The sequence below is a fragment of the Fundulus heteroclitus genome, chromosome 20, assembly GCF_011125445.2.
Source record: "Fundulus heteroclitus isolate FHET01 chromosome 20, MU-UCD_Fhet_4.1, whole genome shotgun sequence".
In the NCBI taxonomy this organism is placed as follows: domain Eukaryota; kingdom Metazoa; phylum Chordata; class Actinopteri; order Cyprinodontiformes; family Fundulidae; genus Fundulus; species Fundulus heteroclitus.
This window is the reverse complement of record NC_046380.1, coordinates 29,923,535-30,177,081: the sequence shown is the minus strand read 5'-3', so window position 1 is coordinate 30,177,081 and position 253,547 is coordinate 29,923,535. Positions and strand designations below refer to the sequence as shown.

At 40.1% G+C, this 253,547-nt stretch overlaps 7 protein-coding genes across 18 annotated transcripts in view; 1 reads left to right on the top strand and 6 right to left on the bottom strand.

The window, feature by feature from the left end:
* Nucleotides 1-68,738, bottom strand: part of LOC105931720 (MICOS complex subunit mic25a) — an 81,995-nt gene extending 13,257 nt beyond the window's left edge. The window contains exons 1-9 of one of the 3 annotated variants that reach the window (XM_036152076.1): nt 68,484-68,738; nt 66,719-66,815; nt 66,336-66,390; nt 62,216-62,372; nt 43,927-43,947; nt 38,681-38,764; nt 37,958-37,959; nt 26,700-26,770; nt 8,745-8,880 (exon numbers count right to left, since the gene is read on the bottom strand). In XM_036152076.1, coding sequence (XP_036007969.1) covers nt 8,745-8,880; nt 26,700-26,770; nt 37,958-37,959; nt 38,681-38,764; nt 43,927-43,947; nt 62,216-62,372; nt 66,336-66,390; nt 66,719-66,815; nt 68,484-68,567 — 707 coding nt within the window. In that variant the 5' untranslated portion in view covers nt 68,568-68,738. The remainder of the gene's footprint in view (nt 1-8,744; nt 8,881-26,699; nt 26,771-37,957; nt 37,960-38,680; nt 38,765-43,926; nt 43,948-62,215; nt 62,373-66,335; nt 66,391-66,718; nt 66,816-68,483) is intronic. The other 2 variants (XM_036152075.1, XM_012870512.3) reach the window with 2 other exon arrangements.
* Nucleotides 68,739-70,758: 2,020 nt separating this feature from the next.
* On the bottom strand, nt 70,759-82,035 carry tpra1 (transmembrane protein, adipocyte asscociated 1). Its single transcript, XM_012870511.3, has 11 exons — nt 81,832-82,035; nt 80,004-80,187; nt 79,782-79,914; nt 78,796-78,882; nt 76,758-76,830; nt 76,518-76,597; nt 76,333-76,443; nt 76,154-76,214; nt 74,302-74,404; nt 73,960-74,040; nt 70,759-72,697 (listed from the first exon to the last, which is right to left on the bottom strand). The coding sequence occupies exons 2-11, from the start codon at nt 80,174-80,176 to the stop codon at nt 72,427-72,429; spliced, it is 1,173 nt and encodes a 390-aa protein (XP_012725965.1). The 5' UTR covers nt 80,177-80,187; nt 81,832-82,035; the 3' UTR covers nt 70,759-72,426.
* A 1,506-nt stretch (nt 82,036-83,541) lies between these two features.
* On the bottom strand, nt 83,542-89,053 carry trim107 (tripartite motif containing 107). Its single transcript, XM_012870508.3, has 2 exons — nt 88,924-89,053; nt 83,542-85,729 (listed from the first exon to the last, which is right to left on the bottom strand). Exon 2 carries the CDS (start codon nt 85,708-85,710, stop codon nt 84,178-84,180), a length of 1,533 nt encoding a protein of 510 aa, XP_012725962.2. The 5' UTR covers nt 85,711-85,729; nt 88,924-89,053; the 3' UTR covers nt 83,542-84,177.
* Nucleotides 89,054-90,514: 1,461 nt separating this feature from the next.
* On the bottom strand, nt 90,515-106,861 carry zgc:123305 (SMP2 and LNS2 domain-containing protein). 5 transcript variants are annotated; one of them, XM_036152007.1, is made up of 20 exons: nt 102,465-102,572; nt 101,211-101,411; nt 101,033-101,128; nt 100,690-100,940; nt 100,074-100,181; nt 99,852-99,960; nt 98,981-99,764; nt 98,792-98,885; nt 98,074-98,261; nt 97,870-97,963; nt 97,714-97,783; nt 97,405-97,497; nt 97,134-97,192; nt 95,118-95,268; nt 94,880-95,028; nt 93,971-94,057; nt 93,587-93,739; nt 92,306-92,420; nt 91,784-91,887; nt 90,515-91,647 (listed from the first exon to the last, which is right to left on the bottom strand). In XM_036152007.1, the coding sequence occupies exons 1-20, from the start codon at nt 102,555-102,557 to the stop codon at nt 91,497-91,499; spliced, it is 3,150 nt and encodes a 1,049-aa protein (XP_036007900.1). In that variant the 5' UTR covers nt 102,558-102,572; the 3' UTR covers nt 90,515-91,496. The 5 variants fall into 5 exon arrangements, with proteins under 5 accessions (XP_036007900.1, XP_012725946.2, XP_021176160.2 ...); XM_012870492.3 differs by lacking the exon at nt 102,465-102,572 and adding an exon at nt 106,771-106,861 and having other exon boundaries at nt 98,981-99,960; XM_021320485.2 differs by lacking the exon at nt 102,465-102,572 and adding an exon at nt 103,687-103,958 and having other exon boundaries at nt 98,981-99,960.
* A 1,882-nt stretch (nt 106,862-108,743) lies between these two features.
* Nucleotides 108,744-124,528, top strand: myl9b (myosin, light chain 9b, regulatory). The gene is made up of 4 exons (XM_012870494.3): nt 108,744-108,884; nt 114,395-114,598; nt 122,591-122,752; nt 122,859-124,528. Exons 2-4 carry the CDS (start codon nt 114,415-114,417, stop codon nt 123,032-123,034), a joined length of 522 nt encoding a protein of 173 aa, XP_012725948.1. The 5' UTR covers nt 108,744-108,884; nt 114,395-114,414; the 3' UTR covers nt 123,035-124,528.
* Nucleotides 124,529-126,379: 1,851 nt separating this feature from the next.
* Nucleotides 126,380-134,723, bottom strand: LOC105931695 (wiskott-Aldrich syndrome protein homolog 1). The gene is made up of 3 exons (XM_012870477.3): nt 134,412-134,723; nt 132,142-132,383; nt 126,380-129,562 (listed from the first exon to the last, which is right to left on the bottom strand). Exons 1-3 carry the CDS (start codon nt 134,428-134,430, stop codon nt 128,186-128,188), a joined length of 1,638 nt encoding a protein of 545 aa, XP_012725931.2. The 5' UTR covers nt 134,431-134,723; the 3' UTR covers nt 126,380-128,185.
* Nucleotides 134,724-136,598: 1,875 nt separating this feature from the next.
* dlgap4b (discs, large (Drosophila) homolog-associated protein 4b) lies at nt 136,599-240,331 on the bottom strand. 6 transcript variants are annotated; one of them, XM_021320490.2, is made up of 13 exons: nt 240,273-240,331; nt 194,517-194,564; nt 173,939-175,213; nt 172,603-172,817; nt 168,587-168,734; nt 166,506-166,755; nt 166,090-166,242; nt 156,767-157,206; nt 155,445-155,533; nt 151,793-152,283; nt 149,969-150,060; nt 146,913-147,083; nt 136,599-142,192 (listed from the first exon to the last, which is right to left on the bottom strand). In XM_021320490.2, exons 3-13 carry the CDS (start codon nt 175,136-175,138, stop codon nt 141,950-141,952), a joined length of 3,492 nt encoding a protein of 1,163 aa, XP_021176165.2. In that variant the 5' UTR covers nt 175,139-175,213; nt 194,517-194,564; nt 240,273-240,331; the 3' UTR covers nt 136,599-141,949. The 6 variants fall into 6 exon arrangements, with proteins under 6 accessions (XP_021176165.2, XP_036007233.1, XP_036007234.1 ...); XM_036151340.1 differs by lacking the exon at nt 240,273-240,331 and adding an exon at nt 195,724-195,778; XM_036151342.1 differs by having other exon boundaries at nt 142,017-142,192; nt 146,876-147,083.
* Nucleotides 240,332-253,547: the final 13,216 nt, after the last annotated feature.

Here is a 253,547-nt window from a genome sequence, read left to right as displayed (position 1 = left end):
AAAAGGAAAATTCACAGGTGTTCTCCGTTTAATCTGACAGAGCTCAAGCTTTTCTGCAAAGAAGAATGATAATTAAAGAAAAACCTTGGGCGTGCAAAGCTGGTAGAAGCATAGGCTTACCCCGAAAAGACTTGCAGTTGTAACTGCAGAGGAAAGGTGTTTATACACGTAGAGACCAGAGAGATGAATAAAAAACTCAAAAAAGAAAAAGATTACAATCTGAAAAAACATGACATTGTTCTTCCACTTCACAATCATGCACTAGTTTGTATTGACCTGTCATATGAAACACCATTAAACTACAATGAAATTTGAAACAAGAATTTGCAGCAGTACAGAGAGTTGAACATTTTCAAGCCACTGTCAGCACAAATTAATGTCAAGATAAAAACTACAAATTTAGATTATTAATGGAGACAAAGACTTTGTGGTTGCACTTAAACGGAGCTACAAAAATTTAAGTGGTAGGAGCAAAGCCTGCAATAAACATATTATGAGTGTATACATGGGGGTGCAATATTTAACAACTAAACAGATTACAAGTGACTTTAGGATGCAAATGTTATTTGTTGGCTTGAAATGTAACAGCTGTTGTAATATTGATTTGAATATTCGGTCAAAGAGCGACTGAACCCACAAACCTTAAAACAGAGGTCCTTGGTGTGTTGACGTCAATTAAGTCCATATAATTCACACACCGGTTTGCACAGCTAGACGCAGATACAACAAGACCAAATGCATGACAACAACCCAAGCAGAGACCCTAGCAGAAGATGGACAGTAGGACTTATAGCTGAGAGGGAGGCAAAAGGCCATACCCTCGACTCCTTTTAACAGATGGTAAAGGGGAAGAGTGTGTGGGAAAAAAAGTGTGTGTGTGTGTATGCATGCATGAATTATACAACATAAAACAACTTCTGAGTGACATGTAAGGAAAGCTGCGCCACTGCAGATAGTGAAGTGGGAGAGACTTCAAAAGGCAGCCAGAAAGAGGGAGATAGATATTCTAGTGATGTTAAGATCAAAACTTTGGATGGCATAGAAAAGAGATAAGTTGGCAGCTAGTTTTATGTGCAGAATGATTGACAAACATGTTCTGATGGACATTAAAAGATATATAGTAGAGTTTACATGAAGCCCATTGCAGCCTTAACCACAGAGAGAGAGATAGAAAACGGAGGTGGAAATTAGCAGAAAATTCAACCAGCCAATTATGTAGCGAGGACTTTAGATGCAGGAAAATGTCATGTTATTTATTATACATAAGGAAGAAAAGAAAAGAGGAACTATATTTAATAAAACAGTGAGCTGTAATTTAAAAAAAAAATGCTGTAACGTATCAACTGCAGACAATAATTTAATTTGTCAGAAAAATACAGTGCTCTCCCTTTATCACAAAGAAGAACACATCTGCTTTAGAAAATCCATACAAATGCAAAGAGATAACAGAAGAATAGAGCTTTTAAGCTGTCGGAAGGTTTTCACCACCCTAAAAGCATGGCGGTCTCTTGAAAAGTTGTTATTGTTGCACAAAGCTGAAATTACTGAATCAAAGATGGTGTTGCAGCCTAAGAGCAGCCAGTTTATTTAGCTCGCTGGTTTTAATGGAAGTTGACCTCTCCATCTCTGTTTGTCCATTTCATCTGAAAAGTATGTTTTGTCTTTTTGTTTGCAGTCCACCACCACCATACAAGACAAAAATGGCTCTTGAATATTTTATAGGCAAAGTCTTTCCTATTTTAGAAATTATTAAGAATTTTTTAGTCAACAAAACCTTATTTGGGTTGATGTCATTGACCCCTGAATTTCTATAATTGGAAAAAACTAGATCTTAAAACACAATAAATTCTGCTATTAAGCACACGTTTTATGAATGTGATCCCCTACAGTACTTGAGAAATACAAGTGCATGCTAATGTATTGGAGTATTATTAAAAAGAGGATTTATTTGACAAATCCAATTAGAAAAATTAAGCTCATACATTATATAGATTCATTACATACACAGTGATGCATTTTCATTTTAATGAGTACAACTTAAAGCAAATGCAAACTCAATATTCTCTTTATCAGAAAACACAATGTAAATGTTTAGCGCGCCAAAACCAGAATTGGATGATTCTACACAGATCCCTTACAAACCCACTGAGCTTAAAGAAACTTTTGTTCTGTTAGTTAAAACACAAAATGGAGCTTTTTCCAGCACTTTTATGGCATACGGGTGACCTTGGAATTAGACAAGCACAAAAATTTCAAGTCTAATAATCATACTAGGAGAGGATTATTCTACACTGATTGCTAAATCTGAAATAATCAGTTTGGGATTTATTTCAGGGCAAGAAAAGTCATGTTATTGTGACCCATGCCATCCGCTGTAGTTGGTCCACTATATTTTATTAAGCCCATAATCAGAGCAGCCATCTACCTCGCAAGTTTAAAGCAGGGCTGTACGATATTGCCAAAAATCTAAATGATGATATATTTCAGCCATAATTGCGATTTAATTTAGACTTTTCTCTGCATTAACCGCAAGCAACGAAAATGGCCTGTAGATAAAGATGTTTGTAAACAAGGACTATTTAAAACAAGAAATGTAATTGTTTTTATTATTCAGAATATTATTCAATAGAACAGCTTTTTGAGTTGGACGTCAATCCTTGTTGAACATAGAGTGCAACCAACAAACAAGTCTACGTATTAAACAGTTTGACCGGTACTTAATGCTATAATGAGATAGCAAGTTTCTGAACGTTTTTGGTAAAAAGTACTGATGATATAAACTCTAAAACAAATAATAAAAATAGATTATCTCTCTGCTGCAACTCTCTTCCCTTCCATAAACATATTACCAACACCTAAAGGATGCGTCTGATCCATTAATTGTTACATAGCCAAAAATTGCAGACCTAAGCAATTTGGAAATAAAATTGTGATTATAGTGCAAATGTGATTAATTGTGCAGCCCTAGTTTAAAGCTTTTCATGCTTCCTTCAGCTGACAAAATTTATGAAGATGTTGATATAATTTCTTAGCAGGACTTGGCCCATTGTCCACACTACCAAAAGTACCCATCCCTGGTATCACTATGCCTGACTGCCCAGCACACAGGCCTGATCTAAAACACTAAAGAGAAACTAAGGAGTATTGGCAGAACAAAGATGAGAAACACCAAAGCCAAGACAGGAGACGAGCTGAAGGCTGCCATTACAGAACCTAAGCTTCTTTAACGCTCCAGCAGAGCCACATGCTGATCGCCTCCATGGCACGCAGCACTGATGCAATAACTCATGCAATGTGAAATTCAACCCAAATATTCAGTGCATACACTGTACAATACAGACATGAAGATAATTTTTCAGTGTGGATCAAGGTGACCAACAATAGTTGGATTAGCCCACTGGCTCCGAGTTGGCACCGTAACACCCTGTGACTTGTCACCTATTTTGAGAGCAAATTAAGTCCCGTCCCACCAGTGATGACACAGTCTTATAAAAGTAAACATGAGCCAGAGGACTTCCACACTTAGAGCATAAATGAGATGGATTATATTGAAGAGATGAAGAGATCTCCTCAAACTCTTCCAGCATGAATCACACAGACCTAAAGTTTTGGAGAGCCATGTTTGGCCTACTTTATATGCTGTTGCAATAAAGTAGGCCAAACATGGACACTGAAGTTATTTTCTTATTCACTTCCAGGGAGCTGTTAAAACTTATAAGGCTTATAAGGAAAACTTAAAGCTTATAAGGAAAAAAGAAAAGCTTATGACCAGTTGATATAACCATACTTATATGTCAATTACGTACAAAGGTATCCAAGATCAAGGTGACTCATGTAGGCACTTCCATGCATGTCCATAGGGAGAGTGCAAACCACAGATGCAGTACACATATAACTAAATACTCAATTAACTGATGAATTTGGATGAAGTACCTCATTACTTAGATACCTCATAATTGAGTTAAAAGTGAGTTAATAAAATACATAGACTACCTTTCCCATGGGTTGAGGTTTGGCTCAGTTATGTTTAGAGAATTGGGACAGCTAGGCCAACCATGTATTTTACTGCTCATCACTATTGGGCTAAAATCAGCAAGTTTAAACAATCACTGTGTTTCTGTTGTTGTTGTTTTTTTCAGAGATTCAAACATTAATGGACCTGTTTGACTTTATTGCAGGTACAGCTAAATAAAAGGAAATCCTTGAAATGTTAATTTATTTCTGTACCTGAATTCAGAAAATTAAATTGATTAAATAGATTCTCTACACAGTAGGGTTGGCACAAATATCGATACGCTGAAAAGTATGAATACTCAAATGCTGTACCCAGATACAATACTAATTTACAATGACTATTTTGCATACGAGGCAAACGAAGAAGGGATACCCAAGGATCTTGACACGCCTATCTGCAAAGAGTGCTTTAAAGTGATGGTAACAGTGTCAAGCAGCACAACAAACCCGGCCGAACATCTTAATGACCGACACCCTGGTCTTCATAATGAATTCCGACAGGTTAATAAACTAAAGTTCCCATTCATAATTTCATTCAATATATGAAACGTATTACTGATGTTTGCGGGACCGGTGGTCTGCATTAATGTGTGATTAGCTGTGGCTAGCATGCTACTTGGCATGTGTTATATTTGGGTTATTTATCTAGCAATTATTTGCTAACTTATTTAACTAGCATGTGTGATTTTGTTGAGAAAGCACGGTCCATGTTGAGATTGAAAAAGGTGAGTTTTTCATGTTAATAAAATACTTTTTATGTCTTTAATTATTTATTTATTTTTTATCCCCACGGTATCATAAATTGTATCGTGTATCGAATATATTCATGGCTACTGATATACAGTGTAACATTTTTGTATGATGACAACCCTACTGCACAGGGTGATATAATTCAGGCTTTTATAGGATGACTTTGAATATAAGGGTTTAAAACTAATGAAAACCCCAAACAGAGTTTCTATTAATGAAAAGTATCCCCATATCCTGAACAGTGTATGGACTCAACACTTGGTCATGCTTCCTTTTCATGAATTTTAGCAACAGTGCGGCACGTAATGGTGGCGATCACTCCATGGTACTGCAGGTTGCTTGTATAAAGGCCTTTAGCTCAAAGGCAAACAGATGTTGGTACATTTGCTGATTCTTTTCAAACGACATTTAAAACTTTGTGTTATGTGAAAAGAGGACTTGGGACCATTGAGCAACAATCCAGTATTTTTTTTTTTAGCCTAGGTGAGCTACTTTTGATATTATGTCTATTTTGAGATGTCGATAAACACAAAAGGAAATTATACCTTGAATACAGTTTCCTTTACAATCCTTTCAAGACTACAGTAATTCCCACTGTTCATGGACTAGAGTTGACCAAACTTTGTCCTTCCACTCAACTTTCCTTTGACATGATTGTACACAACACACAACAAAGCCCGTTTTTAAGCAAGTGCCTTTAAGTGGCTTATCTGTCAAGTCCGCAGTCTTTCCTATGATTGTTTTGGTCATAACGTGTGACGTGCCTGTAAATTTGCAACTGTTGTTCTAGACACCTCAAATAAAATAATACAAACAATAATCTACCATGGATACATTTATTGACAAAGTCACTTAGGAAGATATTTTATATCAAATAGGACAAAAGATCCCCCTTAACCCTGGGCATATCCCTAATAATGGCTTTGAACAATTAGTGATTCATTGCTTATATTGTTAAAAAATATTTTAGTTTAATAATTGATTTGAGATTAAGTAACATTTACAATCAAACCTAATGCACTGCTTAATTTGATAAAAGTGTTAAGTGAAAGGCATTGAGAGAATTTATAGTGAGGGTAAGATTGTCACTATAGATTTATTCTTTATATTTCAGCTGAATGAGACGTTGAAGAAGGAGCAGATAATACATTAGAAACGATGGAAAAAAGAAAAGGCTGAATGACTTTCCTTTGTGCTAAACCTGATTGGGACTGTTGTAACAGTGGAGGCTTTTCGATTGTTTCCTTTGACTGTTCTATGAAGAAGTATTTTGAACATACATGCTTATGTTTTAGCTTTCTGAAGTTTTACTGTGGATTTTTTTTTTTAAATCAAAACAAAGCTTTAGATAAAGCAAGCTGACAGAGCTTTTGAGGCTTTACTTTTGTCCTTGACTGTGACGCCATCACAATATCCCTAAAAGGATACTACAAACTATGCATAGATTTTAGATTTCAAATAAATGTAAACAACTTTATTTGAACTCTTCCGAACAAGAGTGCTTTAACCTCTTAAGACCCAATAATTTGAGTCTAAACATCGGCTTTTTGATGCCAGAAAATGATCAGTTTCTCATTAAACATATATTTTTCTTTCTCCTGACAGATCTGTAAATGAGGTTGACAATTAATCAAACACATATGTTTGAAGAGAAACTGACCTTTTTCAGCCTTTTTTAAAAACGTCTGAAAGCTTATGGTTGGATTAAAATTCTTGGGTATTAAGAGTTTAAAACAGAAACAGGACCTTACCAGAAACCTCCTGTAGGCTCCAAAAAGCACAAACAATCCTCACTGAGAGTGCAATTAAAAAAAAAAACTCGCAATATGTATAGTTGTTTTATGGCATCACAGTATTTAAACAAAAAATTGTAAACCTACACCATGATTTCATAACTTTTCTTTTAAATAGAAAGGTAACAATTATTGATCCTGCAGCTAAAATACTAACATGTTTATTATTTCAGTTAAAGTAATAGTAATATAACAAGAAATCATTGTTATTCTGAAAATCAAGCATAGATATGAGCAAGACGTATTTCTGTAATAAGAAGTCTTTCTAGAAAGCCAACTTTGTTTGTCTTGCAAATAAGGAAAAGTCTAGCAGCTTTCTTTCAGCAAGCTGACTGTCAGTCCACAGCAACAGATAGGGAAGAGAAACAAGAGAAATGTCCGGTCACTCCATGACTTCCTTAGGCAACTCATGATTAAGGCTTTTAGACTGTGTCAACAGTGAAAAGCATGATGACACATTTTTGTGAGTTTGAAACTTGGGAAAACTTTGGCACACCTTGACACTCGCTAGCAATGGTCTCGGTACCATTGATTAGAAATACTCTGCTGACAAGAAGATAAAAAAAACAAGAATTTTTTAAAATAAAAGTTCCCTTTCGCTATAAATATATTTCTTCACACTCTGTGTGTGTCGGCCAACAACTGGAACGATACAATCTGATAATAGACTGGATGGAGATAGTGACACTTTAATGTGAAATCTTTCAGACTTACAGGTTTAAATCATATTTCTAGAAACATTTATGAGTTGTTCAAAGTCTGAGATTAGGATAAAAAAAAACTTCAAAAGTCTCAAAGGTCAACTTGTAAAGCCACCATCTTGGAAATAGTGGTGCAGACTAGTCTTTAAAATGAAAGATTTAATCTCTGTTAGATTATCCCTATAAAGAAAGGGTAGACAGAGAAGATGTCAGCGATAAAATGTCAGGGTCACGATTGTTTTTCTGCACAGAAAAGGCCACTATGTGAAAAAGCTCAGGATTTTCTGAATTTCAGGCAGATGGACACAAAGATGTTTAAGTTTGTAACAGTAAAAAGTTATATCAACTTTTATCCTGCTGTATAACAACAATAGGGATAATTTACACTACAAATAAATCCTAGTTTGTTACTTGGTTATTGCATATAATAAAATTTGATAGATTAAAGACTCTTCAAAGCAAATATCACTATATGAATCTTTATTTCTCTGTAGGTTTTACTTCTGATTGTTCATTATTTTACCACATCAGCTTTTTTTATAGAGCACTTTAAACACCCACAGGATCACAGAGCTGTACTACAGTCCCTGTAGAAGTGTTTTACTCAAACAGTTCTAAAGCGACAGGACAAACGTCAACATGATGTGCAAATAACTTGTTTTTCTTTACTTGACCTTTTACTCTGTCATTATTTATACCTTTTTTTCTATAGATGTTTCAGTTAGCCCATAATTTAATTTTTACTGAATTTTTGAAAGTTTGACTCTGAATAAAACAAGTGCTTAAACAAGAAATAAACTGCTTCTACTCTCAATTTATATCACACTTAAAAAAAAAACATAAATCCTGTGCAAAAATACAAAATGTGTTTTCCCCCCTGAGCAGCACCCTACTGCTAACTCTTTTGAAACAATATAAAACCACCGATTGCTTTTAATCCGAGCCTTTGCTTTTAATCGGCTGTTGGAACAGCCAAACGCATCAATTGTTGCTCTGAGCCGTTTACAACTTTGAAGCTGCATAAACACATTCTGCCATGACAATAATGTGCACATTACTCCATTCAGAATTGCTTTTTGATTGAGAAATTGAGTTAATAAAACTCTTTGTAGATAAGCGAAGGGTTTAAACAGTGTTTGCAATAGCAACGCAAAACGCTTTTCAAAGTGCTGAATGCAAAATTCATTTTTTTGTTCACTAGTAATGATGTAAGCCTCCAAATAGAAAGCATGTGTCATCTCTTTATTCTCCAAAATGAAGTGTTGAAGTATTTAACAGGAAAGAGGGGAGTTATTTGAAGTTTAAGCAATGAAAGACTCTGTCATTTTATGATTTTCTTCTACTGCCAGTGTTACAATCAGGTTACAACAAAACCTCACTAACTCGCAGCTCAACCAAAAACAAGTTTGGTGTCCTGATAAGAAAACTGCACAGTCTCTGTCTTTCCCCCCCTCACAGCCACATGCAGACTGCAGCCGTGCCTTACCTTCTTTGCTTGTTGAACACAGTCCATGTACTGCTTGGCCAGGCTGGAGCAGTGCAGTGTCTGCTGTGGGTGTTCTCTGTAGCATTCAAGGACCTTGGCCTGCAGCTCGGTACACAGAGAAGCACTGTGCCGGGGCCTAGAAGCAGAGCACAGAGGGAAGGGTCAGTGGGATTAAATTCCTCAGTTAGTCTGGAAAATATCAACAAGGAGGCTTGTAATAACGTCATGAAGTATGGTTAATCTGAGATTTTTCTCTATTCACTGGTATTATTATAGCAGCAGGTTTCAGTTTAACACAGAAAACTGCAAATGTTCCCAGATCAATACTTTGTTAGTAAGTTGTTATGTACCAACCTCTGTTGTTCTGTTTAAACTCTAGAAAACATTAAAACCTTTAAATACCCCCTAAACCAGAGAAATAGGGACATATTTCTAACCCTACCATTTATTCTCACAAATCCTACATTTTTGGGTTACCACCTCTGTCACTTGTAAAATGCAGACACTGTTATGCTTGTTAGGAAAGGAGGGGAAAAAAACAAGGACTTTTTTAAAAACTAAATCTGCAGTGATATTAGCGGCATTTTGATTCTTTCTAAAAAGAATAAGATTAAGAATTTTTAAGTATACACATTTTTTCCTCAGTGTTTTGAAACATTTAATCAGAAATCCTTGACAAATGAGTCCTCTAAATAAGACCCAGGTCAAAGAGACTAATTTGCCTAGTAGTTTGCCTAAACTTGGCCAGATCTACAGTCAGACCAAAAATTTAACTATTTCAAAAAACGATAACTGTGATAAACAGGAGGGGAATAAATCTTCAAAGCTCTCAAAATGTTGGATGATGGAGTAGGGACTGGGTGGCATCTGGGGTCTTTAAGTCTTTAGTGTATTACTAAAAATAGTTTTCAGACTAAAATAGTTTTAGTCGTGTGTTATATTTAACACAAGACTTTATATTTAGACCAGCTGTTGCCTTAAGATGAATGCAACACAGCTAATGACACATCCATAAGTAAGATCAGGGATGTCATCGTTATTAAATTTTATAAAAGCACAGTTTGAGGGCGCGCTGGTGGCGCAGCGGGTAGCGTGACCCATGTATGAAGACCCAGGTTTGACTCTGACCCACAGTCCTTTGCCGCATGTCTCTCCCCCTCTTCCACCCCCCTTCCTGTCAGCCTACTTAAATGTATGTCCTGGGAAATACTAAGTAGAGATTCATATTTTTTTAAATATAGAAGTACAAGTCTTTGTCAGTGAGAGAGAATTAAAACAAAAATGTAAAAGTTATGCATGCCTCTTAAACTAACATCCAACATCTGACTTTGATGGAAAGAAAAATCAGCAAATCCCAAACTGGCAATTTAAAGTATTGAGCTTGTTAAGAGCTGGAGTGACAGAAACAGCAGCAGCTTCTAGCCGATATCAATGAATAACTGGCAAAAGAAAATGGAAAAATAAATTGTACCAAAGGAGACGGTTTGTAGTTTGTTGTAGTTGCAGTTGAACAAGCTAAGATTGCTTCAAAAGCAGGCTCAGTCTGTAGAGAGAGATGAATTATGCATCAAGCAAGCAGCTTAGTAGTCAATGTCAAACTTTCTTTTTTTGGTTATCTGACTCGCACATTCAGTTTGTCTACGGCAACAAAAGCACACAATTCAAACCACACCTACGAACACATTCAGGCGCATACACTCAGGCTCAAACCTTCACACAGGTACTGAATGCTAATCCTACAACAGGGTAATCCTTGATTGCTCTGTTGCTTGTGGTAATTTAACTGCTGTTGTGACAGAATTTGTAAAAGGAGGGATATGGATAAATACATTCCCACACAGAAACATAGAGCAGATAGCACTGCTTTGAATCAGTTTGCTTTTTTCAAATACAACCCCTTATAGCTAAACAAATTAGTGCTATTTCTAATGCAACAGCTTCGAGGGACAAAGTATGAATATTTAGCTAAAATAAATAAATTTTTATTCACTTTAATTTTCTAACTATTATAGTGACTGAATTAGTATTAAGGATTTAAATTGAATTTAGAAGTTGACATTTGTATTAGTGCAGATACATGAAATCTTTCCCAATACATTTCCCTGGATAACAATCTAAAACTAAAACACATGAGAACTTCTAACAAATATATATAACCAAGCAATCATTTGGACATATTTATTTGATTTACACACTTCTGACACAGACCTTAGAGCCCAGGATACTAGAGGTCAGAAAGATGATGATGAAAAGGAAAGAGACTAGTGAGGAAATGTGGGTGAATCACAATCAGCTTAGTTGTTGCAATATTCACCAGCATGACAGTGTTAATATTCCTAACACCATGTAGTCCTAATTCCTGATATTAATAACTTCCTCCCCATTTTAAACTAAGATTTAAGACAGATTGGAATGACATATATAAGACAACCCCATGTAAGAAAAGGTATATCAGGTAAATTTAAAAAATGATTTTTTTAATAAACCCAAGTTTTAATGTGACACTGTAGGCCATGCGTCTGTTCAAGATATGTTATATGAACAAGTGTTGAATAAAATAAAATGGGGCTGCTAGTATTGACTTTTGTTTTCCCCCTTTGAAAATTCACGGCACATCTTCTATCGGGGACAGGTCGGGACTACAGGTAGTCAAGTACACTGACATTCTTTTCATATGCAACCATGCCTTGGAAGGTATTTTACTCTCCCGTTAAATATTATATGAGCTCTGCAGAGAAGTTTCTGTGTAAAGGCAGAATATGTTCCTCTAAAATGTGGCTCTGTTTTACTGAATTACTTGCAATGCAGAAGCATGAACGTCTTTTGCCAATTGCATGTATATAAACACATTTAATTACAGACCCATGCTGCTGGGCTCATTGATAACAATCTGGATGATCCATTTGATTTTTGGGCTTGACACACATAGGTTTTTTTTTTTTTTCAAAGCAAATATTTGTGATAGTTATGTATTCAAATGTCCATTCTGACAGTAGAAAAGTCCATAGTTATTTTGATTATCAACATAAAACATGTCTGTTTTTTTTTTTTTTTTTTTGGACTAGGCATCTCCACATTGGACTTAAGTATTGGCTCAGGAACCTGATCGTGGCTCTTTTTAAATGGCCAGTATCAGAGCAGCTGACTGCACTGCCAATTCTGTTGCTACTCTGCTCTCTAAGTTTTATGTTAGTCGTATTGTTAAAGCCATAAACTGTAAACACTGCAAGCTGCCTTAAGGGTTGGTGGTGGAAAGTGCCAGCTACTTTTGTTTTCTCTGCTGTGGTTTGAAACCCTTTTAAAATAAAATATCACAAGCAGTTCCAGTTGCATCTGCAAACCTATACCACTAACACACGTTTGAACATCTGACTTTCAATGCCCTTGGAAGATCCACTGCCTTAAGTTAAAAACACAGCCTTCCTTTGGGTCTGACTGAATATGCAATTTGATCACCAGCTTATTCAGCAGGCAGTAGGCTTTCTTGGAGTTCTCAAAATATTTAATGGGATTATACCAAATTTGCCACATATATTATCCAATGCATTGGATCTATGTAAGGGCAACTAAAATGCCACAGGAATTACCCAAAAAAATTACAATAATTAATCTCATGCTACGCTATGCAGACACATTGTCTGCACTGATAAAGACTCACTCGCCTCAGCAAGTTGAATGCTTAGAGGGCAGGAAGCTGACCTACTTTTGATGAATTTAGCTAATAATTTTTTGCCTCCTTGGAAGCAGTAAAAAGACTCTTTTTACAGCGAATCAAGCTTTTATCCTCAGATGATTGTTTGATCCTTAAATCAAATGGTCATGGCACAGCAGCTGCTGGAGCCACTATATATATATATATATACGCAGTGCTAACCTGGACTGTCATATATGCAATGAGAAATTAGGAATTTGCTTTTTGGGGTAGATTCATCATAGATTAAAATCATGCGGTGCTGGATTTCTGGCAGTTTCCTGGATCTCATTCCGCAGAGCATGTAGGGTAATAAGTCAGGATCTGCTTAATACCTTGATTACCTTGATATGGCAAGAATGTGTGGATTTGAAGTTAATGAAAAATATTGTTTGGTTTTTGACTGCATAAACCCCCCCCTAAATCTCAAAGTATGCTACAATTGTGTGATGTTTCCCATATGATGGTCACTTTTGCCTAGGTGCAAGGCTGAACCTACAAATGTAATTTTTAGAAATGTCATAGTAAGTAATGATGGAAAAAAAAAGACAAAAGAAAGATGAGCAGCAGTGTCCCCTTAGCAGGTATGAATTAATGAATGATTGATACGAAACATCTTGTGGTGGATGGCACTGTTTCATGCCTTAAAGGTTTGGGAACGTAACATCCAAAACGGCAAAGGCATAAAATGGTTAATAAGTAAAAATGACCGGCTAATTTGTTTGGTCAAAATGACAGGTTTTTATTATTATTTGTGATAATTATTACTTCGTTATTGGATTGTTGTTCTAAACTCAATGAATAATGGCATAAATAATAAAAATTTCAATATTGATCAAAGTAGCAGTGATTATAATATTTTTCCATAATTGAACAGCTCGCAAGCTGTAAAACATACGTATGGGATTCAGAGTTAGTTTTCTGCACAGAAAGTCCTCGGATATCCTTACTTCCCCGCAACAAGAGCTTCATTATGCCCTGATACACATAACACAGATACAATTAAAGAGAGACATTCTTTTTGCAGTAGATTTTATTATTAGGTCAATCTTAAAATGATTTCTTTATGTATCACTGTTCAAATCAAAGACAAAGGTGAGATGGAGCCATAACCGCTGCTTAACTTGTTGCCACAGGGTTGCATAAAGGGACGGTGAACTTTAATGTTTCACCACATGATTTTTCAGGCCTCACACAAAGAGCAAGAGATGGAGAGGGAATGAATTAGCGTTTAATTCGATAAGGAGGCACATGTTTCATCATGTCAATGGAAGAATTGAAGATGACCACTTGACATTCTCACACACACACACACACAGTGTGTGTGTGTGTGTGTTTGTATGCTTGCATGCACGCCAACACCCAGTCAACACTAGGAGCTGTCCTCATACCATGCCAGAAAGCAATTACAGATTCATGCCTCCTTCACATATGAATGAGCTCAGAAGCTCTTCCCTTCACTGACAAATACACAACAAATATGCGCACCAGTGTGTTAGTCTGTTATCAGTACTTTACGAATCCACAGAACGTGTGTGTGTGTGTATGTGTGTGCATGCACGCACACATGTGGGAAGCTGTGCGTACAAATAAGCCGGTGGGAGAAATTTCTCTGCACTGGTGTGTCTTTTGTGCAGTTTTAGTATGTGTGGGTGTGTGTGCTTGCATGTGCAGTGGAGGGTAAAGTGACAGGATTAAACAAATCAGTGGTAGTGGGAATATTCATGAGGAGGGAAGTGAATGAAACCTATGAGGGAGAGAAAGAGACCGTATTTGACAGTGATGAATTAAATGATGAATAACCCTTGCAGGTTGCATGGACAAACACTAGTTCATGGCAACCTTCAAAGTCTAGTTTTTTACCTTTTCCTCACCATAAAGGTGCAAGGCCACTAGATGCACTGCAGGTAGTCAAACATGTTTACCCATCACTCAGAATGTCACGTTACTGGTAAGATACTTTCAGGATCTGTGCTGCACATTGATGATTGACAATGGTTTCCTACATGTTTAACATGCTGGACACAAATGCTTATTTTAGGACCATAATTCATATAGGCACTGTACGCTATTGTCTCATGTGAACTCTAAAACACTACCTGTTATTTCTTCAGATCACTAATTCAGTAGTCAATGCCAAAATGTCAATGTTTTTAGTCTACACAAGTAGTGTGCCAAATTAAGAAAAGGAAAAGTTATTCTATGTTAGGTTTTATCTGAGTGCTCATCTAAAATATGTCAGTTGTTCTTAGTTTGCTGGGAAATTCAGCAAGTTTTGAATTTGTTCCTGATAACCATTCCTTTAACTGCTTCTTATGTGTTAGAACTTGAATGTGAGAGTGGTGTGAAATTAATTATGTAAATGATATGCTTCAAAGGTGTTGAGTATCAAATAAATGTTTGTCATGAAGTCATCATCAGATTTTAAGTGATTATAAATGAAATACAGCACATCATCCATAACATCAAACACAGACACTCATGGGTTAATATTGTGAGGAAGATTTACGTGTTCCCGCATCTGTCTTTCAATGTGCACCTAGCAGGGCTGTAGTGTCAGTTCAGTAATTCTCTTTCTACCGAACTATCAAGAGTGAAGTGGATTAATCAGCCATACCTGGTTTGGTCGTTGTTTTGTTCAGCACTATACATTCCTTTTTTGAAAAGGTTCTGAAATACTTTTCTTTCCAGTGTGGAGACTAATTCATCTTAACCCTGGAAGATTTCTCGTTTTTTGCTCATATTAATAACCTGCTTTCAGTTTGCCCCAAAGATCAGAACCACTTAGCTGTGCAGCACAGGATTGACAGCACCTTCAGCTCATTGAGGATGGAAGAAGGTAGTTTCTAGAGGTTGATTCTTACCCCTGAGTATCAAGACGTCTTCCATCAGTCAAGCTGAGAGACTGGTGCTAGAGAGAAGTTAGAGGATTCTAAATTTATTCTGAACACTAAAAATCATTTGTCCCCTAGAAACTAAAAAAAGACAGAAAACCTTTTTTTTCTTTTCAGGCTTCCAAGAACCCATGAGCCCCTGATAATTCTAACATTTTATCAGCATATTACCAGTATCTTCAAAGTTAATTTTGTAATTTAAAATCTTGCTTTCTTTTTACAATTAGTGTGTAACTTATTTGCTTTGCTTTATTAAGTCCCCCTGTACAGAATAGACATTGGTTGAGTAATACATTTGATTGATTATTCTATCTTTGATTACTTCTCTGCTATACTTCCATTTTAAATAAATTGTTGATTACCTTTACACTGATTCTAAATAAACTTTACATACAGAAATTCACTGACTCTTTTTGCTTGTAATAAATATGGCATAAAGGTAAAAATCAAGACTTTTGCTTTTCTGACGGAATCATTATAGATCATTTCATTTTAATAGATTGTAAGACAATGCTTTTTAAACTTTATTTTAATCAAACATATCTAAAACAAAAGGCTAATGAAATGCATTCCTTTTGGGTAAAAAGCAACTATATCTTTGTGAAACATAGATGAGGGATTAGCAGTGTTGCACCAGAGATGGAGATTGCATTGTGTTGAAATCAATTACTTGTGTCCAGATTTACCGTTTAGATACATTTGAATAGTTGATGTTGAGCTTTGTCTGTGTTCTGAATTACTCCCTAAGAATTCAAGATAACAGCAACAATAGCCTGAAGGTATTAATCCAAACTCAGGAGGAAAAAAAAGTAATTCTTTTTTCTATTTAACGCAAGAAACTTTCTGATAGCAGGAGTGTTTTAATAATGGAATCTGAAGCAGAAAATTGCCTCTGCTAATCTGCACCAACTGCCTCGTTTGACTGAAATAAAAGGTGAGCTCTTATTAGAAAAACATTAGTCGCCCCAGCTAGTTTGATTGCTAACTTTTGCGGCAAAAAGAAGCAAAACAACGCCAGCATTGCTTTCTTTAAAGTGACGGTCGACAAAGATGCGTGCAGAGTTGAGGGGAACAGATTAGGAGGAAATAGTAAGATTCTCATTATTTTTTTGTCTCACCTTGGTGGTCTGTGGCTTTTTATGAAGAGAGCTCAAGCTCTTGGTTCTTGCAGTGCATGACATGGGGGAATAAAGTAATAATGAGAAAAGGGAAAGATTGAATGGGCGTTGAATTTTATTATCCTCCATGTCTGAGATGGCATTGTTTGTGTTTGTGTGTGTACTGGGGGTGGTACTCATTGATGACAAAGATTTTGGTGGCCTTAAACTAGCAACTGTGGCGTTCTACTCTACTTTTTAATAATACACTGAATGAAAAGGAGGAGAAGAGAGGATCAAATATGTCATGGTTGGGGTAAGATCAAAAGAAACCACAGAGCAGGCATTTTGTAATGCAAGAGGCTTTGTGAAGCTTTTATGAAAATGCTACGAGCATAACATAGTTTAGCTCGCACTAATCTTACTTAGCAATCGCGCAATATCACAACCACTGAACTCGTCTACAAAGTGTAATTTGGCTGTCATGAGAATAATTTATCCAACCTTTGCTAAGTTACGACAAACTTAAATCCTAAACTCATATTCTGCAATATTACGTCGCTAAAGTTTATCTCAGCTCTGCAGAAACACGGTTCTATCTTGAATGGGAATAGCATCCAGGAGCAATAGGAGCCATGGGCTGCAGATAGACAGAGCTCTGCTTCTATCTTTCTACGCTGACACACAAAATGCTAAAAACAGATGGAATTGATTGATAAAAATTTGCACTCAGTTAGCCAGACTGATTGATCCCCACCAGTCTCGTTTTGTGGGGACAGAGGAAAAGAAAGATTTTAAAGGATAAGGGCAGTGTTTCATTAAAACAGGTGACAAGCAGGAACAAGATAAGGCGCCGGTGTGTTCGTGTGATTGTGTGTGATGTCTCATCGCTGATAACTGCTCAATCAAGAAAACTTGTGGTTGAACGACTCACTCAAGTTGGGAAGGATAAGGGCCTTCTATCAGTGTTCATCTTTAGCTTTCTGATTTTAGACAGTTTTCTGTTTCTCCATTTAGCTTTTTATTTAAAAAGCTTTACCTTTTTAACTGTTAAGCATAAAATGTCAAAAATTCAGGGCAAAATACTGTGAGAAAATAAATTTCAGAGTGAAATAACCTTAACCATTATTGTCTCTGAAAATATGTTTGTTGTTACACACAACCCTCATGCTTCTTATGTTAGTAGAATAAATAAGCATTCATATGCTCACTATTTTTCAGTTAGCAATAATTTATTTTGTATCTTTTTATCTAAAATACGCAACTTTAAAAGAACTTGTATGTAAAAATTACACAAAATTAAATCCTAAATGTGCTTGATTCCAACAGATTAACCAGCAACCACCTGATGTACCTTCAAATAACTATCAGTAATGGTCCAATCTAATATTATGAATTTTATTAGGTGTAGGGTAATATTTATGAAGTTATGACTTAACTCTGAACTGTATGTTTTTCTAGTAAGGTAATCAATCAAAACTCAAGAGGCTTTCAAGACAGAAATGCCAAACTAAAAGCAGAGAGGTGCATGGCAGACATAAACAAGGATCTATTGTAGAACAAAAATAGCTTCTGCACTGCTTCTTAATTCAGCTCTATAATATTCAAGATGCACAGAGAAATTGGCTGCTGATAGGATTCAAACGATTTTTAGCTCAGTCTCCCCTAAAAGGTGATCTGTCAGTGAACAAGACAAGAATCCAATCTTATTTCAATCCGTGAATGCACCATATGTAAGAACCAACAAAACTACATGGTGTGGATGCCATCACTGAAAGGAGTCTTAAAATGACCTAGTTTCAGTATTAGTGATGTACTTTGAAGACTCAATAAACTGCAACCCATGAAATATTTAGGCCAGAGACAATAGGGGGAGATGATAGACACCTCAATGGTCTGATACCCATCACAGGGACTTAGAAGATGATATATTAAAAGGTAAAAATGTTACTTAGTGCTGCTTTAAAAGTATTTTAACAACTTGCATATAGTTTGTTCACAAAATGTTAGTTTGTCTCAATTGAAGTTTATTGTGTTTTCATTCTTTTAAATCCACAGACCTGAACTTCTGGGTACATTTGTTCAGTTAGCTTAAACAAACAGGTTACATTATACTTTCCGGAGCCACTAAAGATGACAAAATGTACGTGACTGCAGTCTTCTCTCTTAATGGCAAATCTTTGTTGGCCAACAGTGCTGACAGATCCAGTTTCTGATAATGACTAGCAGGCTACTACTCTGGAGGGCAAAGAGATCCTTAAGTGTCAGTTTCACTCATTTGGACATGTTATCCACAAACATACAAAAATACACACAAAAATGTTTTAAACATTCAGTATACAAGACTTCTATAAAAGTAGACCACAACAGTCACATTTGGGATGAATCCTCACACACAGACACCTGAGGTTCACTTAGATTCTATCCTAAGAGTAACAAGGTTCTTTAAGAGGATTAATGGATTTCTACATCTTAAGGTAAGCCCTGCCAAAATGTTCTTCTTCTGCAGTCAGGTGCTATTTGGGGAATATGGGGAGCATGGACACCCCAAGGCAAAACTAATGGACTAACCTCCTTTAAACGCTTTATGGAAAGTCCACCACATGTCTCCAAATAAACACAATATTTTTACAGAGTACCCCATGTATTATAGAGAGGAAATAACCCAGGGGCTTAAATCTATTTATCTGAGTTCTACAAAGTACCTGAAGTCTGTCTCATCTTCACTAAAGCGTTGGCAAACATTTCGGCCAAATATCTGGTTTTATCAGCCAGTGTGTTAGCTTGCGTATGAGAGACTGTTAACATCTGTGCTGGTGATGTGCTGACCCAAATCACCAAGAATAAACAACGAAAGAGGGACAAGAACAAAAAAAATAAATAAAATTAAATGATCTTTTAGCCTGATTAGACCTAACTGGTTGGAAACTAAAAAATCTTCTTCCAGGTTTCTTTCCAGTTTATTTATCAGGCACTGAAGATGACGTCAGACAAAGTACAGATATTCAGGAATGGATTTTTAGGGAAACAAATTTTTTAAATAAATGTTAATTAGAAGCAATTTCACGGCCCGTAACATGGAAACACAATGTGACAGAGGACCTCCATTCTTCCGAGTCTTTTGTCCCTCCTAAGGTCGTGTCCCAACTAATAGAGAACTATTAGATAACTGTATTTTTTAAGATATCTGGGCTTTATTCAAGTTGCAAGAGGCTATGGGAGAGCGCAAAACATAAAACAAGATGCCAAGAACGCTAAAATGAGTACAGCAAAGTTTCTATGTTTTTATTATTTTAAGGTTTCAGCTTCTGTCTGTTGCGAAACATGCTGTTATAGGAAATGTTGGTGGTCTTTTCTACATTTTAGAGTCAATCAATCGAGCTTTGCTTGAGAATACTCATGGTAATGGATTTTTTTGTAAAGTGAGCTGCACTAATTCAAATGATCACTAAAGTGAGATGACAAAGCATGTTCAAAATATGAAGTCTATCATGTTTGTTTTAAATTAGTAGAATCCTTTTTTTTTTACAACTATGTCTCTCTCACAAATGCTGTGTGACATTGCCCTATGTGCCTAGTGGTGATGAATAATGACTGTAGGAAGGCCTGGAAAAAAAATCTTATATCTTCTTACAATTACAAAATTCTGACGGTTGCAACTCCAGCTAAATTTAAAGAAAGAGTTTCTGTATGAGGGAAGGGCCAGTAAACGGTATCAAGATAAATCAAGTTTTTAGGAAATTATGGTTTAAAACTGCAAAAATTTGGCATCATATTCCTTTTTTTTAAAAAGAAGAAGAAATAGGAAAAGATAAATCACAAAATGCAATTCCCTAAAAAACATAGGAAAGACTTGAATCGCTCATTTTAAGGTAAGACTCTGAAACTATGGTAAGAAAGCGACATATGAATGCCACAAATTTTAGGCTTGTAAAGAGAGCAGATAGTCTGACTAATTAACCAGCCAGTTATATCCTCTTGATATACCCCCACTGCTTCTGTATAAAGAGTAACACATAATTAACAAGTGTGAATTATATATTAAAGTCAAAATAAAAATTGTATAAAGGTTATTATATCACAAGAGACTCGTGCCTAGTCCACGTTTTCAAAGCCTTTGTTGAATAAATTTCATTTTCAGCAACAGTCCAAATAGGTCCACCTACATTGAAAAAGGTGAACCTGGGCAGTTGTCCACTTTATGTTACAGGGGACATATCATGCTTTTCAGTTCTTCCTTTTCACATTGAAATCATTCAGTTCTGGTCTATATAAAGTGGAACTGAAATGTTTTGATCTGAATTCTTTGTTGTTTTATCCTCACATTCTCCCTTTTTACCCCTGTTCTGAGGTGCGCCTGTGAATATCTTGTTTTGGTGCGGTCTCTTTAAATTTAAAGGAGACACTTCACCCCGATTGGCCATTTTTGTAAAATGCTGGGGGATAGCATAATGAACAACCAATGACTTATCCACTTGAAGCTTCGGCATCCCTCAGTTTGAACTACAAAATCACTCAGAGAAAAACAAAACAGCAGGTTCACGAAATTGGTAAATCGGACGTCCATGACCCTGCTTAGCAGTTCCACAGCAAATACTATGATGTAAGTTTAAAAAAAAGTAGTAGAAAACAGAGATAACTGAACGGCTTGAAAAATATGACCAAAAAAATAATATAAAGATATCTACGCAGCACCTGAACAGAATTTTTTGCGTTCCTAGAGACTCCAAGTAGCCATATTCACAACAAAATGTATTTAAGGGTAAAAAAATTTATGATATGTCTCTTTTAAATATGATGGTAAAATAGGCATAACTCATATAGTGCTTTTACAGTCATAATGACCACTCAAAACGCTTTACACTAGAGCCACATTCACACAATCGCACTCACTAACACGCACATATTCATACACCAATATGAAGATCGGTAAGCAGCTTCCGATTGGAAGACAACTAACACTTTTTTTTAGGTTCGCTGTTTTCAGTCGGCTCAGATTCTTTTCATCACACTGAGCAGGCTAAAAACCAATACACATAAACATGTGCTAATGTGTGTCGTTGATAAAGTACAAGGACACGGACAAAAAATGTGCCTGCAGAGAAGGGATTAGCACATTTCATAAAGTTCTAATTAATTTGTGCGTGTAGAAATGGCTACTACAAAAGGAAAGACATTTTATAACAAATATTGTAAGGCTGGAAAAAAAAAGCTTACAGACAAAAAAGTGAGTAAGAAAAAAAACTTAATGTGACAGATTATAGATATGTAAAGGTTTAAATGCCAATACAGAGTAAACAATTTTATTTATCTATTGCCATTTTAGTTAAATAGCATATTCTGTGCTGGTCCCATCCTCCCTTGAACAGTTGGTAAATAGAATAATTACTGGCTGGTCAGCGTAGTGTGAAATGACAGCATGACCACTCCACAATGAAACACTGCCCTAATGCTGACAGAACATGATGAGCACATGAATGTCTGAATACAAAACGTCCCTCAATGTGTGGCAGAGATAGAAAAGTAAAATGGGAGTGACATTTGTGTGTGAACAATATGAAAATAAAGGCAGCATATTGGCAGAACTGAACACTATTCCTTCAGCGAACTTGTGCTAAAGTGATCTTTTAACCTCTTCCATGCAACTTTGGAAAATAGCCCCGTAAATCTTTACAAATGTAATCATCTGGACAAAATTTTGGGATTGAATTGTGTGGAGCTGAATTCAATAAGCCAGGTGCTGGAAGATGTCAGCGTGGCGAATGAGGTCACTGTCCATCACACAACACTGATCATCAACTTTTTACATTTCCCAATGTTGTAACCCACAGTGCCTTGCAAAAGTATTCAAACCCCTTTAAGTCCATTGCATTTTCTCCAATACAACAACAAACTTAACCATATTAAACTGGAATTAAACATGTTCAACCATCACAGTAGTACCTCATTTTGTACTTAATGCCACTCTTCATTGAAAGGGTGACATTAAAAAAGCCATAATTGAAAAAAAGACAAGTTCCACTTAATGTATGGTGCAAGCAACATATGGTATAAAGCAAACATAGGTTGCTTTGGTCAGATCAGACCAAAATACTCCACATGTTTGGTACAAAAATGTTTTGTACCAGACAATATGCACATAATCCATACCGATGCCTTTTTCAGTTTATACTTTTGCGATCAAATGGTCCCAACATGGAATGAGGGGTTTAGGTCAACCAACCAATATTATGCTCCCGATCCACATTGGGAGTTGGTAGTAGTAGTAGTAGTAGTAGTAGTAGTAGTAGTAGTAGTAGTAATAATAATAATAATAATAATAATAATAATAATAATAATAATAATAATAATAATAATCTTTAATGTCATTGCAACAAACATTTCAATGAAATGTGCCCTCTGCATCCCTTAGGGAGCAGTGGGCTACTTCTGAGTGGCACCCATAGGCATTCTGGGGCTAAAGTTCTTGCTCAGGGACCCAGATTGGCAGTCTGTGAGATTCAAATTTGGAAACTCGCAGCCTCTCCAGGATGGAGGTGTCCTGGTCTAACCACCAGCGGAAGTTGCAGGTTTTCTGCTGGACACGTAAATCAATTCAATAAAACAATGAAGTTTATTTTGGCTTTGTGTTAGAAACAGGGCAATGTAGTCCAGCAACTACTCTGTCCTCCCAGCAGAGACTGCTAGTTTGTTTGTCCTCGTCTCCCTGTCAGGGAATATGCATGTATGTGGAGGTATTTCGGCAGGTTTAAGCGCTGCACTACGTATACCAACATTGTGGCTTACGTGAGAAAGAAGGACAGAATGACCGTGAGCTCTGGCAGAACCAGGGCAACAAGGTATCTAGCATCAACAGACATAGCAATGTTATTATGTACCTTTATTAAGACAGACTGTGTGCTATATCATCACTGAAGCCGCCTGGAAATTTTCAAAGGTATGATTATCTTCTAAAAAAGGACTGCGGTTAGGTAAAAATAGTTGCTTCCTTGGAAATGAATACTAAATCAGAAGTAGTTCCCAGTGTTAGCCAAAACTAAGGGGTCCAAGTGAGGTTTAGTAAGAAAGGACCTTTCAATAGCATGTCTGAATTTCTGAACTAAAACGCAAGTTGTTAAGACAAGAGAATAGGACAAATTATATTAAAAAAACTCTTTCCACAACTTAATAGGAAGAAAGTTATGGGGCTAGTTTTGTAGTGTTCATGAGTCACACAATTTTGCTATAATAAGAAAAAGACAACTGTTCTGAACCAGAAGAACCAGGTGCTGAGAAAATATCTACTTTACCAGGTGAATACTTATTGAAGGAACTGTATGCGACTACTGCAAAACTGATAACATCCATATATTTACTATTAATACAACTTCACTGATTAATAGCTGTATTTTATTGTGTAACAACTCTGATCAACATTTTCTTGCCTGTAAATAGGTATTTCACATCTCAAGACATATCCTGGGTTGTATAAAAAAAATTATTTGTTTCTTCACACAGCCCTATTTGAATTCCTACGACAGATTTTAACATAGTTTTTTTTTAAACATACTGCTAAAATATAAACGTAAAGAGATAATCACAAGAAGCTTGAAACTATATTATTCTGCACATACATGTTCTGTAGTCTATTGTGCGTGTGTCTTAGGTAGATCTCATGAAATGTGGATGAATTCAAATAAAGAGCGTAGACATGTGCTAATAAATGCCTGGAGGAAAATTGACATTCTGACTAAATGATAAAAAGCAGTGAGAATTGGTGTTATGAAGCAGCATAAATTAGCAAGTCCCACATACTCCGACAGTGTCAGGGTGGCAGTAGGTGCGTGTTGAATAAAACTGATATGCGTTCAGACAAAAGGTGAGGTTTGAACTCTGTTTTTCCCACAGGAGCGTCATGTGCTTCATGCAAAATCAGAACACATTAATATTCCTCGGTGAAGGCTGCCACTTGAAAAGGCCAAATTGTATCTTTCAAAGTTTCCCAATCCTGATCCTAGGGGCACACAATCCCACTTGCTTTAGAGGTTTTCTCTGCATCAGTAGACCTGATCTGAATTGGTGGCTGATTAACAGGCTTAAAAATGTCTGGCAACCTTTCAGGTGATTAATTCTTCTACAGGTGTGGATGGATGGATGGATGGATGGATGGATGGATGGATGGATGGATGGATGGATGGATGGATGGATGGATGGATGGATGGATGGATGGATGGATGGACGGACGGATGGATGGACGGACGGATGGATGGATGGATGGACGGAAGGAAGGATTTATCCTGAAGCCGATGCCAACTTAAGGCGATCAGTAAATAACAGCCCTGTCAGCGACACACGGTGCTTACAAGTTGTTTTTATCATTTCTGCCACTCTGTCACCAGTCTTTTTCTCTAGTGAAGAACCAAAATGCTGATATGCAAAAGATGTAAATGTAGTGGAGGCCATTAGAGTGCTCTTGTAGCAGTGCTGCCCGCCCAAAGAGCAGTTTTTGAGAGCAGGCTGTCAACACAACAGAGAAGATCAAGGACTAGTATCTTGCTTACTTCAAAATCAAAATCCTTAAACAACGGTAAAGTCTCAACCTTAAGGAGGAGGAATTGTGAGCATTGCCAGTCCTGATCATAGTGTTAAAAGATAATTATTTTATCCTTTATAGCTTTGATCAGACTGGACCCATCCTGTCCTCCACTGCCACGGCAGCACCAGTTCAGTGCAATTAAATGTTATTTATATAGCGCCAATTCATGAAACATGTCATCTCAAGGCACTTTACAAAGTCAAATTCAATCAGATTATACAGATCGGTCAAAAAATGTCCTATATAATGGAACTCTTATATAGGACTCGATGGTCACCAACCTTAGACTAGTCTTCATTTTTCTATGTGGTATTATGATTGCGTCTTCCTTAGATTTGTTCATGCTACATTTATCGTGTTGCATCCAGGAAGGAGTATTGGAAGATCAGCCGCTTGTGGGACAGTTCCAAGAATGCAGAGTTCTGCTTGGCTGCCCTCTATGAACACGTGGATTCCCACTGCTGCAGGAAAAGCCTTTCCTTCTCAAGACTAATACAATCAGATCAGAAGCATGACAACATGCAGCAGAGGGTGTTTTCTGTACAAAGTTATGCACACTGCTAAACAATCTTGGTCTGGTTCTATTGAGGCTCTCGACTGGTGAAATCAGAAGTATTAATGCTTAGAAAATCTCAAATGTGTGTTTTTTTTTATTGATCACTGTGAACTGATCACACTGACGATCTAAAGCCTGTTTTTTCATGATATGCACTGCGAGTATTGGGGGAAAAAAGCTCTTGCTTCGTCTTACTCCTTTGTGTCGCACTCACTACTCATTGCTAAATAGAATAACATAAACTCTCTTTGATAGTGTGACAAATTGGTAGCATTTTTCCTTAAATCTGAAAAACACACCTTTTCTTCACTCTCTCATAAATTAAAAACAAAAATATGCACAGTTTAGAGACGTGTCTCTCTGCACAATTTAATGGGAAGTCTGTTACATATCAATCTCAATGTACAAGGGCCTGGTTTTGGTACTGCATGCATTGCCAGAGAGATCATGGAAGCCTAATTTCAGTCACTTAATAAGATCCTTTTGGTGGCAGCTAAAGCAGTGGAAGGAGGATGTTATGCATAGGGAAGCCTTAACACCAAAATAGAACTAATAATCTAATAATTCAAAAGACACATTGATTATGTGTTATCTATTTAAGTATTTTCTCTTCGATTCAATTCAAAAATACTTTATTAATCCCAAAGAGAAACAAAATTTTGTTATAACTCACGTTATAATCTTGACATTTCATTAAGATTTAACTACGCATTTGAGCAAGGGAAAATGCAAGTTTTTGTGTTAATTTGACATCCGTGTCAAAATATGATAATAGAATGAATGAGTGATAAAAGTAAATTAACACTTAGTCTCGCAAGTGTGAGTAAAACTGTTTAACAGGCAGCCTGAAAGTGTAGAGTCCACATTAGCAGACCACAAATATTGCAAATAGCCTCAAAACTTTGTTGTCTTAACACCTCTGATGTCTGACACGTGTTAAATTTGTTTTCTTTCTACTGCAACAGGAAATGAAACTTAAATTAGTCGGGTTAGCAAACAGATAAACATATTAAAATCACAAATAAGATACTTCAGGTAGGTAGGTATACTGCATAAACTGATTTAGTAGGTGGAAAAATGTATTGCAGCAATGAAGACGGAACAGCCTTATAAATGAGGCAGTTCAAATATTTAATATTTACCGTATCCGGGCCTCAGTTTTTGCTGCAGCCTTGCAGTATTGTTCAGCTGTCTGCTTGTAGTTCTCCAAGTTCTGCACGCAAAAACACAAAGACAGACATATGAGAAATTATTAAGAAATGTCCAAGAGTTTAAAATACATATTGAGAGGATAATGTAGGCTGCTCACTCAGGCTTCTTTTAACTAAGGAAATTGTTTCTGGGGTTGCATAAAAACATGACAATGTCAAAATCTTCAAATCAAGTTCAACAAATCAAAGCTCCAAAACCAGCATTTCTACATAGCATTATTAGAGTTGCAACCATTTTTTTAGTTTTAATACAAGCATTAATAGACCCGAAGTGATGAGCAGAATGCAGAAAGCACCAATGGAAATGTCACATTCCATAAATTAGTGACCTTTGGATTTTACAGCCTGCGTACAAATCTGAATATTGACGCTCTGGTGGTACTCCATAATGTTTTATTTCATGCGAGAAACCCTGGCATTTAAATAGCAATTACTACCCAGATGCAGCTTGTACCTGCTGGGCATAAACAGCACACTTACCTGAATAATCAGGTGGTCGCAGTGTTAAGCGTTGTGCATTGTGGAGAATACAGCAGATAGTATGAAAAAAATGTAGAAGATTTGATTTCTAAAAGCAAAATTCAATGTCAGCTGCTCGTGATGATCACCTTAGAGGCTTAGTGTCAAAACGTATGAAAAGGTTTGTCTTAAAAAATCCAAACACGAACCTAATCTCTCTCGCCACCCTCTCATACACATTCACTGCAGTAATCACCATTTTAAACCAATAACCGCAGCACTCAGGCTTTTACTTAATAACTCCCTATATTCCCAATAGATGAGGTGATAGGAGAGGAAGATAATTGAAGTGACTGTGCAGGGAGAAGATGGGATCAAACACAAACCTCCCCCACAATCCCTAGCCCCCTACTCCTTCAGCGCCCGCAAGTCATTTTCATATCTCATTATTTTAGGCCCATCTGCAGACAGGCTTGCCCCGGTTTGAATGTGTGGTGTTGGAATAGACTCAACATATTCTCACAGGCATTTTCTACTTAATCTGCTCTGCTTCTATTCTTTGAGATGTAGTTATCTGACCCTGTATCATTTCCTTTCTTACTCATTAAGGCAATAAGACCGAAGTCATTCATCTAAAATGGAGCACATTTCAGATCAACAAGTATCACTTCACACTGCGGTACTGTGCTGACTTTTTGAAATGGATTGTAATTCATAAATGGTACAAGGAATAAATATGTCTACAGTAAAATGTTGCTTAACTATAGTCATACTTCTTTAGTACAATGAAAATTATTCATTCTCCCATATTGTCACATCATTTTTGCTCAAATAAAGTTTAACTTTCGAAATTTTTCCTGGGTTTGGCACTGACACATTATACTTGATATTATAATGTCAAAGATGAGAAATCTAGTATAGCTCCTTCTGGCACCATATAGAGACATGTTCAAAATAACTGGCATACTTGGCAAATAATATCCTAGTTAAAGTAATGGAGTAATAGCAATGGATATGGTGGTGTAGGTGTAAAAATATTGTGTCTAAATAGTGTTGAGTTCAATCAGTGTAATTTGATAAAACCAGAAAGACACTGAAGAAAAGTAGCACATAAATGGGTTGAAGAAAAGCAAAAATGGCAGAGACTTAGCTAATGATTAAAATCAGGGTGATCTTACAAAGTGTACAGCTACCTGCGAGTGCTAAAACTACTTTGGTTTCCACAACTTTGTGAGAACGTCTTGTCAAGCTATTGGCCCCCACAATGTACCATTGGTTTGGTAAGATTACAGTTTGCCAAAGAATGCAATGACTAGCTCAAAGAGAAATGTTTTGTGGACTGGTGATGGTAAAATTTCTCCTTTTACGGTCTATAGGTGCCAGCAATGGTTTGTAAGGTGACCCCCGAACACAACTGTGGTCATGTAACCATTTGTATTAAAAGTAAGGATTTTTCAATTTAAGCAGTATAAGTAGTTGACTATGATAAAAGAAAATGCAACTATGGGTCTGTTTTTAACAGTCTAATAGACCTAGTTTTCATAGTTTCTGTATATCGACGAATTTGCTAGGATTTTCTACATGTAGTTTTGAAATAGAACATTTGGGTGTTCTTATAGGAGCATTGCATAAGTTCCAGGATTTTTTGCAGAAGTCTGCCCTCCCTAGCGACAAGTTTAATCGACACCAGTGTTGTGCACATACATGGTAGAAGAGGAAAAGCATTTGCCGCTGCAACTGCACAGGTCTTCTTTTATGGCGTAATCTCTTTTGAGGTGAGAAAGTTATAAACATTGAGGTTAGCCCGTGTTCTCTTGCTAATGTATCGATTACTGTGAAGACTCAAAGTAGCCTGGTGAACGAGAGTGCACAGCACGTCACACCCATATGCATTCCCAAAGGATTTGGCCCTAATCACTCTCAAGAACTGACTAACTGCAGTAAATAAAGGAAAAATCATTTTACATGTTGGGCAATTGTAAAGCAATGTATGGGAAAGAAAAATATTAAACTTCAAAGCATGCACAATGCACCTTTGATACATTTTTGCAAATGAAAAAAAGGTGGGAATTGTAAGCTTTATCACATTTTAAAAAAGCTATTATCATTCCATACACGTATGTACTTTAATAGTATGTACTCAGATGTTTCAATAATCTAATACCTATAGATCACTTCCAATAAATGCGTTTACAAAATTTTTTAGGACCAAGCCCTGGATTATTGGACATTAAAAGCAATAGTCTCAATTTCTTTTAGCAGGAAGTAAGATGTAACTTTGGCAGACTCTTTGTGAATATGTGAATTTAAATTAGCCAAATGAACCAGTGAGACTTAAACTGTTGGAGCCAAGATATGCAAAAATAGAAAAAAAGACAACTCCGTAAGGGCTAAAACACATGGGCACCTCTGATTATACAACACAGAGAGAGTAGGGCAACATGAATAATGTCCCTTAAAGGGTTCTTTAGGGGGCAAACTATACCATGCAATGAAATTATGCAAATAACTATTTGTCTTTGAGCTTAAACCAGTTATGAATTTAAAGGCCTTTAAAATTTCAGATTCCAACGGAACATAATTATAGTTGAGAGACTGCTTTTTCTTAAAAATCTGGGTTTGTTAATATTGCATCTAACCCTTAAAAGGAGCAATAATCACAATTGAATTATTTTAGGTAAAAAGAACTAATGGTGATGTAATGAATTAAAGGTATCTTTTCAGATAAAATATGGTATGACGTCAAACACCATCTCTCTGTGTTGTTCTTCAGTCTCTTGATTACAAAGCCAGGCCGGCCACGCGTGAATGTACGTCCATGTGAAACAATGACACCTTCAGCTGCTGTCACACTGTTTTTCATCATGCCACAAATTTTCACGTTTCTGAAAACACTATTTGTGGGTCTAAATTTGAGGGAACACATAAGTGGAGCCTGTCATCTCGCTTATGGATTCCTATATTTTTTTATATTGTGAGTATATATCGGGATAAAAGGTGTAGAATTTAAGATATTCTCCTGCATCAGAAAGGTGCACACAGCATCTGCTATGATGTCACTGTCTCATTTTATTCCATGTATGTCCACACTCTGTAAGCTTGGGATGAAAGTTTTGAGCTGTATGAACAGTCTACGGCCTCAAGGTGTTCAAGTGATTATTAGCTAATCAAACAGTAGGTTAAAGAAAAGCAGCTCATAACATGCAGCATGCTGAAGAAAGTGAATCTTCATCAGTGCCAACAGAGAATCTGGCGGTTTGGTAAAGGCGTTACTGGGTCATTGCCGAGATGTTTGAGTAGGACTTGCATCAAGTCATTCAGGTCAAACTTTTCCTGTTCCACTTTTGTCTCGCCAGTCCACAGAATATTTTGTTAGATATCTTGGGGATCATTAAGATGACCAGTTAGGCCTGCAATACTTTAGATGTTGTTCTGGGTCTGCTTATGATCTAATGGAAGAGTTGTTGATAAGTGATTTTGTAGACTGACCACTACTGGGGAGATTCCCCACTAAACTAGGTTTTCTCCCTTTGGAGATAATGGCCCTTTCTGTGGTTCATTGTAGTTCCAAAGCCTTAGAAATGGCCTTACAACCCTTGATATCCAGTAATAGATGTCATTGACTTTGTTTCTCATCTGTTATTGAATTTCTTTAAATTGGGGCATGATGTGTTGTTGTTGTTTTTTTTTTTAGATCTTTGGACTATAGATTTCCTACAGGTCTAGATGCGGTTTGGAACATTGGACTCAACTTTCTAAAAAAAAAAAAAAAAAAAAAAAAAAACTAAAACTAAAGTTAATAATAATTTAACGGGTAGAGAGGCAACAAATCTTTTAACATTGTTTTACATTTTTCACATTGCTAAGTTTGGAATAAAAGGAAATAATTTAAAAATGAAAACAGCTTTTTGGGCTTACATTATCCTTACCTGAGATTACATTATGATGAAATCTCCAAGTTTAACAAAACAACAACAACAGAAAAGAATCTGTTCAATTTGCCCAAGGCAGCCTTTCATCCCATGCCATTGAAATGCAGAGCAGTAATGTGATGGCTACATTTTGGCATTTTCCACCAAACACAACTTTAGCATACTCAGAAATATTTATTTTCGATGAAAGAAATACTGAACCAGAAAATAACAGTTAATCATTTTTTTCTGCTTGTGCAAGAAGGAACAAAAAAGAATAAAATGTAGTCATTACTGGGACATTGGGATAAGCAGGTAGAGCTTCTGCGTTTGAGTGCTTCTGGAAGAGTGAGACTGTTTTGTGTTTCAGTTTATTAACATTTAATTTTGTGCCTTTTTTTTCTTCTTTTTATCAGAGCAGACCTTAAGCAGCAGCACCACATCAGCTCTCATGACACCAGAGAAGAGGATCACCTATCACAGGCAAACAAGCTCTGAGCTCTTCCCAGTTGTTTCCACCCATGGGGACAAAAGCCCTATGTGGAGAGACTGAAAGGGGGAAGATGATAACCCTCCAAGGGGGAGAGCTAGGTTTTGAGGTTGTTGGAAAGGCTCATAGAGGGGATTAGTGTGAATGCATGTGTGCTGTGTTTGTGTATAATCTTGCATACATGCAGGTGTGTGACTAAATCTGTATTTGCTCCCGAATCTGTGTTCAGAGGATCCTTGCATGCACACTCGTCTGAACACCCTCTAGGAGCTGTTGACTGAGATGGGCTGATGTCAGGGTTTTTGGGAGGGGTCTTTCATGCTACACGCATGGACGAAGGCGGATTAATTTTTCTTTCTGAGGGGACAAGTCGACGAAGAAGGGGGAGAAGAGGGGATTAAATGAGGTGATTTTTTTAAACTAAGACTTGTTTACAGAGTCACGGGGTATGTTGCCACAGGAAGGAGGATATACTCTACCTGTTCACTGCAGAGAGATTAGGAGAGCTTCCAAAAATAAATGAGAGCAAGAGGGTGGAGGCAGGGGACTGGGAGAGAGGAGATTTAGAGGATGTGCCCGTATGTTCAATAAGTGCAATCTTTATGATTCTGTTTTTTTTTTTTGTTTTTTTTTTCAGATTTGTTGGAGTGTTTGGCCGTATGATAGAGTGGACATTTAAAGTTACTGACTACCCTTTTAGGAAAATCAGTCAACTTCACCTTAGATGTAGTTTGTGACCTACAGTAGATGTGATGATCAGTTTTCCTGTTTGTTATGCTGTTTCATTGTAAATTGTTATTTAATCTTTAATTTCTGAATTTGCACATGCATCTGGTCATATTATAAAAGTCATCCATCTGCAATTTTTACCTTACTTTATCTCTTTATTACCCTTCTTATCCAAACTTCTCATTGAAATATATTGAATAAAATGTGAAATCACTTGCTGTATTGTTTTATTTAAAAGAAACCATTCTTATGACTAAACTGTCTTTCAGATGTCATAAAGGAAGTGTATATTTGATAATATATTAATATTCGTGGATGAGAAACCTAAACCTTACTAAGGTCAGTGGATTCAATAAAACTTCATTAACTTCTAGTTGGAAGTGACTTCCGACAATTTCAGGGGCAACTTCTGGTGTGCACTTCTGGCATTGAATATAAAAATGGTGTTGTCCTGCTGCTGCAGTATGGTACTCTTGAGGAAACCAGGCTCAAGTGAGTCAGAACCAGCACTGACAACCCATTTGGACCGCATTGCCTTGAATGTTTACTTATTTGTATAACAAGATTTCTCTTTTTTTTGAGTGAGCCTCTACAAAACTCTGGTTTTGTTGTATGCAAATCAGACATGTGTTTAGGGCTTGCATTCATTTGTGAAAGTGGGTCACCTGGTTCTAAATACAAAGTGAGGAATCTAAGGACATCCAAAAATCTGGTGCAAAAGAGTAATACTTTAGGCTATCCTAAAGGTAACCTCCTGGTGAGCCGAAGGGGGTTCAATCAACAAAGCTCCATGTTTGGAAAAAAAAAACCTGATTCTGAAAACGATCGACAGGCAGACAGATGTTTGAGCCAAATCATACCAGGAAGCACCAAAGTGCTTAGGAAGAAAGCAGCTGTACTTTTCTTTGTTCTTGATAATGGTTTTTGCCTTTCATCCAAAAAAAAAAAAACTTCATCAGCTCTGAACATGGTTGAAAAAAAACAGTCTTATGAATTGCATTCAGTACAATCACATCAATAAGGCCATTGATGTCACTAACAGGCCAATTAGGACACATAAGTCACTGTCCATACCCTTCATTGAGCTCAATCTCTGGGTCACTGTCTCTTGACGTTCCAAACATGTCCCTAGCACAATTCATGTACGGTAAGCTGTTATAGTGATATGTCCCAAGGTGTGAACTGTTAAAAATAAAAAAATACAAATAAAAAAACTCCCTGGAGTTGGTGTTAGAAAGATGAAATATCTCTCCTCTCCTCCTCTGTCAAACCACCTAACGTCCCTGTCCAAAAGGTGCACATTGCTGTCTTCAAACAAGTGTTCCCCTATCCTTGATAAACTGCTGATTATTGACCTTATGCTGGGCGAGCTATTTGTTTGGCTGCTGCTTAGTTTCTCCAATGTAGAGGTCTGAACGGTGGTCAATGCGCCGGACTGCATTTACCACACAGCTAACTAGACTTGTGTTTGGGATGAACCAGTCTCTGTCTGATAGGGTTGTTGTGTTTAAAATGCACCGGAATATAATTCTTAACATACTTAGTGTCTTGGATACTCCAGCCAGATGTCGAATGACAATGTTCTTCAGCTTCTCCAGTTGCCTTACACTTAAGCACTTAGTATTGTCTTGTCCTGGATGACTAGAGTCACTAGGTATACATCTGTGTATACCGGTAAGCTCCCCAAAGCCAGCACTCGCAGTATGGTCTGTACCGTCAACATCAATCCCGTCCACACTAGCTATAAATGGAAACTTATCAAATTAAATCTATATCAAATATGCTAAACAGAGTTTTTGCATTTTGCTCTTCAGTGGAGAACCAAACTTCATTATGCCACTGGGTTTTTGCTATTAGTGTATATTTGTATGTGGGAAAAAAAAGTATGCCACTGGCTAGTCTCCTTAAAGTGTGTGTAGTGGACGGGCTACTGTATAATAAGTACTTCTAAGACGACAGCTTGCACGTGAACCTGTCACAATAATCACACGTTTACACATACACCCCCGCACACAGGCTGTTTGCACATTTGTGTCGGTAGTGAACTCCAACGGCATCTGCAGCCTTTAGACAAACAGAATAGTTTATTATCTTCATTTATCCCTACGACAAACTGGACACTGGAGTCTGATTAGGTCTTCTTGATCTAATAATGAACTGCACACACACATATGCACACTCAGACAAACTTTGAGCCAATTAAAAAGGACTTCATCTAAAACGAAGGGAAGATTCTCCTTTTAATTAAATTTTTTTCCCCTTTCTGTTAAACATTTCTAAATATAAAAACAGCTAAAGCATATGGATGGTCAATATGATTGTATTTGATTGTGAAGGATTAGAACAAAATAAATAAAATAAGTAAAGCCACTCAAGTACAATTTGATTTATTTAAAATATTCACTTTGTTTTTAGGTCAGTTGATTGGTGTTAAAAAAAAGTATTTTGGTTTGTTAATTGCATACCAACATTGGGAACAGTTAATTTATTTTAATTGCATCAACTTATTTAAATTAGAATGCTTGGATTTTTTTGTTGTATGTCTGTTACACGTTTATTTTTACTCTGCTGTATTCAGTAGCTATTTGGCCAAAATCAGTTTTAAAACTGAAAAAAAACAAACTCTAAGACTATCAGCAGCAGAAGAGAAAGGACAGATAACACAACTGTGTTATAAATGCATTTTCTTTTCTTGACAGTACATCTTGTAAAGCTTTCTTCAATATATGAATGAGTCATAAACGAATGTTTCAGTCATTTCAACTTTATGTATATGACCTATGTCAATCACCATTCAGGTTTTAAGAGAGACCATTTATCTTCAACCAGTTAAATTTAGGGACAGTTATGGGAGAATAAAAAGGGGAAAGATAGGCAGCAAAATGGGGGCCATGCCATGAATGGAGAGCTGGATGAATGAAGTGTTGGACTGCAAAATAAAGGAAAATAAGGTGGAAGATGGTCTGTTTAATGCACAGACCATATAGCCTTTTTTATCTCCTCCCACTCAGTCCCTTTCTTTCTCACTCCCTCATCCACATGCAGGTCAGCTGCGAGAAAATGATGGGGGGGAGAGAAAAAGATAGGAGGGGAAAAAGGGACTGTGGCGGCAAGCGAAGAAAGATAGAGCCTCCTGCACTCTCCTGCCAATCAGTCTTCTCTGTCAAGCATTGCAACGTGTGCCGCTTGCTACGAGTCATGCAGAGACCCCTCCATTTAACTCGGCTATGTAAAAGGTTTTCTCAGAGGCCTAAAGGAGGTGAGTGCCAGAGACTAGATAAGGTCCCCTCCTGTATACCTGATGGGCCCCGCCGCAGGGAGGGAGGGAGGGAGGGAGGGTTGGAGTGGAGGAGCCAAAGAGTCTCCGACTAATACCTGAAGGGGAAAGCTGTGAATGCAAACAGCAACACCCAGAGGATGGGCAGGGGAAAAGGAATAGAGAAGGAAACGTCTGTTTTCCTTTGATGTTTGCATAGTTTTGTTTCATGTTCTGTTGCCACTAATGGTACTTCAACATAAAATTTATATTTTGGCTCTGTCTGTATTTTAAATTTAATTAAACTTGCATCGAGGCGTGTTCCTATGGCACAGGGGTAGAGAGCACGGCCCATTTACTGGACGCGGGTTCGATTCCGGCCTGAGGTCCTTTGCCGCGTGTCTTCCTCCCTCTCTCAAACCCCCCTTTCCTGTCAGCCAACTTTGTAAAAATGAGCCACTAGTGCCACAAAAACCCAGAAAAAAAATACATAAACTTGAATCTTCTTCCATGATATCAACACCTCCAAACTCTAAAGCTGTTTTTAACTTGATCCTAAAAGTCAAAATAATTTCTCAAAATGTACAACAAAAATATACGGAAACCACTTTGGCTTTTCTTCAGTGTCAAATATCGGCATGAAAATGCACTACCATCATAGCGAAAATTACTTTTATTTTGCCCTAAACCTAAAACTTAAAAAATGAAGAGAGAATATCATTTATTTTCCCTATAGGGTCTCATTCACAGAAGAGTGTGCAGCTTTCAAACTAAAAGTTGGTAGTAGGGCGAAATCTTGAACCTTGTGACACAAAAAAATAACTCAGACGTATGAAACTGTGTGTACACATTACCGCACAACTTTCCTTCATATATCCTGATTTGCGGAAATTTTGTGTAGCCTGGACCGCAGCGTCCCCGCATACAAAGGTATGTACTATAAATACCCAGGAGGCTCCCATCCTGAATCCAAATAACCCTGGCAATTGTGGCGGTCAGTAAAGCAATGAAGAGGAGATTCACTGAATGTGAACGACAGGTGTTCACATTCAGTCGCAAATGGAGGAAAGACGTAGAACCTTATTTGGCTTTCATTCCTGATATCGACAAAAAAAGAAAGAAATAAAACAAACAACGCGGCAGGAGCAGAAGGCAGATCTGTGGTCGACAAAAACAAAGTGGTCGGACATCTAGAGAGTTGCTGCGCATATATCAATGTCTTTCCCATATTTCTATTAGGAGAACTGTCACTACACACATTATGTGAGGAACAATGAAGTCCCTAAACTGACTTAGGACGTCACATGACAGAATAAAACTTGCCCAGAAGCCAGCCATCGAGAATCACGGCCCCTGTTTGAAGTCTGTTTCCAACAGAAGCAGGCCAACGTGCCACTATATTTAGGAACATTTGTGTTTCACTCATGAGGTTCACATTTATTGAATGGAACTGCTTTCAATTCACAAAAAGCTAAATCATTTACAGACGGTGCCCTCATAGCAACACGAGTGCAGTCGATGGCTCCGATCACATTTGGAAATTGGTTCCTCGTCGCAAATTGCAACTTTATTTCTGCTTGTTCAGCCACCATGTAGGAGAACTTTATATAATGCTGGCAAGGCACAGGGATGTCTGTGACATACCTGACCTGGCAGTCAGCTCCCTCTGAAATGCTCTAGGTAGAGAAACCTCAGCAAGACTACTTTTTAGCTCCATATACTAGAATCGGCGTTGGCAACGCACGGCTCCTGCTGGCGTCCCAATGGAATGCAGGGACTGCTTCCCCACAGAGCTCAAAGATGCCCATGGCAATGTGAAGCAGCTAATAAGACACTAATCATCATGTGGCAGCAGGTCAGTAGGACCTCTGAACACAAACTACCTCCACATTGTTGCATCGGCGATGTCCTCCAGCAGTGCCAATGATGCCACTGTTCCACAATTACGCTAAACTTTACGCAGCTACTTATGGACATGTGTGACTGTCTACACCTTGTCCACCTCAGCCATCATCACGCCTGATTTGTTAGAAATGAATATGCTGATCCACCACTGGTTTTTCTTCCAGTGTGAATTAAAGGGCCACTTGCATTGCAAGCTCATCAGCACACAGACCGATGCATGATCAACACAGAGGGCAATTTAAACTTGCATCTGATTGAGCTTGTTTCCATCCTTTTTGGAGGTGTGTAACATTATTGAACAGGGTTAAATGTGATTCAGTTTCATCAAATGGGTGGAAGCTATGAAAGCTCTGACTCATTAGATTCTGATCCTTTACATTTTGGACTTTAAAAGAGGGTGAACTTTCATTTTATGGTTCAAAGAAACCAAAGACTTTACTTCTCAGAAGTACCCCACGACCTGCTTTTTTACTTTTGTCATTTTAGAAACCATCAACCGGCTTGGAAAAATACATTTTGATGAGAACGCTGTTTATTTGATGCGTCTTATCTCTGTTCTTTTGTTCTCCTCTAAAGTTTTGAATTACCATGTATACACGATGCTGTGTAAACAAATTTGCCTTGCCATATGAAATAACGCAAATAAATCTGGCGCCATTATATCTGAACTACCATGGCTTACTTATATATTATCATATACATCATTGCCTCATCGAGGATCAAGCTCCCTCCCTACTTATGTATATTTAGAGAAAGTAAAACAGATTTTTTTTTTTACAATCTTGAGACAACATTGCATTGCCAAAAATCTTGTTTTTGGAAGCGTCCAAAAACCTCTGTGATTTTTCCGATATTTGCTAAATTATTGCAGGACCAACCATGCCATAATCAAGAATAAATAAAAAAATAATTCAATAGCTTAATAAATTAATTACTCGCCCAATGAAGTTTACTTAATTAGTTAATTTGCCACTAAATGCAACAAAAATAACTGATCAAAATGTCAGACATTGATATTTCAGTTTCAGTCTTCAGCTTCTATACTTCATCTATGCACCATAATTCTTCTTTTTTTCTTCTTCTTAAGTTTCACTAGATTTTCTTTAAGACTGCTCCTCCAAATTTTACACACAACCAGAAGAAATGGGAAAAGCAGCCTTACTTTTTTGTCCAGTATTTCTAATTGTTCTTTGTAGAAACTGGAAACGGTGGCCAGCTCCTGCTCTTTGCGCTCCAACCGCCTAGCCTGGGAAAGAAAACAAGAAAGGGACAGAGACTGAGCATGGATCACAGCAAAGATAACACATTTTGTTTATAAAAACATAACAAAATGTTAAAAAAAAGAAGTTATTGATGTTCTTTACATGCTGTCATGATGATGCCACAGAAATGGACTGCACAGACCTGTGTAAGCAATGAATCTAGACTAACAGGGAAATGAGAAACATCAGGAAATAAATTCTGCTTTTAAATATCGGATATCAGAGTGCCTTGAAAAGTGTCCACACCTCCTCAACGTATAACTACAACATTAAACACTTTTAATGGCAGCTAATAGTGACAGACCAACACAACTATTGTCTACTTGTGAGGTTGAAATTGATAGATGGTCTTTAATCGTCTGTTTTCCCCAGAGAAAAATCTAAAAAGTTACACATGCATTCGTTTTCATCCCACTTGGTCAATCCTTTGTAGAACCACCTTTCACTAAAATTACAACTGGGTGCGTCTTTACCTGCTCTGTACATGCGCTGAACTTTTTGTGCTTTGTAATATAACTCAATCTCTGGAGTAGACTGGATTGAGCATAGGTTTTAAGTCTTGCCACAGAGTCTAAGCTCAGCTTATGTTTTGCGCTAGTCTAACATAGTTTGATCAAATCTGGTTTGTTGCAGTTCTGGCAGCATGTTTAAGGTTTTCATCTATGCTGGAAGGTGAAGATGGCATCCCCAGGGTGACGTACATTGATAAGTTTTCTGATTAGAGAACCGCTTGAACATGTTTGCTCTTACAATGCTTTTCTATTAGGAACGAAGGACTCAGCTTATAGTTGTCAAGTTGACTGATTGTCCCAACAGAGCTGTGGACCTATGAATCACCTGCAGAGGATGACCATGGCTTGGTAGGCCTGCAGTTGTGCCGTGCTCCTACCATTGTCGGATAAAAGATGAACAGACCTCTGTGAGATGTTTAAAGTTTAGCAAAATGTTATATAACCAAAGCCTGCTTCAGGCTACTCCACAACCATTTTCCCTGAGCCGTGTGCTGAGTTTCTTGGCCTTCATGGTGCTCTCTGTTCACTGCTGTCTCTAACATGCTGCTGTCTCTTAGGCCTCAACAGCACAGCTAGACTGACTCTGAGATGAAATCACACACAGGTGGGCTCTGTTAATTAGGTCGGTGTTGTAGGTAATTGGTAACCTGACGCCGCCAGATAGATTTGCTCCGCATATCCATCTGGAAACCTTCCGTTGAAGTAATTTTGGGAAGGGGCGAAAATACTGGTTAGCTGATTGGCCTATGTTGGTGATAGACGGGCCAAATAAACCAATCAGATTCGTCGTTGCTCGTAACAGAGCGACGACGAAAACACAACCACAAGCCAAGCTACTCTTGCTGCTGCAGGTAAAGGCTCGTTAGCTCAGCAGAGAAATACTCTGTAATTCCGATAAAACTTGCTCGATAGCCACGCTAACGCTAGTTTCATCGGCTGAAGCCGCCATGTTCTTTAGACTGAACTGTCGCGCTTCCGGTTGCGTCACACCTCAACCCGCCTCAAAGCCAACGCTGATTGGACATTCGTTTGGTGAACGGCTCCAAATTTTCTTTAACGGAGAGTATCCAGACTGATCTGCGAGTGAAACCTTGAAAGCTCGCGAGATCAGGATGGTCTCACGAGGCTAGGTAATTGGTTGGCAAGGGGCTTTATTTAGGGGTTGCACAATAAATGGGGCTAAAGACAAAACACACTCCACACATCACTAGCACTAAATTTGGAAAGGTTTAGGTGGTAAGAATGCTTTTGCAAGGCACTGTAAAATACATTTTAATTTAATTACAAAGCAGCCACACTGAAGGCAAAAGGCAATAATGACATGTTCAAGTTGTGTGGAAATGACAGCAAAAAGACTGGCTTCCGACAAACTGAAAATACTGCTGAATACGAGTGAAAATTGAACAAGTGCCAGCCAATTATTTCTAGCAGAACAGAAAGCATAAACCATCTCTGCTGTACGTCTAAGCACAACAGTAACCACTGTGCAAATGTTCTAGAATCACGTGTTAACACGATCATATACAGCCTAAACCTGATTACTTCCAAATTGCTACAGCAGTGGAAGCGAGCTTACATTTCAGATTACGGTGTTCCCCACAACGGTAGGTGCAACTGTTGCTAAATGGGAAATCAGATTTTAAACACACAACTGGGCTTAGAAGTGTAGCTGTGAGATGCAGAAGACTTATACTTTCCTCTGCTGTGAAGAAACAAGGGATTTACATCCTGGGAATTAAAAAAAACAAAACAAATGCTAACAAAAATTATTTAATATTCCCCAAACGTTCAGTCAGAAAACTACTGGTTAGGCAGTTCTGGGTAGTCTTACTTATTAATTAAGTCCACTAATGCACTTACTATATATATATATATATATATATATATATATATATATATATATATATATATATATATATATATATATATATATATATATATATATATATATATATATATATATATATATATATATATGCCGAGAAAGCCTGTTTGGTTGGATACTGACACCAAACAAATACACTTACAAAGCTAGCGAGGTGGCATGAGATTGGCACAGCTGTGGCAGGAGGTGACATGGTGGTGTTGACATTAGCAGGAGGTGAAAGCCCTTAATAAGCCCACTGAGCCAAGCTTTGACAGGCAGCAAGATGGTGGACTGGCTGAAGGGGGACCCACAGTTTGGGCCGTGGCAAAGCAGCATGCAAGCAGAGGAAGACAGAAGGCAGATGTCAAAAAAAAAAAGAGAGAGAGACAGTGAAAATATGTTGACAGATTAGCTTGAAGACAGATACATGCGTTCACTGGCAATAAATGAGTGAACCTGTTTCAAAAGTATAGGAGCATTCTGTTATCGTTTCAAAAATACTAATGGAAGTTACAATTCATATTTATTACTTCATGAATAAACATGACATTACATCGAGAAAAACTGCAACAGAGGTTAAAAATGAAAAAGGAAAGTTAACAGACATCGATAACAGAAAGACTAAACTAGTCATGGGACAGCTGATTGTTAACACTGTACTTCACACTGCTGAGGGCCGTGCACCCTGGCACTTCACAGAATTTTGTTTTTTTCTAATCAATTTAATTGCGCTGAAATTAATTAAATTAATCAAAAGAAACTGGCTGCACAGATAAATTGAATAATATAAAATTTCCTCCTGTAACATAAAGCAGATTTTTGGACCATGCCCTCTGGCTGCATAACCTTTTATTTCTTATCTGTTAATGTGTGTATCTCCGTCTGCAGAGAATATTACAAAGTATATTAAAACTGACTTTTTAAAAACTCAAATGCAATCAACTTCTTTGGGGAATGTCCTTGGGGGCTGTTCAAGCATCTGCTGTATTGCCAAATTAAAAAGAAATTTAAAAAACACGGAGGAAATATTTAAACAGTTTCAAAATCTGATGAGCATTTGACAGCAAGGTTGTATCAGATGTACAGCATTGTCCACATTTATTGGCTCCACTGATGAAGACATGCAAATAGCCTTACAGTACATACTCTTTTATTGTAGCAGCCTAATCTCATCCTGAAACATTTAATTTCACAAGTGAGGAAAGAAAATTCATGTTAAGAAATATGTGATTTTCACCAAATCACTTTGCCACCCACTTTCTGTTAATACTTCGTAAAACCTTTGTTTCTACACAGTTTCACAGAGTTGGTACATAAAGAGAAATGGGTCTGTTTCTTTTTAATCTCTTTTTTCTTCAGCTCCACCTACAACTTATCCATAAGTTTTAGGTCTAGGTTACAGAAATGGAGTAAGTCTGTGCTGATATGGCCATAGTTTGGGATCATTAGACCCAATTATGACTCATTTCTAGTTTTCTGGTGGAAAGCAACAAATCTTATTTTATTTTATAGATCTCATTATTACGGTTCCCAAGGAGTGAAATGGGCCCACAGTTTATTACATTATAATTGGCATAAGGTGCCTTTTCACATTATTCATACTTTGTTTCATATCCAACATGCCTGGAGTGTTTGTTACCAAAATGTAGACAGCATCAAATAGTTGTCATGGAGACCTGACACAGAGATGCCAATCGTTGCCCCGGGTCTATAGTCGTGCGCTTTAGAGATTAGTTTTTTCTCCTTTACCATCCTGCTCACTGTACATAGCGACAGGATAAATACGGGTCAGAGTCCAACTTAGCGGCCAGTGGCTGAGAAACGGGGCTCTGCGTTAAGTCATGGAGACCTAAGAGATTCCAAACTGTCCTAATGAACTAAAACCAAAATAAAAACACATATTGCAATAATGGTTCAGTTACATTTGTTTTAAAGGGACTTTAAGGGATACTAATACTGTTGTTTAAAATAATTATTTTGTTTTTAAAGAATTATTTCCTAACTTTTTTTTTTTTTTTTTGCAAATTAAAATTGTTACAAATCAAAAGTTGGATTTTACTCACATTTTCAGTGAGAGATTAGGGCTTCGGAAGTAAAAGATGAACTCCAGCCAGTACTGTACCAGTACCAATGAGAGTACGGCGTGCGACATGTGCACACAGATTCGTGTCCATTTAGTGCGATAGCTGCTTGAACACAAGGAATCTGGTCTAAAACAGCCAAACGCAGCATTTACACATGGATGGATGTAGAACTGAACGGGAAAGTAGTGCTATACTAAAAGTAAATGCATATATACACACAAGTACTACAATTATATCAAGTTAGGATGACTAATTTTCTAGACAGATCAACTATTCTTCTGTGTGATTTAAACAATTCAGCAGCCAGGCAAGCACACTTCCACTGACTGACATAACATTTACTGTAATCCAGTGTAATCTCATTCTGACGTAATAGAGACATCTTCACCGAGCACATCTGCAAATCCTTACATTACGCTCTCCCTTCCGACAGCAGTTGTTTGATGCTTGGAGAATGTGTGTATATGTGCATTTGCGTGTAAAAACCCCCCCTGCGAGCGGCGCAGATGATGTGCAATTTTCTAGCTGAATACCTCCCAAAGATGTGCTGTGCAAAAATGATGGTGGCAGCGCACTTGCAGCCTGGCTTTAACGCACAATGAAAACAGGAGCTCTAAGTTGAGGAAAGAGAAGGAGAAAGAGAGAAATAGCCGAACTAAGAAGGTAGCGGTGTTGTTGCTTACCCACGCGTCCAAATCTGCTGGCTAGGAAAGAGAGAAGGAGCTGGAGTTAGAGAGACAATAGAAAGCAGAATGATGCAGTTCAAGCAACAAAGGGAGGTGAAGGGAGGTAAAGATTAATTTCCGAAAGAGGGATCCAGAAACTTTTATAAGAAGGACTCTTAGTACCTCTATGTTAAAAAACCCTTGAAAAAAAATAAACTGAAATTACACGAAAACCTATCTTTTATCTAGTGGTGTTGTTAAAGCACAGTCCTCATGCTTGGGGTACTTCTTTTAAATTCTTCAATCAACCAGGTATTAATGTGATCCGGTTCCATTGTCGCTGCTGCTGTGGTGCTATGACCAGAGTCGCCATGTTGTGTCGACAAACAGATGCTTCTTGTCAAGTTATAGAAGCTCAAAACTTTCTACATCATTTCAGTGGCAGCACTTTGGTTGCTTTGTAGAAAATAAAAACGCTGACAGAGAGACAAGATATCAGAATACTGCGGTCGGCTTACCTTTAGTTTTTAATAAGACTAAAATGAATATATTCTTCACAGCTGCACACACTAAATAGCTTTTGCAGTTTTGTTTTTTTTAAACTGCCTTTCAGTGAAGAGTCAAACAAGAAAAAAAAACTTGATTCATAGCCATAACTTTAATGTTTACATGATTAAGACAAACTGCTGTTTATTATTCTGGCTATCTGATGCTTTTGCATTGTAGTAATTCCTAAACTTTAGGGGGGAAAACTAAGGAATTATCATGGAGTTGTCCGAAACACATAATAGGTTAAATAATTGGATGCACATCATCGATGAATGGCACTAAAACTGCATTACAGCAAGAAGAAAACCAAACTTTCTCGAGTTAGGGTGCTGATGGTGAGATGGGTCCGGATCTGCAACTCATCATCTCCGGATTGAGATGTCATATACTTAGACCGTTCAAACCGGAACCGGGTAATGTTATGTTAATGGCATAAAAATCTCAATATTATCAAGTTAAACCTGCACTAGTATCCAACCCTGATCACGCATTCTCCAAAACACAGTTTCCAATTAGTGAAATCTTTACTCAGTTTGTAAAAACTTTACTTTTCTCTTAGTTTTTAGCATTTACGCTACTGTGAAAAACAGCTCCTGTATGTTTATTGCCTTACAACAACTCCATAAAGACCAGAGCCACGGACTAGCTGATTATATAGATCATTTACAGACATGTATGACTGCCTCAAATGCAGCCACAACATTTTACATGACCATATATGTGAGGCTATCAGCAAAATCAAGCAATGCTCAGAAGGCCGTCCGATGCCATATTCTGCTTTTCTTTTCCTCTTAAGCACTCCCAGTACGGTGCTGGATCCAGAACACGGAGGGGACAGATTAAAGCGGTAGGTGGCTCTAATGTTGCCATGCCTCATAAAAACACCATCGAGTTAAATGAGGTGAACTCACAAAGCCAGTGGCTGTAAAATGCGTCTGTGTGGTTTTGGGTAATCTTTGTAACGGATACAGCCGGCACCATCTGTTAAACCATCCCGCTCTTCGGTCGCTGGACCAAATCTGAATGCGTGTCTGCCTGAGAGGGTCCGTGGATGTGTGAATAGCCGCATCCCCGTGGATTGTTCACAGGAGTGTGGCGGTCCCATTTACATAGACGGAGGACTTTAGAGGAGAGGTGAAGGGGGCGTGTTGGGATGCAGAGACAGATAAACACACACACACACACGCCCAAGCAGTTTGATGGAGTCTGCAGGCCGTAGCAAACGGGGTGACTGCAGGTACGTCTACGTAAGGTTAATGTGGCTCAGATCACCGTGATGATGAACTTTCAGCTGCTTAAGTGTAAAAACACAGTGATCACACTAAGACCTATTCCCCCATGACTTCTAGATCCATTCCACTTGCGTATACGGTGATTAATTTGGGATCAAACATAAAGACATGAATATGGTTCTCCTGTCTCAGATAAGGCTGTATGTTCTGTTCTGTTCAGTTCAGTGAACGGGCAAAAGTCAGAAAACATGCAGGCGGCTCTGTTATGGTCGAGAAATGGTGAATAAATATTGTTAAGAGTAAATGATTTCTTTGTCATCATAGGAAAAATAAGTGGTTGTCATGGTGACCTGACAGCACTATGAAAGTGGTATATGGCAGAAGCAACATAGTTTAGCATGAAGGGCGCGTATTGTTTAATTGGTAGTTGACAATGGAAAATGATTTAGGCTCTGGATATTTCTAAAACTTATATTTATAACTAAATGACTGTTTACTCATGATAATCTATCTAAGGTCTTGAAAAAGGGATTAATTGGAAACACAAAAAATTTGCCTCTCCTGGCTAACGTGAATATCAAAATAAAATATTCCAATAAAAAGCATTGTGGCTAAAAAAAATAAAGTAAGACATTACAAGAAAATGGCTCTAAACAGATGGCTCAACCACAGAAGACTGGTATGAAATAATTTATGTCATGGAAGGAAAAACTCATTCTCAATGAAACTACCGCAGAGAAAATTGAAATTGTTTATAATGACTGGCATAAAGTCTGGTTTGGTGCTTTGGGAGCAATAGCTCTCATACTCAGATCCACTTTTTTTTTTTTTTAAGCCCTCGTTGATTTGTTCAGACTGTCCTGCTGTCTATATACTGAAAAAACTGGAACAGAGTCACATAGAGATTTATACTGCTTTCTTGGTAAATAGCTCATGTATTTTATTCAAGATAAAGAAAATTACAAAGATTTTGCAGAATAAATTGACTTAAACCAAACCCAATAAAATGAATGTTCAACCCTTGATATGAATATATTCTTGATCACAGGAAATTATGAAACATTAAGGCAAGAAGGCAGAAACAATAGTTAAATTAAGTGGATTACTTCTAAAAATATGTGGAAATAGAGGCAACTGCAAGCAACAGCCTTCTTTCGCCTAATAAAATTACAACAAAAACGTAAAACATGCAGTAAATCCAACAGAGTTTGTGTTGCAGAATTTATTTCTTTATATCAACAACAGTTTCAAAGCCTTGAAAAATGATTGTAACATTTATGTTCTTTTCCAACCAAGTATCTCGAATGTGCACAACATTAAAAAAAATAGCATATCTAATAACAGTGAAAGATGTTCAGAGGCAAAAGAGGGCGAATAACCTTTCGATGAATTCTGTTTTCTCATGAGGCTTGATGGGTCCCTGCATCTGCCTGAGAATAATTCTCGCAGTTTATTAGATGAGAACCATTGAAAAGTGCAAAATATCTGCTTAGGTGAATCAAGGGGCACATTTTACCAGCGCTGAAAAAAATCAAAGATATTCCTTCAATATAACCACAGAAATTTCACGGATCCTGATAAATTTCATCATGTATGCTTAGTTGATTATGTTTGCTGCGTGTAGCACGCAGGTCACCAGATGCACCAGCTTGGCAATGCTTCATGCTTCATTTAGACTTGAAATCTTAACCATCCACCAACATAGTGTGTTTCTGTCTATTTCTCTGTGGGAGAAGAAAACAAAAAAAACAAAAAAACAGAGGCACAGACTGTGACGAAATAAAACCATGTGCGCATGGCAGCATAGATGTGCGTGTGTGCGTATTTGCGCGTGCGTGGCAATATCAGACCTTTTGGTCTCCAACACCACCTCACAAAGTGTGAAACGCTTCCTTGGAAATCAATTATGTAAATGCGAAATTATGCAAATGGCGCGTGTGAATGAATCTGTGTGTTTGGGGAGAAAAAGGTTTTTGGTTTGGTTTTAGCCTGAAAGTCAGAAGAGGCGAGCGAGCGCCAGTGTGAGCGCGAGAGGGAGAGAAATGAGGGAAAAGGGAATGAAATGAGGATTAGTCTGGAGAATGTCACAAGGAGACACGGTGTGCACAGTTAAACTCTTGATTTGGCTTTTTAATTAGGGAGAAAGACGGAGACAGATGCAAATACAAGCAGAGAGAAAACACCTGAAAATGGTGGCTAATTCACTGACATCTTTCTCCCCCGTTATATGGCAGTGGAAGCAATTTATTCACCACGTGTGTCAGTAGTAACATATCTGTGGTGAAGCAGAGTCCTTTGATCTAAGCTCAAGATTTATCAGTGCTGTTAAAGGTCTTTAATATGAAAATTCTGCATTTTCAAAACCTTTGTATGAAAGGCAGATTGGGGCATATTCAATCATGTTTTTAAAACAATCAGGTAAAGAAAAAAAAAAAAGAGGCAGGTAATATTTATTCCCCATCTGTGACATTGGTCTGCACAGCAACAGGTCAACAGTGTGGTCTGGCATTTAGAGGACAGACTTCAAACGAAGCGAAAGCCTGTTTCACCATTTTAAACAAAAATACCACATACTGCAGGGCGAGGATTTAGCCACACTAAAACTGATCCAGGGTAGAAAACAGAGGATGCCAGAGATATCTACAGCTGCTATTTGGACACTAACCTGGTGCATTATTAAAAATACTACGTTAAAAATTCACCCCCTGGAATGGAGTGTGAGCTGGAAATTTTGGCTCACACATTTAAGTTAAAATTGGAAAACGCATTTTATTATCGATCTTTGGTTGTATCAATCGATCTTTAGGAAATAATTTGAGATTCAGTCCAGGACGGTAAAATCAATTATTTTTTTAATTTATTTTTGTTTAAACACAGCCCAATTCTGCAGTCATTTTAGTTTGATCAAAGGTCAAACTGTGTGGCCGCCTCGTATTGCAGCAGTAATACAGTAAACCCTATAAATGGTGGCTATTAGCCCTCGATGCAGCCATCTGTGACTCAACTTTTGACCTCCGCACCTTTGCTGCACGTCTTACCCTGTCCTCGCTTTGCCCCGTTCCTCACAAAAATACTTCCATGGCCACTAACTCCACAAAATCTTTACTAAAACGAAGGGCAAATTCACTTTCAACTAGGAGATTATGACCTTTTCACATGAAAAGGAAGGGTCCAGCAATACATGAATGGAAAAAACTCCTGAAAGCTGTTCAGTTGTTTATGCAATACCTTTATGCATTTTGTTTTCATGACCTTCATGCATTTTATTCCATTATATCTGCAGTCATTTTAGTTTGGCAGAAAGAAAAACTCCACATCGACTAAGGCAGTCTCACCCTTTCACTCAAGGAGAGTACAACAACATTAAATACAAAGCCTTTTGACAACAGCTCAAGTGTTTATGCACTGCACTTAAAAATTTACAATCACACAAACACCTGCGGGTGATATGCACATCTTCGCTCACCTGCAGATTTTTCTTTTTTTTTTTAAAGAGACATCCACAAATGAACATGATCGTGCACTCAAGGTGTAGCAGAAATTCCTAAGGCATGAATTGGTTAGTCTAGCTGTTTGCTCATTAAATGTGAGGTTTCTTCACATAACCGTGGGAGGTTAGATGAATTAACACTTCATCAACGGCCTTCTTTGGCACACAGACTGTCAAAGAGACAGAAAGGTGTGGGGGGGGGGGGACGCTGCCAAGGAGATGGTGAGAAAGAGAATGCAGAATAAAAGATGGATGCTGAAAAAAGAAAAATAGGTTTTGTTGGAGAGGAGTGAAGGGTTTGCAGTTATCTGTTCAGCAAATGTGGACAAAAATCAGACCAAAAATAAGTAGAATTGTCGCATATTACATTTTGTTTAAAACTTTACAAAAAACACACTACTTTATGAATATGCACAAAATTAAATCGCAAGCAAACCGTTTAGTCTTCCTGAGGTACATTTCTTAGTGTGCACAAAAGCTCTCCATAAAATTAAGATGTTTATTTCTTTGCTAGCACTATTACACGTGATTGTATGTATTAACTGTATGCAGTTAAACTGGGTGAATAACTGGTTGTTCTCCTTTATGAGAACCAGAATGATGGAGACTTTTCTTGATATATTGTCTTGTCCATTCATCCCAATACATCCCTATAGCTCTTTGATGAGAGAGGTACTCTGCTCCAAAACATTTTTCAATTGAACCGACGGGATTTGTGCTCATCCACAGATCAAAATCTCCCCAACCCGAGGAGCTATCTGCTCGTCAGCAATTACATTTGCTCAAGATGAAGGCGGAGCAAATGTTTGCATTTATCAATGAGCAAGCGAAAGCATAGGGTTTAGCTGCTCTAACATGAGGAAAAGATGTCAAGTCTGAGATAAGAGGAGGTGATAAGGCGGTTTTGACACATGGATGTGTGTCTTAATGGCAGCTTTATGTTTTTAGTGTTTTTGTGAGAAGTAAATTTAAAAGTATATATGTGTGCGTATACTAAAGGGTTAAAAAAGTCTTCATTCCACACACCTTGATGTGTTCAAAGACTGGCCGGAGGTATAGATGTGGGGAAGTCTGAAGCAGTGTTAGGTTATGAACTTCAAAGTTGAATTCAAGTCTTTGAACACCTGAAGAGGTAAAGTTTAATGCGGCATCCAAAAATGGAAGACGTGGGGAAAAGCTGCAAACCTATCAAGATATGGCCGTCCACCTAAACAGGCCAGTCAAGGGGAACTTTAAAGCAGAGACAGTAGCCAAGAGGTCCATTGTAGCATTGATGAGGGTATGTGTGTTAGTGGTTTACTCCACAAATCCAGATGTTATTACAGAATAGTGAGAAGTGAGAGGAATTGATTCTTTTAAAAATTAAAATAAATCATTGGCATCCTCCTAAACATGATTATCTCGTCCTCAGGGAGACAGCGCTGGAAGCATTGTTAGAACCTGATTGATGTTTAGACTGTTTAGCTCCAGTAGAGCTTTCTGAATTAACAAAAAATGTTTGCTTTATCTAAACCTTCAGCTTGTATGTTGGACCCAATCCCAACCAAATTATTTAAAGAAGTATTATCTATGATCAATGTCCCCATTTTAGACATGATTAATCTATTAGTAAATGGATATGTACCATAGGCTTTTAAAGTAGCTGTTATTAAACTTTTAGTTAAGAAACCATATCTTGCTCAAGATGGCTTAATAAATTACAGACCTATCTAATATTCTTTTATAATGTAAAATTCTTGAGAAAGTAGTTCTCATAGACTTATGACATAAACCCTAAAAACAATAGACACAGACTTGTGTCTATACTTGTCCTGTTAGATCTCAGTGCTGCATTTGATACAGTTGATCACAATATTCTCCAAGCAAGACTTGAATATACTGTAGGGATTAAGGGGAACGCATTAGGCTGGTTTCAATCTTATCTGTCTGACAGATTCTAGTTTGTTCATGTTAATAATAATTCTTCAAACTCTAGTGTCACTTGTGGAGTACCACAGGGTTCAGTTCTTGAGCCAATTCTCTTTACTATATATACACATATGCTTCTGATTAGAATTATCAGACAGCATGGGATCAATTTCCAATATTATGCTGATGACACTCAGCTATATTTATCCTTAAATCCTGATGAATCCAATCAATTACTTCAACTACAGGCATGTCTTGATGACATCAAATCCAGGATGATTTTAAATTTTCTTCTTTTAAATTCTGACAAGACAGAAGTTGTAATATTCGGACCAGAGTCCAAAAAATAAACTTCTTATTCACTTAATCTGGATGGCATTAACTTGGCCTCTGGTAATAAAGTACAAAATCTTGGTGTTATTTTTGACCAAGACATGTCATTTAAATCCCATATTAAACATGTTTCCAGTGTTTCCTTTTTTCACCTCCGGAATATCTACAAAATTAGAAATATTCTGACCAGGGGTAATGCTGAAAAACGAGTCCATGCAATTGTTACTTCAAGGCTGGACTATTGTAATTCTTTACTATCAGGAAGTCCACAAAATGCAATTTGAAGCCTTAAGCTGATCCAAAATGCTGCAGCAGGAGTTAAGCTCCATCATACATCAGAGCTCTGATTACCCCGTATGTTCCTAACAGAGCACTTCGCTCTCAGACTGCAGGTCTGCTGGTGGTTCCTAGAGTCTCTAAAAGTAGAATGGGAGGCAGATCCTTTAGCTATCAGGCTCCTCTCCTGTGGAACCAACTCCCAGTTTTGGTCCGTGAGGCAGACACCCTGTCTACTTTTAAGACTAATCTTAAAACTTTCCTTTTTGACAAAGCTTATAAATTAGAGTGGGTTAGGTTACCCTGAGCTACCTCTGTAGTTATGCTGCTATAGGCTTAGGCTGCTGGAGGACATCAGGGTCTATTTGTCTCACTCTGTTGAGTTCTCCTACTGTTCTCCAATTTGCATTGTTTGTTGTTTTCAACTTTAAACTTTATGTTCTCTGTCATTTCTTCATAGTAGGTACACTTGGTATGGTGTTCTGTTAACTGTGACGCCATCCAGGGGAGGCAGATCACCTGCCATTAGGGTCGGCGATATATTGAGTATACTCAATGTATCTCAAGTTTTCCTCTGCGCGATAGTTAAAATGACTTAATCGCGACCATCGCGTGTAACTCTTCATGGCAAGATTGAGCAGCAGTATTTAATTCACTGCGAGTTTAGTTTTTCCCACATGCTGTGAACGCATCACTCGCTCCTCCTCCAAACCAGAAAGTGCTCTGGCGCGCGCACAAAACAACAAACCCGTGCGCTTACTTAACGTTGACGACAGTGAGAACTATGGCGACAGCGAGCTTTTCAGGCAGTGGAAGGATGTCGAACAAAACGCGGTCATTTGCAAAACATGCCGTAACACCATTGACGCAAAAGGTAGCAGTAGCACAAATTTGTTCCACCTAAAACGTCATCCAATGCAAAAGGAAGAGTCTTGTAAACTCCGCGTGTCAAACCCCCCCACACACACACACACACACACCAAAGGGAACTTTAATTAAACCAGCCATAAAACAGTTGAAACTGGCGTCTTCTTTTGCTAAATCCCACATGACAGAAAAACCGTTTGTTTAAAATTTCCCAGCACCTAAAGAGCAACGGAAATATTTTTGAGATGCTCTAAATATATAGCTGCGACTGGTCAGTTGATTTTATAGTCACAATACAAGCTTTTGTTTTTGAGATTGTCACATTTTTATGATACCATTTATTTCAGGTGTATTTTGTGTCAGATTTTTCCTTGGTGTTCCTTTTGGCCGCTGGGATGTTCTGTTTTTTAAGGACCAGTGTTGATTTGTGAAAAGCTTCTATGTGCAGCTGTGATGGAAAAAAATGGCTAAAATAAAACATTTTAAATACATTTTTATTTTGCAATCAATTTTTCAAACAAAAAAATTGACACGCTAATATGAGATATACCAATGAAACTTTAGGCACCATTTGCCTAAAAACATTTGTTATTCAAGGTTATTTGAACATATCGCGAAATATATTGTGTATCGTGATATAGCCCAAAGATATCAGGATATTAGATTTTCTTCATATCGCCCACCCCTACCTGCCATTACCATATAACATAGAAAGGATTCCTGGATCAATGTGTGCCTCTTTTATTTGCTCTATCTTCTCTAACCCCCAGTCAGTCGAGGCAGATGACCGTTCACACTGATCCTGGTTCTGCTGGAGGTTTTCCTTCCCGTTCAAGGGGAGTGTTCCTCTCCACTGTTGCTTCATGCATGCTCAGTATGAGGGATTGCTGCAAAGCCATCAGCAATGCAGATGACTGTCCACTGTGGCTCTACGCTCTTTCATGAGCAGTGAATGCTGCTTGTCAAGACTTGATGCAATCTGCTGAGTTTCCTTAGATAGGAAATATTTTGACCAATCTGTATGATTTAATTGAATTTGACTTTGTAAAGTGCCTTGAGGTGACATGTGTTGTGAATTTGCACTATATACATAACATTTTATTGAATTAAACTCCATTGTTGGAAGAAAGCCATAGGAAGTCCTACTTGCAGGACAAGCCATGTGCAAAAAAACAGGTGCAGCTGAGAACTAACACAGGAAATAACCCTAAACAACTTCATTACATCTTTGGAAACTGGTAGTGGCAGCCTTTCTTCCGCAGGGACAAAGTTTCTAGTCGGAGTTTATTAGAATATAAATGAAGGCAAATAGAGTGAAATTCTGGAACAAAGCAAGTAACGCGTTAGAATTAGTCCAGACCTAAAGCCTAACAAGAATGCCTCACAACATTCAAAAATGTACGTTCATAGATTGGATGTTTTCTATCCAATATAATTTAACAAGGAACTATTTTAATACGTGTTCAAAGATTCAAGTTAAAAAAAAAAAGATTTATTCTCCTTATATCAATTCTCTCATTCAGCTGGCATTTCAGATTTTAGCTAAGCCATCAGCCAGGGTTAAGCATTAGAATTAATTTCTAACCCATGCAATAAACTATAAGGCTTTATCTTGCTTGTTAGCTACTGTGTTCCTTCTTAAACAGTATCTGTTTTTTCTCTGGGTAATCTCTAGCCTCGAGGTTGTTTCTGTCCACAACACTGCCCGATTTTAAACATGCGTAGTTTCAATGAAAAATACCTGCCTTGAATGCTGCCGTTTTCTATCAAAAACAGATGATTACAATGTATATTACCTTTAACTTCATAAGATGACCATCTTTTTCTTTCAGTGCTACAATATTGTTTTCATATCCCTTTATTCTGCTAAAACATTAAATATTGAAATCCAGTGAAATGATAATAGCTGAGAAAATAATGTTTCTTCAGGCTGGTTATCAGGAAGAGATGAGTCAGTATATAAATAATTGTGCTAATTAATAACTGTAGAGAAGTGCCAGGTCTGTTTGTAATCATGGAGATAAAGAAAATTAAATTAAAAACGTAATAATGCTAACTAAAAAAAACAAAAAAAACAAAAGAAAAATCAATGCAAGTTAAGAAATGCATTGAAGTTAGATTAAAAAAGGGGGGGGGGGGGGGACTGACAAATGCCTTTTAAAGTGAGACAGCAGGGGAGCCGGCTGGTTAGCGGGAACATCTTGTAGCTGAAAGCTGCATATTCAGCACAAAACACAACATTTACACTCTAGGGAAGTGCAACTTCCTGGTGGTTGGACACAGCAGCAAGGCAGCACACTGTTAACATGTGTGGCGTCAACGCCTGTGGGCTGGTAGGCTTGTAATCTCTGGTCCGGCTTTATGGAATGTCAGGCTTTTCTTAATCATCTCCTTTGGACAGTGTCAGAAACATTTCTCTGTCATAACCAACCCAGACACAAAGAGGAGGAAGAGGAATCTAGGAGAACATGTTGCCCAGCAGCCCGTTTTGCAGAGCAGGGCATCCTTCCATCCTAATTTGATCCCATGCCCACAACAAACCTGCTCCAACACTGCCATCTAGTGCCTGCTCACAAAAGGACATTTTTTGTTAGCACGGGGGAAAAAAAAAACATTAGAAGACACATCAAGCCTAAACTAAACGGTGTTGCAACAGGTGAAAATCTCATCCAGCAAAAACGAACAAACCCACATTAGACAGCAGGAGGTATTCTTTAAACGCACAGGCCTAACAATCTCACAAAAGAGCCATGAGAAGGGAGCAGAATGGGGGCAGAATGTTTTATCACACGTTGCGATTCAACCACACAACCGTGACGATCCTCCTATAGAGGTGTCATTCTTTACAGATGAATAAAACCTGTCAGATTCAGTTGGCTGTAGGTGTTACAGCTCTTGGTGGAGAGATTTTCTTCAAGCTTATCTGTTAGGAGGAAAGTATTCAGACCACGTGAACTGTTTCACATTAAATTCACAAATCGATGGTGGATAAACAATATTTCTTTAATTACATCTCCTAAAAGAACAAAACTCTTAAAAAATAATAATAATAATAATTGAAGGAAGAAGCCAATCCAATGCGGTGGTAGAATAATTGGTCGACAGAACAACAAAGGCAGCTTTTATGGAAAAGTGGCCAGAAGAAAAAAAGCCATTATTCTAAGAAAGACACAGAGAGTCCGATCTATAGTTTACCACAAACCATGTAGCGATCACAGCAAACAGAAGAAGATGCTCTGCTCAGACGTGGATTACATTTTTTCAGCCTAAATGCAAAAGGCTCTGAGGAGGAAAATGAACACTGGACCTAACCATAAACACACACTCCTCACAGTGTCACACAGTGGTGGTAGCATGATGCTGTGGGGATGCCTTTCTTCAGCAGGGACCGGAAAGCTGTTCCGAGTCGGTAGGAAGATGTAAAAGAGCCATTGCAGGAGGTGTACGTTCTAGCAACACAACAACCCCAATCATACAGCGAGAAGAACGATGGAATAGTTCAATCAAGCTAATTGTAAATAAATAAAGCCATTTTCCAAACAAAAATAGACAAAAAACATCTGTATCTTCATGCACAAAGCTGGTCATGACAAATCCTAAAATACCTGAATGTAATCTCAGCAAAATGTGGCTCCATAAGGTATTGATGCAGACATTTATCCTTTCACTTCCACTTCATAATTGTGCAGTAATTTGGGTTGTTGGTCTGTCATGAAATTGTGTGTGAATGAAAAGAGCGTGGATGTAAATTGATAAAATGTGGAAAAAGTAAAGCACTGTAAAAAAAAATAAAATTCTAAAACAAACGTCTGTATAAAAACACAAAAATAGAGTAAAAACAATTGCCTCACTGTAACATGTCCTAAAGCAGCTACTCTGCTAGTCTGTCCCATGTTGCCGACTTCTGATACCTTCACATTATCTGTGAATTATTATTCTCCTACAATCCTTAGAATAAGTCTTAATTTAATTTACAGCAAGCAATGTTTCTGTTGCGTTTTTCCCTGGAGATGAAGGTCGCTTTGATATTCCAGAACAAACCTTCACCCTCAGCCGACAGATCGCTGGTAAAGTCTGTTCTTCTCACCCACACAAGTCAAACTCAACAGCCTAAATCAGACGACTGTTTCTGTCTGCATGTGTGTGTGTGTGTGTGTGTGTGTGTGTGTGTGTGTGTGTGTGTGTGTGTGTGTGTGAGAGATCTTTAGCGCCGACTACCTGCGCATACTAATTGCATTTTGCTTGCAGCAGGAATGACACCCCCCGAGGTGAAGACAACAGACGGGGAGGAGAGAAAGAGACGCAGGAGATACAACAGAGGAGAGAACAGGAGGTGTTAATGGAAGTTTTAGTTTTGCCCGCATCTTCACTCTGGCTTGTAGGGTTAAATATAGTCCCGCCACAAGACACAATGGTAATGTGAAAACTTAAAAGTTACACTCTTTGAAAGTCAGCTGATGACATGCGCGTCAGTTAACATGGATGTAGGAGGAAAAATTAAACTAATCGTCAAATGTTAAAATCTGATATTTCCGTGGGTAACAGAGTGAAAAGAAAAGTTTCATCACCAGAGAGCAGAGAATGTTTTCCGCTCATTTATAACACACAGCTGGGGGAGCGATCACTATGCCGGGTCTCATCAGGCCCACAAACAGTGACTTGTAAACTCATTTAACCCTCTTCTTGTTTCGTCCCATTAAAATCCAAAACGGTAACGTACTTTACTCAGGTTTTAGGAGACAAACCAACACGAAGTATTGTGTCGTTGTAAAGAGGAAGAGAAAAAGCCATTCAACCTTTTTTTATAAAGAAAAATCAAAAAAGTGAGAATTGTATTCAGACCCACTTATTCTGATACCCCCTGAATAAAATCCTGTCTAGAATCTGTTGACAGCTCAGCCGTCGGTCGTGCCCCCCACCCCCTCCAAATCCGACCTAGATGGAAGACCGTTGTAGAGAAAGTCGTTGTAGAAAGAACGCCTTAAACAGCCCTGCTTGCTGCCTGCATCCACGTCAGGGACAAAACAAACAAGCTGAAGAAGCTGCTCTGGTCAGACGAGCCCAAACTGAACTTGAAATTTGCTGTGTGGTAGAGAATCACCACCATGAACACACCAGCTCCACCACAAAGCATGGTTGCGGCAGCATCGTGCTGTGGGACAGCTTTCCTTCAGCAGAGAGATGTTGGTCAGCAGGAATGTTTATTCTTTATATATAAAAGTTATAAACTGATAATGTTTGCAAACTATTTAGTTCCAATTGTTACTTTTAGCATTTGATTTTTTTTCCCCCACTGCTGGTTCCATGAAAGCAACAAGAAATCTTTCATTGTAAAAAAAAAACATGGTGGAGAGGTACCCCAAATAAAATATATAAATAAGACATTACAGAAAAGGGTACGACTGACCCTCCTCTGAACTCAGTGACACACACACACTCCTCCTGTCTACACTCACACTCACACACACACACACGACGGTATGTAATGCACATACAATGACAGCTACCGACACAGACCCACACACACGATGTATTCCAGTAGTGGATGTCGGAGCTGAGGCAGAGGTAAATGGCTAATTTGAGCATTTGTGACAGGCAGCCCGAGGCACGCCGGCCAGCAGCTCATCTCTTCGACAGGTATAGCCTTCACACTTCCCTAACCTCCCCATCACCCCAACAGAGACACGCAGGCTGCATGCTGGGGAGCCCAGAGTGCACGTGATGAAACACACACAGACACACACAGAGGGGCTTGCTTTACACGCGTGCACATGTGTGCGCGTGTGTATAAATCTGATGGCGCCACATTAGAGTGTGTGTGTGTGTGAACGTATGATTTCAAGTGCTCATCTGGCTTCTACTCAGATAAATAAGGCACTTCCAACCCAACTAAAAAAAAGCTCTGTTTTAAAGGTGGAACGGGAAGCGTGAGGGAGGTGGGGGAGCGTGTTTTTGAGTCTCCAGCTGTGTCGGTGCTGCTGGAAAGTGCTCCGAAAGAAAGGGAAGATCACCTGCTGTGCGAAGAAATTAGAAGTTGTGGAAGCTTGTAAATCAGACTTCTAACAATTTCCTCAAAAACTGGTTCATAGTAAAAAAAAAAAAAAAAAAAAAAAAAAAAAAAAGAGTTTCTTACTTAGAAACTAAGGAGTGCCTTCTGCTCGGGTTGGCTCCATTATTTGGATGGATGGACTAGAGTTTCATTTTAAGCAAAAGAGACAAATCAAGCCGGGCAGAAAGAATCTGATAAGACAGTAGAGCAGAAACAGGAGTTAAAGGTGAGACCGAGCAAAAAGGCACAGGTGAGAAACAAGAAGGAGGTGCGAATAAAAAAGGCCAAATGCGGGGTCACATAAACACTCCACACCTTACGCTCTCTAGACCCTTTCACACACTTTATAGGCATCTGCTTCGGCTCCATTATCACCTTGAAGCAGAAACGCTTCCGCTTCCTTTCACCGCGACGCACAGATACGATTTTACTTCCCACCTGAACACGCCGCAGCTTACACGGGTACACACATCAGACTGCCGCCGCTCAAAGCTGTCAACACATGCAGCGCCAACAACCGAGGCATCTAAACATTATTGTACTCTCCAACCCAGGCAATCACTCTCCACTTGAACACACACACAAGTGAATGGAAAGCACGCGCACCGAGCGGCTGCACTGAGTGCTTCTGACAGAAAAACTAGAAAGCATGTCTGTTAGAAGACGTGCTAAATCTAATGCGACGTGGCTGAGCATTTTTGCACAGATTTACTAGAGCTGGATGCATTGAAATCATGGTAAAATTCTTCAATTTTGGTAAAACAAGAGAGGAAAAAAAAGCAACGAGAGAAGAGCTGATTAATGACTGTCGCTGGATGCTGCTCACTAACAAACACATCCATAACAACAATAACTATTAAACCAGGATTCCCACACATTCCAAATAGTTATTAAATGCTTATCTCAGCCTTAAATGTACCGAGGAACTCAACCAGCCGACATTACCACGATGAGGGGGCAGTGACATAGAAACACTAGTGTCAGCATCCCTGGTAAAAAAAATAATAATTAAGCCACCAGTGGCAAAATTGCTAGTACCCCATCTGTTTGTACTCTCCTTCTGCTAAAATGGCAGCACTTAAGGGAGCAATCCTTCATTATTTTAGATAGAAAGAACTAAAGAATAGTTTTGTGAAGAGCTAAAGGTATCTTTTTAGATGGAATATAGCATGACATCACACACCATCTCTCTGTGTTGTTCTGCAGTGTCTTGTTTACAAAGCCGGGCCGACCAGACGTGCGCGTACGTGCATGTGAACAGCTGCCACTCAGGGCTTGGCCCCTCCCTGCCCATGAAATGCCACCGCCAGAGCAGTGTAGTAGGAGCAAAATGGCGAATAGCGCGTCCAGCGGATCTAAACGTCCTCTTGCTAACAGCATCATAAAGTTATGAGTTACTTCTTCACTAGACATGTTCCTCTGCAAGGTGATTCTGCTTTGTCGTGAATTTATCCTTTGCAAATAAATGCATAGGAGGGGAAAGGTAGAGAGAGGCGTGTCTTGATACACGTCTTGTTTTGGTCTACAGAGTGCTCAAGCCCCACCTAGTGGTGAATGTCACTTAATGCAGCTTTAAACTTCTATAACATTTGAGTACATTGTTGCACACAGAGAGAGGGACCATTCCTGTGTCTAATCCCTGGATCGCCCAGAATCATGCATCCTCTTTAATGCTCTCTTCTCTGCGGCTCATAAGATGTAGGGTTATTGACTGAGATACCCAGGGTTGATTTTACGACTGGATCATCTAGATCATCATCTCGCAGAAAGAAGCTGTGACGACACAGTTTCAGTACACTAACTTTTCAGTCCAATCTGTTCAGGGGTTCATAATGATGTGCAGGCTAACATGGCTCCCAAGACCTATGGAAGAAAAGCAGGCTCACATTACATGAGGTGCTTTTCCACAGGTGGGTGTGTTTTAGGCCACACCCACCTGTTAGTCGTCAAAAGCTCCCTGAGTAGAAGGCATGGGCATTTATTAAGTTGACTTTCTTCCTAATGTCACCATAAATTTGTGCAAATATGTTGATAAGACTCAACAAGTAAAAGCAGTGCAGTTTGGAATTATACTATTTCAGAGTAACAAGACATATCAATGTCTTTAAAAATAGGATAAAATACAGCTATTGTTTACTCTTTAGCGTTAAAATTTAACTACTTAATGTTACCAGTGTCTTGACGGAGCCTATTTAATAAATTGTAAGTTGCTCCTTGTTGAGTTTTTGTTTGGTCTGTTTTTTTCTTTAAGAGCAGCATTTGTTTTTTTATAAGCATGCAATGACCCTATAGTAAAAAGACACTGCAACCGATTTTTGAACACTTTCGATCACTTTTATTATTACTAGAATAACTAACACTAAATATTATGATAAACTTGTATGTCCATGTTGCCCATACCTACTGACCGGACCTCCGCTGAGTTTAGAAAACTTTACATTTGGGACGGCGGGACAGAAAAGGCTCTCTGTCTCCCAAACAAACGGCGGCCATGCAGAACGTGTCTAATGGTTGTTGTGGGGACTCTGTGATGTCATTCTGTGCTGCAGGTCTCAAACAGAAACGTTTGGAGACCGTTTCTTCCTCCATAACCATCGTCCCATCATGCGGGAAAGCAAGATAAATATGTGCCCTCGTCCAGCCTAATTGACAGCGACTAAGAGAAATGGGCCCCTGCGTCTCATCATATTTATGGCCCAGGGAATAATAAAGCCATTGATTAGATCAAAAAGTTCCTAGAAACTCTGATCCACTAAAAAAGATAAAATAGAAATTTAAAAAAAAATACTTCAATTTTATTTTAAAGGGATTTTTATGGGTACCAATAAATGTGCTGCTGCTGATTTAAAAATGTGATTTCTTTACGTGGGAACAAAAGTTCTCAAATTAAAGGCTGGAATTTACTACATTTTTCTTTGTGAGATTATCTTCCTGCAATAAAAGATGAATATAATCATAATCATCCTTCATCCTGCAGGGTCATCAATCACCGGTGCCAACAAACCTGTCCACATCTTACATACCAAACCTCTAGAGGTAAATACTGCTGGATAAGTACCCCCAGTTATGCATAAAAAAGTATTTTACAATTGATTTATTTGTGGTTGGTATTGATATTAGCAGGAAAACCATAAACAAAGAAAGATGAAATTCAATAGCAGCTACATAAACTATATATTGAACAGTTCAGTGCACAATAATAGGCTACATTTCCCTATAAATGGCAGCATTTACTTCATAATAAGACAAAAAAGGAACATCAACTGATACATAATTCAAGAAATAGAGAATAATATCTGCTGATCACGTCTCACAAAGATAATCCAATCTCAGTATGATTCCTGTGCACTGGCTGTTTTTTGTGCAGTTTTTGACATCTTTTAAACAAACATGTTGGTAGAGGTATGAAGTTTGATCCACCTTTCCCACTACAAAGCAGAAGAAACGCGTCGAGCTGTGAACCCCAAATCTAAACAGTTGACTATGCAGGAAGTCCAACGCTGATGTTAGTTTGTTCAAACTGTTCCAGCAGATGAGTTGTTTATTTGCAGTGAGAGTTAAATGCACAATCCCGATCCAGTCACCCATGACAGCATCACTTACCAGCAACTTGGCCTTTTCCTGCTCCTCATGAGTTCTCCATTTCTCCATGACGACAGCGGGGCTGCTCTTCTCCATGTCGGCGACGGCTGCAGCCTCCCTCTCCCTCTGGGCCAGCTTGGCCAGCTGCTCCTGCACCAGAGCCTGCTGACGCTCGTAGCTGAAGTCAGAAAAGTTATGAAGCGTTAACCTTTGACGGAGCATGGAGAGCAGCTCAAGAAACAAGCTCCTTATTCTAAAAACGCAAGGAGCAAACTGACACAGTCAGAGAGGCTTGGCTTTTAGCAGATTGATGGGACTTCCAGAGATCTTTATGCACCGCATCTTATTCATTTGTCACTTCTTCATTATGGTGGTAACAGTTGCAAACTGAATTTTTTTGCAATATGTGAAAGGAGAAATTTGTTTCATCTGATCACTTTAATGGTTTTACTGCTTGTTTTGGATCTCTTTAACAAAATGTGAATGTCCCCAATGATCAGAAAAGGGAGAAGAATGAAGCCAGTGATGTTTGTGCAACAGCTGCTTTTAGGAGTCAGCAGAACAGCGCCACCTTTTGTCATCACACCATCCTGCAGCCACCGCTGTTTCTGCACCAGCCTCAGGGGGGCGGTGTCTTCAATCAGACACATGACAGAGTCTGCAAGCTGCAGCTCCATAGCCTCAAGGTGCTCTGCAAGTCCTCCACATTAGACACTGATATAAATTATGTGGTAGTGACTAATGTTTTTAAACCCAAATTATTCATAACCATGTTAGAAATTGGTTTAAAGTCATATTTATAATCTTGGTTTCTTCTGACTGGAAGTAACATTTTGGATTGGACAAATATAAATCTGACAGAAAACTTCTGAGTCTGTAACAGAAAGGAAATAAGCCTAAGAACTAATGGTACAATGAATATTCATTTAGTCCATTCCTTTTATAATCATGTTATTTTTTTAGGTGGGCTAATTGTTTTTCTGCATTCTCCTTCAGAGTCCACTGTTATCTGCTTCTGCTAAAAAAAAGTGTATTTTTTCCCCTGGTAGTACAAGTTAAACCTACAAGGAAAAACAAACAGTTAAATATATGTTTTTTTTTTATTTGTACAATAAAACAAAGTAATTTTCTATATAGCATTTATACAAATTGATCAATTTCGAAGCTTAAGTAGGACTTTGCTGCTCTTTGGATTTCAAAGGTTCAGGTTGCTGACGTCTGCGTAAGAGCAAATATTAATGGGACAGTCACATTCAAGAATAAGTTTTGATTAATTGTCATGCAAGTTTTATTCAGTTGTATTGTGTTTGAATCAGGTTTTCTATGCTTCTTTCCACTGTGAATAATTAAAAACTGTGATGAATTAAGGTAAAAGCATGACTAATTGTGGACAGAGCAGTCATAACCTTGTAGATAATGCATATTTCATGCAGCAGCACAGAGTTGATAATGCTGCACTGTACACTTTTAAAGTTATGAGGACTTGGCTATAAATGATAAAACTGAATAGTTTTGTGTTTTCTTTTGTTTTTTGATTTTTTTAGGGGGGGGGGGGGTCTAATGACATAATATCAAAACCTGTAACACTAAAAATGTATTAAGCCATAGCAATATAAAGTGGCTTGAGGTCAATAGTAGCCTGTTCTCTGGTGTTGTTCCTTTTAATCTTAAACAGGCAGTAATTCACACTCTTCCTGGTCTTGATCCAGACACTTTTGAGAATTACAGGCCTATTTCCAAACTGCCTTTTATCTCCACCATTCTTGAAAATGTTGTTTATAAGCAACTAATGGCATTTTCAAAAGAACATGGTATTCTAGAGGTTTTTCCAATCTGGTTTTAAAGCTTTGCTCGGTACTGAAACTGCCCTTTAAGAGTTTTTAACAATGTGCTTTTAACTCGGGGGACTGTGCTTTTATTGTGCTTCTGGATTCTGCCGTGTTTGACACAGTTAACCATAAAATTGTAATTTCTTGTTCAGAGCAGTGGGTGGGTGACAGGTCTACTGCATTGCAGTGGTTTAGCTTTTACTTGGCAGAATGAACTTTCCTACTAAAACTGGGTGAGCTTGTGTCCTCTGCCGCTCCTCTTCATCGTGGGTTCCCGCAGGTCAGTGTTAGGCCCCTTAGTTCTATGTTCAGGAAACATGCCGCTTCCTTCCACTGTTATGCTGATGATTCCCACGTGTATCTCCCTCTTAACAAAAGCCAAGGGCTTCTCCTTAAATTCATTATTTAATTGTCTAGATTATAAATTGTTTTTTTTACACTTGAACAAGCAAAAAACAGAAGTGGTGGTTTTTTGGCAGTACATCCTACACCTCAAACATAGATCTGGGTTCTCTGTCACAATATTTTAGCCCGATTATCACAAATCTGGGAGTTAAGATAGATACAGACCTTAAATTTGAGAGCCAGATTAGGGCTGTTGTGAAATCCATCCTTTTTCATCTGAGGCAGTTAGCCAAAGTAAAGCCTTTTATATCCAGGCAGCTTTTTGAAACAGTAATTCATGCATTTGTTACATCTTGGCTGGATTGCTGTAACTCACTATTTCTTGGGGTTAGTGAGGCATACATCAGGCACCTGCAGATTGTGCAAAATGCTGCAGTGTGACTTTTAACTAGAACAAAAAGGTTTGAGCCAGTACCCCTCATCTCCCTTCCTTGGTTGCCTGGTTGTTGTTGGTTTGCAACAGCAAACCAAAAACATAGCAATATCCCTGTTATGCAGATGGAGTAAATCAATCCCTACAGACAGAGATGACAAGTCACTCCACCCATAAATGTTGGCATAGCATGACTGCAGTATGAGATTTGTGCTGCCTTAGCCTGCAACAAGCTTTCTGTGTCATTAGTAAAGTACGTTTACGAAGACAAAAAAATAATCGGAATAAAGGGCCGAGCCGAATAAAAAAAGCTTCATGTAAACAATATGATGATCGGATTAACCTTAATCGAAATGATTGAGTTGTAATCCAAATGAGAGGGGTGGTTAATGCCGATTAATAATCCGATCAATGTGCATTTAAACGCTTGTCTGGCTCAAGTTATTGCAAATGTGGCAAACTGACCCGAGTGTGCGTGTCATCTGACGTAAACCTGATATATTTCTGTGATGTTGAGTAGCAGAAATACGTCGGGAAGCAAAACTGTCAAGGCTCCCGACACAACCTTTCTATTCGAAAAAACAAAAGAGCTCAAAACTGTTGCTTACTCAGAAAGTTTCAACCGTAATTAGAACCTTGTGCAAGTCCAGCCTGGGCGCTCGGAAGACAAATGAACTCCTACTGCTTTGTTTACTATTCTTTGTTGTTTAGCAAAGACGGAAGTTCTTCTTTTTCTGTGTTTTTTTAGGGTAATTTGATAACTGCATGTCAGAGTGGTTCTATTCTGAATAAACTCAGATACATATAAACGCACATTATGATTGGATTAATTGATTGTGTGCCCATATAAACGGTACAATCCGATGAATTAATGCAAATACATTTTGATCCAATTGTGACATTTTCTGCATGTAAACATAGCTGTAGTTGCCTGAGTTTAAGACTTTCTCTAGGAGTGCTGTTAGACATTGTTTAGATTTTTCACACGACATCATGCATCTATTTATAGAAAAAAAGATATTAAACCACTTATATCCCCCGTAGCCTGGAAGCAGCTAAGCAGACCTGTGCCATCACTTTACTGCCGATGTTCCTTTAAACACCTTTGAATGAAACGCACCAAACTTTCCACAAAGACCTACTTTTGTCTTGTCAGTTCTTAGAGGAATTCCCCCACAGTCTTGGGGATTATAAAGATGTTTTTTGGCAAATCTGAGACACGGCTGTGCAGTTTTGGCCTTGGAACTGTCTGGATGTCACTTTTGTCCATCGTTGTGAAAACTGCATTTTGTGTGATCTCAGGTTTGTCTCATATTAACATTTATTTGACATATAAATATAGCAAGAAATGTAGATGAAAACTGTAAGGGGACTGGAAACTTTAGCATTTTAGAACTTTGTGTTCTAAAATTTTAAACACAGCAGAAAATAAGAAGTGTGATTAGCCTCCAAAACAAATAGGAGATTGTAATCCAGTATAAAAATAACCAAAAAGATGTAGAGATTTAGACACTGTGAAAGTACAAACACCTACTTTTTACGCATCTCTTCTCGTGTCTCTGAAGCTGAAGGTTCTGCAGGTTTCGCACCTAAAAATCAAGAAGTAGATATCAAACTTAGCAATGTTATTATAGAAGGGTGTCCAAGCTTTACAGAGGAGCACATAACAGCAGACTCCATTTTAACCTTAATCATTTTTAAATTCTAAAGATTTTAAATAAACATCTAAAAAAAAAATCCCATTTATAGCATGTTTTTATAAGCACTGTGAGGTAAGTTTATAGATTCTGTGTTCATGTTTAGTGTGTTGTTTTACAATGACGTGCAATCATACATGGTTTTCCCTTTTCAAGGAATAACGTCTGCATAGAAAATGTGCTATGCAAGGAAATGTCACAGTTATTGATAAGGACATACTCGATGACGTCTTGTGACCGTCTGGAGCAGGCGGAGAAGGACCAACTCTTTCCGATCCCTGAGATTCCCTCATCCGCCGGAGCACATCCTCGGAAAGCTGGACCAGAAAGTTAACATGAGAACACACACATTGTTATGACCAATGCTAGCTATTGTCTCGTTAAGCAGAATGGTAGACCCGTTCCTAATCCCGCCTCTTGTCAGTCTTTCCACCTGTCAATCATGTAGGTAAAATATTGGCTGTTTTTCTTTCAGGGATCACCAGTTATTTGAGATATTTTTTTTTAAAACCCATCTTTTCTATTGTTTTTACTTAAAACACATAGTATATTTAAATTACAGCACATGATTCAATAGCTTGTAAAACCACCATTACTATTTTATTAGTATTATTTTCTATATGACATTTTAAGTCTCTTACGTCACTGTAGAGAAATGCTGGCCCACTAATCTGTACGCTCTTGCTTCAGTTCATTGAGGTTCCCAAGAACTAGTTTGTACACAACATTACATTGATTTTGACTAAGCTACCACAGCGCATCGAGTCTTTTCTTTTTGAGCCCCTCTTTTGTGGATTTGCCGCCATCCTCGGTTTCACCAGGGCCTAAGCCAGCCTCATATTTTACTTTAGAAAACTTTCAGAGAAGACCTCCCGGTCGATGCCTGCAAAACCAGCTCAAATCACCAATGATCCACCTCCATGATAGACAGCTGCTATAAGTTCTTTGTGCTTAAGTGATTGGCTCTCATCAAAGATTGTGCACTATGGCAAGATATCGCTCCATTGGTCTCGTCTGTCTAAAGGAAAGTCTGGTTTGTTCAGGTAAGAACAAAAATGTTATCTCTTAACATCAAAATGAGTAGTGTTAGCTGCGATATATATATATATATATATATATATATATATATATATATATATATATATATATATATATATATATATATATATATATATATATATAGATATAAAATACTGCCCTATCTGACATTGGGATAAAGTTACCTGGCCATTCCCCAGTAAACATGTCCACTGGGGCCCCGCTGAAAATCAGGTCCCAGTGGACAGCCCGCTATTAGGAATGGACTCCTGAGAAGATGGCCAGCTGTCTCAGATCTTTTCCATCTGTAAATAATATTTTTAACTGAAGGACACTGGACTTCAAGCTAAGAAACGACTACATGCATCTTCCCAGAATAACAAGCAGCAACGCTTGCCACTTTAAGGTCATTCATTGCTGATGTTTTTCCACCTTGCCTTTGTGTTAACACACACACACACACACACACCTCTGACCCAATAAAGGCCAAGACTTCTACTTCTATACACAGGTGGTCACACTGGCTGATAATAACCACTTTACAGAAAGATGGGTCCCAGCTGCTTCTCTGGGATCGTTGCTAATAGCTGGTTAACTACTTTCCCTCATGAATCCTATAGAAGAAGGCACTTATTGCCTGTCATGGCAGCTTTCTTTCCACCTTACAGTTAGTGCATACTATCATACCAGCTAACGTGAACAGAAGCTATGAAGGTCCCGGTAACTAGCTCCATACACGTCTGATTTGAACGCATATGAACAAGTAGAAAAGTTAAACAGGTGTTATATCCACAGTGGGACGAAGAGAGATGGTATGACCCGAGTCCATTTAGGAAACCATCCATTCTAGCAGGGACCGAACTCGGCGTCATTATCCACACAGTTATATGAGCATTTATCGCCATGTATAATCAGTTAGTAAAGCCAACTGAGTGTATATTAAATACCTTCACTCCTTCAACCACTGTGACCTTCTCGTCTTCGTCCAGTCCGAAAGACACGTTCCTCGCTTTGCTCCCATTGCCTCCCATTCCGAGCGGCCAGCTGCCCGTTCCCACGGGATTAGCAGCAAATATTTAAAGCCCCGCTTGTTGACAGTCGTCAATAACGGCAGGAAGACATTAACGACGCGAAGGTTGGAGCCGCCGCCACCGCCGCTGCTTGTCAAATTACTCCAATAAAGGTCATTTCAGCGTTGCAGTATCCTGAAAGCTCATTGGTCGGAGGAAATAATTCGCAGTCACTGGAGTGGGCGTGGCTCGAGAATGGTCGCAAAGCACCATGGGAGTTGTAGGTTGACTTGCGTCGAGTAGCGCATTGCTGCAGAAGGAAGCTACTAGTCAGACACACTTAAGCTAACCTTTACCGTGGCCAGTTTTTCTATTTGTTTTATTTTGTCATACATTGTCATTTCGGTAACCTAAAGTTCACCCTCCCACATAAGGCAACGTATCAATGTCTTTGTGATTTTATTATTTTCTTTGTAGTTCTGTGTTTTTTCCCCCCTCCTTCCAAGATGTTTGTTTGCATTCTTTGAGCTTTATGTGAACTCATTGCATCTATTTCAGGAAAATCTGGCAGATTCGAAACGTTGCTTCAATTCAATGCATAAAGCAAGTCAATAAATAGTTATTGCTGTAATTGGGGATTTTAATAAAATTGGAAATTTAAACATTCTATTTATCTATATTTTTTTCTATTAAAAAAACGTGTTGAATTACTTTTCAACATTATTTTTACCCATAAACAATGAAGATATGTCAGTGAGAAGACTGGATTCTCTGTTTTTGTCCACACACGGGAATACTTCATAAGGGGACATGTCCTTGTTAATTCATGTAAAAAAAAAAAAAACTTATGTTGAAAGCATACATAATTACTTTGTGTTTGAAAATCCTGTGTAGCATTGTTTAATAAATGTATTTTATCTCTATCTAACCCTGCCAGTCAGTCACCGGTTAGGACTAACACTGCTATGGTCTGCCAATATTGGTTTGAATTTGAGCAGTTGTAGAGTTTTATCAGTCTGACCTCAAAAGTCATTTGATTACCGACACAAACATTTTAAATTGTTTCATGATGTTCTACAGCACAAATAAATTAAAATTGAACCCTGAAAAAGTTATTATTTGAAGCCATAAAGAACTCAAAGTTTTTATTCTTGAAGATTTAAGTATTCATTCAAGCATTGACACATTTATAAATGTATATTTTTTTAACAAATTACTTATTGTGGAACCTCAATTGATGAGGACCAGGATTTAATGCTCTTTAGTGATCACCTCAAGCCAAATCATGAAAAAAAAAAAAAAACATTTGGTTTGATCAGTGTATTAAAGCAATTTTGAAGTCCAAACGTTTTGGGTTTTTTCCTGCAGAACAGCTGCAACAGTAATTCTTCTATACTGAGAGTATACTCTCAGTATAGACTTATACTGAGCTCAGTCTATTGGGCCCACCATCACTGCACCTGCACTACCTGTACCATCAGCTTTACATGTTTTAGTCCCTGTGTTCTTCCAGTTAACGGCTGAAGAAAAATAAAAAAAGTACTCCCAGTGTTTGGAAGGAGAACAGTTTTCTGGGTGAGCTAAAGTAGAGTGAGTTCAGACCTAACGCAGTGCTGCTACACTGATTAACCACTTAACTATTTGAAATGACATACAGATATTCACATCTACTGATTCTAGTGGTCGCAAATATGCATGAAAACCAATAAGAAACAGAAAACATACAGGAATATAAACAGCCTCGTACCAGATGAAGCTCTAAAGATGATCCCTGTCCTAACGACCATTTGACTATGGCAGTACCTCACAGAGCTTGGGGGCTGTCCGTCAACATCTGGCTCAGATAAGTAAAGGTGAACAGAACCCATGCTAAAATGGGTCATAATTTGCTCGTTCCGCATGTTAACCACTACCAGCTAATCAGCTCACCTTTTGAGCTTTTAATAATGTCATCAGTGCAAAGAACCATAAGGCTGAACTTGCAGCGTTTCATTTCGTTTAGTGTGCTTATTGATAGCATTTTATGAAATCCTGCAGTAGAAATCCATACTTTATTGCTGTTTTAAGAAAGGGTGTTGTTTTTTTTATACAAAAATGTGTAAATACACCACAGGATACTAGCCGCCTGTGCATGTCTAAAGGTGCAGTTACCAAATAACGGCAGGAAGGTCTTCATTCTTTAGAACGCTTGAATCCAAAAATGAAGACAAAAGAAGAAAGAGTCAAGTTTATTTTGCAGCACATGGAATGGCCAACACACTGTAATTAAAGCACCACCTGCAGAACTTCACTATGAAAGATTTGGTGTAGGAAAATAATGTGGATTCCTCATGATGCCTTGTTTTATGTTGGGGGAGAGAGGGGGGACCTTGAGACGCCTGTTTTCCGAGCGAGTCAAAAATCATTCAGCAGCAATTATCATTGCACATTAGGGGTTTCAAGGTCAGGCAAATATTTCCAAAAACACTCTGCACTGTGTTGCTTTACATAAATAACCCAATAATTTCAGAGTACAAATCACTACAACACAATAAAACTGGAATATGCAAGTTATAATTTGGAAACGCTGTGGTTTTTACGGGAAAACTGGAATTATGCTCCATGGCTGGTTGGCATGTGATGTGATTCAAACACACGAATGATGGTAGAAGATTTTCTTTTAAAGACACGGGAAATTAAAGAATTACCCCTGAAATTAACTGATCTGTTTTTCTTAATTTAAAAAAAAGAAGAAATTGCACACATTATAATTTTTCTTTGCTTACTGCAAATCAGAGGCTCTAATTACCTGACAAGACTTATACCTTAAATACGTTAAGACTGAGCAATATTGTTTCTGGTCTCATAACAACCGGTTCTGCATTAAACACACCAAATAAACGGCATCGCCAGCCAGCCTCTTCAAAGACACAAAACTACAAATTCTGCAAAGAAAATGAAAGCGAGAACCCACAGGAACGCCTGCCAACAAGCAGAAGCAGATTTGCAGATTAGGTCACACATAATGACTTCGGTACAAAGTCTGAAGCCATTAGGTGTCTTTGCAGAGGCAGGAATGTTTTTTTTTTCTCCTTTCTTGTACAAAAAAAAAAAAAAAAAAAAAAAAACACAAAGCAAAGGCAGACGTTTTAAAGTATGAACACAATCAAACGGTACAAAGATTCTCAATGAAATACAACTTCTTTTCAGAATTGTTCCTGCTCCTCATTTGATCCGTGGTCTTCTAATGCTTGCCTTTTAGGAGCTGCTATGTGGTTTCTCATTTTTAAACTTAGAAAAGCAAATATATATATTAGATTACAAACCGCTGACGCTTGTGCCCGAAAAAACACAAACACCCAATTCAGCCAGCTCAGTTACGAAGAAGACGACACACGGACTCCTTCATATGCTGGTCCTCGAACCTTTCAGCGAGAACGTAGCTGTGTTATCAAATAGAATGTTAAGATTTATTTATTTTTTTCAGATTTGGCCATTTAAAAACAGGGCTCCAACTGCATAAATAAGGATAGGGGAGTTGACTTTTGGTGCTGGAGTTGGAGGGAATGTGCTGAGACAAGTTGCTAAGCAGTCAACGTCGCAGGGTCTGTGGAGCAGAATCAATAGAGAGCATCGGGGGCAGCGGCCTCGGCGCGGAGCCACAGCAGCGGCACACTCTGGCAACACTGTTCCAAAAGCAACAACTCTGTCCTTCACAAACGGATAAGCAAACGTCTCTGTTTAAGAGTCCATTTGTTTAAGCTTTTCCGGCATTAAAGAAAGACCCAAGATCATACTTCATCGGCGTCCAGCCAACTGGCTCAGCAGCACTGCTCTGATCCCCGTCCTGCCAAACGCCCGTTATCCACACCGGGCTTCGGCTGCGTAGCCGTCCGCCCTTTCACACATTGATGGGTCTCCAACGGTCAGCTTCAATGCTGTTGATGCTGCTTGACCCATAGGGTCCCGACGCAACGTCGTCCAAGTAGGCGCCGACCATGCGGGAGCTGCCGGGGCCGGCGCCATCGATCTGCGTGGAAGAGTAGTACAGGCCCTGGTCGGTGAGGTCCTTGCGGCCAAGGGTGGCGGCGATGGTCGGAGGGAGGTGGACGTCGCTTTCATCCGGCTCGTCCACCTGCGACTTGTAGGAGAACAAGATCTTTGGTTCTGAACTGCAACAGAGGACGAAGAAAAAAATGAAAACTTTGTCACACACAAAGAAAAACTGCCGTTTCAAAATCCACCAAATGCATTTCATGAACTGAAACCAATAGAGTGACTATGAACTGCGCCAGTCCTTCTTTTTTGGAAAGGTTTGACCTGCTGATAACATTTTAGCCAATTCTGATTTCATTTTAAGAGCTATAATATAAGAAGATATCACAACAACAGCACTGGACATATTTTTTCCCCAGACTTCCTAACTCCTGCTTCTGGAGGTCGTTAATTACACCAGCAGAGCAAAGTCGACAACCTGCCGCTGTGTGAGAGCACAGACTGAGTAGAACAGGGTTTACTTTTATTTTAACCAAATGATTACACAATTCACGTAAAGCACTTTGCATTGCCTTGTTGTAGGGATGGACGATAATTTAATAATATATATGGATGGGGAACAAAAAGGGTCAATAAAAAGTTCTATAGAACAGTTCTCCTTCCTTTTGCATTCTAGCCTATCATGTAGGTTAATATTAGTCGTTACATCCTCCCAACCAATCAGAAACGCAGACCTAGGAACACAAGCTCCGCCCCCTTCAAAGAGTTCAGGGAGCACGCTTTTTTTTTATTGCAATTTTGGTAAAAAGTTGGTTGAATAAAGGGTTGGGTTTGAATTGCATGTTTGTTGTTTATCCCAAAATAGGTTGCTAAGCAACAGCATAAAATGGCCAGAGATCAATACGGCTTGCCAAGTGTGCACCGTGCCGCTAGCATTACATTATTCACTAGAGAGCATAGATCTTTATGTGTGAGATTTCTATTAAAAAAATGGCTGCATGTCAAAATGCAACATTATCTATAAAAGACAGATTTTATGGCTGTGAGGTTAAAAACCTCAGAGATAAAACAGCACCTCTCCTAAACTCTCTTCAGCCTTCTTATCAGCGGAAAGTCTCTCGCAGCTTGCATAAATTTCAAATTCAAGAATTAAGAGTCTTTATTGTCATTATATAACCATAATGAAATTTGTTGTAACTCTATGCGTCGTAGAAAACAGTTTTTTTTTTAACAGCTATGGTGAACGAGCATGTACACTGGCGTTAGGTGAGCGCGTCACAATGACTGCCGTGTGGGACAACCAATAGATAAGATCATCCACTATACCTTTAACTCTTAAGATATAAGATTTAAGTACATTTTTTTTTTCTTTTTTTTTTTTTTAAATGAAGTGGTGAGACCTTGTGTTCTGCCACATAAATGAAATACAACTACCTACCCAAAGAATCCCTTGAGGAATGTGATGTAAATGAGCGGAGCAAAGGCAGAAAAATACAGGAAGGTGGTGACATCCACGCAGCTGGTGGAGAGAAGACAAACAGTGGACAGTCTTAGTAAAAGCTACACAGCATAATTTGCTCTTACTGGTTAAACAAACAGTGGGTCGTCTGTCAGGAGCAATACAGCCAATGAACTCCATTCACCGAGAGGTTTATCTCATGTTGCCCCATAATAAACAACGTGGCAATAAAATAATAAAATACAAGTTATACGTGACAGGAATCGTGCTTTAAAATGACGAGAACAGCTCCTGCTCCCAAGCCAAGGAGAGAGCACTCACCAGAGTCCTTCGATGATCCCGGCACAGAGCAGAGCGCTGCCCAAGCCCTGGACGAAGTTCAGCAAAGACAGGATGGCTGCGTACACGTAGAAGCTCCTTTTAGCTGGAGAAAGGAAGGGAAGCAAGACTCGTGATTAAAAAAAACAAAGCCGTGGAGTGGATGGATGGATGGATGGATGGATGGATGGAGGGGGATCCAACGACAATCTGTCTGTGTGGATCGTTTTGTTTCATTTAATTTGACTACCCGAAAAGAAAAAAAAACATAATTTTCCAGGTGTCTGCAACTTAGTGCTGACACTGTTGAATTGATTTCCTCCATATCGTCTGGGAAGCTAAAAGAAACACAACCTCTTGGGCAAACGCGCCTTTCTTTAAATGTTGATGCTTTCCGTCTCAAAGATTAGAAATGTTATTAAAAATAAGTCATCGTGTTTCAGGGAGACCGCCGCCCTCATCAAAATGGTCTCTTTATTAAATTTAGGTCCTGTTGGTGTAGTTTGTAAGTCGAACGTCTGCAATAGAAGACGCAGAAATTGATCAACTTACCAGAGAGCTCAACTATTGTATTACGAGGTCCCTTCATGTCAAGATTAGATCCTCTTTCAGCTTCCAACAGGACATCTCAGCACTTTTTTAGCTCGGTTTTTTTTAAAGGGGAAAAATATATTTCAGCATAGGTTTGTGCCACGTTTCCATTAGTTATGCTAGTTAGGGATTAACTACATACTATCCCATTACGATTTAAATGTGAGACCTACATAAATGATGAAAGTTTCTTATATAATAGCTTACATCAACCTTACAAGCACCTTTGCCAACTCTAAATTGCTGTTTTCGGTGTATGACTTGAGTGTGTTTACACCGGTATTAACTACCTCAAACATCTTTTCTGTTCATTGAACATTTCTAACAGTTAGTGATGACAGATTTTAGCCAACATTTGAAATCCCTGCTTTCAAACCAAGCAGCGTTGAGTATTTAATCGACTCAAGACAAAGGAGCTGGTCGTCAGCAGGCTAACAGTAAAGGCCCAAACACACCAAGTTGTTGTTGAAGACGTTTCGCTTCCTCTCCAGGAAGCTTTTTTATCAAGCTTTATACTACTGCCTAACAAAGGCCTTGTAAGCTTTATGACAGTAGCATAAAGCTTGTTACTCATCATTACTCCAGACTTTTTGAATTGAGAAAGCTTCTGGGAAAGGAAGCGAAACGTCTTCAACTACGGAAAACAAGTCCAGTTGCTTTGGTTTTTTTTTTACTTTTTTTGGAATGACCATGACCAGGATGACTGAGAATCTTCACCAGCATAGAGCAGGGCTCTTCGTTGGTCGGAGCTAAGCACCACAGCTGCAGAGAGCTGCGAGCCGGTCTGCCCACTTCGACCTGAACTAATTGCTAGGACGCGGATTTCCATCGGATCGAATGGTTTGGTGTGTTTCGGCCTTAACGATTTGCTTTAATTGGCCGAGCCTGCAGGGAGCTAGATTCAGGATTTGTAGGATTCCAGGGAAAGCTGAATGTTTGGGGATTCATTCATTTTGACTGAAACAAATAAACCGCCGCCAGCCGATTAAAATCAATCAACTAAAGAAATATACAGATATATTAATGGGGAAGGCATCGAGTGAACAAAAACACCAGTTTAAAACTTGCTAATATAATGATAAACAGATGGATAAAACCTTAACCTTTTTTTTCCCCCATACGTTTCCAGACCCAGACATGAAATGCTGAAATTCTATACTTTTCCACACTGCATAGGAACGCTGACAGTAACAGTTCGGCCGGTTTAGCGTACACCTCCAAGATGTCATTTCTTCTCTTTGGTGCGTTTAAAGCTCAGACTTACACGGCAGCGATATCCTTTCCCTCACTGGAGTTTTAGGAAGGGCGACAATCAGAGAGTAAACCTAAAAACAGAAAGAAAAAAAAGGAAAGAACAAATGAGCCACATCATGAGCTAAAAAGGAGTTTGGTCTGCTTGGTTTATCGTGTTGATCTGTTGATGCAGGAGCAAAGTTTACTGACCAGGAAGAAAAAGCAGGAACTGGCTAACCAGAAGTGCCGTCCTCCGTGCCCATAGATGTTGAAGTCCTCGGCGGACAGGTGACTGTCAGGGTACAGTATCTCCAGCGTTCCCTGCAACGACGCCTCATTTAGCTCGTCTTTATTCCCCCCTGTTATGACTTGTGTCAATAGCAACCTGTGATTACCTGTGTGATAGAGTACGCCAGGGCCAACACGGCAGTGATCGCCAACACGCGCTTTATGCTGGACTTGCTCTCCAGGTGGCCTGAGAACAACAACAACACCAACAGGTTTGCTCATGGCTGCCGTAAGAGATAACGACCCACATCGGCTACAGCGCTCTTCAAGGGATCTTTCAAGTGAACAAAAGGCAGACGAGATGCAGCGCGCTGTTTGGAGCGCAGAAAAAGAGAAGTGAAACTAACCAAAGGCGAGTCCCAGGATGATGACGCTGAGCTCAATAGCCAGCAAGAAGAAGCGGGTGATTTCCCACAGCACCTAAAAACAAACGACAGACACGGTGAGAATCCGCGGCAGCGAAGGCAGTTTGTTGGTTTTTTTTATTCGACCGGCAACACAGGCATTACCCTCAGTCCATAGGAGCATAAAGGCCCCCTGAACGCTGCAGCCGTGACAGTGTGTTATGAGAACAGCCGGTCCATCACTGTAAATCTGCAGGAATGTGTCTGGCAGGCATGGAATGCAGAAGCCCTGCCTTTCAGTTTCTACGTGAAAGCCCAAATGCAACCTGCACAGCCCCTCTCCTCTGAGTTATTAGGAAAAGACACGTGTGTGCCCCGCTGATTTACAATCTCTATGCATTCCTAGTTATTAAAATATACCAAACACTCTAAAAACAAACAAAAAGGAATACTATTTTTTTTTGTAAATTTCACTTTTCTTTTAAACTGGAAGTTTACATATAAATAGAAAGGGGATTATTCTCATATGTTTAGAGTAAGCACAAGTCTGTTATGGCAAGGAAAACTCTGACAGGGCTTGAAAATGACAAAACCGGAAGGTTATAGTTGTCTTCAAAAACAAATTTCTTTCAGGACTTAAATGTAATTAATAGTTAAGTTTCACAAGTAAAAAAATATATATATTTTGTGCAAGACTCAACCTACTGGACTTCAATATTTTAGCATTTGAGGAAGAAGCACAAATTTCTGAGATGTAAAAACAACAAAGGTTACGTGTACAAATGAATCGTACTTTGAAGCTTTGACTATAATATATTGTCTAACCTAACCTATTCAAGTGGAGATTATAATGCATACCTTACATTGTCTTTATTAGGGTTAATCTTCATTTGAAAACAATACCTGCTGCTGGCAGAGATGTTAACCTGCCACAGATTATGAATAGGTCTGATATTTGGGAGGGCTGGTCATATTATCTCCATATAGAGCAACTTTTGATCCTCCATTTATGGTTTACTGCTATGAATTAGGCTTATGTAACTTTAATACAGCCACAGGTCACTTTGATTTGCTTTAATGTAGTCATAGGCTACATTCACACTGCAGGGAGATGCGACTCATATCTGTCTTTTTCACGACAACGTGAACGGCTCAATTCCGATCTTTTCACCCCCCACACAAAAAATCTGATTTGTGTCCGTTCCACATGTGGTGCTAATTCAGATACGTATCAGATTATTTTCAAAGCATCCGCTGTCTGAACGGTCATGTCGTATTTTATCCGTCTTTTACGTCCCTCTCCTGTCTCTCACCACACGTCCACACAGCAGCAGCAGCTAGCGCTCCATAAAGGACCGTTGTTAATAGCTGTGCTGCTCTCTCCTTACCTTCCTTCATCTTGCTATGATGTGGTCTTAATATTATCAGATCCCATTTGTTCAACAGCTTTCTAATACTATCAAGGAGAGATGCCGGCCAGTATCCGTGTTTTTTTTTTTCACTAAACTTTATTGAACACTTCTAGAAACAATTCCATTCAGCACTTCCCCAAACAGAGCGCTGCTGAGTGACGGCTCCTTCTGTTATCCGCTTTGAGGTCTCGAACCGTTCAGACAGCAGTATGATGACAGCCTCACTTAATAGTAGTATTAGCAGCCAACTCAAAAAAAAAAATCTGACTTTAGCAACAACAAAAAAAATCTGAATTGAGCATCAAGACCTGCAGTGTGAACGTAACCATGATGTCTCAGATTTAACAGAAGTCAACAGACCCAATAATTCACCTTATTTCCATTCAAATCATAATGGAGATAATAGAAAGAGAAACTATTGTATTTTCAAATGAAATAATACAGCAGTTTTCAGCATTCTCTTATTTATCAATAGCATCCATGAAAACACTTCATTTCTCAGCAGTTCATTTCTCAACAGAGAAATGAACTGCTACCCTAGTAGTATGCACATTTTAGGCATTCTTGGTGGCGCTTACAACCAGTCGCAATTCTCATCATGCTTTTGTAAATGTATCTATCTTTCTTACTTTGTCCACAATGGTGGCGGCACTGGACGCGCTGACAGTCATGGACACAATAGCGCGAGTGATTCCAACTGCTGCGACAACAAACACCTAAGAAACAGAGTACACAACATATTAGTCAGCAAACACACACACAGGCCAGCACACAGAGACTGTCCGTGCTGCTGCTGTCGGCTCGCCATAGCCGGGATGTTCTCCTTAGTACGGCACTGGTTGATAACGACGGGCCAGAACAAGGACAAAGACAGTTAAAGGAAGAAAGGATTATATAAAAGCAAACATCCGTTTTACATGTCAGTACATTGGTTGAATAGGGAACTTTGTTTTATGGGTTAGGGCTATTAGACGAAAGAGAAACCAAAAGAGTCCAGCGGCTTCTATAGCGACACGATTATTGCTGTAACAGACTCAGGAGACCAAATATGTGCAATTCCCCCCCAAAGTGTCCTTAATTGGATCAGCCAACAGATCTTTTTAATTAAACCTTTATTTAAGCAGGTAAGAGACCCACAGGGATCAAGCCCTCTTTCACAAGGGGAGACTGACCAAGAAAGGCAGCGATCATGGAAACAGCCAAATGATAAGCAACATTAATAACAAAGTGCGAGCATGGATTTGTATTTATTTGTTTATTAAAAAGGGACAACGCATATTAATAAACACGAGGTAAATATGAGAGATTACCGCCAGTGCTACTTTCCATCTCTAGTCTTTGTACTTTGTTCCACTTTCTTTATTTTACTCAAAAACAAACTAAGTTTAGGGGCATGAGCTCAGATACAATAAAAGGGATTATCCTGTAATTCTGTTTTGCTCAATTTAGAAATAAACTACCAATAATAAAAAAAAAAAAAAAAAAAGCTGGATATTTTCCTCCGCTCCAACTGAGAATGGGCAGGTTAGACCTCAATGAAAACTGGGAATTGGTATCAGGCAGGTCAAGCGCCATGTGTGCATCTTTAATGACAGGTAAAGGCTTTCTGACCTACCAGAAAGTAGAAGGTGACAAAAATGGGGCTGGAGGTGAGGCGAATCTTGGCCCTCGCCGAGGGCAGCTTCCACATCAGGAACACGAAGAAGGCCACGTTAGGCACCAGCAGCAAGATGTCCCAGAAGCGCACCCTAAGGCAGAAAGGTGAAAAGGTGAGGCGTCCTGCACAATCTGGGTCGTTGTTTTTTTTTCTTTTTAAATCTACCGTCATCTACGGTACCTGGACTCTCCAATATCCTCGTACAGGACCTGCAGGCATTTGTGAGGCCTGCTGATGTTGGCCTGGCCGTCGGGCTGAAAGGTCGGGAACGCCGACGTGTTCTCCGGTGGCGCCGGTGACGCCGTGTCATTGTACTGAGCCAGCGCGACCGCAGCGGCCACCGTGGCGAGCATGGCGTCAGCGCCTGAGGAGGAGAGAGAAAATAAAAATTAAATAAAAACGGGGGATTATGTCCGACGAAGCTCCCGTCTGGCTCCCCCGAGACGTGGACTCTGTAAAACGTTGGTTTCTCTCTTTTTCTTTTCTCAACATGAGAACGTCGGTCAGTTTAAACTTATATCAACACAAGCTCTTTTATAAAGATCTTTTTTTTTTTTTTTTTTTTTTAGAAAACTATTAAAACTATTGGTACCGTTTTTGGTAATTCACTGCACCACCAGTTTTGGTCAATCAGGCGTCACTTTGGTCTCTTCTTTGTCTAATCTCTCTAGATGACGCAGCATCCCAGGTCCTCTCTTGAAGTCTTTTCAGCTCACCCGTGTTTTGTTATTTTATTTTAATTTTTTTAGGATTTAGACCTGGGAACTTGGACAGCCAGAGAAAGTGGCAGATCATATTTCAGGTGAACCATTTCTGTGAGGATTCGTCCATATAGGGGTTAGACGTTATTGGGTAGAGTCCACCAGATTTCTTTTATTTCACATCTCCTGATATTTCAAATAGCCGTTTGCTGACAATGCGGCCTGTGTGACCGTTACGCAATCTGTAGTCTCCGTTTCTGCTGAAGAAGAGCCAGGAAGAGAACCATATGAAACTGCTGATCAGAAAACTGTCAGATTATAAGACTCGCACTGTTGGGTGTCTCGCATCATTCACTGCGGCCCATTAATAATCACCCACCTCCAGAACTTCCCTCATAAGGTCAATCCTCTTCAAAGCCGAAGGTTGCAGCAAAAGCACCATTTTTTTTTTAACCTTCAACAAACACAAATCATAACTGCAAAGGGAACTAATCCCCATCCAGGCCTATTTCCTGGAAGACCGTCCCTGTGTCGTGTTCACACCTCCGGAAAACAAAGAGTCAGGGATTAACAGACAGCTTTTAGAAATGTGGATTAGTTGTGTTGCTTTCATTTTAATACGTTTCCATAATTATCATTCATTCCCACCCCAACAACAGTGGTTCTGTAACCTGAGATCAAAGGCAGATTTTATTTTAATAATGTTTACAGTCGGATCTATGCTGCTGCAACGGAACAGAAAAAAAGCAGGTGAATTTATTTATCTCTCTAGTTACATTATGTAACAGGTCTTTACTCCGTCCACCCCTGACAGCCAACCCGCTGTGCTACAGAGATCCTGTGACTGAGAGCCGCTCACCGGCAGCAGAGAGGATCTGTCTCCTCTCACTACAGCAGCCAGAGCCTCTCCCGGTAGGACTTGTCTAAAGTTAAACACCACCGGCAGCCCGGCTCAGAGTCCTGGGCGCCGGCGATCACGCCTGCTTTCTCTTAAAGGGGAATCCGGGCGTCAGCTAAAAGCGGCTAATGTAGCCCGCTGCTAGCTGTCGGAAGACGATATTTGAGAACATGATTATCCTCCCTGCCGCCGCCTCGCCTCGCCTCGTCAGGAGTTAAACACGTCGAAGATGACCGTGTTGGGGAATGTTTTTAACTTTTTATTATTATTTTATTTTTTGAGTCGCCACAAGCGAGCACTGCTCGAGAGCCGACAGCGTCGGCGTGAAAACAAACGTAAACCACAGCCAGCGCTTTCGTACGCTGACACATAACAAGCGCTCGAAAAATTGTAAACAGTCCAGGCTTACCGCTTCGGACGACTCGATGTAAAGCTCGTAATCTCTCCCGAACGGCCTAGTCTAGAGACCCGATTCCAGCGTGAGCTAGACCCGATGTCGAAGCCGCTGTAAGCATACGAGACGTCGATCATTTATCCGAGACATAGCTGCGTCTCCTGGACACTTTCCTTTGCACAAATTTCCCGTGCGGTCACCTGACCGGCTGACGGTGGCTCTGCCTCATTTCTGCGTCGGAGCAGTTGACGGCGCGCTGCGCGGGCGGTGTCCGCACGCCGTTTGAATCTGCGAGCCCCGCGTCGGGCACGGAAAAAGGAGCAGACCCACACCTGTTTAAGTCTCATATGTGTGTCTTGTGAATTCATTTCTGTTAAGAAGGATACGGTTACTCTTTTCTGACCATTTACGTTAGGCGTTGATTCTTCTTTTTTTTTTGTTTTTTTTTTGTTTGAAATTCAAAAATAAGTAAAAAAGTATCGCTAAAATTTAAAAAGATCTCTCTCTCTCTCTCTATCTATCTATCTATCTATCTATCTATCTATCTATCTATATATATATATATATATATATATATATATATATATATATATATATATATATAAAGAGAGAGAGAGGTGAGTTATGTCCATTCAAATTCAATAAATAAGAATAGTATTGAAAAATGTAATTTACATTTAGTGATTTGATACAATAAATGATGCACCAACACTACAAACAGACAGATGCTTTCGAGGCTTTATTTCTGTTGAATGTGTTTTTCCACGTCCAGCTAATGAAAACATGCCATTAAGGATTAGAATATCACCTTAGACCCAGAAACAACTATTTCAATACAAAAACGTGGGCTTAGTGAAAAGTATGTTTAATACCATGCTTAAAGACTTTTATACTTTGAAAGGTACTTTTAATCTAACAAGACTTCATTGGAACGCATACTCTTAATTTACTGAACCAGAACATTAAAATATTTGTACATGCCGAACATACAGTTTAGCAGAACTTTGGACATGATTAGTCAAGTTTATTTCCATTGATCTGTCTTATTTTTGACCAATGTAACACTAAAAAGACTCGGGCTAATAATTTGGACACATTTGGAGATAATTACAATTTCTGATATAATACAGCAACAGACTCAAATCTGTAATTGAGAAGGAGTACAGATTACTCTTAATATTATCCCCCCTTTTTTTTTTTAGAAAAGTAACTTCCATGTTTTTCTCTATAATTAGCTATAAACAATCATATTTTAAGTGCTTTTAGCAGTATGTTTTAATATCTAGGCATTTTAGATGTTTTTTTTTGTTTGTTTGTTGTTGTTGTTTTGTATAGTTTATAACTAGTTAACTATACCTTATGCATCATCAAGACATAAAAATGTTCCTAAACTCTAAACAAATCAGTGATGCTTACAATTCACAGAAAACTTTTACATTTTCGCTTCGCTTCAACTAACATCTTGTCCCAGACACTCAATTTTATTTCTGTGCATCTGTCCGTGGAAAAGACCAAAAGCTGATGGATTCCCAGTGAGCCATAATCTGAAGACTTTCCTGTACTGTCCATCTGTGGGAGATTTTCTTTAACCCTGGCATTGCTTCCTCGACCTCAGAAAAATTACCTCCTTGGACGAAAACAAAACTAAGCAAAATGTAGTCTTTTAAAAACTCCATAAACTACAAAAATGTTATAAGAAAGGAAAAATAATGAATAATACAAAAGCAATTTTTGAATGTGAATCTTTTATTGCTAAATATATTACAATGGACATAACATTAAAAGCACTGCACTTAATCGATACCACAACTTTTCACGTATCAATGTAGCTCACAATCTTCCACGGCAATTAGAATCTCAGCTACACGTGTTTTTATGCCGAGAGAGACATCTATTGTTTTGTTTTTCCCCTTCTGAATTATTTTATGTAACGAGGGATGTGGTTCTTCATCACTGTGGTGGCAGCAAGGGGTAGCGGTACGCAGGAACCCGATGGCAGCAGCGGTTGCTTATCTGTGACATGTGGTTCAAACCTGCCTAAAATAAAGTGGCTTGGTCATCTTTGGCCACATGCCAAAGCTGCAACTGTGACTGCGATCACGCCGCCATTGAGCTGTCTGAGCTTGTTCATTTCCTGGAAATGTTATGGCACCACAAACATGGCAATCCCACCATTTCTGCACATCCAAAAAAAAAAAGATCTCACGCTGAACAGCTGCTTCCAACAAGTGCAAACGCCTCTGAATTACACACATAAACAAGTTGGTGAAATCTATGGAAAGACACACTTTTCTCTAATTTGGTATTCTAGATACAGTTACTTAGCAATTTCTCCTGTGCACTCATTTTTAAAAGTTCTTCTTATGAGCAAATGGTGACTCTGCCCTTGGGGTGCCCCGACATCATCCTGTAGGCGAGATGCACCGCTTCGCTTAGATTGGCCTTAAACGTGTAGATGTGCGTCTTCCCGCTGGTGGGGCTGACGTTGTAGAAGCTCAGCCTGTGCGTCTTGAAGCTGAGCTTGACCTCAAGTCTGCGCGACACCGTGGTCTTCTTCAGCGGCACGCCGTGCCCTTGCTCAAAAGCGGTCAGCAGGTTATCGTGCCACATCAGACACCAGGAGCTCCGGCTGCTCTCCAGGGCGGACGGCATCCCGCTGCGCGGCAGCTTCCCACTGTAGCACATGCCGACGATCCACGGCGAACCTTCCAGCTCCACCTCCCAGCAGTGCTCGCCGTCTGAGAAGCTCTGCGCGGTGAGGACTTGGTAAAAGCTGGTGAAGCGGTGCGGGGAAGACGGGTAGGACTGCTTCACGGTGCTGAAAGTCACCGTCTTCAGGTCCTCTGACAGAATGAGATTGGGGTGAGCCGTTTCCGGGTCGAAGGTCAGCTCGGACGGGTTGAGGGTGTTGCGCAGGGAGCGCTGAATCTCTCCGAGCTGTTCCCTCAGCGCAGCGTTCATGACCTCCAGCTTGGGACAGGCTCGTGCAGGGTTGACCGCTGTTTCAGCAAAGCCTTCGTCTTCCCTCAGCGGTTTTGCCAGCAGCTCCTCAATGTTGGGTTTGAGACTCTGGAGCTCGTCGCCGAACGCCTTCTCGTCCTCTTCGGTCAGCAGGGACTCCGCTGTGAGCACAGCGCGCCTCAGCTGTTTCGCCAGCTCAGCCGTCTGATCGACTCTGCCGCCGATGCTGGCTTCGCCCGGACCCAACTCCTTCTCAACGACCTGTACCACCTGGTCACTGTAGCTCTGCACAGAGTCCTTCAGCTGCAGCAGCAGCCGGGATATTTTATCTCTCAACTGAGAGTTCAAAGTTGTCACCTGGAGCTCCCATTCCTTTTCTCGCTTCAGAACGCCCTCTGCGACCTCTAACTTCAAGTGAAGCTCCGTGACTTGCGATGCTAGCTTAAACTTGGGTTCGTCCATCTCCATTTTGCCTTTGCTGCTACCTTTTGCAGGCACTGGAACTTTTCCGGATGCAGACTCAGTCTCACAGCCCTTTGCCTTGTACCCCTCTCTATGGTATTGGCTTTCTCCAGCTGATTGATCCACGGCAAAAGCGTTCCCGCTCTTGGATGTAACATGAAGGACATCGGGGGGGTCTGCAAGGGAGGACGTTGTCCCAGCGGTGGCTTCGCAGGGCTCTACGGTTTTGCTCGTTTTGCCGTTTTTCACAAGAGCCGTGGTTCCTTGGTATTCAGCTTGACATTCTGGGCACCTGTGTTGGTCGAGGCCTTCTTCCATGGTCTTAAGGCACGGGAAGCAATAGACGTGTCCGCAGGGAAGAGAAACGGGCTCAGAGAAAAGCTGCAGGCACATGGGACACCTGAGCTCAGAAGCCGAGGCGACTGAAGGGTTCTCTGCAGGAATCTTCGCTTCATCCTGAGACACAGACATGATGGCAGGTACTGGAAACCTTCAGAGACATACACAGTTTGAATCAAACACATGTCTTTTAATGAATTAAACTCTAACTTTCCCGACGGAAGAAAACTTAGAAGTATTTAAATATTCACTGAGAGAAAAAATGAGTACCAAGATAAGGAACCAGAAGGTACGTGTGTAATTTAGTACATATGACCAAAGATGTAGGTGTGATTCATTCGCTCTGCAAGGTGCTAGCAGATCTACAGCAGGCACCAGAAGTTATTAGTGATGACACTTACTCGACGGTCAGGCAAAGCTTCATTAAAGGTCACCAGATGCCACACAGACTCAAAAGACAGCATTAACCACAATTGATGGAGTTTGATGCAGTTCCCATCAGTCTTATGGGCAGCTGCCTGACATGAGGGGCATACAAATGTCACAGAGATGGCGGAGCCAAGCATTACTTGAGGACACATGAGGTCATTTAACAGCACATTGCAAACAGCGATACAACCAATCAGGTTGATGCTTACCTAGGATGTGGCAACCCTGTTGAGTGGCGTTAATGTGGTTTAGTCTGCTTATAGGCATCATCTGAACAGCTTTTAGGCGTCCATCTGTGGTTTTTGTGGAGGACAGTCTACTAAGTGTTACTACTAAGAGTTTCTAATGACTTGATGCTCTGCAGGAATGTGGGGAAATCCAAGTTTTGGAGACCCTGGATCTATGTTTAGCCTTGGACATTGTGGGCATTAGATGGAAATGTTGGGTGGGCATATCTGGCACATTTATTCATGAATATGAATGCAGTACTGCGATAGACTGGCGACCTGTCCACGGTGTACCCCGCCTCTCGCCCATTGACAGCTGAGATAGGCACCAGCACCCCTCGCAACCCTACAAGGGATAGACATGATAGAAAATGGATGGATAGATGGATTTTTACAGTAAAAAAAAAGGACTTTAAACCCTATTTGGTGACTTAAGTATCACAGGGTTATGTTATGTTCTAGGTCCTGTTTTATCTGTGCTTTTCCAATTCCCTTTGTAAGACCATTCTTTGATATCACTATCACTGCTATGCTGATTATAATCAACTGATTACTTTTAAACCAATGTGTCTCTAAAGTTTAAGTCCTGCAGAACAGTTTGTAATGCATACAATCATGGGTGTGATATTTCTTTCAGCTGAACAAAGAGAAAACTGAGATCTCTATTTATGTTGTAAATGTGTTGGTCTCCCAAGTCGTTGAAAAAAATATGTTGTCAACTTACAAAAAAAAAATAGGGTTGGCATTTGCTAGTAATTTATCAATTGAAAATGTAAAGTGTGGCTCAGTGTTGTAAGCAGAAATACAAATATTGGTGAACCAAACTGCAAAGATGGAGGTGGGTATCAAAACGTTTATCCCTCTAACATATTTTACTGTGATGGCATTTTACTCTGTAAAAGTTCTCTGGATCATCTGCACCTTTTCCTGAATGCTCAGCTTTCAACCAGATGTTCCATGTCACACCTTGATCTCTCAGGCATCTTGTTCCGGACAGAATATAGTTCAAGGTTCTGGTTCAGACTTTGAAGGCTCTGGATGGTGACGCACCACTGAACATTTCTAACCTTCTCTCTCTCTCTTTGTTAAGGTCATCCAGAGTTCACCACCCGCCCCCCGCCCCCCATTTCGCTCTGAATCCAACCAAACTGGTCTACTTTTTCAGTGCCTCGTTTGTGCAGGTTTGTGCTGTTAAGATTAGCGCTTGTCATCCATCCCTGAATCCACAATGAAAAGCAACAGAGCCTTTGCAGCTGTAGTTCCTACATTAAGCCCTTTCATCTGCACTCTGTGGACTCTTTCAAGAACCAGCTGAAGACTGTTTAGATCAGGAGTCACCAACCTTTTTGACACTGAGGGCTACTTCACTGGTGTTGTGTCATACCAAGGGCTACCAGTACTGACCTTTGAACTAGAAGATTCAGAGTTCACCTTAAATAGATGTAAAATAAACACATTTTTCATGCTTTGTTTTTAGATATTGTCATTTTAAATCTATGTAAATGCAAATGTGAATAAACAAGAAGAGTAACATCCATCCATCTTCTATCACGCTTATCCCTGTTGGGGTCGCGACAGGTGCTGGTTCCTATCTCCAGCATTTAATGGATGAGAGGCGGGGTACACCCTGGACAGGTCGCCAGTCTGTCACAGGGCAACACAGAGGCAAACAGGACAAACAACAAGAAGAGTAACAGAATAAAATATTTTTTTAGATGCAGCTCATAGGTGGATTGTGCTTTTTTTAAGGACAAGCTCATGGGCATCACATATGATCCTCGGGGCTAGGTGGTGCCCACGGGCACCATGTTGGCGACCCTTGGTTTAGACTGACATTAAGGGGAAAACATTGCTTATTCACTATCAGACTTGATTGTAGTTCATCTTTAACTATATTTTTATTTTAGCTTGACATGGTCAGCTTTTTTGCATTTAACTCTATTAAATGTTTTGCTATGAAACAGTCATTTTTATTTTATTTTGAAAGACACCAGATCAGTTAATTTACTTACTTTGTGTCTGGCAACCTTTACTCCCTGAAACTTTATCTCAATTATTGTGAAATATTGTCAAACTCCATGCCGTTTATGCTCTTTACTTCTATTCTAGTTTCCAAAGTCTCTAGATTAATCGTATGTATCTATTTATGGACAATTTATTTTTAAAACGGTAAACTCTCTCCCAGATGCCATTTTTTAAGTGTAGATTCCCAAATTAACACAGACCCACATGTGAATATTTTATTTTCTAAAGCATACCATAAGTCTGTCCTGCAGAACAGTCATGGTGGTTGATAACTGAACATTAGGGTGACTAAGCATAACACAAGTCTATTTCTGGCCCTCAGTAAAGTTAGTGAAGTTAAGGGACGTGGTGTCTGCAGGGCAGCGTTCTTCACGAATGAGCGACCAATCCAAAAAATGTCGCACACTAATCTGCATTATTTTTACGTTAAGTTTCGATTTCCGGGGTAAAAGAAGCGATCCAAACGACAGTCGCCTACAAGTTTCCTCAACATGCTACGGGGCTGCAGAGCTGTCCTGCTTATAGGTTCATAACTGGATAAAAAAAAACAACTTGATCTCAAAATAAATCCTTCAGCGCGCAGGTTTGCGGAAGGGCGCCTAATCGATGACTAGATATTGCAATACTGAAGGAGAGAGATGACACAAAGCAATGTGAAACCTACCTGCTGGCAATTCCCCGGGTAATGTCGCTTCTTCCTGATCAAGGTAGAGCAAGCGGGACGCCCCTGACGCAGAGATCTGCGCCAGTCATAAACTGCGCCTTCATCTTCACCGATCCGCGAGGCGCAGCGTGTGGCAACACCACCCACGCCTAGAATGACTTCATTTTATTGCAACGCAATCCGATCCATTACCACTGGGTTTCCAAACTAATATTTAAATCCAATAAGGAATCCTAGCTTGAATTCGTGAACATGCAACACTTCCTGAAATTGTGAACATGACAAGATAAACCTCACATTATTTATTACAACTGGGGCCGTACTAAATTTGATTTTCTACCTTGTCCTCTCAATTAATTGTATTATATAAAAAAAAAAAAAAAAAGTTAAGTACATTTTAAAAGCTGGCTATTTGAACAGCCTTCTTCTGCTCGACAAGGCAACCAAAACATAACTCAACCAGAGACGGTATTTAAGATCCAGTCATGGACAACCTTGTTTTTCACATATTCTTCTGGTTATCATGGTGGTAACTTGCATTGGATCTATGTTGCTATGAAGAGTGGTCAGACAAAATGCAATCGATTGCAAAGCTAATGAAAGGAAACAAATACTGATCTTTAAACCATTCTTCCTTTGTCAGCTGTGGTTACCCACACGGAAAACACTGCTGTTGTCTTGCACTTGCATCAGTAGGCCTTCACAGACAAGGGTAGTAGATTGTAGTAAGCTAGTAACACTGTGTCAAAACTGACCAGTTATAAAAAAAAAGACGAGTGGATTCAACTAAGCGGGATTAGGTTACCACCAGTGCAGAGCAGAGGTGGTAAGGGAATGGCAGCAGGCAGTTGTGCTTCTATACACATAGCGAGAAACCTTTCAACGATGGGTTAATGTTGAAAAGAGCGACTAAGAAGCCAATCGGCAAGAAGAAAAAGACTGAGATCGAGCAGGAGGACTACGGCAAAGTCATTTTCTCAATTGATGCAGAGATCAGGAGAATTTTACCCTCCTGTACCACATCCACACTGAGGCCCCCTAAAACCATAGCATCTTATCAAATGCAGGGGGCCCAAACACTGTGCTGCTTAAAAAAGGACAAAGAATAAAAAAATTAAAAAAATCAGCAAAAAAAAACAAGAAAAAAAAAAACAGAGCAATTTGGTGATGATCAATGCTTTTTCCATCACAGAGTAGCAATGTGTCACAATTCAAAAATAAAAATGAGGTGGCTCATGAATCAGAACGTTGAATGTTTCAGCCCATAGTATGGAAACCACCCAGATCTTATTCCCATTGAGAACCTATACTGACCCATTGCATAACAAAAGCCACCGGCACTAATGAAATGAAGCTTTGTATCCCGTTGACACAGCTGACACTACAACACTAAAGCAGTAACGTTTGTGAAAATAATATTTGTCACCCTTAAAATGTTTGGCCACAACACAATTTTGCAATGAAGGCTGAAAACACATGGACATTTTCCATAACAGGCGTCCGAATCCCAGCAAGAAGGCTCCCTCTGCGTCAACGAAACAATGCTCTCATAGGAAACATTTGTATATGATTGGCAGTAAAAACACATGTGTTTAAAAGCACCTTTATTGCAAATAAAATGCATATACAATTCTAAAAACAATGAGCTATACAACAATATCTGTTTGTCAGACATTGTTTAAAATGTTTTAGCTTTCTGTACATTTGGTTTACAGAAAAGCCGCTCAATCAGCTAAACAATAAAACACGGAAAAAGAATAAATATGTGTACCAGCATCAGCAGCCGAAATTCGTCTTCACGCGTGCAACGGAAATCCGATGGGCGTGTGCGTAGTGTGCAGCTGGTATAAACTTGGCGTTAAACGATGTGCCTGGTCCAGCATCACAGTGATCAGATCCAACGGTCCCTCCACATTCCATCACGTCCTAAAGCTACACGACCTTTAGTCTTCAGCCAGTTATCAAGTCCAGCTTTTTTTTTAATCACAACTCCCCAGGATTTTATGCAAATTCAAAGCTGTGACCAACAATCACAGACTAGACTAATAAACTCAAAAAGATCAAATAGATCTTACAATTGAGCTTCCTTTTAAGTGCTATTTAAAAAAAAAACTGCTTTTGTTTGGTTTTTGGATTGAATGAGGAATAAAACCCAACATTGCATACAACACAAAATTTCCCCTCTGTCTCACACACACCAACACACACGGATTAACGTGGACGTCATCCCCACCGGCTTCAAAGTAAGGCACCAAACACGTAGGCATTTCTGTGATTTAGGCAACACGTGGCGGGGTTTTTACAAATGTCTCTGTGCCCTATTTAATAAGATTAAGAAGACGTTTAATTAAAGGCAATGGCAGTAAAACAAAAACAACTAAAAACTCCAAACGCACAAGGTATTAATTACTCTATGAGTCTGACTCAAATAATTTAATTCAACCCTGGAGTGCAGTTTAAAATCAACAGCTACCCCTTTATGTCCTTGAAAAAGACAGCTGTTCTGGACAGGTCCTGAAATCACAGGCGTATTTTGTGTGCGTATATGGTCGTGACAGACGTAGGAGGTTGGTCTACAGCAGCGCGTCCAGGTCCAGTTTGGGCAGCGGCTCCTTCCAGTAGGAGAAGCTGCTGTAGTCAGGGCAGTCCAGAACGGAGACGTTACTGCCGTCGGCAGAGAGCATGGGGAAGAGATGCTCTACCAACCCACTCAGGTGGTTATACCTGCAGGACACAATGCAGGTATAACAGCCAGAATCGTAAAAAATCTGTAGAATCTCCAAATCAACGTATTTCTGCAGATCATATGGCCTGGGTTCCTTTTATTTCTCTAGTAAAATTATTCTGACGCTATACTTACGAAGACTTGTTGCCTTTAGTCATCTCTTGGATAAGCTCTCCCTTTGGGTTAACTGTAAATATTCTAGCCTCAGACACTCCGACCTGCTTATACGCATAAGCATCCTGCAAAGCATTACAGACAAGCTTCAGTGCCAAGGTTCGCCAAACTCGAATACTATTTATGAACCATAACGTATTTTTGACCATTAGACCACTAAAACATGATACATTAGCTACCATTTCTTTCTTAATACGTACAAGCCAGTAGCAACAGTTGTTTTATATTAACAACACACTTAAAAAAGAATAAAGGAAAACACTACAGAACCAAAAGCTAGCATATTAGTCCATTTTTATAAGGTGTAACATTCATCCATGTGTGTTTAAAGCTCCTTAAGGCATAAGAGGCATGGCTCTTTGTGCTAGTGGTTAAGTCAACTCGTAACAGAACCAACTGGCATTCCAAAAACAAAACACAAAAAACTTTTAGCTTTTCGTGAGTTTCTTGCTCTGATAGGACCCAGATGGCAGCACTGCTTACGTTAGTCCTGTTGCCAAAGGCCGCGTAGAAAGGTTGTCTGTTCGGCCCGAACAAGTCCCTGATGTCACTAAGGCAGGCGATCTTAAAGACCTCAGGCTTCTTCTCGATCACCTCCCTGCAAGAGTTAAAAGAGTTTTTCCCCCCATCTGTTGAAATGCCCTATTATATAAAATATAATACCTCGAGTAGCTTATTTTCACACAGGCATCTGAAATATGATTAAAGCCAACTGTCCTCCATACGCCTGAGGTATACTGTACTTATGGTGCAATTTAGACCAGGTCTGCTCGTGCGTTCATTTGCAGACGCACTTGAGGTCTAATTTAATGCCAGGATAAATTGCTCCTCATCAGTAAATCCCAGTTCTAATGATTGTTGAAAAAAAAAAAATGTCACAAAAGCCTTTCATGAAGTTTCACTCCATCTTTCCCTCATTCGTCAACAAGACCCCGAGACACTTAAACTCCTCCACCTGGGGGACATCCTCCCCGACCCAGAGAAGGCACTCTACCCTTTTCTGAGGCACAGGAAGGAGTTGCTGGAGCTAAGTTAACCTAAGGCAGCCAATCTTCCTCCATCATAGAAGTAAAGCTGTCACAATTCATCAAATGATTCGAAGGTGAACCGACTACTAATTTTAATTGGATGGAAAACTTCTAAATGCATTACAGCTTAATGACATATTTATCGTTATTGTTTTTACTGCATTTTGCAGTATTTTGCATACTGAGAGGACAAGAATAAACATTGTTAGAAAAAAATTGTCATGTCATTGCAATAAATACCCCAAAACAAGACTCAATTTTAAAGCAATATTGCCGATCCCTTGTGAATAGTTAGGATTTCCTGCTAACAGGGATTTGAAGGCACATATTTCTTTTCAAAGCTTTCTGTTTCACTTAAGGCATAATTATTTTAATTTTGCAAAGTGCTTAGCATTTTGCTAATGAAGCATGATTTGTCCTTTCTTAACATCTCCAGGGAGTAAACAACGGCTCCAACAAGACAATTAATCTGCGAGAGAGAGAGGTAAAATTTATCTTTGTGCTCTTGCACTTAAAACTTAATTAATGTTTCTCGCTTTAAATAATTAAAATAGTTGTTTATTCTTTATGGGTTTGTTCTTCTTCTGCTCACATTGTAAATGGCTCTGAAAATGTGTTACAAATAGCATTAAAAATAAAAGTCTTTGCAGAAAATTCAGTACGTTTTCACACTGCTGTAAATTAGGTCTGATGAATGGAAACACTGGCCGTCCTGTAAGGATTTCAACTTTATTACCTGTGTAGTGCTGAAAAGAGGCTGCTGGGAGCCAGCAACACCGGGCCTTTAGGAAGAACAGTGCCTTGGTCGTTGACCCACTGTAGGTAGTCTTTAGTGATAGCAGCCATGCCGATAGCCCTTGCCGAACAGTACAGAAACTTGTATCCATTCCTGCAAGAAAAAGAAGCAACCATAACCCGATTTTATGAAATTAATTATTTAAATTTTTCTAAGAACTTCTAAAATCCAAGAAAATAGTGAAAGGAAGAAATGTCTTCCATTGCTCATTTAATAGGATGGTCAGAAAAAAGAAAACAAGACAAAGTCTCAGGTTCAGTTTAATTGCTGTGCTGATAGGGGTTCTATAGAGGAGCAATATTTCAGAGCTGTCAAACCACTTACTGGTGTATTTTGTGATAAAGTTTGGCAATTCCTTTGTGTGTCCAGTCTTTTCCAAATTGAGGTAGGATATGACCAAGGGCATCAGACCTACAGGAGACAGAAAGTGGAGCTTATAATTGAAAAAGAAACCTTTTTTGTGATTAAAAAAAAAAAAACTGAACAAAGCAGAGACAAGGATTACATTAAGGCCAAAAAAAGCATTTTGAATAATAATTGATGTTAACATCTACATATGATACATCTGTGTCAGTGTATGTAGAAACACATGCTGTGTATGTCTAAATGTGAAGACAATTGTGGACAATTTAAAGCGTCTGTTCACGGTGATCAAGGGTATGGAAATGACAGCTTAGTTCTGTGTGAGGATGTGCTGCCATTAGTTTTGTCATGGTGTCACTGTCTTGTTTTATTTTGTTTCCATATTTGTAGATTAAATTGCCATCTGGGGACCAACACCTGGAAACACTAAGTATGACAAACTTCCACAGTGCAGACAGAGTGTCTGCACTGAGTAGTGTAAAATCTAATTAAATTAAATTTGCTACAAAGTCAGAGGCAGAGGAAGGTGACGCTGGAGCTAATTTAACCTGAGACAGCCAATCTTCCTTCACCAAAGAAGTAAAGCTGTCACGATTCATTGAATGATTCGAGGACCTCGATTCATTAAACTCATCGAGGCAAATTGATCTGCCTCGAGGCTTCAATACATTGTTTATTTATTCAGTGGACTGTGTTACGGCCAGGCGGCTAACGCAAATGTTAGCCCGGCCTGTTATTACATGGATGCCAAGAGTAGTTATCCACTATGGAGACAAAGCAATGGGCAAAAAGCAGCGCAGAGAAAGAGACCTAAATTTTAAAGGTGTAGGAACACTAAATTCAGCAGAAACCGTGTTTTGCTCAGCTTACTTGGTGATTGTTCCATCAATGTCTGATATGATCACACGGTCGGCCCAGTTCCACAGGTAGATAGCAGCCTCACAGCGACAGGTGCCCTGGTATTGTGTCGTCACACTGAACACCACTTTATTGGCTCCCTCACGCAGATTTAGATTCTCCTGATGATGGAAAAGCCAAGTTGAACGCACAAACGGACATTCTCTACATACGACTGATGTTTTTAGGCAAAGGTTAAAGGTTGTCCTACTATCTGCTTAGAGGTGAGGCGTAGTGACTTGCGGTACATCTGACTGATGGACTGAGCCATGTTCATGGTTTCTGTAGAATGACTGGAAGGAATCACCGCTTTTCGTCCAAGACCTGCAGCTTCGTCGCTGTCAACGTCATCCAGTGTGGCTCTGACAAAACAATAAAAGGTGGTCATAATGGGTGTTCATTGGTTTTTAAAAGTATATTGAGACATAAAAAACAGCCTTTTTACAGCAAACACTTACAGCACGGACATTGCTGATAAGTTGTAAACATTTGTGACTCTATAGTGCCTTGCAAATATATTCCTACATAGAACATTTCCACATTTTGTTACAACCTTAACTTCAGTGGGGTTGTAACCCTTAGAATTTGATGGGACAGAATATGTGAAACTGAAGGAACGTAATAAAAATAAGTGAGAATGCTGTATAAGCATTCTCACTGATGATTAAAAATTTAAAATCTTAAACGTGTGATGTGTTTTTGTATTCATTCGCCCTGATTGAATACTTTGTTAGACCAACTTTTGCAGAAATTATAGCCAAAGGTCTTTTGGGGTATGCCTCTACCAGATTTGTACATCTAGAAACCAATTTTTTTGCCCATTCTTCTTAGTAGCTTAACCTCAGTCAGCCTGCATGGAGACCATCTTCGAACACCACGTCTTACGAAACATTCTCAACTGGGTTTTGGTCTGGACTTTGGCCCGTGCTAACACTAAAACATGGTTTAACCTAAACCATCCCACTGTAGTTCTGGCTTCATGTTTAGGGTTGTCGTCGTCCTGCTGGAAGAGGAACTTTTTGCCCAGGGACTCTTCCAAGTTCTAACAGCTTTTCTTCCAGTATAGCCCTGTATTTAGCTTCATTCATATTCATATTCCCCAGACCATATTTTTAGAGCAGCTCAGTTACCTGCTGTAGAAAAGCAGCGAGATTTTGTGTTCCACCACACAGTGTTTTCAATATTGGTCAATTTAGGTCTCATTTGACCAGAAAGCCTTCCCTCACCTCTTTACTGTATCCACTCCATGGCTTGTGGCACACTGCAAAAGCGTCTTCCTTTCAGCAGTGAGTTTCTTAGTGCTACTCTTGCTTTTTTCTGCCCGCTCTACCATAAAGCCCAGCTCTATGGAGCATACGGCTTATTGTGGTCCTATGGACAGATCGCAGCAGAAGTCTCTGCTGTGGAGCTCTGCAGGGTTATCTTTGTGCTGTGCTGCCGTTTTGATCAATGATCTGACTGGCCCGGTATGTCATGCTGCGCGGCGCTCTCTTGGTTTGTTGTGGTACCACGTGTTTTCTATTTGAACATGATGGATGTGATGGTGCTCCGGGGGGAAACATTAAAATATAAAATTAATAACCCCACAATCCTCGTACTTCCTGACAACTTTGCCCTCGACTTGTCTGGAGAGCTCATCGGTCTTCACGGTGTGATGCCGCTTGCTTAGTGCCGCTGCAGCCTATGGGGCCTTTCAGAAAAGGAGCGATTATACTGGCAGATCATGTGACATTTAGATTGTACACAGGTGGACTTCATTTTACAAATTTTTGTGTCTAGTTGCACCAGAACCTTTTAGGGACTTTATAGCAAATCGGGTAGAGACATATGCGAAAGCCAATATTTAGATTTTCCATCCTTTCATCTATCCATCCAATTGTTTTTGGTCATTATATTCATTATAATTTATTATTATTTACCTTCTTAGGCTATTTTGCGCAGAACTGTCTCATCAAATAAGATTAAAAAAACATTTGAATTACAGACTGGAAGGTAACAAAATAGGTAAAAAGCCAATTGTGGGTAGGGGGCGAATACTTTTACAAGGCACTGTAAAGTATCTAGTAATGATTAACATCAAAATGCAAGACATATCAGGGTTTCCCACCTCTACAAATGTAATACAATAGTGAAACAGATGTGCAACAGCAGGACTTGCTAGAACAGGTCCAGCTGGAACACGTTTCCTAGGGGGGGATTCTTAAATCGTGTTAATGACGCGACTTACTGAACTGTGGAGGAAACGCTTGCCAGCGGCTCCTCCTGCTCCTCCTTTGATTGTTTGTGCTGAAAAGAAAAGAGGAGTGCACGTTCATCACCAGTCGGAAACAGTTCAGGCTTCCGCCTTACCGTAATGTCTTACAAAAAGAAAAAAAAAAAACTGCGCCAACTAGAAGAGCACGCCCTTTCCCTGTGTGTAAGTGTGTGTAGTCAGTGCATGCTGAAACATGTAACACGTCTTCCCACTACCCCCGCTACACGTGGACCCGAGCAGCCACCTGGTTGTTGTCCATGTCTCTCCGTCTCCATGAGAACCACCAGCGACCGGACTTTTTGGGCATCTTGTCCTTCACCAGCTGCTCCACTGTGCTCTGTGTACGAGACACATAGAGAGAAAATTATCATCGTTTCTGCCGGCATTTTTGTTGCGTAGGCTTTTATGAAACCTTACGTTATTCTATAACTTCATTCAAATGAAAAAGTGCATTTAATGTTGGACTGGGCAATCTAAATACATTTTACGTTAAAACTTTATTGGTCTAGTGACTCTAGTTTAACAACAACAAAAAAAAAAAAACAGAAACTACCTTTGGTAGGTTTTTCTGGAACGTTGTCATGGAGAGGATCATTGGAGCAGCCACTGCCCAGTTGTAATAGCTGAAAAAAAGGGTAAAAGAGTTGATAAATAACAATAGAAAAAAAAACATTTCAACTGGAAACTTTTTAAATATATTGGTAATTACTTAGAATTTATACAGATGACTAGACTTGGGTCCTCGATGATTCCTGGATTGTTGACAAAGTCCTGATATGTCACGAGGTGCTTTGTGAACTTTTCTGGAACAAAATAAAAAAAAACCCAAACAAACACAATAAGAGATCAAACAGACCCGTCCTTTACCGTATGAGCCGACCCGTCAACCTGACTCCGGATCAAGCGCTCCTACCTTTGGTGATCTGGCTGGTGTCCCCCTCTTGCCCGCACAGGGACATACTGACGTCCATGCTGTACGACGTGGAATCAGACAGATACTCTGTGCCGCTGTCCAGCGCTCCGCTGCCCACGGACTGAGGCGACTGGCTGCCAGAGCAGGAGGCCTGCTCCGCATACTGGCTGAACGCTCCCTCCGCCTCCCTGTGGGCGAGCGCCACAGCCCGAGTTAAGGTCGGCATTTCTTAATTCTTAAGTTACTGGAACAGAATTTCTGCGTTTTTGCATAGGTATAACAAACAATTAAAATGTAGACGTTTGCTAGAAACATCGATAACCATATAACTACTTTGTGCACTGCAAAAACTGATCTAAAAGTAAGTAAAATGTTCTTAAAATGAGTGTTTTTGTCCTATATTTGAGCAGGTAAATAAGATCATCTGCCAATGGAATGAGTATTTTGACCCATAAAATAAGACAATTAGATATAATGCACTTCAACTAAGATGATGGAGATGAGTTGTTCCTATTTTAAGTGCAAAAATCTTATTCTATTGGCAAACCATCTTATTTACCTGCTCAAATCAAGAAAAAATACACACATTTTTAGAACATTTTACTTATTTTTAGTTCAGTTTTTGCAGTGTGATGGCCTATCACGTAAAAAAAATCTAATTACGATAAGCAGAAATTTAGTTGGAACTTGACAAAAGGTGCATCGGTAAAGATCGTACGTTTTGGGGAAATAAAGCGCCGCCACCTCTGGGTCCAGCGTGGTCAGGTCGTCCAGGTAAATATCCGATGGGCCTAGATGATGGTTTCGTTTACCTGCAACAGAGCCACACTGCAAGGTGAGAAAGGAATCCACTTTATTAACTAAAGGCTTGTAGCTTTAACCTAAAGCATGAACTTCTTGGCTTCACTTTTTCTCTTGTCCTGTTGCTCCGGCTGGGGGGAGGCTTCAGAGGACTTTGCCAAGCTGATCCCAGAGTCCGTGCCCTGGGCTCGTGATTCAGCAGTCGCTGGAGCCGAGCTTCCTGCCGATCCATCGGCGGCTCCGAGGGCGCTCGCCTCATCTCGCCCGTCGGCGCAGGGAGCTGGTCCGCCGTGCCCCGCGCTGACGGGAGCAGAACCGACAGGACCCGGTTCAGTCGGCTCGGATAAGACACCCCCGTGTTGCAGGTCTGTCGGCTCTTGGCCACTCCGGCTCGTTTCTGGGACTGAGCAGTCATCCGTCTGCTTTCCTGGCTCTTCTGCTTCGCTGAATGCTTTGCTTTTAGTAACAGTTTCAGCCGCAGAGCCGACACCGTCAGGGCACTCCTGGCTCGTGCTGAAATAAACGCCGACCGACTCAGAAGACAAGTCTCTTTCCTCCTCCTGCTCTCCAGGCGTGCATTCGGGTGAGCGCGTCGAGTCCAAATCCCCCGAAGAAACACACGACACGAAGAGGTCGCTGTGGGAGGAGAGGGCGTCATGAGAGTTCTTCTCCGGCGACGAAGGGCTGGTCTGCGTGGAGCAGCCGTCTAAATCCAGAGAGCGCGTCCTCGGCTGCGGCTTCACGACGTAAAAGCCGCCCGCTCTGCCGCAGCTGATCTCAGCCTCGTAGCCCATGTCAAAGGAGTCCTGCCTCTCGATGGTGCGGAAATGAGTGGCGCTCCACGGGGAGGGGGCCTGGAGCGCCGGCGGCGTCTTCTCCGGATGACAGGGCTGCGGAGGACAGGAGAGGCGCGCGTCAGCGGGGCGAGATCGGACTGCAGCACAGGCAGCCGCTCGATCTGCGTTTGTGTGTCTCACCGTGGGAAAGCCTCCCCAGTTCCACTGCATCTGCGGCTCAAACAGATCCTGGGATTTAAGCAGAAGCTCGGAGTCGCTTTTAGGGGAACCTGGCCGACTGAAGAAGACACTAGAAAACAAACGGAGGATGGTAAAAACACAAGCATGAGTAGCTACAAGTACTGGAAGATAAATAATAATAATAATAATAATAATAATAATAATAATAAAAAACTTTCTTACTTTTCCGAAGGGGACTGCTCTCCGTCTGAATGTGGATGAGCTTCTCTGTTCTGCGCGGCCCCAAGTTTCTCGTTTGGCTCCTCGGACAGCGAGTAGTAAATGGATTTGCTAAAAACACACGGGGGGGTGGGGGATATAGCAAAATGAAAATAATTGACAACTTTGTTCCCTCCACATTGTGATTGAAGGTAATGTCAAATCCTGGTTCTCACATGTTGAACTGCGATCCTCTTTCAGGGAAACAGCAGCTGTAGCAGAACTGCTGTCAATTTTAAATTCATGACCTCAATCTTCTGCCAATTGATAAGAAACTAAACCGGCAACATGGTTTGTTGAAAAATTCAAAGTTAGGGCAGAGGCGTTCAAAGGGGGGCCGTTTGCAGTCCTCTGAATAATTTCATGCAACCTGTGTCTTCTTTTTAAAAACCGTAACATGTAAGCCCCTTTTTATGCATCGGACCTAAAAGTATTTACAAAATTTACTACAAAAGTCTAACTACCTTGTTTATTTAAAATACTGCAATGATCAGCTCATTGTTGAGCAGATGAAAATGCAGAAAAATTCACTATAAATGTGAAGAACAGTCTAAAACATCTGCACATTTCGCCGTCTGACCTGGCTTGCAGCGCCGCAGACAGCGCCTCAGACGCAGGTTTGTCCCGATGGGCAGCGTCAGCGTCTCTGTCGCTCTCCTTCCCTCTGTCCCTTTCTTCTGACGAGGTGCCGACATCATCTCTCAGGTAATTATCTGAACGCGCGCGCTTCTTCCGCCGTTTCTTCCGGCGGGCTACGGACCCTTCAGCGGCCACATCCGTGTCCTCGGGGGCCTCCTGAGGAATCGGGGAGGTGCACAGATAGGCTGGCACCTAACAGCAAAAGAAGAGGGAGAAAAAAAACGGTATTTAACATGAAAGTTTGATTAAGCTGAAGTAGATCGATGTATATTTTATGTGCGTACCTCCATGTTTTCATGTTCCTCCACAAAGAAAGCCTCGCCATTGTCTCCAAGCTTCATGTGCAGGTCCACCGGCTCCCCGTTTATCTCGATGTCCACCTAAAATCACAACGTACCATTTAGCAAGAGACGACGGAAGATTTAGCCAGAGAACGCGGTTACGAAACACAAGTATGCTGACGATTTTCTCCTTGGAGCGCAGCACGCCGAGCTTCCCGAAGCGGACGTGGAAGGGGGAGCACTGGAAAGAGCCATCGGGCTGCCGCACCACGATGACGTCGATGCCTCCGGTGAGGGTGGCGGGGTTCAGGCCGCGGTACAGCTCCTTCACGGTGACAAACACGGTCTCTGCCAGCTGGCCCACGATGTTCATGGTCTGTGACTGGGGGGGAAAAAAACAGAAAAAAAGAGAGAAAACCTTTGAGGCAGAGTGAGAGTCCTGACAAAAGCTATTACAGGGTTCCTACAGCATAAGGCAAGTTAAATTCAAGACTTTTTAATGCCACTTGAAATAAAAAGTTAAGACCAACTTCACGATAAACAAGATAAACCTGGTTGCGACAACTTTACCAAAATGTTTATTTTAACATAAACTATTACTTTCTGGCCCAGTAGACATGTTTAACATTTTGAAAAACATTCCATATAGGAAGAAAGCTAAAAAACACACAAATTACAGATATATTTTTAACAACTACTGAACTGAATTCACAAACGTTGTTTTGTTCCCTGCTAAAATAAACTATAAATCAGTTTTTAAAACCACTACATAACCAGTGCCGACTCTTTCTCGCAGCTATGGTCCGGCCGCAACAGTTTTTATTGGTTCCGCTATCGGGACGGAACCAACAATGGTTACATTGAGCAGTTTGGTAAATTAAAAAAAATTATAATTGTGTCAATTATTTTACTGTTTGGTAAGGATTACAAAAATAAAATCCTATTTATGACCTGGTAACAATTTTAAGACCTAAGAAAGACTGATTTAAGACATTTTAATGCCAATTAAGGCCTTAGTTTTATATTACAGAATTCAATGCCTTTTAAGACTTTTTAAGGATCCGCGGGAACCCTGTATTAAAAAGCTGCCAGCTCTGCAAATTCTGCTGTCTGTAGCTGGTGGGTTCTTTTTTTTAATTTTTTTTATTTGGTTGCTTGATCACCCAAATAGACCCGAAGGTAGCCCCCAAGCCAGCAGTGTGTCCTGTACGTTAAATGCAAGCTGGTGTTTCTACTGCTTTTTGCGTAGAGTTCAGACAGAACTGAGGGAGAAGACTGAAAGACAACAGAAACTGCTGACGTCGTTTCCTTGGTGCGTCGAGGTGATTACGTAAAAACGTTGGCTAGGTAGGATTCCAGCGCACACAAACACAACGCAAACACAGACTTGGGTCAAAATTAAAGACGTGACACATGACAAATCACTAATAATTACCATCAAATAGGCTGTTCTCCGCCAACAGTCCAGACAAATCCAACTGTAACCAGCTTCAAAAAGAAAAGACTCCACTGGACAGCATAAAACCATTGCTAGACTGTGTATTTATATTTGAAGACTTAAAAACCAAGCACGAGGTTTAGGCTTCCCAGCTGATATCCTTTGCTACTCTGTCAATCCACTTTCAAACACGTCAGGTAGCCCTCCTGAAGAAGCTAATCTCAATTAAATGTAACAAATGTGTCCAGTCAGTTAACAAGAAATGTTCTTTAATGGTTTCTTTACCTGGAGAAAAAAAAAAAAACACCAATAAAACTAGAGACACCGGCTGGTGGCTGGAAAATAAAATAAAATAAACAGCAACAACAAACAGCCTTGAGTGCGGATGCTGTTAGTGAGGGAGAAGGAGTCAGAGGGAAACCATTTTCAGTATCAGGGATGTGTTTAAAACCTCAGAGGAAGCACAGAGATGTAAGAAGCTACTTAAAAGAAAAACGCGGCTGAACGGAGCGCAGCAAAGTTGCTGTTTGAGCTCCCAGTCTGTCTATTAAGGGATAAGATGGATCTGAAAAAGCTAGCGACCGTTTGGAAATCTCAGCGTTAAGGATCCACATTTTAACGCTAGCCAAGCTTATTGGTCATACAATATATCAAACGCGCTTTAAAAATGTCCACTTTGTTATTATTTCAAGTGTTTGAAATAACTACTCTGTTCGCTGTTCGTACATCTTTTATATTATAGGCCTTGGACAGAACCCAGAATGAGGATAAAAACGGCCCTTCAAAGCTTTACGAAAACAGGAGATCAGGAACCGGCGGCACAATTCTGACCAGCGGGTCTCGTGGCAAGACCTGTAACATTTCAGAGCAGGACAAAGGTTCAGTAAATGCCAGACGCTGCAATCGTCTCCACTAATCTGCCGTCTCACCCAGAGAGAAGGATGCAGACGTTCGTGTCGCCCTGACCTTCTCTCCGCCATCCGCTCCGTCCCCACTTTGTGTACTCACAAACCGTCCCTGGAAACTTTGCCACCATGTTCATCCGAGGATCCACACAACTTTGTTTCTCATCCCGCAAAGCTGAACACCCCCCCACCCCCCACCTCCGGACGCAGCTCTGTGAACGGCCGTCTACATTTTGCCTGCCAGAGAGTCCCAGTATGTTCACACACACACACAGACACACACTCGCATGCTTTCCTCTCCATCTCGCACGTACACCGCCTCGCTGAATTCACGCTGGCCCTCTCTCTCTCCGCGCACATGACAGCCAGACTAGCAGTTTCCCAGCGGCTCCGGCGACGGGCTTTTCAAACGCGCTCGCACGTGGACGCCGCCTGCTTCTGGTCGTGACCACAGCCCTCTCTGGGCCGTCAAAGGCCAGGGGGACTCTCCGTCGGGTCGGCTCCGCACCGGGCTGGGAAGAACCGATCTGAAGACCCGGCTGATCAAGTCTGACAGAAAAAGTGCCTGTGTCCAAGTCGTCTGCAGAGGAAGGCAGGACCGAAAAGGTGGGCCTCTGAGGAAAACAACAACAACATCACGTGACCGGACAACAGAAACACAATAACGTGTTCAGCTCACCGCCCCTTTCGCTCCTTTGTTGCTAATAATATAAAGTGATAGCTGATTGTAATAACCAGGTCAGCTGTGGTGTGCCGTGAAAGCAGTGAAACAACCCCCCCCCCCCCCCCCCCCCCAATTTAGACCCACGGAGCCTTACAAACGGTTGAATGTCATCATAAAGTAGATCAAAACTGTAAAGTAAAAGGAAAAATAATACATGGTTTACATAAGTTTCTACAATAATAATAAAAAAAAACACAACCTGTCATTCAGTATAACCTAATTAGTAAAACAGAGTACAAAATTGAGTGTTATTTAATCTCAATAAAGCTTTTATGTGAGCTGTTCAGTGAGGGTTTGTTGGAGAACACTAGTGGACAAACAGCATCATTTGACTGAGCAGCGCAGCAGACAGGTCAGCTAGGAGGTTATGGAGAAGTTTAGAGCAGGGATAGCTTGGAAGAAAGTATAACAGAGCATTGTTCAATCCAGCATCACAAAGCTGAAAGACTGTGGCTCGACTGCAGACCTACCAAAAAAACAAAACCCCACTGTGGGTTAAAGTAAGACAGTCATCGTTATAACATAAAAAAAAAAAAGGATTCGATGTGGTGAACACAGGTAAAACTAGGGCTGGACGATAATTCAATAATGATATATATCGTTCAATAGATGTATGGTTCAATATAAAAAACAGGGGTCAATAAAAAGTTCAATAAAAGATCAGTGCATTCTAGCCTATCATGTACTACAGTCATTACAAACGACCAATCACAAACCCAGGAAAGCTCCATGAGCTGTCAGAGAGCACAGGGAGCACATGTTCTTTTTTTTTTTTAACACTTAGTTTTTGTAAAAAGTTGGTAGAATAAAGGGTTGTGTTTGAATCAATTTATTTAAAAATAGGACATTAAGCAACAGCATAAAATGGCCAGGACTACACTTAAAATGTATATTTAGATTTTTTTTTTTAATTATCGATATCGATCAATATGATTTCTATATTATCGATATGCTTTGATTCTATATCGTCCAGCCCTAGGTAAAACTTATTTTCACATGTGTTCTACTTTTTCCACATTTTGCACTAAGACATGTAAACTATCCATAAATGCAACTGACCCAAGGTTCTCAAAAGTGCGGCGCAAGTAATGCAGGTGCAGCTCGGGCCGCTTTCCGTGGTGCCCGGGAGAAATTTCTACCTGATAAATACAAAGACGATCAACGGCTAAATAGGTGGGTCTTTTCAAGCATGTCTGTCTCTGCTTTAAACACGAATATTTGGAGGAAAGCCCGACACAGAGTTGAAGCAGACAGCTGGTAACCAAGAACAAGAGCTGCTGGCTACTTATTGACCTCGGAAGTCAAGAGCGTGGACGCTGGAAAATAACCCCGAATCCACCTTCACCATGTTCCAGTCGCACACTGCAAAACCACTGAGATTACACAGTTGAGAATCAGAGACAGGTTTACCACAACTAGTAAGAATTTATGTATTCATGCATTTTATATATTCAATTAAGGGTCACGCAAAAGGAAAATGGAGGTGGTATAGTAAAAAAGAAAATGTAATATCAAATAGGAATTGAAAATGCAAGGTGAACAAAAATGCAAATGGAAAAAAAAAGGGAATTACCTTTTTAAATGTTTGATAAGGAAAGGTATTCATTATTAGATTTACGAATCGTGGTTAAGATTTAGAAATACGACTCAATTTGCAGTATTTAATAATGGATTAATAAATACAGTTGGAAATTCCTCTTTCATAATTCAACTGCAAATGTGCAATTACAAAACGCTTTCCAAATGTTGAACTTGAAATGCTTGTGTTTCTTTTTCAGTGACTCTCCTGGTCCTCCACACCATTCACTTGATAAAAGAAAAACTTTGATTTATTTATTATGACCTGTTGCACTTGAGACCATTTGCTTTACAGTGAAGTTATTGCTTTTAACTTCTTCCAACTCTTTTCCTCCACACATGACCGTGTGAGCCACGCCGCAGCTTGTGACACAGGACTTACAGTCCCTTATCATGCCACAGGAATCCTAAGGTTTTAAACTAAGATTATAAATATCCTCACACACAATGTTAGGTGACACAATGTCTGTTTGGTGACTGGGCGCTGAGCTTTATGTGGGGATCTGCTGCAAAACAGATTTACCTACACGGGTTCAACACGCCTCCGTTTCTAAAGTAATCCGAGATGGGCCAAAAAAAGACAAGAGTTTTCCACTGATTAAAGTCAGATTAGTTGGGAGTCTACTACAGATTATCCAGCATCTGCTTTTTATACGCGTTACCTGTCAGATCTCCGACGGCGTTATTTACGGACCGCCGCTAACTAAACTAAAACTACACAGATGCGCTGAAAAGGACAACTTTGAGAACTTTACGATAAATGTGCTTAAAAAAAACAACAACTCAGAATAATTTCCGCAAACAGGTTTTATCTGTCGGGACTACACCTCATTTTAAACCAACAACAACAACGCCTTCTCCTTTTGAACTAAGTGCTCTATTTTCTGCCCTGAACTTTAGTTTAGTTAAACCAGTGACCTCCATTCACCATTTCTGTACAAGCTTGTGGAAAAAAACGAGATGTTACGTCACAAACAGACACAAATGTCGCGGTTCATTCGTCTGAAACACTTTACGTCTTTTACATGTTACATACAATGTATTTTATCGTCGGTAAAAGATGAGTCAGGGAGGGAAAAAAAGGACAACAACTCACCTTTCCTAGCGCTTCCTCACACTGGAACGGAGACCATCTTCCGACCGTGCAGCGCATGCGCGTTCTCCTTCCGTGAGCCAATCAGAAGTGTCAAAAAAAAACGCCACGCATTAAAATGCAAATAGTAAACAAAGCGTTCAGACATGTACAGAAGGACTATGTAAGAAATCCTGTCTGCCCAAATATGAAATGAATGTCGGTTCTATAGTTCTGTACTCAGTCCTTTGTATCAAATCAGTAAGATGCTAATAGCCACAGACAAAAACCTAGATAAACCTTATGTGAAAATAGGGCCAGGTTAATCAAATAATGATAGAACTGGGATTGAGCATGTTTGTTTGGTTTAGTTTTGGTTAGTTTAATGGGTTAAGAAATAATTTAAATACAACCTTTCTAAAAACATGAAGTAAGATAAAAGGAACACATCATGACCCATCCATCCATCCATTTTCTGACTCACTTATCCTTCGTGGGGTCGCGAGGGGTCACATCAGTCATGACCCAATCTATAGATTGGGTCATGACTATTATTATAGACCTAATAATAATAATAATAATATTAACCACAAAGAAATCTGTATGTTTTAGTCACTTTTGACACAGCACTGTATCTGGTTTTAGTTAGTGTTATACCATCATCATGCCGGGGAAAGCAGATCGGTATGTCTGGCATAGTTACAAGGTCCATCTACAGCTATGTAAATTTCTTAGGAGGCTTGTTTAAGAGCACCTACATTTTGAAAATAGCAACCGTTATGCAGGTATTAAAAAAACACATAATTGCTGCCCATTGACATAATACCTGAGGGGAGTTAGAAAACAAATCAGTAATAGAATGAATTAAATCTCTATTAATAATTTAAAAAATACAAACTATGCTTGACAAAGTAACGCTGAGTGAGGATTTCTTTACCCACTACTTCTGTTTCTAAACCATTAATCTTGATAAAACAGCAAGTTTACTAACGTAAATGGGTGTTTTTTTGTTGTTGTTGGGGTTTTTTTTTTGGGGGGGGGAGTGGGGGGGGGGGGGGGGGGTATTTTATTTTATTAGTCATTTTGAGAATTCGTTCCTCCTTTACAAAGCCCAACAAAATTGTTTCCTGGATTTTAATATAATGGACAATTCGACCCAGTAGATGGCGCTACTGCACCAGGCAAGCTGGCGGCCCCTGAACGCATCACTGATATTTATTGGATAACAGTCTAATGCTAGATTTCTTATTTACATGGAACTCAGTTAAAATGTAAGAATGGAGATTATTGAGAAATAAAATTAGTTTCAAAACATGTTATATTTGCCAAAGGTTTGCTTGGTGATTTCTAATTCTAAAATGTGGTCATGGCACACATGATGTAGCTGGTTGTAAAACGATTATATTCACTTAAAAAAAAGATTAATACAATTCCTGAAAAACTGCATTAATAGCTATGTGAAAGACAGCTGAGTTATATCCCTAAATTATGCTCTATCTATCCGAATGAAGCGGGGAAGATATTGGATTTTACACAAACTTGAAAACAAAGTTAGAATTACAATAGATACTTTAGAAATCCCGGGAAGGATTTATTTTATTTTATTTTGGAGAAAATTCCTAGAAGTGAAAACAGTTTAATTCTCCTTGATAAACACCATTTCAGGTGTTCCGTTTAGATTCTGAGGCCCCAGCCTCACTGCCTATTTAAGGAAACAGCATTGTTCCAACAGCAAACCTCCTCACTATGAGCTCCCTCTCTCCCTCACTTCATGTTTCCGCCACGTCCGGCCTCTAAATGTTTAGGCTCCCTTCGCTAAATAAGGCGGCCTTATCGTAGTTCCTGTCATTTCATCTCTGCCTTTTCCTCCAAACATCGCAAGGAGCGACCGCGGCTCCCTTTGCATTCCTTTGCCTTGTATGGACAATCGGTCTGGGCCCGGGACCTCTCCACAGGGGACAGGCGGCTCTCTTCATTGGCCGGAGCGGTGGAAAAGGGGGGCGTGGCCTAGACAGGGGAGCTTGATTCTTTGAGCAAACTTTTCAGCAGGACCGCTTGCTTCCTCTCGCTCTGCGCTGACGGATCCCGGACAAAAAAACAAAAAAAAGGAGGTTCTCCATTTTCAGCTTGAAGCCGAGGTGAGAATGCGCTTGAGAGGATCAAGGATCTCTTTTTAATTCGTTTGGTTCAAGTGGACTGGTGAGGTCAGGTTAGACTGAGCTTCTGCTGTGATCATTTGTGGATATCAGTCAAAAGGAGACTAACGGGGGTGCTGATCTTGAGTCCATCTGAACTGCGAGGATATCTCCACCCTGACTCATCAGATGAGCTTCTGAATGCAGCTGACCCATTTATCTCTGCACACCTGAGATGCTGTCTCTTGTTAGACCCTCCACTCTGTTTGTTCTCGGTATCTGTGACTGCTGGCCTTTGCTGAGTCTTTACACTTCAGCACTGGCTGACCTTACATGACTCAAAGCTGGTGAGGGAGACGGCAGATGACGGGCTGAGTGTTCCCACTGGATTAAAGAACAGGGGAGCTTTGTCTCGGCCCACTCCAAATGAGAGGAGAGACCCAGTGATGCACAGAGGACTAAACATTCCTGCCTGTACAAACAAAGCTGGGGCGGTCCCGCCATACTTTCCCTTGCTGATGTTAAAATTGGTTCTTTTTATGCTTGTTGAGTGGTTATAGGTTCAGTGCGTGCACCAGGGCTTCTGCAGGTCCTTTAAATTTCAAGGCTGAGAAAAGTCTTAAATAGGCCTAGTTGTTTTTTTTTTCCTAACTTGGTATGAAATTACACATTCTAACTGGTGCTTCTGTTCCCTTTAATTGCTTATTCAAGATAGATGCTTGATGTATGTTAAGGCAATTCAAATAGGACTGCTCTTGCCGCAGTTACATCGTTTAATTTTCCTTTGGGATCAAAGTCTTTTTGAATTTGAACTGAATTGGTATCTACTACTAGCTTCTAGAAAGTGTATATCTAAGAAGGTCTGTCTTAAAAAAAGATCTTAACCACATGAACGCAGCATGCTAAAGTTGGAAAAATATAATGTTTTATTTAATTTTCTTATATTATTAGATACAATTTATAGTGCTAAGTTCACTTACTCTTTTTGTAATCACATGTCTAAAATTTAAGTCATCATCTTAGAAGGGCCTTATGTCATGAGCTGGACATACTGAAACTTGCAGACAACCTGTATACACCAGTGTGACTAAATATTAACTTTTTTTAAAGCCTGACACAAGGTATAATAGAAATGTAATTTTTAAAAAATCTATTAAACTGTTTTTATTAGAAGGTGAAAGAAGGAGATAAACTAGTTTTCAGTTTTATTCTTGTGCTAAATTTGGGACCAAAGACTTGAGTCGTCAACGAGAACCAAAAAGATCAACCAAGAAAAGCAAAATTATACCACACACCGTAACAGTATTTTGCATTTGTACACAGAATGTGTAAGATAGTTTAACACCATATTTATTGGATACAGCTAGGTTTTAAGAAAGGGGGTCTAACAAATACTTTTTTTAACTCAGTAACTTCCTGTATGTTTACTGAATATCGGACAAACTGATGTGGAACTAAATTGCAGGGCTGGATTTTGGAGAATGTGTAGATTCTGTCCTTTTTTTTTTTTTTTAGTTATTAGTTACTTAAGTTTATCTTCATGCTCGTAGGCTACAATAGATTAACAGGAATATATCAGCATTCTTGGACCAAGTACTTCTGAACTGACCTTTTAACAGTTTCTTATACATGGATACATACGACATAAATGACCCCCAAATGTTTAAAATGCTAGGTCTGGCTGTAGAGACGTACCACAGTCCCTGAGCAGCACTGAAAGCGGGTGGAGGGTAGGACCTTCTACTGAGAGCTCTTGTCTTATGTGCTCGGGATCGAGGTGGGGCTATGATATGAGATCATACTTTTTAAATAGTTGATTATCTACACTTTAATCCAACAAATAAAAACACCATAGCTCTTTAAAGTCTTGCAAAACCCTGGAGCCCAAATCAGCTGTCCCTCGTCGTCGCTTTAAATTTCGTCTCTGAAACTTGAAAAACACACAGGAACGTCTCAAAGGGTCGTCTTTTGAACCTTTCCGTTGGTCAGAACAAGCATATGCACTAGATAACCGAGTGTTGTGAAAAGGCCCCCCGACAAGAAAGAAAGGAAAAGCATTAAATGGACAGAGGAATTCCTCTCTTCTTGAACTCTTGTTGTGCATCTGAATAGTTTTGTTCTCGGCTTCCTGTGCGATTGTGAGGTTGGGAATGGAAGGGCTCCGGGCCGAAGGTGCACACCTTTGGCGTTTCTCTAATTAGCTGGCACACAAAGGGAACAGTTCAGCCAAGCGATTGATAAAATCTGAGAGGACTGATAAAACAAACTGTCAAAATTGGTGCAAAAATTCTGCTTGTATTTTTATTTCGGTAGATTTTAATCAACATTTGAGTAGAATAAACTTAAATTAATTATGACTCAACCATTTTTTTATGTTCTTAACAAAATGCCTTATATTCTCCTGAGTTTAATTTACTCATCTAAGATGTTTTGTTTTCTTGTTTTTAAGTTTTCTTTTAACAGTTGGACTTTAGACACAACAGGTGACATTTGTCAATTTATATTTTATAATCCAAAGGACAGACTAAAATAGTTTATTCATTTCTAAAATCTCTAGATGCAGAAAGATCCTTAATATACCCTTAACACCAAACAACATCGGCGCCACCGGGCCCTCAGACCTCCGCCAGCAGACAATTCAAGTGAAGTGTCTTGCCCAAGGACACAACGACTGAGACAGTTGGGGCAGGCTATCGAACCGAGCAGTCCCTCACTTTTAAGTTGAGATCAATTTATCGTGTCCGCTCTCTGCTGGACATGACATGACGATAAGTCAGCTGAACCAAATCTTTTCTTACAATCTGATTTAGTCAGATTGGTTTTGTTACCAAAAAAAAAAAAAAAAAGGAGCCAATGTTGCTAGAATCTACCACTAATTGAACTAATATGTAATAAAACGTGTGATAACTATAGTGGATCATGCATAACGCTGTCAAATGAGTTTGCTTTTATAGTGCACACGTATTCGTAAACAGTCTGGCACTCGAGCAAAGGTTCCCGTTTTCCTCACTGCTTCCATATGGAGGCAATGCAAACCATACGGAGGAGCTCCATTCTGTCTTTATGTAAACTTCAGATCAGTCGAGTTGTCTACCAAGATCATAAACTTGGCCGGCACACCACATTTGCATTGGCCATAAAAGTTCCAAGGAAACGCATGTGCGTTAATTTGGATATATAAAAAAATGATGGTTAAAATGTATCTGCTGCCTAGAGTGATAAAAGGCCGAGCAGAAACCCTTTCACTTGCTTCTCTTCTTTTTGTCTTGGCTGACACGCACAGCAGTCCAGGCTTGCGCTGCCCTATTAAATATGACGGTGTCTCACACAGACCCAGGAGAAAAGGATGTGGTGAAAATGGGTTGGCTTAACGGTGAGAGCACGGATCTATCAAAGCATTACATAGAAGTGGGCTTTTGACAGCGTGTTTGGGTGGAAAAATGCAGTCAGCTGGTTTTTTATTTGCAATAAAGTAAAATAAAATATAAAAAAAATGGAAAACACATTGTAAATTGCTTCAATTATGTAATATTGTATTATAATATAAAAAAAATAATTTAACATACAGGCTTAATGTGGTCCACGCTGGCACGCACCATTCTTCCATAACAACTACTGAGGTGCAGTAATTGCTTGATGTCAAAACATCAAGTAATTTCCCTGTTGGAACAACTGCACAGCAACCTGGCATAACATTATGACCCCGATTGTGCAGCTCAGCGCGCAACCAAACGAGATGCATTGTCAGAATAGGCGTAGACTTCTTCACGTTTGGTGGGACAGTAGCGCATTCGTTTGATCGGACCCATGTGTATTGGTGCGCCTTGACCTCCCATCACCCTGTCACCGCTTTACTGTTGCTCCTTCCTTGCTTTTGGTCAGCTTTGGATCCTGACCACTGCAGACCTGAAACCCCCCGCAGGAGCTGTAGTATTGGGAGATGCCAGTTGTCTAGCCATCACAATTTGGCTCTGGTCAAACTTACTCAAACCCGTTGGGGTTGGCCATTTTCCCTGCTTCGTACACATCAACTTTGCTTCCTAATGTACCCCTCCCACTAACCGGTGTAATAAGAGGATTGGTGTTCACTTTACACGGCAGTCATCATAATGTCTCTAATCAGGAACAAGATCAAGTAGACGTAAAGTAATTCATTGGACATAATTTGAATTTTGATTCAGTTTGGCCAATGGCAAAAAAAAAGTTCTAGCTGTTCTTTAGACCTGCAAAATCAATCTAACCATAAAGATAATATGACTTATGATTACTATTCTATTTATGTATAACTAGGGTTTATTTTGACATAAGAAATTGAAGAACTTAGCAGGTTTACCCTTTGTTTGTTTTTTAAACCAAGAAAAAGGGTCGACACGAAGAAGCAAGCTTAGTTCAAATTTTCAAATTACATATTTTTTTTAAATAGCGCTGTGATGTTGATAAGGAAAAACAAGTTAAATGTATCTGAGCTGCTTAACATTGGTAGTCTCTGTGCCCGTTTGTATCAATATGTAAATTAAAGCAAAACAATGAGCACATGACAAATTACAATGGATGCAGAACTATAATTAGATGTAACGTCCTTATGCAACCCACCTTAAAATATAACTTGTAATGTGACTTATACATTGTGTAATTCTGGGAAGTAAAAAAATGCATGTGTATTTCTTGCTTAGTATCAAATGGGAAGACTGAAAACCTTTTTTGTAATCTTTATTAATACTTTATTTTCATACTCTTGGTAATTTTATGAAGAGTTTCACCAGGTTTCAGAGACATGTTGCAGACCACTGATCCAGCTTGAAGGATGCCATATTTTTTAAGTGACAGACTCTTTCCGACATCTGTTTATTCCTTATACTGTAAATATAGATGATTTAAAAAAAACTCAAATATTTGAGATGACTTTTAATCTAAAAAAAATCTGTTACTAATAACATTCACATTAGTAACACATTAGTAACAGGCAGCATTACATCATCTCCGTGCTTATCTAGACATGATGTCCTCCTCCTGTGTGACTAATCAGCCTCATTTACCTGCTCCTTTCTGCACAAACCAGCCTGTGCCTCTGTCCTCCATCAGCCATTTACTCAGGGGGGGTCACAAATACACGCGTGCGCACACACACACACACACAAACTAACTGCAAATCCTCCTAGCCCTGAACATGAGTGACAGGTCTAATTCTGGACCAATCTGCGGTTAGCTGAGGTGTGCGCTGCACAGGCGTGTCATTTTCACACCCATCAAAATGCCTGTCATTTCCTGGGGAATGTGATTCTCTCTCTAGGCGAGGTGAGATGGAGAAGATCCACCTGCAAGTGCAAACAAGAGATGACGTACATCCAAAGAAGAGCCTCCTCTTCTTTCTTCAATATATGCTATAGCACAGCTTTGTTTGTGCATCGAAGCCGTGCCTTTCCTTAAACGTTGTTTGCTAGTAAAGGTTTCTCTAAGTGTTCTCCGTCCGTATCTAACCTATCTTTGTCTGACCTGCGTGTTTCTGTACACAGGTCCCGATCGAGCCGCCATCATGTCTAGCAAACGTGCCAAGGGAAAGACCACCAAGAAACGGCCACAGAGGGCCACCTCCAATGTCTTCGCCATGTTTGACCAGTCCCAGATCCAGGAATTCAAAGAGGCGTTCAACATGATCGACCAGAACCGGGATGGCTTCATCGACAAGGAGGATCTGCATGACATGCTGGCTTCTTTGGGTAAAACAAAAAACAAAAAAAAAAAACTACCCAAACTGCATTTTTATTAGGCCCGAGCAGCGAAGCGCTGCGAAGGCCTATTGTATCTGTGTTGTTTAATTATTATTATTATTAATCTGCCACCCCAAAGAGGGGCCTTTTTGGGGGCTTTATCATACTCAAAAACTCACCAAACTTGGCGGATGCAAGAAGACTGTTTAAAAATTTTGTATTTTAAGGTCGTCACAAAAATCAAAACAAAAATGCCTCAACGGCGCCACCTAGCAATTTTCAAAAGACCCTTTGCTATTCACTTACTTCATCGTAGAGACATGAAATTTGGTACAGTGGTAGAGCTCACCAAGACGCTCACCAAGACGCTCAGAATTTACAATTAATGTCATAGTGAAAATATCACAGGAAGTCGGCCATTTTAGATTGAAGGTCTGATTTTGACCTCAATTTTGAAGTTTACAGCATTGGTACTTGATCGAACTCCTCCTAGGGATTTCGAGCGAGCGGCTTGAAACTCGGTCAGTCTGATCATAAGGCATGGCCAATTAAAAGTTATCAAAACGGTGAGTTTTTGAGCATGTTGAAGGGGCGTTAGCAGGGGTCAAAGTTCACCTACTCGCCACAAAACATAAAACTGTTATATCTCCTACACAGAAACACACAGAGGCACCAAACTTTCTGTGATTGATCATCATCGGGTCTTCTACAATATCCAATGGTCAAATGATGACATTGCTTAGGCCACGCCCCCTGACAACAGGAAGTGTCATGTTTTGTTGTAATTGGTCGCTATGTTACCCCTTTAAGCTAATCAACATGAAACTGTGTCCACAGACAGAACACATGTTGATGTGTTGTGGATTTCAGGCCCAACTGGATTCGATGGAGCAGGGGGGCGTGGCGGCGTGGCATATTCACCTCAAACGCTGCTGTCATACGTTTGGCTCTGAATTCCACAGTTTTGGGCCAAGCTGCTTAAAACTCATTTGGATGCATCCTTATCCACCCCCCAACAGGAATCCATAACAAACTTTAGTGAGCAGGACTTAGTTTCTCCATAGCGCCACCAAGCAATTTTCAAAGGACCCTTTGCTATTCACTTAGTTCATCGTAGAGTAATGAAATTTTGTACAGTTGTAGATCTCAGCAAGACGCTCAGAATTTACAATTAATGTCATAGTGCAAGTATCACAGGAAGTAAGCCATTTTAGATTGAAATCTGAATTTTGACACCATGTTGACATGGTATCAAATACCATCATCATCAAGTTTGATCATATTTGATCAAACTTGTCCAGCAGGGGGCAGCAAGAGACCACAAATAAACCCCAAAGGAATTTCTCTTGGTAAGTAACTGATCTTAACTCTTTGGTTTCCTTATATATTTAAGTTGAACAGATATACAAATCCTGCTTGAAAACTGACAAACTTACTCTTGTTCAATACATTTCATTTTTTATTTATATAGCGCCAAATCATGAAACATGTCATCAGGGGTGTACTGGGACAAAAAAATCGGCCCTGGCATTTTGGATTAGACTGGCCCACCACATTTTGTTGTGTACTGAATGTGTATACCAACTGTACAATACCTTGAGGTCAGGTTAATGGAAATTAGTGAGAGTGGACACTTAAAATACTTCTAAAATCTTAATTTATTAACACGGTAAAATGTAAACTCCATCACAGCACAGCAACTATTCTTAGATCAGAGAGAGAGAGAGAGAAAGAGAGGTGTCAGGGTCAATCACACATATTATCACGTTACATCATTATAAGAAGTTATTGTAAGTTGCTCATCAGATCTATTTAGTCTTCCAGATACTGTAGGGTAACATTGGACTAATGTGCACTCACTGTGTAAAAAAGGATGCCAATGACAAAATGAACCAGAGAAAGGCCTCACTTATCATGGAAAGAAAGAAAATATATAGTAACATAATATAAATTTTGATTTACTCAGTCATTTGTAATAAGTATTTTATTTATCTAATTTCCTAATTTTTGATCATATTTTCTTTAAAATCGCAGACTTTTTGCTATTTTCCATGTAAATCCTTGGTGGCGCTTCATAGCGAAGCCGGTGAGGCCGCAGCAAGCTTGGCCTCCCCTGGGATTGTGCAATCCCATGTTAACTGCGCTGACTTCCATTCTGTGAATGCATCTTCCTGTCTCTAGATCATAAATTCAATTGTTCAAACAGTTATGAACAGATTTTCCACAATTTAATATATGTGGATTACGAATTGTGTTTTGGTCATCAAACTGTGTGCAGATAACATGTTTTCGTGGTGCTGGCTGATCATAAACAGCAAAGAACTGGTTGTAAGTGAGGTCGGCAGTTCCTTGGCCGCTAGGCAGGGGGCGCTCAACATCCAGCGGAACAGGACTGATGAAGGAAGGCTTTCCTCCCTGGCAGTGAGCTCCATTGAGACTGAGAGACTTTTAAAACTGAAGAAGATAAAGAGAACTTTTACCGGAAAATGATGATATTTTTGTTCAGAAAGAGCGCCGCAGGGACTTAAATTATAAGTAGAGGTAAGACAGCGATACTTATTCATGTTTTGTTTTTGTGATAAAATGTGCGTAATGTGGGTTATAGTTTTAGAATGTGTTACAAATGCAGAAATCCATCATAACTCATAAACTGTTACAGTCAAATGACAAATAATTTATTTTTATTTTTTCATCAAATAATCAATATTTTTCCATGTCTCTTGGTGAATTAATTTGGCTCAATCAGTCTCCTTCAGCACTTTGCAACAAGTCTACTCTGTAGAGTGTATATATTTGTAAATCTGACTCTGATGACGTCAGTGCCTCACCAGCTATGAACCCTAGCGCACGTCACTGACTACAACCACCACCATATTTTACATCAGACAACGGAGCAGATGAAGGGCCTGCTGTTGGGAACATGTCAGTCAGTCTGACACATTTCGCAGCGTCTGTTTGAAGAACTCGTTTCTTTTTTTCGTGCAGTTTCTCTGCGCCTCCCTTGCGTTTCTTATCCATTACTACTGTGAACACCGCTGCACAAAGTTCCACATGGAGCGTGAAGGTGTTTTTCTACTTTATGATTGGCCTAGCCCTTTAGACTGTCAGGGATGATAACCAATGGGCTGCAGTAGCCCGTGGTAAGGGCCGGATGATCGGAACAGACTCTTGCACTGCTGATTTTATTTTTCTTTATGCATTATGCAAATATAACAAGACTGATATATAAAATAATAATAATAATAATACATATTATTAATATACTTGTCGGGTCTGCCGGCCCAAACAGCACGTCGGCCCACCGGGAAAATGCCCGGTACGTCCGATTACCAGTCCATGCCTGCATGTCATCTAAAGGAAGTTTACAATGTCAAAATCAATCAGATTATACATATTAAGTCAGATTATCCAGATTGGTAAAATAAATCCTATATAAGGGAACCAGTTGATTGCATCAAAGTCGTAACAAGCAGCATTCACTCCTGAAGAAGCATAGAGCCACAGGGAGAGTCGTTTGCATTGTACATGGCTTTGCAGCAATCCCTCATACTGATCAAGCATGAAGTGACAGCAGAAGGAAAAACTCCCCATTAACAGGAAGGAAAAACCTCCAGCAGAACCGGGCTCAGTATGAACGGTAATCAGCCTTGACCGACTAGGGTTTACAAAAGAGAGAGAAGAGACACAACAAGACAGACAAAAAAGCACAGAAGCACACATTGATCCAGTAATGTGTTTTACATTAGATGGTAATAACAGGTGATCTGTCTTCCCTAGATGATGTCACAGCTAACTGAACGCCAGACCAGGTGTACCTACTATGGAGAAAAAATAGAAAAAACAAAAAGTTAAAAGCTGAAATGACAACAGTCATGCAAAATTGAATAACAATAGACCCTGATGTCCTCCAGCAGCCTAAGCCTATAGCAGCATAACTATAGAGGTAGCTCAGGGTAACATGAACCACTCTAACTATAAGCTTTGTCAAAAAGGAAAGTCCCAAGAGCCAGCTTCTAGAGGAGGAGTTCAAGTATCTTGGGGTCTTGTTCACGAATGAAGAGAAGATGGAGCGGGAGATCGACAGGCGGATGGGTGCAGCGTCGGCTGTGAAGCTGGCGCTGTACCGATCCGTTGTGGTGAAGAGAGAGCTGAGCCAAAAGGCCCAGCTCTCGATTTACCAGTCAATCTACGTTCCTACCCTCATCTATGGTCACGAGCTTTGGGTCGTGACCGAAAGAACGAGATCCCGGATACAAGCGGCCAAAATGAGTTTTCTCCATAGTGTGTCTGGGCTCTCCCTTAGAGATAGGGTGAGGAGCTCAGTCATCCGTGGAGGACTCAGAGTAGAGCCGCTGCTCCTTCACATTGAGAGGAGCCACTTGAGGTGGCTCGGGCATCTGGTCAGGATGCCTCTTGGACGTCTCCCTGGTGAGGTGTTCCGGGCATGTCCCACCGGGAGGAGGCCCAGGGGAAGACCCAGGACACGCTGGAGAGACTCTGCTGGCCTGGGAACGCTTTGGGATTCCCCCGGAGGAAGTGGCCCAAGTGGCTGGAGAGAGGAAGGTGTGGGCCTCCCTCTTGAAGCTGCTACCCCCGCGACCTGACCCCGGATAAGCGGAAGACGATGGATGGATGGAAAAAGGAAAGTTTTAGGATTAGTCTTAAAAGTAGACAGGGTGTCTGCGTCACGGACCAAAACTGGGAGTTGGTTCCACTGGAGAGGAGCATGATAGCTTAAGGATCTGCCTCCCATTCTGGTTTTACAGACTTTAGGAACCACCAGCAGACCTGCTTTCTGAGAGTGAAGTGGTCTGTTAGAAATTACTAAAGTTTGTACACAACATACACATGTGGAATATTGCTAACGTGTTACTTTAGCAATATTCCAATTGCTAAAGTGTTACTTTTACATTATTACTTTTGGGTGTGTATCCACCAATTTAACTGTCAAACTTTCATAAAAGCTGTCTTAATGCAAGAAACGAAACCCTTAAACACATGAAATAATTAACTTTAAATAACTAAAAAGGTTTTGTTAACTTTTCACATGAAGCTGGATTAACAGCTAGTAAGATACCTTTGATTAAATTTGTATACTAGTGTTTAAACCAGGGGTGTCAAACGTACGGCCTGCGGGCTGGATCTGGCCCGCCGAACGATTTAGTCCGGCCCGGTGGCCGAATGCATTTTCATTATTCAACGGCTGTGTCTCCTCGGTGCATCGACCGATCTGCACCAGATTTTTTGTGAGTCGTGGGGGAGCGCTGCCCAACGCGTACGTGTGTATTGCATGGTAGATGGGTGAGGAAAATGCATGACAGCTTCAGCGGTGGCTGGCGGTGGGAGGTGCGCGTACCTCTAGCGGTGGCCCATAGGCCAGAGCGGCGCTTGGCTGCGAGGGCCGATCATCACCGCTTGCGGTTTTAATTTTATTTGGGTTTTTCTTTAAGATTTTTCCGACTAAAACAACAACATGAGAGAACCAACAAAGTAAAATTGAAATGTTTCACAGATGTGGTGCCTTTTATCAGCCAGAAATATAATTGAATCTTTCCTATCTTTTCCAGTCTTTAGTTTCTTTCATTTTAAAACTTATTTTTGGTTCCAATTTAAGTCGGTGGCTTTTTCTCATATTGTCTCACACACATAAGACTATTTAACATCCAGCATATGCAAGCATCTATACCAGGGGTGTCAAACTCGTTTTGGTTTAGGGGCCACATACAGCTTAATCTGATCTCAAGAGGGCCACATGAGTAAACTCATTGCAAGATTAAATAGAACTAATAAATGTGGACTTGTTGTTGATTTTTATATTAAGTTAATTTCACTTTTACACAATATATTATGAATAACCTCAGCGTTTTTAAGAAAAGTATGTGAAATTTCAACAATACTTTTACTCAGTTAAACATTTATTTAAGTGCATTATGCATAAGAACTGATCACAGTGATTATACAATGTTAAAAAACATTTATTCACATTTTTTGGAACTTAAAAACACTGCCCTGCATGACAAAATACATCAAACAGATAAAAATTAAGAAATGATTTGAATTTTTCCACACCTGAAGCTTAATCTGCTAATTAAAACACAGCGCCCCTCGTGGACAATATAGGAACTGCATATTTTCAATTAAACGAAGTACATGTTTTTTTCAATAATTGTTTTATCATTCTCTTCCTTTTATCTTGTCCACTTGTGAAAGTCAAATCTGATTAACTCTTTGTGGCATCTTATTGCCACATTGCCAGACAGGACACTGGAGGAAAAAAAATATATATATATATTTTTTTATAATGATAATGCATTTAGCCACAGGGCCGGACTAAATTGTTCGGCGGGCGTGCCGTATGTTTGACACCCCTGATCTATACGGTGCCTTGCAAAAGTATTCATAGCCCTTAGCAGTTTTTGGTTTTAGTGTTAAAAACTTTGTTTTGTATTTTAAGGGGAAAAAAAACACACAAAGCACTACACATTTGTGACGCGGAAGCATATGTGTGGTTTTCAAACTAATTTCTACACAAACATGAAAAAGTGGTCTGTGAATATTTCAGCAACCTTTGTTGACGCCCCTGAACAAAATCATTTGCAACAATCTGCCTTCAGAACGCACCTCATCAGTCAAATGAGTCCACTCGTGTGTAACTTCTTGGCTTAAATGCAGCTGTTCTGTGAACGCCTCAGAGCGTTTCTGTTTGGTGAGCAAAGAACTGTAATGAGACCGAGGAACGCAGGAGACGGATCAGGGATAAAGCTGTGGAGACGTTCAAAGCAGCGTGTGGTTAGAAAACCACATCTTGAGCTTTCAATTCATCATCGAAAAGGAGAGAATATGGTAAACTTACCAAGACATTGCCCTCCACCTAAACTAATAGCCAAGTTTTTTTTTTTTTTTTTTTTTGGAAATGAAATATTTTTGTTTTTACCTGCTAGTCCATAAACTATCCATGCATTTTCTGACTCGCTTTATCCCTCATGGGGTCTCAAGGGGGTGCTGGTGCCTATCTCCAGGCATTCAATGGGCGAGAGGTGGGGTACACCCGGGGCAGGTTGCCAGTCTATTGCAGGGCAACATAGAGACAGACAGGAAAAATTCACACACACACCCCTATTACAATTTAGATGGACCAATTAACCTAACCGTCTTGTTTGTGGACTGTGAGAGGAAGCCGGAGTACCCGGAGAGAACCCACGCATACACAGGGAGAACATGCAAACTCCATGCAGAAAGACCCAGAGTTGGAGTCGAACCCAGAACCTTCTTGCTGCAAGGCAACAGCACTACCCACTGCGTCACTGTTCATAAACTAAACACCAATCTCTAAATGATAGCAGATTGTTCTTCAAACCCTTGACTTTTAAGTAAAAGTGACTTAAGGTTTGTAATCTTAACATTGAAATTGAAAGCAAAAATAGGCTTCATAAAAGAGGAATGGTATGTGGTGCTGTTTCTAAAAGATTTCCATTTGTCTGCATCTTTTCTTAAATTGTCTGGCTTCAAAAAGATTTTTTTTTTCTTTCTTTTTTTTTTTCTACATAGTGTAGTTTCTGCATTAAACTACCTGTGCTGGTGCACCAAATTTGTGCCACTGTCCAGTTGCGGTCCAGGATCCGCACAAAATCAGTACAACCACCGCAAATCACCCACGGACAACACTTTGGACGACCCTGGTTTAGATCAAAGCAAAACGGCCTAGTCAAAGTTCAAATCTAAAGTTTAAACTGAAAATTGGAGGCAGACTGTAAAGCTATTGCTGACACAGACCACCTCCAGCCAATCTGACTGAACTAGAAGAATGGGCAACAGTTTTCAGTCTCTAGGTGTGCAAAGCTGGTAGACATACCCCCAAAAATAATAAATACAAAAGTAGCCACAGATTTTAACGTGTGAAAGAGGTTGAAAACCTTGAGGCTGTAAAGTGACAAAGTACAAACAAGGATGAATAGCTTAGCAAGGATCTTGACATAACCTAACAGTGTGGCTGTTCCATAGGTAAGAACCCATCTGATGAATACCTGGAGGGAATGATGAACGAGGCTCCGGGGCCCATTAACTTCACCATGTTCCTCACAATGTTTGGAGAGAGGCTCAACGGGACAGACCCCGAGGATGTCATTCGTAATGCCTTCGCCTGCTTTGACGAGGAGGGATCTGGTGAGTCTGCATGTGAACAAAGGTCCACAAAGAAGTCTCGCTGACTGGCACTTCTAGGGTACAGAGCCGTGTCTTGTTGCTCAGTGGATGCCGTCTGCTCATTTAGGGTTTATCCACGAGGACCACCTGAGAGAGCTGCTGACCACCATGGGCGATCGCTTCACAGACGAAGAGGTGGACGAGCTGTTCCGCGAGGCGCCGATTGACAAGAAGGGCAACTTCAACTACGCAGAGTTCACTCGCATCCTCAAACACGGCGCAAAGGACAAGGACGACGAGTAGAGGCGGAGGAAAAAATGTCTGCTTCCGGCTCCCGCTTACCTGCTGCGCCACAGATTTTTTTCCGCCGGCCCCCTCCCTTTTACCTTGTATAGTAAATACAATGTGAATCGCTACAGTTGTGTTCAAAATAATGGCAGTCCCACATCACTAGCTAGGTATATCGCCGTTTTTTTTTTTTTTTGTTAGAATTTATTTCTACTTCTACACTACAAGCAAGTTTCCAGAAGGTCCCAACAGGAATGACGTGCATGCTGCTGATTCTGTGAAACTGAAAGGGGCGTGTTAAAAAAAAAAATGCCAGGGCCGAGTTCAATTAGTGGGATCATTGATTATGTGAAAAAAAAAGGTGTTAAACAGGTGGTCCTTATTTAAGGATCAAGGCAACTGACACTGCATAAGCTGGTTGTGCATTTGTCCTTGAAAAACAGAGTAAAATGGGTCGTAGAAGACACTGTTCAAAAGAAGTGTTCTTTGATTAAGAAATTAATAAAAGAGGGGGAAACTTGTAAGTTGTACAGCACATGGAACGTAGTACAATTGTCCTGAGCTGCAAAACCTGTTGACTGCTCCCAGAAGTTGGTCGGCTCTATCTACCACAAATGTGAAGCGGTTATCTGAAACCGTGGTTATGCATCTAAATATTAGTTTATGATTCTAAGGAAAGTTGAATCTTCCAACATTTCTTAGTTTATACAGTACATATTTGAGTTTGTAAAGAAAGATGTCAACACTGCTATTTTTTTTAACATAGTTCTTGACTTTCTGTAAAATATGATCACGTTCAATTACTTTTTTCCCAACTGTCTCGTTTTGAAATAGAATGTGCAGCGTTCCCAATGTATTTGTGTTAGTTAAAATACAATTTATATGAAGGATATTGAGCTTTACTTACCCTTTTAAACCCACTGCTATTACTATGAACACAACTGTATATAAAAGTCTTTAAATTGTAACAAAAGTATTTTCGTGTACATTTGAAGGTAAACATGCTAGTCAAGCATTGAATCTTGAGACCAAAAGACCCGGTTCTACAATACCCTCCTTGCGGCTCCACCCAAATTTGCCTCACTTTGGTAATTTTTAGGCAACCTATTTAGACCTTCTGGGTGCATTACTGGATAAATACTGTTTGAACTTCTGGCTTCAGGGCTGCACACAGTACCAGCATGGTTTAACCCCATCCTGCCTGTTTGCTACTGCACTGCCACGTGTCCCTTTTCTCTGTTGTCTTTGTACGGTTGCAAAAACAGAAGCAACTCGTTCTGTGTTTGTTGTTGACAATCAAGAGGCGAGGATCTCCTCCCCGGTGAAACGGTTTGTTGAAGCGTCGAGGCTGATGCTTTGCTCCATCAGCTTGCGGCACTGGTTGAGGGATCAGGTGCGTCTGCTGTAGAAGGAACTCAGTCATGAACCCGCTCAGGCTAATAAAGTACACTACAGCTCCTGTAGTAAAAAGACTGCGTCTGCACCAAATCAATGAATGTGTTTCACTCATTTAATCTTTGCTTGGTGTCTTAAAGCCTGTTTATAAGAAATTATAGTCATATAGATATACATTATAGTTATAACGATGCAAAAAGTTTCTGGCACAACTTCAGACTCCCAAGGTGCATGGAGACGGTAAAATATGTGAAGACTCCAGCAACACCTGGAGTGCTGGGAAAGGACTATTTGCTGACTGGCTTGTGGCCTTCATCAGGGTCCCTCATGAAAGCCCAAACACACTGGTCAGCAAACAAAAGTTTCTTCCCAGAACTTCAAATGTTCCTGGAGTTCTTCACTTCATGCAAAATACGGAGAAATTTTATAAGTTGACAATTGTATTCTTTTACATTTAAATATTGATGCCAGCCCTTTTTAATAGAAAACCCCTATATAGACACATTTTTAAGTTCAAAATATAACATGTGCATTATATCATAAAATTTAATAAAAAATATAATTTAGGCATTAAAAAGTACAATTTTATATGTGCAATTTAGATCCCGAAATCCATTCAAATTAATTTACCTGAAATACTGTTTGATTTCATGCCAGCTTTAAATTAAATATTTCATATTTATGAGATTTCCTGTCTGACCTTCTCAAAAAAACAAAAAAGAAAGTCTAAAAACTTTTATGAGTCAAACATCTTGGACGTCTGCATCCAACTGGCTGTTGTTGCCTGTAATACTTACATCAGCCACCAGAGGGCATAATGTAGGTGTAGAATTTAATACAACAGGTTTCTGAGGAAATGGCAAGTTTTGTGAAGGAATGGGAGGTCTCCAATGTATCAACTTTGGGTTTTGTATTACCCTAAAAAGCATGAATGAATGAGGTTTCAATATCTCTTGACGTGATAAACAGATGATCATCTCCACAGGCACTCTTAAAAACCCCTTGAGGACATATAGAGAAAAATACTACTTATTTTTTTTTTCTAAATCATTGTTGCCAGCTTTCACAAGCAACTTTCCTTTTAAGATGGTTACAGCTAAGAAATGATACCTTTTGTCACCCCTAGAAGCTTTTTTTTATGTTCATGGTTCAGTGTCAATCTATAAAAAGTAACTTTACAAAAATCCCTGAATTAACCCTTATTGGGACTCCCAACAGCTTGTGCTCTAAACTTATCCTTTTTGTTATATTTAGGTTGAAAATATCACTTTATTATTGGTATACCTTATAAAATGTATCAGTGTTTAATTGCGATAGCATATCTGACATTTTTAAATGGAAATAAATTTATTTGGTGTGAACATTTTTGTTTCTATTAAAATCATGACTATAATTTCAAACAGCTTGATTTTTTTTATGTAAACTCTACCTTTTACGTCAGGGATTTCTAACTTTGTTCCCATTCCTCTTAGCCGCTGTTAAAAATCGGAAAGACAGGAGAACACACCGTTCGAGTAAGGCAGACGTTTGTATGATTCTTCTGTAGGAAATTACAAACAACTGGCTCCTTGCCTCTACATCCCCATACTGAGACATCTAAAGCTTACCAACTGGATAACGTTCAGCTCAAGACCATAATACTCCAACAAAAGACTTTATAAAGGCTTTATACACCTGAGTGACGTTGGTTCTGCTAGCGTTTACAAGAGAGCAGTTACAGTTAAAGAGTAGGTCATATTACCAGGCGCAGATAATGGTTTATGGCACCCAAATATGAAATATATTAAAGTATAAAAAGTTATCAAAGGGCCACATTACCCCCTGGTGGTTACATATATGTTAATATCTTTACAATTAAAAATGTTTGCAGTGAAAACCATCTAAAAACAAGCACCAACTTAAGACCATTATGCAAGTGATTCATACAAATTATTTCTTCCAAGTAAAACTCAAGAGAAATCTATATATGAAACAAAACTGACCTTTATTTCTTTGAAATGCTCATACAAAAAACAGACATTTAAAGTTTAAGGCGTATATTGCACAGACTATTGAGTTTTAATACATATCTTTTAAAAGAAGGGGGAGAAAAAAAAAAAAAGGAGAAGAAGAAAGGGACATCCTCCCACATTCGAAGGCTTAAGGCACAGCAGCCAGTCACACTGCCTGGAGTCATCATTTGTAGCACAACGTGGAAAAAAAGGAACGTTCAGTACGCATTTGGTTGAACACAAACTACATTTTGAGACCGAGCTCAGACGCTAGTAAATATGAACCTAAAAAATAAAACCTTGACCTTTCACATATCTACATCAGCACATCTTTTATTTTTTTGTGTGTCAGCTTACGTCTAAAATCTCGCCGCCTAAAACCTACGCCAGCCTTTCCCAGTACTACGACCTCGAAGGAATCATCACAGTGTATTTCTGTCGTCTGAAAAAATTAAATTAGCATAACTTAGCCACAACGCCGCTCCTATGAAATTGAGGTATAAATGAACACCGGTCAACTCTGCTACGGCAACAAAGACACATTCACCTTGACTTTGCGTCACAGAGTGGAACCGAGTGGAGACGTAAAAAAAAAAAAAAAACAGAAAAAAAAGGGTGAAATGTGGGAGTAAAGTTCGGAGGTTTCCTTGGAACGGCCGACCCAGACAGACTTTCCTCTTCTGGCCACGGCCGCTCGCAGCAGTACAACAGAACTGACCTAAACACAGCTTTTGTGACCTGGTAAACATTAATTGGTAATTGTGCTACAGCATTGACCAGAAACAGAAAAGCCCAACTCCCACACAGACACTCACAGCTACCGGTACGTCCAGGCAACAGTTTCACAGAAACTACATCTTCATGGAATATCAGAAACTCTATAGAAACCATTTTTTTTAAACAATCAGAAACACTACACTTTGCGTTTTAAAGGTGTACAAAAAGGGATGTGCTACATTTTCTTTTGTCAGGAGCCTGCGAGGATTAATCACCCTCTCCTTTCTACGACATGCAGATCTGAGACGCAGAAACTTAAGGCCTCGCAGACGAAAGGGAACTCTGGCTGATATGTCCTGCTCTCCAGATGAAGCTCGAGCTCATGAAGGGTTCTGACAGAACACAACCTACACGCGCGCTTTGATCGGGAAGAGAAAATACAGGAAACTTCCTACGGGAGAAGAATAAGCGATGCGTCGGGGTAGAAGGCATGCACAGAGCGCTTTAGGAACGCGCTCGGCCATGAGGAGGGTGACGGAGGGCGAAGGGAGTCATTCATTCAGGGTTGCTACTGCATTTCAGAATGAGCTGACTGATGTAAAAAAAAAAAAAAAAAACCTGCTCTAAAATGCACCACTAAAGAGTTCGAAGAAAATGTGCTTTTTATTTCAAGAAGAGGAATGACTGAAGGGCAGCAGAGTTGGTATCAGGGGAGGCTCTTTTTTTTGTTGTTGTTTTTTTATACATTCACTGAAGTCCAGCACTGCTACTGGAAAGGCTGGTAAACTTTTCTACAGTCCAGGAATACTTTCCTTCTTGTTCGTCGTCGTAACATCCAAAAAGTCTGTCGAGGATGCCACCAAAATCTGCTGAGGAACGGCGTCTAGGGAACCCGCCGGTCTCCGTCTGGTAAACAATAAAAGCTCGACGCGAGCCCGGCTCAGGCTCGACGTCCACAGCCTGATCCGAGTCCATTCTCCTACAAACGTCATAAAACATGCCTGTCCTCGCTTCCTCCCAGGTTTATACATTTAAGAAAAACAAAACCCACCAGCGGCGGCCTCTAATTAACGGCCTCACTCAGCGTGTGCAGGCTGCGCTGCGGCCCCCACACCGTGCTGATGGGGGCCTTCACCACCTGGAGCGAACTGGCCTGCCTGGCGTTGGCGTGCACCATGCTCCACACGTTGGGCACCATGGCCGAGCCGCCGCCCCCGCTGGTGTGCGGAGCGAGGTGGGAGGCGAGGCTCAGGAGGGGCGGGACCGCCGGCGAAGACAGGCCCGGAGCCGGGGCCGGGGCGGCGGACGCAGCGGGCAGCATGGCGGGGGCCGCCGCGGGGAGCGAGGGGGGTTTGTGGAACGGCAGGTGGAGCAGGTCTCCTCTAGGCAGGGAGGGAGACGCGACAGCTGCTGCCGGGGAGGAATCTGAGGCAGAGCTTGCGGGGGATTGGGAGGAAGGCGCTTGTGCGGAGACGGGTGTGACTGCTGGATTGGCGGCACTCGCAGGACACGCAGTCGGAGATGAAGCCGACGTCGGCGGCGATGGGAACTTCGGGTTCACGGCGGGTTTCTGCAGCTCCGGCTGCCCCAGGATGACGGCGGACACTGGCACTAGAGTCGGCAGCTGAGGTGGGTTTGGGCTGGATGCTCTGACCCGGTCTTTATCTAAGGGGTGCCATATGACTTTGCTCCCCGGTAGCGGGGATAACCTGGCGGTCGAGAGCAAAACTGGAGCAGGAACTGGCTCAGCAGCTGCGGAAGATCCAATACAGGGAGATTTGATGGACTCTTGAGCAGACATCGCCTTCTCCATCAGGCTCTGCACTCTGGAAGGATCCATGACCCGTTCCTCCGGAGGCGGGGTCGGGCCCGTCGCGGTGGCGCCCAGCGGCTTGGCATTTGAAGGCTCTGCCGGTTTGCGTTTGGTCTCCTGGAGCAGGTCTTGCTCTGCGGCTCTCTGCAGAGCGGCGTCGACCAGCAGCTTCAGGTCGCTGAAGTCGTGGCTCGGGTAGAGCTCGGGAGGAGTCGGGGGAGGCGTGTTGAGGAGGCCGCTGGAGTGGCTCGCCGCTGCCGCCGCGCCGGAGGAATGGACGGCGCGTTCGTCCGCTTCCCTCAACAGGCTGTGCGTGTCCAGCTTCATCAGCGTCTGCACGGAGCCCTCGTTTCCTGGGTAGCCAGCTCCCGTCAGGATGGCCGTCGCCGTGTTCCCCAGCAGACTGAGGTCCAAAGTGGGCGTAGCGCGGATCACCGATGGGTGCTGCTGAGAGGAGCGAGCTGGGGCGCCGGTATCAGCAGAGCTGGCTTCGCCGCCTGGGGACTGGTGGCCCTCGGTTTTACCGACAACCTTACGGGAGATTGTGAACTTGGTGGGGTCTTTGCCGTCCTTGCGGAGCAGGTCGGGGAGAAGGCGGCGGCGGGCGTTGATGAACCAGTTGCAGATCTGGGGAGACAGACAGAAATTACTCACATAGAGCGGAAGCTCATACATAAACTGTTTCACATTCCATCACACGGACACAGAACCGACCTGTTTTATGGGCAATTCAGTGGAAAGACCAATAAGTGGTGACCTGCCTCTCTCCAGATGGATTTTGTTTCAGAGTTTCACACACCCATCTGGGATCGCTCCAGTGGAGATGCATTTCAGAAGGAGGGGCCTTATCAAAAATCCTTATACATGATTGGATAAGCCACTTGTCTGGTATCTTTACTGATGTGCTACAAGCTTTTGCCAAACCCGGTTGGGAGAATAGCGAAAACATAGTTTCCATTTACAAAAGCCTTCAAAGTTGTTCTCTGGTGTTCTTTTAAAGAATTAATGTCCGGTACATCGAACACTGATGAAATAGCATCAATGTTACTGCTTGCTTCCTCTCTGCGAGCCGCCATTGTTGTCTGAATCCAAACAGTCACTTCTCTGATACGGCCCATCTACAAAAATCCCACCCGCCGATCCTGATTGGCTCGTCCATTTTATGTGGTACCGAATCTCTCCTAATGGCAGCGAGTCCACATGGAGGTGGGGTGCCGTGTGGCGGAGCGACATCCATCTGGAGAGAGTCAGGTTAAATAAGTGGCACACATTTGGGAAGTAGATGGACAGTTTTTCTTTTTTTTGTTGTTGCAATAAATACAAATCTAAAGACGGGCCCCTGCGTCCAATACTTTGTAGAACCATCTTTGGGTGTTTCCTTTGGCGTATCCCTCTACATGTTCTGCAACCTAGAGACTGAAATTTTGCCTTTTTTGGGGGGAAATTAGCTAAAGGCCAGCCAGACTGAAGGGAAAGTGATTGAACATCAACGTCTTTCCACAGATCTGAATTGGGTTTTGGTCTGAACTTTAACTAGGCCATTCTAACACATTTGATCTGAAGCATCCCCTTGTAGCTCTGACCACATGTTTATCATTGTGCTGTTCTTCCATCGTCCAGGTTATAAGATATAAGAACTATCCAGCATTTAGCTCTACCCATCTTATGAAGAATCTCTTATTGTCACCATGTTTCACTCTGGTGACATTACCTGAGGCAGACACCGGCTTAGGATACGCACAAATAACATGACACTGATACACCACACATTTTGTTCACAAATTAGAGCATGCAAATTGCTATCAGAGTCCGAGAGCTCTGATATCAGTCCCTTTGCGAGCGATATGAGCCACGATTAGTTCCTCCTTCATGAATCTCAAGTAACCAGGTCATTTTTGTGCAGTGATCTTGACTCTTCATTTTATGAGCTTTGACCAGCGACCCTGCCCCGCTGAAGAAGCGCATCCTCTCAGAATGATGCTGCCACCACCACGTGTATGGGGTTATGAGCAGTGTCAGTTTTGGTCCACACACAACATTTCACATCAAAGCCGGGGAGCTAAGTTGTGTCCATGAGTAGTGAACTCTACTCAAACAAGACAAGTGGCAATTCAAAATAATATTACTCAGGTATTGGAAATAACGCCCGACGATCAGTATGATGCAGTAAAACTACTCTTAGAGCTACTTTAAAATAGAAATTGCTCACATAAACACAGCCCTGTCCTACCCACCTCAGGCACAAGAAATGTCCCCTACACGTCTTGTGCCAAATAACAAACAGACTTCTTAACGCTTTCTTAAGTGCTTTGCTTGCTCAGACTGTCAAGTGTAGCTGCCTTGAGAGGTGGCCAAACTCTATCGACTTTCGGATGACAGACTGAACTCCTCTGTCAGATCTTCAAATGGGGTTTCATGATGTGATGTGCTTGTAATTCTGCGATAGACTGGCGACCTTTCCAGGGTGTACCCCACCTCTCAACCACTGACAGCTGGAGATAGGCACCAGCAGCCCCCCTTACGACCCCACAAGACATAGACGTGTTAGAAAATGGATGGATGGACGTGCTTATAATTTCTCCACAGCTTTAACTTGTAAGCAATGTTGAAAATCCCTAAGAGAATACATTGAAGCTTCTGTCTGTGATGTAAAAAAAGTTGGATGAGTACATTTACAAGGCGCTGATAAAGAAATCTGAAATTGCCATCTTCACCCATCCAAGTGGGTCACCAAAGCCCGCCTTACTCCCTCTACTGGTACGGCGAGAGAGAAAGACAGAGAGCCCAGAGTGCTCAGACAGCTGGCAATAATGAAGGTCTGAGCTGAAATATGCTGAGCCACAGAGGAGGCAGCCAAACGCATTCCAGTGCACTGACTACATAACAAGGAACTGCTGCCGCCTCCTGCTACTCCGCAATCTGGCTGTGTGCTGAGATGGAAAGAGGAAGCGTCTACCACTGATGCAACAGGGTCAGAAAGCGAAGGGTGGGAGAATGCTGGTGACTACGGTACCATCCCGTAATTACCACATCTTCAGGGTTTTCAGCCACGTAAGACACCGTCCTCAGCTGCACATCCCGCTCACAAACACCGCTTTACACAGCCGACACTAAGGACGTGCAATGTCTACCCAGGACCGAGCGACGGGTGTCACTTCCTCCGCCAGGTTTCCGAGAACCTCACACGCACGCAGCACAAACCTCACCTGCAGCACAGAGAGCTTGGTCTGGTTTGAGAGGCTGAGCTTCTCCTGCTCCGACGGGTACGCATTGAAGCGGTGCTCGTACAGCCAGCTGCGGAGGATCTGGACCGACTCCTTGGGCAGGTTGCCGCGGCGACGGCGCTTGGCGAGGAGCCCTCTCCCCGACAGGTCGAGCGGGGAGCCGTCGTCGCTGTCCGACACGGCCGAAGAGTGGTCCTGCTCGGGGTGGGGGTCATCCTCCGGAGCTGAGGAGAAGACAGACGTTTTCAGAACTTGGCACCAATCTTTCAGCGAGACCTGTTTATTTTTTTATTGAATCTGATTTCTCCGTAAGAACTGTAACTAAAGAAGCTACGAGTGTCTTTCTGTCCTAGGCCTGGTGCCGTTAGCCGTTGCTCTTCGTATCGGGAACAGAGCCAATGCACCTTCCGTGTTGGATGAGCTTTATTACTTTAAAGCAAAGACTAAACGAATACGGATTCGACCTTCTGAAGCGCCTTTAGCGTACTGCATCTGTGATTAGCCCCGCTAGCATCGCTAAGCACTCGTTTGCTCGCATTCCCTAAAGAGTTTGTTTCCCAGCCGCAACTCTGAGGTTTCCAAAAATAAATAAATAGAATAAATAAATTTTAAAAAGCTGCCAAAGTTTTCAAATTCAACACGTCCCATGCCGGAAAGTGCTGGAAAGCTGAAAAGGACCCAACAAAAACACGTTGCCGGCTTTCTGTTATCGCCTAAAAGTCTTGCTCTCACGCGAAACAAGTCAGATAAATATGAAGTTTGCTTTCTTTCAGTTTCAAACACTGTTCTTCAGCAACCTGTTTCCACCAGTGGTGGGTGGCTTGTGAGAGGGATCAGACAGCAACCACTGATGGGGTGGAAAAAAAGCGCTAATAAGGCTGGAAAAATAGGCCGACTCCAGCCACCAGCACGCTCCTGGCCGCATCTCTGGTTGGGATTTGCATCTTATAGCAAAAAAAAAAAAAAAAAAAAAACACCCTGATGTAAACAAAGCCAAGTACCTACATCTAATTGGCCACTACCTTACATGCAGCTCATCACAGCGTACAAAAGTGATGTCTGCATTGAATTGGTCTGAAACCCTTCTCTTCTAGCCCACGGTGGGTCCGAGGAGGAGGAAAAAAAAAACTCCCCACAAAATGGAGCATGCCTGATCCCAAGGGGGTGGGCCACAGATTGCAGTATAGGTCTTTCTCTGGGAGCTGGGCTGAAACCTGACCCCCGGGGGCAGCGCCTGTCCTCACAAAGGAGATTGTGTGCATATCAACATCACAGCAGCCAGTGGGCCCAGGAACCTATTGACCAAGCAAAGACGGGAGGCCGTTTTGCTCCGCACGCATGTGCAAAATCTTGTTGCTCGACTCAACAAAAAAAAAAAAAAGAAAAAAAAAAAAGAGAGGGGTACAATAAATAAATAAGTAAATAAGAATTATAACCCTGCGGAAAATGCTACTTTTGAAGCATTGATCACAGAGCTCCTTTCATGTGGTCAGGTCGGTCCCCCTGAAGAAACGTGCTGTACGTGATCCCACGACTCCACTGCGGTGCTGTACTGACATTGGATTTTATCTCAAAAAACAAAACAAAACAAAAAAACTTAGGCAGGAAAATAATTAGATTGAATCAGTAAAGAAAAAAAATGAAATACATCAAAACATAAAAAAAGGTAGCAGCAACAGCAGCTGTTTGGTAAATCACTGCGGCTGTCAAACAAACCCAACTTCTTGTTTTTTTTTTTTTTTTACAAAAACGCACACGTAGGTAGGATGTAATATACTAAAATAAAGTTCAATGTTATCTAAAGTATTATTTTTCTTTTTCTTTTTTCAAATCAGCAAATCAGTCAAGAGGTTAAAACTAAGATTAGGTTAGATTCGCAAAGACTACTGCGATAAAGAAGTGCATCAAAAATGGTAACCGAGCCATCTGGAGCGCACAAAGGAGGCAGGCAGGAACGCATGTCGCTCCGCCAGATGGACAGCACGCCTGCCTCAGGAGAGAGAGAGAGAGAGAGAAGGAGAGAGAGGCAGACAACTAGCTGGCTAAGCTGTCCCTCCAAATTCAAACACAAACACGCTGCATTTGCTCGCAACAAAAAAAAAAGCCCCTCTCTGCATACCAGGCGAGGGTCCACGGCAAAAAGCCAGACGGGAGCCAAACAGACGCACGGTTTTTTTTTTTTTTTGGCGAAGGACAAAAAAGAAAAAAGTGAACGGCAAAGGTTAGAAAACACGGTCCAGATTGGCGCTCACCTCGTTTCAACGCTTTCATTCTTTGTTGATGGCTCCGCTTGAAAACACGCAGCTGTCCAAGTTGCTTCCCAGTCACAAAGCGACACTTTCCGCTCAGGCTCCAGGAGCTGTTTGCAGATTCCCTGCGCGAATTTAAAAGCTTTTCCTCTCGGACTGTGTGGCATAAAGGGGCTCCCACGTTTCCATCGCACTCCTCGCTTTATGCCAGGCTGAATGTTTTTCAAAGGCTTTTTTTTTTTTTTTTTGGCTTGTCGCTTGCTCCTTTTACCTGCATACACATACAGCCAGCAGTAGCACAGCGCTTTGCCAATCTTGACAGTCGCAGCTGAACTGAGCCCGCCTCCGCCGACTGCTGTTCAGCCAATCGCGTCGCCGGGTTTCTGCTCCTTGGAGGGTGCTCGGCCAATCGCGGCGCTCCTCCGGACAGCGTTGTGGCTTCGTGTTGTTGTGACGGACGGGAGAACCCTTTCATTCAAAATATAACGTTTGCGGGTCGTAGAAACGATACAAGGTTTTTTTTTTCCTCCCCCGAATCCCCCAGCAGCTTTTAAGATGCTGCAAGGTTTACGGGTTTCTCCAAACAAGTCACTGTTTATGTGTTCCCGTCTGTGCAAAAGCGGTTCCTGTGATTTTACGTAACGACCAATACTGGCGTTACATAAATCATTAAAAAATGGGTAGCGCAAGCTGTCATTTCTTGAGTGAGGTGACGCAAAGAGAAGCACGTTTTAGAAACGCCACAGGGAAAATGGAAGAGTTTAAATTAAACGTATGTAGGTTGAGGGAAACGTTGTATAACATTTCTTTTTAATAACTTACTCGAAAGCAGTGTGGAGATCTGCAGTTCCATATATATGTACGCCTCTTGGACTTTTTTTTTGCATACTGTCGCGTCACAACCACAAACTTTAACGCTTTTTATTGAGATTTCATACTAACACAAAGTAGCGTCTAATTATGCAAGAAATAATTATCCGTGGTTTTCAGTTTTTCATTTTACAAATAAAATCTGAAAAGTGTGGCATGAATATGTGTTGAGCTGCAGATGCTTTTAGGGTATGACTTGGCCAGTTTTGCACTTATAGAAACTCATAATTTTGGGCCAAGCTCGGCAAAAGGGCTAAGTCTCCAATTCTGAATGGATGGAGAGCATCTGGACATTTTCAAGTCTTTTTATAGTTTCCCAATTGGATTCATGTCTGACTGGGTGATATGCTTTAATCTAAAGCCACTGAAGCTTGAGCTGTATGTTTTCTACACCTCCAGTTTCTTTTTGGGACTGCCCTGCATTTAGCCGTCTTCCCTGTATGTGCTGAAGAAAAGCACCCCCGCACCACAATACAACAGCCGCCCTCATGTTGGCCAAGAAGCTGGCCAGCTGACCAGAACACTCCTTTCCACGTTTCTCTTGTCCCCTGCACAGTAGCCCAAATGTTTGGGAGCAAGATGGAAAAAAAAAAAAAAAAAAAAAGCTAATTGTTTGATTGGTGTACCCTGAGACGAAATATGGAAACATGGTTGTAGAAGGAGTCAGCAATCAGGTTACAAGCGTATTGTGATGACCCTTTATATTTTTCTCACTTAGACTTTGCCTTCTTCAAAGTAACTTCCTTTGTTTTCAACAAAAATAATAAAGCACAAATATGATGGCCAAACTATGCTTTGTGTTTTAATTTAGCTCTGAAGCGGCCAATTTTAATTTGGTAGCATTTTTTTAAGCATTGCTCTAAAATCAGCGTCTCCCTTAAGGTACCTAAAGTTCATGAAAAAGTTGCAAATCAGAGAATTGCACCATGAAATCATGCAGTCAAAACATGCCAGTACTCAAAGCTGAGACATTTTGCACAGAAACTTGAAAGCTTTTCCAAATGTATGCACTGTCTTCACCTTGTTCTCACTCAGCTAGCCTGTAATGTACATGACTCAGAAAAAAAAAAAGCCAGATTTCTAGAGTGCATAACTAAAACATTGCCCTGTTAACAGATTATTCCACCTAAGCTTTGAATATCTGCATATTATAATCCTTATAGGATTCTGTGGGCACATCATTTGAATTCCAATTAAATACATAGATGTATGTTTGTGGCTGTAACCTGAGGAGAATGAACACGGACCTACAAAAACGATCAAAGATTGTGCTTATCATGCACGCCTCTGTGAGCACAAATCAAAACAGCCATGGTGAAATGCTTGAGAAAGTATTTTGTGCACTTTATTGAACATTGCGCCTCTGCAGTATACATGTCGACAACCTTGAAACTGTATAAACAGCATTGTAAAAGATGAAATATTTTATCCGGATTAAGTTCTTATTTACAGACAATAACCGTAAGAAGCACAAGGGGAGAACTGTGAGATAAGCGTCCTTTTAATAGCAAAGAACCCCTTTACTCTGTATTGCACACACTTTATTGTTAACAGAGTATAGTGAACAGTAATCAAGGTAAAACTCTTCAAACGGGCCCACATACTCACTCACAGCGCAACCTTTTTTTTCTTTTTTTTTTACCCTCCCCCTTTCAGCGCCGCTGGATCAAACACATCTTATATAGTACTCTAAAGAACAGGTTCTAGTCTTTAAAATATGTGCTTACTTCATTAAAATACTTATTTGTGGACACTTTTTGCTACATCATATCTCTGCTGGAATGAGCACGCCCCCTGTCCCTCCCTCGTTTCACGGCCAAGATGAACAAAGCAAAGATGGCGAACAAAAAAAATAAAAAAAGTACTTGTTCATTTTCACTTTTGTGTTTTTTGTTGACAGATTTGTGAATTAAAACGGTACGCTGCAGCTGGAGAAAACTATTTTCTAAGGCTTTGAACATTTTCGCCTCTGGTGGCTGACATTTTTAAATACAATCAAAGGTAGTTTGAATCTAAACGCAATAATCTTTAAATGTGAAGACATTTTCCTGTTATGACAAACAAGTTTAGAGTAAGGAATAAAAAAAAAAAAAAAAAGGAAAGGAGATCCTTCTGACACAAGGGATTGCACTACACAGATTTAACCCTACTTACTGAGAGGTTCATAAAGGTTTTGGGGGGGGAATAAACATTTGACAAACTTTGACAGCCAATGGAGAATACAGGACACGTTTTAGGAGAACAAAATCAGGAAAAAAAGGTCATAAAAAAAACTTCAATAAAAACAGGCTGCTGCTTATCCATATATGCAAGTACAGATTATTGTCAACGACAGCAATCTGTCAGAAACCACTGTAGGTTACAATCGCAGATGTTGTCCTCGTTATTACAAAAGGAAAACAAAAATCAAGAACATAATCCTTTAAAGCAACAAATACAGTTTATGAAAAAAAAAAAAAAAGCTTCTGGATCTATCAATTCAACCAATGGCAAACAGAAGAAGTTTGGGTGGGAACAGAGAATTTAAGACAAAGTATTGATATCAGCTTAAAAAGAGATTACTCTTGGCTCGTCCATATGTGATAAAGATCAAAGAAACAGAAAAATAGTTAGTGAAATACATTAAGCAGTTAAATTGTGGAAAACCCCCACTACTTATAAAACTATATGTTAAAAACCTTTGTTCTTCCCCGTTTGCTTTTACGTGAAACACTGTACGTTTCCTCCTCCGCCTAAACTCAGAACAACTCAGCAGTCTGTAAACCTGGTGAGGGGGGGGACAAGTAGGGGAGTCAAAGGCCAAGGAAGAAAAGGGAAGAGAAGTGAATGGTAGAAAGCATCAACGCCATATGCATGAGGATCATTATCACCCCCAAATCACTTGCTTTACAGCAACAGCCCGGCCCCCCCCACAGTGCAAGTATGCGGCCATTGGGTAACTCTACCCAGGAAATGGGCCTAGCTCTGTCTCTGCACCAGGCCTGCGTGTTTATTGGAGAAAAGCATTGTTTACATGCACGAGATAAGGTTTTTGCTTCGTTTCTGCGTGTGTCGTGCCGTGTTTCGGTGTTTCACAGCCATGCAAACGGCGGCAAAAACAGGCGCGCTAAGCCCGTCTCTGGGCCTGTCTAAAAATGCCAAGTAACGTCTTACCAGCATTCAAGGCAGAGAGTTTTATACAAAGGTGTCGGACGAAAGGGATATGGTCGTAAACCGATGTGTGGGAAAAAGAAAACGGATTAGGATATGGGAAACTTTCCTAGCTGCTCAAAAGTAGAACAGAATATGCTTGAGATAGCGGCGAGGGACTAAGATTTGTTGTGTATAAATAACTTGGATGCACAGATCAAATCCAGGCAAGTATGCCCATTTTAAACAAAACTACTTTCTGGAAAATGTTTTTTTTGTGGCAGTCCAAAAATCAAGCCAAGCTAACGGCAACCTTCGACTCACACAAAGGGCTTTCGGGTGCTAACGACGCGCCGTCGTCCCCAGTCAAATGGACGGGGGTTGGTTTGACAGCAGTTAGGGGACTATCTATTGACACCCCTGAGCCATTCCTTGCTGAGAGTCGCCCACAGCAGGCAAACATCACAGACAAACAAAAGCCGACCATCAAGGGGAAGTGCTCACCAATGCCGTGAGAAGAATGGTGCTGGTGGAGCTTTTCTAATTCAAAGCTGGAGGCTCCATTTTGAGTTACAGTTTATGAGAGAGAGGCTTAGCAGCAGATACATGAAAAGAAGCTGCGGTGCGAGTATTTAGCCAAGCTATTGGGGACAGGAATGCTGTTTTTGCAGGTGATCAACAAGACAGACAAGACAAGAACAGTGACAGATGACGTCGTTGACTGTATGGGTGGGGATAGGGAGCAAAAGAAGTGCCCACCGGCAAATTTTACACCGATATATGGATGTGTCTGGCTTCTAATATCATCAAGCTGCAAAGGGAATCTAGATAAAAATGTATGTTTGTATAGTGTTTCACAAAAGTATTCATATTCTATTGACTTTTCTTATTTTATCCAGTTACAGACACACTGCACTGCATTTTATTGGGATTCACGCCGACCCAGAGTAGTGCATCATTGTAAAGTGGAGGGAATGTGACAAAGGTTTTCATTTTTTCTCTTTACTCTGAGACCCTTAAATGAAACTGAGTGCAACCAGTTGCCTTCAGACGTCCCTCAAAAAGTAAGCAAAATACATCCGAGTGATTTGACCCCAGTATAAACCCCGCTGTTCTATGAAGGCCACAGATGTTTGTTAGAGCACGAGTGGGGGAAAACAAACAGCATCATGAAGACCGATGAACAAAACAGAGAACATGGAGAAAGTTGTGGGGAAGATTAAAGCAGAGTTAGGCTGTAAAACAGCAACAAATGAACCCTGTTTAATTAGTTTTGACGATGGCCGGGCGAAGCAGTGAAAGAGGTTCCTGGTAAATCTGGGGGAGCTGCAGAGATCCACAACTCAGGTGAAATACTATTCTGACAGGACAACTATTGGTTGTGTATTCCAGAAATCTAGCTGTTATGGAAGAATGACAAAAAAAAAAAAAAAAGCCATTGCTTTTGCCAGGCCATGGGAAGTCTCACTGAAGTTTGCCAGGAGCCATTCAGCAGACACAAGAAAAGGTGCAGGGAGGTTCTCAGGTGAACAAGACTTAATTTGGCCCACATACAAAGTGCTCTGTGAGGCAGAAGATTAACACGACCACCCCCGCTGTGCAACATGGTGGTGGCAGCGGTGTGTTGTGGGGGGTGCTCTTCTTCTTCAACAGGGACAGACAAGCTGATCAGTGTTGAAGACAAGATGGCGGAAGCTATATGCATAGAAGGGTGGGAAAAAAGTTAATCTAAGTGCAAAAAGCTGGTAAGGACATAACCCAGAACAGTGGTTCTACAGAGGATCCACTCAGGGTGAGAAACAGAAACGTTCACGATAGCTTTGAGATTTTTCCAAAATTTTTCCAATCATCTCCCTTCCACTTTACAGTTCTGCACCGGCATGCAGATAAAATACAGTTAAGTACCTTAAGGTTTGTGGTTGTAACATGACAAAAGTTTCAAGAGCTATGAATATTTCTGCAAAGCACAGTGTGTCCTTTAATGAAAAAAAAACATTAAGGTTCTTTCATATGTTTTTTTTTTCTTTCCATCCGTCCGATAACTGAATACAGGTTGGACATGTAAGCATTGTTACCCTCCTGAGGTCGGAAACAACTCTTTTTCCATTAAATTAACTCCGTGAACCCTCAGAAAGGGCGGTGCTGTGGCTCTCAACGTTGGGCGGTTCTGTTGAAGCTTCCTGCCTTATATCCAAATGTTAAATCTGCAGTACATATGTTGCTGTGGGTAACGTCCACTCCCATCTGTTTTCACAGTCAGCCGTCGAGTTTCCCTGCCGCTGACATTTTATCACACGAGCTGAATTTAAAACAGCGGACTTCGCTTTCTTTGGCTTTCACATTCCTCAGAGACAAAAAAAAAAAAAAAAGCAAACACTGGATAAATGACAAAAAGAACTGTAACTTATAAGTGTAGTGCTTTAATTAGAAAAGTCTGATTTAAAAAAGATGATGTTGTTGTGCAGAGTGGAACAAATGGATAAAGTGAAGTTGGATTGATTTTGGTAGGATTACTTTGAAATGTCTGATGCTCAACCGTTTTACTTAAAGCACTTAAATATAATATGTAACAGATAGCCCATATATCTATGGATCTGTATTTCTAGCACAGACATGAAAAAAAAAAGAAAGGGAGGGAAGGAAAACAAATGATTTCAGGGTTTTTCACTGACAAACAATTATGGACAGCCATACTTAAAGTTGATGCCTTCATGTCTGGCTTTGTTTAATATGTGCTTCCATTCAAAACCTTGAAGAAACGAAACCCTTCAGTCATTGACACACACACACAAAAAAAAAACAACAACAAAAAAAAAAAAACTACAACACAAGAACTTGTTTGTAGGAACTACATAAAAAAAACCTTTAACATCCGCTTTTGTGTTTCATCATACCGAACATATTCTGAACAGCCTGATATAAGTGGATTCTTACCCAGCCCAAATCAATTAACGATAAAAATAAATACAAGGAAGACATTTATAGGCGGATTTGTGTGCAACTTGTGTGATGGCCACAAGGAGGTGCTGTGCAAAGCTACAAGATGGCCAGTGATCTGGGAAGAGAACAAGAGTGGGAGACAGAAGCCTTGATGCTGACCTTCTGTCTGCTTAATAAATCTTAGAGCCAAGATATAGGAACTTTTAAAACAGTCTTCATAAAGAGTTTTTTTTTTTTAAACCTATAGTTGCCGTAATATTACCTTTATTAACAATTTTGATGATATCAAGAAAAAAAAAAGCGAGAAGAAACGATAACGTTCATCAGCCGAGGTCTTCCCTGGCAGCCTGAGAAGAGAAATCTTCTGCTTCATAAGTTTATAGTCTGTTGGGTGTAAATGTTTCATCAACCAGTTTCAACCAGGACCAGCCTATGATTATGTTAAAAATATCACAACACCCTCACTGGCATTGCTCCTCTACACACCCTTCCTTAGGCTACTCACCATCACTCCTCTGCAACCCCCCCCTGCCCTCCATTTTTTTCATTTTCCACAGACAACACTTTTCTGCCCTCTGACCGCTCCCGCTCGTCGTTTTCTCTCAGAGGCGAGTCTGGGCCTCGGGGACGTAAATTTCAATGCTGTCTGCGCTCTCCGTGGCAGAGTTCTGGCGAAACGAGGCAGCCTTCTTGGCAGCCAGCAGGCGCTTGCGAGCCTCTTGTCTCTGCTTTTCTGCTGAGGCCGACGAAGAGGTGGAAGAGGAGTCGGCGCTCTTCTCACGGCTAAGCGTCGGTCGCGTCTTACTGGGCTTTTTTGACGCCGGAAGGGCTGCCTTGTCCTCGTTCTGTAGCGTCGAGGGGTGGAGATAAAACGACAGACAGAAACGGAGTTAGAGTAACATTGTGTGATAATAATAGTCACCTTTTTTTTTTTTCCTGTCGGGGTGCAGACAAGTTTGGCAGACACAAATTAGAAGACCTTGAGCCAAAGCTGTTCTGTTCCTCCCTTTTTAAGCGCTTGAGACAACATGTAGTGAACTAGACGCTCAAACAGAAAACAAGGACAGTATAGGAAGCTGGTTTCAGGAGGTAAACATTAAGAAAGACACATTTCCGACCACTTATAATGGGAACATGAGAGGATGTGTGCCGGGTTTAACTGAATTCAGAAAAAGGATCAACACAACAGCCAAAACATTTACACTGAAACACCACATAAAGCAGGTGCTCGTCACTTTGCCCCTTTACCATTTCGTACTTTGGGAATTTTTTGTTTTTTTATCTTCTCATACTGAACTTTTTCAAGAATAAATCTGATTTTTTTTTTTTTTTTTGCTACATAGTATTTTGTTCCATCAACCACATGCCTAAGGATGTTTTGTAGATTTCACCATTTAGCATCTTAACCACTAAAACCTAAATCAGGTGTGGGCATCAATGGGCAGCAAGAGATCAATCCACCGGCCTGATGCCGTTGGCACGCAGAGCATCAATGTATTACATGCAAAATCTACTAGTTTACCTTGGATTGCATGCAAATAGTTGTTTGTCAAATGAATAGATCTGCACCATTTGATTTGCAATTGTTATTCCAACTACAGAGGAATGTTACTTTAAGTAGCGTTTGGAGTTACAACCTAATTTGACACAAAAAAAAAATGCTCCAAGAAAAAAAAAAAAAATAAGGAAATGCAAAAGGATTTTATGGAGAGAGAAGTGATCAAAACCAAACTCAATTTGAGGCCTAAATTTGTCGTTACACCTGGAACGTCCATATGTTTTGTTGTAGATAAATCGTTTGAGTTTTTAAAAGTAGAAGAAAGTTTTTCTTTTTTCTTTTTAAACAGAACCCTGTTAGAGGACGGATGCTCTCTTCCCAGGAGTAAAATTTAAATTTCCACAATCCATAATTTACCATCACAGCCACACATTTCATCCTACACTCATCATTTTCAGCACGTTTGCAGTGCAATATGTCCACCTTCAAAAAATGTGCGTATTATTGCTGCAGGAGTCATGGGTTTCTTTTAAATCATTCCAGACCGCAAAGTAGCGCAGAATTCCCCTCATAGATAGTAAGTCTGTATTTAAACAGTATTTTGATGTCATTATATAGTCCGTTATATAATATCAATAATTATATAAATCATTATAACATTTCTGGTTAAAAAGCATCAGAACTTTAAGCCTCTCATCTTACAGTCGTTGAACAACGGCTGTTTGTTTGGACCTTTGCATCTTGCGTAAGTTTGCTTGCCTGTATGAAAGAAAGTGAGGCGCTTTGTTCTGCCTCTCTCACCTCCCCAGAAAAGGTGTGAGTCACCATGGCAACCAAGAACATCACATCCTCTTTATAGGTTAAAATGATGTAAAAATAGCCTTTACATTGCTTGTTCCTCTGTCGGCTGCCTCCCTCGGGGCTCGCCAGAGCGGATCACCTGCCTTCATCCTATCCTATCCTATCCTTAGCCTCTTCAATTGTTAAACAAACCGTCTCCACGTTATCCTTCCCCATGTCCACAAATCTCTTTTCCTCCGCCTCAGCAGCTCCGCCTTCCAACATCTTCTTGCATCTCATCTCAGAACATGTTCAAACCGACTTCCCCTTGCCTCTCTAACTGGATCTCCAAACCACTCGACCTTCGCCGTTCCTTTGATCTCTGATCTGCTCATTTCTAATCCGGTCCATCCTGGTACACTCAAAAATGAAAATGGCAATTCGACTCTGCCTCCTGTCTTTTAGACCGCGCCAATGTCTTAAATCCATATATCATAGCAGGGTCCCATTTCAGAAAGCTGGGTTAGTGGATATTCAGAGTCATTTCTGGGGTAAATTCCAGCCTACCTTGGCTTCGCTGTTTCAGAAAGCTCGGAAGCTGTTACCCTGAGTGAAATTATGATAACAAATTACTCTGTGAAACACCCGAGCAGAGTTGTTTGAGTAAACTGAGTTTTTTTATACTTTTTAGCTGAGATCTGAACAAGGACGTGTTGGAAAAGGCGTGTCCTTTTCTGGAGGAGCCTGTATGCTGGAGCGCAAATGCTCCACAGAAATCTGTCAGGAGAGGCTGATCAGACCACGAATAAATGTCTCATCATTTCTGGATTGATATATATTCAAAAGTTAGCCTTTTTCGCCGCTGTCATTGAATTATCTCAATATTCTAAGCCCGCACATCGCTTTTCTAACATAACGAGGGGACGCTCTCAGTTCTGAAAAATTTCCTTGTGCTGCTCTTCATTTAGATGCCAAAAGCAGCTTTTTGATAACGTAGGAGACGCAGAAAATCTTTCAGAGGCAACTGTATGTCGCGCTGTCAGGAATGTTACTGTTGCACTCAGTTATAGTCGAGTTTAATGGTGTTCCATAGTCAGAGACCCACAAGATTATAAGACTGACTATACAGAATTAAAGCAATAATTTATTCTGTATGAAATTTCGAGACTTCCATTTCTAATTTTCCATTCATATATTTTAGTTTCCATTCATATATTCCCACAACGGTGTTGTGGGAATATATGAATGGAAACTAATATATATATATATATATATATATATATATATATATATATATATATATATATATATATATATATATATATATATATATATATATATATATATGCAGGAATATATACAGCTACGGCACATGCGGGAATATATACAGCTACGGCACATTTCTTCACCTAAATAACGTCAAATTTACCTCAACTTAAAATATAAATATAGCCTTCACGATTATTATGAAGTGAGGTTGGCACAAATTATACACCTACAAGAAAATCAGCGTCAACTCATTTTTAGAAGGATGGGTAAAGCCAATTCTGGCAATTGTTGATTAAATTAATGCAACAAATTAAATTAATTAATGCTTTAGTTGATAAGGTTAAACATAAGAATAACTTATAACCGGACCTTATCTGATTAAACTATTTTTGCCTAGACACGTAATAAATGACCCCCCCCCCCCCCTTGGTGTTGAATGAGTGCAATATTGTGAGAATACAGCTTTAATTCACCGTCAAATAACTCATGCACTGACTTTTTCAGCAATTCTCTGCTGCTAACTCGCTTTTTCAGCAGCAACAGCATTGTTTCTTTTTGTTAGTTATGGTTTATTATTCTCCATGTGCCTTCATTAAAGATTTCTAATTCAACTTGCGGGAAACGCGCACTTCCAGGCTTCTTACTTTCTGCCGTTGCCATGGTGAATCTCGTTATCTGCGCTCCATTGATGAGGGCTTCTTTCATGCTCGTGCTTAACTCAGGGCTGATTGGACGCTGAATTTAGTTACCTGATTGATATCACCTGTTCTGAAAGCGAAGACGCCAAGTATGACAGCATGAGGTAGAACTACTCGGAGTAGCAGCTTTCTACTCAGGGTAGATGGGCCGTTCTTTCTGAAACGGGCCCAGGTCTCACTAAACCAGTGATTTAGAAGGGATCAAAAAGAAAAGTCTCAATCTTTTACAGATTTGCTCATTGCCAAACTAAGTTATGTGTCATTAATGAGCACAAACTAGGCATGAAAAAGGTTTTTCTGTTTTAATTCTTGTTTTTATTTCTTACAGAGGCAGGTTCCTGATTCTGAATGTTCTTTAAACACCTAAGCTGATGTATGTTAGGCCTAAACCAGTCAACAAATCTTTACATTTGTGGGGCTGAGGGAAATGACCAATCTGGTAAGCACCATCAGAATGTTGACATTTTCCTTCGTTTTCTATAACATACACACCTACTTGAAGACTGTGGCTATTTGGCCCTAAAACAATTGATTCTTACAGCATGATTTATTTTTTTGTTATTGTAGTTTAATCAGAAGTCGCATTCTTTCATATTTTTACTGCCTCAAATTGGGATTAGGATCACGGGGAAAAGGGCTGTCATGAAGATCTTTAGAAAATTGTTTTCTATTACATTAAAGTTACACATAATGATATTTAACTCCCCAACTTATTTATGCTTCTAACTGATCCGAATTTCACCGACTTTATTCTGTTGACGGGCGCAAAATGGAAATAGTATGGCACGAAATGGTAAAATGTGTGGGCGCAAAAGAGAGGCACGAGTTGTAGAAGGAGCGAATTAACCCAGAGCCAAAAAAAAAGACCATCCAGTTAAATTCACAATCCGGAAGTCTCGGACATCACAGACGAGACAAAAACAAAGGGCTACGCAGGGACAAATGTAGCCAGGTTAATGAGCAAAAACAAGACTGCATTCTGTCACATTAACCAGTGCGTCTTAGCCATGCTCCACTGCAACACGGACACACAAACACACACACACACATAGATAAATGATGCATGCATGCTCAAAGCAGGGCTTTACACTTTAAAAACACAGCAGCCGAAGGAAGCCCTCTTTGAGACGGCTCTTTTCCCATGCATGCCTCGGGCCCCTCTGTGCTGGACAGGGAGGCCTTGTTAAGAGTTCATCCCCACGCAGGGACAGGGTTTAAAAAGAGTGGGAGAGAAATGGCGGTGGTGGTGGGAGGAGAGAGGCCGGTTTCGGCGGCTTTCCTACCCCAGCCAGGGCACTGGGCAGCATGGGTGGGAAGTACCTTCCGCTCAGGGGACGACTGGGTGGCCGCAGGCGGCACGGGCTGCCAGTCATTGGACTTGAGATGGTAGAGCTCATCAAACTTGAGGCTAATGTCCTCGATAGAAAGCTGCAGCAGGTCCCAGAAGCCAGCCAGGTCCTGGGCTGTGGGCCGTGGGTTGGCAGTCACATTCTGACCAGAGAAAAAATAAACATGGTGAGTCTGAGGGAACAGTGAGGAGTAGCACTTCAAAGCAACATCATCTGCGTACGTTTCTATTCTTTTTCATGGATAGACTTCTTTAATTCATAAGTTAATTTATTTATTTATTTTTTGGGTTTTATCTAATGTTAAGCACTTTATGTGGATACTTTGATTGAAAGTCACACTCTGTGAGAGAAAACAAATTTGCTAAGGTTTAATGTACAAATCAATCTATTGAGAACAGTAAGGCAGTAAAATGAAATGCATTGCAAAGATTGTGGAATATAGGACCACAGATGAGCAGTGATGTCATCAGCTTTTAGCAGGACAAAAAAAATGCATTTGACAACAACAAAAAAAATACTGAAACTGGCATTTTATTATACTGGTATTAAGGCTATCCTTCAAATAATAAAAATGTTTCTGGATAATTGGAAAGCCCTCCATATATATATACATACATACATACATATAGCATAGAATAACATACACACCACAGAGAAGACACAGAAGAAGACAACACAGACAGACACTAGGAGATAGACGTACACAGACATACACCGAATAGGATAGAAGATACAGACACAATCATACACAGAGAGATAATAGACAGAAGGAGACACACATACATACACAGGAGAGATGAAGAACAGAGGAAGACAACACGACAGACACAGTAGAAGAGTAGTAACATATGAGAAGAGAGAGAGAGACAGACAGAGAGAGAGAGAGACAGACAGAGAGACAGACACAGAGAGAGACAGAGAGAGACAGAGAGAGAGAGAGAGAGAGAGACAGACAGACAGACAGACAGACAGACAGACAGACAGAGAGAGAGAGAGAGAGAGAGAGAGAGAGAGAGAGAGAGAGAGAGAAGAGAGAGAGAGAGAGAGAGAGAGAGATAGAAGGAGAGAGAATACAGACATGGAACAGACAGACTAGAACGACAGACATACAGACAGGACAGACAGAGAGCGAGAGAGAGCGAAGTAGTGAAGAGAAGAGAGAGAGAGAGAGAGATAGAGTAGAGAGAGAGATAGCGGAGCGAGAGAGAGACAGACATACAGACAGACTAGACAGACAGACAGACATACAGACAGAACAGAATAGAGAAGATATAAGATTAGATATATATATTATATATGATCTAGATGAGAGAGAGACATAGTACATGATATGATTCAGATCAGTACATACAGACATACCTAGATAATACACATAATAGAGATATATATATATATATATATATATATATATATATATATATATATATATATATATATATATATAAAAATTTATGAAAGCCATAGCAGTTATTTCCTGAAACAGCTGGACATTTGAATTTCTGACAGGGTAAAGAAGCTCAAATATGGCAGGCATATTTAAATGTATGATAATAAAAAGTTCTAATCTCTTTAAAAATTTAGATCTAAATTGTTTCTCAAACCACAGTTGTTGAGGAGTTGTTTGATCACAGGTGAAAATATAACCAAAACAGCGATAACTACGGCCCTTAAGAACGCTTTCAGTGGCCTTTGAGGATGGCTATGATTCTTGGTTTATCAGTTCTTATAGAGCACTGTTTTGATTACAACGAAAGTATTATTTAAAACATAATAAGCTAAAAGCCACAGAGCTGTGTGCTGTATTTTGCTTGTGACCAGCATTATACTTTTCTAGTTATAAGCATTCGTTGTCATTAGCATCTACCTGAATGTAGTTGCTGTTTCTATGTTCACCACTAGATGGAGGCGAATAACATCAGTCTTTAGTAAACTGAACTTTTTTTCCCCCTCCAAAAACACATGCTGCTGCTTGAACTAAATAATATATATATATATATATATATATATATATATATATATATATATATATATATATATATATATATATATATATATATATATATATAGTTTTGACACAAAAAAGAATATAATAACAGTCAAGCTATAAAATGCAAAACACCCATACCTTCTGTACAAAATGGTTTTCACTGTGGTAATAATTTTTCTGAAAAGCTTGCAGATATGAAGAGATATGAATAAAAACTACCATGTCTCACATAATATTCATATCCCTTGCCAAAGTACAACCACAATCATCAATGCATCTTATCTGGACGTTATATGACAAACCAATGCAGAAACATGAAGGAAGGTGTGGTTTCAGAGTAGAGGGTGTTTACAAATTCACGCTGCTCTTTCAGATTTTCATTTGTAAAAATAAAACAAAAAACCCTTGCTCCTCCCAATTATCCTTTGTCTGATGTTGATCTGTTGCGCAAAAAATGCTAGTAATATCCATTTAAGTGCGTTGTTTCATAACAAAATTAGGTAAATGTTCAAGAGGTTTGAATCAATTTGTAGCACCCTATAGTATGCCTAAAGCTGAAATCCTGCTAGCACAGCTTCTAAGTCTGTAGTGCTTTAAAGAGACATGGCTTCTGTCTGCGTCGACTGCGCACTGCTCACCATTATAATGCTTCAGCACTTCCTGCTCTCATCTCAGGGCAAATCACATCAGAGTGCCGCTTATCACTCACTACGGTGCGCGTCGTGTGCTGGTCGCTGGCTACAATTTGTATAATGACTTCTCCCAAAACGACGTCATCTGGGTGGAAGGGCTTATTGGCTTAATATAAGCTCCTTGTGTTTTGTGCTGCGGGGTCCTCATGATGGTTTCTGTTGATGCCTAACGTGCTGCGTGTCACGGCTGCTTTCAGAGGCGCCGGCTTTCAAGTACATGAAAGCCTTTTATGCTCGACAAGGCAAGCAGCCCTTAAAAAAGGGAAGCACAACCGACACCGATTTCTGTTTGCCCACAAATGTTTTTGAGTTCAAGGTTACCGGGTCAAAGAGTGATGTCATACGCACCAGGTTTTGCTCACACAGTCCCCGGAACTGCTGGAACTTCTGAGACATTAGGAGCTGAGCACTTCCCACCGCGCTGCGGACTTTCCCCAGCACTACAGTGAGAGGGAAAACAAGATTCAGCACACAGTTTGGAAGCTTGTTCAAATGCACAGTCAGGATTTATCGTGCTACTTTTCACCAGACAACACAACCACCTGGGAAATTGGGTCATCGGTCCTGTTAAAACACCAGATGTCTGCATTTTCCTGTCCAGCAGGGTCCACAGCGTGGCGTGGATGAGATAAAAGTGGAAAACTCAATCCTCTTCTTGGACACTGCGGCTTTCTATTCGAGTTGGAACGCCACTTGTGACTCGTTACTACGTTAGTCTGTTTGCAGAGTCAAATTAGGACAACATCTGCCTTGACAAAACTGGGACTCCTCTCGCCGATTGGTGGATTTTAAGGTTGCAGGAGGCACAGCACTGCTGCCGGGCGGCATCCCACTTCTGGGCTGCAGATTTACATCAGATTTAATGCAAACGACTTAACCACGACAGGCCACATGCAAACCCATTCAAAGCGCAGACCTCTGAAAATGCAAACGTCCTGGCTTAAGACAAGCCGGGCCTGATCAGGAACGAACAAGCCCTTCTGATAACGACCGTGCGCCTGAAGCCCTTCCCGCGGTTTGCATTTATGGTGCGCTTTGCACGTCTGCTCACTGCTGCTGTATGTCTCGGGCCGATGTCAGGGCACTAATCTAATCTGAGGGTTTAATCAGTTCCAGGCTAGATTTGTGTAATTCTGGAGATTACAGGCCTGCTTGTGTGCGCTAACCCCAGGTATTACAGCATCATCCCTTCCACGCTGTGTTTGTCCAACACATCGATTAGAGGGAGTGAGAACAGAGTTCAATCTAACGTCAGATATGTCTCGTCAGAAAGGCTTCTTAGGGCCGTTTGGACGAGACGGGGAAAGGTCTTCGTGAAGTCTCCCGGCTGCCGTCAACAGCAACTCAGCCAGGAAGTGTCAGGCCTCTTACAAAACTGCAGATCAGGGTTAACGGTTGGTGAAGCGAATGACGCAGAGGTCACCAACTTTCTGCAGTGTGAACAGACCTTAAAGCTTCGCGTGACCTCCAAATTAGTTCAAGAACGGCTTTTTAGAGTGCTTCGTGGAGCGGAGTACAGCACACAGTGCCTGGACTCTAGAGCAGTGGAAACATGTTTGTTGAGGCGATGAATCATGCCTCAAGCTCTGGTAACCAAAGTCTTTGGAGGCCACTAAGGCCAACACTGGTTAGAGTTAACGGTTTGGTGGAAAGGAGATCATGGTGCGGGGCTGATTATCAGGGTTCCTTTACCTCCCATGAAAGGAACCCTGAATGCTTCAGCGTATCAAGATACAGTAGTTTAGACAATGTCATGCTACCAGCGTTTCCAACATGACTGTGCACTGTTGCACAAAGCGAGGTCCACAAAAAAACATGGTTGAACAAGCTTGGTGTGAACAGAATTGACTGGCTGGTAAAGAGTCCTGACCTCAACATGATGATAAAAAAAACAAAAAACATTGGAATGAATATGGAGAGTGGAGACCATGTTGCCAGGCCTTCTCATCCAACACAAAGCCTTCCCAGAAGAACCAAAGCTCTTTAAACGTGTTGGATTAAAAATGGGATGTGAGTTCATGTGTGTGTGTTTGAAGGCAGAGGAGTGAATGATTTTAGCAATGCAGTTTATAATGGGAAATAAATGGTGGGGCTTCCAGTGACCGTTTCATCCCTGCTACCTGCGAGCTAACCCAGGCACCCGATAGTCCAGCGAGCACCCTGCCAACCTACCCTCCTCTGAGAGGTGGTTGTCTTTGGTTTCCTGCTCCATCTGTTGGCACCAGCCCTCCATGCGCGCCGTCTCAGCCTGCAGCAGCTTCAGGAACCAGTGGCCGTCCCTCCGGCACAGCGTCCCGCCTCCTCCGCCCTGGGAGACGCCGCCGCTGTTGCCGTTGCTTCCGCTGTCAAGCCAGGGGTCCGGGGGTGGCAGGGATGAGGGGTCCAGCGCTGGGTCCAGGCTTTCGGAGAAGGACGAGGAGCTGCTCCGCGTGGTGGAGCGGTTGAGGATCTGCCTGGGAGGTGGCGGGGAGGACGTTTCGCCAGCAGGGTCTCCGTTGTCTAAAGAGTCTTGTCCAGGGGGGGAGCTCATTGACTGGCTGGCACTGTTGACCATGACTTTCTTCTCAAAGCTTTTGGCAATACTGATATGAGAAATGGCAGAGATGTCCTGGGCGTCTGAATCCGTTTCTTGTTTTGAGGCCATACTGCCGGAGCGACTGGGTCTGAAAGAAAAACAGAGTGACCACGTTACCATTCAAATTCCATTCGGCTTAGAAAACTGGCTTTTTCGACATCACAAGCAGCAAAAAAATTATATTTTAAAAGCTTTTTGCAAAAGTAGTCACATCCCTCAAACACTTTCACAACTTCTAACTTTAACACAAATTTGCGGCATCAGATGAGGATTTATGCGATGGCGTAATTCATAATGGCTGTGGAGCAGAAGGAAAACCAGCCTAATTCAGCTAATTAGTAAATTCATCTCCCTGCTGTTTAATTAATGAACAAACACGGACCATACAGGAGGAGGTCAAAGGTAAACCCTGAACACACCCTCTTGGTGGAGACACAAGGTTCGGCAGAATCCTGTTGTATGAAAAGATGTTAGAAACTGCCAAAGGTTACATTTCAGGCGAGCAACAGCGCTAAACTCAAAGTCTGTGATAAAATATAACGATTTAGATCCAAATATATTCGTACGTTAGAGCAGGATTTAAGCTTAGACTTTGACACCATCAAGAGTCCAACTAAAAATCTGAGGCAAAAATAACAAAGATGTTCACAGACGCTCTCCATCTAATCTGATAGAGCTTGGGCTAATTTGAGAAGAAGGGCTAGTTGTGCAACGCTGGCATAGACGTGTTCCCAAATATTTATTGCAAGAATATTTGGCTCTGGAAAGTGCTGATTCATTGCGGGCAAATAGTACAGATGCACAACACGGTTTTCATGGTTTTATTTGGACAAACCTTTCCATATCATAAATTTTCCTGCCACTTCACAATCATAACGGTACTTTCCTGTTGGTCTCTCACATAAGGTCCCAGTAAAACACACTGAAGTTAATATTTGTAACGTGACCAAATGGAGAACGGTTCACGGGGAATGCTGGGTCAGCTCTGGTGGTCAGTACAGATACAAGAAACCTGAGAGCAGAGGATCCAGACCGGCGTCTTGTGAGCTCCTCGCCTCAACGGAGCAAATGAATAAATGGACTTTGTGTGAATTTTGTCTAAATGTCTGCATTTCCTGTTACCATTCAGGAAACATATCAGATGCAGCTTAGACAAAATGCAGTAAGTGCTTTACCATATCATCTAACACTCAATATGCTGTTCTTTTAAACAACTTATCCTGAACCGCAATTGAGTTTATGAAGAACTATGGATTTATTTTTAGAGCCAGTGATAAATAGGAGGAAACTTACGATTGAAAAAAACAATACACAAAAATACAAACGGCACTGCAGCAAACAGTACACGGCTCTCAACAATAAATAATGTAAATGCTAGAAGCTATTTCTAGCACTACACTGTACAGAAAGAGATGTAAGAAGACAGATGAAGTCCAAAATAATTGATTAACTTTCCTTTTACTTTGTAAATGCATACATTCATGTGTTTTCAAAGCCTAGATTTTATTCTAATTGTTTATGAAGTGAATTTACTAAACCAGCATACTGCATGAAACAAAAATAATCTTTGTATGACAATTTTAAATATTCAAACTGGCCTGGAGGAAATCTTTCAATACACTGCTCAAAAAAACTGAAGGAACACATTGAATATGCATCAGTTCTCAATTGGGAAAAAAGTCATGTTGGATGTCCATATGGATATGGAAAGGAACAAAAGAATGCCATACCATGCAAAGAAATTTAAAATGATCAACCCACACAGAGGGTTCAATCCAAAGTCACGGAGAAAGTGAAACCGAAAAACTGATGCAGCAGGCTGGTCCAATTTGCTGAAAAGCCACTGCAGCAAATTGTTTGTATGCATGTCAGACAACGTTGAGGCATGCTCATTATGAGATGACGGATGGTGTCCTGGGGTGTCTCCTCCCAGATCCTGACCAGGGCGTCACCGAGCTCCTGGACAGTCTAAGGTGCAACCTGGTTGGTGTTCGATGGACCTGAACGTGACGTCTTGAAGATATTGTGTTTCATTTAGGTCAGGGGAGAGTAGATGCCAGTCAATGGTATTGATTTCTTCATCTTCCAGGAACTGCTTGCATACTCTTTCTACATTAGGTTGGGTGTCCTCCTACACCAGGAGGAACCTAAGACCCACAGCACCAGTGAGACAGTGATACTAACAACAGCTGTCAGGATTTCATCCTGGTACCTAATGTCAGCCAGGGTGCCATCATTTATCCCGTACAGGTCTGTGCGTCCCACGATAGATATGTCTCCCAGACCAACACTGAACCACCAAACCAATCACGCTGAACCGTGTTGCAGGTAACAATGTTCACCGCAGCTTCTCCAGACCCTTTCATGTCTGTAACACGAGCTCAGAGTGAACCTGCTCTCATCTGTGAAAAGAAGGGGTTGCCAGAACCGAACCTGCCAATTCCAATGTTCCTGGACAAATCCAAGTCGAGCTCCGTGAGCTCTGGACCGACTAGAGGACGGGGGGCCCTCAGGGCACCCTCATGAAGTCTGTTGGTAATGGTTTGGTCCCAGACATGCCGGAGGTCCCTTTGCAGGGCTCTGACAGTACTCATCCTGTTCCTGCTGGCACAAAGGAGCAGATACCGGTCCTGCTGATGGATTAAAGACTTCCAACGGTCCTGCGCAGCTTTCCTAGATTAACTGCCTGTCTCCTGGAATCTCCTCTATGATCTTGAGACTATGCTGGGAGACACAGCAAACCTTCTGGCAACCAATGACACGTATTAATGTGATATGCTGGTGGAGTTGAACTGCCTGAGCAACTAACTACTGAAATGCAGTAAAAAAACAAAAACAAAAAAAAAAAACGAAAGGAGGTCTCCATCTGCAAAACCATTCCTGCTTTTGCCGTTGGCTCCTTGTTGGCCCTTTATCGAATTTGTTGTTAATGTCATTAACACCAAAACAGCTGAGACTAAGTAACAATCCCCTTTACTAGTGGACTGACCAGATCAAGGCTCCAGGAGTTTAATTGACTGCAAATTATACTCTTATTAAAAAGTGTCCCTTTAATTTTTTTTCAGCAGTGTAGCGAATGCTAATATGAGGGATGTCCTTCAACACCACAAACACCACACAAACAAAGACACCCACAATGGTTTCACATGTACAAAGGTCCTGCATTGGAGGGGGAGACAGTCAGAAGAATGTGTGTGTGGCTATAATATAAATTCCTCACGTTGTTAAAAGGACAGGAAGAGGACTTACTGCCACCCGTCCTCCACCTGTACTCCTATTGACTGAAATTTGGCCAGAGGTGGGGTCTCCTCTCTGGGAACTTCCTGAATGCAGTCGACCTTAAAAAGGAAAAATAAACAGAAAACCAGAGCAAGAGGGAAACAGTGCTGGGTTAAAAATATGGTCATGCATATTTTATATTAGTGGAATTGTGAAAAGTCTGTGAATTTCCAAGTTATAAAATAAAATAACATCTCAGCAGATAAACAGATGGTGGGAGTGTTGGAGTTCAGATCAAGTTATTTTTAACTCATTGGTGATGAAGTCTCTGACTAAAGTCTGTCGCAAAATACCTTTGGTTCATCTACTGTCTGTAGTTTTTATGATCAAGACTAGTTACTCAGCAAAAAACTGTTATATGAACAGGTCTTGTGTTGATATAACAAATATGGGTTTTCCCTAACCCTCAAAAAAATGTGTTGTCACTGTCACTCCTACAGTGGTGCCTACTTTTAAAAAGACCACTGGCTCCCAGAACGTGGATTCTTCCTGGGTACTCCCACTGTCCAAAAACACGAGTATGAACTGGTCTCTCTAAGCCAGGGGTTCCCAAACTTTTCAGCCTGCGACCCCCAGAATAACAGTGCCAGAGACTGGCAACCCTATTTTGTTGAGCGGGAATTTTTTTTTGTCTTTGTGCAAATTATGAAAATAAAGTCGTAAACCTACAAGAGCAAGATCTTTTTTTTTTTGTAAGAACTGAAGCCACCCCCTGCATTAAAACGAGGAATGTGCAGCATCTTGTAAAGGAATACATCGATAAGGTTTCACAAAAGAGGAAATGCTAAATCTTTTTGTCACATCAGCATCATCTCACAACCCCCAACTTTGGGAACCCCTGCTCTAAGCTGACCTTAGGTGTGAGTGTGTGCATGGTTTTCAAAATAGGCACCAGGCCTCCCGCAAACTTGTAAGGTCGAGCGGGTAGAGGCAATGGATAGATGGATATCAAAATAAAGTGCAAACATGATATATTAGCCCAGCACTTCAGCAAAGTGCTGCGCAGTAACACATTGCCAGCAGCAGCGGCACGTAAGTTTATTGCAGACTGTAGCTGTTTGGGTCTAGGCAGCTAAAACTTTAGAAAAACCCTGAAGCCCGGTGACACTTTGTCAGAACAAAGCTAATTAACTGTGTTGCAGAAGCATATTAAGGATTTCCTTGCGAAACCGTGCATTAGACAAAATGTAAGCACTTATAAAGCACTGCTCCTATTAGAACTATTATTCTTCACGTGCTTTAACAATTCCTTACTTCCCTGACATAACAAGAGAGAAACTGTAATAGTCTACCTGTATCCCAATAGAGGACAGTTTCCGCCTTGGTACCGGGGCTACAAAAGGTTCCTCTGCTGCTAAATTGTCTTTACTAGAGCCTGATTTCAGTGATTCATTGTGGACTACTGAGTCGCTTGTCTCGGTGGAAGCATTGGCGGTGCTAGGGACGATTGGCTCCCTCGGCGTCGCAACGGGAATAGGGATGATGTGCGGAGGACGTGGCACACCCCAGGCCAGACTGTTGGCGCGGGTGCTGTCAAGGCTGTCAGAGGAGTTGCTGTGAGCGTGGCTCGACTGGCTGTTGACCTCTGACCTCCTGTCCTGCTGGTCCAAGTAGTTGTCCTGCGCCGACTCTGTGCTGCTCTGCACCGTCACCGAAATGTAGGGCTTGGAGGTTGTGCGCGGAGGCACCGGTGGAGGAGCGGCCTTCTTACAGCTTGTTATGCATGTGGAGACTGGAAACGGGGAAAAAAAAATAAAAAAACAGGGATTAGGATAACAGGATTAATAAGGATAATGTTGTGAAGTAGGCACTTGCGTGGTCACATAACAGAAAACGTAAGCGTTTTTTTTGGGGGAAAAATCCGGCTTGAACCACGCTTTGCTCATTAGCGTCATCTGAAAATATTACTAAGTCCATTAGTTAGTCAATGAAACCTTGGGCGCCAGTGTTTGTGTGTGTTGTCATAGTCCTGTTGGAACACCCAAGCGTATCCAAGTTTTATCTATCTCCTGCTCATTTGAGGTAAAGCTGAAGAATTTGGGGTAAGTCCTTCTAGACTATTCCACCGACTCTGTGCATTGCAACGGTACCAAATGCAGCAAAACAAATTCCCAGTATGAGGCTACCACCAATGGCTGTGAAGTCGGTACAATGTTCTGAGGCCCGAAAGACACACAGAGTCCTCCAAACATCTTTCTAACTCAAAAAACTCAAACATCAAGGAAACTAAATAGACAAGAACACAGAACAAACACACACTTCCAAGCAGGGAACATGACACAATTTTACACTCGATCACAAGACGGGGGATAAATCAGACGGTTCATTCAGGACCTGACCTCTGATCACTAAACGGGGGTCAAAAAGCTGCAGAGGGACAATTATCTGCAGCAATATTAAAGGTCAGACTAAAATGTCAAAGGAGCAGGTTGGCTGCAATTTACAAGGAATGCAAATAAAATAAAACAAACAAACAAACAGGTAAACCCAGCAAATAGAGTAAAACATAAACATTTTTCCAAACCCCTTTATTGTCCTCGTTTTTTAAATCATTATAGTTCATCATGGCAAAATAAAACAAAAAGGGTTTGTCCCACAATGACCAAACCCAGTGGGAAAACCCAACAGGCTTAGCCGGGATCAGAGGGCGAAAACAAAAGTCAGAAATGTCAGACAGTCTTTAACAAACGCGGACTTTAGGTCACCCGTCCAATTATCACATGCAGGCAAATGATACAGGAGATATTCCTTTCCCCGTACCTAATGTTTAAACTAAATTTGCATTTCAGCTGAGAGGAAACTGAGCCACATGAACAGAATAGAAAAAAAAAAATACTGCACATGTCTGCAAGAAACTGTTGGTCGCTACAGTCTACGGTCAAACACCTATTCATCAGCAACCACATTCTAGGTAAATAGGATATTTCTAGAAACAGATTTTTTTAGACTTAGTGTTGAAAAAAGCATAGTTTCTTTTAGGTTTTAAATGAAAGCAGTAGGAACGTGCCATGCATTTGCTTAAGAATTGTGTGCAAACAGAGTTAAATTGGGGCATTTTTTACTTAAAAGTTTACTTCAGGACATTATACAACCCATGCATACTCTCAGCAGGTGGGTCTGACATGACATTCTGGTTTATGTGGCTTCTATATGACCCTGTTGTCAAAATGTTAAAAAACAGACGTACATTCATGTAACTAGACTTTACAGCATACGGAAACACAAAGACTTAAATGAATATTTTTCCCAAGCACTCATTGCTTCTACCGTGCTCTCCTGAATGCTGCAATCAAAAATCTCAACGCGTCAAAGATTTTGAAAAGGTCCCCAAGTGAACATGTGAGCTGCACTGAAAGCACTCAAACAAAGGGGTTGTTGTTCAATGTAATCTTTTGCTAAGCTTTATCTCTACAGCGTATGCAACTGTATTGAACCCTTAACTCACATGACCTCAAGCACATCTACTAGTTTGGACTAACTGAATGAACAACTCAGAAAGACTTTTCCCCCTCTGCATAACAAGCTTAGTGATATGGTAAAAATGATAAAATATTTGTGTGATGAGAAATCTGGCTTATGTATGCCATGTCACTTGCTTACTTGTTCATAAACTTCAGCCGTTCATCAACACCATGCCCCATTGAGTTTTATTTCCCTGACAAAGTTGTTTCTGCTCCAGCTAATGGTCAGATATTTATGGCATTGGGAGACAGGAAACATGAATGGAACAAAAGGTGTGGGAATCCAAAAACAACCTTCGTGTCACCAATGACACCGAATAGTAAACTGCTCTTGTTCACCCAGCTTCGCATTCCAGCAACGCAAAAGGTGCTGACCTCATTCATCAACACCTGAGACGACACCCAAACCACACCTGAGCTGGCCCATCTCCAGGTCGCAGGACCGTCTTCATTCCAATACCCAAACCACTCGAAGACGGTAAGCTGACGGGAAGAACGGGACTCTAACATGCGCATGACTGGCTCACGTCCTTAGAACTGACGTTCTGAATTAAAGTTTTATACAACACAACCTCACTTTCAGTTTTATTTGACTGGTTTTTAACATTTATAAATATAGTCTTTGCAGAAGAGCAGCTGTCGACTCTTTGACCTGTGGCACACATAAACTTCTACATACGACAAGCCAGAGTAAATACTAAATGTTTTTAAAATGGTAATTTAATTTATTAAAAGTGGAAAAAAAAGCTATCCAAACCACCCTGGCTCTTTGAAAAAAAGCAACCACTCCCCTTAAACCAGGAATGAACCTTGAATAAACACATTTTTTTGGAAAGCCGAGTTCACTTTCACATTAGCCTGATTACTCTCAAACCAGTGGAAAAAAAACAACACTTAAATAGAACCTGTCTGAGGTAGTTCTGATTGGGTTAAGAGGTCCCAAAAAGCAACACACCATGCATCAATCCAAAGAAAAGGGGGAAGAAAATAGGCCCCCAAGCAATTTTTAACACCTTCGAAAGAAAGAGCCAATTCAGTGGGAGCCAATATACACAAATGGAGAAAACATGCACCGTAGAAAAACCTTCCCAGGAGTGTCTGATCGACCAAAATCGCTCCAAGGGCAGACCAACGAAACATCCAGGAGGTCACAGGTCACAGGTCACAGCGAAAACATCTAATGAACTGTAGGCATCAGTTGTCTCAGTTAACTTTCATTGACTTTACAACTTTAGAAAAGAAGCTGATTTAATTTTTTAATTTTGTTTTTGCAATAAGGCCTTTAATAATCTGAAAGATAGGTCTGTAATAATTTATGTATTTTTTCTTAGTATCAGCTGTAATTCTACGCGGATTCAGTGGGTTTCCGCCTGGCGTTTGTTCCATTGTGAGAGAAGAGAGGACAGCCTTTCCTGCTCCTTCTAGCAACACTGGTTTCTTTCCGCTCGTTTTGAGGCCTCTACGATCCGACCAGCGTTTAAGATGTTCTACGTTGGGTTCCTCGATTAAAATGAAAATAAAATTAAGCTCCTGGGACGTAGACATCTTCCAAAAATGATTGCTACTGCGGCTGTTGCCATTATAGGTTGCACTCTTCTTGTCCGACCATCTGGGAAACCCGGGCTGTCTCCGGGGCAAATGTGACGGCATTTGAGGTATGACCTGCTACAGGTTGCTCAAGTGTGAGGTGGCAGAATTGACAAAAGACTTCTGAATAGGTGTTGAAACATTTTCTGGAAGACTGAGCAAAAGTCTGGTTGCCGCCTTTGCTGTTGCCACGACCCGGATGACTGAGAACGTGCACAGGCATAGCTAAACATTATGATGTCAGCATTGTGATGGTTTACCATCATTAACCTATAGTGCTGGGTGCGTTCCCAACACAGATTGCTAAGAGCTGCCCGAGGCTGTTGTTTTGTCCATTTTCCTTGGGAGCTTGATGGTGTGGAGATCCATCTCACCACAGACTAACAATGACATGCCCAGATAAACCACATGAGAGATCAGACCGGTTATACTGAAGTTTGGAGTTTAACCACACTCCCCCATTGTTCACACAGGGTAACAACATTAAAGAGCAAAAAGGCGTTGCAGAGGAAGCAACCTAAATCTGATTCTGCCCCAACTGCTCAAAAAAATGCACCCACAGCAAAAGCGCACATCAGCGTAAGTGGCATGTTTTATAATCAGCCAGTTTCCTGTGATATATTTGCTTACTTTACAGACCTCCGCCTCACCAACGCTGCTGTATAAGCATGAAGCTCATCTCTGCATGAGCGTCAGACTACAAGCAATAGTGTCAATGAATGAGTTGATGTTTCTAAAGCTTCACTGTGACTGGGAAGAAAAAAAGAGATATAAAACACTAGGACAAACATTTTGGGGCTTTAATTAGACACATCTATACTCAAGCGCAGCTCAGCGAAATTTATGGTTTGACAGAAGTAAATTTGAACATGTGAAACATCCACCTGCCCATGTACCAAAAATGTTGAAGTGGAATCTAGAGTGGGCACTGAGACCTGCTGCCTTGGTACCATTGGGATAGAGGATCTGATGTCCACTAGGGCTGGCCAATATAGAAAAAAAGCGTATCGATAAAATAGAATATAATTATCAACAAATTCAAAACATATATTTTAAGCGCAGCCCTGGCTATTTTATGCTGTTGCTTAGCGACCTATATTTAGATACTGCACACACAAAAACTGAATTCAAACTCAGCCCTTTATTCAACCAACTTTTCACCAAAACTGCTAATTTTTAAATTGAAAAAACAACACCTGCTCTCTGAACTCTGATGGGGGCGGAGCTTGGTGACAGAGCGTTCCTGGTTCTGCGTTTGCGATTGGTTGGGAGGATGTAATGACTGCAATATTAACCTACATGACTACCAGAAGGAATAAACAAAGGAAGGAAAACTTTATTCTATCAAACTTTTTATTGACCCTTTTTTCTCTATCATCGATGAAAGTCTATCGATTGATATATATTGTTATGTCCACTCTGACCACTGATAAACAGAAAAACATTTGCTTCAAGATGTTCCAGGAGGTCAAAACTATTTAAAACAACTCCACTCACTGCACCACAAAACCCTGCATTTAAAGAAGCATTGCTGATCTATTATAGCTCCTTAGACAGATACTAATAGGTTACACTTTTTCTGTTTAGTTAGTATTTGGGGAACCAACAAAAAAACACTGTTTAAACACAGTAGTTACATCAACCTTACTGATAGGATACTTGCTTCTCCCCAAATAGAACACCACAAGTTTTCTTTTCTTAATTTTGAAATCAATTATAAACCGTTAGCAGCACTTGGTTCATGTTGTCAACAAAGCATACAGTAAAGTAGCTTCACAGATGAAACAAAGATTATATTTGTTTGCCCAAAGTTAGGGAACTTTGAAATAGACCTTATACAACTTTGAAATAGACCTTATCGTCAGGGTGAAATAACGTAAATTATCCACCCTTATGCTTATTAGGATTAAAAAACAGCTTTGGGAGTAACAAAGCTGAATAAACTCTGACACACTTCTATCTGGGATTATCGTTTAATAAAACTTGTATGCTGGGGTGAACTGTGATAAATAAAACAAATCTGGAACAGAAGAATAAAACAAAAAGTAGATTACAATGCTCTTTTTAATAGCTAATGAGTAAATGGACGAATGGTAAATAGACCAATTTTCTAGTCATACGGACCACTCAGATCATTTTACACTATAGCCACATTCACCCAATCACACTCAAACACACATTCATACACCCATAAGCAGATTGGTAGGGAAATTGGGGTTAAGTGCCTTGCCAAGGGGAACATCAACACGTGACGAGGGGAAGTTGGAATTAAACCCACTACCTTCCAATTAGAAGACGACTAGTCTACCCACTGAGTCAAAGTTACTGCTAAAGTCATTTGAGATGCAACAAGAAACCAGAGTTACCTGATATTGTGCTTGTCTGGTACCAACCAACAATCAGCCGTTAGAAACAAAAAACATGAGCTTTTATCTGACCAGTGAACGCACCACACCGGAGGAAAATCAGCGTAGAAGCTGGTACTGAGGGAAGAAACTCAACGCTGGGTATTTTCAGTCTGAGGAAGGACAACAGGTCACCAGAGGGATTCAGGCTCTGAATCCAGTCCCTTAAGTTAAAAAAGGGTCAGAGGTATCAGCAGGGAACAGGAACGCTTTACCCCTTTTATGGGCTTGTAGCCTATGTCTACAGTGGAACATGTCCTATTTCAAAATGTCAGGAGGCTTTTGGAAATCTCAGAACTAAGATAATGGTCTTGTTTTACAGGGTTTGCACACAGAGATGGCTGTTAATAAAGGAAACTGTTGTAATCTTGTTAATAACTAATACTAGATGGTAAATATGGCCGCACGATGGCGGTGGGAAGTACTGCTGTATTGCAGCAAGAAAGTCCTGGGTTTGAATCCCTCTCTGAGGTCATTTTGCATAGAGCATGCATTCATGGGTTCCCCCCGGGTACTCTGGCTTCCTCCCACAATACAAAAAACCTCCCTAAAAAAACGTGACCGCTATGTTAATTCATCGATTCAGAATTGCCCTTAGGTAAGAGTGAGGGCATGATTTTTCATGTAGCACAAGTTATCATTAACAATAGTCTACTGTCAGGGTCAAAGATGTAAGATTGTACCACTGTGCATCTGTTTCCACGTGTATAAGGTCTGAATCTAAATATTAAGTTGAGGGGCGTGGCCAGCTACAGCCTATTTGCATAAAAGTGACAGAGCTCTAAAACAGCTCATTCTGAAAGGAGCTCAAGAAAGGTGGAACTGAGGAGGTGAAATCTCATTATCTGAGAATGATTTTGTGCAAAAATAAATAATTAAATAAATAAATAAATTCAATGAATGTTTTGTATAGATTTCTCCTAAATGTTTAAGCATAATAAGTCCTCTTTAAAGAGGGATTCCATCAGTGATGCAACACAAGGTACCACCATACGGTCAAAAGGGGGACAGGCTGGGAACAGTATTCTTGGAAATTTGCCTACCTCAAAAATACAAGAAAAAGCAGTTATGTTATCGACATTTGATCCAATGCAGGTGCCCATTATCACAGCCAGAGATGAGAAACCAAACATTGAAACGGTGCGCTGGATATTTTACAATAAAGTTTTACATACAACACAAATTCCTTCAGGAAATAAAACATATGGGATATTATAGTTATTGGCGACAGATAAACATCTAGTTAGTGGAAAGCGCAAAAAAAAACAAACAAAAAAAAAACAGACAAAAACAAAAACGCACGACTAAATGGGCTACTTACCCTCCCCTGTGATGGAGACAAAGGCCGTGTTAAAACAAAACGCCAGTAAAAAGCAGCTGTTTTTAGTTCAGTCATTCATTTGGCCGGTCACTGCAGTTCAGCAGCAAGCGCCGGAGTCTTTGCTGTTTTTGTTTGGGGAGTCGCTCCTGACTCCAGGGGAGGAGGAAGAGGAGGGGGAAGAGGAGGAGGAGGAGGGACTGAGTGGTGCATTCAGGGACACCTCTGACGTTAGAACTTCACGTTTGGAGGAGTCTGACATTCTGCCACATTGGGAAGCTTTTAAAAATAATTTATTGAACCAACATCTGAATATGACTATAAAACCAGATTGTACTGGCACAAGTTCAATTTGAACCGAATTAGATTCTATATAACCGCATGGGAAGTTTGTTGAGATGATACCTGCTGTAATTTGTCTGAGTATTTCTGAACTGGGTTGAATTGAATCCATTTAAAGTTAGGAAACAACTTTAGCTGCTTATTGTGCAAGGTCATCATTATCAAATAACAGCAATACCAACATAACAAAATGCACGACTATTTTTAAACTACACTGCAGCTACCGTTTTCTTCATAAGACATTTGCTAAATGTCACACCAGTACTGAACATTTCCACATGACAACATCCGATGAAGGCAGCGTCTGATTTCCCCCAGAAGATTACAGTAAAGGGCGCCACATGGTGGGTGATTGATAGTATGCAAAGCTTAGGCCGACGCAGAAAGACTGACAATGTAATTCTGGATTAAGGGAGGATCTCAGGGGACAGGGAAAATATTTTCCAAACCTCTGCCATTTCTCACATTCACAGTCATCTTGGGTCTCTGCAATTGTAATATTAAATTAGCTAAATACATTTTTTATGTTTTGTGATTTTTTGTTTTGTTTTTTTGTATGTGCTTTATCTTTAAACTCAGCGGACTTAAGTCGCAGAGTAGCCTACACTAGAAATCTAATTTGATGTCTTTGTTTTAAACTGTGGTCCGGGTCTGGGCATCTTTTCCCAACATGTCTTTTAAACCCAAGGTTCTCAAACTGTGGTATGTGTATAACTGGAGGTGCACGGGTTGCCTTTGTTTGTACTCTTAATGCCAACCATTAAGGCAATTATAAAGCTAATTAACAGCCAAAATGGCAAATTGTCTGAGATCACTGACATCGGATTCAATCAGCAACTACTTAAAACAGAAGCAAAGTGCTTTCAAGAGCCTTCAGCATAAAGTGAAGCAGGTGACCACGCGTCCAGAACAAGTGCTGCTATTAGCAGTACCAGCAGACGGCAGGGAGCTAGTTCGCTTTCTCAACACTAAAGGCACATCTGCACTAGCAGAGGTTGCACATTCTGCGTGTGTTAAAGGTTGGATGATATGCACACCATATGCACATTAGAAATTCAAATAGACATTTTGTTACTGTAGCTATGATTACGCTCCCAACATGCAGCAGCCATATTGGATTTTGAGGTCATGGTTTGTGAGCAACCAGCAACGTTTTGCTTGGAGTTTTAATATCCGGCGACTTCCCATCTATTATCCTCCTGGGAACTTCTGTTGTTGGGTGGGTATGTGTGTTTGACTTCTGAAAAAATTTGAATGTAAAATATACATACAAAAACAAAACAATAGAAAAACAGCAACAATGAGTTGAAGGCCTGTTCTAAAATCCCTGTCAATACAGTTGTATTTGGGAACCTACGTATTCACCGAGGTGGCCCTTGCTATGAAGAAAGACCTGATGCTTTCAGAGAATGTCCAAATTAGCTTTATTTTTTTATCATTTAGAAGTCCATGAGACTTAAACTGATCGGATGTTTTCAGGGGAAGGGGTTTGGAGTTGTTACCTGTGTGTGTGGGTAGGATGCGTGGTCTGTCTGTCCCGAAACGCTGAAGAAAAATTGCAAGCTGTTTCTCCTTTGGAGCTTTGTCCAAGCCAGTGGCTATCAGGTAAGAGGCAAACTGTTCTTTCCATGTCTTCCATTGTGTAGAAAGGTCGTCTAGTGTAGGCAAAAAAGGCTGCATTTAAGCTAAATATGCTACTTTGGGAAAAGTTGGATCAGGACCAAGGATTTAAAGAATGTAAAGTGAAATTCAAAGGACAGCGGGAACTTGGACCAAGTCATTGTATATTAAAGGAAAGGGGTGACAAAATAAATAAAAACTGTAGCAAAAAATGTTGGTATTTTAAGAGATTTTATCAGATTTGACAAGATCAGTTCTTGTTTTCTATTATTTTGGGGTTTATTGAGAAATGACTTACCAGTGCTGGTGCAGTATGTGCGAACGGAGGAGTCGGTTGGAGGTGGAGAGCAGCCTGAATCTATGGAAGCGGTGTCGTCATCTTGGGAACAGCCAGCCTGGATAGCTCTCAGGTAGCTGTGGCTGCGGGATCGGAAGCAAGTCGGCATGGGCATGTCTGGAGGCTCCGAGATGTCCTGAGAATGGGAATCTCTGTAGGTGGACTCTGAGCTTCTGTCTTCATAATGATGACTTTTTTCCAGGTCTCGCAGCTGGACAAAAACACGACCAACAATTTAACCCCACAAATATGTTTTTCAAATTTAGTTTTCCCTTTCTGAGAATCTGGATTTGATTTAAACAAAATGAAACAGACAAAATGAAACAACTGGCGCTCCATTTTTAGCATCCAATGTGCAACAACTGCAAACTTGTCAGCATTTGGTAAGGATGATTTGACATTCCTGCAAGCCAGCTCTGCAGATGTCTGTTCACTGACAGAAATAAGACGGAGCAATTGCATTTTGATGACTCACTGACTGTAAATGGAAGTCTATGTGGAGTAAATATGACGGAGTTAGCGCTGGAGAGATGAAAATGAAGCAGAGAATGTGGCAGTTATGCGCACCTCTGTCAATGCAATCCGGCAAAAACCTATCAGCGGTCATTTATTTTCCAGTTTTGGTATGTAGTCTGGGTTTAAAAGAGCTAATATCAGACAATCTGACAGTAAAGGTTTTTGGCTTGGCCTGCTGCTGTACACGCACATTTAAAAGATGCATGTCTACACAGGAAATCTGCTGTAATGCCTGAAACCTGTAACAGACTGGCGGACAAAAGAAATTGGGTCGTTAGTAAAAAATTGCGAAGTTGATCTTCATCTCAGTGACCTTCTCAGCGACAAGCTAATGGCTTCTCTGTTAGTGGACAAATTAGAGCCATAACTATCACTGTTCGCTCATCTGTCTTTTGGAATAATTACATTAATACAAGACAGCTGGAACCAGGGAATGCTTTGTTCGCTGGGAACTCATATCACAGTCGTTTCAACAGAAACAGTAAAAACGGAAATGAGAGAGGAGGTCAGAGAAGGGAAAAAAAAAGCACTGTCTAAAAATACTAGTCTTTGAAACGTTCACACAGAACTGCTGTGTTGTATGAGCAAGCACACATGCACTCATAGTGCCTTGCAAAAACATGATTAACTTTTACATATTTGTTCACCGCATACATACATCCAATTTAATGGGATTTTGTGTGATAGGAACTGTATTGCATGACTGAAGAGTAAATTCAAAGAACACATATGTTTTTCAGCTTTTTTTTTTTTAGAAATATGAGAAGCATGCTATGCTTTTGTATTCAACGTCCTTTGCTCCAATACACTTAAATAAATCAGTGAAATAATTATCAAACCACCTGTGTGTATTATAATCTCAGAATAAACACAGCTCTCCTGCGAAGGCCTCATTTAGCAGATAAGAAGCCAAGAGACCTTGGAGGAGCTGCAGAGATCCACAGCTCAGGTGGGAGAATCTGTCTTTTAAGAGTTTTTTCGACTCTCAGGTTGAGTTCCTCAGCATGCTTCTACAGAACATTTTTACAAAGAGAAGGTTAAAAGAAGAAATTAACATTTTGAAAGGAACATTCCATATTTATGGAAAGAAGGGAAAAAAGAGGTTGTTTTCTTGCCTAATGACAAAAAAACTACATTAAAGGATCCCTTGTGCCATTATTATAATATTGCTGTGAAAAGATATACGTAGCAGACAGTCTAAGCAAAGTAACAAAAGAGGGCTTCTAAAACTTCACAAGTTTTTAACCAGATTTATTAAGAGTTTCTTTTAGAGAGCATGAACACAATGGTTCTGGAGCTGCGGATTGGAAATTATCATAAGACTCCAATAGAATATACCTAAATGCGAGGTTGTTTAGTGACAAAATGTGACAAATTTTAAATAATTTTTTTCTGGGGACTGTGTTGTATATAAGATACATAAGATACTAAAGCAAAATCAAATCTGCTGAGAATAGAAGGCTGTTTTTTTTATGCTGAAACAACTCATTTTAGTGTTTCTGATAAAAAAAACAAAAAAAACTAACCTGTCCCATGCAACTGCGTCTGCCCAAGGTGCTGCAGGCCTGGCTGAAGCTGTCTTCCTCCCATGGTTGCAAAGCTCCTGGTCCTCCAATACAGTCCAGGTTGTCCAGGCTGCGGTTATTCGACAGCTCTCTGAGAGATGGAAGACAGCTGGAAAAAGGGAACAGGATCATATAAAAAAAAAACTAAACAAAAGAAAGTGTTATATATCTGAAGGACAGGAAATAAACGGACATGAGACAAAGCTGATGTTTCCACATCTTGACCCGAGAGGCAACAGGGAAACATCAGCTGTGGCCTAAAATGATTGCTCAGCAAACCAGGAATCGAAAAAGAGATAAAGAGTGGACACATCTTTCATTCAAGGCACTTCTTTCATTTCCACCGTGATTTATGTGTAATCAGAAGGCTTGAAATAGTCTCTATTTCAATTTCGCTATTCTTGGGTCACCTCTTTCAGAATCTGAGCATGCAATGCCAGCGATGTCAGCCAAAGAACGTACACAGTGCAACAAGATGAAAGTAATACAAAATGTTTTATAAAGTTTATGTACTTATTTGTTTGTACATGGTAATGACAAAATGTGGCTGTAATGTCCCATGGCATGATGTCAGAACACAAACGTTGCTCATTCTTTTATCTATTTTTTGACATTAATGAAGCTCCTCTTAATCCAAAAGCAGATGGTAGTTACAAGCTATCAGTAACTTAGCAGCTGTTTGAAGCAGGAGATGATGTTTGCATTTGAAGTTTCAGCTCTACAGGCTTTTCTGCAGGGGGGGGGGCAGCGCAAAGTCACCGATCACAGATCATCAAACCCAAGTGTTTTTTGCACTGCGCCCCTGAGGACTGGCTCACAGACCTACCACTGACCTGCTCATTGACCTGCCCAGCTGGTGCAGAGAGGACACGCTGTGGAGTGGAGACCACAGGGTGTCCAGCTCCCTCTGCAACAATGTGAAATCCAAGGTTCTGCTGCTGACACCAATAGGATAGGTGCACAATGAAAGAGAGCAGGGTTGGTTGATCAGAGACGGGCTGGGGTATCAGGATTACACATTCAAGGAATGCTCTAAGTTTGTGATAAAGAGGGATGTGTTTGGTGTATTTAAAGTGCCAGCATATTAGTTTCTTTGAGTAAAACTGCCCAGCTTGTATTTTACTTGCACTTTTACACATGTTTATAGCAATAACTCTTTGACAACAATCTTAGATTTGTTACAAACCTAGGCTATCTCAGCATGTTAGGGGGACATTTATTGCTCATTGATAAATTAATGCAACACTGAAAAACTGTATACCAAATTTCAAAATACACTTTATCGCCTAAAGTATTTGCTCATCTGCTTTGAGTGACATCTCATTCTTAATTGATAGGGTTTAATAATATGTTGGCCAATCCTTTACACCAAAAACAGCTTCAACTTTTCCAGGATTGCTTAGGGAAAGCAATCCCAAAACAACTGGAATGCACTTTTGGAAAAAATGGTCAAATATTGTCACTAACACACTCCTAAATCTGAACGGGATCCAAGAAAATTTGGGATTGGTTTCCATAAGATTTAGGAGTGTGTTGATGGGAATATTTGCCCGTTCTACCAGAAGTGTATTTGTGAGGTCAGACGCTGATGTTGGACGCCTGGCTTACATTTTCTGCTCTAATTCATCCCAAAGAAATTTTATCAAGTTGAGTCCATTAGTAAAATTCTTCCCCACAAAACTAACTCAGCTATGTCTTTATGGACTTTGCCTTTTGCACTGTCCGCAGTCATGTTGGAAAAGACAGCGGCAATTTCCAAACTGTTCCCACAAAGTTGGGAGCATGAAAAACTCTGTTCCAGTGAAAGGCAGTCCTGATGTCTCAAAGAACAACTCTGGAAAAAAAAACATCCCACACCATAATCCCTACTGCTGCAAATTTAAAACTTGATACAAAGCAGCCAGGCAAGTGCTGTTCTCCTGACTCATGCCAAACGGGAATCTCTGGCCCATGCCAAACCCATACATGTCAGTCAGACTGTCAGAAGGGGAGGCCTGAGTTGTTTCTCCAGAGTACACATCTGCACTGCTCTGAAGTCCAGTGGTGGCCTGATAAATGTCAACTTTATTTACATAGCACATTTACCACCACCAAGTTGACCAAAGTGCATTACATAAGGATCACTACAGACAAGTGATGTAACACTTGGAAGCAGCTGCCATGGAGACCCCTTCCATGACCCATTCCTCTCTATGCACTGTTCTACAGCTAATCTGAAGGCCACGTAAAATTTTTGGGACTCTAGTAATTGGCTCAGCAGAAAGGCCATTATTTCGGTGCAGGGTGAATCTCAGCCTCCACTGACCTTGCGCTGTGATTTTACATTGCCTTCATGGCTGAGTTGCTGTCATTCCAAATCATTTCAGCTTTATTATAACACCACAAGCAGCTGACACTGGCATATTTTGTACCGCCAAAATTACACAACTGGTCTTATTGCATGGTGACATCCGCTCTTAGTACAGTTTCAAATGAACTTCAAAAAGCAGACTACATGCAAAGGTGCTAGATTTCATCCACCTGTGGCCATGGAAACAATCGAAATACCCAAATGTAATTATTTGGATGGGTGAGCGAATACTTGCGCCAATACAGGGGTTGAATCTCCAGTAATAGTCAAAAGTAAATGCACATCTCAAATCTAGGGTTAAAACGTATAAAAAAATCTGGTCTTTGTCATGAAATGTCACCTGAAGTGTTCAAAACCCTACAGAACAGATTGCACCATGTCAATACAAAACAAAAATCAAGCTGAATTGTGAGGTTTGTGAAAAACAAATACCAAATGAACCCCATAACTATTTACTTTCTTCTTTTTTTTAAATGACTATATATCCACATCCATTTTAATTTAGCCCATTTCCAGTTTTAAGGTAGAGCTGCACTCCCCTTCTTTCACATGTTACTGGAAGTTGTCAGTCAGTTGTGTATGATGGCTAAAAGAGCGAGAAGCAAAACTCTCAGATTTCCCTGTGCATTTCAGAGCAGCAGCTCCAATTCCTCTCTATAGAGAGGCCCTATTTTGAAACAAGCATTTTCAAAAAGTCACAATAGTGTGCCTATTATATATAGCCCCCCATAGATTAGCTATAAATGCAGATAACCAAGCTAACATGATAATATTATCCTCCCATTGATCCTTTATTAAAAACTATCAGTGTGCAAATGTAAAAAAAAAAAAAACACCAACAAGTAAACAAGATTTTACTACACTGTTAACACACTCATGGTCTCTCACTTTCCTAATATATAACTGAGCATGTTTTGTATATTATGGTGGCTTTAAATAATCATCTTATTCAGTATTCTAGATGTGATTCTGTTGTTAACAGCAGTAATATTGCTTTCATACAAAATAAAATAGAATTGTTTTACTGTTATCTTACTGTCTTGCATTAGCCGGCGGAGTGCTTAAATAAACATTTGTGCTCAGTTTTAAAACCTGAATAAACAAGAAAAGCATAAAGCGAAAGTCACACTTGCATGAGATTGTGTGAAACCGTTCTTCAGAAAATATATATGAAAATCAATACGGTGAATTCAGAGTCAGCAAGACTGATTAGGCAGCTTGTCTGGATGATCTTAGTGAGCCTAATGCTTTGTTTGGATGTAGAGGAGAGGAGGGAGGCTGTCGCAGCTTTTCATGCGTAAACTCTGTATTTCTGTGCTCGTCTCTTCCTGTGCCCTCTCATGACAGGAAAGGGCATTACGGGTTTCTTCCCGTGCACATGGAAACTGGCTGCAATATTTATTGATTGCTCTGATGTTTTTAAAGCAGAGCACTTTTAGCACTACCTTGGTGTTTTCTGCAAAAAAAAAAAAAGTACCTTCCTAATGTGAGAAGTTTTAAATAGTCAATCATAACATTTCAGTCTAAGGATGTCTAAACAAAAGATACAGTCTAAGCCAGAACAAACAAAAAATCAGCATGTCTTATGCTTGCTGTGCCTATGTACGTGTCTTGCTCGTTCTCTTACTTGCGTGGGGGTAGCTGGTCACTTAGAGACTGCTGGGTGGCTCTGAGGTAGCTCTGACGGCGAGCAGCACTTTTCGGCGAGGGTTTAGGGCTTCCCTCGGAGTCGTCGCTGTCCTCAATGTCTCCCATGGCCTTCACATAGCTACCACTGCGCATCCGCCGACATGGGATCTCGTTGAAACCCGGACTGCGACCTAATGAGCTGCTCCAATCCCCCTTGAGGGATCAATGAAGGGATAAAAGTCTTGAGTTAGCTTTCATAAATGTCATTCACGATTCCTTACAACAACAATCGTCAGAGTATTTTACTGGGATGCTATGTGATAGAACAACGTTAAGTAGTGCATAATTGGGAAGCAGTAGGGAATGAATACATGGTAATCCTTTTTTCTTTTCTTCTTTTTGAATCTATTGTATGAAAAAGGTTTTACAAGTATGGATATGATTTTAGGTCCCCCGAGTGAATGCCTCTAGAGCTTTACACATGCAGCTTATTTGGGGTATGTCTCTACCTGATTTCCCTGCTCTTTGAAAACCAGCTCGCTCTCAGCCACACTGGATGGTGAGCCTCTGTAGACATCAATTTATATGTCTTACTACATATTCTCAGTTGGATTAAGATTTGGACTCTGACTGGCCGCTATAACACACAAACAAGCGTGGATCTAAACCCCTCTGTTGTAGCTGTGGTTGTTTGTCTAGAGTCAGGGTTTAGCTGGAAGGCGAAGCTCCGCTGAAGCATCAGTTTCTTTGCAGCCTCTAACAAGTTTACTTTCAGGATTGCCTCTTACGGTAATTCAGCACTTCCTTCTTTCCTGTCGACAGATTATCTGACAACTTAGGCTGTGGATCTCTGTTGGTTTAGATGGACATCCATGTCCTGGTAAATTTGCAGGTGTAGCAAACTCTTTCTATTTATGAATGATAGATAGAACAGTGATCTGTGGGATGTTCTATGAATGGTATATCCATACCCTTCTCCAACCAGTCTGCTGGGTTACTTGGACTTCATGATGCTGTTCTCTAGGAAGCCATGAGGCCTTCACAGAACACCTGCATTTATACTGACCTTAAAATTACACTCAGGTGGGATCTAATAATAATTAACAGAGGGCAATCTATATCAGTATATATAAAGACCTGATTTCAAATGCACGCCGCATCTTACATTTTTTGTAATTTAATTTACCTTTCACCTCACAGTAATGTAGTTTTTTTGTGATAGCGTCTCAGTTAAAATCCCAATAAAATACATTAAAGTTTGAGGTTTTAACAGCACAATGTGCAGAAAACGTTCAGAAGTGTAAAGCTTTCTTTACAAGACATTGCATACTCACCCTGCGTCCAACCTGCAGATAGTTACAAGTCAGCTCCTGTTGGCAGGACTTTGACTTGAGCATTGACCTGTCCAGAGTAGTTGAGCCCTTCTGAAGCACCTGTCTTGGTTGGCCCATGGTCAGTGTGGACCAAGACCCTCCTTTCACATAATCGGTATCATTTATCAGCATTCCTACTGGTCCACCGAGTCCACCTCCTCCCATGTCCCCTGGACCAGGAAGTGCTGGGTACTTCATGTCGTTGCTGCTTTTAGAGGAACTGATAGTGTTGTAGCCGCTGTGGATGTATTTACTCTGACCACCTTGGTTTTCATGGCCACTCGGACGGCCCAGGGTCATCATAGTCATGGTGTTGTGGTAGCTGCTCAAATCACTGCTGTCTAAATCGTCTGAGCTCCAGTACCCCGACATGTTGGATCTCGGCCGTCTCTTAGCAGTTGCCTCGGATTTTGTGACACGGTCTTTACTTTTGGACCTGCGGTTATGCTTCCCTCCTTCCTCAGTTCCCGAAGAAGTGCCTCCACCGCTGCCGGTAGATCTTCCGTTCACATTTCCCTTCATGTTATGGCTCTCCAGCGACTGGGACTTTGCGAAGAGTTTCTGCACTGAGTGCAGCATGTAACGGATGCGGCCAGGACTGTCTGTCCGCTGCTTGGCAGCGACCGCAGCGGACGTTCGATGGAACTGCAGAGTGCTGAATCCGTCGCGGCCTCCCGGCAACTGCTTCTCAAAATCCAACAGACTGGGGGGCGTTTGATTCTTATTCATATGGTGTGATATAGTTGCGGAGCCACTCGTAATCATAGGTGTTCTTCCACTCAGCCCTGACATGGCCATACCTGATGCCATGCCCATCGACAGGGACGTCCCCATGGTGCCTGTGCCTATCCCTCCAATGCTGTCCCTTGGAGGAGAGAAATCGGACTGGTCGTAGGAGTTATAGTGAATGCCAGGAAAAGTGCTGCTGTTGGAAAGCTGATTATTGAGTGGCAGCATGCAGTCTGCTGGAAGGGAGCCTGGATTGGCGGAAGGATAGAGGTGGGGGTCCATGGTGCCATAGTGGTCCATCGCGGGGCTAAGCAGGTAAGGGCTGCGTGGCAATGTGCTGGTCTTCTGGTGGTAGAGAGCCTCTGGATGATTGAGAGAGGGGTCGCAGGAATCAGACAGATGTCTGTTACGGTTGGTCCCCAACCCCTTCATGATGGCAAGGAGGCCCCGACCTTCTAGAAGACCTCCGAGCCAAGTAGCGAGAACAGACCGCCTTCAAGGTGATTCCTAGAACAGAGAGACAAACGTGGCAGAAAGACAAAAGAGTCGGTTATATATGCACAAGAACAGCATCGTACAGTACATGCATGTAAGATCACACACACAAACACATCCACTTACCACTCAAACCGGACTACACATCACAAACACAAGCAAATAAGAAGGTTTTCACTGACTCCCACTGCAAATCCTTGTGCTAATAGGCTGTGAATATATGGAAAAAACACGTGGAACAAGGACGGGTTGTACCCAGTGGGTCACTGAATATATTTCTGCTAAGAGAACAATTGCTGACAGACACTCCTCCGTATTTATGCGGTCCGAAGCAGCCGCCAGAGAACAAATGCCTTCTTTTCTCAGCCTAATCACATTCAGAAATACAAGAAAAGATAAGAGGAGCATTTATGTTTTCACAATATTTCCATTCCTACAAACATGTTGGATGGCTACTGTCTCAATTCTGTCGGCTCACGTGAAAAAAAAAAAACATAACAGCAGAGATTTGATAAGGCTTTTAATTCCTTCGTACTCAGTCTGTGACACGTATCTTAGACATTTCATTAGTCCCTGCTTGTTTTTCCTCTCCCCACATCTGATAGGTATCTGTGGCAGAGCGACCAATCTCCTGTAGTATCTTTGCATGGTGAGCCAAGGGTGATGAGCAGACCTCATGGTGAAATCAGTACAGAGGATTTGACAAGTGGGCGGTAGATGGCAGGCATTGGCAGGTAAATCTCCTAGACTTCCTGGTCAAGCTGTGCCGTCGCCCTGGCTGGTGGGGCAGCATGGACAGGGATTCCTGCCATGCACCATGGCACATGCTGGTCAAGCGTTATCATTTTAAAGTAGAGGGGAGGTGATACATTCTTTCTGCAGTTAACAAAACTGATGTAATAGGAAGTCTAATAATAATCTGGTTAGATTTGAAGTGAAACAGAAATTTTAAAATAAGCCTTCAGGTTTGTGAATTTTAATGTACATAGTGCGTACATTTGAGTCTGCAGCTATAGCTTTGGTCAAGATAAAATGCATGTAAAGGTGCGTTCACACTGAGCGCAAATATGTCAGGTTGTGTCAGATTTACATGTTAGCGAAGCCACAGAGACAATTCATGCAACGCAAAATGTGCTTTTGGTGATGAAGGCGAAGCCAGAGCGACACGAAACCTGCGATGGATGCAAACAGTTGTTGGGAGTTAAAAAAAGCTGAACTTTCAGGAACGGGATAAGGCTGCGAGGTGGGACTGCGGCGGAGATGAAGTTGTTTTCATTCAACATGGAAGACAAGCTGATAGCGGCAGTGTGCCTGATTGTACGACTCAACCAATTATCACCACCGCGACAAGTCCAGAAGGAAGCATGGCTGAACGACCGGTGATAATGTCAGGGGAGCGACAGCACGCAAAAGTGGCGACATTGTGGCGCTAATGTGAATGCGACTTTAGATTCCCCAAATTGCTATAATAATTCATCGTTTTTGTTTTGAAAGAAAAGGTAAAACTGTCAAAAGCAACAAATAAAAAGTGTGATGATCTTGAAGAGGAGAATCCGGAATTCAAGCCGACACAGCGTAGAGTTTAAGTTTTTTTATCATTAAATGTGTGATAGTGGCAGACGGGGCGGGCAGGAGATCAATGAAGACAGCTGACCAAGAGATGACAGCAGGAATGAGCAGGCGACCAGATGCTGCAGACAAAGACTGACTTGATCAGAAAGAGCATGCAGAGGCAGACTTTGACTAGAAGATGCTTGCAGAAATAGACCAGACGGTGCATGCAGACGTGGACTTGACCAGAAGCTGCTGATGAGTTCCCAGTCAGGCTTAGCGAGGCACAAAGGATCCAGGAGAGACCTTTAACCAGGTGATGCACACAAGCACTAGTCAAACTAACCAGAGAGGGTAGGAAGTGGGCAGGTCCACCAATAGAGCTCCGAGACGACACCGGGGACCAATGCATGCAGGCAGCGGGACACGACGAGACATTCTGGCGAAGAGTGATAGGGTGAGGCAGGTATACATAGGCAGGGTGACTGGTGAGCAGAGTTGGGACTGATTAACTGCAGCAGTAGGTGGAGCTAGTTAAGGTGCTGGTGGCTGGGAGAAGTGGAGCATGGAATGGAAGTGATCTACAAAACAGTCCAAAAACAAAACTCCAAATTGTGACAAAAAAATCATCCATCTATCATTGCAACATTACAGAGCTTCAGCCCATGTTATCAACCTAAGACCTCTGCTTTGTTTGCACTTGTCTGAACTATCTCAGTAGTTCCTCCTATGTGGCTCACAACCCAGGGTGGCATGGAGTGGTTGCCGCCCCTGTGATGTGCACAGTGTAGTGCAAATATCCCCATATAAACCCCATGGATGGTCAACGACGCTTTAAGTTGGCATATGCCTTGCAGTTTTTGATTGTTTATTCTTTTACTTAAATACCATTTCTTTGGTTTCTTAAGGTATATATGGTATGATATAGACTGGTCAAAAGTGGGCTGGACTAATCCACACCAAAAAAATGCGATTTGAGATTTATTAAACCCCATTACTGTTTGTGAAAAGACTCCAAATGGAGCATATTCAACACACTTTTAGCATTGGAATAATTTACCATCCACTCATAATCCTACAAAGGTTTATCTGTTTGATCAAATAACATTCTGCTGAGTTATATAGTGTTAAATTACAACAAATCTTAATTCAAGTTACTTTGTAAGACAAACTTCTTCAATGTACATTCAGATGATATAGAATTTAAAAGCATGCAAGTTGTAGCGTTTGGTGAAAGAAAATGCAACATATGTAACAAAAGAAATGTTAAAATGTAGGACACTTAAATCTACACGCCAGTTTAAGTACCTGTAGTCCAGAAGCCAATGAAACATTTTGTGTGCCACCATACATAAATAAAAAAAAGTACACACAAACATCTATTGCACCCATCTTCCAAGTTCAAGTAGTTTATTTGCAGGATTTAAAATGTCCTTATGAAATTCTGTCTTTCATGTCTCCATTATTAGCATGCCTCAGGCACAGACCAATTTAGTGTCGTTAACGCAGCCTTTCTGAATGCCCTCTCTGCTGATAGGGTCAAATCCTCTAAATCCTTTTACACAACATTAACTAACTGCCTCATATCCCATCATGACACGCCGCTCAGCTAAGCCTGGCATGGCCTCCTCAATGTGTCAACAAGCCCGACTTTAAATGACAGCGATAGCTTTGGTGGAGGGAGGCTCGTCAAACCAGCAGAGCTGACTGCTATATTTATGCAGATTACATCCTAAAAGAGAACGCAGGAAGAGGCAGCGGTGTAAAGATGCTGGCCATCGTTCTAACAGCATTCAGCGTGAAATGCGTGCGGGACAATTCATTTCCTTGATATTTTTTTATGTGTTAACTCTAAAACACCAGCATTTGTAGGAAGGCAATTTTACAGCCAATTAGGCGGAAGTGCCAATTTAAAGGTTCTTAGACTTACGCTAATTGGATTTGCTCTAACACCAGACCGTGGCCCTAAATCCACTCATTTTTTAAATATATTGATCACAACCCGGGGGGTAAAACCAGGGTGTGCATCTTTAATTAAGGATAAAAAAATTGCGCTAGTGCGTTCTGAAAACACCAAAAGAGGATGTAGAGGGATTATCCAATGCAATTGACACCAAAATGATAATAAATTACCTGCAATTTACCTGCAGACATTCTTCAGTTCTGTAATTCTGTTTGTGATTTATCCCTGATAAAATTGCATTTCATACTGTGCCAAGCTTATACAGGGCTTTATACAAACATTCATATCACATCACAACCACAAACGTCCATATATTCTATTTGTATTTCATAGGATAGACAATACAAACATTACAGCAATGTCTAACTTTCATATTTTATATTCCTTATATTCTTATTTTACATTCATATTCCCCTTTACTCTGACACTTCTACATTAAATCTAGTGCAACCAATGTTCAAAACTTAACCTAAAGTAGTTTGTTTGCTAATTTTGGTCTCCAGATTTTCTTAGGATTAAAAAAACTGAAGAGTGTGATTTCCATTTATCTTCGGCTTTCTTCATTCTGATGCCGCTAAATAAAATCCAGCAGAAGTGTCAGGGAGGATGTTGTGGAGAGGTTTAAAGAAGGGTTTGGTTTCTGAAGGTTATCCCAAGTGTTTGAACAGATCACAGAGAACGGTTCAACCCGTCATTCGAAAACACAAAGAGTACGGCATGGCAAAAAAAAAAACGCCCACCAGGATTCAGCCTTCCATCTAAGGTGACAGACCAGTAAAAGAGAGCATCAGTCAGAGGAGCAGCCCAGGCACTAATGATAACTCTGGAGGAGTTTCATTGAGTCAAAGCTCGGGTGGGAGAATATGTGGACAGACCAACTATCAGTCGTCAGAGCCACAACCTTGACTGCAAGCTGAATTCTCACGGTGTTAGTGTTCACTAACACACACAAATCTGAGATAACGCACAGAACTAAACCAAGAGAGCTGCTCGTTATCAATCTGGCTTGCCTGGTTGCAACAAACCTGACATTCATGAGAAGTAGGAAGCAGAAAATCTGCGTTTAAGGGTATCCAAAAGTGGTGCTGTCACAAGACATGCAGGGGGCACAGCAAACACGACGGAAGGTGTTATGAGCAGATGAAAGCAGCATTTTACTTTTTGATCTGCATCATAAACACTATGTGGAGGAAAACTAACACAACTAACAGTGAGCGCTCAGCTCCTGCAGTGTAATACGCTGATGGCAGCATCATGCTGTGTGGATGTGTTTCTAAAGCAGAATGAACTTCAGCTATTTTGCAAAGAAGAATGATCAAAACTATTTAGCCCCTAAATATACAAAGAAGGTAGAAATCCAAAAGATTTTAAACTGTAATTGTAGCAAAATATAGTCTACAAACCTTTTTAATCAGAGAGCTTAGTATCAATTAGCCCACAGTTTTTAGATTTTTACCAAGAAAAAATAAAAAAAACATGTATCTTTTAGTCTAATAGGTCTGTCTAGTCCATAACAGATAAGGAAATACAGCAGTTTTAATGGCTGTTACATTACAAAGTTTTGTACGGTACTGCAGGTTAAGATGTGGGGATCAGTTCCTTTATGATCCAGGGTATTACTCCCTCTGCCAGATACAATAAAAATCAGACCTACTTAATAAAAAAAGCCCACAAACTGACAGCTGGTTTGTTTGTTATCTTTTCTTGTGTTTTGCTGCCTTTCGGTACAGAGGATGATGTGTTGTGTTGACTCACACCGAGAAAGTTCAAAATGCCAGGAGATAGTTCTATCTCCTGTTTCCACGACACATATTACATGGTATGCATACGTCACTCTTCATCTATACAATCTTTCACAAATGAATGAACACTAAAACTTATATTTCCAATTCTACGTGAGATTGTTCTTTCACCCTGTGTAGAGCATGTGGCGATTGTATCTTCTTACCTTGTGCACTGATGAGCAGCCATCTGCTGCTCCAGTGAAAAAAGAGGTTTTTGGCATGAAGTCCAATTCATGACCTTACCTCAATCTCTCCGTCAGGAGATGCAGGCAGTTTACAGAAGTAGCCACAAGAGGGCGACACACTCAAGACAAGCCGAGCTGCCCTTTTTACTCAGAAATGTTGATTTATGTTTGATAATTTACTTGTTGAGCTCAAAGAAGCATTAATGGAAAAGAGGGAACAACGCATTAGAGATAACATAAAATATTCTGTAGGGATGTCAGAAATGTTTGTTTAACAATTTCAGGCAAACATTTCTCAGGAATCATTTGGATTCATGTCAGGAACCTGCTGCTGTTTCATTTTTAATAATTAGTGTCGGTACATTTCTCTTCTCCTTCATTTCTCAGGAAATAGAAATAACCGGGGCATCAATGGAAAACTGGCTCTTGATGTTCAAAGGTGCCAAATCTCAAACCCCTCTGATGGCAGAAGTACATTAACCAAAATAAAACCTTAACAGCAACATATTCTAACTTTTTCACAAAAAAGTCACACCACCGATATTCAATGTCATGCTGAAAAATAAAGTGTCTGATATTTGGAACTATTATTGCCTTCATCCACCTAGAGAAAAACCTGGACCACATTGAATGATGTTGCCACCATTTCTCATCTCGGGTATGGTGTTATTTCAGTGATGTGCGGTGTTGGTTTTGCCCAAAGGTACCTTATCAAAAAGAGACCTATACATAGCTAAAGCTACAAAAAACAAACCAAAAAGCTAAACAAAAAACAAACTCCTACAGGGTTGTTTAACTCTTTTCTTCAAGTTCATCAGAAGGAAGTGATTGTTGGCACGTGTGAACTGAAGAGGACTAAATATTTCAAATTAATCGAAAAGTGCTTCAATGAAAAGAGTCGATTAAAGGATGTGTGCATTTATGCTATATGGTTATCACAGCTTTTTATGGTTTTATATTTTTTCCTCTGATCATTTTTGTAGCTAAATTGAACATGATATACCGTTATGTCACATGATGTGTACACTTTTATGTAGTTTCTACATAGGATGATTTTTATTAACATTCTTCTAATGATATACTGAATACATCTACTTGAAATACATTAAGGCAGATGCAAGCAGGAATATTTGCCAATATTATTATCTTTTATTAATCCTTACCAGATATAAATGTTTGCTGATGTTGCAGAATTGATAAAGGTTTACATGAAACATACAGTTATGTGAAGTATTGCATGTAATATGATAACTGATGTTGTATCATGCTCATGAAGGAATCTTCAGTGAAATATTTTAACCACTACCTGCAGTCAGTGCCAATGGAAATCAGGAGTGGGAAGGTTAGGTCAAAGGATAAATTTAAGGGATTGAATGCATTCCTCGTGGAAAGCAAACAAAAAGCCCACTTTAGAGAAACAGCAAGTTCAAACATGAACCTTTTCAGAACACTACAGCACTACTGCTACAATGCTGAACATTAGCAGAAATAAATACAATGGTGAGTTAAAATCAAATCCTGAGTAACGATGTTGCTGCCTCATATTCACTAACTCCTCATCATTACAGGGCTCTCCAGTCATATATGATAGAGATGTTGTCATTTTACATTTTTTTTTTCATGGCTAGGCTTACATTAGAACTCGATTGGATTTTCTTTTCCAAGACAAAACGAGAATCATTATTTCCAACGTTCTCCCCCTACTAATCGAGTCATCCCGGAAATGCTACAGCCGATTCTTAGATCCTGTACCAAAAGCCTCCGTGTTGTCACTATTCAGGGCATCCAGATTTTCCAACCAGCTGCCAGCTTCTATATTGGCATGTCCGTGGGTGGCCAGATTTAGATAAGGGACTGTGCAAAGGACATCGTCCTCTCATCTGAGCAACATGTACATTGAGGCAGTCACACAGCTCCGCCAGTCCTGAGTCCATCTGCTCCATAGGCTTACAGTTCTGCCCTGGACGACAGGGGGCGGCTCCGCATGTGCCTGTGTGGAAAGGCAGTGTATGGTACAACGCAGATGAATGCTTGCAGACCATTGGGAGAGGAGGATGGGGAAGGAGGAAGCCGGGGTGGGGAGTGGGGGTTGTGACTGGGAAGGTGAGTTTTTTTTTTTTTTGACGGCAACGGAAATGGAACAGATCTGAGAGGAAAGAGGAGGTGTGAAAATGAGTAAATGTGTTGTAAACTGCACTGGGGAGAGGCTGGAGAAAGTGTTTAAAAACCGACAGAAGAAAGCGAGGCAAACAAGGAAGGGCTAACCTGAACAGATTGATGGGTTAACCTTTTTTTTATATATAGTTTTATTCAACAAGGGAAGGTTCAACTGAGCTTTTAGTCTGTTTGGTTCTATGTTCTCCTCCTTGAAGAAGCGCAATTGTGTAAAAGATGGTAGTTGGGCTGGCTGAGCAGGTTTAGGTTAAATACAGCAACACACTGAACGCCTTCAAGAGCAGAGTGCCTTCAGGTAACGGTGGCATATAGGTGGAAACCTACATGTACGTATGTGTGCTACATCACTAAGAATAAATAGTGAACGGCATACGTGTGTGTGTATGTGTGTGTGAGTGTAACACAGCCTAACCTTGTCCTAATTACACTCTATCTATTCTATCAGTGCTGTGCTCTGGCCTATTTTCACGGCTATAAATTTATCACTCTCCCCTCTGTTGTGATAGATGACCCACTCATTTTAGCCCATCTCTGAAGACTGTGAGCCAGATAGGAAGTCGGTGGAAGACAGTCACACCACTTCAATGCTCACTAAGGTGATGATGGAACTTTCCATGTCCTCCAAGCTATTCCTGGATTTGAACTCCGTACATTAAAGAAATATGGCGCGCGGGTTGGACTATTTCACGTTTTGCTTCGCGAGTAAATCCTGGTTACTTGAAGGAAAAAACTGAAAAAAAACCCCCCAAAACAAAGAACATCTTGTGTTGTGTAGCCGAAATTAAATAAGTGATGCGAGTGTTTGACGTACAATAAAACAGCTTTTTTTTTCAGCTACGGTGCACACATTGGTTAACTTCAACCAGCTGTTAATGTACAATAATGAATGTAGATTGAGATGTCAAGAGAAGATGTTCAAAATTAGCAACAGTCTTTGAGCTAAACGTCAAATACCAGGAGAGGATTGTGCTTCTTTTACTATTTCTTACATATTGATATGGGGAAGCATGAGAGACTGATATAATATATATACTGCTTACATTTACTTTAACAGTCACACATGGTAAAAAGTAGATGTTCGTTTTAAGTTTTTACATAATACGACACCTTAAAAATTATCTGGTAATTACCACTGTCACTATTCAAACAAACATGAAGCCAAAGTGAAAAGGCAGAGTGAACCAGCATCTTTTCTATGCTGGTTCAGCTATGTGATGTTTGCAGACTTGTGAATTGTCTGCTGGAAGCAGTAAGGGGGTAGACTTGAGGATATGGTTAAATGATTTTAGAAACTGTTTAAAACCACTCCGTTTTTAGTCTGCTATGGACAGAAAAGTTTAGACGAAGTGACAGATGCGACAATTTTGAAGTTGCTGATAACATTTTCTGCAAATGTCGCATGATGGGTTAGGGTCCATTTGGCACCCTTGCTCCTGTCAAGACCCCACCACAAGCCAGTCTGTGACAAGAGAACCCACATCATACCAAATACACAAAGATGTTGTTGCAAAGAGGAATGCACTTCCGTTGCATCCTGACTTTTTTCATTATTCATATTCTAAAATTTGGAGGGAAAGGCCGGCGATTTTTCAGAGTCAATCAGATTTCAGCTCTTTCAGGTTAAACACCTTATCAGCTGAATACAAGATATTTATCCAAACCTTTTAAAGTATAATGATTTTTTTTTTGCTTGTGATGTCCACACCTATGGCTTCTGACAGTCCTTGTTGCAAGGACTACTAAAACGATAAACAACCAAATGTTGAGATGGAAAGACCAATCGTTCTTTTATAATTAGTTAGTGAAAATTGGTTATTCACTTTTCTTAGAAAGAACTCTTATTAGGTTTCAAGAAAGTTTAGTAGCTATAAAAGACGAGCTGGTAGATTTTCGCCTACTCTTTCCCCTCCCCTCTCTGTTGTGTGCCTATTGTGGCCTCTCCTTACACCGGTTTGTACTACCAAACATGGATGCAGACATTCATTTTAGCAGGTTGTTGATCATACCTAATATAAATAATTACTCTAGGTTGGGTTCTAAGCAAGCCAGCCCAAACAGAAGCCGTGAAGCGGAGACATTACTACTCCCACTACTACTGCTGTCCCCAGCTGCAAGTGGCCTCTGAAATCAAAAGGCAACATACGATGCAGAATCTATTCCATGTATTTAGCATTATGTGAATTTTGGGAAGGGGGGAATCTCTACAGTTTGAGGGATTTATGCACTTGCCAATACAACTATATGCAAAGGTATGGCCAGAAAAGTATCTGCTGGTAAGACGTTCTGTACTGAAATGATTAATCCTACATCGACCAAAACGGAAGCTTTAGGCCCAGGGCCTCCGTGTTATTTCATGTTGATTTCATACGAAAAAAGGGGCGTCTCTCGCTGACTGCTGCGCACAGCGAGGGGCAGAGAGGGTTGTGTGCTACAGCTGTGGCCTCTGTCTGTAGTTTGGGGGCAAATCAAAATGACTAATGCAAGCAGACAGAGAGACGTGCATGCCCACACTCGTGGAACCAGCCAGCTTTATGTTAATGCACATACTGTATATTACAAATATTTTTTTCCAGCACTAAGACAGCTTATAAACATTGTTCCCACACAGCTCCCTCTCCTCCACACAAAGCGAGGATCCTCTTCAAACACCAAAGGACACAAGCACTATCCTTCTTACCGGAGGAGCCTTCGCGCGGAACGTCTCTTTGATTTCATTTTCACCGCATCTTAACAGCGCTGAAGTTTATTGGGGAAGTGTTAGGTCCAACAGAACAGATCAGATCTGTATGTGAATTGGTTGAGTGAATATTGTTTTGGGGCCTTCTAAAACAATAAAAATAAAGCCTTAACAAAATCTTATTCCATTGTCTTTGTGAAATGTGTTCTGTCTTACAGCTGCTGCACAGCACATGTATTGAGCCCCAGCCTTTTATGATCAAGTGCAGCACAGACATAAATCCCACCAGGATAAGCTTCAAACCCCATTCCAACTCAGCAGCGTCCTTGGTTCGACACACAATCGGCCGCTGGCCCTCGGTTTGAGACGAGTCACTTTCTGTTGGAACGGCAAGGGTCACCAGAGGGTGAGGCATGAAGAAAAAGGGTTCTCAGTGGATGGCATGTAGGTCAGAGAGGCAGTCATGTGTCAAAATCCTCACGGTGACGTCACAGTAATACCCTAATGGCTATCTGTCAGCATGTATATAGCAACGAGATACGCCACTGCCTCATGAAAACATAACAGGAGCGGTGGAGATGGTGACCGCATGTCCCGCTTATACAGACATTTGGGATGGGAGCAGCAGCCTTCATACAGGTGTTGCTGTTTTCAACATACAACAAGATGTTTGGGATGTCCTGATCCGATCTTAAGTAACCGACTTGATTAAGGTCTTTTTTTTTTTTTAAAAAAGCTATTTTTCTGAGTCCCTGACTATTGCAGACACCTATTGTTGTAGTTCTGTCCGTGGTTTCATGTCAGCTGCGACCCCAGCAGGCCGCAATCTGTGCAGACATGAAAATCTCCGGCTGTTTTCCCGTGTATAGCCCGCAAACAAGCATCATAGGCTGAGCACATTATTTTGTTTTTCGCCACATATTATTCACTCAGAAAGAGAGAGAGAGAGAGAGAGAGAGAGAGAGAGAGAGACTGTTTCTCCAACCACACTGAAATATGTCACCTCAGTCAAACCTCTTCAGGTGCAAGGCATGCCTTCCTTTTCAAAGCTTAAAATAAATGTTAAATTGTAACTGTTATCTTTAATGTAGCATCAGGCTGGGACTCAGTACCTGCTAATGTCTAATCTTGAATGATTCATATCTGGATATGGGACAAAAAATATCTTGACTGGGATATCCCCAATGAATCTCTTAAAGAGCCTGTAACACCTGCATGGTCAAATACTAGAGTGAATAACAGATACAGTACTATTTTCAAGTCATAAAGACAAACACCTGAGATATTTATTGCCATAAATTATGTCTAGAATCAATCATTAATCCAATGGTTTATAATTCACCTGTTCAGTCAAGTGTTTTATTTAAATACACAAAATGCAGCAGCGTCTGTGAGGCTGTTTAAGCAGAGAAAAGGGAAATTATCCCATTCTGTCAATTTGAACTTTCCAATCTGGGCGGTCTATTTACGATGGACAACTTCCTGCTTCATTCGACATGTCAATCCTGCTGCTACTGCTGCTTGCCGGGTACTAGGCTGAATGCCTGCTGCTGGCCTCTATTCAGCTCCTGGAGCACTGCAGCATATACCAGTGGGGTCAAAGGTCAGAGAAGCTCCCACATCACTCCATAGGTGATGTTCACTGACATAGTCAAAGAGGGGTAAAATCAGAGCTTTGATGCTAAACACAATCCGTTTCCTTCAGTAAATGATTCTGCTATATTATATAAACAGGAAAGTTCAACAGCAAGACATGTTCTGCTCTAAGTATTTTTATATATCTTCCATGTCTTAAGGATTGTATGATCTTTCCTCGGTCATCATGTATTTTATATGATTTTATACAGGTTGCCCTTAAAGCCAAACCCTTCACATTATCATAACTCTGTGATCTACACAGCACTTTTAAAATGCTGGCACCATTAAATCTTTAGTTTTTATAATATTTTTAAAAGATAGAACTTTACGAATGCATGCATCTGTCATAAATAATGAGAGTAAATCTGTCAAGCTTTAAAACGTCTGTGTCAAAATCCCAGTTCAAAAGGATTTGATCAAACTTTTAAGGTATAAGCAGTGATTTTGAAGATGCTCATCTAGTCTGCCTGCAAGTGATCGACAAACAACAATTGGGAGCTAACGGCAAAAAAAAAAAAGAAAAAAAAAAAAGGAGAGCTGCAGGTGATGGCGAGGTGAACTTCAAAATGCCAGATTGCTCACTGTGAAAATGTTAATGTCAGCAGTTTTAGAATACATGCAAGCTAATGAGAAAAACACTGAAAGGGAAGCTTTTGTTTGGTAGGTATTTCGTAACGACCCAAAGCAACCTAGAGACATTTTTCAGACAATGTTGCCTTTGGATTTAAAAAAAGAAAAGGCGTCATCGGAGCAATTACAGTTGAGCCAGAGGAGCAGAGGTCTACGAGCCACATCTCTCAGCTGGTTATCAGATTGTCATGAGGCTCGGTTATCACAGAGCAACTTTGGAAATCCATACCCCAGTCATTATGTTCAGAGTGCCATTTGACCTCACAATATCACAAAGATCAATTTCCTTTTGCACACAGGGATGCTCATGGTACCTTGGTTAACTTGTAACTCGCTTTCTGAAAAGACTAATTGATTTTGACAATTAACTCCTACCTCACTCGTCATCCATTGTTTCAAAATGCATACATCTTCGATCCTTCCTCACGTTGAGGTAAACACTCTGAAACTGGAGCAGCATAAGAGCTGTTAGTTCCTCCTGGGTAGGTGAATTGGGTCTATTTGTGTGTCAGTACCCGTGGAATCGTGGATTTGACACACTTCCCCAGGGCTCGAATGTTACTGACTCAATACACTGAAGAAAGCACAGAAATTGGCCAATTATTCTATTTTTAACTAGCTGTCTTTGAGTAAAGCCTCAGGCACGTCCAGTTTAAAAGACTGCGTTTCTTAATGTACACTTTGACGTTCTGCATCTGTTTTTCAGCCACACAGACTTTTGCCTTGAAAGCAAAATAGTTACTGAAACTGAGTAAGTTTTGCTACTCCAGATTGTTATACCGACTGTCAAACATGTGCATGTTGCAGAGGGGAGGGGTTCAGTGACAGAAGGTTAAACTTGGCTATTTTGATTGACAAAATCAGCAAAAAAGCAGTTATACTTCAGAAAATTAGCCAGACACAGACTCTAACTCATATTTTATTTAACAAAGCCAAGATTGCTCTATGTAAAGAACGCTGTGTCCCTTTACAGGGGAATAAAATACTGATCAATAAGATCAAACATTTTAAGCTTGGTCCTTTCCCTAGTTTGAGCTAATGGACTTTTTAAAGAAGTAGTTAGACCTATCTATATTGTCTGGTGTTTCATCGGGTTTCTATCCTGGCAAAAGTATTTACCTATATCTTTTATCTTCTGCTTGTATTTAGTTTTCCTTAAATAGCTATTTAGCTATTACTGGCATGTTTTATAGTCTCTATCTCTCTTGTGATCTTTAGGTCTTGTATATTGTTTCGGGACATTGCGAAAAAGTCTTTGTAGTGCATAGAAGGCAACACAAGTTTCTTGAGAATATTGGGATAACAGCTTTACGAACACACCAGACAGCGGGATGATAAAGCTCACCACCCTTTTCAAATTTGCATTTGTAAAGACTTGTCAAAACCATTAATTTTTTAACTTTATGCTTTGCAATGTTGCGCCAATTTGTGTTGCTTGCAGTAAAATACCTTTCAATTAGTTTCTTTTAAGCAAATTTAAGGGGTATGAATACATTTTCAAAGCAATGTTGAGTTTCAAGGATATAATCTATTTATCGTCCTTTAATACATTTGAGATATTGGAACCTCAAAAATGATAGTCACGATTAAAATGTATGAGATTTTATCTAGAAGAGGAATCAATCTTTCATTTTAGGTTTTAGGTTTGACAAGCAATCAAACAGTAGAAAGTAAAAGGGGAAGTTTTAATCCAGAGAATATGACGATAGACCACCATGTTCTTCAGAAGTGACCTGAGCAACGGCTGGACATTGAGAACACTCTAACACAAAGCACGTTTCCATGTGGTTGTTTTTACTCTTTACAGGTTTTGTAACGTATCAGGAAGAGCATGTTATACTGCAACAAATAAAACAGGAGGAAACAAGTCTCTGTCCACTGTGATTCAGGGGAATTGCCCAAGTCTCATTCTCAATGTGTGAAAGGCAGAAAGAAGAGGGTAATCAGTCACAGCCGTCCAGCTTTGCCCAGTTCTCATTCAGAGGGACCTCAGCTTTGATCGTAATGTTTCATCATTATTGTGGAAGCATCCTTTCTGCCTGTCCTTTCAATGATATGGCCACCCCTTGCCAATAGCTACTCGTCTTATTTTGACCTGAAAAGGAAAGTATGAAATTAACCTGTGGCAAAGAATGTTGTGTCGTTTTTGTGCGTTATGGAGCTGCTTTTGTGCAGAGCTACTAAACAAAACTCTTATATCTAATTGGAGCATGCCTCTAGCATGTCACAATGTGAGCGTAACGGCTGGGTGATGGGGGGGGGGGGGGGGGTAACTGGAGACCAGTTTCCAGAGCTTCCTGCTTTCTCCAAACTAAAGCTACTGCTGGTAGGGCCCCTGATTATTGATAAAAAAATCTCTCCTCAATACGGCTGAAGTTAGTTTGCTGTACAGCAAAGCGAAACTGAGTCTGGCTGGTCAGGCTAGGCTGTGGGAGGCTAGATTACTTAAAGTCAACAAATACGAAAGATAAGGTGCTGGGAACTTAAGAACAGCCTTGTAAATCAAAAGATAGCAATAGCCAAGCTGACAAACATGCAGAGATGGCCATTTTACCTTAGCGTACAAGAGACGGTGATGAGTTAGGGATCCATAATTTGTAATACACCGCAAAGTGCCATGATACACGCTCTCCGGCATGTGAAGACATTGAGCAGTCATGCATAATAGATCACCATAGTCAATAATCGGAAGAAAAGCTGACTCCACCAATTTCAGTTCTACCCTAAAAGAAAAACTGGATTTATTTAAAAACTTCTGTTTCTTTACAGTAAACTGAATATTTTTGTGAAGGCCAACTAAGACTTCTTCTCTTTGGCATTAGAGGAGATCGGAAAAAAAAGCCTGGGGAACTGAGTATTCTTAATCAACGTGTTACCTGTCCAGGAACACAAATTTAGATTGCTAATGCTGCATATGTCAACCAATTGTGTAAATTGTAAACACAGTCTAACACATTCCCTAAATGGAATTATGGTTTAGGAAGGGAATAAAAACTATGCGTGCAAAATAATCTAAACATCCTCAAAATCCTGGGTTTATGCTAGGAGAAGTTGGATGGTTTTAACCAATCACTCTTTAACAGGTTAAAATAAGACTGATGATTAGATGGTAAAATTATGTTGTATGAGATCATCTATGTCATTGGATTATGTTAAACATTTTATTTCACACAAAAGAATGAGTTTGTTAATTCCAGATAACAAAGTATTATTCTTTCTGGTGTTATTCCTTCAAGCTCCTCTTTGTGTTATAAATAGTAATAATATAGTACTATCCAAACTATCGCCATAGTTTGGAGTTCTTGAAGTTCCAGCTGAAAACACCTATATAAAATGCTAGATATTGACCATCAGCTCTATCACAGGACGCTGTTGTGCTGTCGTTTCCTTAGCTGGACAACGCCTGTGTCACTAAGCCAAGTCAGCCAATTGTGAGTCTGTTGGGATCGTTTTCCAACAACAAGGAGGACTGAAAAAGCACAGAGAGGTGCTATCTTTATTACAATATTGACAGCCTGACACAAAATCCATACATTTACTCCAACTCTTGGTGGCCTTAGAGTGGGCTGACGAGCCCCAGATGATCAGGTGGGCTGGCAGCTTCAGCCAGTGTGACACATGTAGTAACATGGAGGTTATTCTGCGTAGAAAATAGGAACAAATTTAACAGCAGTCACTTCTGAAAGTGTAGACGGTTATACTGCAAGTGTATACAGCATAATATGCTAGATCGGCTAGTATATTATGCTGAATGTAAGACTTTTCCCAATGAGTAAGTTTACATCACTAAAATCAGATAAAAAGGGGGGCCTCCCCTGTTTTCTCACTCCTGGTTGTTGGAGAATTGTCCTGGGGGACTCACAATCGGTCTGAGAAGCTGTTAATCTTTCACAGCTCAGAGGATTTATTTGGTTTTCTACAAACTCACGCTGTTATGACATACACTTAGGCTCAAAAGTATTCATAGCCCTGGGAGATTTAAAGCAATCTTTTAATTTTACCGACACGTTTCTTCTGGACTGGAAGTAAAATTTATGTTTCGGAGTGGCCAGTCTAATCCCAACTTGAATCTAAAAGACAATCTGTGCTGCGAACAAAAGGTTATGAAGATGGCAAGGAAGCCTTCCAGCCTCAAATACTTAGAGCTCATTATCAATGATAAACCCTCAAAATACCCGTGGAAATATGCAAATACCTGGTAAGTAAGTATAAGGATTTGATGGCTGTAATGGTAATAAAGATTACCTATTACTATTAACGAGAAGGGTATTAATACTTTTTGACATAGCAGATTTTAAAAGGAATCTAAATGTAAATAAAACCAGATGAGTATATCTTTTTCAAAAAAGGATTGTCATGATCTGGCTTTGTACACGTGTTCGTGCGTGTGTGAGTATGCACTTCAAAAAGAGAACAAAAAGTGAGTAAAATTTTCTTGAAAGTAGTGTAATTTGTCCTTGATTAGAGAAGGTAAGCCAGATTATCTGTCAATAGAATGAGGCAATTAGATATACTGCACTTGAAATAAGATGATAATGATGATGATTTGTTTATATTTTAAGTGCAAAAATCTTATTCCAGTGACAGATAATCGTATTTACCTGCTCAAATGAAGCGCAAATAAATTTTATACCAAGAAAATGTTACTTATTTCTAGTTCCTTTTTGCAGTGTGAGTTTGTGAAGAGGAAATCTTGCTGGGGCCGGCATGGCTCTCCGCAGCAATCTTCACATCTGATGGCAATTCACCTCATTACGGCTGGGGATTTATAGAGCTGCAGGACGTCTACTCTGCGCCTGATGATCGGCCTTGTTTGGTAAAGGCAAGCCCTGTGTCTGCCAACTCACGATTCCTGAATCTTTGCGACGGTCTCTGTGTTTCCAGGTCAAGTCAATCAGCTCTGTGATTTCCAGTCACCACCTGCTTTCCCGCTCTCCAGCTCTCATTTCAACCACCTCTGACAAACCTCCCTCTGGATTTTCCAATCAACTTTGAGATGTCTCTCATCGAAACTTCTCCACCAAGATTTAAAACATCCCCGCCAATGTTTCCCACCCACGCCAATTCTGTGAGCCTTTTTGCTTCCGACTCATCTATCACAATCATCCCATTCTCATTACCGCCTTACCGGATCTAACTGCTTTTCTCTTCCTTGAAGACCCCACAGAACCTGCGATCCACAAAGACCTCCCAGTCATGCTCAGCATTCTGGTAAATATTGTAAATAAAAAAATCCTTGAATTTCACTTTCTGTGACTTGAGGTTGATTCAACGTGACCCATTGAAAGCATCAGAAACTATGACAATAATACAGATGTTACATTTTTTAAATTATCTTCAGGCAAATGCCTGTCTTTCCTATCAGTAACAAACTTGTTGCTTGATTGAAAATAATTTCAAATCTAAATGTATCGTGAGTATGAATCCTTTTGGCTATGACTCTTTTTCTACAACAGGGAAGGGAACTATGAATGACAATAACTTTATAAAACCTCACTTCATAGACTGTGGAATCCGAAAATTGTTCACATTTTAGGCATTAGAGACTAAACACCTTTTCTGAAAATTAACACAGTGCAGGATTATTCTATATATGAGCCACTACTAGCTCATAAAAATATGTCCAGAAACGTTTTATTCTTTTTTAAATAAAGCAAATTTTAGAGTGTAAATCTGCCTTGTAGCTCCAGCTGTGGTGCATTTGGGTGATGAGTCCCTCTTTTTTGCTGACAAAATGCACCCACAGAAAACAAACCACACATACTTACTCCTGGTAATACCCTTTTCACCTTTTATTTAAGAGGCCGTCACGATCACCGTATGACGTTTCTCATACAATTATTAAAGCAAAATGATCATGCAAGATCAACGTGATATTTCACTACCATCGAAAGCCAACAGTGGATGAAAAACATTTGCATTTCTGAAAACTTTATCTTTGGGAAAAGAAATGAGAGCCTTATTATTTATGTGCATATCATAGTGTAACATAAAGTGACAAGTTTCTTTTTTTATGCAATGCTAAATAAACAACTAATGTATGCCTAATAATTCAGATACAGGCAAACATGAATTAGATGCCATTTTTTTTTCTGTGTACTATCAGAACTGGAGCTTACGACACATAACACTCTATCTAAAAAGTGTGAAGAGGACAAAAAAATCCTCGTAAAACTTCCTGCTTATACATGCAGTCCATCACTGATGGTTGCTTCGTCTTATCATTAGAACGAGGAGGACAGCACCAGTTTCCAGACGTTCAGAGAAGCACTCTAACCAAGCTATTAATGGGAGCACAGAGGTGTGGAAAAACCTAATGAAAACTTCCACATCTTTATCCATTATTGATAACATCTTAAGCCTTGGTTTCCCTCTGAATGACAAAGCCAAAGCAGAAGTGGCAAGTCCACAGCATAACATAGAAGGAAACATTTTTGTTCGAAATGGGAATGACGCCGCTTCATGACGGAGGCGTCCTTCGATGCAGCATCGGTGTTTGCTGAGAATAGAACTTGGCTGGTGATAAATTATGTCAGGGATGAATCCCGTCCCTGGTGCGTGGTGACGTGAAGTAAGATAAAGTTTGGAGGTTCAGGATTACATCTCCGCTGCGCACGCACGCATTTGTGTACTCAATTATACCTCTCAGTCAGTTTAATTAAATTAAAAGCAACATTAGCAGCTACGTTCTGGGGTCAGCCAAGGGACTTACATTGGCAGCTCATTTCTCAGAAGTCTCGGTCTTAGAAGAGGAAGATTCCTGGAAGAAATACAGGGAAAACTGTGTCAGACATGCCGTGCTTTATTTGTTAACGCTGTTTAAAGACGCACACAAACACCCACGTGTATACGAATATGCATCTGCAAACGCAGAGAGAGAGAGAGAGAGAGAGACCTTACAATGCATCTGTGCCATGCATGATGGAAAATTAGTTTTAAAATGATCAGAATCAGAAAAACTGCCTGAGGGCTACTCGTATGCAAGCATTCGCAAAGGAGCAAGCAGCGGCACCTTGATGTCTACTTTACTGTGCCCTACTTCCTCTCCGGTTCTCGCCTGCCGCACTTCAGGGGGAAAAACAAAGGCCATAACATGCTTTAGCGAGTTTCAGCGACTGCAGTCTCCCACTCATCTGCCACTTAGGTGCATAGACAATAATCTGCAGTGTTACAGAGGCAATGCTCCTTTTTCATCTCTGCAAGGAGGTGTTCACTCAACCAATCAAACCGCACGCTATAGCTGCAGCCATAGGATGGAACAATACTTGGACACAAGACTGAGAGTGTGCAACAAAGTGCCTTTCGACAGCGTCTCTTTATCTCCTGCTGCTGATGTCAAGTGGAGAGGAGAGAGAGAGTCTGAGCTTTTTGGCGCCACTTTGACAAGTGGCATATAAAATCTACGAGGGAACAAACCTCTGGAGCCCCGCATCAAAGTGCATCCAAGAACTCTTCTTTTGTATTATTGATACATCCTTTCCTCATGATTGAGTAAAATGTCTTTGTTCTTGCAGCTTCACAAGTTTGGCATATTATGAGGGACAATGTTGATGTTAAGATTCATCCTTTCATTCCTTTACACAAATTTAAGTCATGTAGTATTTAAAAGGTTTGGATAACATCTTATGCATTTTAAACAATGCTTGAGTTGATGGTGAAGGTGAAAAACAGGTGTTTCAGAAATGGTATTTAATGGTAATTAACAAGATATTCTTAAGGTATTCTTTCCCTGGCTGTTTTATATTCACTTGACAGAGTCATGTCTACAAAGAAGGAGTTTCCTCATTTTTATTTGTGAAAATCTGTAGATCCACAAATAGGAGTTTGAAAATGATTTTTTTCTCAAAACGCTTTTAAAACACTGCTGTGCTATTGTTTTAACTCACCAACCAATTTAGCGGCAAAAAGATTTTAAATACCTAATTCGGCCTATACAAGGTTTCTGTTTGATGAGGAATTCTCTTTGTACTTCTCAGAAGGAACTGCAGCGAGAACGTCCCCTGAAATCAGAATTCAGGCAAAGCACATTTATTTGTGGAGCTCATTCCACCAACAAGTCACTTCAAAGTGCTCTACACGATCAAAACTAAAATCCATTATGAAGAAAAGTAAAGTTGGACTATAGGCTGAAATGAATGATGTTTCAGTTAATAGTTTAAATAGAACAGTCAAAGGGAACTTTAAACAAATGGGTTTTTAACTTGATTGATTTGAAAGACCTCCAGTTTCTGTATTTTTGCAGTATTCTGGAAGTTTGTTCCAGACTAGCGGAACATTACAAACCAAACGCTGCCTCTTTATGCTTGGTTCTGATTCTGGGGATGCAAAGTGGACTTGAACCAGAAGGCCTGTGAAGTCTGTAAGGTTGATACAATGACAACATAGCTTTTGGCGATAAGCCATTCAGTGATTCATAAACTAAAAGAAGTAAAGGGGTACATGGACTTCTAAGTGTGCCAACTAAGTAATTTTTCAAGGTATCAGATTTTTTTTTGCATTGGCTTGAGAGCTAAAATTTGGCTAATGCGCTAGTTTCAGATAGCCCACTTCTAGTGGGCTCAGGGAATGTTACGGTGAATGTCGCAACAAAGGAGCAACAGATGCAGTACTGCAAGGTTGTTTTGCAAGAAATAGGTGCTGCAAATGAGGGGGAGGAGGTAATCTCTACACATGAGAGAAAGTTTCAGACTTTATTCAAAAGAAACCCTCAGGAAAAAGTTGCAAAAAAGCTTGCCACGGCACTCTCTCATGACAATTTCCCAACCCTATTCAGAGACGCTCCGAAAGGTAGGATGAAACAGATTTCATTGGACGGGTTTTTATTGAAAAACCCGACAGATATAAGTAAAGAAAGACTGTCTGAAAAGGCAAAAATGCACAAATAAGATTCAGCTATTCAGTTTAGCCCTTTTCCTCCAACTCTGTCAGCTTTTCCATGCTGTCTAAAGTAAATATTGTAGGTTATCCTGCGCTGTAACCAGTTTATTATTTTGGTAATATTCATTAGTACAGTTCTATAGTATCGTGTTTTTACCTTTTTATTATATTGGGCTTCTTTGATAAAGCTGTTGACACACTATGTTTTTTTATTTTGGTACATATGTTGGTGTATCCGAAACAAAGGTTATACGGGTTTATTGTGAAGAAATAAGGCTCGCTTTGGGAAATTAAGAAATTTGCAAATGTTGCACATTCAGAGACGAGGCATGTGAAATACAAAGTGTGCCACTGTGAAAGGACATAAGTAAACTTTTCTGGAACATCACTGTCTACTTTTATCTTTTTCCATATTCAATGATTAGCAAATCATTTAGTGATGAACGTTTAATACTCTGTACCCAGTCTATGAGCTTTCCAAAGTGGTCAAATAAATTAAATTAACCATAAAATGATTTGCAGGACTTCCATGTTGGCCATGAGGGAGTTAAGATGGGTGTGAGCCACCGACACACCTTCTCAATTCACTATTGCACTATCAGCACTTTTGTCTCATTCCTCGTCCATTCAGATTAATTCATCAGACCTGTCAAAGGCAACTTAGATGTGTGGCTGTGAATATCACTCAAACATACAATTGGAAGAGTCAGACAACAATCATAAAGACAGGAGACAATGGAGGAGCAAAATAAATTTGGATTATTTAATTAGAAAACAACAATCACACAAGGCCTTCCCTGGAGGAACAATGGTGGATAAAGGAACTTTGGCCAAATTGACTAAACTTAAACATTCAGCAGCAGGCAAGTGACAGTGGATGGTTTTATACTCAAATGGATTTTATTATTGTGTGGTAATCTGCTACAACTATTGTGCCACTCCCCCCCCCAAAAAAAAAAAAAAAAAAAAAGCTACACACCATTATAACTTCAAATTATACAACTTGATGCGCTATTACTTGGCTACAAATTTAGGAATAATCTCTATTGCTTCATCTACTGGATGAAGCAGTGTTAGCTCCCTAAAGGGTTGCAGATGGAGCGGGAGGTATGCTTTCTGTACTCTATTGGAGCAGTATTACCCTCACCTATCGCTTTGACAAGTGAACACTATAACCATAACCCAGTGATCCACAGCAAGGTACACATTTGGAAATAGATAATCAAACACTTTAAGCTTACAACACTATCATTCTGTATAGCCATTACATCCAACCACCATTGAGAAAATATATTTGAGATAATTTTATACAAAGGATACATTTATGTCGTTCTAAAAATTTGGAGTTTTAAATGGGGATTTTTTTGTGTGGATATCTTGAATTACGAAAAAATGTTCTAAAATACCCACTTTCTCCACATCTTGGGAGAGTCAAGCCTAATGTGTTTGATAAATGGTTAAGTGGATGTGAAAGGCCCAAGCACAGAATCTCAGTATTTTATAATTCAGTACAGAAGATCTGTAACCCTGCCACTGTTCCAATTAAAGAGGAGCGGGGAAAGGAACTTGGGACTTCTGTGCTGGATTACTTGTGGCAGGAGGCATTACACAATGTCAGCACAATTTTTATAAACAGCCACCATTGCTTGATTCAATATAAAATCATAGACAGGCTATACTACTGGAGAGAGAAAACTCATAAAATGTATCCTGACTGCCCCCCCCCCCCCCACACACACACACACAGACACACACCCCACTCCCCACTAGGAAAATGCACAACTCAGTGCAGAAAAAAAACTTATCCTACAGCTTTGTAAGAGTAAAGATATTCCTGTATTAAAGATGTGGCTCACAGAGCTAACAAACTCATTTCACCTTGAGAAAATGAGATATGCCATTCATTTCAAGTTGGGTGACTTTGAACAAATCTGGCAACCATTACTATCTTATCTCAGGGATGCCTGATTCAGCAGTCAGGGGTCAGGGAAAGAAGGTCCTTGTTTGGGACTACACTATCTTATTTAGTGTTCTGTTGTGTTTCTTTACTCACTTTGTTTTGCTTTTTTGTATATGTATATTTTCTATTTTACTTTGTTTTGCATAATTCTTTGGTTTTACTTAAAGGAGCAATAAGCAACATTTCACCACTAGATGGTGCTTGAGCACTGTCTGTAGACCAAAACAAGATGCATGACAAGCCGCGCCTATCTTTACCTCCACTCCAGCCGCCGCCTGGCCCCTTCTTTCCCTTTGCACGTGTTGCCTTCTATGCGCATATTTGTAAGGATAAATTCACAGCAAAACAGCATCACTTTTCAGAGGAACATGTCTAGTGAAGAAGTAAATACGTCATAACTTATAAGTATAAGTATAAGTAAAAACCCTGCCTGGTTTTCGTTCATCCTGTTCACTTAACCAGATGATTTAGTCCATGTCTATGATGTGGGGCAGCGTTTATGCACAGATAAGTGGGTATAGACTATGGATGGATGGCTGGATGGAAGTCTTGCGTGGCCTGTTTGTACAACAAGTTTGTTCTTTGCTCTAAATAAATATATTTCCAACAAAAATAATTCACAGGTTAAACTGTGTTGCTGTTGAAACCACTACAAGCATTTAGCATGCCGAGTTGAGCAAATCTTCATGAGTGCAGATGGAGCACTTGCATAGAATATGAAAAGACAAAAGAATATAACTGTTGGTTATGCTGCAACATTTGATAATCAAATTTCATAGCAATGATGCTTATGTGTGGAAATATATGGTGGCTTTAATTTTGAGTCTCATGCCTCAAAATTCTCCAAACAACTTTGTCTGCTACAGCATACATAAACATGTGATGCTGGAGCCTTTTTTATTCAAAGGAGCATGTCTTTGTACACCATTGAAACACAATGTAGAAACACAACGATGTGAGGCGAGCATCAGAAATAACCTAAACAACAGCAAAAACAAGAGATATGCAAACATATTTAAATTACCACAGTCTATAGAAACAGGCTGACTGTGTGAAATTCCTCATTTCCACTCCTTTAACAATGACGTGCTGTAGCTGACAATTAAGCGACATTTAGACGAGAAATCATTGGAAAATATCATGTTCCTCAGTCACACCATTCAGAGACGTTCTACAGACATGGCGTCTGCCCTGATAATACACCACACATGTAAAACAGTCAAAAACAGTTGCACCATGGTGGTTTGATTTTCTTTTTAGGACAGAATGAACAAGCACAAAACTCTAAAGCGCTTTGACCTTTTGCAATAAAATGTCAAGAAAATTGCAAAAACAAGCAGCCACACATACACACGTCTTAACAAGTCTGAAAGGCTGTCTGGTATTGGCTTCCAAGTGTTGCACAAAAGGGTCTGAATAACAAGAACGGGTAAACAATCCTGCAAAGACACATCAATGAAAACATTATTTGACAAAGTACAGGTAGCTGTAAAGAAAGTAAGACAGACACTCACAAAAACAATAAACCTTTATGGATAAAGCTAATCCATTACCCTACTTTCTATATACAGCTTGAGCCAAATCAGGGAGGCATTAAGATTCCCAACACCTACTCAGAGAACAGATTTACAATTTTAAGTCCCTTCATAAAGCTTAGGTGAACTTGAATAAAAGACAAATGAAAGTGACTTCGTGCAGTTTTTTGTGGAATGAATTGTGAATGGGATTCATGCCAAACTACCCCTGACTGGCTTCAGTGCCTACTGCAGAGTTGAGAGATTAATGTCGAGCTGCACTTCACGGTGCCGGGTTTGTTGGGGTAAAGTAAAATAAATTAGAAATGAGATTGGGAAATTGATTGAGGTATCAGGCTGGGGATCTGCTGATTGGGCTCTTTATGTAGGGAATGCATTATAGATGTCTGCTTAGAGCTAAAAGGAAATATCTCTCTGTGTTAGAATGCTGTAGACTGCAATCTCCATTGCAAAGCAAGTTTTGCTGAGAATAGAAAAAAAAAACATCTTGCCAGATGTTGACCTACAATGCTGTAGAGTTTAGACCCACCATTCGAGTCTTTCAATTTTCCCTATAGGTCTGAGACCTGTTCTGACATGAAAAAAATTGTTTTTTTTCTGGTCCAGTCAAAATTATCCTTGAAAATTCAATGCTCACACCTATTTTATGAATAATTTAAGCATCCTGATAAGCATAACTCCAAAGACAAACCATGTTAGGCAACTTAGCTAAGAACTAGTTTTGAAATGCAGCCAACACACCCAGTACAATACTGGTTAAAGAAACATCATATTGATCATGTGCAATGCAGCAGTTATAGGCCCTATATCTAAAATCACTTTATGTCCCATCTTCCAGAAAAAGTTTTAGCACAACAACTTAATTATTTTAAGAGCAACAATATATTGGACAATTATTTTAGTTATTTTTGCTAAATGCATTCAATTGAAACAACTTTACTTAAAGTGTCAAATGGCATAATGACGGTAGTTAACTTTGGAGAATACACAGTTTTCTTGGATTTTACATCGGCTTTTGACATGTTTGATCATGCCATCCTGATAAGAAGACTCAAAGATTTTGGACTTACCTGTTTTACAATGGTTTATATCCTACTTTTCAGAGAGAGCCTTCAGGGTCTGCATAAATCAAATGTTGTCAGATTTGTCATATGGCGTGCCCCAGCGATCTGTTCATGGCCCAATCCTGTTCTTACTGTACATTACTCCATTAGGCCAGTTCATATGCCGTCTTAATCCTGTTTCTTATAATTTTTGTGCTGATGACATAGTTATACTGTTTGTTTACACCATCTGAGTTTTTTAAACTGCCAAGTCTAAGTCATTTATTGGTTGAGATTTAGAAATGGTTAAATGTAAACTGATCTCAGCTAAATTCTAACAAAACAGACAAACAAACAAACAAAAAATATGATTGTGCCTAATGAAAAAATTCCTGAAAGTAGAAACCCCATCAGTTTCCAAGGATTCTCTGTTTAGTCGAAATTGTTTAGATCATTAAAGCTTAATTCTATGGTGTCCATGTGTGAACTAGTAATAGGAAAGTAAACCCATTTTGAATGGCTACTTTTCAGAATTAATCTTTTTCTTCATAAATGCCTGATGAACATGAAGTGCTGTGGGGCTGCCATCTTGGAAAGTTCACCCACTCCATTCATTGTAATCTGTTTTGCAGGCGCAATGTGGTATCAGCGCAATTAATCAATCATAACTAGCTGAATACTAAACTGATTTTCACGCTTTTCTATATGCAAAGCTTATACTTATAGCTATCATAGCTGCATGTGTAAGGACATGTGATTCAGAGTATTTAAATATTCTTAGTGTGGTTAACACTAATAAAACATTCTGATGTGATGTATGATAACTATTTTGCAAAATCTTTTTTTTAGATGCTTAGGGAAGACCTTAAGCTGGCTTTACATGCAAAAAACATTTAAACATCTCACAACTGAAAATCCGGAGTAGAGCAAACTTTTCTCACACCACTATCACAGATGGGTAGAGGGCAACAAGGAAGGTATTAGCTATAAGAAGGTAAGGTGTACACAATACAATATGATACAATACAACACAATACAATATATTATAATACTACTTTTCATATTTTACTTATGAGTGCTCAATGGAAAGATCAAGAAATTATACTTCGGACTGATCTGGAGATAATGAGAGTGATTTTTGATAGATTGTGAAATACATTTGAATGACGCACTATTCAGCATGCAATGATTATCAAATGGCTCTTGCTCCAGCATGTAAATGGTCCAACAGGCTGCTTAAGCGTTGTAGAAACTGTATCAAGCTGATGGGGAACATGCTGGTGAAAAGGCCAACAGACGTGGGAGCCCTTCAGAAATCTGTTGGGCTGTTTCATGAAGATGAGCACAAGAACTTCTCCTGCTTATGCAATTTGTAGTGTTGAGCAAGCAGATGGGAGGCTTTTTAAGTGTGACTGAAGATGAAGTGAAGCAGTGCGGCAGCGCTTTTGGAAAAATTCACACACTCGTTTCATCCAAATCCCTGAATGCTGTAATTATGGCAAGGAACAGACAACAGATCCAGAATCTGGTTCCCATGTACTGTATTTTTCGGACTTTAAGGCGCACCTAAAATCTTAAAATTTTTCTCAAGAATTCATGGTGCACCTTATAATCCGGTGCACTTTATAATCCGGTGCACTTTATAATCCGGTGCACCTTATATATGATTACCGTACTTGTGCTTACTGACCGATTTTATGTGGTACAATGCGCTCGGAAATCTTTGTAAGTACGACTTTGGTTAGCGACGAAGCCGCTCCGCTCAATGTATATTAGGAGTATTAAGGTACACTGTGTCATGTAAGGAAGCCCGCATTTCGTAAAGTTAAATTTATTTTTGCCTGATGTTAAAACAGGACAGTATAGTCCAACTACTCGGTCCTCCTCACAGAGACAGATAGCTCTCCCTCTGAGGAGAGAGCTGTGTCCGCAGAGGGGTGGAGTGACATTACACACTTGGTAAGACAATTTAATGCGCCTCATAATGCGGTGCAGCTTATGGTCCGAAAAATAAGGTAGGCACTTTAACAGGCTAGGTATAATTGTGTGTGTAACATCAAAAAATACCTTAATTTATTACTTTTGACTTAAAAATGACCGCTTTGGATCACACTGACCTCTAAATAAACAGAGTTTATTGACAGTTTATCTTAGAGCTGGTAAAGCATACAGTATAGCTTCCATTTGTAATTCCTTGCAACAGCGTAGTTAAAGTAATGATTCTATTTTGTTAAATTGGATCCCATCAAGGTTTTTATTCATCGTAAACACATTTGGGACCCATTAGAAAAAAATAATCGGCTCATTGGCTACCGACCATATGTTTTTGTTAGTAACTCGTTTGTGGCGTCCTATGCATAGTTAACAATCTTACAGGTAAAACCTAAAAAGGATTATTTTACACCCCTAGTTTGAACACAATTTATTATTTGTTAAACTGTTTATAAAACAATAAATAATGGGAATTTCAATGCTGTTTAGGCTGTTGACACATTACTGAAGCTGGAGTGATGTTTGCTGGCTCCGATTCTGCTGTACACAAAAGCAACAAAAAAACAATAAATTCAATGATGTTTTTGGCATGTGTGTGTGTGTGTGTGTGTGTGTGTGTGTGTGTGGGGGGGGGGGGGGGGCACAAGCAAAGATAGAAAAGAGATTAACAAAAAACATTGTTAAGATCTGAAAACCAAATACATCAAGTTTCTCTCATAGGCTCATCGTATTGTCTGCCCAGTCATTTGGGTCTTTGAATGAGAAGATGCCACACTGTCAACAGTGAATTATGTGGTATCTTTTTTTGTGTGTGCCGTGTCCTGGCAGCTTTACACAAACAGTGCAGTGGACCTGGCTGTCTTGCAGTGTTAGCGCCAGACTTAATCTACTAAAGGCAGAAAATAAGGCCTTCGTCCTGCTGCACAGCTGACTTTATTGAACTAATGGCATAATAGTGTGTTTGTGGTTCAGGAAGCAGATAGGACAACGCTAAAAACAATAAAGAGACAAATATATTTAGGATGGACAAGGACAAAAGAGGTAAGAAAGAATCCGAAAAATTCAGGAACATCATGACAAACGCAAGCATACAAATGGATACAGCATGTTTCCATCGGATCAGTTCGGGTAAATCAGTGTATGTGCTTTAGTTGTGTGTAAATGTATACAGAAAAGGAGGCAGAAGCTGTGTGCAGTTACATTATAGAAGGACCCACACAACATCAACACAATGCAACCCAATGCAACCCCCCAGTCCCCATCCACCTCCCAAGAGAGGACTGACCACCATCCAGCACCTAACAGACCGCCCCTATTGTTTTGTAAGCAATTCTGATGATCTACAAAAATGTGCTAAAACTGTTGAACAGAATTTTTTTCTCACCAATCAATCAATGTTTTTGGAACCTTCTCAGAGTGATGCAACGTGCTCCACACCTCTCTCAAGTTTGAGTTGTAATAACTGTAACCAGTAAAGCATATCCTTATACATAAATGGAAATGTGAATTTAACCGATAGATGAGTAAGGGTGGTTAATAACGTAAAAAAACGCTGACTCAGGTTGCTCTTTTGCTTGAGAAGTCACACAGCAAAATTAAGTTGAACATAAACGGCACTCAGAGGAGTCCTGGTTTCTCTTCTTGAATGTTAATGAGTTTAGCTCCAGAGGTTCCAAATCAACCATTTGATCCTTTGGGAATGCACCGTCAGAACAACACAAATATTAATTTGTCCTTTTCTTTAGCTTTACAATACCTTGAATTTAGGTATAACCTATGCAAATTATTTCACAACACTATCATATGCTTGAATTTCTATGAAGATTACAAATTTAAAATGACTCGAAACACTGAAAACTGAGGTAGGGCAAGCGTTTTAAAGCTGTGCGACTCTGGGGAAGTGCAGAGGATCGGAGACATCACAGGATCTGGAATGTCCCGACGACTGGGCAACAACCCAGATGTGTTGATATTAGAACATAAAAATAAGTTTCTAAAAGTCTTGTGAAAATCAACTGTAACGATCAGCCTTCACATCTGTATGTCCTTTTATGAACAAATATCCACAAGAAAAAAAAAAACAATCCAAAACAGCATGTGACTCTGACCAAACAGTATGAATTCACATTCAAGAAGAAAGACGTTATTTTGATTCCTGAGTCTTGTTCTGGGAGACGTGGGGCTTGTATCTGACAGCGGTGATATGTAAAGGCAACGGCGGTGCCTTAGTTAGAGATTCTGTATGTGTTTCAGCTTTAACAGTCAAGTGGCAGACGGTATAAATGGAGACTGCTGGTCTGAACGCAGGCTGACTGTGAAAGCAACATGCTAGCCCTGCAGGATCTGGCTGAAAAGGGATATGCTCTGCCTTTAAGATAATAAACACACACACACACACACACACACACACACACACACACACACACACACACACACACACACACAAGAATCCTTGCATTGCTATATGTAGTGAGGACCATGTGTTGATTCCCATTGATTTTGAGTCATTTTCAACCCTTTATTTGCTCTAACCCTAACCTAAACTCAATTCAGACCTCAGTCCTAGACCTCACCTTCAGCAAAAAAACCCAACAAAGTGAGGAAGAGTAAAATGTCCTCACTTTGGTACAAGCAGTCCTCATTTTGATGAGAAAAATTGGAAAATTGGTCCTCAGTCTGATGTCTAAACACAAAATCATGCACCCAGATACATTCACCTGCACAGTTGCCCAGACCTTGACGAACATGCAACATTAAAGAAGGCCAGGAAGTTAAGGCAGACAACACCTGCCGCTCTGTCTGGTTATCCTTCTGCCACTGCACAGGGGAGAAAAGCGGAAGAGAGGACGGCTGAAGTATAATCTTATTTTGCAGCGCCGATTGTGGCTTTGCACCACAGCACACATACATAGGACCACAGATGACTACCATCTTGGGCTTCATTGACAGATGGATGGACACAGCATAGGAAGAGGGGGTGAGGAGCTGGGAAAAATCATCTTGAATGCTTGTTTTCCAACTGTGCATAAACGAGTCATTTGAAATCAGCTTATTTAAACGGCTGAAAGTGTCAATACTAAAAGTCATTTTATTCCAGAGCAATGAAAGGTTTATATGTGTGACTACGGACAGTTTCTAATTCATTCAGCGTTTAGTGTCAACTTAGACTGTAAGGCTTGTGTGTGTTTGGTGAATGGATGTGTTAGCGTGTAGTTTTATGTAGTTGGTGTTTCAAAAATCATTAATTAGGGATTAGTCTGAGCTGCAGCCAGTGTTTATTGAGGGTAGCTTCTGCTCTATTATTGGTTCACATTTACTTTTCAAACAGCATTTTCTTTCACAAACTGGCTGGCTCTTCTTGCAAATAGGACAACTGGCTGTTTTTCACATATGAGGGAATGAGACCCGTCAAGCAGAACTCCTCTGCCGGCTGGGCTTGACAAAGATCTAGAGAAAGTGCAGGATTTTATTTTGAGAAATCCTGCTGGAAATCTCAATATGTACTGTCTGACGATGTTGTCAGGAGGTTGGAGGTAAAAAACCTGCATATAGTTTCCTCTTACAGGCACTCATTTCATTGTATTTAATTCTGAGTTTATGTAATAAACCGACAAAAAAGAAGTGAATTACTGCTTAAGGAAAAAGATGCAAGGTTTTCAATATATTTTCCAGATATAAAAATGAAAAATATTTGTTGTACATTTAGTAGTCACCTCCCTGAGACAATAATTTGTAAAACCACCTTTTTCTGCAAGTACAGCAGCAAGTCTTTTCAGCATGTCTGTACCAGCGTCGCTCATCCAGAGACTAACTTTTCTAACTTAACAGCCCAGTCTGATTTGACGACGAACGACTGAGAAAAATCAACATTTGTTTATTGCCACAGAGTCACACTTGGGATTACTTTGACTGGGCCATTCTCGTACATAAAATACGCTTTAAACTACACCAATCCCCTACAGCCCCAGTCTTAGGCCTGTTAAACTTTGACATGGTTTTCTCCAGGATTGTCTTGTATTTAGCTCTGTCCTTCTGTCCATCAACTCAGACCAGCTTCCATGTCCCAAAGAATCACCACGGCATGATGGTGCACCCACCATGGGGATGATGTGTTCATGGACATATAGTTTTTATTTTCTACAATAAGTTTGTAAGTTTTTCTACTTATTGTTAGAATAAGTTTTTCTACTTATTGTTCTTATTTATTGTAGAACAATAAGTTCTACAATAAATAAGGTTTTTGCATTCAAGCCAAAAGACTGAAGCTTAGCCTCACCTTAGCAGTTTTATGTTTAAGCGTGTTGTCCTGCTAGAGCGTAACATCTTCTTGCTCTAGGCTCAAGTCATCTGCAGCCACCATCAGGTTTTGTTACAAGCATTGTCCGGCATTTAGCTCCATCCGTCTTCCCATCAACTGTGATAGGCTTCCCTCTCCTAGCTGAGGACAAGCATTGATGTTGCCACCACCATCTTTTACTGTGCGATGGTACATGCACTGTTCATTTCTTCCCAGGGTATTAGGTTGAAGGATCTGAACATTTGTGCGAACCACACTTTCCAAACCTTTATTTCTAAAAATACAAAAAACAACAACAACAAAAAAAACTTAGTTTCCATAGGTTTCCATTTGTGTCTGGAGTAAAACTGACAGCCAACCACTTTCTCTTCTCAGTTACAACCATGAACTATTTGCCAGAGGAAACAGACACAGACAAATACTGGTTAAGAGTCAGGTCAGTGTACCATTCTTAGCTGTTTTTTTGTGCCTGAAGCAAGGCAATACCAGGTAAGAACTCCAGCCAAGCTCTGTAAACAAGCAAGACAAATGCATCGTTGAAGACGTGGTGGAAACACCACATCATTCTCTTACTCAGCAGGCCTGCTCAGTGTTATCGTGGCTAAAGGCAAGTAAGCCACAGGTTTACAAGTGTTCACATAAGGCCAAGCACTCTGTGCGAAAGAGTGGTCTTGCTGGTAACAAGATTATTTCCCATGTCTGGATGGGGCTGCACTATATAAATATAGCCAGAGAGGGCAGGGAGAGGTTTAGGTGAAAATAACGATGCAATATGAAACCCGAGTTTCCACTTAATGTGGCAGGTAGCATCCATTAAACTGCAATTACTTTTATTAAGCTCTCTTCCGTCTTTATTGCAGGGGGAAGCTCAGAGGACAATTTGAAAGCCCCAGTGGGAGACATAGATTCATATGTGTAAGCGAATAGGGTACATTCAATTACAGCCCATTGATGCCCATAGCATTACCGATGATTTGATAAATCGAATTAGCGATAATCTCGTCTGAAATATGGCTGAAGGTAATGCAGACATCCTGGCAGTGGCGGCGATTCGTAATTCAGCCCATTGTTTATCTGTTTAGAACGGCTACTGGAGGCGAAAAAAGTCGAAACCTCGTTCCCCGCCTGCCCCGGCCGCATTGTTAGACCTGGGCATTGAGTCATGGGCTCCGTCATGAGTTGCAAGCTATTTAAAATGAAGAGAATGGGAGAGAGAAGAGAGAGGGCCGGGCGACAACACCCTAAGTGAAACAAATGACATGCTTGCAGCACCTGACCAGACAGCTCGGATTTATGGGAAGCGAAAGATGCATGAGTGTCAGTGAATTGAATTTCGCAGAGCCAAAGAAGACGGATGCAGGCGGACCAGGCTGCTTTTGCTTCCTCCGCCGTCTGATACCTTGGAGAGGTCGGGGAAAGGGCAGCGAGCGCGTCACATTTAACAGACAAACAAATACGGAGGAGTGGCACGTTGGAAAGTAGGACAAGAACAGAGTGGGCTACAGTAAAAACCCATGGGATATTCATGGATAAGAAAGACCACTCAGGATGAGGGCAGAGTGTCTAGATTACTGAGCTGGAACAATAGTCTGTTCAAGCAGCATGACAGCAGAAGGCCAGGGTGCATGTTTATATGCTTTTTTTTTTTTCCTTTTCATAGTTTCCTGCATAGCTGTTACAAATTCACCTGCTGTATGAAATCTGCTATTTTGGTCTTTCCTTCTAATACAAGCAGCTTTGCATTTTAAAGGACACTGAGGAATGGCAAAAATCTTCATGACATATTGGAAGTCCCACGCGTGACTCACTGACATGCAGTTAATCTAAGCTTCTTTGAGCTCGAGATCCCCAAAGACAGGATGCATCAGCGTTCTAATTTTATGCCTGTTTGACCTGGATGTGACTGCACACATAATCACATAAAAAGGAACTTCTTTTGGAAGTTCCTGATTCTTTACAATCCATAGTCTTAAGAATGAATAATAAAAAAAACAGTCCAACTATATTTATAATACTATTTTCAGAGAGTACCAAAACTTCTGCACAGCTCTTCAAGTGAAGGAAAAGGGCCAATTGGCTACGCAGGCTAATACTGTGTGGCTATAGATGATATCAATAAGCTGTGAAGTCTTTAGTGTTTTGTTTTTCCTTTTAAGAAACCCGGACAGTCTCTGAGCCCGTTGGTGTGGATCCTTAGTAAACTGATTATGTGCAGCTGTTCCTTCACAAATACTGTATACAAAATGCAGTTTGCTCACACTGAAAAAAAGAAGGATCACAATTTTATTGGTGTCACAGCAGAAGACTATGTTGCTGGCAGAAACTGAGCGGCTAGATTAACCAAACTGCACCTTAACATTAAGGCAGAAATAATGAAAAAATAAGCCAAACATTAATAGAAAAAAAATGGCACAGATTTTTGGTAAACACAATTTTAAATTTGATGCAGATATTTGATAGTTCTGAAAATCCAACCTGCATGGTTGTCAACATTTTTGCAAATAGAAATGGGAAAAGTATTTGTCCTAAACCCTCCTTCATTCCCATATCCTTTAAGTAAGTTCACCTCTTTGTAGTTCAGTCTTCGCATTAATGTTCTATAACGACCTCACAGCTTTATCAAAGCACCATAGTGAAATTTAAACATTTTAAGTGTCGTGAACTTAACCCAACACAGCAGACAGATCAGGGAGAAATTTGTGGAGAGCTATAAACATGTTTAGGTTATGAAACAATGGCCTGATAACTTTGGATGTCACAAAGCACCATTCAGTTCATTATCCAAAAATGTGAAGAGATTCAGGCCAACAAAGACTTGGCTGAACAAGGAGAGCACTGAGAGAAGCAGTGAGTGGCCCATGGTAACTCTGGGGGAGCTGCAGAGCTCCTCAGCTCTTGTGCAACAATATGTTAAAAATACAACTATGCGTTAAGTATTCCACATCTGACCTTTGTCGAAGACAGGGAAAAAGAAGGCCGTTGTTGAAATAAAGCTAAATCATGCTGCGGGGGATGTTTTTCTTCAGCAAGAACAGCGAAACTGATCAGATCGGATTGGAAGCTGAATCCAGCTAAATACATGGAAATCTGTTAGGATACCGCATTAGAGGCTGCAAAACGCTTGGGACTGGGATGGATGCTCACCTTCCAATAGGACAACAGCCCTAAGCATAGGGCATAGAGCAGAGCTCAAATGGAGTAGTTTAAATCAAAGCAAATAATTACGTTAGAAAGGCCAAGTCAAAGTGTACATAACTCCAAGTAAGAATTAAATTTTCTGTTCTCAGATCTACCTGAGCTTGAGCTATTTTGCAAAGAACGGTCAACATTTCAGTTTCCATGCGCAAACCATGCCACAAGTTCTTACTTTAATTTCTAAAACAAATGTTGAAAATCATGTGTCATTCCCCCCCCCCCCCCCAATTCATACCCATGAGTTGTGTTTTAGTTGTTCAGATAAAATATCAGCAAAACACGCTGCAGTGATGAAATGTGAAAAAAGCGAAGCACTATGAATAAGCAAGACATTGCGCAACGTTTTGAGTCCCAAATTTCAGGAAACTGAGCTGTGCAACACGAGTGTATTCCGTGTAATCGCTTGATTTGCTTACTTCAGTCAGTGCGCAGTGCGGATGAACTGATTAGCGATCACTGCAAGTGCCTTCACACCAGATGGGGGAAAAAAAAAGAGACCCAGGGTGCATACAGATGTGCTGATGTAACCTTTAAATCGCCTTTCAATCAATCCAACCAGCCTGTGGCACATGGCTGGCATGTCCCATCGCACCTGGATGTGCAGGCCCTCCTCGGTGGTCTTGGAACCAACTGTGTGTGTAACCTGCTATTTGACGATGAATTCAGCCTAACGGTTATGTTTTAGGGGCTGATGTCTTAAAACTACTCCTGTGATGTGCAGGAGCACAGCTTGCTTGTGTCAGTTATGCTTGCAATACTTGAGATTTCATTTGAAGCTGAGACAGCTTGTGAAGCTCAGTAAGACTTTGATCTATATTTTTGGTGTGCACAACAAAGTGAGTACCTTTGATGCCAATGCTGCAGATTTGGGCTCACAAGCTGCCTAATTTAAAGACCAGTTAAGAGAACGTTAACCCTTGGCCTGATGATAATCTACTCCTTTGATTAGTTGTGAGAATTTGAGCTAACTGTAATTAAAAAATAACCTCAGTGCAATTATTTGAAGAGATGTGGTATTTTAGGGCTTGCTGTCACATTTTAATATTAAAATCAATAATTTTACATGACATTGGTCTGATTAGCTTAACTACTCGGTATGTAACAATTTTTACAGGCCTTCCGACGTCACCTGAAGGTTTGTGCCTTACTTCTGTTACAGCTTTGGACACAATAACCATGTGGAAGAATGTGCTCTGGTGAAATGGCTCAGCCAAAGCCCAGACCTAAATTTAATTGTAAAGGAAACATACTGTTCTCAGATGTTATCCACCTGTTCCGACTGAGCTAGAGTGATTTTAGAAAGTGGAATGGGAATACTTTACTTTTCTAAGATAGCAGAGACATAAATCCAAAGCTGTACACTATTAGATCCTTTATGTTTCTGTTTTCAGTCTGTTTTGTCAACCTCAATGTTTTCTTAAGTTATGTTTCTAAAACAAGAGCAGTTGGAAATTATGAAATAAAAACAACAAAAATAAAATGTAAGAAAACAAACAGAAAAGTTTTAAGAGTAAAATGATGTTAGAAAAAAAATCCATTGGGCCCTTCAAATGAACAACACACACATAAAAAAAACAATCTTTAATTTTCCTTTTACTTTGCAGCTATGCACTACTAAAACAGGGTTCCTTCACATTTTTCATAACACAGTTCCCTGACTTTCCCTGTACTTTTTGTGATGTTCTGGTCATTTCAATGCAATGTATTGAAATTAAACCTGCCTGAAGTGTGGGTTAAACTTATCATATGTGGGTCCTACCATAGTGAAACAAAGCAATGCTAAAACTGGCTTCTGTTTGTTTGATACTGTTAAAGGGCCATTTAATTCCCTTTGCACTATTTGAACTAACTTTAGATCAGCTTTATTTCAAAATGAATAACAAATCAACAGATCAAATAAGATATAAGTGAGACTGAATGTAGATTTTTTAAGTTTGTGAAATTTTGTACCTTCATTTGAAACTGTAAGCCATCCTAGAAAAAAGCAGTTTTAGTGCTTTGGCATTTTAGCCACAGCTTAAGAACAGTTCAACCTGAATCAAAGGCTGTTCAAAGACAAAACGGGTAGCAAAATTACTTTAATAATATTTGAAAGATTCTACTTTCATTCAGCCAGTCAAAAAAAAAATAATGGTGGGTATCATATTAAAATCAAGGTGTAATTGGCTATTTAAAAAAAGTAAAGCATGTCAAATTATTGATTGAAAGTGAAAACCACTATATTTAATAAACATTATTGGACTTTAGTTTGTTTAAAAACGGAATAAGGAAACAAGTTTCGGAAAATCAAAAATTCTTTATATACTCTTTCTTTTTTACTTATCCAAAGCTGGAAAATTATAAAAGTAAATTGCAAACTTTGAGGTTGTGAAACATTTTAAGAGGTATGAAGACATAGAGTGAAGTCATCATTCTCTCTAGGTATATGAAGTCTAGGACTTGGTGATTCTTTAGGTTGTTTAAAAACTGTCTTGATAATTCAGAAGCTATTTCTAGATCACAACACCTAAACCAGGAAACAAAAAGTTGAGGTGTCACTAATCAAGATGAAGCATAAGTTGACTTGCTCTGGAAATTATTGTTCCTCTTGTCCAGAGGCTGTTGGCTAAATCGAAAAGTGTCCCAGATCTTTATTTCAGCATCTGTGACACTGTCCCAGTGGACCTCACCGAAGCAGCAAATGACGCACTGCAGTCACGGCTCTCGCCTTAGCATTCATCCCGAGCAGCTCCTTTTCTCCAGATCGATTTCGCTTCATGTTGCATCTCAAACAAAAGAATCTGATCATTGGATAAACCTAACAATGTTTGTGGCTTTCACGGTTTACCCCTGCAACTTTTGTGTTATTAAAATGGATGCAAAATAACACAAAGGTCTATATCCATGATGTTTTACAGTAAGTGCCCTTGCTGGCAGTACATGTGCATAATAGTAAGCATAAGGGCTAGTTTGGCCATATCAACTGCCTGTATGCACTGGACAATTTAAACCAATCTGAATATGCTTTTCTAAAGGGCATCCTTAAGGAAAGTCAAGTTAAAAAAACAACCATTTTGATGGTGAAAACAGGCCTTGAAGTGACTTATAATACAAAGGGAAAAAAAGGTTTCTAACTTTAAGAAAAGTCAACAAAGTGCAAAATATTCAACATTTCTGTAATCATGAGTCATGATTAACCATCAAAATCAAAGAAGGCTTATCTCGACAGAGATCGCTGTTAATACCAACTCAAAAATCAGTAGGCCAGGAAAATGGACAATACATCTACTAAAACAATAAGCAAACAAATTTCAATTTTTTAGTTGGTGCTAATTCAATATAACAGGCTGTTATAGATTCTCAGTCATCCTGGACATGATGATCCTAAGTGATAAAGACGAACGCAAAAGGACTTCTTTTGTTTGTTGAAGACATTTCCCCTCCCGACCAAAAGGCTGCTTCAGTTATAAACTGAATAAAGTCATATATTTTTTACAATAAACATTTTGCTAACAGATGAAAAATGCAGCCTACATTAGGTATGGCTAATTAAAGCAGCACTAAGTCATTTTTGAGTGGCGCTCCCTCTACATCACCTTTTTAAAATAGCACTGTTGTAAACGTTGACTGCCCTTGACTTACCGTCACTCTCAAAGCAGCGGGAAGACACATATCACGACATAATGTCCAAAGCTGGGGAGTATTGTACATTATCAAATGTATTTTTGATTATATATATATATATATATATATATATATATATATATATATATATATATATATATATATATATATATATATATATATATATATATATATATATATAGGGGGACAAGTGGATAATGACATTGAAACCAGGTGAGTAATCAGGAGATAATGTGAAGCAGGTGGGATAGAAGGAGTACAGAGAGACTAAGGAAGGGAAGCTAATCAAGACGAAAGGAGTTGTTAGTGATACAAAGAAACACTAACCCAAGGGGATAACAATCAGAGATCTAAGAGAGAAAAAAACTAGAATACCCAATTAATAGAATACACGAAATAAGTAAGAAGGAATGAACCAATAAAATGACACCCAGACAACATAAACAACAACAAAATGATGAAAACACAAACAGCAAAAGCCATAACAGTCACAACATTGTGCATTTGTTTGATTTTCTTTGTAGTTAAGGGTTTCCATAGCTTATGGAGCCAGAAAAACATAAAATTGTTAAAATCTCAAGTATATATCTGCAAATTGCTTTTCCGAAAGCTTTGTATTTCACCATGTTTCTATTTATTTTGGTTCTGATCTGATTTTGGGACAGTTAAATCTTATGAAATATGACAAATTGTGTTGGCCTGTGTGTGTGTGTGTGTGTGTGTGTGTGTGTGTGTGTGTGTGTGTGTGTGTGTGTGTGTGTGTGTGTGGTGGATGGTTGAGAGTGGAGTTGGATGAACACCGGTTTAGGGGATAAACTGAGTGCTCAGCTCTGTTGTGCATGACTGTCATGATCCCCAGGTCTTTGACTATTTTTAGGTTCCTGTGGAACCATGCAGTTCTGTTTATGTTTTCACATTTTAATATTATTTATTTGTAGATACAGTTCCTGAAGTTAGTTAGTTTTCTGTTCATTATGATTTTAGTAGTTTGTTCTTGTTTCTGTTAAATCCTTATTATCCTGCCTGTATGTGCTCCATTTATTCCAATTTTCTGCTGAAATCGGATCTTTTTGAGGTGGCCGTTCATACTACTATTAAACTATCATTCTGCTGTCTGAACAGTTCAAGACCGCAAAGCCACCCGCATATACGTGGATAATAGAAGGAGACGTCACACAGCAGCGCACTGTTTGCAGATGTTATGGTGAATGTAATTGTTTCTAGAAGTGTTCAATAAAGGTTTGCTACAAAAAAAAACTTGAAAAGAAAGAAAACAACACAGATACCAGCCGCCATCTCTCCTTGTTATTATTAGAAAGCTGTTGAGCAATGGGAGCTGATAATGTTAAGACCACCTCATAGCAAGATCAAGGAAGGTAAAAAGAAAGCAGTACAGCTGGACAGTGTGGATGTGTAATGAGAGACAGGAGAGTGATGGGAAGACAGATTAAATGCGACATGATCGTTCAGACAGAGGATGCTTTGAAAAAAAAACCTGACACATACCCGATTTAGTACCACATATGGAAGTGGCACAGATCGGATTTTTTGGGGGGTAAAAAGATCGGAATTGGGCCGTTCACACTGCCGTGAAAAAGACGGATATGAGTCACATATGGACAAAAAGATCAGATTTGGGTCCCTGTAGTTTGAGCGTAGCCTTGGTCCCTATTGATAAAGTCAGTTCAGTCCCACTCATTGTCAGGTCCTCCGTTCTGGTTCCCTTCCTGTCTTGCTCCTGTTCCTTGTTTCGCGTGCCTGCCTGTAAGTTTTATTATTCATTTGTTCAATAAACCACCTTTTACCGCACCATGCGACTCCTAAGCTCTTGCCTGCACATCTGACAATGACATGATGTGACCTGAATTGATAGATCCTTACTCTGATGCAAGATCTGAGCCTTATGATCAAGTTGTTGACATCAACATTCATCTGAAGAAGAGAACGGACTGCCCAGCTGGAATCATTTTATATAAATAAACTTTTTTATATCCAGTCATTTTAACTTTGTCTCACATTATCTATTGTAAAAAGCATGCATACACTGTTTGCTCAGGCCACTTCTTTAGGATATAACACTGACCTTTGTGTGGACAGGGGGTTGAACAGAGAGGAGCTCCTTGTACAACTGAATCTGAGTCTTCATTAAATTCCCCAATGGAAAGAAGCAGTATGGTGAACTGATTGGCAATACAGATTTTTTTTAATTCAACATGACCCCTGATTAAAATCAAAACAACACTAAGCCACCTAGTGTATTAACGTTATTTACAAAGGTAAAGAAAAAAAAACAGATTTCCTTATTGTAGAGAAAGAGCTGATAATTGAATAATTTCTTTAAATGGGTTTGGTTGTCAGCGTTAGACTAGCGACCTGTCCAGGGTGTACCCGCCTCTCGCCCATTGACAGCTAGAGATAGACACCAACACCCCTCGTGACCCCAACATGGATAGGCGTGTTGGAAAATGGATGGATGGGTTTGGTTGTCTAAAGGGGGTACAAACTGATACATGCCCAGTAGGAAACATCTTGGAACAGAAAGTCCTATTTGGTGGCTAAGCAAATTGGATAATCAGGTATAAAATGATCAAGATGGCAAAAGGGTTGGGGTTAAAGCAAAGGGTAGAGATGACCAGCATCCCTCGTGCTTTTTCAAAGCAGAAAAATCAGACACTTGTTTTTGTAATAAGGACAAGAATGACAAACATGATCTCAAGTTTCCAGATACATGTGTAACTGTCCAGTCATGATAAAGAAAGGATGATATACTGTTATTGATTAATCAGGAGTACCCAGCGGAAAGGACAGACATCAATCTGTGTGCAGTCAGTCATAATGAGACGCGCAACCTCGCTGCAGCCCTCATCTTCCAGAAGCCATTTTAGGAGTCCGTAAATCAACCGCGGGACGTCAGTAAGAGATTCACTGATTATCAGATTTGTCAGTGGAAGTGTTCTGCAGCTGAGATTGGGGTTGATTTAACCGATTCAAGGAGAAAACACGACGAGGACAAGGTGCTGTGTTTTTCTCTCTAGCTCTCTGACCTTGAGGACTGATTGCTAAAAAGCTGTGCACATCTCAAGTGAGTAGGGCTAATCCTTAGGATTCACAGGTGAGACACGTGTAATTACGCTGGCTGAAAAAGTAATCAGCACACTATGAGCACTAATTTACATTATGCACACCCATTTTTCAGGGCAAAAAGTCTTCATTTTGGAACAGTTTCACTTTAACCTTGATAAAAACAAATCTGTGCAGCCAAAGACAATGCATTATTATAGGTGTTTTACTTTGCAGAGGCAAAATGTATAAATTTCACATGACGATTGAACTAAACGACTGAACTAAAATGTACTGGATGTTGGAGATTTGAGGCTTGATTCAAAATCTTTATCTTCTTTATCTCACCAAAAGCCTAATGCAACGGAAGGTTTTGAAGTAAACCTCTCCGCTGAAGAGGTCAGCTTTCTTTCCGACCGTCCCCACAGAGTTAATCCGTTGCATTAAAAATGCCGAGTGGAGTTCAACACGACACCCATAACAACCCTAACTCTTTATTTTCTCTTTAATGTAAGCCAGCAGCAAGGGGAAATTCCTTTGAAGAGCTGGAAACATTACTGTATTTTTGCCGACGGCTTTTGAAGCGCTCAGGCATTGGCAAGTCCGTGAAAATAAAGCTTACTCATCTCTGTCTCTGAGCTGTGTGTTGGCTGGTGTGAGATCACTCACTTCCTCTTTTTTTTCCTGTCCTTACTATTCGCACATACTTAATTGCCACTGTGTGTCACTTTAACCTAATAAGATAGCTCACCCCCACCCCTCCCGCCCTCTCCATCTACTAGTTGTTCCGAAAAAAGGTCTCTGTGTCACTCTCTGCTTCCTTCAGTCCTCTCCCTCTCCTCCTCCCCCCATCGCTGTGAGGCAGCTGAAAGCTCTTTAAAGATGCCCGGGGGCTTAACCACTTTGACATTATTACATGAGCCTGACTCACTCAAACCAATCTCAAGCTAATTGAGAAGCTTACGTCTTTGCCACAGCTGCTTTCAGAGGAAGTGGGGAAGCTCCCAGTCCACTGTGCTGTCTGACTTTAGTTTAAACAGACCTGATTTGCTTCTGCTACATTTCTTTAATAGAGATGTACCTTATGATACCAGTTAGAATTTATTCTGCAAAGTAGCAATAACTTGAGGGGATTTTTACATGAACTGAGCGTTAAATATTGAATTTGAGCTCTACAGTTTGGTTAATGTAATCAGAACTCAGATCAGCTCACAGAAAAGTTAAATTCTTATTAGCTAAGTAAAATAGTGCTAATATAGCAAATACATTTTATATGGTAGGACACAGAATACCTGATGGTTGTATGCACACATTCACTGACATTTAACCCTCCTGTGGTCCTTTGAATGAAAGTTCAGTACTCTAAACACAGTCTCTGCATGTCCCCCAGCGATAAAATAATTCTTAACTGAATTAGTCAGAAAATATGTCAGACGGCCATGCTGTTGGAGCCACTTTAAGCTTTTAGCATGTTGAGTTAAGATAATCTTCATAGTTGCAGACAGAAGGCCAGAATAGTGTAACATGAGATTAATGTTATTATCAAGTGACATTTGGGTAGCATTTGCATCAATTCTGCATCAGTGGTGTGTATGTGGGTATAAGATAAATTGTATATTATGTCTATTATCCAATGTCTAAGTCATAAAACTTTTTAAGTCCATGTGAAAAGAATCTATGGCAGCCTTGGGTAGGTGGGGATGAAATTATGTGTGGGTATTAGATGCACAGCTGGCATTATTAACTCAAGGTTTAGAGCTTTGGGTGTTATAGAAACACATGTGAGATATGATGTAGAATAAAAAGGGTATTATATAAAATGTCATTTGATAAGATTTGACAACTTGTTCTACAGGCATTATTCCAACAGCTTCTACATAAAGTAGTTTACTAATTCTGCGACATACACCTCAAACGGTTGACATGTTTAAGAAAAATACATATTAAACTGAAATTGTGAATAATAATTCTAGACAGAAGGATAATAGGTCAATCAGAAATTTCATGAGTTTGAGAAATTCGTCTTCTACTTTTAAAATTACCAGACACCAGTGACAACGTTGAGTGCTTTTTCTATTCTCTGAACCACTGAAAAGAAACTGAACAGGTCGGCACTGACATGCACTGACAATCTGTTGTAAATCACTTTTATCTTGATTTTTACATTAGTTGATTTAAAATAGTTATCACTCAACAGAGGTCCTGCAAGTTGTCATATGTATTTTCCAAAGTATGCTGCCTTAGTTTCCATATTTTCTGTTTCTGCAGCAACTTTATGCCCTCAAACAAACAACTTTCAGGATGTGAAGACAAATGGATAAGCAGGGAACAAAACAAAGCAATAGAGGAGGACAAAAATAAACCCTTAATGAAAAATCAAGGAACAAACTTTGTATGGCTAGAAAGTCTTTCTGCATCAGCTAACGGTAAGACGCAGCCAACAAGGTAGGTAAGCTCTGGAGCATCTTTTGACATCTTCTTCTCCCTTTCTATTTTTACCATTGCAGATAAAATGAGAGAAGTATTCTCTGAAGCTTCTGCTCAACAAGGATGAGATGATCATTGCAGATTTTTCAAAACCAAAGCCTGACTCATATTTCCCAGACTGCTCGGTCTCCTCTCACATTTAATATAACTGTGCGGCTGTGACACAAAATGTGATAGCACCGCTTCCTGTGCCAAGTACACAGTGTGCCTCTGCTGGGGGCGGGGAGACTGTAGATGAGGGAAACTGTCTTGTCTTAGCACCTATATTAAGGTCTAAAGTCAGCACTGATGGTGGTTGTTCAATGAAATACCAGCAAAGAAAGAAAAACAGCGAGCAAAGAGCTCAGATTGAGTATAATTGCTGCAAATTAAGCACAGTCTCCTTGTTGTGAGCCTTTGCTGGATCCTTCTGAGCTGCCACATAAAATGGGACGTCCCTTTGGTGACGGGGGTTGAGGCCTCACCAGCACAGAGGAAAAAGTATCTTTCACGATCCATAAGCATTGCAAGGCGAAATAAACAGCACATACGCTTAAGCAGAAGAGCTTGTTGTAGATTAAACTGGCGTTGTAACCTTTTAAATGCAAAGGATGGATACACTTCACATGATTGTTTTTGGTCCAATGTGGAGCTAAATATGGAGTTAGTCAGACAAATCCTGTTGAAAGCCTCAGAACCTGGACGAGACACTAAAAGGATGTGGATTCAGCTTGCTTGGCTGCAATGCAAGCACAATTAAGCCTAAAATTATTCACAACTGTGGTTAGGTTTAAAGTAGTGTAGTAATCAAGACCACATAAGCCAATGCTGTGTAAAGACCAGGACAATGAGGTAGAGGAGACCAAATCCCAGAGGCCATTTTCAAGAGCCTTGCTTTAATTATGTAGATTAAAGCAACAACTACAGAAAAATTGCCCGTCATTGCTTTTTAGCATTATAACCTCTAACAGGGCTCCAGACCAGTTGGTTGCACTGGTTGGATGTTTCCATCCAATTGTCATGAGAATTTTGGGCAGACTTTTAAAATGTTGCAAACGTTTCCAGGAATATGTTTCAATCGGGCAAGATGTAATTATTCTGTCATGTCAACTACTTCTGGTGATGTTACATGCTGTCTGGAGATGCAGGGATAGAATGATAAAACAGTAAATGGCTTGTAAAGTGCTTCATCAAGTCCAACGACCCCAAAGCATTTTACACTACAGTCAGTCATTCACCCATTCACACCCTGACGGTGGTGAGCTATGTTAGTAGCCACAGCTGCCCTGGAGCAGAGTGGTTTGCACATTAACTCTATTTACAAAATCAAAAAACCTACCACAAGCAAGTGTAAAAACCTTTTTTTTCCAAATCTGAAGAAGTTATTTTGAATGTTGCCGTTTCCATCAACCTTTTCTCATGCGACATATGATGGCAACATGGTTGTTAACTGACCTAGCATTAGTTGCCAGCAGAGTGAGCGGGGGTGACAGGTGAAAGATTTAAATCCCTTGTAGTTATTCCTTTGTGCGTGTTTGACTGACAGAAAAACAACATTTCACTCTATTTGCACCAGAAAATGCTTCCAATCTGTCGTTTTCTAATACCTCTCGTCTTCTCAGCTTCTGTACATACATAATCGGTACTAAATCAAGTGTTAATGATTAGATGAGTTGTGAGCTTGAGTTGCAACATCATTGCTCATAATTCTGGGATAATTGTTTAGTCTGAACTAAAACTTGAAACCTAGATTGGGTAACTTTTGAGGGGTTTGGTCTCCTGAAATTATGCAGCAGTTTTAATTGGAAAAGGAGCAAAACGTACACTGTAAAAAGCTTTATAAATTTACAAAAAATCTCCAATCCAAATAAGGGTTAGGGGAGGGGAGGATTAGATAGAATACATGAGGATATTCCCAGAATTCCAATATATGTGACCATAAATAGTTCTGGATGTTCCAAATTCCTTTTATGCTAATTGTGCCAACACACCGTTTCCACAACGTCTTAGAAACTGAGCCAGGTAGTTTTTTCAGCAGTCTGGTTTCATGTTGCAAAAGTTGTAATAAACAGACAAAACTAGGGTGTAAAGTCTGACTTTTTTTTATTATCCAAAAATAACTTCAATGAAGGCACTGGAAATAGCACTGAAAATGAGCTTTCTTGTTGACGCCGTTATATTTAGACTTAGTTTTGTGGTCAGTAAAGTGGTAGCTTTCTGAATTGAAGGCTGAATCTTCGAGTACAACTTGTTTGTGAAGACATTTAACCAAGTACCTCAGTATCCAGAATAGTAGATAATAGTGACGGGAAAAAGTACAACACCCCATTATTCACTTCTTTCAAAACAAATGTTCACATGCTGATGTTTAAATGTCATTTTATGTATTTCTGGAAAACAAAATGATACAATTACAGGAAAAACAGCCAATTAACCTTGTTTTACTGGCTAGTGTTTCCTCCTATGGCTGAAATCATTTTCATGATGACATCTAGCAGTCTCTGACATCGGTCTGAGGAAAGCCTGGTCAACTCTTCACTTGCAGCTGGGAAAAGTTTGAGTAGTTTCTTTGATGTTCGGCTTGTTTCAAAGCACCCCACAGCATCTCAGTGAGATCAAGACCTGGCTGGGAGTCAGCTCAAGTCCTCCCATTTCCTAATTATCCGGTCCTTGGTGGTTTTACTGCCATTTTCTGGTCCAGTGTAATCCTCCAGGGTCCATTTACGGCTCAGATTTAATTGTTTTGCAGATGGTCTCACAAAATATGGCATACATACTGTGTATGCAAGTCTTTCCCAAACATTTGCATATATCCGCCTCAGGATCATTAATTTCACAACATGCACCGATAAAAATGCTGTTCATTCGTTTGACTAAGTAACATGCTACAGATGGTTTACCAACAAAGAAAGTGGATGCATAAACTCAATTTTAACTGATAGACTGCTCATTCAAGACGAATGCATTTCACGTGTAGTTCTGAGCATTGTCTTGTTGAAAAGAGCCTGAAAAGAGGTTTGAAAGAGAAAAGATTTTCTTGTCTTACAATAAACTACTTCAATGCGTAAAGTTGTCAAGTTTGTGAAGCAAATCAAAACAAGCCAACATCTGAATTTCAATTCAAAACATGCAAAACTGGAAGGGAATCTATCCATGATGCAGAGCACGAGCATGAGGGTGGCACGTTGGCACGGTACATGCATTTCTAACCAGGTGTAAAACTGACTGAACTTGAGAGTAAAAACTTTGTTTATGGCCTGGATTTTATCTGTAGTTTTTAGTCAGGAAATTGAAACAAGTCTGGATGAGAAGAAAAGGAAATCAACAAACAACAGCTGTTCAAAGAATGAGATTTTTACTGAGTCTGTTATATCTACTTGCAAACACTAAGCCATAACTATAAAACTGCCGTAGTGACTGAGAAAAAAATTATGTTCTTGATCAAACATAATCTGATTAATCAAATAAGACAGTCATAATATTCAATTGCATCTAAATCTCCCCTCATTATCCCCCTTAAGCCTTTTAAATGACGTCATTCACCAGGAAGACAAATGAGTGTACACAGACTTTTCCCAGCTATTGTGACAGAGATGGATGTTCATTAACAACCGCTAAGGGCTTTAACGCTTCAGGCAACATGAACACAGGATTTACAAGACAACACACAATCAGAAATGTTTTCAACTGTTCAAACATTGAATATGAGGGCCAATACAGAGGAGGAAAAAACAGAGAGTGAGCATTTATTAACCAGGAACCAAACTTTTCAGCCTATAGCAAAAGCCCTGTGTTTTTCTGTTTAAATGCTATTTTTTGCTGTCCTTTTCCTCAGGGTTAGCTGTCCGCCTCAGGCCAATATGATGCATTCAGCTGTCTAAAATATAACACCTAAAACTTATATGTGAGGACATGCAAACACAGAATGCAGACGAGTCCTTTTTCATAAAGGTGGAATCAAAAAATGTGACATATTTTGTATTTGGGCTCTAATTTTTGTTTCTTTGGTCTTAAACAGATGTGAGCATCCTCACAAACATGAGCAACAACATGCTCTAGCAGTCTGCTTCAGGCTTCAGCATTTTTTTTTCTTTTTTTTTTGCATGGCCAGATGGGATGCTTAACTCACACACACCAAAAAAATAAAATAAATAAATAAAAAAAACCCACTCACGCACATAAAAATACCAGATGTGCTTCTTCACTCCCATGCAACAGACCACTGGAGGTCACGGTCAACTGTGGCTCAGACAAAGCCACAGAAAACAAACAAAAATTGCCATGCTCATTTATTTCGGTGAGTGTGCTGTGGTATTAAACTTCCCATCCGTCCAACAATCTAAAGTCAGATTTGTAGCGAACAGCAGGTGGTTTTAAACCCCTTAACCAGACGCAGGCACGCGTCGCATTTCCGGAAAGGCTCAAACTTGCCGTTCTGGCGGGTCCACAGAGATTTTTGTGTATGACTGGGAGGGAAAGGATGGATTTAGGCTAGAGGAGAGAGTTACACAACAGCGGGAAAAGACGAGACACCAATAAGAATGGAAATCAGATGATTTCAGAAAGCTCAAAAAGGAGGAACATGGACTGTGATCCAGTGCTCTTAGTTTGATAAATCATTCTCTTGATGAGCATTTGAGCTCGACATGATGAGAAGCAGAGGAACTCTCAGCAGGATAATGTGGTCCGTAACATTTTTCAAAAGCTTTTCACATTGCTTGACATGCAGACATCCTCAAGTGACGTGTCGATGATGCAAAAGCTTTAGCTGCCCCCAGTTGATGCGGCCTTAATCTCATCTCCTCCCAGCCCTTCCAGGATCTATTTACCATTTAAGTCCATTAGCCTTATTGCAAAAAAAACCCCAGCCTCAGAACGCAAACTGAGATACAAAGTACTCTTAGCAAATGTACTTGTTGATTACATTTGTAGAAGACCTCCCACATGTCCAATGTTAATGAATGCAACCTGATGCAAAGTAATGCAATGTATTAGCTATGTACTTTCTGATAAGCTTCTTTATTTAAAATCTCTACATAAAGTGACATGCTGATAAAGCTAAAGTTAGCCTTGCATGGCAGCTGCAGGGGCTTAATCTGAACCCTTTATACCTTCTGGAGGATTACCAGTTCATGACGTCTTCAATGCATTTTTATAATTACTATTCTCGGACCAGATACCTCTTTTAGGAAGAATTAAGAAACGGCAAACACAGCTGGTCAGACAGTTTGAGACAAGTGGGGGGGACATGAGACACAATGAGGATAATAACATGGTGCTCTGTTGGAAATCAGAGCTTCATCCTGACACTACTGGGTCACTTATCATGTCCTACTTTATTTGAGGGGCAAGGGATATTTTTAAAAGCTTTTTCAAAGCTGACACCAGGGACACAACTGTGTCCAGACCAAAAGAAAAAAAGGATCAATCCATGTTTAGCCTAACTTAATGTGGCAATGAGGTTAAATTAAACATGACTGGGATCAACAAGGTAGAAAGTGTTACTAACTACTAACTAAATGGCGACAGAAAATGCAGCACGATTAAGTATCTTGAGCTCTTTCTTGGATGTTAATCTCAACCACAGTGACTGATCTATCCAAAGCAGGGGTCACCAACCTTTCTGAAACTTTATTGGTGTTGTGTCATACAAAGGTACTGAACTACAAGTGTCAGAGTTCACCTTAACTTTATATAAAATAAACATATTTTTCATGCTTTGTTTTAGATATTGTCATTTTCAAATACATATAATGCAAGTGTGAATAAACAGCAAGACTAATGGAATAAAATTAAATTTAAGAAGCAGCTAATTGTTTTTTTTTTTTTTTTTTTTAGAATAGGCTCGTGGGCGTCACATGTGGTCTTCGAGGGCTACTTGGTGCCCCCGTGCACTTTGTTGGTGACCCCTGGTCTAAAGAGAACCATCAACTTTGTCAATGCGGGAGAGAAGAGTATCCTTCGAAACAGACCAGCAAGCCACTGGCAGCTCAGGGTGGATCTTGGACTTCAGCTACGGATTTCTGGGTAAAAAACCTTGATACTCCTAAATCCAGGGATGACCACCGCTTGTGATTCCAAGATATCAAACATTCTCTTTTTCTGGCACATATCCACTATTCACGTTCTCTCTGGGGCATCCGGGGGTTAATAGACTATTGAAAATTTTGTGGACTAATACGCAGGTAATTAGACTGAATGGTACGATGCGTGGAATACAACCTTTCTTGAGTTTGTCGTCATCCCTGAGCCGCGGCCTGGTGGGTGGTTCTTCTCCGCTCACAGATGGAACAGCGGGGCAGTGCAGCTGCTGCTGCTGGCTACCTTTAGGGAAGGAACGCCTTCCCGCCATCCTGGTTGGGATGAATGAGTGGAAGAGTGCATCGTATGCAGAGCTGCATAAGAATTTCTGTGTATGACAGAGGTGCCATAGATCTCGTAGCTCACATGGACACAAAGATATAAAGTCTGGGCGAGTTGAATGAGTTTGTTCTTCCACCCAGTAAAAGGGTTAGGGCGCAATACAAGCGAACCAAATATTTTGAGATTTCTTTTTGTTATTACTGATCTCATTAATTACTGTACTTAGTAATTAATAATTACTGTATTAATAATTAGTGTATTTTGTCTGAATTTAGTAATTCAGACAAATAAGTACAAGAAGGGGAGGATGAAGAAAAAATTAAGAAGAAGAAGAAAACTAAAGACAGGGGGTATAATTTTTGTTTGTTAAATGGCTGATTTTCATTTTATTAGTATCGTAAAATGAAAATATAAGAATACTTGTTTTCTCACAATGTTATTTCAGATGTTTGTTTTATTTGTCCAGTATGACTCAAAAACTCAGCCATTATTGTTACAGGTTGATTTTCTAATTCATAGGAGGAGGTTTTTTTCTATCATTATTTATATCTAGAGATTGTAAAGTAATTTTAACACTTGTTAACTTTGAAAAGCTTATCTGATGTATTTTGCTTACATATGTTAAAATTATAAGTCCTCTTTAAGTAAATAGAGTATCATTAAAGTGCTTCACAATTAGGCTGAGTGTCTCGTTTATTTATTTTTTTTGCAAATCAAAGTATGGTCACCCTATCATGCTGAACTAACCTTACCTAGCTAGGAGTGAATGTGTAAAAGATGGACACAACGTACCAGAACCTGACTGAGGAGTGTTTGAAAATCCAATCAATGTAAGATGCCAGAGTTTTAATGTCCAGTCAGCAGGAAAACACTTTACCAGACGGTCAAGAGTGGGGGCAACAAAGAAGCAGGCCATACAAGTAAACACCAAAGTTACAGAAGCCCATTTTCCATCAAACCGCTGAATGATCACTCAGGTGCTTTGACTTTAAGCATGGTACTTTGACAGGAGGCCATCTGTGGAATAAATTCATTTGATAAAGTGCCTCGCTATTAAACTTTTCATTACCAACTTTTCATAAAATCATAACAAAGTGCATCCAATTAGAAATAACAGCAACTCAGCCACAGAGTGGAAGGCCACATGGATTCCAAGCTGATGAACAGGGCATGAACTGGTGAAATGAAAAGTGTGGAGGCAACGGTGAACACGGCAACTGGACTCTAGAGCAATGGAGATTTTATGTAGGGAGTGACAAATCGTGCTTCTCTGTTCTCTCTCTCTGGGTCAGAATTTGCCAATGCATTTGGGATAATTTAATTTATGTAGGGACAGTTTGGGGATTCCTCCTTCCAGTTCCAACATGTCTGTGTAGTGGCACACCAAGCAAGGTTCGTAAGGACATGGATGATCCAGTTTGGTGTAGAGGAACTTGACTGGCCTGCACAGAGCACTGGTTTCAACCGGAGAGAGCATTTTTTGTGCAAATAAGTTGAAAACGTGAGGACAGATAAGAGACATGTTAACAAATATGCAGATAACGGGATAGCTGTGGTTTTTCTTGATCTCCAATGCCTTGTAAAATAACAATGGTGTGTGCAACTGTAAACTTTCGGAATTCACAGTACATTGTTAGAAAGATAAATAATATTTTTTTCCCCGACATCCAGGAGACCATGCTGACTGGTTAACACAACACTGGGAAAAACAAAAACAAAAATAGACAAAAGCTTTTTGTTGCACTGCTTCCTGCACGTATCATTAATATAAAGATCTCAGGCAATATGAGTTTCTCTCACAGAGTTCATCAAGTTGTTTTTAATACCCAAAATAATTTGTCTTCCGTATCAGTTGTTTTCAGAGAGGGAAATTGGACTATTTCTCATAGTTTAACCGAGCTCCTGCCTGATAATTACGAATTAGATGACTGCAGTTATCTTGGCATGAACTCATTCACTCACAGGAAATAGATCCTCTCTGCCTAAGCAGGGACACCAAATAAATCATAAAATAAATTCTGTCTCAGACCTGAGCTGTAATAAGTCTATTAAAACAAGACCGTGAGTGGATAAAAACAAATAAACTCATTTCTGTGTCAGCTGTTTCTCCGTTCCGTTAAGCTGGATAGCTTCTAAAATTGTAAACAGTGGTAGAAGGCAAATTTAATTGAATATTTCTGCTAAGGTAAAAATATAATTAGCTTTTTAAACACATGACCTTGCCTGCAAGATGAATTCTCACAGTATTTTTGTGTTCACAAACACATCAGAATCCATCTTATGCCTCTCCGGCTTCAACAGTTGGGGTCCGAACCAAAAATGATTCGGACCAATCACGTTGCAGTACTATCGTTTAAGGCGGGAACTGATGAGCGCACAGCCGAACCAAAATAAACATGGCAGCGCAGGTGGGACACGTGTAGCTGCTGCTATCACGTTTGGTTTGTAAGAATCCACAATTTCATCTTTGAAAGAAGAACAGCAAGAAGAAGTGTGTTGACTACCTTCCCTTTTTGTGTTTTCTCATGATGCCTGCTGCTTACATTATAAAACCAACCTTTAGTAAGCGGGCAATAGGTGTCACTTCGCTCAATCAGCTCGGAGAGCTAGTTTGTTTGACTCTTGTGTTTTGAGAGGATGGACGAAAACACTAAGCCAATACAGGTGTAAAACATTTGGTTAAAATTTGACTTTTTTTTAAAACCTTTTGCACACTATCCTCACTAAAGAGGTTCCAGAGTTGATCAAACAGTTGAAGCAGACTTTTGGGTAAAGTCAGGTGAGTACATTTATACCGTCTGCTAAGACATTCTTTGCACATTACTGATACTATAAGACTTGTAGTAATTGAAATATATAAGAGCATTTTCCCACATAAAAAGTACCATTTAACATTTTCACACATTTAACATTTGACACTATGATGAAGGATTACATGCAATAAAATAAAAAATAAAGGAAGAAAAATGATTAACTTGCATGGTCTTGTATTTTATCTCTCATGAGAGACTTCCATGTAACTGCGGGTAACACTTAATCAAACAAAGGCTACAGTTTGGAAGATCAGAAAAACATCAATGTTTTGAAAGACAATTGTATGGTTTTCAGAGAGATACTACATTTTAGCTAAAGAAAGACTTTATAGAGCGTAGATCAAATTTGATCAAATTTTAGAAAGCTGAGTCTCTTCAGGGAAGAAGCAGTTTGCACTTTCAGTATTTAGAAATGAGTCTCAAAGATTTTTCATAAATGAAATGATGTCATTTCACCAACTTAAACCATCCTCAGCTCATTGTGTTGAGCAGGAGGATAAAAACTTTTGGTTTCAAAACAACAGCAACAATTTAAATGGATATGATGGAACACATGGGAAACTCCCGCTGTGCTTGTCTGTCTGATCTGGCCCCAAATAAAAATGGTTCTGTTTTTAAGGACCATCACATTCAAGGGATTTAACATTTCTACCTTGGGATGTTACTGTCTTTTACGTTGAAAGGTTCCCCTTGCAATGTAATTATTGTGGTGACTCAGATGAAATGTCGAAGTTAAAGAAAAGCTAAACAAACTCACCAGCTCATTGCCAGGACTCATGAACTATGCTCCTCCCTGTGATCCTTATCAAAGCGAGCAGCTTATATCTGTCTGAGGTTTTACTGTATTAATCTTGTCAAATGGATTCAGAGAGCACAGATATTGCAGACCGACATGAGGCTCAGGACAGAAGACCAGATGGCTACACAGACTGGACAGAGGAACAGGGAGCACTCATCCGCTATAAAGAGGGGGCAAAGAAGGGCATTTGTCACACCGAGGGCAGGAAGTAAGTAAGATAAAAGAAAAGTTCAGGAAGAGAAACAAAGAGGTTCTTGCAAGAGCGAGATGTCAGTGATGCTTCACAAAGGGAAACAGGAAAATGACAGATCGTGACTTCTGCCGGCATCAGCCCTTAGATGTTACGTTGTAGAGCTTCCCCGTACAGCTCAGCTTTCTACCATTACATGCGGCAAAAAACTCAGCTCCCTGCTGAATTATGCATACTGGTGGGGGAGGAGGCAGCTGTTGAGTTGGAGGGGAAAAAGGAGACATGGAGAAAATTGCAGGAACAGAACAGGTATATCTATTACAAAGAGAAAGGGCTGTAGCAGTTGCCTGGAAGATGACATAAGCGAACGTATACCAGAGGCGAGTGTAGTGGTCTATGTAATGCGACACTCAAATCTTTCACGATATCCTGACCGCGGTGGAAAAGCAGATCTAGAAGCAATATTTAGGAAATATTTCTAAGTATTACACATAATTAAATGAAAAACACATTGTTAACAGGAGAGCCTCGTGGTCAACGGGCATATAGCTCCCCTTTTAGTTAGTCGTACTAGTGGGAGAGGCGACTTTCTTTGTAGTTGAAATAGAAAATATATGACTGCATATTCCCAGATTTTCACAACCTGTTACACTGAGTTGATTTTTGCCACTTTAGCCGCTGGTTGTGGTATCTTATGTTCAGTTTGTACATTTTTTTTTTACATTTAGTGGATATTTTTGAGTTTACCTCTTTCTTCAGTGCTGTAGCTTCCTGTCTGCATTTGGGACCACATCAGCCATCATCTACCAGCGCAGAAGGATCTGGCCACTGGGATCCGGCAGAACCCTTCGGAGGATTTTCAGAGACTGAGTGTGGTGGTGGGAACATATGTTGACAGGGTGACTCAGCCTTGCACTCCTTGAGGGATCGATCCTAGGTGCAGCAGCTCATTGAGTCTCTGTCTATATTTAGGTCCACAATAACAATTAAGTATAACTTAGCAAATTTAGCAAGATAATGTAAGCCCAAATGTCTTGGTGTGTGGTAGAAAACAGTTTCTATCACTGTGCTTTCTCTCCTTTCAGTTTTAAACACCTCCGTTATGCTGAAAATAGGTACAGCAACACTAATTCCTCTTCATTCAGCAACAACAAAAAGTGTTGTTGTCAGTGCAGCCTGGCAGCACTTAGCCTTGGTGTGTTGACTGATTGGGAAAAGATCACATTTTGAGTTTGCGAGTGGCTGGTCACTGGTCAGGGCCAATTAAGCTGAAAATTAGACGTTTCTGGTCACCAGCCAATCTCTCTGTGCGTCACAGCCTTCCTGCTATCTGCTGAAGTTCGCTCTGAAATATCCCATAGGGGAACAAATTGACGTGATGTGGAAGACGGCTCCTGTTTTTGTGTCTGAAAAAGGCAGACAAGAAGTGCAAAAGTACAATATAGCAGGGGAGCAAAAAAGACCAGCAGCCGTGAAAGTCCAGCCCTTTGTTGTAGTAGCTGTAACAATCAGGTGGGATACAACCGTAGAAAATACAGTCCCTATTTAAACAGCGTCTTACACAACTCTCCTATAGAGAAACATTTGACCAATTTTGGTATATTCCAGCCTTTTCTGTTTCTGTAATTTACCGTTGATTTAATCTTATTTTATGTGATGTATCTGCACAAAATGATCTAAGTTGGTGAGGTTAAATATATATAAAAAAGAATAAAAAAACTAAACTGTAAATTGTCATATGTGCATATGTATCCAACCCCTATGCTATGAAGCCTCATAATCAGAGTGGCAGCCTAGAAAACAAAGAAAACCCTGAAATAGCTGCAGAGCTCCACACCGGAGACTCAGCCCAATAGAGAATGTGCGGTTAGACTTGAAGATCGCTGTTCCCTGGTTTCAATCCCACAGTCTGCCACCCTCGGTCCTTGAGCAAGACCCTTAGCCCTAGTGGCAGTTGTGCGCCCTTAAGTTATCTGTTCTTTTGTCCTATTTGTTGTTTGCTCCTCGATAAGAAAAATGCATCCTCACAGTGGCAGGCATGTTCTGTTAATGAAATGGTGCAAACAATCCCTTTTAATGCCAGGTTGTGAGGCAACAAAACATGAAAAATGCAATCATGGTGAATACTTTCTCAAGGCACTGTATCTTTATATTACCTCACAGAAACAACTTGCAAACCGGAAACAAAAATCTAGTCACCAGATGACTTCTGAAAGCGTGTCTAAACAGACCATGTAGGTTAATTTCTCCTTCTAAAAGATAGGTGTTCCTGTATTTTTGCCGTTTCCAACATAACAATATCTGCTATCAAATAGTTTCTGGTTGAAGTCATACAAAAAAGAAAACGGAAAAAAAAGAAACCAAAGACATTTGTCTGTGTGACATTAATTAGGTTATGTAATGCTGATATTTCAAGGAACCAGAAGCTGAAGTAACTAAAATAGAGTTGACATTATAAAAATAGGCTCATTTACTAATTTAGTCTGAGCAACCCTCTTTCACCTTGTGAGACATTTTAATAATGAAAATGAGAACAGAAGCTAATTTAAATATCTTCTCTTAACCAAAGTCATGTTCAGTAGATGAGAGGAAAAGGGCCTGTCTTTTTCTATTTTTGTTCTGCCTTCATAGACGAAGTATAATTATAAGTACTGATATGGGTATTTTAAGTTGGAATTATACAATCCAGCCTCGCTTTTGGTAGTATTTTGCAATGTTGAAATCCTTTTGCATTATTTCAACTTTAATAGGCTATACCACATTCTTGGCTGACCATTTAATGTTCCTCCAATACCCTGAAATCTTTCATGTGGTATTTCCTCTATTTCAGGAAACAAATTTGGGAAATAACAAGGGGTAAAAGTCAATTTAGGGATGCACAAAATATCGATTTGCATGCATCATGATAATATCAATTTGTGCAATATTGCAAAGAACTGCTTGGATGCAATATTCAGTAGGCTGTTATATTTACTTTCTGCTAAGCAATATCATATTTAGATTTTCACGGCCCCTGGTTTTCATACTTGATGTAGCTTATGCATACAGAAATCCTGAAGCTAAGAGAGAGAGTAGTTGGGATATACTAATTTTGGAAATGAGAGTATCTAGAAAAGTTTGGGTTCCAAGATCATCGCAATGTTCAACAATATTTAAATTTCCTTACTTCCTGATATTGTGTAAGCCATTCTCGAGGCTGAAATAGCAGTAACTGTCAGTGATTTCTTTCATTTCAATATACCCAACATGTTTTGCTAAACTCTTATTGCGCTGTTTAAAAAGTTATGTGGCATGCACCAGTCATGGACAAACAATGATTTTTAGTTTGACCATACCATACCACTTGAGCAGCGCTCTTCACAAAGATTCTCAGAGTCCTCTCAGAGAGCTCCTAACTCAGCCTAAAAATTACTGCCAAGGCGTTTTAGCTTAAGAGTGATTCAGAAAGCTGCTGAGAGTGCCTGAGTTAGGAGAGGAAAGACATTTATCTTATAGAGGAGTTGTGGTTGACCGAATACGCGTGATGCTTTTCTTTTAAGAGCTCTGATTGGATGATACAAGAAATAAACAAGAAAACACACAAATGTGTTCCTAGTAAGCAGTGGAGAGAAATTAACTGATTGGACAGATAAAAAAATCTATTGCATGATGATGAAACTTCGGTAAATTAAATAATTGTCACAGCGTCAAAAAATTTAAATGCACCTTTTTTTACATCCTCATCATCATATAGATGAGGATATAAAGTTACTATTATGTTTACGTGCCATACTGATCATTTTACTACTTCCTCTATTTAACATTATTGTACACTCAGCTGTCAGCATTTTACTGTGATAGCCTGCTTGTATAAAGTAGTTGGATTTTGCCGAACAATCAACAAAAAAAAAAGGAAACAAAAAGGTGGAGATAATCGAACCAGACAGAGGAGTAGCGCCTCTATTTGTACAGCTCTGGGAGGAGAATAGAGGAGTGCTGAAAGGTAAATTAAACCCTGGATCATGGTGTCAATAGGTGGAGTTTGAAGGGCATTGCCTCAGATCAATGTCTTTTTCTCTGCTTTTCCGCACCAGCCTGGAAAGACAGAAGCACTCTGTGCAGTAATCAAAAGCCAGAGAGGGGATGGTAAAATTTCAAGATGACCATTTAGGCTAACATCATCATGTACAATACAGCAAAAACTTTCTCATCTCTTTCACATCTGTCCTCTATGTATACAGAGTGTATGTTATTATACTATATGTTGTCTAGAGTGCGTATTTACATATATATTTCTCTGTGAACTTTTATAATCTTTATTATTGAGAGCCTGTATATAATAATGAAATTTCTCCGTGCTACCTTGTTTGTAATTTTTCCCCCTTTTTATTCATGAGCCAATATTTTTCCTATTATTTACTTATCCTGATGTTACTAGAGCCACGCCTTTAACCCTTCTAGCCATTGAAATGAATGAATTCCCCCCTGTGGAGATGATAAATTATTTATATTATCTACATATTAATAATTGAATGATTGTTATAGAAGTTTATGTGCACTGTTTAGGTGCTGGATCAGCCAAACCGCTCTCTGGTTCCATCATCTTCCCTGCTTAAGACACCCTTAGGCTCACTAAAAGTCCTCCTCAATACTCTTAAGAACCAAGATCCTTTGTAAATAATTTATTTTACAGCATTAAAATTCTAAGAAAAATCTTAGAATCCAATAATTTCTAAGATTTTCCCAAAAGGACGGCACTAAGAGCTACTTTTAGTCTTAGCATTCTTTGTGAATACAGCCCCTTATTATCAAGTTTGCAGATTATGTTACAGGAGTATGATACATTCATGGAAACTAATCACTGTAGATGGAGGAGAGTAAACAGGTAGATGCCTGTTGCAAAAACAACATCATGGTGTTCAATGTGGGCAAAAAAAAGGAGATTATCATTGGCCTCTTAAGTTTGCGACATAAAAATATAACCCTCAGCGTCAGCAGGGCAAAGGAGGACCACTTCGCCCAGCAGAGATTCAACTTTCTAACAATCTGACACAAATATCACTCCTTAACAGCTTCTTCACAAAAAGCAACAAACAACAAGGCCCAGCAGAGGATAAGTGAGGGAAGCTCTAAGCCGGAATACCGACCTGCCCCAACCCACTGTCCAGGATCTGTTTTTAAGCTGAACATCATGAGAAAAACTTGCTATTGCTTCCAGTCTTAAAAAAGCTTTAATTAAGAAATTTACTGTAAAATCAACCTAAATCATTCTCATTTCTCACCTGGGATGGAAGTATCGTTCCCTATAAACAATCGGTCCGCTCCATCAACAATGTCTTAGTCAAGCTTTTCTCCTTTCAAACCTAGAGGTACTAAACAAAACTACTTTGGTTCAGAGTGTAGCATGTGTTTACTTCCTGGTTCCTGAGCCAATCAGGGCCCAAGGCTCCCAAAATAGAGTGCAGCATTTGGTATTTTATTTTGGCCTTAAGAGCAGCACCCTGGAAACATGGAAGCCAGCAAGAGAAGCAGACCAGAAATGGAATAAAATACAACATCATAGACCTATCCTGTGGAGGTAAAAATTCAGTAGAGCTTCACATCAACTTTGGACTGTTGAATAGTGAAAAGCATTGTGTATGTGTTGTTCTGATTTTAACCACTAGGTGTCATTATTACTTATTGTTCCTTCAAGCTTCTAAAATCGTGGTTTTCTGCTAGAATTATGCACTTATAGCATATTATTGCACCTATTTTATGATTCTTCTGTGTTGTGTTTTATCTGGCTCAAGGAAATGTTTTGATGCATGCTGATTGGTTTGCAATTCTATACCAATAAAGTGATAAGCTTTTAATGATGTAGTTTAAATTCATCAACTGATCTGTCAGTTACTTTGGTAGCCTGGCAAATATCAAAGCCAAATTGGCCAGTACTGTGCTTTCTTTAGTAGACATTTAAGATGTTAAAGAGTCAGCGATTTTTCCAGAAGTTTCCACAAGTCCCTTTTTGAATAATTCCACATACCTAACTCTTTTGCGGGAATGCGGGAAAAAAATCTCCCAAATCCACTCTGGTCTTATTTCTTTGTACCGAGGCCATCGCCTTCTTCTCATAAATATGTACACGGTCCGCTTCTTGCGACTTTCAGCATGTTCAAAGTCTACGGTGAGAGCAGCGGAGCTACAATGAACAGCTAATCACTAACCTGGCTGCTAAGCTAACTGGATACATAACCACTAGAAGTGAGCATGCACAGCCAGCAAGCGGAAACTCAGAAGGGAAGAGGATGGACACTAGCGTTACGTGAGCTCATCAGAATGATTGGTGTGTGGGACAACCAATAGATAAGGTGATTTCCCCGGAACTTGAGGGACAGAGGGGGGTGAGTATATAACGTCTATGGTTCAGAACATAAATACAACTTTGACAAATCCATGCCCTCGGACGGAACAGCAAGGATTGGAGTTTTTACAGGCCTGCATCTCCCATAGAGAATTATTTTATTTAACCTCCTTTTTGTGAATACATAATGTATTTACTACTTTCAGAATGGAAGGACAATTTTGCCTAGTATAAGTGCTTCTAAACAGGATTACCAACTATAGCTTTAACTTTTTTTGCACAATATTATAGAGGCTCACATGGACCATCCTACACATAGGATCAGACCAGCTGCGACGACACAAGGTACATGTGAAAGGAATTAACTGGGTATGTATCTCAAGCACAGAAAAATGTGTCTTTGCTTTAAAGTTAAAGCAGCAAACGGTTATTTTGACATCTGGTGGAAAATATCTTGTGTCACATAAGTGGGTGAAATGGAAGGTAATGCCGCAGTCACCTTAGCTGCCTGATGGATAGATGAGAGTCACAGAGAAAGAGACACAAATGAAAAGGCAGAAGCTTTAAAAGCTTTAGAAGGGATTTGTATCCAGTAAGCCCCACATAGGATTAAACCATGTTAGTGCAATGCCCACACACAGTGGACACAGTGCACATACAAACACACACAAAACCCGCAGATGGTGGGTACGTGCACCAAATGACAGCATTAACCTCATATACAGGATGACAGGGCAATGATACGTCAACAAAATATTTTGCTTCTATGGCATCTTGGAAAGATGGGTTCTAGCCTCTTGTAATAGGTTGGTTTATGTATGAATAAGTAAATGCTCTGCTTTTCATAAATATGAGGAATTCCTAAATCAAGAAAAGAAACTATATAGGCTATTTAAATCTTTTAACCTCCTGTGGCAGGGAAGCACTTGATAAATATAATAAAGCATTTTTTTCACTACTGAAAAGAGTACTTTTTAGTGATTTTGCTTCAAGCCTCTTTAAAACCTTGCCTTTATAAGCGTCTTAAGGCTTTGCCATGTTGCATCTGGAAGACACATACAGATCTGTTTAACCAAATAGAAAATGCAATGCCATGGCTCTTACTAAGAAAATTGATTCAGGGTTGTACAAAGTCAATGAGATCATAGCTACCGGCACACATCACACCTACCTGACATTTAGTATTGAATAACTTCTCAAGCTGTGAAAAAAAAAAAAAAGCATCTGACCAAATGTGCAATAAACAGCATCAATATGGAAACTCCCAGTGGCCACAGCAGTGGAGAGGTATTTATTTCTCTGAGGAAGAAAGAAGTCATTAAAATGAAAGGGTTCACAGTAAACCAGTCTCAGTTTAACAGTGCAAATATAATTCGTGCTTCTTTTCTTGTAAATAATACGTATCTAAGACATTTTTCTGGCCTTATATAGTTACATAATTTGCATACACAATGTTGGGATCAATACATAGACTTTTAATAAGGTACATGTGATGAAGCATCTAACTCATTCTCACAAAATATCTTTTCTCTGTAATCACCTACAGATGTTAATGAAATACAAATATGTCTCTCAAAAGTATTTTCTGCCCTGTAGAACCATCTATCACTTCACTTATAGCTGCAAACCTTTTAAGGTTGCAGCTCTCCAGCCAGCCAGTTTTGCTCATTTTCTGCAAAATCTCTGTTCAGTCATTTTGGACAGAGAAGCTAAACAGAGAAGTGAAACTTTTAAGTATTGCTGCAAAAATCTCAGTTGGCTTGAGACGTTAACCGTCTCATTCTTAAATGAGTGTTTGTATCTGAAACTTTCCATTGTACCTGTGGTTAAATGTTTAGGATTGTAGTCCTGTTTGAATTTGGACCTCTGCCCCAGTCTCTACTCTTTTTGCAGCCTGCAATAAATATTCCTTCCATGCTGCCCTGGATTTGCCATTGTTCTTGAACAGCTTCCCTCTTTGTGCTGAAAGAAAAGAAGGCCCAAGGCATGGTGCTGCCACCACCATTGGAATGGTGTGCTCACAGTCAGTGTATTTTTTTTTCCTTTCTCCCAAACAAAGCATTTTTCATGTTGACCAAAAAGATCAGATGTGGTTTCATCTGCCCAGAGCACCTTCTTGCACTTGTTTCCTGAGTCCCAAAGACGACATGTCAGGTCTGTTTCTTGGTTTTCTTGTTGCTGTTTGTTCACTGATGTTCTAGAACAGACCTTTGTGGCTTTCACAGAACAGTTTACAGTGAGTAAAGTACTCTTTTATTTCACCAATGAACTTCCTTGTCAAAACATATAGGTATGTACAGGTACAGCAAAAAAAAATTAATATTATGAAAAAGTTTAATATTTCAGTTATTTCTGAAAGTTAAACTCTTACATTATATTAATTCATTACACATAATGTGAAACATTAAAAACGTTTATTTTTTATTTATTTTTATTATCATAATTTAATGTTAATGAAAAGCTAAAATTCTGTGTCTCAGAAAATTTGAATATTGCGAAGATATTGAACTGTGTGATGATATTTAAATCCTTGAGATGTGCCTGTATGCTCGCCACACTTTTCAGAGGAAATCCTTTTGAAAACTATCCATCATTATCCTTTCTAAATACATTTGCAAAGCACTTCATAATGTTAACAGAGCTATTCTCTATTAATAATACTGTTTCCTTGGTTTTGGAGTGATACAGAGAACTGTATCACTCCACCGTCTCCTCCTTCAGTAACTCAGGGAAGTCAGTTATCTGTTCAGAACTCCCATAACAGTTCCTCAAGGCATTGATCGGAGGTTAACGTTTTGCAAGCTGTGATCCTTTACTGCTGTGATTTTATTTCATATGATATCCATTCAGTCGATGGACAGCATGCGCTCAAATGTTTAGCAAAGCGATATTTCATAATGTTACTACTTTTAGTCACCTATGCTATGAAAGACAAAGGCCTTTCAACTTTACACCTATGCTTTCAGTTGGGCTAGATGAATGAATCGCTGTTTCCTGAGTACAAAAAGCATCTCAGCAAAGCAACAAAGGAGAAAATCATTAATGCAGCCACTTTGGCAAGAATATTGATTTGTTTCTTTGAGAAGAAAATCTAAGCAGGATCCGTCACTGTTGCTGCAAATTTTAAATGGTACATAGTGGCACATGTAGTTTTCTTTCTTCATATTAAAAGAATAAAAGTAAAAGCTTTACCTATTTGACTCTTACTTTATTTTCATCCACCGCAATGTCTGGGATGGGAAGGTGCTCACGGATTTGCTTTGCATCTCTACATCTGTGGTGGGTGTGCTGTACACGAAAAACTGTCTCCACGACGTGAGCGACAAGCTGCTGCTATAGATAGTATCTCAGCAAAGATTTGTGCTTGTTATGAAATTAATCCAGTGTGAAAATCACGAGCTGCGTGTCACACCTCAGGGAAAGCCCCCACGGAGCACTGAAGCCATGTTCCATCATCACTCTCCGCCTGCAGCCAACACTGTGCATGCATCTGCATGACAAAACATGCTCCTTCATCCATGCAGCAACACAACACCAATAAACATACTGTACTCATGTTACACTGAAAATGCCAGTCTTAAGACAGGCTGACGTTTCTATTTTGGTCAGTTTTTGGCCTTAGCAAACCCAAGCCCCCAGAGATTTATTAGCCGTGTATATAAAGACGGCAAGCTGCGCCTCCCACAGAGTCAGACTTTTTGTTTGTTTGTTTGACAGCCGCGTTCGGCCTATCTGCCTTCAGGATTTATCGCTGTTTAGAGTAGACAAGGTCAAGGCGAGGAGTTAGTTTGTGTGGCTTGTGAGCCGAGTCTCCTCGTGGCTCAGATGCTTCCATGAATCTAGCAACAGAATGGAGCACTATTTCCTGACAGAGCAAAAGGCAATACCAAATGACCACATGGCATCTGTTGGCTGAAGAAAGACAGATGTACCTTCTTGGAGCAGATGCTGAGGTCACAGAGGAGCAGGTTCACCAGGGGGATGTCCTGCAAAACAAAGAGATAGCTCATCAGCTCCAAACATAGCAATAATTTCTCTCTGCTAGAACATAAACATGCGAGACATAAAATAGATCATACATCAAGGTTTGAGATGTGTAAAGGAGATACAAACTGATGCATGTTGAAGATGCAAACATGCATAATGATTATTATTATTATAGGTATACATACTGCATTTTTAAATTTTGTCCCATTATAACGACAACCTGTGTGACAGAAAAGCAGGACAACTGAACGCACCGTGACCACGGAGTTACATCATTAAAGCATGGCAGCAGCAGCAGCAGCATCATGATATTGGGAAAGTTTTGTGAAGCATGGACAGGACAGCTGGTTGGAATCTATAGGAGGCTGTATGGAGCTATATACATGGTAATCCTAGAAGAAAACCTGTTAGAAGCTGCAACCGACTTGATAAAGGGGAGAAGGCAAACTTTCCAACAGGACAACAACCTGAATTATATAAATGGGTATAATTACTTTTGGAAGGCACTGTATTTTAAAGTGAGCAAGACTGAACAACTAATTGCCGTCACTTGTAATTTAAGAGTTCAGGCTGAGTTAATTGATGTTTCAAACCTGTGAAGCTGCTTTATCTGATTTTACTGACAAGATGAAATTATTTGATTTTCAAACGATGGTCGTCATGATAGTTGTTTCAAGATGTCTCGCTGTCTTCATTCCTGCCTATTGTCTCGACGAGAGCTTAATTTGTTTTTGTAACATCAATTATATTTTTGAGACAGGAAAATTGCCACAACTCAGTAGATAAAGAATATAATTAAAAACCGAAGATAAGATTAGAAAAATGCTTCCGGAGTAACTTTGCCGGAGAGCACATTGTGCAGCAGGTAAGCAGAACCATTTTCCCATGTTACATAACAGGTCTATTATACATTATTACACATATTGTTATACATATTATTATTATTTATTCTCGAGATATTTGTTTGTTCGCTATGCAGGTAAACAAAACATTTACTGTCATAATGTCTTTATCAAAACTTTAATAGGATCAGCTTTTTAAATTATATTACTATTGAGACACTCATGCATTTGGGACTTTGGTGGATATTTTTGGGCCTAATTAGTCTTCAGACAACAGAATCAAAAAATTGTGGTGTGAATTCAAACCTTCCTGAATAAGGTTACAATGCTTTAGCTGGTCCAGCTACCATGTAAAAGACACCTTCTATAATTTAAGTTATTAGTGCATTTTGCAGTATATCAAGGCACATCGAGTTCTCTGTCTGAACGAGAGCAAATTAAATACAGAAAAGATTCACTGAACAAGGTATTGAAATAGACAGGATATGATAACAACTTCTGAAATGTCTGATGCAACAATTAAAAACAACAAAAAACAAGTAAGTGAAAAAACAATGAAAGGAGAAACGACAGTTCAAGAGGGAGAAGCAGACTCATCATGTTTATGTCAGGATCCCCAGGGGTTTGATCACTTGTTGTAGCTCCCTGGAGATCCTGCAGTCTGTTTGTCTTTGCACCTCTTTAGTATTGTTTACCTGTAGATTCTTGTTCTTGTCTCTAGGTAGTCTCTGTTCATTATTTACGTTAGTAGTTTATTGGTGCTTCCGTTTTATTCCTGTTTTCCTGTCTACCCATTCTCAGTTTGGTTGGTTAGGTTATTCTCGCATGTCTGGTCATTCATCATGTTTCCCTGTTAGATTCTGTTCTCCTCCTGCCCCTGCCATCTCATTGCCCTGCCTCTTATTCAGCGTAATTACCTTTACTCCTCTCACCTGTGCTAATGTGCTTCACCTGCGGGTTCCTTCCGTCTTCTCCCCTATAAAGTGAGTCAGTTCAGTCATACTAGTAGTCAGGTCCTCCGCTACCCAGTTCTGGTCACCTTGTCGTCATTTTCCTGGTTCCTGTTTTTCCCTGCCTGTAAGCCTTTGTTTCTGACTATTTCATAAATATTCCTCACTATAACACCTCCAGGTTCTTGCCTACACCTTGGTCAACATACCAAAGCCCAACTTCTGACAGCTTTTGAATCTTATGTAGATTTCTGCACACTTTGAGAACGGTGGTTGAATGTTTGCCTTAGCCTCGTGAGACCATCCTGATCTCGCGAGCTTTCAAGGTTTCACTCGCAGATCAGTCTGGCTACTCTCCGTTAAAGAAAATTTGGAGCCGTTCACCAAACGAACGTCCAATCAGCGTTGGCTTTGAGGCGGGTTGAGGTGTGACGCAACTGGAAGCGCGACAGTTCAGTCTAAACAACATGGCGGCTTCAGCCGATGAAACTAGCGTTAGCGTGGCTATCGAGCAAGTTTTATCGGAATTGCAGAGTATTTCTTTGCTGAGCTAACGAGCCTTTACCTGCAGCAGCAAGAGCAGCTTGGCTTGTGGTTGTGTTTTCGTCGTCGCTCGTAACGGGGCGACGACGAATCCGATTGGTTCATTTGGCCCGTCTATCACCAACATAGGCCAATCAGCTAACCAGTATTTTTGCCCCTTCCCAAAACTACTTCAACGGAAGGTTTCCAGATGGATATGCGGAGCAAATCTATCTGGCGGAGTCAGGTAATGTTTGCCTACCCAACAAGGCTAAACTGGTTGAGGTCATTTAACTATGCAGTTTGGTAGCCTTGCATAGGTCAGACATTTTTAGTAAAGGTTGGGGATTTGGGAAAACCATCTAAGAAGCTCAATGTTAATCTTTACATAGTGTGACTTTTGTGATCTCTGTCTGTCTGATTTTGGAACACCTGTTAGGTTCAGGTTTCAACTATCTAACTTTTGATGTGTCAAAGGGTTATGGTTTAATAATAATTGAAAAAAGTACAAATATTGGCAAGTGATTATGACGTCTTCATAGAAAAAAATGCTCTTTGACAAAAAATACACAAATTGTCTCCATGTGTACGTGAGGAGACTACAGCATACTAAAGTAATTAATTTTTAACAACCACGGGCAGCTTTTTTTCTTATTATCAGCATAAAGTTTCAAACATGCAGATAGTAGAAAATTGCTATTTTCCTCATCAGCTAACAATGTTTGATTGTGTACCAGACGTTACATTTCAAAAGAAAGCTTAGTTCTTCCACTTTATGTTACTAATATTTTTCACGGATGAACTTACTTTATGATGTACATTACAAGTACATTTGCAAAACTTAGTTGCAATAAAATGCTGTAGAAGGCGATCAGCACATTACATTTTCCCCCCTAAACAAGAAGGAAATCCTAAGCATTAAAAAGTTAATGTTTGTTTAATAGTGCTGCAACAAAATGAGCTTTATTCTAATCAGTGTCTTTCATCAGAGTGATGCTGCTGTGATTATTGTGTCAGTCTACCTAAGGCTTTTCATTTGCTAACTTTATGAATTTATTCATCTATGCAGAAAAAAAGCTATCGTGGCAGGGATTATAGGCGAGAGGAGATCTCATACATACAATCTGAGCTCTTCATTGTTGCATGCACAACTTTGGTTTTCAGGGCATGACTTGTGCTGACAGTAACAGTAAGTGCTGAACGCTGCAGCGGCGCACTGAAGCAACATTAACATGGTGCATTAGCCTAGCTTTCTTGTGACACACTTACAGCCATTTGAGGCAGCCAGTGTGAGCCAGATCTGAACGCTTCGCTGCGAACCGCACGGCCTCACTGCTGCTCATCCTGATCACTGTCATCTGACTCTTGCAGTTTTGTTTTTGTCGTAATGTCTAAACGACAAACCCTAAACCCAGCGCACTTTTATTTTTCTGTTTCTACGTTTTTTTCCCCATTCATCTGATCTATTGCGTTGCTTTAAAATTCACAGAAGAAACTGCACTGTAAATCACATGTCAATACGCTTTAATCTTTTCACTTCTTTTTTACACACACGTAGTACAAAAAGAATAAAGTCGACCCAGACAGTCATAAAGAGAGATCAATACGGACTGAAAGCCGTCTCTTTCACCCTTTTCTGTTTCACAGCAGACGCCTTTCTTGACCAAGTTGAATTCTGCCAGTGCAGTCAATGAGGGAGGGGTGAAGTCTCTCTACTCCACCTTTACGCTTTGTCCTCACAATCAGATACAGAAGAATAGGCTTAAATAGTCAATCAGTCAGAGCAATATCTGTGGGTCGTGGCCAGGTTAAGCTTTTGATAAACGCACACATCAATGGCAAGTCTCACACCTTTAAAAACTTGATATTTTAGAACTTTTCAAATTAAACCAGTCCATGTAATGAGCACACACACACACACACACACACACACACACACACACACACACACACACACACACACACACACACACACACACACACACACACACACACACACACACAAACTATAACAGACAAGGCTTTTTAGGGAGACAAGGATGGCAAATGCTTTGTATGAAGGATGGTTATGTGATAATTAAGAGTCTCTGCTATTATTATTATTATTATTATTATTATTATTATTATTATTATTATTATTATTATTATTATTATTATTTCTCTTGCTGGAAGGTGATTCTCCATCCCAGTCTTTAAGAGGATTTTCTTCCAGGATTACATGGTAATCTAGCTAAATTGCTCTCCTCCTATATGCAGACCGACGTTACTCTCCCAGCTGAGGAAAAATTCTCCCCACAGCATGTTGCTGCCATATCTATGGTTCATTGAGACAATGTATACAGGGGACTCCTGCCAGAGACACTGTTGTAGTCTTAAATTAAGCAGGTGAGGCCAGGGATGATCCCCAGAGGATGATCCCCAGGTGAGGCTGGGGATCATCCTCTCCCGCTCAAGAACAATCAGCGCTGAGGTCCCCCCTGGGTGTGCTCTCTCCCCACTCCTCTTCTCCCTTTACACAAATGAGTGCACCTCAGCCGACCCGTCTGTGAAATCCCTGAAGTCATTGGTCTGATCCAGGACAGTGACGAGTCTGCATATAGACAGGAGGTGGATCGGGTGGTCCACTGGTGCGGTCAGAACCACCTGGAGCTTAACCCGCTCAGAACTGTGTAGATGACTGCGGACTTCCAGAGAATTTCCCCCATGCTGCCTCCCCTCACCATCCTCAACAACACTGTGTCCAGTGTGGATCAATAGACTCACATCACATAGTGACAGAGTGATGGATCCATTGCTGTGTGGTTTGGCTCATCAACAAAACAGGACAGGTCCACACTCTAACAAACAATTAGGTCTGCAGAGAGGATCATTGGGGCCGATTTTCCCTCCTCCGGGACTTGTGCAGGTCTAGGGTCAGGAAAAGAGAAGCTAACATCTCTTTGGACCCATACATCCTGGACACAAATGTTTCGACTTTTACCTTGAGGGCATCGCCACAGAGTGCTTTTCACATAAAGAAATCAACTGAAACTGTATCTTCTCCCAGGCTGTTGCTCTTATGGACACAGTGAACACCTTATAGTCTGAGTAATCAGCTACTCTGCAAAATAAGCATATACAATCTGCTTTTATTAATTTTTTCTTTTCCTTATATTTAAAAATAGAAGTACAGTACATACACACACATACTGTTCCCTTCATCCTTTGTTTTATTTCCTCTAAAGTTGGTATATTTATACTTAATGTCTGCTGAGTGCTTCGCACCGTAGTCAAATTCTGCCAATGAAGCTGATTGGGATTCTGACTTAGCACCATCCATGTTGACCTGCCTAGTGTGTCCATACTAATTAGGTGATATCTGAAGACAACTGGTTGCACTTGTACTGCACTTTGAGTATCAGAGGAAAGGGGATGAATAAAAATGCACATCACAGTTTTTATATTTTTGTCAACATTTTATAAAACTATAATTTTTCTTCTGCTCCACCAATAAACACTGCTTTGTGTGAAAAAGTTAAAGGGGTAAGAATACTTCTCCACTGAACTGTATCTCAGTAGACATTGCTGCTGAAAACCTAAATCTTCATCAACATTCATTTTGTTTAGCTTTGCCCTGCGAGTGCTACTTTCTTGCTCTACTTCCTGCTCCACTTCTTGTCCCCTATAAGTAAGCTTGCTCTGGCATACTTTGCTTGTTTAACTAGTCCATCACAGCTAACAAATGTGCTTGCTGTAAAAACAGTCTTTGCGAAACCCAATAAAATAAGCAAGTGTGGAATTTCAGATTAATATAGGCAGCAAATATAACAGAAGTCAGATAAAGCTTTTGTATTTGCCAAAATAGCTCAACAACTCTTTCTCCGATTGCTGTGAAATCTGGTGCAGACATTTATGGTTCCCATGGTACTTGTGATAGGTGTCAAGGCAATTTTCTGAAGGTCTCGCCTTTTGTCTGCGAATCAAATACATTTTTTATTCTGTCGGGCCCCTGTCTCAGAAAGACAAACTTTGGATTTCATTTCAGGAGATGTCAGAACCTCAGCTGAGGATGTACAATCACATTATCTGTACAGTGACGCCTCTACGTTGAATCATTAATGTGTTCTGATTGAAAAATGCTCTCAAATGCAAGCAAAACATGATTCATTTCTAATTTGAAATTCCTGTTACTACGAACGACTGTGGCTGTTCATCGTATCACTATAAACAGTCCATCAGTATGAGCTTATTCATTTCTAGTGATGACTAGAGAACCAGAAGAGCAGTGTCACATATTTACACACACCTATTATGGACATGAACGCCATATTAATTATGGTCTTGTGAGGATGCATACATACACCTGCAGTAATAGTTGGACAAATGTTCCTTAGCAAGGCAAAACAAGCACTTTTTTCTGCCATGTTCAAGCTTCTGGGATAGTTGTGGTTGTATATTTCACTGCTCTTTCTTGACACAGGGCCAGCCTTAAAGCACAGTCCATACCCCCGGTTTAGTTGAGGACGGTGTCATTCCAGACGTATGAAGTTACTTGTTGCATCTTCTTCGAATTAATTTGACATTGTTGTGTTGAAACACTCAACTGTTTCCGGGTTTCTAGCTTTCCTCCGTTATTATCCCAGCCTTTTTCAACCAGAATCTGATACTGATTCTGATTTTGGAAAGCTCCTATACCAGTGACAAAAACAAAAGCAAAAAAACTCCTAATAATGATGCTGTCATGTTGGGAAAGTCTTCTTACCTTGACTCCTCCAAGCACAATACTTGTTGCTGTGGCCAAATAGCTCAATCTTTGTCCGGGCTGTCAAACGTTTCTAATGCTTGTCCATGAGGGAAGCCAATTTTAGCTCAGCTAGAAGTCGTTGATATTGGAGTATATGTTTATTTCTTGGTTGGCACTCTTTAAGTCCATTAACGCCTCTCTATTGACTGCAACAAAGGTGTTTATGCCACAGATGATGGTTATTTGGGTTGTTGCTGAACATCCTAACCATTTTACTTCCATCTGATGGCAGTTTGAAGCACATGGTTTATACATGGACATTTGAGGGTGATCCTACTGGAAGATCATCTCAAATTGAAATCAAAAGTAGTTTAAAAATGGATGAAAAAAGGCTTATGTTAAGCTTCCTGAAATAGCCTTCCAAAATCCCTCACCCCAACGCTTTTTTTAAATTTGTGGACGCTTATGAGTTGCTTTCATGCCAGCTTCACCAAATGCCAAGAAGAGTGTTGAAAAATCCAGCCAACCCTATGGCTGAAAGCTTATTGATGACTACAAACACTTTGTGTGTGTGACGTGCAACTTGGTAAGATAGAGTTAACAACATTTTTAATGGAGTTTACTATACACATTTTAGCCTGCCTGCTTAATTTTGAACCAGGGTGGACTATAGTAAATTAAATTAAAGATTTTTGCTCTCAATTATTTTTAAAGGTTTTTAGGTTGTTTGTCCATTCCACTGTGGAAAAAGAATGGTTTAAATGCATCAAGTCAAAAAGTTATATTAAATTCATACACATGATAAGCTAATGTGGAGTTCTGACCAGATATCCTTCAGCAGAAATGACTTTGACAAAGTTAGGGTTTCATGCCCGATCTAATACTGCCATTCTGAGCAAAAATAAACCCACCTTGGTGTTCAGTGAACTAAAAGGATAGGAAATGTTTCCTTTATGGATCGTTATGAGAAGAGTTCAGTTTCTCTGTAACAATACCTGTGGACTGCAACAGTCACTGTATGCTACAAGGAAGACTACTCATCATCAAAAACTGAAATATCCTGTTATAAGACAACAGAGATGTTGAAAAGTAGAGATGTTCAAAGGTTAAGTCAGAACTGAAATCTGTGAGGGGCCAGTTCAAGTCAAACCTCAAGTCTTTTACCAAAGTAAAACCTTTAAGTCTCTAACAATTGAAGTAAATGTTTTGCCTGCCACTGAGTCTTCCTCTAAAACTGTTTTGCTGCTGGTTAGGAGTTGAAACATGTGCTGTTTGCCCCTAGGCCTCTAGCCCTAATTAAACATGTTACATTTAACAGTTTATTATTTTATTCAGTAGCATTTAATAAATAATTCAAAAACAAAATGCTAAAGGCGACGTTATATTGTTTTGAGTATTGATAAAGAGTAATATTTATCACATTATTATTAAAAAGACGTTATAGTAAAAGAAAAAAAAGATTTAAACATTGTATTTATGAAATGGAAAAAAATATATAGGGTATTTTAATGTTAATTATGATTTTTTTCACCCCCAGCTAATAAAAAACACAGTATTTGAGAATAGAATATTGCACCAGACCCATAAAAAAGCAACAATGTTCATGCAGAAATAGGGGCCTAATGAGTAGTATGTATGATACCAGCCAATGGTTGTTTTTTTTAAAAAATGTCCCTTTATCCCGACAAACAATCTCCTCAGAAATGCATATTCTAATTTGCTGAATATGACTTCCCTTTACTCTCTGCTGGTTCCTCTGTTATACCTGTCGATAAACTCCCATTGTTCTCAGCCTGATTTCCTGTTCCCTGTGCTTGGTTGATTCTTTTGGATTTTTGCCCTTTCACTCACTGTAAATTGGTTTTTCATTTTTTTTTTATTAAAGTACTCTTAACTTTCACCAGGTGGATTCTGAGACCTCATCTGCTCTCTGGTCCAGTGAAAGCCTGACATATCTTGACAAGTACATTTAACTGTACCATTGCACAAACTCTTGGGAAATTTCTCTGTTTATTGCCCCTCCAGAAATGAAAGAGAGTTATCATTATGATTATCTTTATTTGCCATTGCGACATATATGGCAATACATTTTTTTCTTCTGATTTAACGCATCCCTTATGGAGCCGTGGACTGCCACTGTGCGGCTAAGGGTCTTGATCAGGGACCCAGACTGGCAGTCTGCGCAAACAACATTCTTTTTATTAAGCTAATAACTGTTATTCTCTGTGTTAATTTTGTTCCACTCCTATACTAAATACTCCACCATATAGGTTTTGGAGGCTTTTCTCCTTCTCATGCAAAATCAGAGAATTTTTATTCACATTGAAAAATCAGGTTATAGATCGATATTTAATATCATTGTTACTGAATCTTAGCAGTAAACATGTTCAAATGCATATTTTAAATTACGACATACTAAAAAAGGGGCTCCAAATGGAGGAAATTAGATCTTTCAGTTGTAGTCATGCCATCAGCCACCATCTTTCCAAGACAATGCCTGATGTGACCTCCAGAACTGACACTAGATACTCCAGTTTTACAACGTAGTCTTGGCGAGAGAGTTAAGAATGTGGCTACAGAGAGTAAATGGGAATTAACCTGCCTCCTTTTCAAAAAAAGTGTTGATTGCTCAGATCTGTTGGCCTTGCTGGGCATGTAAGCGTCCACATGCATTCAGTGCAATTTGCATTGTGAATACACTGCAGAAAATAACACGTGCAACGCAACTATCAGGATGGAGGAAATCGCAAAGTCTTGTGACGTCCCTTCTCGGTTTCTTGCTATTATGTAATGCCTCACAATACTTGAAGCTGAAAACAATAGAAAATACTTCTCAATCTACACACATTTCAACTAAGGATCCAGATGAATTTTCAATCAATGTACACATTTTACTGCCTGAATGTGAAGCAAACAACTTCAGCGCATGTCAGTGATCACTGTGGATGAACGCTCTTCCCTGATTGCCCCCTAGACTCTTCGTGCTATGGTAACGACCCCTAATGACCACCATTGTGGCAGCAGCTGTAGTCCCCGCAACAGTTGGTTAGTCGGGCTCTTTCACACCGAGACAAAGGAGGACAGCATGAGGAGGAAGAGAGGGCAGGAGACATACTGTCATCAACAGTCAGATGGGGCATTCATCAGCGTCTGCTGAAGCCACCACCTAAATTCACTCATCTATCCCATTATTTCACCCACTGTTGGTTCTTCTGTCTTCTGCCCACATTTGCCTCATCCGTCTGTTATGTTATTGCCTTATTTTCAATAGATAATTAGCTTCCTAATCATCTATTATATATCTTCTTCTCAAGCAAACAGATTTTTTTTGCAATCATAAATACACATTAGCAATCATCATAATTACTGCCGCATCTCTCAAGCAGATGGAGTTCGTCACAACCGTTTTCATTCGTTTGAACAGCCCACTAACACTTTCTCATCCCATCTTTTCCCCACTTTTAATGTGTTGACCTTCTCCTGCTGGCTCTATAATTTACTGTCCACTCTTCCTGCTTATCTTTCTATACATCAGCATCTCCGAGACCTCTCAACAATCAGCGTAGCCCGGGAGTCCCTGTGCCGGGAGAGCCTGAAATATTGATGTCCCGAAGTGAAGGCCACCTCCAGCACACTCAGCAGGGGAATCCAGGGGTTCGTGCTCAGGTGGACTCGAGCGGCGCCGTTGAACTTAGCAAAAGGAATATAATCACATCAAGGTGAGGCAGACTGTAGGAAAATGGGAAATGAGGAAGCAGATTTGAGGCCGTGTTAAGTCTTTAAATGAATGTTGTGGTGAAGAAAGAGCTGAATCAAATGCAGAGCTCTCCATGTGCTAGCTCATCTGCATTCTGATCCTCACCTATGGTCATGAGATATGGTTCATGACCGAAAGATCAAAATCCTCGATACAAGAGGCTGAAAAGATTTGCCTTTGGATGGCTTTAGAGATAGAGTGAGGAACTTTGTTATCTGGGGAGAGGTCAGAGTAGAGCCGCACTGAAAAGATTCCCGCTGGGCGGCTACCTTCTGCTGTTTTCTGGACTAGTCCCACAGGAAGGAACCTAGAACCTGCTGGAAGGACTATATATCCCCTCTGGCCTGGGAAAGCCTTGGGATCCCCCAGAATAAGCTGGAGGATGTCGGTGGGATGAGGGGCTTACGGGGTTCCCTCCTGGACCTGTTGAACCTTATCTTGAATAAGCAGAACACAATGAATGAATGACTAATGAGTTAAGAAATTTGCTCTGCACATATTTTAGGCTCTTTTAATCGCTTTATATTCAGAAGGTGGATTATAGCCTTTTTTTAAGTACATGGAGTTCTTGCAGATTTGATGAAATATTAATGAAGTGAGGGAAACTAAAAATGTATATCCAGCTTGGATGTTATCCGATACTTGCTGTTTTTTAAAGGACAACTCAGCTTAAACCGCCTACTTAAAGTAAAGTTACAGCGACTTCCCTCCATTCATGCTGACACTATGTTGAATTCACAACAATGTATTAAGAGGACATAGTGCCAGTGAGTCACAGATTCCTATTATAATTTTATTATTTGGCTCTTCGTAAGGCAAAGTAAAAAGGACCAATAGATGACAGTGTCTTGTGATTAATGGACATGAACAGAGGAGGTGACTGAAGAATTTAGCAGCAGAAAGGTTTTTAATACAATAGAAAATAAAAGCATGTCTTCCCGAGCTTCAAGCCAGGCCTGCATTGCATCACTCACAAAGCTGTAGGCTGGCATTCCCAGCTGCCTGTCAACATTTAGGCTGACCTACTTTCTCTATGCATTAATTCCAAATGCAAATGCGAATATGTAAGTTTTCAGCACAGATTCATACATTACCATTTATAAATATTTCTATCAAAATGCTCTGGTAACAAAGAAAGTTTGTTACATGTGTGTTAGGTAAATAACTAAGCTGATTTAGTCTAATTTAATAATTTAGTCTTCTGTTTAATGTTTACTAAAATATGCACTTACACAATCCATCAGTGGTGTTGTTCTTTGTACCGCCTAAAACCATTTCACAACACCGCTTTACAGAATCTTTTGAACTGAAAAACAGTCTGAAAACACAGGAATGTCTTTGAACCTGAAATGTTGAATGGGATTAAATTGTAAAAGTATTATAGAGGCCCAAAAAGAAAAACTGCCAAAGGAAGTTTTATGAACAGATTTACTTTGTATGCCAACGAATAATTTATTGTTTGAGACTGAGACGTACAATATTAAATTTATTTGAAGATCTTTTAAAAATCTGGACTTTTAGTAAGTGAATAACTTCATTGTTCTGCAGTGGCTGACTCATAAGCTCAGTGTTGCTGCTGTAAGTCTTTGTGCATCATATGAAGGAGGTTAGATTGACACACTATAGTTTAAAAAAAAAAAAAAATGCAATCTTTGACAAGAATTTTTCACATTCAACATATATTTAGTGTTTATAAGCTGTGTAAAAAGCTTATAAAATAAATCAAAATTATGTTGTTACAGTGTTAACAAAAATCACTAATTGTAACAGTGGTTGCCCTATCAATTAATTTGGAATATCAGCTGTAACCAAATCATGTTTAATGTTTGCTTTATCTTTTTTAGTTTATCACACTGTCTCTGTCTCCAAACGTTAGATAATACACACCTTGATGTCCTCCAGGGTTAGAACTATATTGTGAAAAAAGAGGGATATTTCTCCTGGCCAGTCTTTAATACTAACTTTAACTTAAAAATAATAACTTTATTTACAAAGTGCTCTCAGACAAATTGCTGAACTGAAGAAATAAGACAATACAGGAGAAAAGAATAGAATATAAAACATAAAACAAAAATGAAAAATTTAGACATAAATAAGATGCCCAGGATAGGGTGAACAAGTGGTTTTACAGCTTGTCTTTATGATCCTCCACAGAGCATGCATGCCTAATATTAATGATGGCAGTAATAGTTTAATGGTGAGATCATGCTAGTGGGTAAAATTTTAAGGCTTTCCACACAGCACCAGGCCTGCAACTGGATGTGGAGGGTGTTGATTTGGCAGTTTTTGTACAACAAAGACCACATCAAGAATATAATTAAAAAAATCCCTAATAATCAATAATCAAGCTCCATCTATATCAGAGCTCTGATTACCCCTTATTTTTGCCTAACAGAGCACTTCGCTCCCAGACTGCAGGTCTGCTG

What these genes read in the sequence shown, in the direction of transcription:
- zgc:123305 (XM_036152006.1), bottom strand. Translation starts at nt 102,557, where the DNA reads ATGGTTTTATGCTGTCCAGTGGAGTCTTTTCTTTTTGAAGCTGGTTAC. An exon ending in CCTTTGGCAACAGGACTAAC is followed by an intron (nt 91,888 to 92,305) that starts GTAAGCAGTGCT and finishes AATGCTTTGCAG; the next exon opens with GATGCTTATGCGTATAAGCA. An exon ending in ACTAAAGGCAACAAGTCTTC is followed by an intron (nt 91,648 to 91,783) that starts GTAAGTATAGCG and finishes TGTGTCCTGCAG; the next exon opens with GTATAACCACCTGAGTGGGT.
- trim107 (XM_012870508.3), bottom strand. Translation starts at nt 85,710, where the DNA reads ATGTCTGTGTCTCAGGATGAAGCGAAGATTCCTGCAGAGAACCCTTCA.
- dlgap4b (XM_021320490.2), bottom strand. Translation starts at nt 175,138, where the DNA reads ATGAAGGGGTTGGGGACCAACCGTAACAGACATCTGTCTGATTCCTGC. An exon ending in GACCAGCTACCCCCACGCAA is followed by an intron (nt 168,735 to 172,602) that starts GTAAGAGAACGA and finishes CCCTTTTTCCAG; the next exon opens with CTGTCTTCCATCTCTCAGAG. An exon ending in CATCCTACCCACACACACAG is followed by an intron (nt 157,207 to 166,089) that starts GTAACAACTCCA and finishes CCCCGTTTCCAG; the next exon opens with TCTCCACATGCATAACAAGC.
- myl9b (XM_012870494.3), top strand. Translation starts at nt 114,415, where the DNA reads ATGTCTAGCAAACGTGCCAAGGGAAAGACCACCAAGAAACGGCCACAG. An exon ending in TGACATGCTGGCTTCTTTGG is followed by an intron (nt 114,599 to 122,590) that starts GTAAAACAAAAA and finishes GCTGTTCCATAG; the next exon opens with GTAAGAACCCATCTGATGAA. An exon ending in CTTTGACGAGGAGGGATCTG is followed by an intron (nt 122,753 to 122,858) that starts GTGAGTCTGCAT and finishes CTGCTCATTTAG; the next exon opens with GGTTTATCCACGAGGACCAC.
- tpra1 (XM_012870511.3), bottom strand. Translation starts at nt 80,176, where the DNA reads ATGCTCGCCACGGTGGCCGCTGCGGTCGCGCTGGCTCAGTACAATGAC. An exon ending in TTGTCACCTTCTACTTTCTG is followed by an intron (nt 78,883 to 79,781) that starts GTAGGTCAGAAA and finishes TCTGTTTCTTAG; the next exon opens with GTGTTTGTTGTCGCAGCAGT. An exon ending in CCGCCACCATTGTGGACAAA is followed by an intron (nt 76,831 to 78,795) that starts GTAAGAAAGATA and finishes GTTTGTTTTTAG; the next exon opens with GTGCTGTGGGAAATCACCCG.
- LOC105931695 (XM_012870477.3), bottom strand. An exon ending in CCAAGCTCTCTGTGCTGCAG is followed by an intron (nt 129,563 to 132,141) that starts GTGAGGTTTGTG and finishes CTGTCTCCCCAG; the next exon opens with ATCTGCAACTGGTTCATCAA.